Source organism: Pseudopodoces humilis, chromosome 9 (genome assembly GCF_049639895.1).
Source record: "Pseudopodoces humilis isolate 2021_Gansu_Grassland_sample_001 chromosome 9, ASM4963989v1, whole genome shotgun sequence".
In the NCBI taxonomy this organism is placed as follows: domain Eukaryota; kingdom Metazoa; phylum Chordata; class Aves; order Passeriformes; family Paridae; genus Pseudopodoces; species Pseudopodoces humilis.
This window is the reverse complement of record NC_142208.1, coordinates 22,722,014-23,005,499: the sequence shown is the minus strand read 5'-3', so window position 1 is coordinate 23,005,499 and position 283,486 is coordinate 22,722,014. Positions and strand designations below refer to the sequence as shown.

Sequence of the window (283,486 nt, the reverse complement as noted above, 5' to 3'; positions counted from 1 at the left end):
AACGAGGAGCGGGGAGGGGAGACACAACCCACTCACAATTAATTCTTCTCTCTATTCAATTACTAGCAGCAAAACTGAGGCATATTTTGTGGGTGGTGGGAACACCAGGCCAGGAGGCTGCCCCTGTGTTCTGGTCACAGCCCCTGAAGCTGTGCCCACCCCTGTGCAGGAACAAACTGGATGATGTGGCCCTCTCTGTTGACTCCTCAGCAGCATGCTCTCACAGCTTCATTTCAGGGAATCAGGCTGACTCCTCTGCCCTTCACCACCTCCTGTCCAGCAGCTTTGCTTCCATAATTTCAGTCTGTACTCCTGGAATTGCAGTGTCAATATTGGCTTCACCCTCCTCCAGTGGCCATGTACTGGCTCCCAGCAGATCAGAGAAGACAAAGCTGGGCTCTGCTTTCCATCCAGGCTGGGTGATACAGAGGAGAGCTCACCACTCACAGCAGCAGGGCTGCCAGCATAGCAGGGGCAGCCTGGGTGGCTCAGCATGTGGCAGCTTCACTCCTGGCTCCCAGACAGAGCAGGGGATCATCCTGTCATCCAGGACAGTCCATGGATGCACACATCCATGGTGTTATGCATCCCTGCATTTGGCTCCGTTGAGGCCAGCGCTATTTTCACCTCTGGCATCCCCACCCAGCACATGGGGTGAGCTAGGCACATGGGTAATGATCTGGCAGAGCCTTGTGGAGGGCACTGAAGGGGAGACACATGCTCAGGCCCCATCCATCTGCAGGGAGAGAGAACTGGGATGGCTCTGCAGCTACCCAGCTCAGGAAGGGGTCCACACAGAGTCCTTGAGCTAGGCAAGCCAGAAACAAAGACCAAAGGCTCCCAGTGAGGGCAGTTCACATAGGATCAGCTCAGGGAGAACGTGACATCTCTAACCCTGCATGATTCAAACCCGAGGCTGGGTATTTTTGTGAAATTCTGCTCTGCATCAAACAGGGGTCAGCAAACAAGCAGCCTGACCAGGAACGGCCATGACACATGTGCACGAGGAAGGGGTGACACCCACGGACATGTGGATGAGGATGTGTCTGCCCATGGCACTTGGGCAGCTCCACTCCATTCCTGACCCCCTTGTACAGACCAAACAGCACCTCCAGAACCTGGTCCCAAGACATTCCTGGCTGGCACATCTTCCCCAGCATCATAGCCCCAGCTCAAGCTAGGGTCTCCAACCACACATCATCAGGAAGGGCTGGGAAAGGGGGGGGTCAAAGCCAGACTGGGTAGGCAGGGGCTCTACTGGCCACCCAGGAAGGTGGGAGCCATCACTCAATGCCAAGTGTCACTGTCCTATCTGTGGGATAGGTTCTGTGGTTCCTTCAGGATCACGAGTAGCTGAGACAGAGATGCAAAATGTTGTTCCTTTCTTGCCTCAGTTCCCACTCAGCACCATCAGGCAATTTGGCTTGGTTTGGGTCCTCTTAAGAAGAGAACTTCTGCGTCCAGCCTGCGGTGGGGTTAAGCCTAAAACCAACAGCATGGCCCGGGGGGGGGCTGTACATCGGCTGTAACTCTACCTTCGTTTGTTTGCTTACAGCATCCACCCAAAATGCCCGTGTGTGTCTCTGGGCCTCTGTGTCAGTGGCAGCTGAACTGCTGACCCCAGGAGTTTGCAAAACACCAGGGTTATGGCCCCTTTGACATCCCAGCCCAGCAGAGCCACAGCTCATCCTGACCCTGGCCCCTAGAAGCCAGGCCCCAGGGCACCCCACATGGCCCAGCAAGAGCTGGGGCTGTGGGGACAGACAGTGGGGCCAGTGGGAGTGAACCCCAAAGGAGCGCTGAGGTGCACACACATGGTACTTGCTGCTGTCCAGGTTTGGCTGCAGCACCCCACATTTCTGTGGACCACCATGACACGGACCCGCCCCAAACCCCCTGCTACTCCTTATCCAAGCCCAGCCCTTCATCTTCTGTCAACCCTACAGCCCCCACCCCATGCTGGGATGGGGACTGGCACAGGAATTGTGCCCCTTGCCAGCTTCCATGCCCAGGCCACACCTTGTCTCTGTGCTGCCCTGCAGACCTCTGTGTTTTGGGACGGAGGGGAACATATGGTCACAGGCAAATCAACAGCCAGAGTCTGGAGACAGCCTGTAACTGGTTTCTCCCCAGTACCAGCTGTGGTAGGGGACTTCATGCCACCCTGGAGTGTGGCCATGGCATGCACAACCCAAGCTGCCAGACATCATCTCCAGGATGTGCAGGGATGGGTCAGGGCTGCAAGGAGTCAGCCTAGGCATGGTGCAAATGCCCAGGGAGTTCAAATGGAGTCTGAGATCTCTCAAAACATTCTACTTCCATTTTTTTAACCCAGGAGCCCAAATCCTACTTTCCAATAGCCAAGCCCCACTGCTAGACCATGCTGCCTTTCCCTGTGAGCTGAGCATTATGAGGTTTAGCAGGACAGACCTACCAGAGACAAGGTCCCTGTCCCTTCTGCTCTCCTCATCCTCTGCTCTGCCCATCAGCAACAACCCTTCCTATCCAGCCCCAAAAACCTCATGCACTGCATCTCGGGGGTCTTTGCCTGCCTAAGAGCCTGTCAGGGGAGCAGAGACTGGAGGTATGGAGCAGTGTGAGGTGTCCCACAGGCCATTTGCAGAGACATCACCAGCAAGGATACCACAGAAGATAAATCCTGCCCATCCAGCCTAGGGTTCTGCCACTGACATTCCTGAGAGAATAACTCTGAGAGATCCTAAATGCTCTTGGGACACAACCCATATGTTCCATGCAGGCCCTGTTCCCCTGGACGCCACCAGCCCAGCAGGGACATGTGGCCAGTAGTGACAGTTCTGCCAGTGTCAGGGACAGCCCAGACCAGAGTGATTAGATTTGCACCTCGGAGGGGTCGGAGGGCAGGACACCTGTGACCTCTGGGTATCTTGGCTGTGGGTGCTGAGCACAGAGCTGCCAACACTGCCCTGATGTGAGGTGGCTGCGCGGGGGGCTCAGGAGAGGCCAGTGTGGGACAGCTGCACGGAGCCTCAGCCCAGGTTGTCTTGCATGCAGCTCTCTGCCCTGGCCTAAACACATTCACTTTTAGCACCTGCTCTACGTGTCTGTGAGTGTCTGTGAATACAGACCCATACAACCCCTGCTCCAACGTTATCCCACACTTCTCCAGCTGTGCCCTTACTGCTGAACCAAAAGCTGCAGCTGCCACAGCAGCACCTTCATGGAAATATCCCCCTCCTGCATTCTGGGCAGCCCTGTGGGATGGGGGACTCAAGTTCACACCACAAGCAGCCACATTTATCACAGCCTGCCACTGCCCTGGGAGTGAGCAAAATCCTGTGCCAGGATGTGAATCCAGACATCTGCTCTGGAAATGAGAGCTGAAGGAACCTCTTCTCCCACAAAGCACTCAGTGAGTGAACAGCCACACATCCAGGCTCCCAACAAACTTGAGGCAGCCTGGGGAGGACCCAGCATATGTCTGAGCACCAGAAGGAGATGACACCAGACCTGAGCTTCAGCTTTTCCAGCAGAGAAGACCATTCCCACACAGTGCATCAGCACCATTTCCCTTTGCAAGGTATATTGATGGGAAGAGGGTGGGAATTACTGGTAGTCTGGCCCTTCCAGATCCTGCTGCCGCCTCCTTTGGTTGCAATCTGCCCACAGCTCAGCTCTACCAGGGCATGCCCTGCCCTGCTGGCTCCCTGAGGCAATAGCAGAGGTACCCGTGCCAGCTGTCCGGCAGGATGGAGCAGGGATGGCGCAGTCAGCTAGCACTTCAGAGAACAGGACATTCATCACACCCACCATCGGGGTAGTCACAGCTAAAGGTGGCTCTGCTGGTCCTTTTTCTTGCTCCTGCTGCCACCAAGGTGTCACATGGCTCTCTGCCCACCTCACAGAGCTGCTAAACCCCAGGATAACGGGCTACTGCATCTCCTGGGGTGGCCCCCTCCTTTCCTTCGAAGCCCAGGCAGCCAAGACTCAGAGAAAAAGAGCTTTACCCTGGATCAGCGTGGGAACCAGCAACAGGGAGCTCATGGAGCAGGGGACCAGCCCCACCTACAGCACAGTCATAGCTGTGCTTCTCAGCCGCCCTGGGGCCGTGGTCTGAGCCACAAAGAGTTGAAACCCGGCCAGAACTGTGATGGGGCAGGACCCGCTGGGGCATCCCAAGGAAAACCACTTCCTGGCCACGCTCAGCAGAGCAGCTCCCCATCCTGCTCCTCCATCCCTGAAAAAGCAACTCAAACCTGACCTCTGAAATCAGAGCATCCTCTGGGAAATGCTGGCCTGGCCCAGCCACCCAGCAGGAGGAGGCAGCCAAGCCCCAGCCCAGCCAGGCTGCACCTGAGCCAGGCCCTGCAGCGAGCAGCCTGAGCCTCCCACCAGGGGCAGCAGGCTGGTTTGGGAGGGCTCTGGAGTGTGTGGCACCACGGGTGCACAGCCACGGTACTCATGCACGATGAACTCTGCATTAAGCTCCACTACAGCCCCGTTTCTCTGCTGCATGGCTCAGCCAAGGGGCAGGGTTACCCACTGCTACCAGAGCAGGGAGGGATCCATCACCAGCTGTAGCAGCATACAGAACCCTGAAGCAGCAGAGATGGGGGAATGCTCAGAGCAAATCAACTCTCAGAGCAATCCTAGAGCCATCACCTGGACTGGGGCATCCTTTGGCTCCCCAGGCAGTGGCACCTCCAGCCGCTGTTGGGAGAGTGATGAGCTCCACACCCTTACATGTGTCTCCAGCATGAGGATTCATGTATGCACATAGAAACACAACTCGATTACCCCCTCACCCAATGGAAGGCAATGCAACCCTCACACCAGGAGCCCCACGCTTCACTCCCTGTGCACAGAAATCCTCCTGCCCCCCACCACCACTGAGTATCCCCCAGCCCAGCCATGCCCGAGCCCACCTGCTCTTAGACAGCCCTGTTTGTTTGCCCAAGGTATTTGCAGCCGGGGGCACCTGCTCTGATACCATCAGCTCCACGAAGGAAGCTGCTCACCTAGCGTGACCCCTGTAATCCCATCCTTCCCCATTAAGTGCTGTGTGAGCACATCCCCCCTCCCAGCCTCCTGACATTTCAGCATTTATCTCCCTCTCCCCACGCTGAGCACATCAAGGCTGTGACATTGCTGGGGAGCAGGAAGCAAACCTCCCAAAGTCACGTAGAAAGGGGCTTGGCAGTACCAACACCCCCCCAGCCCCTCTATTGCTCCTGCTGTGTTGGGGGCATCCACATCCCCCACCACTGCCCTACAGCAGCACTGGGGACCAGCCAGCACCCGTGACAAGACCTTGAGCTGAGCTGGTCCTACAGTGGGGTGCACAAGCTTTGTCTCCTCAAGCCTCCTGCCACCATCCTCACATCCCCCATGGTGCCACCTTTGCTCCCTGCCAGGACAGTCCTGCCTGCCTCTGTACCAGCTACCTAGACGCCCTGAAGAACAGCAGCAGCCTGAAATAATCTCCTTTTACTGCTGAAGATGACAAATGCTCCTTCTCATCAGCTGGCACAGACGTTTCCACTCTGTGTGAAGCAACAGTATCACCCCACCAGGACTGAGCAGTGCCCATTCCCTCCACTCATCACTCCCCACCAGGCTTGGAACCAGCTGTTTCCCCCAGCCCTCCCTTCCAAGAGAGGCTTGTTAAAAATGGTCTGCTGGCTCTTGTTCCCCTGGAGTCAAGCTACAATTCCACGGAGCACAAGCAGTGTCAAGGTCTGGCAGACAGATTAGCCCTGACCCCTTCCAGGTGCACATAGCCAGGGAAATCTGCAAGGTGATGGGATGCCAGCTCTGGCAGGGGCTGGGCACTGTCCTAGCAGTCCAAAGACCAGGACTTCTTTCCCGTACCCCCAGCACTGGTGCACCGTGCCCGCCGACACCTCTCAAATATCCACTGCCCCACAGGGAGGATGCTACTGCCTCCCTTCATCCAGCTCAGCTGCAGGAATGTCCCACTTCTTACCAGCTTGCCGGGGCAAAACGGGATTTGCCGAGAGGTCTGACCGCGCCTGTGGGCACAGGCACCGAGCGCCAGCCCCGGGCACACGGGAGGGCGAGGGGGCACCGCACCCAGGGGACAGGACCGCTGTCAGCCGCACCCGCCCTCTCTCAGGCGAGGAGGAGCAGCGGGGCGGGATGCCCTTTGCAGCCCGGGCTCTGTCCCGGGGAGCCCCGCGGTGTCCCGGTGCCGGTGTCCCGGTGCCGCAGAGCCCGCCTGCCCCCTGGCGGTGCCGCGCTGGCCCCCGCCGCCTCTCCAGCCCCCCGGCATCCTCCCCCCGCGCTGCTGCGGGGCCACACACCAAACACGGGCTTCAGCCCCCCACGAGCCGGCTTTCTCCGCTGGTGCCTCCCAGGCAGCCGAGGTCGCGCTCCCCGTGGTTGGGATGCCAGCGGTCGTGGGAGTCATGGAATTTTTTTGGTTGGAAGGGAGTTCTAAAGGCCATCTAAGTCTAACCCCTTTGCCATGGACAGGGGCATCTTTAACTAGATCAGGTTGCACAGAGCCCTTTTCAAACTGATCTTGAATGTTTTCAGGGATAGGGAATCTACCACCTCTCTGGGCAACCTCTGCTAGTTTCACCACCCTCATTTCAAGGAGCCCTTCTTCCTTATACTCAATTTAAACCAACCCTTTTAGTTTAAAATTATTACCCCTTGTCCTACCTCAACAGGCCCTGCTAAAACATCTGTCCCCATATTTCTTACAAGCCCCCTTTAAGTACTGAAATGCCACAGAAAGATCTCCCCAGAGCCAACCGTTCTTCAGCCCTTTTCCCTTTTCTGCAAGGGTCTTCAAAGCCTTGTTCTGAGAGCTAAGCAAGGTGTGTTTGGGGCCAGAAGGAAATTAAGTGGGTAGGTGCAAAGGAGCTGCACAGGTTCCAGAGGAGAGAAACAAAATCTAGAAAGGAGTCTGAACTGAGGATCCACCCTGGTTTTCCTACATGAGTCCAGGCTACTGAGAAACTCACTGTTCCAGGACATCAACAGGGCCAGCATGACAGAACATGGTGCTTCTCAGGGACAACATCCAGTGTCTCAGACACAGAAGACTGAGACAGGCATTGACACTTGGGCTATGAATGCAAGACTGATTGCAGAGAAACAGCCAAAGAAACATCCAAGGGCAGAACCAGCCACCATGGGTGAGAAATGCCACCTGGCTGAAGTGCAGAAAGGACCAAACCCTCTCCAGGTACCCAGGCGTGGGGAGACACAACTCCTCAGCAAAGGTCACAGCTCAAATTTGCCCCACTGAAGCATGCATGGGAAGAACCTGCCAGCCAGCAGTGACCTTTCTTCAGACCTGATGCCTCAGAGATCTTTATTGAGTGTAAGAACAGTTCTTTACAATGCAGACTGACCCAGAACCTCCCCCAAATCAGACAGGCTGTGAGCTCCCTCCCCACCATAACTGCACGCAACAACACAGCCTGGGCCCCACTTTCACATTTCCAAGTATATAAAAACCATCAAACTGTGAGTAAGCAAAAGCAAACACATTAGAATCAGTGAAAGTGCCTGTCCCACAGCTGGCTTTACATCCATGTGCTGGAGAAGGGGCCAGGACTGAGTATTTCACAGCCAAGGAAAGGGGGCGCATGGAGCAGAGGTCCAGGACAGCAAAAAGGCACAGGGTAAGGATCATCTCCTCCATCTCCAGCTCCCAGGACAGGGATCAGACAGAGGGGATATACCAGCAGCATCCATCCAGTTTTGGGATCACCCTCCCAGGGCTGTGTGAAAGAAGACACTCCAGTGTTGGGAGCAGCTCCTGCTCCCCAAAAAGTTAAAACAGCATTAAAAAAACCCAAAAAACAAGCAGCAAATGTTGAGGTCCTGGCAATAGGTGTGCAAGGTAAAAACCATCCAGGGAGAGAAGTCCCAGTGAGTACCTAGGGGAAGAACAAGGTTGAGACCAGCAGACTTCAGCAGCACATTCCACTCACACTTGCCACACCAGCATCACAGCCACCCAAATCCTTCCTCCAAGGCAGCCTGGCCCCTCACCTTGCCTGGAGACAAGTTACTGCTTCCTCCTCCTACTTCTTGGCTGGCATAATAGGAGGAAGCTCCTCCTCATCCTCCTCAGACAAGTCATCATCCTCCTCAAAGGAAGCATCTTCCCTGTGCACTGGGACACACAGTAACTGTTACTCACTCATGTATGTCTGTGCAAATACAACCGGCCCACAAGACACCCCAAGAGCAGAGCAGCCCAAAGAGCTCTGAAGCAGCTTTCACAGCAGCTAACAGCAGTGGGAAATAAGCAACATCCCAGCTGGAGGGAGGTCTCAGAGGGGAATGGTGACAGCCAGACAGGAAAAAAGGGGACAGATTGAGACATCCAAACCCCTTTTCCCAGGCAAGGCCTTGCAGTAGGGAAGGAATCCCTGCCCTGAGATGGCCCCTGGGGAATCAGCACAAAGGATGGACAGAGCAAGCATGCCAGGTAGCACCCAGGGCATCTCCCAGCAGCTCCCCGGCCGTTGTTGACTCTGAAGTCCCTTCATAACCCTCACTCCTCCCAAGCTTTTCCCCACCCTTCAGTCCTTACTGATCTTGTGCCAGCCGGTGAGGTGCACTGGGCCAGAACCTGCTGCCAGGCGAAAGGTCACCGGAGGCTGCAGCTTGAAGTTGTCCAGACTCAGCTGCAAAGAGCAGAGATGGAGCTGAGTTAGGGGCAGAGGCAAAAAGCAGAATTCCCTGTAGTTCCCAGTGAAACATGTCTATCTGAGGACACCTGCAGCCAGGCCAAGGGCACCCAGGGCATTTGCCTATGAGCTGCACATCTTAGATCAGGATCCACAAACATCCAGAGCTGTCCTGTTCCCTGCGGCCATCCACCCCCAAGTCTTCAAATAAGCCTCTTACCAGGGGTTGGCATGACAATTTCAAATTTGCCACAGGCACAGCGATCTCTTGGTTCTCATGGTTTCGCCCAACAACCTCCACCACATTGCACTCGTCCTTGGCACCATCAGTGAGGCAGACCTGGGTGGAAGTGGAGACTGTGAGCAAATGCTCTCCTAAGGGACACATCTGGGACAGCTGGAGCTCTCCACAGGACAAGTAACCCACAACAATGCTACCAGCCCAGATGTCATGCAAGGTGTGGGGATGCTGCTCCACAAAACAGGGAGAGCAGTGAACAATCCTGTAGCAACTCTCCCCTGACTGCCTCAGAGAGGGTTCTGTGTCTCTCCCAGCTGTTGCTGCAGTCACCTCAAGGGATGGCACCTGGGCTGTGATTTCTGCTGATCTGATCCATGCTGGCACGTTCTGTGCTTCCAGGATAGAAAACATCCCCAGTGAGAGCCGGGAATGAAGCCCTGCACCTCTCTGGGCTTAGGGAGTAAAAAGCTGGTGTGAAGCTCCAGCAAGGTCAAATACAAGGGAAAAATATTTTTCTTCACCACCTGCCTGAAGCATTCCCCTACTCAGCATGCTCCTGCCACCACAGGCTTTGCACAAGTGCCTACATATGATGGATAAAGATGACCACTCTGTGTCCTGCCCTGAGAGCAGCCAGTCCTGGGACCTCAGCCAAGGGAGTCCCCTGACTCCAGTCCAGCCAAGAAATGAGGATAAGGGTATGGGTGACTACAGGAGAGAACAAGCACAGTTAGTTCACGTTTCTCTTACCACAGACAGTGCTAAAATGTGGTCAGAGTCATCTTCTTTATCCACCTGAAATGTGTAGGATTTGGTACTGGCAGTCAGCTCACAGCCTAGAAGAAGAAAAAAACAGTAGCAAGCTTTACGCAACACCAGTCACTGTAGGCAAAGGGTTCTGAGGGATAGCCCTGGCCAGGCATGCACATGGCACCTCTAAAACTTTTTTCTTGTGTGAGGAGCAGCATCAGATCAGGGCACCCTGGGCTCCAGGGTCCCAAAAAATTACACACCCGCCTCTGCACCACGAGGGGACAAAACCTGGTGTCCCCAAAGCAGGCTGCCATGAAGCAATGCCCACAGGCACCCAATGTTCCCAAGCACTGGTAGGGCGAGGCTCTTCCCCTCCAGGGAAAGAACAGTCAGGGCACACCACTGTGGAAAACAGGAGGGAGCAGACAAAACAGTGACTCTGCTCATGCCATTGCCAGTACAACTTTTTCTTGGATGGGAGTCTGGAAGCAGAGACAGACACAGAGTGCCAGACCTGAATGATGAGGCCCAGCCCAAGGGGAGGATGCCAGACCAAGCTGCAGGGAGCTGGAGTCCCTCAAGAGAAGTTTTGAGAAAAATTTTATTACATACTTCTTCCGGCAGTTACAAAAACACGGGCAATACATAACTACGTCCTTAGCTCTTAGAATCAGGATTCAGCCGATCAAAGGGAGGGACTAAACTGCCCTGGGAGCGTTTACTTATTTCAGGATGATTCACCAGTGTGAGGCTGATCGGAAAAACACAGAGCCGAGCCCTGCATACCACTGCCGGAATTTCCAAGGGAGAGGAATCAACCTTCACGAGCACAGCCCGGGGCAGGACGTCTTTCTTCCCATGCTTATATATTCAACTTACCGAGGGGAGGGCCCAGCCCCAGGTGCACAAGAGGCCCGGGGAGCTGCACGTCCGTTTCCCCCGTGTGCACCGAGGCCCGGCTGGGGCTGCCCTCACACGGGCTCGGGAGCGGCGCAGGCCCACGTGCGGCGGGGCTTCCCCGGCCCGGCCAAACCCCTCCCAGAGAGGAGGGACACGGCTCCACCGCCCTGCGACAGGCGCCCACGAAACGCTGACGTGGGAGCGCGGGGGATTAACCGGAGGAGCAGGAGAGGCCGGCGAGAGCCGGGACTGCCAACCCACCGCCCCATTACCCCCCGTCCTCTAAAGCCGTCAGAACACCAAGAGCCCACGCGGCTCCCCCCAGACCGCCCCGGGATCCCCAGCATGTGCCTGCTGCCTCCCGAGCCCGGTCATACACGCGTCTCTCCACACCGTCCTCCCCACCGGCACGATCATGCTCTCCATGTGTCTCCTCATACCCGCGTGTCTCTCCTGCCTCCTTCCCCTCACGGTGTCTCTGCTACCCCAGGTCTCTCTTTGACCCCACAGCTATTTTCCCCCCACACCCACACGTGTCTTTCCAGCCTCCACGCCGTCCCGATTACTCCCCAAAGTCCCTTTCTGCCCCATCTCTCTCCTGCCCCCTTAATTATTGCCCCAGCGTTCTCTCGCGCCCTCCGGATCTCTCTTATCCTCCTACGTCTCTCGCGTCCCAGACCCCCCGCCCCGTGAGTGACCTCCCTAATTCATCTATGACCTCCCCCCCCCCCCCCCCCGTGTCTCTCCCGCCCCCTTGCCCGTGTCCCGGCTCCCCTGGCCCGGGGCCGCTCACCGAAGAGGACGCTGCCGGGGCAGGCGGGCCCGTGCGGCTCCATGAAGCGGCGGCGCTGGGAGAGGCTGAGGGAGCGGGGCGGGCCGTGCAGTGCCGTACCGAGCAGCCCCGCCCCGCGCCCGCCCCCGGGGACCGAACCGAAGGGTCCTGCGGCAGCGCCCCATAGCCTTGAATTCGGGTATTTCCTGCCCATTCTGGGCCTTCAGCTTTTACGGACCTCAGCGCCAGCTGTAGCAACGCCACAACGGCCGTTACTACCGGCTGCTCACCTACCGCCCGTCTTCCGCCTGGACACCGGCCCGGCCCACGGCAGCAGCACGGCGGAGGAGATACAGGACACCCACAGAGCCAGGAGGCCGAGGGCATAAAGAGGGGTACCGGGGGGACAGGAGGATGACAACGGTCGAGGGAGGGCCACAACGGGAGGGACCTGCTCATCTCTAGCTCTTTAAGCATGGGCAAGAGCAACGTGACCTGACACTGGGGACTGCAGCACAGGAGCGTTTGAGGCAGAAGGCAATATCCTACTTCAAAATCAATGGCAAGGAGAGGGCTGTACCGGCCTTTCAAAGCTGAAAGGGAAGCGGTCTGCTTGGTGCTGCACAGGAGCAGACAGATTAAAACAAATCCCACTAACAACGAGTGCACACTGCATTCTGGGGGACAAATCTGGCTCTGCTCCCACCGCAGAGACTTCTGCTAGACAGCCACTTGCTTTGCTCGAGCTGGAGCAGGTTCAAGGAAAACCTGACTGAAGAGGTTTGAAAAGCTGAACCGGGTCCCAGAAAGAAGCAAGCAGCAATGGTTACACAAGCACATCCACGTGCTTCTCAGCAGCTGCTCCGCACGCAGTCATCTGACCCTACCTGACCTGTCTGCAGCCACCACCCTGGAGCGATGGAGGCAGGAGCATCCACTGCTGCATTATGCTCCCTTAAGGGAAAAGAGTCTGGTGCAACATCAGAGCCCAATCCCTTTTCCCAGGCCAAGATGTGCCTTAGAGAGACAAGTCTGTCGTAGCTTCATGAATAGGCTTTAAGAAAACATAGTCACCTATGTGCAACACATTACTCATTTTAACAGAGAACATTTACTGGGCCAGGAGAGAAGTTTTCACCTGCTGGCTTCCCTGCTTGTTTTGTGTGTTATCCTGTACTCCACACTGCACAGCTTCTGAACCACACTGCCAGTGCACCCGTGTAGCAGATGGACAAACTCTTGTGAAGTGACCTTCACAAGAAAAGCTGCTTTTCATAGCCCTGGTCCATCCCTTTGCTTAGCTGTCACTCTAAGCGGGAAGCTACTTGTTTCAGGTATCTCAGTATTTATCTTCCCAAGTTAAATTTTGTGGATGTAGAATTGCCAACACCAAAACCAGACCCAAGTCTCTGATGGCTGATCCCAAGGGCATCAAACACAGTGTGGTGTAATGTACATTGCTGAGCCTCTTCTGGTTCTGGACCAGCTCATACATAAAATACACGTTTATTTACATTCACTTCTCAACTTTTATTCTATTTCTCGCATGGTCTTCAAATACAGTTTTACAGGTCTTTTTCTGCTACAGATACTGTTGATCTAAAACAGATTAATGAAAGTGGCATTCCAACCTTAATGAAAATTTATAACCATGAAAGATATGTCAACATATCACTTTACAATCCTAGAATGATGGTATTGGCCTGACATTCCATAGGCTTAGACAATTAATTTCTATAATAATAACAAATTCATAGGAAGAGAAAATGTGGCAACTCCTTAAAAGCCAAGAAATAAGGCCACAAGCATCCTATGCTGTAATGTTATGCATCCAGATAAAATAAGTTGAGTCTGGTATCCATGAAGAAACAAAACTCTCCCATCTGGTAAATCAAGGTATCAGCTACTCAACATGCACTCAAAGCTGTATAAAAACTAGTGGCATTCAGCTCGGACTTAATGAAATCCCACAGCACAACCCCATACCTCTCTCTAAAAATGAAATGAACTTGCTTCAACTTAAATACTTCGCTACCGCATTAAAAATCATTCACATTCTGCAAAGAAAAAAAAAACAACAAACCAAAATCGAAACATCTTGCACATGACTGCACCAGAAGGCCAAACACAGCATCTCCTTATAGGTTGCAGAGAGCATTACTGCAGTCTTACTGCCATTCATTATAGGTTGCAAATCAACTTCTATGCAGCTGGAGGCTTGTAAGAGCAACCAAGCTCCCCTTGTGCACCACTGAAAAAATCCCAGGAAAATTTAAACATAAGATATAGACAGCTGATGACAGCAGGTGGAAGAAACAAAGTACTGCAAAGTGCATACCATTGTCCAATCACCTGCCTGGGACACTGGGACTACTGTGAAATACCATTTCCATTAATGATCCAACTGCCTGACTACCAGGTCCCATACAACATCAGTTCCATCCCATCACCAAGCATGTCCATCCTGGGCAAAAACATTAAACTCTTAGAACATTTAAAAGTAGATAACCATTTAAATAATGTGTAAAAATGTGCTTATTGTGGCATTTCTTATAGAAAAGTTATTTGATACAAATGTGCAGGACTTGAAGACCCTGATTTAATCAAACTAGTACGAACAGGCTTTGAAACATGGTGACTCTTCCAAGGACAAATCCCAGCTGTGGGCCAGCTCTCTCTCCCTCTCACCATCTTTCATCCATAATCCCATGCGAACATTACCAAAATTAATGGATTCAGAAAAGCATCCTGTGAATTGCTGTTTCAGTCCCAGGAGAATGATACCCTCAAGCAGCGACAAACTGCTATCTGAAGGAAGGGTCAGTTGGGATCTGCTCCCCTTTCCCAAGATGGTCAGTTCCTAGCCCTGGATATGAGGCACAATAAGAAAGGTCAGTGCTGAGGACAGATTTGTTCTCGATTGTGGTTGCAGGTTTTTCAAAAGTGCCGTCTTGGACCTATACCATTTCACTTTTCAAAAGAAAAAGTTACAAAAACCAGTAAACAAAAAGTTACTCAGCATACAGCTAAGTTTATATACACTGAGATTTACAAGTTTGTCATTGAGTGACTTCTGCCACAGACCACTGCACATTTGTCCCTAACAAAACACAAAGCTTGAACCAATGGTCATTAGAAGTGACAATGGGTCATTGCTTTATCAACAAGCGTAAAGGTAGTAAAAAATAGAACTGTAACTACATATCTTTAAAAATGCTGATTGATACAAGCAATCCCTCCCATTTCTGCAACTTCCAATTGCACGTCCTACTCTATGACAGAGAAAAAAACCTGCATCTTTATAAGCATTCTGCTAGAGACCAATTTTCTGTTGACACTTGAATGCAGAGAACTGTCGTCAACCACAGCACTGACTGAGAAGCTATAGCCCATGCAAGATTCCTTGGCACTTCACACAGGACCAGGAGAGGACAAGGTTTCTCTTCATTATAACAATGTTTCCAGCAGCATTATCCCCCCTTCCAACAAATTACAGTCTGAATGTGTGATGGGTGATTTTCGCATAGCCCCTTTTATCAAGCTGGCTTATTGCTGGCTTTGTGCAGTTAGACCATATGAAGATCCCCACCACTACCTGCCCAGCTGTTAAGGGTCTACAGTACTGGAACAGTTCACTGTCAAGCACTTCAAAGGCTTCTTCCAAGGATAACAACATCCTTTGGAAATCCTTCCATTTTAGCAATTTCAAAACAACCGAGCTTGCTGTAAAATTCCAAGATTCTTTTATCATCTGGTCTCACTTCACAAAAAGCCCCACGGGAGCCTGAAGAAAGAAAAGAAACAAAATACTGTAGGAGAAGAGTTGCTGTAAAAAGCACAGACATAAAATATTACTAGAGTTCTCATCTATTTTAGCAGGTAAATCAGCAATCCAATTCCACATGTAGCATTAGTGCCCATTTATGGCACCACAACTGACTATCCCTTAACAGGACTGCACACTGCAGGCATCCATCAGTCTGAACAAACCCTCTGCACACAAAAATATTTGATGTTGGCTCCAAAAACAGCATTGCAGGAGGGCACCAAGTGGAAACAGAGGAACTGTGAGTGTTGGGTGCACCGTCAGGGCAGGCAGCCAAGCACTTCCCATACTGAAGGTTTGGTAATTACTCAGCAGTGCAGACAGCCAAACTAAAAAAAAAAGCATCATTACCAATGCTAGCAGGGAAAATATAAGCTTTTGTGCAGTATTCAAGATGTAAAGATTTGTGCTCTCAATGCCAAATTGCTCCCTCAGTTCTGCCTATCTTCTAATTTGAAGGATAATGGCTAAAATGAAAAGCTCGCTTTTTCAAGGCAGCAGCAGAAGTTAGCTGTTCAAAAGCTTTTGTAATTATTTAACCAAATCTTCCCAAGTTTGCCTTGCACCCTAGAAATGACATGTAGTTAGGAAACAAGGAATTCTAAGTGCAAGAAACTTACCATTAGCCTTTAGAGAAGAGAGCAGGCAGGCCATCATACTTTTGGCCACACTTGGATCTGTCACTTTTTTGTGGATATCAATCTTTATCAAAGATGGAAAGTTAGCAAGGAACGATTCTGGCAATACCTCTTGTTCTTCATGGAAGCTTAGCATTATTTTCTGAAAAGAATATGGGAAACAGGTATTTAATAATTTTCCAGCTTTTCATTTTCATTCATCTTTATCAGGGGAGACTGCTTTGCTCATGGAGTGTACCTCCAAACCAGGAGGCTTTTTAGCTACATCTCTGATGTTCCTCATCTGATGAATTGCTGTCTGTACTCTAGACTGGCTAGAAAAGCTTCTCAGACCATCAAAGGAGGCATGCAAAGCTCATTCTCAGTGACCCATACTTCCAGTGAAAGAAAACATAAGCGAACACATAACCAACAGTTTGCACAGATATTCTTCTTTGGTTTTTTTGCCTTTTTAATGGGCAGTTTTATTGCTTTGCACCATTTACAGCTCCACAACAGCTCAAATAGCTCCTAGATCTTCACACCAAAACCAAGCACTCCTGAATTTGTTTTCCATACTTAAATTGATGTGACATTCAGTGCTTTACCTGCAGCATGGAGAAACTAATACTGCATTTTGCAGTCGAATGGAGCAGGAGCAATACTTTTTTTCAAAATGTAATTTTCTCTAGATGAAGTTGCTTTACATTTACTGCATTGATTACTACTGAAGTACACCTCATGGGTGTATTATAGCACACAGCTGTATCTGGCAATGAATAATTTTACAGTCTCTTTTTGATACATCAGATGCTTTAATACATGCTCAAAGTCTTCAGAAAGGTGCAAAAACTGAATTTCATGTGAGCTCAAAAAAAAAACAAAGACCCACTTTGAAAGCCTTCAGCATGCAGTTCTGATCTTGCAGGTTATACCAACCTCTGCCTCAGACAGCTCTTTGTCACTATTTGGTTTAGTATATTTTTCTTGCATGAAAGGGATCCAAGACATTTTGCATTTCTTAATGAAGGGAGTTACATCAACTGTTCCCAAAGCATAGCCACATATGCCATCCTCATCTTCTAAGACGAAGCAGTAATCCAGGCTGAGAGTGAGCAGACCTCCAACTAACCTGCAGGAAAAAAAGCACAAATTCAGTCAGATGAAGGTCAGTTTCACCAAGTATGCCCTTCAGGTACCATGGAGGAAACGCCAGGGTCAACCAAAGAAGTGAGTCCTCCAGTCATGGAATTAGTTTCAACAAAGCACTAAATGACTGATCAGCTGTCAAAACTCAAATATAAGCAACATCTGCACCTCAGCATTCCACAGTTTTTCAGCTCTTCAGCTTTTCCTCTTAGTGGCTCTGCTGCCATTATTTCCTTGCTTTTATAATTTCCTTTGGGTATTGTTTGATATTAGTTACACATCCTTTCTTAACTGCCTTCCTGTCACTCAGAGGAGACTATAAAATTCTATCTAAATTAAACACCTGAGACAAAAAAAATAATCCACTCAAAGTAGCTCATTTTACAGCTCAGATTTAATGTCCCATTTTTTTTAAACTTCATCTATCATTGCTTATCCTTTTAAAAAGTTTGTGCATATATTTCAGAAAAAAACTTGAGGCACTTGGCTGGGAGACTGCACCTCAATAACCTGTCAATTCTATTTTAAGAGCTACAGTAAGTAAGAAAAAATACCAGAGGGTAACTACAGACTATGGACACTCTCATGATATACTTTCACAAAATCTGAAATAAGATACTATGATGCACAGGTTTTATAATACAATGGTTTCAGCTAAATTTGTTTTCTAACAGCTCACAACAGGTGACCAGCACATGAACTGAGACATTAACTGTCAATAGTCTCTTTAAGAAACCAAAATCCCAGTTTCCTAAGAGTAAATTGTTTTATCTACTTCAAATATCCTTTGTATTCTTCCCACACACAATTTTAAAAATTCAAATTAAATACATTATCAGGACTTTATCCTTCAGAACCACCTCTGCAGGACATTTGTTCCCAATACATACTTGTCTCCAATTAAATCTGGTAAACTATGGAAGGGTTGATCAGCTCCATCAGCATACATTTCTCTGCAGATTTTATACACGGATGCCTAAGAGGAGAAAAGAGATTATTTCAACTTATCAGTCACATTCAAAAGCGAGGATGTCATTAACATACTAGTACTGACAGGCACTGAGTCACCAGAGATCAAAAGTATCCATCTATGCAAAAGGATAGCATTCTCTCCACCTCTTTCCTGAAAGTAACTCAAAGTTGCCTTCAAAAACATTGCAGTTAAATTGAATGGCTGGAAAGGAAAGGCTGGAGGTCAACCTCCTGCTCTTGTAACAACACAAGATTAGGTCTGGGAGTTTGATACTAAACACTCAGTGAAGACCACCACCATTGCTACAAGTCCCTTAACAAAACTTCTGATGTTCAAGTCCAGCAACTCAGCCTCTGCAAAGGACAGACACACCCAGCCTGTTAAACAGCTTTCACCCGAACCTCTTTAAAAGAGCAAATTTGTATCAGTCACATCTTAAATATGAAACTATTTTTTTTTTTTAACAAAAATGCTTTGGATTTCACACTTTCCTTTCTTCCTCTAATTAAAAGGTAACTCCTCAGAAGAAATACTGTTTATGAGTGCATGCTTAGCTGCACCTCTATTTGCTAAGGTGGTTTAGAAATATCAACTTCATTTCCTACAAAAGAACAAGTCAGCTTAGGTCAAGTCTTGCATGAGGGTTTGGAAAAGGTGAGGACAGCACAGGACAGAGCTGGCCTAGAAGCGGTAGGAAAAGGAGTCTTCATGTGTCAGCCTTGTATGTCTGACTGGCTTTGAAGTTAGGACTCATTTGAAATACTGAAAACTTACTTAGAAACGTCTGTTTCATCTCAGTGTACATACCAACACAAGATTTCAAGATGCATTAATCCCTATATTGTTTAAACTGCATCCATAGAGTTAACTATTAGCTGACACCTCACTTTGAAGTATTCTCCATGCCAAGCTAATAGAAAAGAAACGACACTACAGATCCATTCAGAAAACAGAAAAGTTAAAATGCACTAATCAATAATGACTAATAAAATTTTCCTGATTTTAAAGTATCAAACACTCCAAAGGAGATTTGACAAAATCTTTCAAAATCAGACCAAAAAGCTTCCAACAGTAACTAAAATGGTATGAAATGGCTGAACCATGATCACATTTTTCAACTCCATTTTGAGATGCAGTATCACTGTTCTGCCTACATAGCATCGCAAATACCAGCAGGTAACACAATAACCACTGAGGTGAAACAGGCATACACACCTACCCTCTAAGGCTAATCCACTGCATGTCTCCCTACTGCAAGAATTCTTCTACCAGCTGTGAACAAACTTAATTTGCCTTTCATAAATAAGGAAGGCACTCACAGATTTAAAAGGGTGAGGGGGTGGGAGGCTGGGAATCAAGCTGTGAGCATACACGTACTGGTGCACAGCATGTTGCTGAACCAGAGGTGTATCACTTAACCTCCGTTTTCCTGTGAGCTGGCATTTGTGTCTTGTGCAAGATACCAGGACACCTGCTTCATTAGGGGAAGAGGGGACTCAGCAGTAACCACTGTTGCCACAAAAGGAAGTGCATCACTAACAACAAAAGAGACAAGTGTCAAAAGCAGTTACCTCATCTTTAGGGAAGTAGGGTCTTATGGTGTACACTTTGGAAGTGGGTGTTAATGGAGGTGGTTGAAAAAAGAGGTCATTTGCCCCATCAATAGGCAGCAAACGCTGTGAAAACAAAATACTTAATATAACTGTATGAACAACAAAACCCATCACTCTTGGGTGTGCACTGCAGACTCCCAAATTAACATTTGCTACTTGCTACCCCAGAAGAAGGTGGGGTTGGTATGCTTTACAAATGCAACGACCTTATTTGAATAGAAAATATCCAATTGGTGTTCTAAAATATGCAATTGAAACAGCACATTAAGAGTCTGTTAATCTTAATTGCTTTAAAAAACTTTTTACCAATCATATCTGCACTAAGAACATAGAATATCAGGAGGAAAGGTTTGGTCTGAAGAGGGTTAACTGGCCAGAGGAGACACTTTATCCCAAAAGCAATGCGCTGATTCAATTTGCTGCGCGCAGAGCACCTGTGAGGGGGGAAAAGTATAGCGCCTGAAAAATCCATGAACAAATCTGCACATGGTACAAACAGCGATTTAGGAATATTTGCCAATTGAATTCCTTGCAATAAAGTGCATGACAGCATTATTTCGAGAGGAACCAAAATTTGGATGACCATCCCTTTTGCTCATGGAATTCCCATCGGCAGACAAGCATGCGCGCATTGTGCAATTGCGGGCGCAGGTAAAAATGCTGTGCGACCTGCAAAGAAACAATGTGAAATGTACAACTAAAGCCGCTGCGCTTCGCATGCGCGTGGGACAGGCAGCATCTCCTTGAGAAATTACTGTAGAAAGGGGAGGAAAATTATTTTAAACCAAGCTGTAAGGCTAATGGGCTTTGGACCAGAAAGCCTTCGGCAGACCAATCCTTCCAGACCTCTGATGTGCAACAAAAGGTTTCTCATAAAACAAAGAAAACGTCATTCAGTTGTGAAGTCATATTGATACCTGGAACTCTCCTGCTAGACCACCTCTAAAGGCCCAGGGTTCTTGGTCTCCACTTAAGAACTGTGCTGAAGATTGACTACGACACCCTGTTGAGATCAGATCCAAGCGGAGAATGTTACGAGAAGGGGGATTTCCTGGGTGTCTTACATGTCCAAAAAGCTAACATACACTTGTGGAAAAAGCTCTCTAACTGAGCTAGAATCCAGGGCTTGGGGAGGGGGAGGGGCTGTAATAATGTATCATTCATGAAGTTTTTGTGCTAGCACACTAATTGCAGTATTTCAAATTTTTGATTACCTGTAACAAACAGGTGAGACAATTTAGCTACACATTTCTTTTCTAGATCAGAAGGCACAAGAACGGTGCCATGCAGAACTACATAGACTTCCCAAGCATTTTGTACACTTTTTTTTGGCGTATTTGTGTCAGAAACATTCATTTCATCTGTGAAAATTTGGTATCTTGGAACCTAGATGGCTCAATAACTACTACCATAAATTTCAGATCAAACAAATGCCATTATCACAGCCCCTGAAAAAAAAATGGACCTTTCTGAAGTCACATTTTAGTACTTATTGTTTCTAATCTTGTCAGAAAACTAGGACTAGCAATATATGCAAGCAGTCTGGAACAAATCAGGCAGCCAGGACAGCCGTATGAAACAGCATTCTCGCAAGAGACTACATGGATTTACATAATCCAGGCCACACCTTCACAACACTGTTGACACATTAAAAAGTTAAGTAGCGTTAACTTGAATTAACTCACAATTTAATTAATACACCTTGGTGGCCGCTACTAGCTTTGCTTTTTGTATTTTGGTTTTTATTTCCACAAGCATACTGGACGTACCAGGGACCTTGCTGCTCAATCAGCAGCAGCAGGCCCATTACAGTGCTTAGCTTTAGCTTACACTTGCTTTAGAAAAGAAGCTTCCATTGGTTGTTTGATTTTTTTAACACTGTTCTGCCAGCAAGGGACTGCAGCCTTCATGAAGTAACAAATGACAGCTCTGGAGAGAAAAAAAAAAACAAGTGATCTCTGGAGTGGAGATCTCAATTACCTGCCTAGTTTTCTGACAAGAGGAGCAGCGCAAATACTCTTTTCCTTTTGTGGACAGCAATCTAACTCCTGTTCAAGTAACAGTCTCAGATCAGTACAGACAAATATGTTGTGCTAGTCAGAGAGTCCCAAAGTGTGCCAAGTTTGACATTTATGCAAGTTTATGAATATAGGTTAAATACAAACTACCCTAAGTATGGTAAATTTCAGAAACAATCCAAACACCAGAATTCAAATTTGGTTTACTCCCACATTTTAGAATTCTCATGTAAGAAGATATCCTTTCCAAAGAGATTTAGTCAGTAACTTGGAAGACAGTATCTGTCTGTCCTTTGAGACTACAACTTAACTAGCACTTCCAATTATTACAGTAAAGAGCTGTGTGAATGAAGAGCTGTATAAATGAAAAACATAGTTAATGCCTAAGTCGCTGCGCAAATGTGACTTCAGTTCATGCCTGCTGTACTTCTAATCTATCTGAGCTGCCTCACAGACAAAACCTTTCCATTTTAATTAATTAATGACGACGCGCTGTGAACATCTGGCGCTGTCCATCCAATAGCAGTAGAAACTTGTGCTGAGGATTCTCCCATCTGTACACAATGGGGAAGAAGACAATAGAAGTCATTAGTAATCCATAGTACTGTACAGCCACACTAATTTAAGGGACTGAATGCTAGCTGGACTTGGGAGGAGAGGTGAAGAAAGTGAACATCCAGTGGACCATTGAGCACACCACTGTGAAAACTAACTTGTTTGGATTTGTAATGTACTTGACTTTATATAATGAGGTATTTTATCAAAGACTTTTACTCTGTATTTACACTAGTGATAAAACACAAGCTGAAGACAAAAATGGCCCCTCTCACAGAAGCACTGTTAGCATGAGAGTATTAAACTGAACATGTGAAAAACCCTGAATTTTTCAACTATCAGTTGAAATAGTGTGAGTATTGAAACAGAACAGTGCCAAAGTTAACAGAGTTTGTGTTTACTGAGTTGGCTTCTATTGTGAACTATTCCAAATATTTGATGCTTTTAGAGACTTGAACCCAACTTTACAGGGACACTGAAAACAATTTCAACTGAATTTAGTACGTAGTCTGGTAATTCTGAAATGCAGTCCGCATTGGGGCCTTCATGTTTTACAAGACTACAAGAACCACTGTTCCCTTTATAGAGCTTTGGCCTGGAGTTGAAAGCACATTAAGTTATCAAGAAGAGAGAATTTTCTAGCTGAAGGTCAACATACAGCAAGGGTAGTGAAGTTGGAGGAGTTGGGTTACACTTAAAAATGCACAAACTAAGGCTTTTAAAACAGCATGAGGTTGTTGGAGAAATGTTAACATATTGCAATGCTGCTGAGTTTTCCTCCCCCACTAGTTTTCTTCTCTGTGCTTTGCAGAAGGCAGTCTAAAAAGCTCTCTTCTTTATTAAGTTTAGGGATCAGATATTTAATAAGTACAAACCACAGGAATTTGTTGGGCACAGACCAAGTTGATGATTTAACAGGTCTTCTCTGTCCCTGCTTAAATCTGTCATTATTTAAGAATATAATTTAAAGACAATCCAAACACTAGGATTAGACCGAGGTTGTGTAATGGTTAGCCACTGTGAGGTTTGTGACAGCTACGGAAAGTGTGACTTGAGACCATCAGCTTTGCTGTCTGCTGTGTATGTCAAGCAACTCCACAGTATATTCCTTACAGTTGGATTGAAACCTGAAAGTGAAATGAGGTCACTAGAATTACCCAGGCCATGCTGGTGCTATCTGCCAACTTAGCATCTCCCAAAAATCGTTCAGGAAAAAAAACCAACAAAACAAAACAAAGCAAAAAGTGCCACACATTAAAAAAAAAAAAATCCTAAACCAAAAAACAACTGTTTCAAGATCATTTTAAGTCTCAGACTAAATCTGTCCAGAGAGCGCCACAATTTCCACCCACTACCAAAAACTTAAAATATATTTTAAAAAAATAAATTAAAAAATCAGCAATTTGGAAAGTGTTTAAAGGAAATTATTTTGCACCAGAATAGCCTTATGCTAAAGCTCGCATGCGCACAGGGGCTGGGAGGATCACCTTCCTCATGGCCAGGCCCATTGAAAACAGCAATAATGTTATCAAGACAGAGCAAACAGCAGATGGCTGATGTGATCACATTTCGTAGTGTCATTTCCAATCATACAGCAGGGCATCCAAGGAGTTATGGCATAGTCCAGTGTGCATTCAGTCAAGAGCAAGTTAAAGTCAACACTTACGTGTCAGATGAGATTCAAGTTTCATTAGCCCAAGAAGAAAATCTAGGTCTCCAATCTTAAGCATCCAGCAGACATCACTTTTAATAGCAAAGCAAACTCACTGCAAGCATTGCTTCAAACAGCAAGACAGGAAAACCTTTAAAACAGGGTCAAACGAGACCCCCATCCAAGAAAATACATTTGCCTATACTTCCGTTTTCCCCGTGGGCTAATTAAAAACATACATTAAAAAGATGCTATCTGGGATTATAATGGCTCCCAATGCACCTACCTAACCACTGCACAAAAGATTTCACCATTGACATAATACTCTTGATATCCCAGACGTAGGAGTACATGTCATAAAGGATTGTCCTGTTGGCACAGTTGGAGAGACGAGTGAACATGCCCATCACCAAGCTGCACATCTCTTCAAACTTGGCTGCTCTGTTACGCCATTCTTCGATCTATGAAAAAAATCCACATGATCAAACACAGGCTCCTAGAGAAGAGAGGTTCTCCAAATATCGAGGGAGACTACACAATTCATTACTTCATTCTACCAGGGCAGACTACCACACCACACATGACTCACAGATACTCTCTATTGCTGTAAGAAGTGAGGAAACACTGTTCAAATGCAGGTACCAGACCGTCTTCATAGCTACATGGCACTACAGGGCTTAAAACAGTACATTCCACTGGAGGAATGAAAATTACTGTGACCTGTGGTTCATTATAGACTACCCTTCAGGTCCTACAACGTAGAACACCAGTCTCTATTACACACAACAAATAAAAATGCTTGGGATTTTGACATAAAATGAGTGAAACAAGATTTGCACTCACTTTTTCAGCATCCTTTCCCTTGCAATTAACGCTGACAACACTGCTATTTGCTCTCAGCCACTGGAATTCCCTCAGCATCTGTGCACCTTTGGGTCCATGTTCATAAGGAAGGTAAAACAAGTCAGCAAGAAGCTGCAAGTCCTCTAAGGTCACTGGTTCTACTGTGTAAAGAGGCTTTTCATTCGGCCCAGGCACAAAATGTTCTTTGTTAATTTGTTCATCAGTCTGCATAGGTGCAACGTCACTACCAGAGTCTTCCTGCATGGACATCTCTGGAGACTTTGACTCCACTATACTCTCCTTATCCGTATCCATTGGCTTCAGCTCCTCTGCCATCTTGGCTTCGGCAATATCTGTCAGGATCTGGTTTGCATTCTTGTCTGCATCATCTTGCTTTTCCACCACCATGTCCATTGGTTCCTCATCAGATTGCTTCTTCTCCTCCTCCTTGGCCATGGCCGGTGAGTCACTGCTCAGCGCTGTACCCTGGCTCATGATGGGCTCCTGGTACACCGTGGTAACCACTGTTGCTGCATTTAAAGAGGATGGTGCCACCAGAGGCCCTACATCCCCAACAGAGGTTTTAGCACCACTGTGGGCCACTTGCCTACCTGAGAGTAAGAAGAATCAAGTTTAGTTTTCAATATCTGCCAATTAACATTCAAATCAGCAACTCCTGCAAATGATGGATGACTTTGTTACCACAGTATCCCATCAGCATAGCTTCCTTTCAGTACTTTGTTCACTTCGGTCAATGTAATTCTAATTATTGACTTTGAGTTTTACAAGTTTCCTTTTCACATAACTGCTAACCAAAGATAGGATGAAGAAAAAGTTAGGATAATTATTTCATATTTATGTACTGCCAGCAGCATTTTAAACCATGTCATCAGAATAAAAAGCTCTCAAAGTAACTATTTTTCCAGCTGCATCAACTGACTTGGTGAAATTGTATTTGAATATAAAGGACAGTTCATAATAAGAGCTTAATATAATGAGCTGATGCTTAAATATTTCAAATTCAAAACTATCTGTAACCTGGGAAAAACTGAGACATCCAAAACCTTACCAGGTACAACCTTGGACAACCTGCTCTAACTCACCCTCCCTGACTAAGGTTGTTAAACTCAAGATAGATCTCAAGGAGTCCCTTCCAACTTAAACTATAATGTGAAAATGGAGGAAGACTGACACCTTAATCACTACTCCTCACCCAGTGTTTCTGCTGCAGTTGAGTTTTAGAAAGATACAAAAACTCTACAGCAGTTCAAAAACATAAATGCACCACACAGCAGTTAGGTGAACAGGCTCCTTCATTCCATCACCAGTTAACACAGAAAGATGCTCTGATCACCTGAAACCCACACTAGAGAAAAACAGATTTTCCCTCATAGCCCAAACTCCCATTGGTACAAAAAAGGTGTACAGTGCTGGAAAGAACTCAGCTGGCTTATGAAGATAAACTCAGGAAAGTAAAACCATCTTAAAACAACTGGAAGAACACAGAGTCTTCAGGACCAGAACTAGTTTTTATGACAATCTAATATCAACCCAAAAAAAACCCCAACTCCACTGTACTTCCTATTCTCTCTCAGGTTCCAGTGAAGTCTATTAAGAACTGGGACTAGCAAGATCCAGACTCTTCTTGTCTTCTACCAGAAATGCCAAAGGATAATACATCAAGATTGCTTCTGTTGATCAATCAGAGCATTACAAGCACACTGTAGATTATCAAGCATTCTGACTTAATTAAGGCTCCCTAATTACTAAGGCAGAAAATATTTCCAGCTGAAGTGTATGAATCGCCAGGATCTGTAGAATATCTTTAATCTAAACACAAATACTGAGTATCTAACACCATTTTTCTACCCCAGAATGATACCAAATCATACTCACTGCTGTATTGCTGAGGTACTCCAAATTCTTGTAACCATTCCGTTAGGGCCAATTTCAGGGCCATTTGTGGGCTGTAGAGAACATCTGTTTCAATATCTTCATCACTCCCTTCATTTTCCAATTTAATCTGGATCGAAACCGTGCTGTCTTCAGTATCAGCTACAAAGACAAATTTTAAAAAGTTATCACACTAGTTTAATTTGAAACAGCAAAAATAGATTTTTCAGATGTCAGACAAGGCATTAAGTAACTCAGGGGCTTACATCACAAAAAGGACAAGTTACTAGATTCTAATTAGAAAAAAAAAGTAAAATAAAATTATGGTCCTCACCAATGTCAGCACAGAAACCAGACACCCTGGCATTCAGGGTGTCTTCTGATCTGAACTGCTTCTATTCCAATGAAATCATATCATGGGCACATTTCAAATTTGGCCATTAAACTTGCTTCCCAAGAGTGTTAATTACATAACTACAGAAACATCTCAAGACTAAGAAATTCTTTGATACCATGTGCTACAGATATGCCCCAGGAAGTCAATAAAGCCACAATCATTATCTTTCAGGCAACTGCCATTTACTTACGGAACAGAAAAGGCTAAATCATCATCAGAAGAAAAAGTTGTTGAGGAAGAGATAAAATCATTAAAAACACCAAGAATTGGTATCATTGGTTAAGCACAGATCCAGCAAACAGTTAGGCATACTTACTCATCACCACATCTTTTCTCACTCCATTCATGTTAGACTTGTACCAGGTCGCAAGCGTGTGAATGGCAACATAATTGGCTTCAAATTCACAGTTTGGATTGGTCAGAACACCCTTCAGTCGAGGGATGAGTTCAGTTGACCGACCCTTGTAAGGCCCAAGAAAAAGCCTCTTTTGATCATAATCATTAGCATGAATGTTATCCCAGATAACTGGTGCTCTCCTGATGATCTTAGAAACTTCTTCAATGGATTCTACTGGAATGTCTTTGGATACAACTTTCGGACCTAAGCAGGAAACAGGATAATCAGAAGGTTTTGCATGTACTTGAAGATTCAACCCCCATGTAGTCAGACAGTTTATTTTACTACTTACAAGAAAATACTCAATACCAACAAAATAAAAGAAAGAACCCATCAATCTTTACCTGTCCATAATACTTCAATTCCAGGGAGCAGTTTTTCTCCTACAGTCCGTAAATACGGTGACTGGGCAACATTCGGATAACAGAAAGTTCCACAGTACTCTGCACAGGATAAGAGAATGTCACTGTTACTAGAAGGATGTACATGTGTGACAACACACAACTGTCCCACAAATACATTGAGAGAATACCACCTTTGGAAATGAAAAACATTTATAAAATTAATCAAGTAAGTCCCCAAAGTCTAAAATATAAATAAAAAAGACATTATGAATGACACAGCATAAATATCAGAAACAAATGACAGAGAAATAGTTTAAATTGCTCAAATGTTAAAATTAGGAAAAAATTAATCAAATCCATAAGTACAAGGCCATGTTACAGCAAACAGTATCCAAGAGAATGAGAAAACTTCAAAACTCATTACAACGTGCAAATACCTAAAAATTTTAACACTGGAACATATGTCTCTCAAGTTAAGGTCTGCAACAGAACCACAATACCACAGTACAGGAGGATAAACTAAAAATAATTTTTGATAAAAAAAGCAACTCAGTGACTAGTGAAGAGAGCAATCTTATTAAAAATAGTAACCACTGACAGTTGTAAGCACAGACTACTTCTACTTTTAAAAAAATTCTTAGAAACTAACAACCTGCTAATTCAAGAAGCAAAGATTTCAGTTCAAGTTAGGAAAAAATAGATTTTCCTTTAGCCTAATTCTCAGATCAAACTTCTTGAGCTGTTCTATCAAGCTGCCTTATTTGCTTGGCATTGAGACTTTGGGATTTATAAATCTGGAAAAATCCTTGAATACATCTGAATAATCAAACTTTTCTTTGTAAGTCAATTTCTTCAATCAACCCCAAAATACTCCTTAAGGCAGTTAATAAATGTTAAACCATCTTTTCAAACAGTAAGATATCAGTCCCCATCCTTTAAGGCTGAACAAAACTATTCTGCTCATTTTACCTGTAGGACAGAAAAGGAATGTGTCTGGTTCTCCCAGGTATTGATAAATTTCATTTGTGATTGAGACTTGAGCATGAGCAAAAGAACTGAAAACTTCTTTGTCCGCTGCACACATGTTGTGATCGATATCATCAAAGAGGAGTGCAAAAGATCTACAGCCAAACTGAGAAACCTAAGACAAGAGACAAGAGCAAAATGTTTAATTTGTTAAATCATTATTGCTTCTTTTAATCAAACAGTAGGATTTTGAAATCTAATCTACCTTAGAGACAGCTATAGGAATGGGGATATAGTCGAGGTAAGACAGACTTTGGTTTCTATTCACAATGAATGCCTATGACCCACAGCTCTGCTTCTCTCAAAGATTAGACCTTTAAAGACCTGCAATCTGTTCCAGTTTTAACCATCCAAAGCTGATCTCACAGGATGGACAGCTGGGAAAAAAGCTTATTCTGTAACAGCTCTTGGACAAAGGAGAGGAGTCACTTAGGAGAACAAAGAAAATGTGCATGTCAGGTCTGTGAAGGCATTTATTGTGGGCTAGAGTTCTTGCTTTAGCAGTGCATCTTGGCTTCAAGATTCCAAACTACTCTGAAGACAAAAATAGGTTCAAGAAGCTGGTGAAATGCTGCAAGAGTGAGCAGGGAATTGGAGCTTCCAAATTAAGCAGCACTGGAACTGTGCTAAGTTTGTGCCATCCTTACCTGGTCCAGCTTACGCTTCAATGTGGATACCTCTTTAGGATTAGAGAAAGTGATGTCGAGTCCAGGTGAGATTGCATAGATGAATTCTATTTCATGTTCTCGTGCCGCTGATATTAGAGTCATTAGCTGCTCTGGAAAGGAAATTAAAATATTTCAGAAAGACTGAACTACTAAAAAAAATTCTCAGGCATCATTATATTACAAAGTGTAGATATCTCTTCTATCATAATTAGAAAAAATAATTACTGGAATTTCTTGAAGCTAAGATAGCAAAGAACACCAAATAATTTGGAGGATTTTTCAGCAATTATGCCAAAAGGAATACAACAATTGTCCTTGTATTCTCATTTTCCATGTTAAAATTTTTATACATATTTTAAAAATTTTCTTGATCCCAATGCTGTGAGACAAATATGGATACAGTCTGTTTCCATAGTACGTACATCACCACTTCTAGAATTATTACTCATTTTTTCATCACATACTAACAATTTATTGCAGTAATATCACCCTATGTGACAGTGGTTCATACACTATTCATATGACTGAAGCTTAAGCACATGAAGAAATGGGGTTTAACATCACTGTACAGAGGTAGTTCAAACTTGACACAGAATCTTTTGTAGAATCAATGAAGATAATTACTTTTAGCATATTTAACAATCTTTGCTGTTATTGGATATTACCTTGCAGTATCCTTCAGATTATTTTTCTGCATTGATTCAAAGAGGTCTCAAGAAGGATTATTTAATTTCAAGACAGTATATTTTTTTCCCCTTGCCCAAGGAAAACTGTAATCCCCTCAGCCTAATAAAGCATCATAAATCCCATAAATGCCAGAGGTGGATAAAAAATACGAGTGTGAACAGATCTTTTATGTTCCAACTGGTCGAGAGCTGTTTTTCCAACAGGTACTCTTTTCACTGAGACTTAATGAATCACATAAAAGGACATACTATTTGCTCATCAATCTTTTTTTCCTTTTCTAAAGCAAATAATTTCTACTTCAAAATACAGCCCAAACATTCAAGAGCCAGAGGAGTAAGTCTGAGCAACCTTTCCCATGACAAAAAATAAATCTTCTAAGACAAAGCCTTAAAAGCAGTTTCAGAAATCATCTCCAGTTATAGTTAAAAGAAGTAAATCCATGCTTGTTCCAAAGCTCAAATAAACACACCTGCAGGGTATTAAAAGGAGGTTTTCAGTTACCTTTGGGAATGGCTACTGTGATTAAACACACACAAGTATACATAGCCATAACCAATTCGTTCAAAAATCTACTTATAGAAAACACAGAGGAGAAATAAAGGCAATTACCTGCTTCCTCCACAGAGTACATTTCTCGCCAAAACATCCTGTGCTTGTAGTCATCCTTTGGCGCATACAGGTATGTATTCAGTCCCCACTTCTGAAGCCTAAAAACACAGGAAAAAAGCCTTCAAATAGCCTACAAATTCAGGAATTCTGTGTTTTACTGCAGTTACTCTTTTACTTAATTTAATTTTTTTTCTTCACTGAACGTTGTGTTATACTATTAAGTCACAAAAACTTTAAGCACAAATTATACTGGACCAATTTGGTGTATGCAAGATGAAAAGGTGAATACAAATCCCCAAGAATACAGATATTAGGCAGAAAGTTGCTCTAGGTTAGAACAATAACTCTTTCCAGACTTAAGTGGAAGTTTATGATTACATTCCGATGGAATGTGCTGCAGTAAGAGGAAACATGACTTGCCTTCTAAAAAGTTCTTTTCTCTGCTCCATCACCCAAGGTCTTCCATAAAATCCTATGGGCAACAAGATTAGAAATATCCAGTTAGATTATGCCTGCTTCGTGAAACTTTGTATTACAACCCACCATTTTCTTTTTCTTTTGCTACATTTGTCAAAAAACTCCCCAAAGCAGAAAAAGAAAAAAACAGTTAGCATGAGGAAAGTGTAATAACTTAAACTGATCTAAATTTAAAATGCAATTATAATTAGTTTTATTTCTTATGATCTAAGGTCTTATAATTTTGGCCACTGAAGCAATTAATTTTCAGAATACAAACTGTATTTCTGAGCATATGCCCTTGACAAGTCAAGTCAGTATTATTATAGCAGCAGACTGAACAGTTATAACCTAATTAAATTACCACTCCAGACACCTACAAAATAGATTTGATTTTAAGTTTAAAACTGAAAGACACCTGAAAACATTTATCAACTCAAAAATGCCTGTGGTACAGTCTAGGACTTATGTACATAAAATATATAAATACATACTGGAGAAGATGATGTGTCATTAAAAAGAATGTACAAGTGAGTCAACAAAATGCTTAGGATTTAATTTTTTTAATTGTGTTTAATAGGCTCTTTGTCAAAATTAAGTTGCAAACTGATATCCTGCTTTACCATTTCCACATTTTACAAGCTATGTCTGTGAATAATCATACATAAAAGCATCTACACAAGTGATTTTAGAGTAGAGTGTATTGAAATTCATACAATTCCATGGAAATTGCAACTGCTTCTGGCTTCAAACCTAATCCTTCCATTCTAGAAACATAATACTTTAAAGAAGCACTCTCAATGCCCTCTTAGTCAAGCCAGCTCACTTAGACCTATGTGCAAACAGTTCAACCACAAGTGGGCACTTCAAAACAAAGCTTCAGCTTACCGTCCATGCAAAGACAAGAGACTAAAATAACATGAAATTTAATAAGCTCTTATTTTCAAACAGTACAGCCACTCAGGGATGAATAATACTACTAATACACAAAGCTCATGAGTCCCCATAGAACAGCAGTTCAAAAGGTAAACAGTATCCTCATTTCCAAAGCTATTCACCCTTGTAAATCTGTAAATATTCAGTCTCATTGAGGTCACAACCACCCCTCTACCTTCCAAAACTCCAAACTGATGCAACTGAAGCCATTTTTTATATATTGCATTTCAGTTACGTGTGAAGTGTACAATGCTCTTTTAAGAAGCTTAAAGCAAGAGGCTCAAGTTTTAAGAATTATTCTCTCCAAGAGTGATCTCAAACTGCCTGGCACCACAACACGGCAAAACTGAGCAACTACTTCTCCTCAACTGCCCAGTGCAGGGAACAACAGGGAACAACAAGCGAGAGCGCAGAGGACTGAAAATCTCCCAGTTTACTTCACCCAGAAGGAATTTCTTAGTTTCCTAACTCTGACTGATGCTGTCCTGAGTAAGCTCAGGAACTCACAAAAAAAGTGAAATCCTGTGAAACCTAATGAACATCCCCTGTGTCTCATAACTCATTCACAACACATTTGCTTTACTTATGATACTACTGTTTCAGACCTACAAGCCTAAAGCAGAGCACGACCTAGTATAACAAAAAAAATTTAAAAAATAAAAAAAAAATTAAAAAAGGAAAAGAAACCAGTTACCAAAAACTAATTAAATAAGGCTGAACAGAACTGGCTAATCTGTAGCAATACTTTTCCATCTGTCACCACAATTCCTAGGTTACTACTGTCACCAGCTGATTACAATTCTTGGATCTTTCTGTCCAACTAAAAAAAATCACCCTAGTTTTATATTTCTCCCTCAGGGCTGTGTGTCAGGTTAATACAAAGTCAACAGATCATGCCAAAATACCTCATCCCATTACCATGCTCTCCATCACTAAAAGTCAGGACATCCTAGAGGCAGTGCACCAAAGCTCTGCATTCAGCAATCTCTAAGGCCTTATTACTCTGCAAAACAGTGAATTTGATAAGTGACACACACTCTTCACAGTCTTAGAGTGCATACCCAGTATTTGGCCAACTGCCCTCTGCCTTTTCTACCAAAGATCTAAATTCTCCATCTCAGCACTCTAATTTCACTAGACCTTAGTCTGTGTTAACCACTACTCTATGTTTAAGTATTTATCTACACTTCTGAAGTTAATTCCTGTTTTTCTCTTAACTCTGTAGTTCCCCTTGAGTCACTAATGAGACAGATGTTGTCACTCACTACCATTTACCTTGTTCACCACAAGTTTGTTTTTCTGTTGGTGGTGGTGTTTTGTTTGCCTTTTTTTTTTCTTAAGACTCCCCTATTCTTTTTTTTCCCATATACATATTATTGTTAGACTGCTAACTCCTAACCACTGTTTGACGGCTTCATCAGGCAGAGGCCATTTTCTTGTTTCGTTTTGTGCACAGTACACTCAAGGACACCTGCAACAAAATATATGCTGAGACAATCAACAATGTAACTAACACGACAAGAAAAATTATTATGGTATTCTCAGTGGTTCCGACAGAAACCTGGGTGAACAAGTGATTTACCCAGGTGTATCAGCAGGAACATGAGAAAACATGCTGTTACAATCTGTGTTTTTCTTCACTGTTACATGTCTCCAAAGCCTCCAATTTGGCATCTATCTTCACAGAATTAAGCCTATTAGCAATAAAAGGCATTTTTCTTCACACTGACTGTATTTAAGCCCTACCAATTCACCTCTCACAGTCATATTTACAGAGGCTCAATAATCCTTTTTTTTTTTTAAGATACAAAGAGAAAACAGTCTGCAAAGCAATGCAGATACTGACTTTGATAAACTGCCTGTTCCCCTCTCCATTCCATCTGCTAATAATTTTATTTTCCTACTGGAAAATCATTTTCGGTATAGAAATAATAATAGATCACAGGAAATAAACAATTTAAAACCAACTGTTACGTTGGTAATAAACCATTTTTCCTGCTTTCAACCACCTACCTTAACTGACCTGTCAGAAATGCATTACTGAGAACTGCAAAAAGTCCCTTTATTCTGCAGCTTCAACAACTTAAACCTTTTAATCATGCAACTATGCTAAAAGACAAAAAAAGGACTGCTCTACAATTAAAATGATAAGCTATAACACTTTAGAGAACAAGGTGCATTTAATATTAATTACTGAGCAACTGTGTACGGAATCAACTATTCCCTACTCAAGGCTGTATGTGAGCCTCTGGAGCGCAAGAAAAGCACGTACAGCCGGGATAATCGCGCGGTAGCTCTGCTCTCTCCTACTTCCCCCTTTAGACACGTACGAGCAAGCGAGCCCCAGCACTGCCTCAGCCTCTCTGAGGAATCATCGGCGCGCTGGGTGCCAGGCCTGCGCTCGCCCCGCCGCACAGCAACCATCAAAGGGCGCTCCCCGCTCCAGCACAAGCCCCGGGGCCAGAAGCCCCGCCCGGGAACCGCGGCTCCTCCCCACCCTGGCGGAGTCCGGGCCAAGAACCGCACGCCACCTCCCCACCGAGCGGGCTCCTCCGGGCGGGGGAGGAGACGGCAAAGTAAAGCCAGCTGGAACCAGCCTACCCCCGGTCTCTCGCGGATACCGAACCCCCCGTTCTCCCGCACCCCCTGTCTCCCAGGGGAGACCCCCCCTCCGAAAGCTCTCACCTTCGACGACTCCGCAGAGGAAGCGGCGGGAGCCCAGCGCAGTCTCCGTCTCGGTGTCGGTCTCCTCGCCACCCGGGACCGGCCCTGCCGTGGCGCCCGGCGGCTCTAAAGGGGCCCCGGGCACCCCGGACGGGTTGGGACTGCCCTGGGGCTCCTCCAGCGCCGCCTGCCCCTCCTTCTGCACCATCCTGCCGCCCGCCGCCAGGGCCGCCGCTCGCTGGGCCGGGCCGAGCCGAGCCGGGTCCCTGCCGTTCCCGCTCCGCAGCCTCTTTGTCTCTGCCGCTCCGGGGCCGGCGCCGCCGCCGCCCCCTCCTGTTTACGGGGCGCTGCGCCTGCGCGGGGAACCGGCCCCAACCGGTCCGCGCCGCACCGCCCGCAGCCGCCCCGCTCCGAGGGACCGCCGCGGGGGCGGGGGAAGCGTCTGCCTCGGCGGGAAGAGAGCGAGGGACGCGGACGGCCGGGACCGCGCCGGTGGAGCGGGAACAACGGGCTGGGGCGCGGAAGGCTCCTCAGGGAATGAGGCGGGCGGGCGGCGCGCACGGCCTGCGCAGGCGCGGGGCGGGGGAGGGCGCGCACTGCGCGTGCTCGGCGGGGCCGACAGCGGGAGGGGCGAGGCCGCGGCGGCCTCAGGGCGCTTGCGCGGGGAGGCAGCGCGCGCCCGCGGCGCACGCGCGAGGGGCCGCGGGGACCGAGGGGGAAGCGGCGGCGGAGCAGCACGCATGCGCCTTGGGGTTTGTGTAGGGAAGCGTCGCCGAGGGGGGAAGGAGGGTGGGGAGTGAAGTGTTTACCTCGGGTCTGCGCGTGCGCCTCGCCGCGCGGGGCCCCGGCGGGAGTGCGCCTGCGCGGGAGCGGAGGGCGCGCCGGCTCCCGTGAGACGTGACCTACTTCTCGCGCTGCCCCGCAAGCTCAGCAGGGCCCGGCGGGGCTGAGGCGTGGAGGGGAGACCGACATGCTGCGGGGGGAAAGCTCCGAGCGGCACGGCACGGCACGGCACGTACCCGTAGCACGCCTGGAGGTGTTCCCATGGCCGGAAGAGGCCTCGAAGATGCTGAAGGGTGAGATGCCAAGCTGAGATGGTATCAGTAGATCAGAGGAGGAGTCTAAGGTCACACAGCATCTCTCCTGCCGCAGCCGAATGGGAGCACGAGGGACCCCAGGGCTGAGATAACCTCTTTTGTGACTATGGAGAGAGGCCGGCAAGGTGATCCTTCCAGCCTTCCCATCGCTGGGGAGACTGCAGCAGGTACCAGCCAACAAGAAGCAATTTAATAAAGAGTTGTTGAAAACCCCAGCTCGCGAGGAAGGGCTGGAAAACGCCTGCACGCATCTGGGCAGACACGTCATACGTCAGCCACGTTTCCACTTATTCCCTCTGATAACAATTTGAGCATGACAAGGAACTGAAGACAGCTGAGTTTCCGGCACCATCAATACCAGAGTTCAGGAGGCTACAGCAGAGCCCCTGGCCAAGGGACATCTCTAGTTACCACCATCATCAGGCCAAAGGGTTCAAAGAGCAAAAATAGAAATTGCACAGATACCCTAAATAGGAACCAGCTAAATTGTATTGATACATGAGCAGGCTTTACAGAAGGGTTAGAAGAAATGCACAGAATCTGGGTGGAGAACACACAGGACTTTCACACACCTCCAGAGCTGGGTGGTGACTACAGGGTCACAAAAGACCCTGAAGGGGTGCTTGTATCTCTGATCATGGCAAAGTAATCCTAAGTACTAGTTCTCCCAGTGTTAGAATCTTATCCTTTTACAAAATGCTTGTGTTTCTAGGCAGTATTCAGGATGCTGGAGTGAATCACTGCCCCAGGCTGCATCAGCTGCCTCATCCAGTTGCTCAGCTGTTTAACCAAATAGCTACTATTAATTTTTCCTCTGAAAGATGGGAAGAAGTTGTCTGGAAACAACACAAGGCTGCCCTTTTTCAAGGATCCGTCAGCTCTTATCTCTGTTCTCATCATAGACCGAATGACTTGGCTGTCCACCCTTAAACGCCACCTACTAACGAGGGTCATCCAAGGCCTGGCTCACGAAGCAGCTTCTCTTGGCAAGCTGAAGGCACACCTAAAGGATCCAGACCTCCCTTCCCTCAGGCTCTTCCTGAGGGTCTGTTTGGGGGAGAGCTAAACAGATTAGTTTTGACTCCCAGAGATGCTTCCCCACCCTCTACTCCAAAAGCCCACCCTTTGGAGATGCCCACCCCCTACTCCAAAAGCTGCACTCCCTGCACAAACCTTTTCCCATTTGGTGTGAAAAGGCTACGGCAGCACTCGAAGGCTGATCCCCACGGCGCTGTTTTTCCCATTATCACCTCATCCTCTTTCCTGCCCTTCACCCTAGGGACAAGGACCCAAGGGATCCCATCAGTGGCTCACAACATCCCTGTACCACAAGAGGGCACATCAAGCCCTTTCATGTCATTGCCTGAAATAGCAACCAGCCAAATAGAGCTCAGGGGATAGGATATGCCAGGAAAAGTGGGTTAGAGGGGAAAACGTGCTCAGTCCTATTCATACTGCTATACAGAGCCCTGGGTGATGGCCGGCAGCCCAAAAAGGTCCCTCGAGAGTCAGAGGCTTTGGAAAGATCAGAGTTGCTGCTTACCCAGTCCCACAATGGTAATTCCCCCAACAGCCAGAGCCCATCTTTTTAATATGTTGGTCTCCAGGCAGGTCTTTGCATTGAGCTTTCAGTTCCTGGACCACAGACTGTAGAATGCTGGACAACTTTGCTGTCCCACATCAGGCCCACTGCTCTCTTGTTCCCACTACTTTCTTACTTACATGACTTAATTTACTTAATTTTTCCCACTTCTCAATGCTGAACTTGTCCAACAGTGATTGCCCCTAAGAAAAACCCCTTCCCAGTCCATACCTACCCCCTCAAGGTGGCAGGTGACCATGTTCCTGTTAGCTCAGCCTTAGATGCTACATCCTAACAAGGGCCACCTGGTCCCAGTCCTGGGTTCACCCAGCAGTGTCTGTGACAAGCTGAAAACACACCTGGCAGCCTGACTCCTGAAATGTGACAGGCTTCATGTAAGAGATTTTTAACCTTAACATCTACAGCGTCTTAGCAGGCGAAAGTCTGTATTTACAGGACCACCAAGAGCATGGCTAAGCTCTGTCCTCCATGCAACCTCCCAGAGCAGCCTGCAACCACAGCACCCCAAAAAGGATACCAACCCTCTACAGAGATCCCGTGATTTTCCTGCCCTCCCATCCCAGGCAGCTGACAGATGCAAAGACATAACGGTAGTGTGCATAGCGATTGTGGTTAGAATTTATTGGTTTTTTGTTTTGTTTTTTTTTTGTTTTGTTTTTTAACTCATATAATTGTTATAATACAAAATATACAGACTGGAGATGCCAAGCGGGTTGTGGGTCACCATGCCCCGGGACAGGGGGTCACACCATGCGACCTACAGCGTGAGGGGGGAGGCGGCAGGTGCTCCACATGGCAGCAAACAATGGGTACCCCAGACAGCTGGGAGGAGGGAGAGCAGGGCCAAAGAGATGGAGGGGTAAGGCCCTCCCACCCTTAGGAGAATGCAAGTGGGAGCTCAGCCCCACAGCAAACCTGGGAACAGGTCTGTGAGATGAACAGTGTGTTGAATGAACCTAAAAAACACTTCATGTCTGCAAGGTAAATAATGTGTCAAATGAGCCTAAAAAACATGTGATATCTGGAAGGGCTGGGACAGGGATGGTCCCCCTGGGGAGCAGCTCCATAGCTTTAGCTCAGAGCCCCAGGGGTTAAAGTCTAATGTCTCTAACCCCAGGGGCTCAGCCTGGGTCTGGTCCAGCATGGGTGCTGATCCCAGACATTGCAGCTCAGGCCAGCCCCAACCACCCCGGCCAAGGACACAGAGTGGAGCCTAAGTCAGGGGCTGCCAGGGCTGGGTACATTCCCAGTGCCTGTGAGGAGCTTCTGGAGTTGGCATGGGATCATTAGCCCATGGGCATCACTCTCCCAGCTATGACCTGGAGTGGTATGTGGGCAGAACAGGCCAGCCTACACACACCCATCTCCAAGGAGCTGGTGGTGACAAAAACACCCAGGGTCCCCATCCCCAAGGTTCCCCAGGCAGGCTCTCACATGGCCATGCTGAGAAAAGGAGAAGAGTCCCCTGCCCCAAGGTGACCCTCCAGCCTGCCAGCAGCACAGCAGTGACTCCAATCTAACCCCAGCATCGACTTTCTCCTCCAGGAGCTGCCAGCTCAGCCATGTCACCAGCACAGGGCTATGCCTGTGGGGACACCTCTCTGCCTCATTGTTCATTCCCCAGTCCCTGGAGCAACAGGTGGGCTGGGAAGAGCCAGGGAATAGGAGCCAAGCAAGGTCAGCAGCAAATGATGCCAGGAGCATGGCTGTGAGCCCTATGGGGCCAGAATGGCCACCAGAGACCAGCCCATCTCCCTCTTCCACACATCCCCATGCCTTGGCTGTCATGTCCTCAGGAAGGGTTGGAAAGGGTGTCTCTCCGCTGGAGCCTCAAAGTGGATCCCTGGGGTCACCCTGTGCCAGCACCCCAAACCTGAGGGACTGGGGCTGAGGCTGATGATCTCAGATGATGAGCTGGGGCTGCAGATCTCCCAGCCCTGCATCCTCCATCCTGGAGGACAAGTGCCACAAGTCACCTCGGGGTCCCTTTAGCCTCCCCTCTGCCCCTGTCAGGGTCTCATAGGTCTAACCAGGATCCCTGGGGTCAGGGGATGCCCCCCATAGCTCATGCAGCAGTGAACCCCAAAAGCTCATGTGGCTGCCTTCTGCCCCTCTGCCTGCCCACTGGCCCAGTGTCAGGACAGGGAGCGGGGCCGGTGGCTCACAGTGGACACACCGGACATACTTCCCACAGCAGGGCACAGCCAGGGCAGGGGAGGAAGCCGAGCCTCTGGCTGTGCCCATTGCAAGACTTTATTGGTTTCTAGACAGTGTTGCTGGAAGATTTGGGCTGGAGCCAGGACTGGGGGCTCCTGGGGCTGGGGAGGATCAGGGTAGGTGAGCTGTGGCTGCACAGGGTGGTGTGCATGGGGAAAACCTCTATTGCAGCCCAAGGATATGTCTTTTCCACCAGGACTGGGTGCAGGGAGGTCCATCCAGGTGAAATTCTCATCCTGTGCCAGCCATGCCCATGCTCCAACATCTGGGAGCACCTGCTTGGGATTCCCCAAGGAAAGCAGAGCTGGGCCAGGGGAAAGGGAAGATCTCAGCGCCGACTGCATCTCAGGGAAGGAAGGACCCTTTCCATGGGGGTGTCTGTGCAGCCGGAGGAGGGGAGTCTCAAAGGAAAAGTCAAGAGAGAGAGGAAGGTTCTGGGCCCAGTGTCAGGAGAGCTCATCTGGAGGCAGGTCCGGGAGCTAAATCACGCTGTCGAAGAGCTGCATGGATCGCATGATGTTCTCATCCTGTCAGGAGCAGGTGGGAAGCAGGCAAGTTGGGCACAGAACAGAAATTAGGTAGCTCCCCCAAACCTGGCTTTACCCTCATGGCAGCTCTGACACATGGGACAAGAGCCCCAGGGATTAAAGGCAGTTTACAAGCCCTACTGGAACCCATGGCTCTCCTCATCTGTGTGAGGATGCTGGCATGGGTATAGTTCCCAAAGCAGAGCTCCAGCCTTGCCCCTGGGAACCTTGGCTTCACCCCCTCTCTGCAGGAAGGAAGCAGGAGGGACAAAGGTCCCAAAGGAAGAGGGCAGTGACCTAGCTCAGAGAAGAGCTGCTGTGACATTACCTTCTGGCAGGACTCCAGGAACTCCTCGATTGTTACCACGCCATCCTTATTCCGGTCCATTTTCTGCAGACAAGCACAGCACAGGGGGCATAGCAGGGACAGCCCCAGCCTTAGGGAGAACCTGGTAGCCCCTGCCCAAGTCCCACAGGGGCTGGACACAGTGCACCTCTGGGCCCAGGCATGCCCAAGCACCAACAGGACCATCACAGCCCTGCTTCATCCCCAGAGCAGGGTGTTTTTTAGTGCACCCACTGCAGCTCTGTGCTGGAGCTCTGCTTTCCCAGGATGTACTCAGCTCACCTGGAAGAAGTTCTCCACATGCTCCCGGGGTGCTTCCTCCCGCATGGCCGGGTAGGTGTATTTGCCCATCATGTCATAGATGGACTTCATGATGTCCAGCATTTCCTGATGGGAAGGGGAGCAGGGTTGCAGTGTCAACACAGGGCTCTGCCTCCACCTGGTCCCCAACCCGCACCTTTTCCTTGATGCTCCTGAAGGACCTGTGAGGTGCTCAAATGTGTTTCTGCTGGCTCTGTGCACAGTGTGGTGCTATGTATGCACGTGCAATGGAGCCCCAAAGCTGCACACCACTCATCCACCCTCCATCTCAGAGTCACACCAGCGCCAGGGGGCCAGGAGGGACATTGGTAACGCTGAGCTCCATTAAATATCGATCCCCTGAGCTCTCCTCCAGAGCTCAGCCAATACCCCTGAGTTCTGCCCTTGTCCCTTCCAGGTGCAGACTTGCGCTGGCCCCAGGGACCAGTCTGGACCCCCCATCCCACCTCTTTGGTGATACAGCCATCTTTGTTCAGGTCATAGAGGTTGAAGGCCCAGTTCAGGCGATCATCAATGGTGCCTCGCAGGATGGTGGACAGCCCAGACACAAAGTCCTGCAAGGATGGATAAAGCAGGCAAATAGGAGTTACACCCACAAAAGGCTTCAGAGACACAGAGGGTACAGCCCTGCTTGATTCTCCTGCAGAGAGGAACTCGGCCCCAAAGCTGATGTGCCCGGGGGCTGGGCTGACAAGGTGAAATGTTTGGTATCAAAAAGAGTTGGGGGAGAAAAAATTGCTTAACCCTGTACATTTCCCACACTATTCCCCTGGATCACAGCAACCAAGAGGACGATGTGCATCATGACCTGATGTTCAGCCAAAGCCTGAACAAGACCCAGCCATGGCTGTGTCTACCAATCTGGGTCCCTACACAGCCCTACCCAGAAAATACAGAAAGCCCCTTTTTTTCACTTTTCATTGGTTTTCTGTTGCCTCTGGGAATTTAATAACCTCCACTAGGTCTGCAAAGTTCTTCATCCATCTGCAACGACAACACTGCTGACCCCAGCCCATGGTTCTTGGGGGGAGGTACTCTCCTTGCCCCACTGTACCCCATCACCCCCTCCTTGGCCACAGCTCACCTCAAAGCTGACGGAGCCATCATGGTCGGTGTCGAAGGCGTTGAAGAGGAAGGTGGCATAAGTGCTGGAGTCTGCAGGGAGGCAGACACATGAGGGGGTGCTGTGTGACCCTCTGTCCCACAGAGGCATCCATTTGTGTGGGGACAGGGATGGGGATGGCACTCACCTCCTTGAGGGAAGAACTGTGAATAGATCTGCTTGAAGTTTTCTTCATTGACAATGCCACTTGGGCACTCCTGCCAGGGCAAGGTCACAGCGTCACTTCCACATTGCAAAAAAGGGCTGAGCACCCCCTAAAAACCTGTGGCTCCCCTGCCTTGCCCCCCAGCCCTTTGCACCTGGTGGGGTGGCTAGAAAGGCTGCTTGGAGCATCTTCCTGATTTTTTGGGCTGCACCCCATGCTGGAGGGCCTCTGAATCCCAGGCACCCAGGGAGGGGGCTCTCTGTACCCAAGGAAATGGAGCACGGGATCAGGTCTCCCCACTGAGCTCCCAGGCTGTAGCCTTATATAAACTTCAATCCCAAGGTCCCAAAAACTTTTACAAATAAAGCACCACCCTGAGGTGGACATGGCAGCAGAGGTGAGGGCTATCAAAGCTGGTCAAGGGGTACTCACATTCTTGAAGCCTCGGTACAGGACCTGCAGCTCTTTGCGGGTGAACTTGGTCTGCTCCTGGAGCTGCTCCAGCCCCTCGGGGCGGTGGCAGACGGTGGAGAGCTCAAACTCATCCTCAACACTGTCTGCAAGGAACCCAGGGGAAGAGAGGGTGGCTGAGGCCAGCACTGTCCTGCCCTATCTTGTCATGCCAGGGGGCAGGAGAGGCACCTTGCAGAACACACGCTGTCCTCTCACACCTGCCTAGGTTGATGCATTTTTGGGGTGCTCTACTCAGCCAGAGCTGGGTCTGTGCCAGAAGGGGACAATCATAGACACGCTGGCTACAGACCAGGGACTGACACTGGGCAATGACCCCCGTCCAGTACAGCCCAGGCTGGGCACAAAAGAGGTGTGAAAACCTCCCCAGTGCTGAAACCCTCCCTGCCTGCCCTTCTCCTCCCACCAGCACAGGCATATGCCCTGTGGAGTTCAGTCCCTTGATGTTCTGCAGCACCAGGGCTCACATCCAGCAGGAGAGTTGCCCCTCAGAACCCCCAGCCCCAAATTCCCCACCCCACCCCAGCCCTGTCCAGATTCTTTTCTGCCCACTGTTCTCCCACCTTCATTGATAGCTTCTCTCCACCGTCTGCCAAGCTGCACAGCCCCTGCCTGCAGCATCCAGCACCCCTAGACCCCACTCAGCCAAGAGGGGCACACAGAAGGTACTCCCTCTTCATGGGTAGGTTCAGACCCTGCCCCTCCATACTCACCTTTTCCCAGGGGGGACTGGCTTGCACTGTGGGGCTGGGAGAGATCCTGACCAGGGGCTTGGACTCACCAAGGAACCAAGCACACCCAATACAGGGGGTTAAGGGACTCTGCACTCGCTCCCTGCTCAGCCTCTTTCATCGCCCCATCACACCTCCATCTCCAGACCGACCCTAAGCTTCGAGAAACAATTCCCCACCCGCTAGAGCAGTGCCGGGAGGGCCCCGCTGCCCTGAGCCAGCTCCCAAGCGGTTCTTGCCGCTGTGCATCCCGTGGGAGCTGCTCCAGGGAGATGAAGAGGGAGAAAACCAGCCTGTGAGCAGGTAAAGACAGAGGTGGGTGCAGAGCCCTTGGATCGGACCCCTCCAGGGCAGGGCTGATCCTGAGAGCCAGGGCAGGGGAGAGGTGGAGGCGTCCCCTTCCCGCAGGCAGGGCCGGGGCGGAGAGCAGGCAGCAGCACCGCCGGGGACAAACACACACAAAGGCAAGAAGAAGCACTTGCTTTCACTGAGCGAGGGGATGGATTTGGGCCGGCAGCAGGGCAGCAGTTTGAGGAATCGCTGCTTCAGAGCTTTTTTAGTTTGGACTGGCGGGTTGCCTGGAAGAAAGAAGGAGTCACCAAGCAGAAGAAGAGTTAACAGAGCATCAGCCCCCGGTCCCGACGGGCAGCAGGGTTGGGCACCCGGCGCGGGGTGATCTGAGAGGAGGCGGCACATGCAGCATGAGGCTGGAGGAGCAGGAAGGCAAAAACCAGCCCAGGCTCCGGTCGACCTTCCTGCTCAGTCCCAGGACAAACCCAGCACTGGAGTATCCATCCTTGGGAAGGATGAGGACAACCCTGCTAGGCTAACCACACCCAGAGCCCCAGTACACCCCCATCATACTGGGCTGCAGTGGAGACTCCCAGGACCCCAGAGAGGAAATAGCAGGGCCAGACTCTGTCCTTCAGCCTTGAGGACAAATACCTGCTCCCCTGCTCTCTGAGGGGCTCTGCAGGGGGGCAAGGTAGAATGAAGCCCAAGGAACAGCCTGTGACTGAGCCAGGGCATTGCATCGTCCCTAAGCTCAGGCTGGGTTTGATCCTGCTGGCACCCAAGGGCTGAAGGCAAAGCATGCACCGAACCCCCCATGCAGCCCAGACTGCAGCATGCACCCCCACCCCAATGCAGCACTGGGACCCAAGCCCAGGGACCTGCTTTGAGACAACCAGAAGGGGAACGGGGCTCAGGGCTTTGCCTTGGCCAGGCTACAGGGCTGGGTGAGGGACTCCCCACACCAGCCTGGCCTATGGCCATTGAATCCAAGTCGCCCTGCATTAATAGGTCCCCTCGCTGTACTGACCCCACTGCCACCCCCTGTTCCCCCATTTAGACCCCAATGGTTTCACTCAGCCCCATCTCTCCCAGCTGGTGTTGCCCCATGGCTGCAGACCCCTTCCCTCCCTTCCCACAGTGCCTCAAGCCAGCAAACTCAGCGCAGGACTAACGCTGCAGGTAGGGAAAGGAGGAAGAGGAGGGGATGAAGGCCATGCTGGACTCCAGCCTCTGAAGGGAGGCAGGCACCAGCATGGGGACAAATGGGACAAAAGGTGCAAAGTCCCTTTGGGGCTCCGGTTTGTGTTTGCTCCAAGCATCCTGTACATCTGCAAGCAGCAGGTCACAGTGCCTATGCATCCTGAGCCCTGGTTTTGGGGTTGTTTCTTTAGGGTTCTAGCAAATGCCTGGCAGAGAAGCCCTTTCTCAGCCTCATGGAGCCAAGCTGAGGCCCAGATGCCAGGAAAATGGTGTTACATGGTACCCAACTCCAGGACAGGGACATGGGTCTGCATCCAGCAGCCTCTTCTAGGCAGGTGGGCCCCAAAGTGCCCACAGGCAGAACCTGGGACCCTCTGAGCTCACACCAAGGCAGGTCCATCATTCTGGGGGATGGAGAATAGCTCCAGGAGGTCATGGATCTAGCAGGATATCACACAAAGCCACTCAAAGAGGGAAAATTCTCCTCAGGGATGTGGCATCCTCAGCAGGGTGAAGTGAGGTGCAAATGTATAGGAATGAACAAATATATCCCCTGGCATTTGTCAGGGGGTAACAGGGGCAAGGGTGTGGACCAGGATCTTGGCACTGGCAGAACAGCACAACCTGGCTCCTGTCTGCTCCAGGGCTTGCAGTCAGGTGAGGAAAGAAGATTTTTCTTTCCTAGAAGCAGGCATCAGTGGTACATAAACCATGATTTTGTCCCAGCTACTCTTCCAGGGCCTTAATTTGCAGAGGGAAAGGGAAATTGCACCTTTCAGCCTTCCAAGGATGCTCTGGGCCAGGTCCCTCCAGCAGAGCTGAGCTGTGGGAACAGACCTGACAGGCAGAAGTATCCCCTTTGCTGAGAGGGAAGGGCAGAGCATCACCCAATGCCAGGGTGATGGACCCGGGAGGGAGGAGGGCAGGAGGGAAATCACACAGCGAGAGAGATGCAACAGAGAGTAAACTGGTTGGACTCACAGGGGCAGCAGGTATAGGCACGTGCAGTAGGTCAGGTCAGGTGCAAGTTACACTTTAGTTTGTTATAAAGAAGGAAAAAGAAAAAAAAAAGAACATGGGCGTTTTCTCAAGGAGGAAACCGAAGTGGGGCCCAATTCCAGGGTCCCCAGGGCAAGGGAGGGAGCACATTCAGCACATGCAGCTTAACAACAGGAGAGGGGTCACTAGGACTGGGGTTTTGCTGTCCTGGCTTTAATGAACACAAGGGCTATGCTGAGTAGGACACACCACTCTCTTTCTGTCCCCAGCATCCAAACCACGAACAAGTCTGGGAGCTCCTCCTTGCTGGGAAACAGCTCTGCCCGAAGATGAGGAGCAGAGCCCAACCACGTGCTGCCACTCTGGACACAAGGGACATTGCGGCGTGAAGCCCTGTCCCTGCCAGCAACAGCTCCTTTTCCAGATGCTGCTCAGCTCTCCACCCTTCTGCAAGGGCCGTCCAGCGGCTGGCACACAACAGAAAGGGCTGGCAGTGTTTTATCTGCAGCGGGAGGTCTGCCGGGTTAAGTGGCTTGTCGCTTCCCATGCATCACTCCGTAGCTCGGCAACTTCAAAACACACAAACACACACAAACTGAAACTGCATCCTTGAGCAGCACCAGAAGGGGAAGGAATTTCCCATCCCCACCTCCACACACCGTTGAAATGAATCCCAAAGGCTGGCTCCAAAGGGACCTACAGTGGGTAGATAAATGCCTGCCCCCAGCAATGATTGCCATCAGGATGGCCATCAGCCACCAGCAGCTGATGTGTCCTTGGAGGCTGGATCCAGCCAATGCCACCATGCTGAGGGTTACCCAGTGCTGGGCTGATACCCCCTTCCCACAGAGGACCCAAGCCTGGCCTGCTCCATGGTCTGCCCAGAGGAAAAGCAGGAGACAGAGCCAGTCAGATGCATAACAATGTCCCTGTACTCCCACAGAGCCACAGCCACCAGTGCCCTCCCAGTGACAGCTGGATGGGGAGACCAACCCACCCCTTCCATGGCATCCTCCTGCTAGGATACACCCTCAATAACAACCCCAAAGGCAGTGCTAAAACTCCCTCATCACTCTCAATAAATGCATGATCATGATGGGTGGATAACGTGCATCCCACTACAAGACCCACCCCCACAGTGTCCCCAGCCCCAGGGCACAGAACCATTCCAGGAGCCCCTGCTTGGCCCTGTGGGGCAACACTGGGTCAGTTGGCAGGTCAGGAGGAGCTGGTACCCCAAGGCTGATCTGAACCCAGCTGCCCTTAAAACCTGTGACTGACAATCATCTCTGTGCAGGGCTCAGCCACCCAGCCTCAGGCAGTGCCACCAACCACAGCTCTCTGGGGTCTGCAGTGATGCTCAGCAGGAGGAAGAGTGAGTCTCCCCAGCCACCCTGAGGTCAGGATGTGTCCCACCAACAGCAGCTCTGCAAATGACCCTCATCAATCAGCAATGCAGAGCCAAGTGTAGCAAAGGTGCCAGACAGTCATCCATCAGAGGAATGAAATCACAGCTGGCATCTCCCAGGGCCAGAATCCCTGTCCTGGGGGTGGGACAGAGCTGGGAGCAGCAAAGCTGCCAAGTGAGCTGCAATTCATGGGACAGCAAAGGCTTGGGACAAGGATATTCCTCAGTGCCAGAGGGAGAAACAGCTGCACAATTTTTGTGCTGAGCAGTCCCCGGGGGGGGACTGGCCATGGACCAGAATGGGCCACAGAGCCAAGTGGGGCTCACAGCACTGCTGTCCCCATCCCCAGCCTGTGACAGTGCTCCCAGACAGCCTGCCTCTGTCTGAAGGAGATGTTGAAGAATAATAATTTCTTCAGGCCACGCCATGTACAAAATGTTGTGAGCAGGGAATGGGAACACACATCCCAAGAGACAGTGGAGCTCAGAGGCTCCCCAAATGGAGCAGACAAAGCTGCAGGACTGGGACAGCCACATGCATTGCCCTGCTGCAAAACCCACCCACAGGGACACATCCTGCCCCCATCAGCACCTCCTCTGGCAGCAGGAACCAGCACATCCAAGGTGCCAGAGGAGCTACCCAAAAAAATGCCCCAGCAGAGCAGCAGCTCCTCTTGGCTGCAAGCAGTGTGGTTTCACAAGAAAGCTAGTGCTCTGCACATCCATTACCCAGATGCCATCCATACCCTCCACAGTCAGGCACAAGGACAAAAAGTAGATGTGTTCCAGCCACACCCCAGCCAGATCCCAGACAGCTCAGGGACATCCTCCATCAGAAGGAGGTTTAAAGCACCTGGGCACAGCACCCTCCTCTCCTCCCCTCCCTCTGCTCTACTACTAGTTGCTCCTCTGGTCAATCCCAGCCACACACCTCCCATTCCAAGATCTGGCTACCCAAGGGGATGTGACCTGCAGTCCCTTCATTCCACAGCATCCCCAGTGCCAGCAAGGAGGCACAGGGGATGGAGGCAAACCAACCCCAAAACATATTCATGCAAAGTCTATTGGCAGAGCTGGGACTGTCCATGGCACAGTCGAGGAAGGCAGACAAAGGAAATAAAGCATCAGCACTGTCCAGCTCCCTGCACTCCCACCCTCACCAGGCACAACCAACAGGTCGTGTATGCATTGCTCTGACATATTTTGGGTCCTCTTCTTTGGCCACATCCAGCCCTATCCTCAGTACCCACTTGCCAATCCAGGAAGCTCAACACCCAGAGCATCCTCTGCCTTCCCCAGCCCTGGCACAGCCCCTCAGGGAGGGCAAAGGGGCTCTCGCCTCTTTTCCCATGTTTTCCCCATAGCCACCAATTCCTGCAGCAGTGAGAAAGCTTTGCCCTGCATCGTGCTGCACCCCACATTCATGGCTCTCTTCTCCCAGCTCACACTTATCTCCTCAGCCCCAGTTACCTGCAGTCCTTTTCTCCATCATCAGACAAAGCCCAGCCCTCTGCATCTCATTGCCCTGAGATTCCCATAGCCCAGTCTCCATCCTCCATCCACCCCAGCACCCCACATGTCACTGCATCCCAGTGCCTCAAGACCCAGATATCCCCCACCCTAATGCTCCCAGACACCCTAAATTTCTAGCATCCTGCACCCAACATCACATATTCCAATGTCTGCAAATATTCCCACCCAATATCCTAACACTTTGAAACACCCCCAGACACCCTCACCTCCCCACACCCTAATGCTGTGAGGCATTCCAATGCCTCCCCCACCACCACCCCCTCCCTCTCAAAAAAATAAAAATAAAAGCCCTAAACCATACTAATTCTTCAAAAACTCCCCTAAGCACCCTGCAGCCCTTGGGATAGGAGGAGCACCTCCACCACCACATCCCCATCTCAGTGCAATGCCGTCCACATCCCCATCCCCATCCCTGTCCCCATCCCACCTCCCTTGGTCAGGTCGATGATGCCCAGAGCATGGAGTATCTTGAGGCTGGAGCAGAGCAGCAGGATGATGCCCACCGTTTGCAGCCCCTGCAGGTCCCAGGGTGCCTCAGCAACCGCCATCCCCCAGACACAGCCCCAGCCGGCAGCTGCTCTGGCAGCAACAGACCCAGCAACGCAGGAGAGGGGAGGGCAAGGGAGGAGAGACCTGCCTTGGCCCTCCCTCTTCCTGGCCCGGCACCCTCTGAGGTCCCTCGGAGCACCCAAGCTGCAGAGAAGGAGAGCCCATGAAACTGCCCAAGGGACTTAGAGGTCAGCTCTCCTCCAGGCCACCCCTGCACTACACAGCCTGGCACAGGAACCCGCAAAGGGGTGCAGAATGGGCACCAGCGGGTGCATGGAGGTGGAGGAGGCTCAGCCACACAGGCTTCCACCCCAACAGCAGCTCATGGTGGCATTGGAGCTGAGCAGTCTGCAGGGACCATCGAGTTCATCACACGCTACTGGGATACTGCTGCCACCAGCTCAGGGACCAGCTCCGCCTAGGAAATCCCCTCTGCCCCATCACAAACCACCAAACTTTCTCCCCAACAGTGTCCCCACCTTGCACGGCACGAGTTCCCTGCCTTGGAGCTCAGCCTTGTCCACTGATCACCTCCACAGACATCTGCAACCCTCATCTCTTCCCTCTTCCTCTGCATGTCTGGACCAGCAGTTGGTCACAGCCACAGCTGGGGACTGCCAGCCCGGGGTACATTTATTGCTGCTGGAGAGAAATGTGCTCCACAGGGTGCAAATGTAGCCCACGGGGTGTTGCCTGGGGGGAGGGCAGCATGTCAGGGACAGCCAGGGTGGGTGCTCCCCACCGCCCACCCAAAGTCCTGCTTTGAGGGCAGCAGGACAGAAACCCCAGCCTGGCAACAGTGGTTATTAGAAAGTCACTTTCAGACAGTTGTCTATGCACCTGACACCTAAAAGCTGCTTCTGATGTGGTCACCTCCTGTCCCAGCAGTACAACAAGCCCCAGGGCAGGCACCCATGGGGGAATGAGACATTTTCCTGTATCCCTGGGAGGGGATGCTGTAGCCAAGCACAGATGGCACATCAGACATCCCACTAACTGCCCTCCAGGGACCATGGACTCCATACTCCCTAGAGCCCAGTCCAGGGCACTTCTATTCCCATCTGTGCCCAGTCCTGGGGTCTAATCCTGCCCCTCACAGGGGAGAGGTGAAGGAGATCCCATTGAGCTCCCACAGCACCCTGCAGCCCAACCCTCCTAGAGAGTCACGGCCTCTCCCACCGGACTTGAAGGTTTCACCCTCCACCAACAGAGCAGGACTATAAAGAAGGGCAGTCCTAATAGGCTCCTTTGCTCTCTACATTTCTTGCTTTTTCTTCAGCTTGTGATTTTCTCCCATCCCTGTGGCTGAGTGATCTCCTGTCCCTCCATCTGCTGGCTCAGAGCCTATCCTGGGACAGAGTTGGGGCCCTGCTCCATGTCCAGCTGGGTCTCCTTGCTCCCCTCGCCAGGCACATCAGCAACAGTAAGAGCAAATCAGGCCAGAGGGAATTGGGAAGGAAGCAATGTGAAAAGTGATTAACACAAGGCCGGAGGGAGAAGAGATTCAACAAGCTAATTAGATCTGGCTGGGCTGAGCAGGACGTGTCACCACACAGCAGGAGAGGTACAGGGTGCACTACAGGTACTGTGGACCTCAAGGAGCTCAGGGCTGCTGGGAGAGCTAACCCTGCCCAGCTCTAGAGCCAGGTGACAAACCTGCTAGCCCTTGGAAAGGCAAGGGTTAAACCCACTGCACACAGGGAAATCTCTGGTGCAGCCCAACACACAAAATCTCAAATTTCAGCCTGGAGTGCCTGCAGGTATCCTAGGCTAGATCTTGGTGCTCCAAGATCTACCCCCCTACAGCAAGCTCACCTTGACCTCTGGGCTCTGTCAAACCCACCAGGCTGGATGACACCCTAAGCCCAGGGACCAAAGCATCACACCCCAAAGGCCAGTCCCTCCAGCAGCCAAGATGCATTCCTGCTGCCAAAGAGGTTCCTGGAAAGCAGGAGGAATCAGGGCTTGGCACAGGACTTTGCTCTCACCACCACCTTGGGAATGCTCACTTTCTCCCCTCTCCAGAGGGACCCTCACCCTGAGCCAGCCATGAGGAGATGTCTATACTGCTCACTGCCACCACCCTCCTGCCTGGCACATTTTGGGGTGCCGGTGGCACCCGGACATGATGCTGCTCCCTCCTGTTTCTCCCCAGATTCTGGATGGGTTTGGCACCCTCCCAGCCCTGCTTCTCTCTCCATATCCTGAGCTCTACAGCAGCAGCAGCAGCCCCCAGGGAAGGCAGAGACCAGCACACACCATGCTGGGGGCTCTCCAAGACACCCCCAATCCTGCCTGCCCCCCAGCATGTACCCTGAACAGCCAAGGCAGGAACAGCCCCGGACAAGCACCAATTATCCTGCCGACAGCAATCTGCAACTTCATTTAATATTAATTTGTGGCTGGGCTACGCGGGTGGCTCTCCCGCCTTTTCCCTCCCGCCATCCCTCCTTCCAGCCAGGACCGATTGCTCTGTGCTGAATTATTGATGCTGCACTTCAAGAGGCAAAATTGATAGTGTTTTTCTCCACCTGCCCCATCCTGAGCGCCTGGCTAAAGCAGGGTGTCCAGCAGGGGTCTGAGAGCCTCCTGCGTGGGTCTGCCAGGAGATGTTCAGGGATGGGGACAGCACAGGGCAGAGGTGGGATGACACAGTCCATCATTGATTATCCAGCTGGTAAACAACATCAGTTCCAGCATTGATCACCCTGGAGATTCTGGAGCACAGTGCACTCATGGGGATGTTCCATTGCAGCTGCCAGACAGTGGCTATGCCCACACCACCAAGGCTGTGGCAGGGCTCAATGGGGTACAGTGCCAAGCAGACAGTCGGAACTTCTGTCTTTTTCAGGGAAGTGCCTGTTCTAAATGAAGTATTGAGTCCTTGGGGCCTCATCCAGCTGAGTTTAGGAACCCAGCAAGCCTGGAATTCCCCCAGGATCTTGCTGCAAGATGCTCCCACTGAACCCTTCCCCCAGGCTTAGAGGGGTTGGCTTGGTCCCTTCTGGAGCTGCTCCATTCCCAGCTGATCATTGTGGTGGCATGACACAAGCTGGGCAGAGAAACAGCTGCAGGCAGGGGACCAGCAGGGATGGGGCAGGCAGAGCACGGGCCAGCAGCTGGAGCAGGAGAAGCACCACCAGCAACATCAGCAGCTCCGGAGCAGGTGGCAGAGCCCTCTGTCCATTAGCAGACCCGAGCCATTAGTGTTTGCTTTCAGGCTCTTTGCGGTCTCTGGGCTGTCACTGTTGACTGAGCCATGGCTTGTAAACCCCTGGAGGGGACACAGTATTTTCCAGTCCCAGACACTGCCTGGGACCTTCCCTGGAGAGCAAAATCCTACCTGCTGCCTCTCCAGTCAAGAGGCGAAGTGACCTATGCAGCAGCACCTCATCCCCATCCCAAACCACTGCTGTTCACACACAGGACTCCTTGTACAGCGCCCAGGGCTCAGCTTAACCTCAGTCAATTTTTGCCCCTTAAGCAACATGTCTCCCTCTCCTCTGGGCACCTTTAATGGAGCAATTGCTGGCAATCCAGAGCACCTGGATCCCATTCCCACCCTCACAGCTGAGGCACATCTCCAGAGGGAACTGCAGTTTCTCAGCATGGGTGGAGGGGGACAGGCATGCCCCTGTTCCTTCTGGAGGGGTGACAGATGACCAGGACAAGGTTGGACACAGGACACCCCATCTCCAGCATCCTGCTCTGGCCCATGGTAGGGAAAAGTCTGTTGCAGATGGACAAGAAGTGTGCCCCAGGAACCAGAGGAGCCACACAAGGCAAGGAGTGGCAGGGTTGCTGCAGGGGCTGGGGGCTCTGTCTCCACTCTTTTCACTGCACCTGGGAACTGCAAACAGCTGCAATCAATGCCACCAATTTTGGTCCAAAGCTTCGAGCAGCTACATGGGGAAGCAAAAGCACTGGGAAGGGGGAAACAGGGTCTGGGGGAGGCACCTCAAATAATCAGCAGAACTGGGGGGCAGGAATCCACCCTTGGCACAGTCAGCATGCCTTCCCCTGGCATTCACAAGGCAGGATGTCTGTCAGGTCAGCTCCTGCCTCAGTTTCCCTCCTGGTATGATCCACCTAGAAGTGCTGCTGCTGGAACACAAGGACTTAGCAAGCAGTTAAGCAGTAATGAAAACTTCCACCCACCTTTCCTGTCCTTTGTTCAAGTTCAGAGCATCAGAGGGAGGGATCCCTCCGATCTGCCCCCTCCCTACCACCAGGCACAGCCTCGGGGTGCTGTGTGTTCCACTGCTTGTGGAGGCAAGTATTCACCACTACACCCAGCCAGTGTGGGACCCAGCACTGGAGAAGCTGGGGAAGCACAGCAGGGTATCCCAGGGCACCAGTGGACCAGGGAAACTGTCTGTTTCCTCCTCACCCTGTGCATGTCCCAGTGCCAGGGGCTGAGCAGGCTGCAGCATCCTTCAGAGAGGTGTGTGCAGGCATGGGCAGGGGCTGGGCAGGGCTGGGGGGACCTTTTGCACAACCATCACCCTGGGAGTCCAAGGTGCACCCAAGCCAAGCAGTCCTGACCTCCCTCCCACCTTGCCCAAAGCAGAGTCCCCCAAGCGGATCCAGGCTCTGCCAAGTGTGTCCTGTGCCCACCACTCAGCACCTCCATCCACGGCTGGACAGCTCCCTCTGTGTCCCCACACCCTGCCCGAGGGCCACAGGGGTCCTGGGGGAGAGCCAGGAGCAGGGACCCCAGCACGCACCCATCCTGCCTGAGCCTGGCTGCTCTGCAGACTGGTGCTGAGTCCAACACCTCACGTACGGGGTGAGGCGACTGTGGTTTCTGGTAACACCTTGCTCCTGTGGAGGTGTGGAAAACACCCTGGTGCCCACATATATGGGTCACACGTAGTCCCAGCCCACAGCACCCATCAAACACAGCACACAAAGTCACCACCATACAGCAGACACCTTGCCAGCCCTGTCCCCTCCCTACATCCCCAGCCACTGGGGCAGGCAGGATACTCTGCTCCTTGCATCCTACACCCCTACAAGCAGCCAGCGGGTTCTCTCATGGATGCTGCAGCCTTGGCGCATCCTTGGGGGCAGCTCTGGACACCCTCCACCTGCCCCTCATGTCCCCAGAGGTGACAGCACTACCCACACCCGTTACCTTCCAAGGACACAGGCTCGAAGAGGCCAAATTGCTCCAGCACCTTGACGAAGAGGACCAAGACCACCAGCACCGCAATCATCTCAAGGCCTTCCAGGTTCATGGTGGAGGTGTCTCATGGCCCCTCACACCTCCAGCCCTCCCCACCACAGCCCTTGAGCCCCCTCACCCCAGCACCTCAGCCGCCAGACCACGCATCCCCAGCGACACCGCCTGTGTCCCTGGCAGGGGTTTGGCTGTCACCCCCTACTCAGGGCCAGCTGCCACCAGCCATGGGCGAGCCAGGGTCAGCGCAGGGCTGTGGTGGGAGCTCAGGGAGCCACGGCTGAGAGCCCAGGCAGAGCAGGGCCGTGCCTGTGAATAAGAGTGGAGAGAGGCCAAGAGGAGGGAGGCGTGGGGGGTGGTGGGGATGGGGGGGTCGGAGGGGGAAAGAAGGCATGCCCTCCCATTCCAATGACACCACCTCCATCGATTTGCTTAATGCAGTTGCTAAGGAAACGGGCCACAGATATTAAAAGGCACTCGGTTCCCGGGGGGGACACGGGGAGGGGCAGGACGCTGGGCACTGGCAAAACATCCAGGATGGGGATGACTCAGATTTGTCCTCTGTGCCCCAGACATGTGTCTGCCCCATGGGGACCAGCTTGGCTAAACATATCAACATCTCCCTCCTGGAGAGTGTCTGGGGCAACAACTCCATCTGCCCCATTTCCAACCAGGCAGATGGGTCCACCTGTTTTGCTAGGAACACCAAGGGAAGATGAGGAGCAGGTCTGGGAGCAGAAGCTCTGATGCAGGATGCCCAAGACTCTGCCAGACACCCAAATGGAGCACCAATGAGCAGGACAGGAGGAGATGCAGGGGCTAGGGACCCAGCCAAGGTCACACAGAATCTGGAAACACAGGGTGAACCTGTGCATCTGTGCGCCTCGAGCACACATCCACACACAGACAACGGGGCTAAATTTAGCTCCCCCAATCTTTTTCAACAGCGTTCCAGCCCTTGCCTGGCTGCTTGATCACAAGCCACAGGGATTACTGGGGACCCAGGTACCCATGGTCACTGCCTATCAGCAGGGCTCAGCACCCCTTGGGTGCTCCCCCATCACTCCTCCCAGGGATGCCACTGGCATGCCCATTTCCAGGCAGACAATTCCCATATGGCGCATGACTCAAGACCAGTCCCAACTCCAGCACTAGTGTCACAAGCAGGGAGCAGGGCTGTGCCCATGCCACTGCTGCCCCCCACCCTTCCCAGTTCACCCCAGCAGCAAGACCAGCTGCCACAGATACAGGTGGCCATATCTAGGCTATGGAGCAGACCCCTGGCAACAGCTCCCAGCGGGGCTGCCTCACACCAGTCTCCCAGGAACCCCCATCTCCAGCCCACTTGGCTGCAGGTTTGTCCCCTGGCAGGGGATGGAGAGGGCTGGTGTCTCAGTCCCAGGTTGTGGCATAGCCTGGTTATATAGTGGCTCCATGCCACCGGGCTTGGAAGCTCCTGCCCACCTGGGGCACATGCCCAAGGTTGTTCTAACACCAGCAGAAGATGCCAGAGATGCATCAGAGCCATCTTAGGGAAAGAGCTGAAAGTCTTCCCTAGGGAAACATTCCTCAGGCTGGAAGTTTTCAGACCTGGCATTACCTTTTCTTGGAAAGAGATGAGTCTCCAGGCAGTGAGCCTGGATTTCATGTGCCTGCCTCCCAATTTTTCCCTGGAGTCAATCCCTCTGGGCTGGGGTGGTACAGACCTGTTGCACTCTCGCAGAAAGTTTCCCACTGAGTCAAATGAGTTTTTAAAGCCACTTTTCTTGCTGAGCCCTAGCTACAACCTATCCTCTCCTCAAGCCTCAATCTGCTTCCAGTGCCAGTGCCTATCCTGCAGTCCATGATTATTTTTGCAACCTAGTTTTGGCCACACTTAGATGGAGAGGAGCCCTTTCCAGCCTGATCCAGAGGGTTTAAGGGCAGCTTCTCTGCAAAGGGAACCTACTGAGCCCATGTGAACAGACCGTCATCGGCCCCTCATGTGTCTCTGGCAGCATCGTGGGATGCTGGGGCTGAAGGGCACCGTGGCAGGTCAGTCACCAGGTGGCAGCTTCCCCACCTGCCCTTGTGGCTCTCCTGTGCCAGCCATCCTCCCCAGCGGAGCATCCCTCAGTAGGATAATTCTCTCACTGGCTTCCATGTCAGGATTACATATTTCCATGCCGGAGCCATTAAAAAAACACTCCATTGTTTGCTGCCAGCATGACGCAGAATCTCACCAGGACCAGCACAGGCACCCAGCACTGGTCCCATGTCCCCGTGCCACACACTGTGCCCAGCTCCCAGCACCCCCAGACTCCCCAGGGTTTCTTGCCCAGAGCATATTCCCTCTGACCGAGGGTAGCTCCAGATGGGCTAGGTGTGACAAAGAACCACCCCTTCACCTCACCAAGGTCCCCATGGATGTTACTCCACCTGGAGCTGCCCCCAGGATGGATGAGACAGATGGGACCACATGTGGGATGTCACCAAAGGAGCCACGGCTGCCTGCAAGGGATGCTCAAGAGCATACATACCCCACTGAAAGTGTGGGACAGGGCTTTTCCCCCATCCCACTGAGGGGCACCACTCCCAGGGGTGCTCCTTGCCCCTGCAGCCAGTCAGCATTTGGCCATGCTGTGGGAAGTGCCTCAAGGCTCTGGCTGAGCTGTGCAGAGAGAAGTCTCACAGATGGATGGAGCAATGCACACCCCAGGCAGGAGAGACTCTGCATGTCCCCAGACACGTGATGCCAGTTTCACCCCTCCTGCCCTGCTCCTTGCCCTGGGGTCTCACCCTGCAAACCTCCAGCAATCACATCTCACTGCTGTGGGGCTTGGACACATCCTTCACTGGGGAAACTGGGGCCCCCACCACATCCCAGCGCTCCCCAACACACCAGCTGAGGGACCAAAGATGTGGGTCATGCCCAAAGGGACCCAGAGCCCCAAAATGCAGATTGAGGCCTGAGCATGAGCTCTGGGCACCCTACAAGAGTGGGAGCCTCCAGAAAGTCCATCTGGAACCCCTTCTCACAGCGAGGGGCAGCAGTACCTAGACATGGGCAGCATGGTGGACCCCAGAGTAGCCCTGGGTACAGCCCTGAGCCACAGCCCAGCCCCGGGGCTGCTACCAGCTGCTCTCACACACAGCGAGCAGGACCACGGCCAGGAGGAACTAATGAAGTGACTGAGATGGAGGTCTCCCAAAAAGGCAGAGGGCGAGTCCCTAATCCACCTCTCCCACACCAAACATCCGGCTTGACTCACCACTTGGTTTGTGGAACCGGCCGAGCCACCCTGTCCCCCCATGTCCCCAGCCCCGTACCTTCAATGCCACTGATGATTTTGAAGCAGCGGGTGGTGAACCAATAGGAGATGAGGAGGAGGATGGCAATCAGGGAGGCATAGAGCAGGCTGTCGTTATGCAGGGATGTCCTCTCCATGGCTCCATGCCCTGTGCCCACTCGTGCCCCCAGCCAGCCCCGCTGTGCTATCTGGGGCAGCCCTGTCCCCCTGCCAGAGGAGCTGGGCACCACGGGCAGGGAGGCGGGGGGCCGCACGGGCAGGCAGGCAGGTAATTGGGAGCGTTTTGTGAGAGCCAGGCTCCCAAACCAATTACCTTAATTGTGCTCAGACAGCACATGGCAAACAGTTAAAAATAACCCTCCTGGCCCGGGGGGAGAGTGGCACCATCAGCCAGGAGAAGGAGGCAGGGGGCAGAGAACAGATGGGGCTCATTACACACGTGGCCGTGTCTCAGTGCCATGGGGCCAGCAAGACATCACCACAGCCCAAGGGCTGCTCTGAGTTCCCTCATGATCTTGGGATCCTCAGGGCTCAGCCCCTTGCTGCCACACCGCAGGTGAAGCTGAGAGTTCTGGAAACGGGGCTCCCTAGGGAATAATGCTGCCAGGATCTCTGCTGATGCCTGTGTCCGTCCTTGCTCCAGACAGGAGGCCTTGAAGGAAGGTGTCTCTGCAGTTCTGCCATCCTGGAGAGCTGGGTCAGGCATCTCATTCCCTGTGTCCCACAACAGCTCCTCCCCAGGGATGTCTGTGACCAGCATCTGTCTCTCTCATCTGGGAGTCAGAGCCAACCAGCCTGGTTCCCGCTCTGTGATGCCAGGTGCATCTAGATGGTGCCACTGTGGGTTTGGGCACACTCACTCACAGCTCCCAAACCACGCTGCATTAGCTGCACCCATGCCTGAGACACTTCTGGTCCCTGCATGGTGCTAGGCCCTATCTGCTGCCCCATGGGACATACGGCTGAGGAAGACACCGGACCCAAGTGTTTCATCCCAAACCCTCTTTGCATACAAGATGTCCCATCCCTACCCTGTACCCACAGCCAGGGGTTGTGGCCACCCAGGTGTGGGTGAGGAGTACAGCACTGCCCCAGCTGTGCCCCTTTCAGGGAGCAGATTCCAAGCACCCAGATCTGTCCCTCCCCTCCTCCCTCCCTTCTCTCTCCCCCAGGATCAATGTCTCTGAAGATTCATGTGTGACACAAAGTGGCCCTGGCATATGCCCATGGCTCAGCACTGGGGAGAGCAGCAGGCCCTGTAACACTGCCCCAGGACCAGGCAGCTCAGGCTGGCACTGAGTCCATGCCACCCGTCCCATTTCGGGCTGTGACACTAACAGCCATAAAGCTTCCCCCACCCAGCCACCCCCGCCCTGGCTCTCCACTGTTGCCAGCAGCACAGCCCTGCCACACTGCTAAATTTAAACACCCCGCCAGCCACCTGCTGGGTAGTGTATAAATAACCCCTGGAGTAGGGTTTCTTGCCCAAAAAGCAGCCTCCATGCACACAGCATGCCACAGGCACACCCAGAGCCATCAGGTAGCCAGGTGGCTGGTCCCTGTCTCCATCCTCCCAGCACTACCAGCAGCTGGGGATGGGGAACTGTCCTCCACTGCAGGATGGAGCAGGTGGGGATGGAGCAAGGCAATCATCCACTGTCAAAGGACCCATCTCTTCAGGAGGGACCCTGCACCTTGACTGTGGCCAGGATCTGCCCTCCTTGAGAGTCACCCCTGTGGCTACCCCTAAAGTGCTCTTCACCCAGTGCAGCAGGGTGTTACTATGGCACTACTTCCACAAAATGTGCCATAGGACCTGCTGGGCCACAATGAGGTGATGGTCCCTGGGCACAGCCGGGCAGCTGCTGCCCAGGTCCCTTGGGTGCTCCTGACCTGCCGGGGGGCCAGCCTGATGGATAGGAATTTCTCCTTTTTTTTGGTTCTCGGGGCCATCATCCATTAGGGAGAGTTAAATTTAGGTTAAGGCTGATCCCTTATTACCTTGCTGCTAATCAGAGCACGAGCAGATTATTAATAAGCACATTAAAATATTGGTGAAATGCTATTTTTGGGAGGTGAAGTCACAGTTTTAATCTGGTTAATTGATTGAGTCATTTCTCTTTGCCCTCTCTGGCAACCCGTCCTTGGCCAGCTCCCCAGGGCACCCAGCCAGGGGGCCCCTTGCCCCAGGCCCACCTGGTCTGGCACCCAGTGCCTCCTGCAGTGAGCTCCAGGGGACCTCCTTCTCCTATGCAGGAAGGACAGGGGGTCACTGCCCCCCGAAAGGGAATGATGTGGTAGGGTAACAGCCAGAGAGGGGTCAGCATCTTGGTGACCCTAGCAGCATCTGGGGAGGAGGGCAGCTGCAGAGGGGAGGAGGTTGTGCAAGCCCCACATCCCAACCCCCACTCAGAGCTGCCCAGCTTTGGGTTTCACTCCACTTTGGCTTGTCTCAGAACTTGGGAGGACACCAAGAAGACGATGAGGGTAGTCAGTGCCCCATAGCCAGACATGCCCTCTGTGCCCATCCCAATCCTGTGCACACCCAGCAGGGCTGTAGGGAAAGCCCTTGGTCCTGCTCAGCACAGCACGTGGTGACTCCAGAGACGCAGTCCCAGGGGACACCTGCTACAGTCCCAATTCCATAGAGCCCAGCTGCAAACCCAGGGCACTGGGAGAAAGATCTGCAGGATATCCTTGCAGGTGGTGGGGTTTGGGAGCATCCTGAGGTCCCATTCCCTCTTTGCTCCATTACCTGCAGCTCTGCACCTCGTGCCCTGGGCTGGACTCAGCTGACTCACCCTCTGCCCCCTCCACTCCGGGCAAGTTGGCTGATGCCCAATGGAGCCAACTAGCGGGGATGGACCTGGCACTGCCTGCAGCACACCCAGCCTCCAGAGCCTGGCATGCTGCTGGCCTTGGGGGACTGTCCCCTGCTTTGACTCCATCCCAGGGCTTGGGTCCCTGTGGGCAGGAAGGGAGCATGCCAGTTGGGCATGGCTCACAGGTCAAATATTGCTCCTACATCCCAGCCTCCAGGGCTGTGCCAAGTGCATGTCCATGCTATCCCCGCATTTCTCTGGCCCCAAGGACAGGCACAGGCTGTGAGACCCAGGGGTTTCCCCAGGCAAGGAGGGGACAAAACCTGGGAGGGGTTTTCCAGGCAGGCTGAGTCCTGGCAAAAGCAGTGCAAGTCCCAGCCCTGCTCTGAGGTGTAACGCTGCCACATCGGCCTAACAAGGCTTTTCCTGCACTCATGGTACAGTGCATCCCTTCCTAGCACTGCTGGGGCTCAGAGAGACAGCCCAGCGGTCCTCAGCAGGGCAAGGCCATGGGGATGACACCTTTGTCCCTGCACAGGGACACAGGAGCAGGAGTAGGGGACCCAGAGTCCCAGCACACAGAGGCGCATGATGACCTCCACAAGATGTGCCCACTGGGTTTAGGAGGTGGTTCTGGGTTCACACCCAGAAGAGGGGCTCTGGGCAGCTGTCAGGGCAGTTCAGGGGCTGGCACAGGGGTGAGGGTCCTGCCATGGCAGTGACAGCAAACCAGGAGCACACAGAATGCAGCTCTGTCCCAAGGACCAAGCATCCCAGGACAAAAGTACCGGTAGATGCAGGCACCAGGGCGTGTCCCTGCCCAGGCTCATGGGGCACACCCAGGGCTTCTCTGTCCTAGATGGAGGGCATGGCTCCAGCTCCAGAGGAGTCAGATTCCTTGACATGTCAGGACCCGGCAGACCAGCTGCAATTTATTTGTACAGCAGTTTTTCATGCTCCACTTTGCATCAGGCCCCTCCCCAAACAAAACATTCACCTCACCCCAGGTCCACATGGGCCCTTCAGGGGCTTTTTGTTGCCTCCTGGAACCATCTTCAGCTTTGCTCCACACGGAGCTCAGTGCAACCCCTCCACCAGAGGCTGAAGCACTTAGCACCTAAACAGAATTTCTCCCCTCCCCAAAAACCCCACAGAGCTCACCAGACAGACACCCCTAATCACAGAACAGAGATCCCGTGTCCCCCAGGGCGGCACCTACCTTGGGAGAGAGTGCCGGTGACAAACTGGTAGAAGAAGCGGATCACCCGGCCCAGCTGCCTCTTGCAGCGCTGCTGGCAGTGGCTCATGGCTCCAGCTCCCAGCGCTGGGGAGAGACCCAGCCTCACCCCCTCCCGGCCGCCAAACAGCCCCCCAGCTCCTCCGAGCAGCGGGCGATGCCCGGGGCAGGACTGAACCTCAGTGCCCGGAGCGAGCCTGCGGGCATCGGCGTGGGGCGCGCCCGGCGGAGCGGGCAGCGGCAGCGCCCGGCAGCGCGGCAGCCGCCGGCCCCGCTCCCCTGCGGCGGGCAGCGGCAACTTTTGCGCGGGGATGATCCGGTGCAGATGGGCAGTGGGACAGAGGGTTCGGCGGCGGTGTGCCTCCAGGGGCTCGGGCTCACGAAAGGCGACCCCTGAGAGGGAGCGGGATGTCCGGGCTCGCCCCCCCGGGCCGTGCCCGCCCGCCGGTCCCCTCCGTGCCGCAAAGTTGCGGGGAGCGGCGGGGAGCGGCGTCAGGGTGGTGCGGGGCGCCGGGGAGCCCAGTGGTGCCAGCCAGCCCTCCGGCAGAGGCGGATGGACGCCTCCCAGGCTGGCAGAGCCCCGGGTTGCCCCTGGCTCCTGATCCGCCCCTTGGCACCAGCTCGACCCGGCACTTCACGCCCCGGCTGGCCGGGAACCAGAGGCAGGTTGGTATGGCAACCCGCAGACTCCACAGGTCCCGCTGACCAATGAGGCACCGCTGCATCCCAGGGCCGCCTCTCTCCAAGAGCAGGCAAGGATGCTCCTTCCGGAGGGAAGCCGGCACCGAGAGCATCCTGCATCCTTGGGCGTCAGCCATCCATTCCCACAATCAAGTGGGGATGCATCCCTGGGCATCAGTCCTTCATCACTGCAAGTGTCCTGCATCTCCAGGCATCCACTTCTGCTGGCTCCACACAGGGGAGGAGACAAGGATGGATACAAGGATAGGAGGAAGAGTCAGTCTCCAAGACCACCCAGGCTAAAAGCTGCTCGCTCCAAAGCTCAGCCTGGCAGCGAGTTGCTAACTTGCACAGTATGTCAGAGCCAGAAGGCAGACTGGAGTGTGGTGACAGCGGGATTTCCCTGCTCCCAGAGCCAGCCTGAGACGGTCTGTGCAGACTCAAGACAACATCCCTTCCCCTAGTACCATTTTCCCAGCTGTATTCCATCTCTGCAGAGCACCCTACAGCAGCAGAATTCTATCAGTTCTGATTCCATCCAGGCTCTATAATCTCATAAATTTCATCTCTTATTAATAGGGAAGGAAGCGAACAAAAAGGGACCTGATGGAAATTACAGCTTCTGTTTCCTCAGGGATGGAAAAGAGGGTGGAGCCATGATACAGCCAGGAACAGCCAGACTGTCCAGTCCCTACCAATACCTCAAGAAGGAGTCCAAAGGGAAGGGCACCAACACTTCCCACCAACCCTATACTGGGGTTGGCATAGGGGAACCTCACTTCCTGCTCCCCAAAAGAAGGGCCACCCCCTCCAAACCAAACCCCCCACCCCCGCCTGCCCACCCTGTCTTATACAGGCTATGGCCCTGCCAAAGGGAGCAGCTGCCCAAGGGAGTGTCTCCACACCACAGCATGACAGTGTCCCAGGGTGAGGGGCACCTGCAGCAGTCGGTGCTGCTGTGCTGGCCAGTGCATAGCTGAGCCAGGTTTGGAGAGATCTTAAACAAGGCACAGCACACAGCACAGCAGGGACTTGCAACCCTTTGATAATACATCCACAAAGCCCCAGGCCAGGGAAGGGCTGCAAGGGGCATCAGCCTCACAAGGGGAAGGGGCCAGTCCAGGCCCGCTGAGGCAGATTGGGCAGCTCAGCAGAGTCACAGATGTAGAGACAATCTGTGAATGCAACACCTTCACTGAATCTACCCCTGTGAACCACTTGCCCCCAGCTGAAAGTTCAGAGATTTGGGTAGCCAGCAGTGCCCAGTCCACTCCTGCCATCTTCCAGGTACAGGTCTGGGGTTTAGGACCCTCATCCTTGTCTACAGTATCCAGGAGCTCTGCTCCTGGCTCAACCCTGCAACACAAACACATTGGGACAGTCTCTTGCAATGATCAGGTCCCATGAGCTGTGTCATACAAGGCCAGATCCTGCAAAGGCACAACGTTCCCACTGCTACGGGGAATAGCCAGCACAAATCAGACCAAGGCAGCTGCAGCATCCCAAAGGCCCGAGGGATACAGGACAGGCGACAGAACAGCCACAGGAGGGTGCCAGAGCCCACAGTACGTGACAGCAAACAAAAGTTTGCAGATCCATCCCAAACCCTACCATCCAGTTCCTTGTGGCCAGTTTCCATCTGACAGGGAAAGTTACTCCTTCCCAGCATGTGCCAGGCAGGTGAGACGTGCAAATGCCATCCTGTTCACCTTGGTCGTGATAGTCATGCAGGACAGGGGATCTCCTGTCCCTTCCACATCAGCAGATGTTGGCCACCCTGGATGGACACTGACCCTGCATCTCACTGGAAAGCTGAGCAGAAATTCAGCACTAATCAAAAGCAACAAGACAGGGCTGTTGAGCCCACTCTTACTCAACTTTTCTTGCTAAAGACCCCACATCCACCCATGGGTGCCACTGCAGCGTGCATCCTGCCAGCCTCCTGCCCCACAGCCCAGCCTGTGGTTCTCCCAGACCTGCTCCCTGCTTAAGGAGGCCAGTGGCTCCCCATCTGCAGTCCCAGGTGAGCTCCATTCCCCACAGTGCCTCACTGTGGGGCAAAGGACATCATCTCCCAGACACATATTTAGAGTCCGCCTGTGTCCCCAGAGCATCTGCTGGGCCCGCAAAGGAGACATGCTGCTGCTGGAGCTGCTGCAATGGGAAGGAGGAAGACTATGGCTCCAGCTCCAGCACGTGCTCCCCCCTATGTGCTTCGACCCTGGCAAAGAGAGAATCTGCCCGCACCTCCTAAAGCCGAGCCTGCACCAGGGACCAACCTAGCTTAGGGGATAAAGGGCAAATTCAGGGAGACTGGAGACCATCACTGCCCTGCAGCTCCCTGCCCCAGCCCCATGCCTGCCTGCTGACTGTGCTGGGACGCCTGCAGCTTGGGAGCGCAGGAGCCGGGACAGGCAGTACCTGCCGTGCGATGCACCTGTGATGCCACGGGTGGGGACACGGCTGCCCGTGCCCCGTGCCCCACACCCCGTGCCCCACGCCCCGTGCCCCACGCCCCGTGCCCCACGCCCGGCTCGGCCGCGGTGCCGCTGCCTGACGCTGAGAGGAGCCCCGGCACAGCGCAGCAGAGCGGCGGGAGGTGAGCCGGGGACACGGCTGGTTCAGACGGCTGTGGCAGCTGATGGCACACGGGGGACAGGAGAGGACACGTGTTGTTGTGTCGGAGCGTGGCCCTGCACGCGTGTGAGAGGATGCACGGGAACCGTAAAGGCCATGCGGCCACCACGGTCTGCTGGCGGTCCCTTGGAGGCTGAAGAGACAGTGACAACACCACCGACGAGGGGGACACGACACATTTGCCCACACCAGAGCCATTGCTTCCTTTCCTACCCTCCCGAGATGGCTTCCTGGCAGATACGTCCTTCCTAAGCCACCGACTACTAGGCTGGTACCTGCCGAGGAAGTGCAGGGAGCTGCCGGGGGAATTCACGCTGGTTCCTGGCCATGAAATATTCATTAGCACAGCCGCCAGGAGAAGGCAGGAAATAAAAGATAAACAGAAGGAGATGGGGGGAGAAGACATAATGCTTGCAGGCAGCTCAGCGTGGCACTGACAAGCCCATAGAGTGGCTGAATCAAGGTCTTTATACCATCATCACACCAGTATGTGGGTTCCCTGGTGTCCATGCCAAGCCTGATTCACTGTCATGGATGTCGTGGGCTTATAAACACCCCTAGAAAATATAGCCAGGAAAGAAGTCCTTGCAGGCACATCCAGCGTGGGTAGGGATACCCTGCAACATGCACATCGCCAAAGGGCACCGTGCTGGGATGGTGGTCAGAGACTGTTCCTGCCTGTGCCAGCCCTGGATGGTGCCTGGGCTTCCAAGTATTTCAACCTGGGCTACACCCCTCAGGGCCACCTTGGCCAGGGCATCTGTGGGCTCTCTGGAGTCATCCTGTGGCTGGCAGAAAGCAGATGCCAACATTTCTCTCAGGGAGGAAGGGCTGTCAGGATGGGAGGCACATTTCCAGTAATGAGGAAGGGCAATCAGGGCGGGAAGGAGGAAAATTTCCATTACCAAAGAAGGATAATCAGAGTAGGAAGGATGCAGGACATCCTGCGACCCTGTGCCAAGCCTCAGCCCACCACTCAGGCCCACAGCAGCTGAGCAAATGCTCTGTTCTCTCTCTAAATAATTCAAACTCACCTTTTTTGAGGGGATGGAGGACATACACATCCCAGCAATGCCAGACTCACAGCTGCTTGGCAGGGACAGAGCAGGTCCTGGCTGGAGGCAGAGCTCAGCAAGACTCAGCCTGGAGCCAGGACACGATGAGGGAGAAGAAGGCAGACATCCTAGCAGCAGGGATCACTTCAGGAGCCATGAGCTTCTGGTTCCAGATACACCACATCTGGATGAGTGGCTCTGTGGGATCCCAACACCTCTGCCAGCAGCAGAGAGAGGAAGGCTCAGCCCAGCCAGTCCTGCGTGCTGCTGCTCTGCTCCTGCCTCCTCCCAGCCCGGGAAAACCGCAGCCTCCGGGTCTGGGGGAAGTGCTGAAAACGTGATGCCAGAGAAAATAAATAAGGCAGCTAATGAGGTAATTTGCATAGCTATTAGCAGTCAGGATTTGCAGCGGGTCTGACATGGGATGTGCTGTCACAGCGAACTGCAGCCCGAGGGCTCTGCTGCGCTTGCAGAGGGAAACACACAACACAGCCGTGCTGTGCGGGCACACCGCAGGCACCCACCGCAGGCAGCCACCACCGGGGAGGCGAGGGGGGCAGGAGCAAGTCCAGGAGGAAGGTGGAGGAAGGCTCGGAGCAGGGCACAGGACCTGGGCGGAGCTGTGTGCTCTAACCTTGAGCCCCTCCTGGCTTTGGCCACACACCCCGCGGCTCGGCCCTGGCACGTACAGATCGTGGGCCAGCGCACAGCTCCTACCTTGCCAAGGCTCAGAGAGCATCCATGAAAGGACGAGCTTGCAAAGGCCGAGGAAAAGCTGCCAGCAGCCCAGGCTGCCTCGCAGGGCAGCCCCGCATTGTCACAGCCAGCTGGCTCCATGTGCTTTCCCATCCAGAGCTGGCTACAGCTCCCTGCATCCTTTACATCGGCTTGCTCCCTTGTGAACCTGGCATAAAACACATCCCAGGACAAGCACAAACCCTTTCCTACCCCAATCTTTGTCGCCAGCAAACTCACATCACTCTGACTCCCAGCAGAAGGTGCCATTTTTGGGATGTAGGACTGCACATGAAGCATAACACCATCAACAGTTCTGCATCATAACTGCACCCATCCTTAGCTGTTCGGGTCAGGAATCACGGAACCGCAGCAGGCAGGAGGGCACTGGTCATCCTGGTACACTCAGGAATGCAGGGGAAACACACCTGCAACCTGTGACACTGCTGGAACCCAACCTGCTGTGTCCACTAAATTGTGTTGGAGAGGAATGGCAGGCAGGGCCACTCTCCCCGGGGCTGCCAGGGCATGTCTGGCTTTGATCACAAACGTGCGACGACAGCTCAGCTCCTTCTCAGCTGGTGGATCTTGCTAAAAAATGCATGTGATGCGATCTGTCTGCTCAGGAAGGCGCTGCCAGGGAAAGAACCCAGCCCAACGCTGTGTGCTGGTCCTGCAGCACCCACCTGCTAGCAGCTGGCAGGCAGCAGGTGATGGGGCAGCAGCCTGGCTCTGTGGCACCACGCTAGGGACGAGCACATGCCAGAGCACTCCTGCAAAGCAAGGAAAGGATGGGGCACCCCCATGCTCTGATGGCAGAGACAAGCAGAAAGACCCAACGAATGGGTGGTTGGACAGACAAACAGACACAAACTCCACCACCAACTTGGGTGGTGCGTGTCTGGCCAAAATGAAAGTCAGAGCCCCACAGGGTCTACCCTGGTGTGTCCATCACCCCCGAACCTCCGTGATGCACCCCACACCTCCAGACTACACTGAGACACCGAATGCTCCCAAGCTGATTTTTTTTTTTTTTTTTTTTTGTCAGTTCTGCTAAATATTTTAGGTATTTACACAGAAAAGCTCTCTGTGCTCGGTGGCATGTCGGCCCCCTTGGCATCACACAGGCGGCCACAGACACACCCCCGCCTGCCAGGTCATGAATAATTCATTGACCCCGTGAACAGGATAGAAGCGGTGGGTAGGAGAGGACAAAGCTGGGGACACGGCTTCATCAGCCCCCGTCCCGGTTCCTGGGGTGCACCCCGAGCGTCTCCTTGTCCTGCAGTCGGAGGGCAGAGAACTGCCCCAACAACTGCAGGGAAACTGAAGCGGGGAAAGGAGAAGAGCCAGGAGCTGAACCCAGCTCTGGTTATAGGGCTGACACATCGAGACAGCAGCTGTAAGCAAGTAGAAGCATAACCTGCCTGGACCATCTAGGGGCATTTCAGAGCTTGTTGTGTCTGAAAAGCACAACAATGTTGGGGGCACCCAGGATATATCAGGCAGTGAGGCAGCACAGCCCCTGGGATCTCCAAAGGCAATGGCCCTCACGCGTGTGCACTTTGCTGTGTGGGGGTATACAGCTCACACTGGGGCACAACACAGATACAGCATCTCCTTATCCCAAACCAGCATATTTTTGCCCCTCAGATGCCCTCCCACCTTGCTCCATGCCCATGGCACCCCATGAAAATCAGCAGGGATTTCCATCCCCAGACCTGTTCCAGCACCCACTCCAATCATCACCAGGGTCTCCTGAATTGAGAAGCCGGGAAAAATCTCAGCCTGGTCACAAGCGACAACAGCCCTGCTCCCCAGCCTGCTCCAGGAGAGGACATGGTCCTCAGCATCTCTCCAGCCTTGCCACCCTCACCACCCCACACTAAGCCACAGTGATGGAGACAAATTAATGAGCTCCACGCAATCACCCATAGGTTTGGCTCCAGTAAATGGGAGGTGGCACTAGGCTCATTTCCTTGCAATCAGCGCTGGCTTGGCCACCAACATCTATCTCAGCAGGTGACAGGAGGAAGCACAGTAGGAACAGGCTGGAACACAACCTCGGCTCCCACGTGTTCAGACAGCTCAGGGCTGCCTGTGGGTCAGAGATTGGGACACCCTCTGTCACCCAGGCGGATGCTGCCACGCCGAGTGACACAGGCTATCAGCACCACCGCTCATCCAGGGGCTCCTGCACGCACTGCCTGCACGGCTGCAAGAGGGAGATAAGATGCCTGGAGGGGAAACATGCTTCAAATGGCAGGAATCTCCCCCAAAATGGACTTGGCTTGAGGGCACTGAGAGTGTTTGCTGCTATTAATAACTCCAGACTGTAACGAGGCGCGTGGCCTCAGCTCAGGGAGATGCAGCAACAAGGCAGGGAGGGAGAGCAAAGTGGTGCTGGAGATGGGGCTGTGCTCCTGACACATGGCTCCTCACCAAGCCCATGGAGTCCCCACACCAGCAACTCCCCAGCACTGGCCTGAAGCCCCTGGGTAGGTGTCTGGGTGGACGTGGGGGGCTCAGGGTAGGGCAGACACACAAGTTTAGTGCTTCCTTTCCAAAAGCCCACAGACCACCTGCACCCTTATCCAGCCTCAAGCCAAGGCACTGTGCATCCCCATGGCAGGGCTAACAGCCCCCCATGCCAGTATTGACCCTCTCTCCACTTGTACCCTGAGTACAAGTGGCTCAGCCTTCCACCCTGCTGTGCTCTCTGCCCCATGGGGCAGCAGGGCTGCCCATTCAGCATCTCCAGGGCACCTGCTCAGCCGACTGCCAGCCCAGGGAGGCCCTAGAGACTGCCTTTTAAAACTGACATTTTGGGGACAGGAAAGCTATTTTCAGTTGTTTCAGAGACAGTGTTTCCATTGCAGTTTGTCTGCCTCCACTGGAAGGAGGGATGCTCTCCCTGGAAGTGCCATGGCCGGCAGCTTTGTGTTGGGCTGTGGTGCCCGGCACCAGCTCTGCACCTCTGGGTCATCTTCATCCCTCCTCTGCCTGCCTGGTGCCTGGACCCACTGTGCTTGGGATCACATGGGAAGATACCCCTGGGTTCCCAGTTGGGCAGAAGGGTCAGGAGCATCCCATCTGGGAGAGGGGCTGGTGGGAGGCACGCAGCTCCTGCCTAAGACCTTCTCAGCATCAGCAAGTTTTCTTCTACACACCTTAATGAGACAATCCCAAAAATTAGCACACAGACCTGAGGAGCACCCCCTCCCTGGAGCCCCCAGGCACTCTTGACAGGAATAAATGTGTCTGGCAATTATGGAGGGGGAGTACAGCCTCCCAGTGCAAGACCTGCTGAGAGATTCAGAAATAAATATGTTAATAATCAAATATCCATCCTGTGTCTGAGCTCACGGGAGGACTTTCAAGTCTAATTAGCGGAAGATTTGTACCATTGCTGCCAGGGCTCGAGGGACAATTTGCCGTGGTTCCCACGAAGTGAGAGGTTCTGCTATAATTAGCCAGCAGCATCCTGTCTGCAAGGATTACCTCCAAACCTCCCCTGCATTCCGGGCTGGGGGCAGGCGGGACCCAGGTAAGCCAAGATGAGAGATGGCCCCGGGCTTTGATCTGTGCAAATTGAGTCTGGAGCTGCAAATCCAGGGCAGGCAGGAGGACAGGCTGTGAGGATGGGCAGCACACCAGAGGAGAGCTACCCTGAGTCTGCAGGTCATCCCATGCTTCCACATCTGTACGCAACCCCTATATTGTCACAGAACTCATCTCCCCACAACATCCTGCCACGAAGACCAAGAGTGCCTCTAAAACTGCTCCATCTCCAGACTGATTGTTTCCAAGCTAGGACCCCAAGAGCCAGAGTTGTTCACAGTGGGGGGCATTCACTTCCCCATCCACCCCAGTCAGACATGTACATCTCATCCTGGTCCATCATAGCAGAGTGAGCAGCGCCCAGGGGAGTACTCCTATCACCCCAGCCCAGCGCTTTTAAACAGGGCCATATCCTGCTCCTGAGGATGTCATAACAGACTCCATTTCCACTGCTACTACAGCTTGTGGGGTGGCTGTGATGGGGAGAAAGGAGCACCCAGAGAAGAAAGACAAAGGGGCAGCACCTGGGCGTGCACCGCTGATAGCACCCAAATGTGACCAGCCTCCAGAGGAAGGTGCAAATGCAGAGAGACATGAGGGATGTCAGAGAGCAGGGATGGAGCTTGAGCAGAGGGAGCCACGTCTGCATTGAGGACCAACCTCACAAGTGAGGATGCTCTGCTGAGCAGGGAGTGGTCTGGTCTCATGGGGGGATGGCCTGGCAGATATTCTGCCAGAGATCACTGACCCAGCAGCAGCTGCCAGGGACGCTCATTAGCACCAACTAATTGTGGGCAGAGGTGGCTGGCCTGGCAGCCACACACTCTTCCCAGCCTGGTAGCGGGCAAGGCTCCAAACTGAGGGGAGAGGTACAGACGGGGTGTCAGTGGTCACATCCAGGGCACCTCCTCAGGGTTGACCTGGAAACATCTGTGCAAGAGATCCTGTCCCATGAACAACAAAGTCAGCACCTCATCCCTCCCAAGGGCCGCAGGTACCCCACATTCAGCTGTGTTGTCCAGGCACAGCCATCTCCATCCAGCTCCTCTGCCAGCCCCTGGAGACCTCCTCCTGCCACTGGGTTGTTCATCCTAGCAAACAAAGGTGTACCAGCCCCTCACTTCCCCACAGTTATTTAATTAAGCAGAGATAAAAGAGAAGACGTATTATCCAGAGAGTGACAGCAGGTTGTAATTACAGCAGGGCAGGCTGAGAAAACAAACAGTGCCGGGGGAGGAGGCACAGGATGGTGCAGGGCTGGGGGGACACCACAATCCCTTGGGACCCACATCCTTGTCCCGGCACTGTGGTCCAGGGAAGAGGTGGGACTCTGGAGTCTGTGCGGGATGGAGGAAGAGAAAAGGCTCCTTTTCCTCCATGAGTGTGGTCCCAAAAGAGCCTCTCCATCCAGCTTACACCGAACTGGGGTGGCCCTGACCCCAGCCCCTCCTGGGGGATGCTGGGGAATGACCAATCCTAAGGAAAAACAGGTTTTCAGTGAGTCACTTTGAAATATTAAACACCATCTCCTTCTTCCCCTTTCTGCTTCAGGGCAGACCCCTGCACCCAGGGGCTTGCTGCCCAGCTGAGCCAAGGGCACTAAGTCTCAGCTGGGATATGGCACCCCAAAAGGGCTCTGCCTGCTCCTTCCCCCCTTCTCCCCCTAACCAGGCATGATGCCCATCTGCTGGGTTACCCCAGGCTAGGGTTTGAATTTGTGCCTGGTGTGCAAAGCACAGACAGGTGGGACATGTGGCATGGCCACACTGCAAACTCACAGCCCTGTCCCCACCCAGCCACCAGCAGCTCTGCCTGAGCAGGGGGAAGGCTTCACTCCCACGTTCCCTGTTGGAGGGTACCACGGGTGCCATCACAGTGGCAGCTGGGACACATCAGGGTGGCTCAGTCTTGAGGAGTGCATGGCATTTCCTGCCCATCCTGTACCATCAGACCCTGTGCAGCTCCCAGCCACATCCCTTCCCTTCCTTAAATGCTCCTGCCCTCAGCCCAATCCTCTTACACTCTCCCTCTCCCATTACACCATCTTTAAATTAATGCCTGGCCAAGCGTGGGATAGAAGGAAATTAACCCTGGGGAGGGGGAGCAGTCTCCACAATGCCTCTTATCACCTAGAGCACTGTTCCTTGGCCTCCTCCCACTCCATATGCAGGGGAGGCACCGGATCTATCACAATCACAATGAGCATCACTCAAGCACAGGCCCTCAGCACCCACACCCCTTTGCTGGTAGGGTGGCAGGTGCCACCTCTGGCCAGCCCTCTACTGGGGAGGCTGCAAGGTCCCCATGAGAGACTTCCAGCTCTGCTTGGGTTTGCACCAAAAATGGCCAGCTGGGAACTCACTGGGAGCAGTTCCAGAGCCAACTGCACCCTTGCTGGGACACTTTGGGGTCCCAAGTTCTGGAGCAAGAAGTCAGGAGGGATTTGGCTGCTGGTGGGAAGCCCTTGTGACACCCACAGCTTGGGGAGCTCAGAGGAGCTGGAGTGACTAGGAGGCAGGGATGTGGCCAGAACAAGCAGTGCCACAATACACACCCTGATCAATGCAGGGGACACTTCTTGCCTGTGTCATTGTCGGGGAGCTGCAACGCGTCCTTTCAGAGGATCTGTGTGAGGGTGAGCAGACACCAAGGCCACGACAAACAGGTCCATCCCTCCAGGCTGGGATTCAGGCAAGATTTGATGGCTTTTGGAAAAATGCCTCAGGGATCCAACCCCATTGCTGCCAGCATGGTGCAGCCGTAGGAGCAGCAGGATCCCCTCGAGCTGCCCTCTCCCAGGGCGGTGGTGGCCAGGGCCAGGAATTGCTTGCCAGAGCAGCGCTCCTGCTGATCCTCTCCGTTATGCAACAAATTATTCCACTCGCATTAATGACTTTGCGGCAAAGGGGGAAATGACATGAATGATTCCTGGTGCCTGGGAGTGACTCACTTTGCACGATGGAGGGGAAGCAAGCAGGGAGGGCAGACTCCAGGGGAAATTTGTTTGGGTCAGCATGAGCAGCAGGGGTCTGGGGATGGGCTCAGAAGATCAACTGCTAGAAGCAGAGTGAGGGGGAAAGAAAGAGGAACTTAGGGGAGATCCCACCACTCAGGAGAGGGATGGGATGTCTCCAAGAGATGCTGGGATCAGTCACAACCACAGCATAACATCAGTTACTGTGCTGCCCAAGCCCCACACATCTTTTCCACCTGTGCTGCAACCCCAGAACCTGGCACCAGCAGCTGTCCCTCCCTGCTCCAGGGTCAGACAGGACCTTAAGCAAGTGCAGCCAGGGCTGGGTGTGCTGCACCCCACCACTGAACCACCCAAATCCTGCATCCTAGGAGTCCAGCAGGATAGGCAGCTGCCCACCGTGGCCCTTGAGGCAGTAGTAGGGGGGCAGAAGGGACCTGTCACATGGGCAGCAGTACAGAGCCTGGCATCTGACCCAGTCCCTTCTCCCTCACCTCTGGAGACTTCACTAAATCACACCATTAAAAATTAATACGTATTCCCTCCTGGAATAAATCAGGAGCTGTCAAGGGCCTATGCTGCCAGCCACCTCCTGGGGACACCAGAGACACGTGGAGACACACCAGGGACTTCAACAACCCACTGCCAAGTAGCCCCAGGGGGGCCCTTGCAGTGACAGAGGGCTGGGTGGATTATTGCCTTTAAACCCGTTCAGGGGCTTTCTGTAAGCAATGCAATTTTAAAAAATTCAATCTAGGAAGAAGCGATTAACCAAAGGGGCCAGGAGCAATGGCTCGCCTGTCTAATCTTGTTAGCGAGCAGGCCGGTTCCCATTTCACCCTACCACAGCTGCATGGGCAGCAGTAACCGGTGAAAGGAGATGGATGGCTCTTCCCTGGCTCCTGACCTGGCTCCTGATGGATGTGGGAGTTTTCTGGTGCCTCTCTGTGTCCCACAGAGCTACACCTTCCCCATCTGGGTCAAGGAAACCTCTCTTTCCTGCGACTCTCATCCTGGCTGGACCATCACCAATGATACTCCATCCCTAAAAAGCACTTTTTGGTGTCCAAATGTGTGGTTGGTAATGGAAAGAGGACAGGTTAGGGATTTGGTGCATCCTTACTCTGCTGCTGGAGTCCGTGCCTGAAGCTAGGACCAGGGTCCCACTTTCTGCCCCACAGAGGCTCAGTGACAGGGTCATGCCAGTCTCTCATGGTAGCATCTTGCCAAGAAGCCTGCCTCTGCTTCAGACTGTTGAGCCCCTTCCCAGCAGGAATGTCACTGCCATGGGATGTGTCTCACGGGGACAACAGGACAGATAATCCCATCCAGTTCTCAAGTTTCTGCAGGGCAGAGCTAAGGCAGCAGATTTGTGCCACTACCCCACCTGCTGAGTTAGTCACTCCATCATTGTCCCTGATCTGCTCCCTGGAGAGGGACCGCAGGTGAAGCTGTCCATCTCCACTGCCAGCCCCTTGGGGTTGTGAGTGTTCCCTGCCTACCTACAGGCACTGCTGCTGCTGCAGCATGGTCCCTGACCGACCTCCCTGGGAGCAGTCACACCCCACATCCCCCTGCCATCCAGGACAAAGCCACCTACCCATTCCAGGTACAGCCCAGGGCTAAGTGGAGTGTGGATTAGGTTTGTCTGCACGCAGGGGTGTGCAGTGCCCCCACTTGCACAGGGCACAACCCCCAAAACACTCACTGCGCGTGAAGCTGGCACAGGAATTGGATGATCGTGCATGCTCTGAGTGGGGCTCCTGCTTGTGTGTCCTGCAGACCTCAGGGTCTCAAGACCCCCCACGTCCCCAGGTGGAGTGAGCAGGAGCAGCACAGATGGGACATTGACCTTCTTGCCCAGAGTCATCAGCAGCAATGCCAACACCAGCCTGGGCTTGGGAGAGGTCCCCTCCCTAAACAGAAGGGATCTCCAACTCATCAGGTTCAAAAGTGGAGTGCTTCCTGCCAAAATGGGGCTGGAGTCATCTGGAAGCTGGTGGAGCTGAGCCTTTGGGGCCAGAGAGACACGCAAGGCATGGACACAGAAGTACATGTCAGTGGCAGTGGCAGTGAGTACCTCCCATGCCCAGGAGTGTCCATAGGTGACTTGCTCTGTCTGGACCACAGAGGAAATATTCGAGGAAGCCCAGGTTCAGAGGCAGTGAAGGTGGCAGCCCTCCACATTCCCTATCTCTGTCAGCTCCTGTTGAAAGCAGCAGTTTTCTGCCCCCAGCTCCCCTCCTGCAGGGCTCCGTCTCCAAACAAGCTAATTACTCTCACTGCTCCCCAGAGGCTGCACCACCCGTTTTCATTTGAAGAGGAAGACAAATTTACTTAAAAGCCAGAAGTAGCCGGAGCCACAGCAGCTCGGGGACAGGAGGACTGCAGTAAGAGCCTCCTGCCCAGCACAGCCTGGCACAGCCCGGCTGCCACAGGACATCCACAAAGCCCTCGAGGGGCGTATAGCTGGGAGTGGGGTCATTCATCCCCAGTGTCCTGCCACTCACCCCCATGGAACACACCCAGCACCCAGCCCCAGCTGCCAGCAGAGCACTCTGGCATGGACAGTGCCAGACTGCACCCATCCACAGACCCTGTCCCATGGAAAGGGACTCCTCTGCCCCTTTGCTCCCATGGAAGCCACTTGCAACAGCCCCAGCAGTTCACTTGCTCAGCAATAACCACCCTCAGAGTTCTACAGCATTAGTGAAGGGCTGTGATTCCCCACCTGAAGCCAGAACCCCTCACCATGGCATCAGACCACCCAGCTCAGCCCTGCCTCGAGGGAGATTGGTTTCACTAAAGGCTCATTTATCTGCAGCATGATTAGAGAACAGGGCTGGGATCCATCCCGGCGGCAGGAGAGCGATTTGCCAGCAGATGGATTTATCATCTCCCAAGCACAGCAATTTGGCTTAAACAAAACCAAACCACTTCCCCTAATGAAAACATCACTAATGAGGAGTCAGGCAGAGGCAGCTCTATGAACGGGGTCTCTCCTGTCCTTTAGGGCTGGGGCGACCCGCTGATGTCTGGGCTGTTAATGCATGAGGCTCAGGTCCAGCTGGGACATATAGACCCAATATATCTGGAAGGAACCAGAGTTTGCTCCAGGGATCAAACCTCCTCATGTCCTGGCTCACAAAGCTCTGAGGGCAACTGGTTTCAGCGTAACACACAATATGAGAACAGCACCACTGAGTCGAGACACCTTTTCCAGTTGTAATATGGCCAGCAGTGAGGAAAAACTCTATGCCCAGACACAGAGATGGTGAAAGAGCCTGTGCATGGCCAGCCCTGTGCAGCCAGAGCTGTATCCCTTGACCAAAGTTGTGACAATCCATGGATTATGCATCAGCATCTGTAGAGATCAGCCATTTAACCAGCCCAACCAAATCCACGAACTTCCTGCTAATTAATCCTGTGCCACCAATTCCCCATGGACTCCAACCTGCCTTTGCTTGCAGGGATGCAGCAGCGGCTGCCAAAACCTCAGCTTCAGCCTTTCCAGCTGTGAAATCCTGCCTGCCTGTGCTGAGCAGTGCTACCAGCAGCATCACTCACATGCTCCTTGCCCTGTGTGTGGCTAGGAGCAGCATCCCTTCCATCAGGGACCCTCAGGATCTCAGCAATGCCACAACACCCCATGAGAGGGAAGTCAGCAGCATCAGAGGACTGCAGACAAGCCAGGACAGCAAAGAGGGAAGAGGAAGAGGGTACAGACGCCAGAAGGAGGGAGACAGCAGACAGAGATGAGGCAGTCAGGCAACAGTCCCATCACCCCGGGAAGGTGCAGCAGCCATCGAGGGCAAGGCGCTTTGGCACAGAGATGACCCATGGGAGCCTCTAACCCTGGCACACGATGGGGGAGACCCTTCCCTACAGTGCCCCACCCTGACAGAGAGCCTCCTGGGAGCTCGGGGACCTGTCTCAAGGGGCAGTGTGGCTTCCAGCCCAGCCTCACTGCCAGGCTGCAGGAGCAGAAGTGGCAAGAAGAGGGAGGTTGCGTGGGGCAGCAGCAGAAGGGGAGGCAGGTTAGCAGGGGAGCAGGGGGATGGACAACACACAGTTCCCATGGGTCAGACACCCAGGGGAAGGACACTGGTGGATGTCACCCCTCCTGGGGGCTACTGCTAGGAAGAGGGGGCAACCCATGCCTGACAGTGACCAGAGGGATGCAGGTAGCTGGCCCTGCCAGACCCATGAGGACAGGGCTGTGCACCCAGGGCTGTTCTCGAGGAAGCAGCTGGGGAAGAGAAGGACCTTCAATCTGGACATGGGTGAGCTGGTCTTGGGCATAGTCTCCACTTCTGTTCCCCTCCGTGGGATCTATCCAGCACACAGGCACAACACACAACCTGCCATGCACACTTGCAGCCGGGCTCCTGCCAGCCCCTTCCTGCTCATGTCCTTGCTCCCACCCAATGACCCTGTCACTCCATCCTCCAGCTGCAGATCCCAGTGCTTCCCCCTACACACGCTATTATTTGGGACAGGCTAGCACTGACACCTCCTCCACACTCTGGGAAATAAATTATCCCCCATGCAGATGGAAGTCCTACGCTATAGCAAGCTGGTGGAGATGTTCCCCCCCACCTGACTGATCACGGGCTGTGAGCAGACATGATGAAGCTGCCGGGTTTACCGGGAGCAGAACAAGCCCCTGGCACAGCCCTAGATCTGCCCATCACCTGGGACCCTCCTGTGGCATTGCCAGGACACAGCTCCTCAGCTTTATCCCATGGCAGGGACTGGAACCCTGCTCCTATTGTCCTCCCACTGACCCAACTGGCCTCTTCTCCCTCTGATGTGCCTGTGGGGGACAGCTTGGCCCCACATCTCCTTTCTTACTGCTGTGGGGAGAAATACCCCTGAAACACCGTCCCTCGAGGTAGGGAGAGAGCTCAGCCAGATGCTGCGCTGCTGCTATGCTGGTGCCTAAGGCTTTCATCTCATGGGGTGGGCTGCTAAAAGTGCTAGGAGTTGGGAAGTCCCCCTCCATCAGCTGTGCCTCTGGAGACAGGAGGATCCCAAAGCTCTGCAGATGATCTCTATAGCAATTGCTCAGCCCTGCAAATGCTGCAGCTGCCTTTGGGGTGGAGCAAAGCGGTTGCTCGAGTCCCCAGATCACGACAACTGGAGGGAAAAAAAGCAGGGGTGAAAAAGCAAGGTGAAAAGTGAGCCTCCTGGTCCTTTTTGGGGACCCAACAGCCCTGGAGATGAATCCCTCATTTTTCCTAAAGGCAGCTAGGGGTTTTGCCCCATCCCAGACAGCCTGTATATTGACCCTGTGCAGGCACATGCTGTCCCGCTCACGAGATACAGCATGGCTTGGAGGGGTTTGTCCAATGGGGTAAGACAAGCCCTACCACCCACGCTCCAGAACTGGACCTAGGGCAGCCCTGATGCCCACACATCCCTGTGGAGCATCAGGCAGGAGGGAAACCCTCCTCTAAGCTCACTCACCTCTCACACTGCCAGCATTCAGGGTCAGGGATGCAGTACCTGCACTTCTTGGGACAAAGTGGCTCTGGATTCCCATTTCTTCTGCATGGAGAGCCATGGCCAGAGCAGTCCTGAGACACTGGCTCTGAGCTCTGCTTACATACTAATCGCTCATGCCATTAGAGGCTGGAGGAATAATGTAATTTATGGACGGCTTTTATTTCTCGCTAGCGTCATCCAAATATCCCAGAAATGGACCAGTTTAATTTCCTGGTGTTGTAACCTAAACATTTCTCTCCTTAACACCCAGGTGGGTGCTCAGCCGCAGGCTCAGCAGCCAGGCAGGCACAGCTGCTTCCTGCCCTTGGCCCATGCCGCCGCAGCATGGATCAGCACAGGCAGGATCCATCCCGGCTCACCCCAGCGCAGCCTGCCCGTGTTCCCCCGGAGCAGGGAGCGCTGCTGCTCTGCCCACTGCTCACACACAGGCAGCTCTCATTCACTCGGGCCTCTCACACACACATCCACGTGCCTACAGAGCCAGGGCAGCTGGGCATCGCTGGAGACACCGCAGGGAGTGGCGACTGTCACTGCACCTTCATTTTCAACAGCTTTTTACATTTAAGAATGAGTGGACATTGCGGAGTGTTTCTACTCTGAGCATGGCTAAGGGTCCTGCTTCCTGTTTAGCCCCTCTCCTTCTGGATGTGGGTGTTGCTAACCCTTCTCTAGCCATGCATAGGTGGGAATCACATTGCTCTCACCCCTGATTTCAGGCAGTGATGGATTCCAGGGCTGACTGCTGTCCCTGTACACACCAGCAATCGCTGGAGCTGCTGTGGGGCTGTTGCCTCACCTGACACCAAATCATCTCTCGGTTAACAGCCTTTGCATGGCAGATGCCCTCTAAACTCTGACACATCCTGATGGGGGTCTCCAAAGCTGCAGGAACACCCCAAATTGCTCGTGCTTGACCCCAAGCAGAGCTGAGCTACCAAACAGCAGGTGCCAGCAGCAACCCTCCTGTCTGCAGATAGAGACTAAGCTCACACAGGTACTGCCAGCTTCACCCCAGGCTTTGCTACAGCCCCGTGGAGGTCCCATCTCCTCATCACATCTCCAGGATATCAGGAGAGCCAAGACCAGGTTAGAAGGCATGGGGTCAAGCTAGTTAACCCTCCCTAGAGTTAAGACTGCATCCCCTCTCCTGCCTGCATCACTTCCACACTTTCTGGGAGAAAGACAACTTTCCCTCCACAGGGGGGTCAGCTTCACTGCATTCAGCCAGCACAGGGGAAATCAGCACCACTGGCACCAGCTCCCTCTCCTCCGTGGTGTTACTGCAGGCTCTGCCCTGGCAGGTCACTGACTCGACAGTGATGGGAAATGAGTGACATGCCCTACAGGGCCTGCTTCCCACTCTGGGAAATGAGGCAGATATTTCCACTCCATCCCGGTTCTTGCTGCACAGCTGGCTCAGAGGTAAGCCCAGGCATAAAAGGTCTTAGTCTTGGAGAGACTGGAATTTATTTTTAACTTCGATTTGATTTAAATCCATATGGACATTTTAAAGTTACCGGAGAAACCAAAAGTTCTGTGTGGGTTCCAAGTTCCTACACAGCTCAAAAATATCTTCCCTGCAGCACGTTTGGGCAGACAGTAAGCAGTGTTTCCCGTGTGTGGGGCTGTTCAGGAAAGCAGAGCAGAGGTCCTGCTCTGCTACCACCACCTATTTGAAATTCTAGAGCAAATCCTGAAATCCACCCCAGATTTTGGCAGGAAAAGCGCCACTGGAACTCATGGAAGCCGCCTGTGCACACACAACAGCGCCTGAGGCACAAGGACACCGAACCACACTGGCTAAGGAAAGGTTCAGCTCCATCGTGGGTACCAGGAGGCAGGTGGGAACTGCTGCCCCATTTCACAGTTGCTGCGACAGAGGCTCTGAAAGGGGACAGGGTTTGGCCTGATCTGTGGAGAGCACGTGGGGAAGCAGGGGTGTTGCCAGCTCCAGCCCAGCTGCTTCCCTAGCGGAGAGTGGAAGATGAGGCATGACGGATGGACAGATGTGGGATGCGGGATGCTTGGCAATTCCCTGATGGGGCAGAGGATGAAGGGGGAATACAATAGGGTCATAAACGGGTCATCTTAGTCCTCTCTGTCCCACAGCTATCCCATCCAGGGGCAGGACGTCTCAAGGGATTTCTAGGGGACACCGGGTGATTCGTGAAGACACCAGGTACCGTGGTGCTGCTGGGGTTTTCTGAGCGGAGTGAGTGAGCCTCTCTTCCCTGGGGAACCTGCTGCCGGGATGCTGCTGTGCCACCCCAGGTGCAGCGGGGTCCCAAGGCATGGCAGAGAGAGCCCAGCGCCAGACCCTGGTGTCCCGAGGGTAACAGTGAGGGAGTGTGAACTCGAGGGGCGGCCAAAAGCGATCCAAGCACTCCACCCCCCCCCCGCCCCGACCGGGGCCTTTTCCTTGCCTCGGGACAACCTCTTCACGCTGGGACCAGCCCTATCGCCCCCGGAGCACCCTCCCCACGGGGGTCGGGACTGTCCCCCTGCTCCAGCGCCGGGGTCGCGGCCGTTCCCCCTGTCCCCGAGCAAGGCATGCGGCGAAGCGGAGCGGGCAGGGAGCGGGGCTCAGCGGGGCTGGAAGCGGGTGCCCGGGACCGCCCCGCGCCGTGCTCCGAGTGGCTGCTGCACCTTCCCCGGCGGCGGCACTCACCCGTCAGCTGGTCGTAGGAGCCGTCCAGGTCGCGGGAGTCGGACAGGCTCTCCTTTCTGCCCTTGCTCCTCATCTTCCCGCCCCGCCGAGCGGCGGGGGGAACGGCGACGGGGCGCACGGGCTGCGCCGGCGGGCAGGGGCTGCCCGCGGCCGCCGCCTCCCCCCGCCCCGCCGCCCGCGCCGCTCAGCGCGGCAGAGGCAAGGGGCCGGCGGTGCCGGGAGCTCGGCTCGGCTCGGCTCGGCACGGCAGCAGGAGCGCGCAGCCGCCCCGGTCCCCGCCGCCGCCAGGGCTGGGCACGGCCGCCCCCTCCCTCTCGTCCTTCCCCGCCTCTTCCCGGGAACCGCCAGCCCGGCCCCGCCGCCGCGGGGAAACTGAGGCACGGGCTGGGGGCGGAGGGCGGGAGCGCTCCCGGGAAGAGGCAGGGAGAGAGCTGCTCCGGACTGCACCGAGGTGCTTTGTCCGGCGGTTCGGGAGAGCCCCGGGCACCAGGCAACGCGCAGGGACGGGAGAAGGGGACAGAGATGGAGAAGGAGTGGGGCAGGAGGGGCACAGACCCCCACGGCCCACCGCGGAGGAGCGAGGGTCCCCCGAGTCCTGCGTGTCAGTGGCCGTGCCGGGCTGCCCGTGGGACCCCCGGGAACGGGAACCCCAGCCCTGCCCGGTCCCGCGGGGCTGTTGCAGCTCCGCCTGGGGGGAGAAGCTGGATGAGGAATCGGTCCGAGACGAGGGAATGGACAGGGGTCAAGAGATGCAGGAGAGGTGTGGGGCGGGCGGCCAGGTCCCCCTGCCTGCAGCCAAGCACAGAAGCGTGTCCCACTGCCGTCCCCACCCCGAGCACGGCTTTCCACGCAGGGTTGGAGTCTTTAGCAGGATTTTACCCTGATCTCCTGCAGCCCCGGGGAAAGGGTGAAGCAACAACACGCTTGGGGAGGCATCCAGAGGCACGGTGCTCCCAAAAGAGGAGCTCACAGCCCACCGTACATCTGGCTCTGGGAACTTGACGTCCCGCTGCTGCCCCTGGTTATTTGTCGCCATCTGTGCACGATGCCATCCCCGGGGGATGCAGACTGTGCTGGAGAGTCCCCTCCATGGACAAAGCCAGGGGCTTTTGTCCTGCCACTGCCTGAGTCCTGACTGCACCATGACGAGGGTCCTGGGCACATCTCAGGGGCTGTCCAGCTTCCAGCGCTCCTCCCATCCTTCTCTCACCCATGCAGAGAGACAAAGGAGAGCAGGGGCTGCGGGAGGAGGCAAAGCACCCCTCCTAATCCCTGTGCCAGCCCGGCACACAGGAGCCGCAGGGCAGAAGGGAATCCAGATCAGCGAGGAGGGAGGGCCGTGCTCACGAGGCAGCGTGTTGTCAGCGTGCTTTGGTGTCAAGCCATGAAAGAAGCCGCCTTAGCGAGGCAGTGATGCTTAGCAACTGCCTGGATCTAAAAATAAGAGCCATTTAGCAAGGAAAACGCAGTGGAGAAATGCTCGGAGAACTAAACATTCCCCCAGCCCTCCCCATGGCCCGGCCAATGCACGGAGCCTGCATGCACTGACTGGCTGGGGGGAAAACTCCCGGGACAGCTCTGGCAGTGCCCCCTCTGCTTAGCCTGACAAGAAAAGCTGGAGCCTGGCCATCCCATAGATCCCCTGCACTTCTGGGCTTGTCCATCCTGCTGCTCCCTGGCCTCCTCAACCTCCCTCCTCCAACCTCTTCACCACGTGCTTGGCCACATTATCTTGGCTGCCCTTGGGGACCAGCAGTGTCCCAGGGAAGTAGGTTGGGAGCACTGTGTGATCCATGCCCAAGCTCACCCACCAACTTCACCTTCCTCGGGGTCCATCCTGCTATGGATGTGGCAAGCCTAGCAGAGCTGCACAGGGAAGTTTTCACCTTCTGCCATCCCTGGTCCATTGGGAGGCAAACATGGCTATTTTTATCCTAGCTAAGTGCTCCTGTTCCAGCAGGAAAGCAAGAGATGCTTTACCAGGCTGGGGAGAGGGAGGAAGCTGGGCGGTTTTATGGGTACCACAGGGTAGGATGGGGCAGGCCCAGGCTGACATATCCCACCCTCCCCACAGTGTAGAAAAAGGGGGACATAACTCACTTGATCACTGGTTACAGCTCCTTTCCTTAGCAGACATGAGGGCTGGGCATTCTGCCAGGATTCACAGCCTCTGAGCCTTTCTGTGCTTGGGAAAAATACATCCTCCTCCCCTAAATGTTCCTCTGGGCACTGGGAGCTGGGGGTCTGCAGGTTGCCAGGGTAGGAGAAGCAGAAATGGGTCTGGTCTCTGGCCTCTTGTCCAGACCTAGACAGGTGCCCTGCTGTGGATGCGCCGTGTGCAGAGATGCCTCGGTGAACATGTCTGGACAGGGACAGGCACAGCAGCAAAGTCACCCCAGAAGGCTGAGCATCCCTTGCAACACGTCTCAATCCCACTGGGACGTGAAGCAGATGCAAAAAGACCATGCCAGGCTGAGGAAAATCACCTAAGCAGTGTCTGAGGCTTTAATCAAAGTGTGCCTTGTGCAGCCTGGCTGCTGCTGGCCACATCCACCACAAAAACAATCAGCAGGATCAGGACAGGCAGGAGCTAGCCACAGGCAGGGCTGGTGGCCTGCACTGTGGAAGATGTCACAGGAGTAACTACTCCCAGAGGATAGAAAGAGCTCTGTCAGCTCCTGAGAATCCAGATCCCAGTTACAAGGGGTAACTGGGAGGAAGGGCCATGCTCTAGGTGGCCAACACAAGGCACAGGCTCCACAAGCACAGCTAACCATGAAGTCTGTACTCCAAAGCCCAGGGCCAGAGAAGTGTGGAGGGCAGGCAGGTGGATGGATCGAGCCTGCTAGGGCAGGCAGAGGTCTTGTGGATGCACCCAGGTCCCCAAATTCATTTGTGTGACAGCAGCAGAGAGCCATGAGAGAAACAGGGACATGTAAACCAGCCCCAGGGCTTGGCACAGCCAGCAGAGGGGTGGGATGAGTAGGAAACACACAGAGGGAGACAGGCTGTGGGTCCAAATGGCACTACCCCATGAGGTGCACCCCAGGCCGTGTGCCTCTCAGAGGACCTGGGACCACCCAGACCATGACAGAAATCACCCATCTCTATTGGCCCAGGCCCAAGGCTTGTTCCCTGAGTGACCTATCTGTCACCCTGTCAGAAACAGCAAAGCTTTGACAGGGGACATCTGCACGGGATTACTGCTGCTCCCCAGGCAGTGAAGATACAGCCAGAAATGGTGAGAAGGGTGAGAAGGGCTGGCAAGTATGAACAGGGTCATACTGTCCAGGAGCCTTGTTTGTCCCCAGCTCATGGTGTGGCAAGTGCAGCCTTGTCATAACCCGGGAAGAGAGCAAGTCTGGAAATTCACCAGATGAAGAGCTTGGCTGGAGACAGAGCTGTGCTAGGCTGCCACCAGCCTCATCCACACCATCCCTGCTCCTCCTCCAGGACCCTCACCCTGCAATACCGGACTGATCCCTTCAGCTCATCCATGTCTCCTGCTCCCTGCTGGGACACCCCAGCTCTGGGGCCACAAGTCCCTACACTTCCCTGCTGGAAACTCTAGGCTCAATACAAAACCCAAGACAGTCCCAAACCACGGAAGACCACCCTGGAGAGGAGTCAGGAGTGCTTGGGTCTGCACCTCAGGGGCAGAGGAAGGCAGGGAGCTCTCCCCCAGGCCCTCTGCTCTTTGCAAGCAGCCTGGGGTAGGTGTGACTGGGGGACAGGGAGAGGGAAAGACATCATTTAACACTTCATTAGGTAACTACAAGGCATTGATCTGCCCTAGCAGCCTGCATGCTCTCTAATTGCGTATCTCCATTCTTATTAGTTCTATTGAAAAAGCAGAGAGCAGGACTCAGGAGTCTGATCCTATCTTTAGGAAATTTCAAACAGAGATGTAATTGTCGAGTGCTCGAAATCACGGTGCTTTATCCACTGTTAACAGTATTTTAAAGCCGTGGTCATCAATAGCAGTCCTCGGGATGAGCTCCCAGCAGATGCCATTAATCCTATTTTGGCTGTGGTCACCTGGTGTCTCTGGGCTCAGATTTACACTTGGTGACAAGGGACAGCTCCGCTTCCACAGCAGAGAGTGCTCCCAGGCAGCTCCTGGGCTGGGACAAGGGGTGCAGCACCAGGGGACTGGCTCCAGAGGCAGAGGGCAAACAGAGGAGCTCCTTAAACCAGCTTCAGCCCTTGCAAACATGCCAGCAGGTGCAGATGAGCAGCTCTGCACCAGGGGTTATTTCCTTCCCAGGACACAGACAGGCCCCAGTCCAGAGCAGGGATGTTCATGGCCATGCAAGTGTCTGAGGAGGGCAAATGGCCTCAGTCAGGAATAAACCACAGTATTTACCACATCTGTAGAGGAAATGGATCTGAGTGACACAAGATGAAGACAAGCCCCTTGGTCTCTGCAGAGAGATGGGTCTCTGGGATCTTGGGACAGCTACAGCAGAGCAGCAGGTCCTTGGGAGGTGATGCCCCAGGGGGATATCAGCCAGGACACACACAGGGGACGGCTGCTCCCATCTCCACTAACCCACCCTGCAGAGATACACGGGCAGGTGGGAGCCACTGTGGGATTCAGACCTGGGGGGGAATTTTCAGTGGCTGAAGTCTTGCAAAGCTGGAGGAGGAACAGATGATGCTGCAAGCTGCTGGGAGAGCCTTGCAAGCAGGAGTGCTGCAGGAGGAAAGGAAACTCCTCTGTCAAATGCAAACCAGCAGGTGTGAGAAATCTGGGTGTGCAGGAGGGAAAAAGGACTTTGCATCACACTCTGTATCCTCGAAAGCCAGTCACCTGCCTCTGCTCATGCCTCCAGCAAAGGAGGGATTCCCCAGCATGGCCTTACTGCTGGGTGGGTTGAAAAGGGGTTCTGTGTCCACCCAGAATGTTTCTTTGCCACTTCTGTGTAACAGATAAAAAATCTGTGTGAAGGAAAGACTTGGTCTGGGGAGTGGAGACTGGAGCATTCCTGAGCTCAGGACATACCCAGAGTCTCACAAGCCCTCTCAGTATTACAAAGCATCTCATGTTTGTGTGCTCAGTGCCTGTGGGCTCAGGTTTTAATTAAAGAGGAACCAGATACTATTTTCAACCTTCATTTATGCCATGCTGGATGCCACACCAGGGACCCTTTCAGCAGCTCAGGTCTGCTATGAGAACAGATGTGCATCTCTGTCACGAGCGAGTCCACACTGTGGGCACGTGTCCTCTTGCTTTGCCAGGGCAGGGCCCTGTACTCGAGCTGACCTCCATGGGAGGGGATGTCTCCACAGTGACTGTGGCCTCAGCACTCTGCTCTCAGCTGCCCATCCCATTCCATCCTATCCCATGGCCTGGCAATGGTTGCAGCAGAGGGGCCGAAAGCAGGGCATGGGGCTGGGGTGCTGTAGGTGGGTGCTGCTGCAGCACCACTTGCTCCACTTGTAGGCTGGGGAACAACAGGATCGGAACTCCTGAGTAGCCACAGGTCATTAACGCATCCTGGCCCCTGTGCACTGCTGGGTGGGCCCTGGCTGAACCCTGGAGCAGGGGAGCTCCAGCTAATTAGTCATTAATTGCTTCAGAAGGGAAACGAGCCAACCCAACCTCTGTATGCCTGTAGCAGAGTGACCTGTGGGCCCTGGGACACAGCCAGGCTGCACATCACTGAGAAATGGCTGAGGGTCCATCTGTCACAGCAGAGCTGGAGAAGCAGCCCAGTGCAGTGGATGTCCATCTCCTGCAGGCTCCCCAGCCCCTTCCTGCCCCCACGGGACTCCTGGGGGCTCCCAGCCTCTGGCAGATGCTTGGCAAAGCTCTGAGCTGTGCTGCAGTGAGCGGGCGAGCCCGGCTCATTTAATCTATTCAATTGGATTCAATTTCCAGCCACATGATTCAATTAGCCCTGGAGGGACAGCACAGAGAGCAGAGGCTGCAGAGCATGGGCCAGCCTCTGCTCCTGCAGCTGCTAAACTGGGTGAGGGCAGCACAGGACCCTGTGCTTGTTCTGGTCCTCCAGGATGTGCTGAGACGTTGGGGGCTCCAGGGGAGCCGTGTTCTGTCCCGGTGAGCAGGGGATCCTCTGGGCACAAGCTGCTGGTCCTGAGTGATGTGTGGGCAGCTGTAGGGCAGAGGCTGGGGAAGCCCCATCCTGAGCATCTCTCTTTGCAGTCAGTCATGACCTTGAGGGGTGACAGTCACGCTGGGTCAGATCGGAGGTCTGCATCCCTTAGCACCTGTCAGGGTGGCCCAAAGAAGCTTTAGAAAGACAACAGCATTCAACAATGCTCCCACAAGGGTGCTGCCTACCATATGTATTTGGGATCAACCCTCTGCTTGATCAGTGTCCCCCAGGGCACAACCACACTGTGCTGTAGCTGGGGAGAATCAGCACAAAGGACTCTCAGCAGCCCAAGGGGCCCTCAGGTCCCACCAGCCTTGCAACAGCCCTTCTCTAGACTCCTGGTCCAGACTTCCATTCATCACTTATTTTTCTGTCTGCCCTACCCCTGAAAGCATCAGCAAAGGCATTAGTAAGTTGCCAACAGGGGAAAAGCACATCTTATCCTGGCTCCTTTGGACTTCTACATTTTCCAAAGCTGGGCTTTACCTCTTTCCTTTCAGGTTACTGCAATGGCTTATCTCCCAAAAAAACTCATCATACTTCTGTCCAGCACGACTCTCCTCATACCAACAAGTACCAAATGGCAAAACAGAGCCCCCGAAGAAGATGAGAATAAATACCCAAAAGGCCTCAGTGCTGACACCAAGAGCTACTTTTGAGTGCCAAGAGCGAGATGTAAAATTTACCACTGTCTGCTGGCCACACATCGTCCCAATACACACAGCACCAGTTGTGACTTGGCAGGGGGAGCAGCCACTCCCTCTGCCTGCCCTGTACTGGAATGGGAGCTAGGAAAGAGAGCAGCTCCACCCTGAGAAGGAAGTGTGGGGAAGCAGATGGAGTACACTGGAGCTGATCCCCTGTGCAAGTGCTGTCTAGGAGACATCTCTTTCTGGGACTTCTCCTGATATCCATCATGCAACAGTGTGCAGGACCCCAGAGCAGGGAGTGTCCAATTCAATCAGGAAGAGAAAAGCACCCCACAACAGACATCAGGACATGCTCACAGGGCAGGCAGCTCCATCATGCAGAGGAATGGCTCCTGTGCCATGGATACGGGACCAGAGCAGGCAATAGCCATGACAAATAAGAGGACAAAAACGTTTACAAACCAAACACAGCAAGTGGGCAAAGGTGCACCCTACCCTCCAGCTGCTGTACATGATATGGGGTTTGCTACTACCTGCTCCTGGCAGCTCCTAAGAACAGACAAAACACCATTTGGAGCTGCCAGCCCATGCAGGGAAGACTCAGCTCCTGAGAAGCTGCCTCCCTCTCTAAAGTCTGCATGAAAAGTGGGACCTGTAAGAGCTAAGGAATAAAGAGATCAAAAATCACAGTAGCACTTACAAAACAACTCTTAGTAACTCTCTCCAAAGTTTAGCTCAAATTCAATTATCTTCCAGAACATTATTTTGTAAAATATTTGTCTCCCTGCAGCTGCTGCATAATTTAAAGGTAGCAATCTGATTTCTCCCCACACACCCCAAGCCTCAGAAACAGCTCTTCCAATAACAGATAGAGTTATGAATTAGATATAACAAAATACACTCACCTGCTCAGATCAGATACAGGAAAGTTTGAGGCTGTCACACACATCCTGAAGCTGAACATTAAGATTTAAATTATTTTCTGCTCAGTTCAAGCTGGCCTCAAACCACAAACAGTAGTAGGGTGTTCAACAAAGCAGGCAAATGTGCAGCAGAATCTATGAGCAGGAGTTTGCTGACACCAGCAACAGAGAGCATCACACCACACACATGCAGGTCCCCGCATCCCTCCTCACTCACGGGCTGCCAACCTTGCTCAGTTTCCTTAAAGCCAGCCACAGGGACACGTAAGAGGAAGAGGGATGATGACTACTGGATGGTACCTGCAGAGGACCAAGGATAAAGCATCACCTCTCTCTGCACAGGCAGGAAGAGCCCAAGGGCAGGTGATAGCCCTGCTGCAGCCAGTGTGCCACCAAATGGTGACAGGGGCACTCCCACAACCACCCCACTCTCCCTCCTGTGAAGGACAAACACTGCACACTCCAGACAGGTGGGGCTCTGCTATTTATTGAGCTCTAGGTTTGTATGTACATCCACTTACAGTGCTTGGTTCAGTGACAGTGTGATGAGAGGACAAGAATCACAGTCTTCCCCAGCTCAGACTTAGATGAGGGCTGGGCTCAGGAATGGATCTCACACACACCTGGGCTTCTATGATCATCCCAGCAAGGGAGCATCCTCAGGGAGACAGGATAGCTGAGCCCAGAGTGAGAAGCTGAAAATTCCAGAGGTTGCCGAGTCAGAAGCAGACTCATCCCAAACTCCCTCACATATGTGTCTAGGCTCAGCCTAAATGGGCTCAGAGAACAGCTGAGGAACAGGCATGAGGACAGCTGGACGACTCAAAATGCTCCAACAGTCACAGTGCTGGGGTTGCACCTCAAGTCCCCTTGAGAAGGAACTCCCCTCCCAGAGTGAGATCCCTTTCTATCCCCTCCAGACAAGCACCATGTACTGCAAGCAACTGTTCCTCATTTTCCATTGGAGAAGCTGCCTGTTCTACGTGCCCTAGCCTGTTCTCAAGCAGTGATTTTATCTGCTTGCTCTCCTAAGCACTGACCCTCTGACACATACACATTCCCATACACTTGCATCGCAGAAAGCAAATAAATGTCTGGCTTAGCTGTTAAAAGCCAGACAATTCCCAGCTGAGGAATAGTATCAACTGCTGAGAGAAGCCAGTGCTCCCAAGGAAAACATAGGGACTTCATCGGGTGTTGTGCCCAGTGGGTGGCCAAGGACACAGCTTTCAGTTTCCCATGCTCATAGCAGGTAAGATGAAACATTAACACAATTAACGCACATTAGCATGAAAGAAGCCTTGCCTAAAAATGGTAGTAAATGAGCATGACACCCACATTACTCACACTAACCTACAAGGCTAAGAGCAGGACTAGGCATTTTTTTTAAAAAACACCTGTTTTCTAGGGGGGAGGAAAAAAATCTGTGTGTGGATCTAGGATGTAAATAACTTCTCTACTTCAGTCTAGCAAGTCAGGCCAGATCCTAATATCACAACATCACTGCTGGGCGCTGAAAATGCATGAGCAGGGAACAGGGGTGGAACGGGTGTTTATGCTGTGTACTCCTGAGCTGGGAGCCTGACACAGCACTCTGAACAGGCTCTGCCAGATCTGGGCACCTCTGAAGTACCAGCTCTGGGAGCAGAAAGGTCTGGCTGTGCCCCACAGCATCATCCCAGAGCTCTTCCTTAGGAAGCCCTCAGCAGACAGTGGCTGTAAGTTGCTTGGTGAAGACAGGAGGGCAAGAAAGTGAAGTCACTACTTCTCCAGATGCATTTTAATTGTGTGCTACACACAAGGGAAAAACTGGAGACTTCTTCATTTATGAAGGTCACCAGGCACTTGCAAACATGTGCAAGGCAGATGTTCCTGTGAGGAAGAGGAGGATTGTCGCAAAGCGATGGGTAAAATTGCTCTGATGGGCAATAAGGTGAGTGGGGAGAAGGAGTCAGCCTGTCCTCTGCCCCAGTGAAAACCAAGTATCTAAAAATGTCCATCTACCTTAGAAACGGTGGATGAGCTGAGGCTACTGGAAGCAACAGTGACCCTAAGCAGAGCTGGTCTCCAATAACAAAGTGCTTTGTTTGATGACCCAAATTCTTGTATACCACACTGGACCCTGTAAGCCAACAGTCTTGGAGGCAAAGTTCCCCCTTCTCCAGTAATCCAATGGCTTGAAGTGACACCTTCTGATATAAGGAGACAGCAGTGAGCAAGGCCTGCTCCTTGGGGAAACTCTTATAATCCAAAGTCATTCCCAACGGGATGGCAGTGGATTTGACATACATTACAGGTGGAGAGGTTGACCCAGGCTGACAGAAAAGAACAGCCCTCACCTGGGATCACACAGCTTTCCCCATAGAGCAGGTGAGCAATCTCTACCCAGAACAGTTTCACACAGCTGGGCTGGCTTTATTACTTCAGTTGTGAGCTCACCCCAGCTCTGCTACAAAGGTTTCCAGTGCATTTTCCCTGAGGCTGTGGAGGGAATCTCCCATTGCTATGTCACAGGAATGGCTGCCCACTCCCATGGCACCATAAAAAATCGCTTCCTCCTCAACACGCCAATCACCTCTCCTCAGCCCAAGTTGAAACACATTCCTTTGGGATCAAACACACAGCAGCAAGGCGTTCCCCTAAAAGAAACACAGTCCCTTCCGAAGGCAGGAGGCAAGGGGCGACCGGCCGCAGAGCTGGAGTGTCCCTGCCCACACGGGCCCGTCTCTGCCCAGCCGGCGCAGCGGCAGCGATCCCCCTTCAAGAGATGGTAGAGAATTCCTTCAGCAGCAGCTCCTGGCTCAGCGTGTTGAAAGCAAGGTTCTTCCTCACATTGATGCTGATGGAGCGAACCTGACAGAAACAAAACGACATGTTTTAGCCATGGGACTCTTCCTGGCTCTTCATGAGCCTGGTACTTTTGACACTGCTGACTCCATGCTCAGCATGAAGCTATTCTGCATTTACAGCTCCCCAGCAATTGCTGCAGCAAGCTCTCACTGGAACTCCAGTCTAGCAAGGAAATGCTGAGGTTCAGCAGTTTCTTGGAAAAACAGGAATGTCTACAGTGACATCCCAGCAAGGAGAGTAAATTCCCAGTGAGACAGGGATGGGAGAAGATGCTTTGTGTGGATGCATGAGCTATGATGTGTTTCTTGTTCAGGGGCAAAGAGATGGGGGAAGTGAGCACTCCCAGGCTGCAGCTTAAAGATTGTATTTTATCAATGCCCACTGGAGAGCCAGCAAGCTTTTCCTGGATTAATACAGTGTCATGGCTTCTGTCCTGCTCCAGAACCCACAGAGCCAAAGATACAGACTGAAGGAAAGGACAGAGGCCATGCCACTATGCTGTAAACACAAATTATCACCCAGGCTGGCAAAACCTCCTGGGTTCAGAGCTGTGTGTACTCTGAGTGCTGTACACGTGCAGCTGGCTCACTGACTGTCTCTGAAGAAGAGACACCTTTATCCCTCAATGACACCCAGACTTCTGGTCACCCACAGAGCACAAAGAAGAGCTGGGCAGCCCTATTGACAGCAGCTTCCCTTCCCCCCTCCTGCCTGCAGACTTGTTGGCCAAATACACAGGCCCCAGACTGGGCTCAGTCTCAGCTGCACTTGGCAACGAGAAAACAAAGTCAAACATCATCTGTGTCAGCGACTATGCAGCAGTGACAGAAAGCAAAACTGACACAAGCTCATCCAAACAACAGGATTACAGTTCCCAGAGACTCGGAGCCTGTGATAATAAGGTTGTTGCTGACCTGGTTCATGTTTTGTGCTTTATAAAAGTACTGGGGGGAAGAATTATATAGATACATAATGAGGAATCCAACACTGGGGGTTGGAAGAGCACATATATATATATACACACACACACATATATATATATACTGCCGAGGGTCCTACTTGCTACCCTGGTGAGAAACACATGGAAAGGGCAGAAAGCTACCCAAAAGTCAGAGGGAAAAGTAAGAGAGGGAAGGAAATCAAAACTTGGAAGGTTAACTGGGAAAGATGTGAAATGAACCCCAGTGAGCCCCATTGCAACCTGAGCACACCAGCAAAGATGTCTACCCTAAAAGACAAAGTACTTAAGTTTTATGTCATCTGCAGAAACCACAAACTCTCCTTCATCAGGATGCCTAGCAGAGAACCCAAGCATCTCTGTTCCCTTGAAGCACCCCTTCAACTCTCTTCTTTAGTTATTTTACTTACTGCATCCTCAAATAGTTTGGGACCACGTCTTGCAAGATAACCACAGCTGTACCCTGTGTTAAACACCACTGCAAGTGGTCTCCAGAACATTGGTTGGCACAGGGCTGTCCTGCTGCCAGGAGACAGGAGTCCCACTGACAGGATTTGGTCCCAGCCCTACCAAGTGCTCCTATGCCAGTGATCCAGTCAGTTCTTACAAGAAGGAAAGAACATGAATAGCAAGCTGTGGGGAGCTCTCTGCCCTGGGGAATATGACTGCCTAAAGAAAAGGGGCAGACACTACAAGCAGTGTAAGCCAGTACACTTATTCTGACTAAAAGCATTTCTGTGGGTCCCAGCAACAGAAAGTACAAGCAGTAATGAGCTCCCGGCCTCAGGAACTGCTGCCCGGAGTCAGGCACCAGCAGCAGAGGATTCCCAGCTTGTACACACATCAAGGTCTCCAAGAAGGAGTCTCTGGAAGCCCAGAAAGTGAGGCTGGAGTGGCACAATGAGAACACAGGGCTTAGCAGAAATTGTAGCTATGGGGTAGAGCACAAGAAATTAATTAGCCTGATTAGTTTGCAAAGAGAAGGAGGAATAGAGCAAACACACTCCATTATGTAAAATGAGGTCAGAAAGAGAACAGTGAGTAATATTTATCTGGCTCCCCAGGGATGGGGCAAGAAATACTCAGCCTAATTTAGACAAAGAAGATTTACACAGGAAAAGAGGAAATACTTTTAAAACTTATGGACTGTGAAGTGGTGGAGGAGCTCACCTGAAGCTCCTACAGTGGAGCTAGTTTCATTTAAAGACAGTTTCAGGTTTCAAGAGAAGCTTTAGACACAAACTCTGGTCAAGAGCACTCTAGATGAACGTAGATCTGCCTTAACACAAACTGGGGAGAAGAGTGGGCATGATAACACATGAGTGACGTTTACACAAATCTCTGCCCAGCATTTCTTCTGCTGTGAGAAATCAGGCAGCTTGAGCCAACCCACTTAAAAGGTAAGAATCGCTCAAATTAAAGTTAAATCAAGTTATCTCCAGCACCAGGGCTCAGCATAGTGAGCCAGAGCTCATCTCCCCTTTGGAGCTGGAAGACCAGACAGTTAGACAGGGAGGTGTCAGTCTGTAACAAGGATGAATTTCAGAAGCTTCCTGTAGTCTACCTAAGCTGCTCCATAAGGATACACCCCCAGGACCCCTCCTGGCTCTTGGTGCAGTGGGCAGCCCCCAGGCCTGGCTGCCAGCCTGGAATTTACCAGGTCCCTCCAGAATGGCTTACACAAAGGCCCCAGAGCTGCAGAAATTAAGGTCAGAGCTTTAACATTCATTCTGCTGGAAGTACAAGCACAGCACATGTCCTCTCTTGCTTCTGTATGGAGTATCCTGGAGAATTAGGGCCAGAAGAACTTTAAAATTGTTTTCTTAGTATTAGTCTACAAATGTTGAAGAAATGGGAAATGCATGAAATGCTGACATCACCTGTGGAAGGATGAGTAAATGAAAGAATGGATGAAGCAAGGGCATTAACCATGGAGGGGAAAACATGATTAAGTTCTAGTTTTGTGTCATTAGAGCTGGAAGCGTGCAAGGTTGTACCAAGACTCCTATTTCACAGCAAGTCTCATCAATTAAACCTACTCCTAATCAACAAGCAGTCCTTAAATTATTTGTACAATGGGAAGAAGGTTTACGTTGACTACTGCACTTAATTAAAAGTCAAATTAATATAATTTCCCCTGTAGAAATCAATCCCTAATCAGACTATGTTGAGGCTGATGAAACCTAACTGCAAAGACAGTGAATGTTTTAGAAAGATGCTGAAATCTCTTTCCACACATTCCTTCAGCTGCAATGTGAGGGTCCAAAAGCTCACATCCAAACCATTCATTCTATCAAAGCAGCACAGACCTCAAATGACATCCCTGAGGCTTCAAAGGAAAATAAATAAGAAGTGTTAGAAAACTTCCTAACTTCTTTCCTTTAGCCCCTCAAAGGCAGCACAACATGCCAAAAAACCCAGCTGATAAAACAATCTGCACATCACCTTCCACCACAATGTGGCCGCAGTATCGCAGCCTTTGAAAACCTTTTTGTAAAGGGAATGGGAGAAGAAAGCAGATTTTTCTTTGGGATTAGCAAGAAGGAGCAGCACTGAGGCAAAGCAAGAGAAGTGAAGCAGTGTATTAGCAAAGCAGGTCAAAGGAGTGAGAACAAGATTTCTAAGCATAAAGGAGCCCCCAGAATGGCTTGGGGAAGCTTCTGCTCACCTACTTAATGGGAGCAAAGAGAGATAAAAAGGCAGCTGAAAAAGGAAAATGGCTCCTCTGTGTCATACCCCACCCAAGAAGGGTTTGCTTTGATGCAAACATTTACAGATAGTGATGAGAAAATCTGGAAGAAAGAATTATTTGCAAACAGATCCTGTCCAGGAAGACCTGGATGGAATCAGTGTGAACTCAGAAACCTGTAGTACACCACCAGCCCTGCTCCTTTGGCACAGCCCACAAAGAGAATTGCACCAACTTTCCTCTGCCCCCTCCACAAAATCCTGCATACCTCAGAGGTTAAACACAAAGTACTGGGTAGGGGGATATTATCCAACATCAGACCAGCAACAGAAGCTGAAGACTCAAAAGCTTCACAAAAAGAAAGCAAGTACCTGGTTTGAAGGGGCTATGGGAAGGACAGGGCAGATTAGTTTTTGATGAGTTGTTTGAACAATTAATAAAGCCATCAGTTACTGTGCACCAAGAGAAAAAACAGAGCAAGGAGGCCGGGAGGCCAAGTGGATTTGCTGAAGACAAATCATAACGTATCAGGTTCATTTCCCGCTGTGTTGAGGGAATGGCTTAATGGAATGCAGGGGATTTTCTGTAGCTGTGAGTAAAGAACATTTAATAGGGTCCCAATTCTCAGGGCATCTAGAGATGTGGATTAAACAGATTCACAACTGGGTCAAATCAGCACATTTATATAGTAATTATTCAGGCTTTTATATGCTCTTGAGGAGAGGGTCCCAGGGGTACCTGGATGGGCAATTTTCAGAAGGGAGTTGACGGGCTGGTTACGATAAACAGATTCTTAAAATATACAAAATTGGAATTTTGAAAAAAATAGGAAATTGGTCTAGGAAGAAAATAATTTTAGCTGAAGTGTTTTGTGGCTGTGATCATCATAGGACTGAGAATGTCATTTTAATCAATTGGCATGACTGGCCTGAGCTTCTGCCAGGCCAAGTGGAAAGTGGGACATGCAGGAAGCAAAGCAGAAATGTGGCCAAGGGGAAGGAGATGTTGGCTGAGGGTGAGAGCCCTTGGGATAGAAAAGATCACAACAGAAACAGGAATATGTCTTATTTCCAGGGTACAGTAATAGAAGAAGCCTGTGTCACAGGAAGGTTATGGCCAAATTTCTTTGCATGTATTCCAGGAAAGCTGTGTCAAACAGCAGGCCAGACAGACAAAAACAGGCACAAAAGAACACAGAAAAATAGCATAGAAGCAATTGCAAGTGGTTTTGCCTATATACTGCCCAATGTCAGGGCTGGAATGACCCCAAGAGTTAAAAGTATTCTGTAACAGGAAACAAAACCAATTCAGGTGCCTGTTCTGGAGCAGAGCTGACAGAGGGATGCACAACAACATGCCCAAACTCATGGAGACTCGTGACAGAGTAGGCAGGCATCAATTACTCATCAATCAGCAGGGACAGTGCTGGGAGAAAGAATCAGTTCTCAGACTGGTGAAGGTTGTCAAAGTTAGAGATCCCTCCCTTTGGTGAAGCTGTAATGATTCAAGAGTGAGGCTTCCCTCACACACCAGCCACTACAAAAACACTTCCTCCACGTTCATGTGGCTGTTGGACAAGAAAAGTTCCATTAGGGCTCTCTGGAGCAGAGTAAGCAAGCTGGCTTGCTGAAGAATTGTAACTACCAACCTGAATTATTTAGACTAATTTTTGTCTTTGCTCTATAATTTTTGTGGGTCTTCCTACCATGCATCTTCTCCTCTTGCATACGGAGACATTTCTAGGGAATGCCTTCACTTTCTTTGCTTGGAAACCCTTTTTTGTGAGTGATGGAGGAAAGCAATGAGAAGGAAGGTGTTTCACCAGTCCCAAACTTCACAGTCCCCTTAAGAGCAACAAAAAAGCAAAGTTGCTCTGTGTGATTAATCCCAGGTGGGAGCAGTCAGTTCAGTCAGCTTCTCCCCATACAAATTTACCACTGCAAAACACAGCAAATACTCATGGCAAAAGAGACAAGAGACCATCTGAGCAGTGCTGGCCTAAGCAGCCTGGAGGTTCCTCTTCAGCCACACAGGAAGCTCCAGGAAGCTCTCAGATCTGTTAAGACATGCAGTATCTGTCCAGATCCTGCTCCGGCCCTGTCTTTGGAGGCAGTCCAATGCAGTAACAGCACTGCTCAGCTACACCCCAAATACAACTGCCCAGGCCACAAGCAAAGGCTCTGGAAGAGGGCTGTTGACTGTTCAGAGCCAAGGCAGCTTACCAGCTCTTTGAAGAAGGCAGCCTCCTTATGCTGCTCTGAGTAGCGCTCGTACTGGTCCAGTCCGTCCTGCAGCTTCAGGGTCAGCGTGTCATAGTTGGACCGCACCACCTCCAAAACCTGCCGGAAACAGCCAAACACAGCATAGGAATCAGCATCCACAGACTCCTCAGCACAGAAGGAGCAAGGCTGAGATAGATTACAGCTCTGGCACCTGTTTTCACAACAGAGATGGCTTTAACAGCCAATATCTGGCTCATGATTAACAACATGGAGATGGGCACTGAAGTCCTCCTAATGCCAAGGAACAGACCCAAAATTTACACAATTTCTCCATTCATGAGAATGGTAGATGGAACCTCTATCCATGACAGCAGCAGCTTTCTGTCATCAGAATTAGACATATTAATAAATCAAGCAGCTAATTTCCACACGTACACCCAGACGCAACACAGAAGCACAATACAAACACAGATTTGCCCAGCCCCAGGGTCCTTCCAAGGTTAGTTTTGCCAGCACACTTCCCTCCTGGTTTGTTAATCACCATTCACAGCCCGCTACATCACCGGCTTCTAGAACTGCTCAGGTCAGCTTCCATGCAGAGCACTGCATATCTCTCCTGAAGGCAACAAGCTTCTGACACATGCTAAGAGAAGACCAGCCTTGGTATGGACTCTGCTTTTAGAAAGACATGAAGACATGAATCCAGGTCTTTCTGCTCAGGAGATGCTTTACTATTGGCCTTCATTGCAACCAAAGCCGTTCCAGCCTTTACTACTGCCCTACTCTGCTCCCAGTGTTGGGCTATACTTGCAAATTCATAGTTACAAATCTCTGTCCTACTGAACGACTCATTTTCCTAACTAGGGAACAGCAAGAGGGACTCCCACTATGATTTTTAGCTTTAAAGCATTGTGTGGACTGACATATTCCTCAAAGCATTTGTGAGATGGTTACTGACAATAATCTTCCTACAAGGAACCATAGAGGTCAACACTCCTGGGCAAACTTATGCCTGAAATGATTCTCCTAAACACAAGAACTTCATTCTTAGGCTGTTGCCATTTGATCTGAGAGCTAAACAGAGTATCAACATATGAGGTTTGCACTACAGTAACCCCTGCTTATCACAAGCTTCAGTCAGGAAGACACATAATAAAAGATGCAAAAGAGGAGGACCCTGCTCCAAGTCATCACAATTCAGAAAAGATCCTAAGAGGAGCATTGCAGAGGATTGAAGACAACAGTGACCAGAAAAACAAGGAGCTCTTGTACTTCTCCTCTTGTACTCCCAACAATGTAAGCAGTACTCTCAACTGCCCCTTTAGGCAGCTGGCAGCTCCTGCCCTTTACAGGACTGAATCTTGTTCTTACATCCTTTATCCTAAGAAATCTAAAGTTGCTTAGGGTTACTCCAAAAACTTGTTCCCCCAAATTCTGCATGTGGCAGCAGTGACACTCATGCTAGGGCCTGAGGTGGCAGAAGCTACAAAGAATCATCCAAATGAGGACTGGGGGTAAAAAAGGGTTTCCAAAGTAGTTCCCATGTGAGATGGTCTCTGCAGCTCAGCTGTCCTCCAGCACTGCAGATGCAAGCTAGGGATGGGAATAAGCACTTGGACTTGAAGGTCTCAGAGGCCTTTTCCAACTGCATTGATTCTGATTCTGCAATGTTATTTAAGAAAAGCTTGCCAGTGTTGCAAAGGCTCACAGCCTCCTCTCCAGTACTCATTTCCTAATGCTGTTTTGTTTGTCAGCTCCACTGGCAGAAAGAATCCCCTGCAATGACATCCATCTCCAAATTCAGCCTGCCCTTCTTGCTCTTATGTGCAGAAGCTACAAGAAGTATTGCAGAGCCAAGAGCAATGATGAAAGAAAGCCACCTGGGCACAGGAATAACTATCCACTAGGGACGGAGTGTAATAGCATAATGCACCTTCTTCTGAGCAATAAAAGATCTGGCAGCTTGCTCCTGTCAATCAGAGGAAGCCAAATTGACCAAGATTAATAAGCTGCAGAGGAAGAACCTCGTTTGAAAGGTGAGGAGTTGAACAGGCTTCTCCAGCAGTAATTCGAGAGCAAAGGCATTTTATTCAGGGCTACCTGACTCCCCAGGAACCTTCCCTTCAGTCTCCTTGTATTCCCACACACAAAGGCATGCACAGTGCCACACAGTTGAGATCAATCAATGGATGCACATGTGTCTTTAGGAACAATCAGAATCCCTCCTTGCTCTCTCTGAGTAGAGATCTTTTCAGATACTCAAGAGAGGCATCCTCAAACCATGGTGAAGAGAAGTAAACTCTGAGGCCAGCAGCGAGCTCTGTAACCAGAATCCTTTAAATCTGCCCTCTTGCATCACCTTTGAAAGGCAGCCAAAAACTCAGTTTGATACTTTAGGATGAAGACAGGGAAGGAAAAAAGAGGCCCCAAAGTCTCTACTCTGTTACTTACTGTAATCTCTGCAGTGAGCTTGAGATCAGCTTATCCCTTCAACTATGTATTTCATTGGCTTCCACTCCTTATCTCCTTTAATTATGAAATAGAACTTAAAAAGAAAGGGTAAGTTAAAAATAAACAGCTTCTCCCCACTGCCTGATAATTTCCCTTTCTTGCTGCTGCTGAGAAAAAAATACTACGTGGGATCTGAGATAAACCCACTCACAGATCATTTCAACTTCATACCTTGTAATGGATAGAAACTATTACTGAGATTAGGACCTGCCATCCTTGAGATGATTTCATCTGCTCTTTAAGATGCAGCTGCTAGACAGAGGACAGGTCAAAGAGCAGCAGAAGGTATTAACAGTAACTAACAGGAAGGTTTAAAAAGCATCAACTCCCTACACAGATGACAAAAAAAATTCACATCCTCTGTGTAATAGAAGATGGTGTGTTAGCATCGTTTGCCCTTCTTACACATTGCTTTGACTTTTGCTCAGGAAAACTACTGCAGGAAGAACAGCCTTTTTCCTTAAACACACAGGATCTTTATCTGTACTTTCTGTCAGATACAAAGGAACTAGAGCAATTTACTTTTGAGATTAAAGCATTTCTCCTTCAAAGTCTTGTTCAACCCATTCTTCTTGGAAATCTCTTGTCTAGAAAACATGAATTCCAAGATGGTCAAGTATGAGAAGGGACTTTAAGGAAAGGACTTTTAGCTTCTCTTCCAAACGGATTTTAAATAGTCATCCAGATTTTTACAGTCTCATGAGAGGCTGGAAAAACACCAGCTTTAGTGTCAGGAAAGGACAGACAAAATCGGACTGTAGATGATCTTCAAGGAGCTGGATGTGACACCCCTCAGACTGCAAGGATAAACATGCAGGGGAAACTTTTTTTTTTTTTTAAATTATTTACTGAATCTTCACAGTGAAAAAAACCCCAAACCCTAATGGAGTCACAATCTCAAAGTCTTTTTGTAGGTTGCCTTAGGGGAGATCAGAGTCTGAAAAAAGCAGTATGCCGGAAGCAAGCAACTCGGACACGGTCAATACAAGAAGAGGGAAGGCTGTTGAATTCCTGCAGTTACCTGTATCAGCCCCACAGGCTACATTTGCTCATTTTTTTCACTGCAACAAACCAGAACTCAGTGGAGCTGCACCGCTGTAATTTCAAGATAATTTGCCATCAAATTAACCCCCTGCCCCACCACTCACTCACTGACTGCTTTCCAGAAGTTCCAGAGAAATGCTGGAGATTCAGGTCCCTGAATGCGTGTCCCCAAACCAACTTTTCAGGAGCTGCTCTGAACAGCAAGTGCTTTCTCTGACATTCAGGCTTCAGCTTCCTTCTGCAGCTGTAACTGCCCATACTCCATAAAACTCTCCTTCCTCAGTAACACCAACTACTTCTGAGTAGAGGCATCCCTTAAGAACATGGCTGGAGGGTTGGCTCCCAAAGGAGGAACTGATGTGGGGCTCACCTCTCTGCAACATCCCACCCATGCCATGCCAGGTCACTGCACCCAGAGGAACAAGATTGTTTCACTGTCTGTGGCTCCTTACTTTGCTCCATCCACCAGCTCACCATTACCTTGCAAACTGGATGGACAATATTGGTTGGGTCAGTGAGCTCTTGTGAACACAAGCTCTGAAACCATTTCCCCCAGAAGCAATTGCCCCTGCCCTGAAATTTTCAGCATCCAAAACACCGTAATTTTGCTGTACTAGTCACTATGCACCGACTTCTTCCTTACTGCACTAGAGCTGTTCCCTCTGACTGATCCTCAACAAGAGCCAACACACTGCATTCCACCAGGAGAGAGTGATCCTGTCCTGGGAAAACACAGGGATTACATGCAGCATTCTCCCATCCCCACTGTGCCCAGGCAAACACTGCTGCTGTTAGCAGCAGAGCCACAGTGGGAGCTGCACCAGCAGTAAAACCTAATGGGCAACATGCAGCTCTAGGGCCCATCTATCTGGCAGACATAATTTGCTTCATTGCTTAGTAACTTTTAACCTGCAGAATCTTTCATCATCTGCATCTGCAGTCTCTGTCTTAATGGAACATAAAATTAGATAGCACCGGCAATTCACAGCACCCAACAAAGGACCCGGTGGTGGGTAGGTTCCAGGAAGCATGCACAGGTAATGACAGAAAAATAAAAGGAAAAACAGAAGCAAGAACAAATCAAGGTCCCTACACCGTCTTTTTAATCAGCACAGGAAAGCACAAGAACGCAATCAGTCAGCGTCACCAGTACCTCACTAAAGCCTCTCAGTGCCCATAAGACAGTCATTAACTACCATGACACAGGAGAAGTTGGAACAGCACTGATTGAATGATCTCACATCAAGCAGAAGGCAAAACACCACCCCAACAACGCCCAGGTTAAAATGCACTTGCCCCCTCACCAACTCCCTGCTGCTCACACTGCTGGGGTGGGGAAGGGTCTCCAGGACAGGACTAGCAAACCCCTACAGGACAGAAAAGCCAGAGCCTCTGTCCTGTCTGTTCCATGCCAGAGGATGGAGCAGCCCATCTATAGGGCATGAAATGCCACTCCTGCACAACAGGGTAGAAGGGCCAAGGGCAGCCAAACATGCCTTCTGTCCACCCTGCGGAGGTGGTGGAGTGCTTGTCACTGCCTGTGTGCCACACACAGGGAATTCTGGCAGTCCTGCCTCCCAAACCTAGTCAAAGCACAAAACACCACAAGCAAACTCAGCAGTCCATCCCCTCAGCTGAGAGGTTGGAGGCTGTAGGAAGAGACACTAGGGTTTTCCTATTCCAGTAGAAATGTGTATTTTACTTGGCAGTCCCCAAACTGGCTTGTTTATTCCAGGTTTAGTACAAATCCTCCCCTCTTTCTCCTCCTTAATCTGCACAACACCTCATAGTCCCTGAGTGTTTCTCCTCATGAATTCAACTGAATAGCAACATTTCTCATTGTAATGAAAAGGCTGCTGACACCTGGACTACAAAGAGGCTATTGCCTCTCCATAATAAAGTGCTGGATAATTGACATCAATTTTACAGTAGTAACTTCTAATTAATATGGAAAACGATTTTTTTTTTTCCAAGAGCCATCACACTTCTCACAGAGCAACTTTAAAGTTGCTGATGCAGGCTGGAGTCCTTGTTGAAATTAATCCCCAGAAGCACCACAGACAAAGAACATAACTAAATAATTAGAAGTTAAATAAAAACACACACACAGCTGCCACATTTCCCAACAGACTCTGCCCAAACCCCAGATGCACTCATCTCCTTCTCCCTTTCCTCTTTCTCTGTCTGCAGGAGCCAAGTTGAGAGAGAGGCTCCACTAAGGCTGCCAATGCTACACACACATGCTGGAAGCAGCTGCCGCTTACGCTGGCTTCCAGGACGGCACCCATCCAGGACTAGCAGCAGCACAGAGCTTTTGTCTGACCCAACACTACCTTGCCTTTGCAGCTATCCTGGAGCTAAATGCAGCGCTGATGCTTTAGCACCATTCCTCACCCCCACGCTGATCAAGCCATGACTATTAATTCCATGTTCATGAATGCTAAGACAAAGAGGAGGAGGATGTTGCTATGATAGTTTCACAACTCAGATACCCAAGACATGCTGCGTGTACAGCACATATCTACGGATCCAGAGGATGTGGAGTGGGTCTGATGGCAAAGACAAAGATGTGGGCTGCAGATTCAAGTGTAACCACGCCACATACGTGTAAGACTCACAGCACATTGCCAATCCTACTCTGGTGCCCCAGATCTCCTGCATCCAGCAGCTGCAGCTTGTCCTACGTGCAGTGAAGGACTCATGGTTCTCTCGTGCTGTGGGCTGAGAACATGAGCCTGTAAGACAGCCCCCACCAGCTCACATATCTGTCACTCCCAGAGTAGAAGGCATCATCTTTTCTGCCCTGAGTACAGAAAAAAATGTTGGAAGAAGGATATTTTTCCAATAGTAAAAAAGTTCAGCCAGACCAAAAGATTAAGTGAAAGCAAACAAGGGCAAATTTCTCCTCTGAGTTATGGAACAGAATGGCACTGACATGAGATGCACCAACACTGCTGGGCAGTGAGACTATAAGAGGTCACTGGGGAGAAGAACAGCCTGCAGAGGTGGGTGCAGCTGCCCACGAGCTCCAGGGTAACAACGAGACATGAGTACATGCTCCAGTTCTGCTGTGGAGAATCCAAAGCTGATGGAACTCATGGGAGTCTTGTTCAGTATCTGGAGCTGGACACCTGGACAAAGTTGAGCAGCACATAGCAGAGATGAGTGAGCCAGGAAATAGGGAGAGGAGGTGCCTCACCCTGCTCAGGTTGGTGCAGGGATCCCTGCATACAGCTCCTACCAGGTTTACTCTGACAATTTTTAGTCTGTGATTGCCAGTCTCCCTCTGCTCAGCTCACTGAGCATTAGCCAGGACACTGCTTCCTGGAGTTTGGAAATTAACTGTCTCTGTGCACTAGTTTGTCCTTTGTCTCTGCCAGTCACTTCTTGCAGTCCTGCTGTTTTCAGTGAACAGCTCCATGCCCAGCCAAACATAAATCTAACTTTCCACGTCCCAAATCCTTCCTAAGGACTGCTTTCATACATCTGCACTTGATGTACGATGGTACTAAAATCCAGGCCTCATCACTTCTCTGTGCAAGGCAAAAGGTTTTGATCGTACATAAAAGATTATAATTATTATTATTTTACTTAGCAACATCAAGGAGGGACATTTCACACCCCCTCTTCTCACCTCAGCACAGAGCCAGTCTGTCAGGCTCAGATGATATATAGTAGCTCAGATGTTTGTTCAATGATCTCACAGGGATCTGTGATCTTTAAAGGAACAACCTACAAAGGCAACACTTTCTATCCATGGAGTGTGAGGGTTTGGTTACAGATTTTCTCCTCTGCCCACAGGTGCCTCTTCTAAAGATAAATAATTTATAAGCTCACTCAGAAAATTACTGTTGTTCTCTGAACTCTGCTAGCAGAAATGGCATCCTATTTTAGGACAAGAGTTACTGGCTTCAGAAATGTTTTAAACCCACAATCCATTAGAAGCCTTAGGTGTTCAACTTTATTTAATGGTGGTAAAAAACACACTGATCCAACCACTCCAGAAATCACTCAGTTTTCAGAAACGTCTCAAAGCTGTTACCCGGCTCCACCAAGACACAACTGTAAATGTACAAAACAGTGTCCATTCCAGGCTCCCATGGGACAGGCATTCCCAACAATCAGCAGCCACTTTAAGAAGCAGTAAGGCTGCAAACAAGGACATAGGCAAGTAACAAGGGAGACATATGGTCTCTATGTGCACAGCTTGCAGGGTACTTCGTTTGTAAGAGGTATAGACAAGCAGAACAGATTAATGTGCTGATAACCCTGGACATTCCTGCAGCCATCACTAGGACTAGGCAGTGCTATGCTACAATACCTTCCGAGCTCCAGCTGTTAGGCAGCTGAAAGCCTGCCCACCTTACCAGAAAGCCCATGGCAGGAATGCTTTTGCTGCAGAGTAATTTCAACAAGTCATGTCTCTACATGCACATGACAACTCCCACACGTGTTAAATTCACTTTGCCAACCCATTCAGGTTCGGAGCACATGGAGCAAAAATGCATGTTGCCTCACACTGCTTCTTCTCAAGACCAATCCACCATTCCCAGTTTCAAAGATGGTCAGTGGGTTTATGCTAATCTGCAGATCCCACTTGGCACAAATAACCTGGTATTATTAGTGGAATTCTGTGTGCTCTTTCCCAGACTGCAGGGACAGGCCTTCCAGGGAAAATAAAGGAGGCAACTCTGTGCATTCAAAGAAGGAAAACACGTTCAGTGGGCTTCTGCCAAGGGAACAAACATCCATATACTGTGTAATGCTGCCACATTCAAAACCCAGGCAGAGAAAAAGAAGTCAAAGATCCTGAAACACATTATCGTAAAAATTATCAGTTAATAAAATAAGCAGTCTCCAGGGCAGACATTTCGATCTGGAAGGGGAGATACGCCAGAAACCGAATGAGGCCCACTAAGCTTGCCTGTTTTTAGAAATTTTGTTGAGAAAGGCAGGCAGAGTTAAGAAAGGCCAGGATGATGGCAGAAGCATAAAACCCTGAGATAGATAGATTTGCTATTTTGGAGTTACAGCCCATTTTGGAGTTGTGAACCCTTATCTCCAGCTGGTGGCATTTATGAAAACATTTCTCACTGCTAGGTACGTAAGAGCACTTGCAATTCTGCCAAGGCTCGAAAGGCACTGCAGATAGCTATGGACTGGACCGTTAATTTTTTTATTTCCCCTTTGTGCTTACAATTAACTTAAGTGCTGAAATGTGATGGGCTATTCCAGGAGAAGCTTTTTATCTACCAGCTGCATTCTCACAGAGCAGTAAATCAACTGTTGTCACCAAAACATCACACAAGAGGACAAGAGCATCCTTATGCTCACTGTTATCATTCATGTTACCCGTTCAGCCTAAGTGGCTAACCAGCATTCAGCAAATGAATGCCATGATTTGTGTGCAACCTTTGGTGCAATTCTCTATTTACAGAAGACCTTGTCCTCCTGAACACTGAAGGAAAAAATAGTCAGCAGCAGCTCTTCAGCACCATTTAACTGACCAAAGCAAGATCAATAACCTTGGTCCCCAAAACAAGATAAAAGAGTTTTAAGTTGTGAACTGCTGCTCCAGCTGAACTGAGAAGCCAAGACATACAAAATTATTACAGGAATCAAAGACAGACATAAGAACCCTAAAAATGGTAGCTGAAGATTTTAAGAAAAGGTTTGAAATTAAATCTTTCTAGGACCAGTAGCCAGAAAGCATTCTGGTACTCAAATACACAGCTTTCAGCTGAGATTGCCTTGATGAAATGACAACAGGATACCTGATGTACACCAGAGGAGACTCATTCCCAGTAAAGAAATTAAAATTTGCCCAGAAGACAGTTAGCTCAGGAATAAGGCTGTCTCGAGAATAGATTAAGGCAGTATATATAACAAAGCTCATTCTGTTCAATCAAATCCAGACAGAAGCACACTGCTCCAGTTAGAAGAAACCAAAACCTAATTGTGCCCAAGGAAAAAACAATGGGGAGGCTTATTCTGGTTATGGTCTAATCAAACACCTGCAGTCACATGAGGCTTCTGGAACTATGTCACCTGGTCAGGTTCACAGAAATCAGTAGCAGATCCAAGAGAGCTTGTGCCCCTCACACAGCCACCACGGACTTCTTTGCGATATGATTGCAGACTAACACAGAAATAAAACCAAATCAAAACTCACCAGGACTCTGACTTGAAGATCAAGACAAGTGAAAGAAGAACACAGACACTCCAAAAAGCTAAGGAGCTTGGCATGCATTTTGATTTTCTTTTTTGATCTTTTACAGCAACTAGCAAGCCAATGGCCTTTATGAATGTACAGCCCTGGGTCTGATGCTTGCTGAGAAAAAGTGGATGTTAATCTAGCTCATTACTTTTTTCTCTTTTTTTTTTTTTTTTAATGATCAGAAATCTTTTTAAACTTGGTTTGCACAGCATGAATAAATTTAATTAAAGGAAGCAGCAAAACTAAATACCAATATGCTAAAAAACTGGCCATAAACCAAGTAGATGCTTGTATTTAAAGTGAGTCAAATCAATATAGGACATGCTAGAGAAAACCAGTTAGGACTGGAGAAGGAAGGTATACATTTGGAGGGGCAGACATTAAAAAGATCAGTTCCCTACCTCCTACTTACATTTCAGCAATTAGTGGAAGTGATAAAAGGCAGTCATTCAGTGGCCTGAGGAGATGCAATGAAGCCAAAAAAGAGGAAACACTAAGCTCACCTGTCTAACTGACTACATGTGGAAAATGAACTGTCTGTTCTCAGGGAAAATAAAAACTTTTGAATACAATCAAGAAGTCTGGATAGCCAAGAAACCCATTGAGCAAACAGCTGTTCGATTATTTGCACTATTTTGCAGTTCTTCAGAATGTTTTATGAACTAAGGGCACTGGAATCAATACAGAAGATTTAAAACATGGGTTATCAAAGACTTACACAGTGGAACACAGTTCTTCTCCTTTGTGTTCTCTCTAATAATTTCTAATTCTCTATTTGTCTTTATGACTACTGTTGAGTCTTGAGCCAACATTTCCAGGCTCATCATACCAACTCCAGAAGTCCTTTTCTTCATGACAATATCTAGCAGACTTAAAACTACAGTTTAATGATTCTGAGAGACTTACAAATTCAGTCTGCAAAAATGTCTTCTAAATATAGAGCCCAAAAGAAATAGAAGATCTATAGTCAATTGGTTAGCTACAAATAGCTAGAAAGACTGTAGTAGCAGTATGCTAAGGTAGCAAACTAATAAGGAAAGGTGGGCAGTGCTTGGAAATTTGTGTGACTCAACCCACATAAAAGTTCTAGCTCTTAAGGCTTTTGCAAATCTGGAGTTGGAACAGACAGCTATAAGCTGCTGGATGATCCTTATAGACAGAAAATCCTGTAGTGAGAAGAAAACTTAGCTGCAAAATGTCTGCTCTAAGGCTGCAGTCCCAAAAGTGGATAAGTCAATCTAAGTACAGGTCACCTAGCCTGCAATCTAGAATCTCGACTTCTTCCTTCAAAAGCATTCACTGCAGAAATAAGACATTCCACTATGCAAGTCAGTAGTCTCTTTGTTCTGAATACAAGTACTAAGGGTGCTGGGGACCAGGCAGTACTGACATCAGGAGGGACTGAGAAGGTTAAGGAGGAGTAGAGTTGACTAAAATACTGAGAATGCAGCTGTGCAAATCAGATTTATAAGAATTACAGTAGTTATGAAATTTCTACCAAGACAAGAGGATCCAATCAAATCTGTCCCAACTAAGTGACTCCTCACAAACCCCAGGCTCACTGTGGGATCTTAGACTAATCTGCATTGCACAGTGGAGGAAAACGAATGGACAAAGCCAGTGATGAGGGCAGAAATAAGTAAACCAAATAATTTCTGATATGCTGAAGGAGTGAAGCTTGTTAACATTTTAATTTGTTGAATTATTCCCTTTTGTGCTGTTGGAATGTGAATTCTTTTTAAACTCCATCTGGGCAATGACCACAACCGAAACAGAATGAGACCATTAATGCTTGGAAGGATCCATGGCCAACACAGAAAAGGTTTCTGCCTGGAAAACCAGAACTGCTTAAACTTGACTGCTAAATTAATTTTAAAGGAACGTGTAAACGGTTATTGGGACAGACAGAAATGCAGAGGCTACTATCCAAGATAATCACTAGCAAGGACAGGCCTGATGAGATGCTAAATGCTGTAGGCTGAGACACTTTTTGACTGAAATGAAGATGTACTGGAAAGCTGGCCAGCAGACAGTCAGCAAGGTGAAGCTGAGTGGGAGCAGAGACTTGGGCATGGACCACACACAGAAAACAGCTCAGATGTTTCTGAGAAATCAAACTGCTGCTTATTACTGTCCTCCTCAGAGAAAGATATCCATGTGCAATCTCTGGAATAAACACAGAGGCACCAAAGGTTGCTGACACTCATTTGTTTCTAGTCCTTTAGTCCTTTCTCCTTATACATGACAGAAACTATTAGAGCCCAAGATAATAGCTATGCCTCTGAAGAATTCCTGGCATGGTTAAATGGCATCTTGCAATCAAAACATATTTGGAGAACAAAAAGGCCTTGTATGCCTTGGAACACAGTGTTTATCCTGTAAACATTTCTTCCACTTATGTCCTTAAAATATCAGACCTGCCACCCCTTCAGCACCAGCGCTCTCACAATTTATATGCTCCCAGCAACAACCCCGAACACTGTAGGAGACAAATCTCTTCAGAATGAGTAGCTGAGATAGACTGAAAAGAGGCATCTTACCTCTATGACAGTGAGCTTTTATCTCCATAGATATTCAGATGCTGGATGAGCAGGAAGGATGTGACACAAAGGTGAGCTTTATTGCTGACAGGCCAGATAAGATTACAGTGTTGGCTGTATACCCACCACTGACAATCAAGAGAAGGTGACTTGTGCTGGCACCTGTTCTCTCCAAAGGATGAGGAGAACAAAGGAACACAACCTATTCTTCCTTTCTAAAGCACCTTTAGCTATTGACTCCTCAAGCTGAGCTGATCAGCAAGTAGAGCAGCAAGGTGGAGAACTACTTGTCCACAATGCCTGCCCTCTGAATCAAAAACATGCACTCTTTGCTGCCACAGCTCAAAACAGAACCTGCTGGCTATAGAGATGGGATATACTGAAATCTTAAGTAAAGACAATGCCAGTGGCATTGTCCTGGGGATATAGAGCTGATCACCAATGCTTCTGCTATCTCTAGATATTTCTCTTTTGCCACATTCCATGGATCAGTACCTGCAGGATCTGTGATGGAAATATCATCTCCACTGTAATTTCTGCAGTGCTTGGAGAACACCATTGTTCTACAGCCTAAAAATCTTTGTTTGAGGATTTAATGTTCCCAAGTGCCTCTTGGACATCAAACATTTTGAAAACTATTAGCTCTGATGGGTTTTTGAGTAAGGCTCAGGGAAGCCACTCGTGCAGTTTTTCTTATGAGAAAAAGGTAGCTCAGATCTGGTAGAATGAAAATTACTGAGAAGGAGGAAGAAGAGGAGGAGGGGAAAGTTCACACAGCCCACATTGCCTGCAAGCAAGGAAATGAGATTTGATTTACTCTGTGATCCTGAGGTGTACTCAATTTCAGCTTGAATTTCCACTGCATAAATTCAGCTTGGCTGAGCGGTGTCCCCATTAGAGACTGTCCAAAGCAACGTAAGATGATCCACAAATGATCTTTGAAGCTGAAGGTTCAAAGCCTTGGTGAGGTGGGGTTTTTTAGCATATTTTTGCATGAGCAACCCAAAAACCCATGTCTTTCCAGAATTTTGAAGAAGACAATATAAAGAAAGCAATTAGATACAGTGCATACACAACTCCTTATTGTTGCCAATTAATCAATTTATTTAGTTAGTTCACTGGTTCAATTTCCTCTTCCTACACCACAGAGAACAACTCTGGGTCTGTTTTCCATGAGTCAAAGGGATTAGAGGACAAGCTGAAGTCACTCACTAAAAGGACTTGAGGGCTTCAGTTCAGGGATTAATAACTCAGCAGCTTTTTCTTCAGATTTTAAAACCTTTCATTTGTACTGCATCAGCTGGTAGTTTTATTTGCACAATTGTTTTTGCTTAAATGGGAATCAAACCCTGCTCTTCCCAAAATGCTGCTGCATTGCACGCTTGGTATTATTCTCACATCCAAATTTTGACTATACGTAAAAAAGATTTCATGCTTGCTTAGCGAATTTCATAAGAAACTGCACCTTATACTAATATACAAGTTCAAGTTTTACTCGGCTTTTCCTGACTAACCAGGCATATCAGCTGAGCAGTCCCCTCAGGAATTAAACAATATTAGAAGGCTTGGGTGGAAGCTTTGGACCGGGTCTCTCTGCGTCTTCAACTCGGTCTCACATTTCAGAGAAGCTCTACTAAATGTTTGCCTGCATTTGACCACATAGTAACACACCTTTAAGGATTAAGTAGAGGGATCCAGTCTCACCTTCAGCTGACACTGCATAAATTGGTACCACACTTACCCTGCTAAGAAAGCCAGCAGCAGAAGCTAAAGGGGGTCACATTTTTAATTACCCTGTAGAGACTCTGATCTTACAGTTCTAAGTATCATTTGCTAAAGGGAGTTTCAGTGAAATAGTGCTATAATTTAACCCCAACACTTCTATCACCTTAGACTGTATGAATGAAACACAGAAGCAAGTGTGCAGGTTGAAAAATTCAGGTCCTTTAAAGGTCTGGGGTTTCTTGTAGCCTGAACTGGCCTGACTCACAAAAGACTAAATTTCTTCCATATGCCTTTTTAAGGCCCGACTTGTGACTGTGCCTAGAGCTTTTATTTGGTGTATTTTCACAAACTGCAATAAGTAGAGCTGTTCACTTTGTTTACTGCTTCTAGACAACAACTGCCATCTACAATCAACTCAGAGAGGACAGCAGGGCAGGGCTGGCAGCAGCCACAGGATGCAGCATAGCAGCAAGTGATAGTTGTGCATTAGGAAAGGTGCCATCATTTTTCCTTCTCAACTCTCTAAAACACGTGAAAGGTACTAATTAACAGGCTACCCAAGACACACTATGGCTGAAAAAAAAAAGATGTCCCTAGTGTCCTGTTAAGGCCCAATCCTAAGATGACTACCAAGGCTTAAGGAACCTACTGAACTCTCCCAGTCCTGAGTCTCCAAAACTGATACCAAAAAGTATTCAAACATCACAAGAACTGCAGAACTGAGAAAAGAAAAAAAGAAATAAAGTGACCTACTTTATATTCTGTTATCACATGTTGAAAGAGACTGAATCATAAAATGCCAGAAAGGCACATGTAAAGGAATCCTCTCAAATGCGTGCACTGTCAGCAGTGTGACGGCACTCAGCCACCCAAAGAAAAAACAAGGGCAGGGAAAAAACTCCAGTCAAATACTGCCAGAACAACAGCTCAGTACCCAGAGAGAAGGGAACATACAGTAGGAGCTATAGAGAACAAAAGAAGCCTGAGATCTGAAATGTCACCCACCCTTATCCCAGCAGGCTTTATTAGAGTCCCTGCCAGGAAGGGACACTGAGATCAGAATGATTTCCAAGAGAAAGTGACAGAGGACAGCTGTCTTAAACATTTTGTGGCTATTTCTCCAGCATCTGTTCTTGACTCAGTTACAAGTGGCAGGGCAGAAGAATGTGCAGCAGACTGTAAACACCCAGGTACAACTGTGTAAAGTGACTGCAGACAGTTAACAGCCCAAAGTCTGGATTAACCTTTTCAATAACAACGGCGTTAAGCAATGGAAAGTAAAGGGCTCAGGGAGAGTGTAGGCAGGTGATTTCCACCCTCCATCCCCAGGTTTCCACAGATGAACACCATAAAAATAAAAACCACTTATTCCCCAGATTTAACCTCACAGATTTTTGCATTATTCTTTCATAAAACAAAGATCAGGATCAAACCAACTGGCTGTTTTCCTTCAAGCATCTTAACCTGACCTTTTCCAAACTCATCACAGAAAAAGGTCTCGCTGACATACCTAAGCTGAAGTCATGCTGAGTTATGATCTCATGTACAAAAAACATGGCAATTTCAATCCTCATCTCACAACAAAACTGTTACCTGCATCTTCAAATCATGCCTCACTCAACAGAAGGGTTTCTGGGTGATGATGAGGGACCAGGCTATGCCTTAAGCTAACAAGACCATACCTTAACAATTACCTTCCTGAGCAATTAGGACAAGAGTGGTCAGTGACCAATTTCTTCATGCTAAAACATTTGGTATGACATTAACTGCCCAGCCCCAGCAGCATTTAGCCCTAGTTCTGATGCATCAACACACTAAATAGCAACAGAAGCGCTTTAGGACTCAAGCAGTCCAGGAATATTATCCCTCTGGGCACCACTGAAGGTAGACAGCTCAGTGAAATCTGCATGATGGCGGAAAACTGTCATCAACAAGAGAAATTAAGGTTCAGATCATGTTAATATTCTCCCCTGCAAAAAGTGTGTCACGCTCAGGTATCTGCGAAGAAGATGATATTACAGCATTACATTATTACAGCAGCTTTTTTTTTTTTTTTAATTTTTCTGAGAAGGGGAGTTCAGCCCAGCAACAGACCTAAGTTTCCTTTCTATGCCTATAAAGTGACTTGTAGGTGGTACTGTAATTAAATAGGTCCATCCCTTAAAATAGAAAAGCACGTCTTTACAGCTGAGGTGAGAACTAAGAATGTAGTGAGATGCTTCCATCAAGTCACTAGTTTTCAGGAGCATTAATGACAGGGTAAAAAATTCCAAGCAAAGTAGCCTGGATGCAAAAAATGAAAGTAGACAATCAAAGTCCAAGTTCCAGCATGCCTACCTCAGCTCCCACAAAAATCCACATTTCTGTTTTCATCAGCAGAAAGATTGTTCTTTTTCTAATGTTTCAAGATGTTCAACAAAAAGAGCACTTACTGCAAACAAAACACAGCCTTAAGAACTCTACACTGCAGTTCATGGCTACCTTATTAAGAAATGCAAGGGACAAAAATACCTGCATACGCAGCCACATAAAACTCCATCTAGATCCATGTTGTGTATTGTTAGCTGTTTATAAAATGACAGATAAACTTCACAGTGACAGAGCTAATGTTTCCTGTAAGCTGGACAGATGCCTGACCTCAGCAAACCACCACCATAACACAGCTGAGCAGAGGCTGCTATCTAGGTTTGGGGAGAGGTATATGTATTTCTAGTGCAGAAGAGAACTGGAAAGGGAGACTCAGTCATGAATTAGCCAGCTAAGCACACTTTTCCTTTAAACACTTGGAAAGGGAACTGCTGGCAGAATGAGAGACATCTCAGGGCTCTATGTGACTTTCAGATTCATATATGGATTGATTTGTCCTGGATTTGGAACATTATTTGTCAATGAACTAGGAGAAGGCTGCAAAGTACAATGCATTACCTAAGTGAAAAGACTGGTGCCTTACTTGCAGGAGGAGCAATAATTTGGTTTACAATGTGCTGAAGAAATAACACCAGAGGGGAGTTGGTAGCAGCGCCCAGATTCTCACAGTATTCCCACAATACCGTTACTTCCAACTTTCCAAATATGCTCATGGGGCTCCAGGGCAGCTCAGTTTGCTCTGAAAAAGATATTGCAGACCTTCCTAAAGCCAAAGCACCCCAAGAAGAGTTAGCTAGCCACCTCATGTCAGCTCCCTGACACTAAATCTCATTGCTAAAATGATGCCTTGTCTGTCCCTGCAAGCAGCTGTCACAGTCTCAGAAACAGAAGCTCATTCATGCCATCACAAGTGGGAGAAGCACTCATAAGAACTTCTACAGCTTTCACACAGGACCCAAACCCAGTATTTTCTGAGTAGTCAGGAAGCCACAGTGTATGAATTCAACAGCATTCTCTGTCTGTTTTTACACCCAGCTCAAAACCCAATGCAGTCTGCTGAATTACAGCTGCTGCGGAAAATACACTTGGGAAACCACAACAGGGTCTGTGCACAAATAAGCCTTCAGCAGGACATTTCATTAGCAGGGTTCTGTACACAGTGACAGTGGCAAAGTTTACAACTATGAGGCTGAGGCATATGGCAGGAATCACTGGAAGCATTATTAAGTGACAAGTCTGCACATTACTGCCTTCTCCAATTAGATTGTAACAGCAGATTTTCCATACTTATCCATCTTACTGCCAGAGGTCATCCTAACCAAGACCTGCTTTCTTGGAAGAGAAAAACTTGCTAGTTTAAACTACCATTGATACAACTGTGACATACAAATGATGCTTGCTGGGTTGCATCAGCTTACTCTAAAATCGTATGTACGGTCAGGCAATGCTCCACAACAACTTACCGGTTTCTTGTCTGGGAGACCAGAATCCATTTTCCCTCTTAGCAATTTTTTCTGCGAAATAGTTATTGGTGGAGAATGGAAATCCACAGATCAGAAAATGTGAAAGAGGAACTCCTCCAAACAGGTGCTCAGGTGAAAGCAAACACAGGGCTATGAATTAATCCTTCTGCAGGCCTACACCCCTGCCAGCTATGAGGCAGATGCTGCTGCTCAAACAGCATGTGCTGCCAGCAATACTTAGCTCCCCAGGAGCTTATTTGTGCCTTAACTGAGCCATAGGGGAATCCAAGGGCCCTCTGACTAAAGCAGTGGAATTGATTTATAGCCTTTGGCACTTGGCTGATGAACCACCTTCCCCAGCTTCCATCTCTCCAGACATCCATTCCCTCAGCTTGCTGTCTTTTGAGTGGCACATCTTGGTTCTGTGAGCAATCCCCCTGCCTGCCTCAGATCTCCCATGAAGAGTAACACACATCAGGGATGCCATCCTCTCCACGATCAAAAGGTTTGCCTTTGAGGTCCCTACTGTGGACAGTAAGTTTCTACATACTGTCTTAACATCCAAATGACAAGTGTCACAGAGACAAAAAAACTAATCTTCCAGCTGAGTGAAGCTCTCTTCAGATGTGGCACCTTTTGGCTCAGCAGCGTTTACTCTCTTGCTCTGGGAGGGGTGGAGACCACAAAGCTCCATTTGTTTCCCAATTTGAAACCAGAGCAATGACCCAATTTGTCACTTTTGGGAAGCAGCTGCAGCTCCAGCTAGAGAATCCGGAAAAGGAAGGCAAAAAACATCATCTGTATCAGCAGGATAGTACCAGAGAGAAGGAAGAGTACCAGTCTCTAAAGGCAGGAGTTTTACCCTAAAGAAGCCCCAGAATGAGCAGGGCTGGCAGTCACTGCAGTCGATCCCCTTTAGTGAGTGGAAAATGTGACTCCAGGAGTGGTTGCTCACAGCCACACTGCTGTCTGCAGCTGGCACAGCAGGCTGTAGCTGTCTGCTCTTAGGACTCCCAAGCAAAGAGACGACTGAGTGTAAGGAAGCTTAAGGTGGAGCTCGGGACTAGAGCAACAAATCACAGTGCTATAAATCCAGCTTTACAGAGGATGACCAAAGAAGTTTGCATGGTATCTGTAGGCATTATGGCAAAAGCCAACACCTTTTGTTCCTGCTTCACACAAGGGATTAAATAAAGAACCTTCTCAATCTGAAGTTTTACAAAATGCAAATTGAATTGTGCGTTCACACAAGCCAGACGTTGACAGCTTCTGCTTTAATCACAGATGTGCAGAGTTGTAATTTAATCTTTATAAATGCAGACTGTTTTGATCATTCTGTTGCAATCCTCTGTGGAGCTTTCCCTGCCCTATACAGGCACTTAACAGTGATGGGAATCCGTAACACTGCTCTTTATTTCCTCAGCAGCCTTCCCTGGCAGATCACACGGCACTTCAGATGCTGCCTGGCTCCCAAGGGCTCCCCACTGGCTTCCCTCCCTCGGAAGGACACAGGGCTCAAGGTTTGCTCAAAGCAGCACAGTGACAGCAGGAAGGAGTTCAGACTCCACCCTGCAGCCCCTTCCTCTAGCTACCTACAGCCCCTTTTCTAGGTTTAGAAGCAGTAAAGAGCAAGTATGTGCAAAAGAAGCACCTGTAAATCAAATCTGCCAGGCATCTGAGAAATGTTTTGTGAAACTCACTCGCTGGTAAAGAGGACAAGCACTGGAACTAGAGCAACATCAACCTGTCTCCAGAATGTGGACTGGGAGCTTATTACAAAGTCAAACCTATGGTACATGCTCAGCACACTCCCAGCTGTGAATCAGGTTGGGCTCGTAACTCACATCACTGAGTGTAGCTTCTGTACCCCAGCACAGAAACGTACCTAACTCCAGGAGACTGCACTCAGTGGCAGCCAGCAGAGAGTAGCAGCTCTTCCAAGCTAAGTCCCCAGCACTGCTGCAGTCCTCAGGCTCCTATCAGTCCCTGTTATAGTGCCAAAGCCAGGCAAGGATGTGAAAACAGCCATAAGAACTGAAGGCAAGCCTTGCTTTGAAGTTTAATGGACTTGCTTTGTTACTAGCTTGTACTTCAAGGCAGTCTCTTATCTGCCCAAGAGGGCAGGTGACAACAGTGGTGGAAGCAAGACATGCCTCAGCATCTGCAGTGCAGAAAGGGTCGGAAGACTCCTCCAGGAGCAGCCAAGGCTTTTCAGGGTCATGATGCCTCTGAGGCCCAGAGCAGCTAAAAGTGCCACCAACAGTAAGAGGCAGGATGCTGGGGCACCTTTGTGTTAGGTCTGAAGGAAGAGAATGGAACCCTATTCTTACTGGAATAGGGTTGCATCTCTCGAGTAGCAGCTGTTTTTAAAAATCAAAGGCCTTTTTTTTGTCTCTCTAATGGCCTAGCACAGTTGTCCCCCCTTCTCCACTGACGCACAGTTTACTGCATTCTGCATGTTAATAAAAGGCACTACACAGCACAAAGTCACTGCTCCAAAGCTCACCTCCAGTTTCAAATCTCCTTGCTGCAAAGCTGATCAGACCTTGGAGCCTGTTCAGACCCATTCAGTCTGGAACACTGCATAAAGCAGTTTGAGATCTTAGTAAATAGCAGGGACATTTCTCTGATAAAACAAAAGACAACAAAAACAACAACAACAACAAAAATAGAGGACAATAGCTAAACCAGAGAAAACTCCCATCAGGTAAACAAATCAGCAATTTGCCAATTCCAGAAGACTTTTTATATAGATCCTTTCCAATTTCACCTGGTGCAGCCCTGCTCTATTTAAATGATAAAATCTGTTTCAAGCCATTAGTCATGAGTAGGTGTCTATAATAAGACCATGAAAGCCAACATCCCTGCCTCATTTGCAAAGACACGATGACTTTAATTTAAGGCCTTGCCTTGGTAATCCCTCCTTAGCTGGAGTTTCACGTTCCCACTACTGTGTGCAACACAACACTAGCAGGCTTGAGACTTTCTACCCCAAAGCTCACTGCATTTCAGAAGTGAAGCACCATTATGCCAAGACCATTATAAAGTATTTCTCAGTGCTCATGACACGTTATATTAATGTAAGGGATTAGGGGGATTTACTGTGGTAGTACCTAGCACTGACAGTACTCGGCATTTAAAAAATATCAAACGCAGGCATTGCCAAGAGGCTTTTAACACCACTGCCAGCAGTGCTAAAAAAAGACAAAGCATTTGGTATCTGACAGTGGTTTTGCTACTAGTTATGGAAACCAGAACAAACTGAATAAACCCTGACATCAATGGCTCGGAATGAAAACATTTTAGGGCACCTAAAACCAACTACACCCTTTTGTGTCTTTCTATGCAAGTCATTTGTGGAACCTCCTTGAGCAGCACTGCAGGTCAGTCCCTCAGAGCCTCACCAGGCAACAGAAGGCCATGTGGATTGTGGAGGAGCATTCAGCAACTGAGGTATGACCTCAGTGAAAGGGAAATGGCTTTGTGAGATGGCTGACCAAACTAAGTTGCAGCTACTGGTAGTGCTGGGTTAGTGGTTGGACTAGATCATCTTAAAGGTCTTTTCCAACCTGAAATAATTCTATGATTCTACCTGAGTTACAAAGGTACTACAGTATGAAACAGCCCAAGTATTACACTGATTTGTCACAATTTCAGAAGTGATAGAGTTGTCCTGTTTTTCCATCACAACCTGTTCTGGCTCCCAGCACTTTCCATCTGCAATTACCAGACATAAAACAGGTGTTCACAGCAGTCTCCCACACTGAACTTTACCTCCATTTCGGAGATGGCATAATGGCTACACTGTGTCTGGGAAGAAAGAGGGGCTTTTACTAAAAAAAGAGATGTTCCTAACTAACAAGCATTATCAGTCCTTTCTGTCTGACATCTCAATTTTAAGAACCTTAGAGAGAAAATGGTGGAAAGAAAAAATGCCAAAGAGAAAATGAGATTTTAGTGAGCAACTTTCTAACTGGCACAAGACTTCATTGGCATGCAAGGTGCCACAACACATTCCTACTCAGAGAAAATTCAACCAAAACTACTGGGTTCCTCTCACTTCAGCCTTTCTTGAAAGCTGTGCTACATTGCTATCAGGTGGACAGCTGCTTTCTTATAAATAGCTGCTCTTTCACACACAGAAAATGGCAGATATGAGACCCCACCTAAACCATTCATGCTGTGTTTTCATCCTTTCTGTTTGTCTGCATTTGCTTTTCCATTGCAATTCTTGTGTTGCTGTTTCCTCACTGCCTTGACCCTGTTCTCTACAACTGCTTATGCTAGAAAATATTTTGTGAGCTCAGATCAGATATGGCACTGAGAAAGTCTACTGCCTCCAACATATTAAGCACAAGGCAGCCCAACCATCTGGAAAATACAGATAAGCCTATGAACTCATTTCATAGAAGGCTATATTTTGCCCTTTGACTCAAAAATGTACCAAAACCTCTTTGAAGACAATGGGAAAAATCACTGGCATGGAAGAGCTAAAATTACACTGGCAGTTAATGGCCAACCTAATCTTTTTGATTGTGCAGCATCTTTCAGTCCTTTAAAGGATGTGCAGGGAGGAACCAAATGTGTTGAGAGAGAGAATATCACAAAACAACAAATTAACACTGAAGTCAGGTTTAACAAATTAGCAAGTGAGGAAAGATGCCAACAACTGGCTAAGACATTCCCTGCTTCATGGTGAGGAACTACAGCAAGGTCAAAACAACTAATGACTAGGAAGGATTTCGAGTTTGCCTTGGCAAGGAAATACTTCGTAGAAGGCACTGAGGATCCCATGGTTTCTACAGACTGAAGTGATTCTTTGTTGGCCTGTCCCTGGGAATCTCCCAGTCTTTGCTGGAGAGAATATGGGGTGGAAAAGGTCTTTTCTCAGTGTTTCTGATCAGAACATTGGATAAACCTCTTAACACTGGATAAACCCCACAACAGTCAGCAAAGCAGTTCCATGAAGTCTTACAAATATACTTGCCTAGACCAGAAACCTGTATATTCAGACTACAGCTCCTGGAAATCTCTAGAACTGTATGAGAACATACAGTGGCATTAACAGTGTGTGCTTAAAACAATCCCATGCCCATCATTTTTAAGGGCCTACAAATCCTCCCAGCATGTAGTATTGTTAAAATTAATGCTTGTAAATAAAAAAGGAGAAAGCACTGAAATGACAGACGTAGAATAGTAATAAATGGACATTAGTAATTAACAAGGTAATAAAGGCTTCAATGGGATTAGGAAAAGAAGAAGATAGAGCAAAATCTCTTTCAGCTGATTACTTAGCTACATTTAAGGATATTAAAATATAAAAATAAATAAATAAATAATCTAACACATTAACAGGGTGTCAGAACTTAGCTTCAGGTGAATTTGAAACAAAGCAGAGCAGCTGGAAATTCCCCTTCAGACAAAGATATGTCAAAGACATATCTGCCTGATTAGCAGGAGATTTTCAGATACCACAGAGGAGTGTAAGCAGCCATATGAGAATCTGGTGAAAGACTAGTGTCTGAGAAGAAAATCTTCATTAAACGGAAAGTTTGACCATTAAAATTCTAAAAACAAATGTTTTCAGTAAAGAAATACCAGTCTCCTGAAACTACTGGAATAACTCAAAGGAGAAAATGACCAGCCCCAAATGTAGTACCTGTGTGTGGACACACAAACTAAATGTCAGGATTAAATATTTCAATGTGGTACACTTCAAAAGACAGAGCTATAAAGGATGGTGGATTCTGTATAGAAAATATTTAAGGAGAGTAGAGAAATGGGTAATTAAATGAACACACAAGTTAAAACAAAGGTACAGCTGGAAGGAAAAAAAAAAAAAAAAAGAAAGAGACTGCAGCAGCCAAAAGGCAAGCTTGATTCCTCCCCTTCCCACACACATGCTGAACAGCTCACACAATAAAAAACAGCAAATTCTGTTAGCCCACAAAAGCCAGACCCTGGGCTTGATCTGGGCCAACTACCAGAATGTCTCATGTACTTACAGCTACTGACAGAGGGAAAACCACAGTCCAAACACACAGACCTGAGCTCACTAGCCTAACTGAAAGTGGAGGCAAGAAGTCTCCATCCCTCTCCTCCTTGTGTAGTAAATTGCACTGCTGAATAAACACCCTGGGACCACACACTCCCTCAGCACAGTGACATCTCCCTTATTTCTCTGCAGTTCATCTGGGGCTATTATTGCTTTATTTTGTTTGATGTTCTCCCTCTGTTGAGAGAAAGCATGAAGAGAGAAAAGAAAAAAAGAGAAATCTGTCTGTCTTTCAACTTCCTAATCATCTTCCTCAAAATGCTTCATGCATCAGCACTGATTTCATTATCTGCCTGCTGCTAGGGATTTTATTTAAAGAATAACACACAAGGAAGAAAGGATTTAACCTGACCTCCCTGAACTGCTGGGGGATGAATACTACACAGAGCTGACAGTGAAAAGCTCATTTCCTTTCTCAGACTAACTCAAAGACTATGCAAAATTCCCCTCTATCCAAGCCTCCAGTTTTAAATTGGGCTATCAAAGGCTTTTCTTTTTTTGAGGCCTGGGTTGATGTAATCAGTGTATCATCAATGAATAAGGATTGATAACATGAACCACCACAAAGCATAGCTGTGGATACAGTGACTCTCAGAGGCAGAACAATAAGGAAAATTGAGTAAATTAAAACCAATGTTCTTCTATCCAACTATACCAAGAATATAATAAAAACCAGTAGGGGGCCACCTTTTTTCCCCCCACTGCATCAGCACAGCATTCATCCCAAGTCTTTGGGGTGTTACGTAGTACAGATCAAGTAGGGCTAATAAATGAAAAGGTTAGTGGGAAAAATGCAAGGGTATAATCAAGAAATAGTAAAAATATCATGGACAGAAAGAGAAATGAATCGCAGAGCAGGATACAGTCAGGACCTTTTAGCAAGCACAAGTATGGGATCCCATCCAATGGAAGGGGCAACCCAAGGTGACTTAAATTAAATCTGTCCTGGACTGCATAAACAATTTCTTCTCCAGAAGGTCCAGAGTTGTTGATGCAGCTGTGTCTGGGATGATTCCCCAAGCTCTCATGGCAGCTCTGCATTTTGTCCACCACATGCTCCTGCAGAGTCATTTATCTCTCTAAGAGTGATTAATGTATAATTCTGATATTTTATTTTGGGAAATAGGCCATCTCTTCCATTCCTGAGACCACTCACAGTAGCCTATTTTCAAAAAGCCACGTTTACAAATTTATGCAATATAAGCAGAACACGAAGATAGCAAACCAGGCCAAATTAAGGAAGGGAAATATAACACAATCACCCTCTTTATTAAAAAACTCTGCTTTTTAAAATCTAACCCAACTGAATTCAATTACTCTAGAAAATTTCTACCAGCTGTTGACAGAGTTCTAGGTCCCCAATATCACCAAAAGGAAAAAAAATCAAATTATGCTCAACAGTTCTCTGATAACTAAGTTTGCTGCCAAAAACTTCCTGTCCTATTCTAAATGCCAGCATCCTCACAGTCTCCAAACACACTTGCTGACAATGCTGAATATTTTTCTTGTTTGTACCCATCCTTCTACATTTGCAGGACCAAAATCTCTGTATGTGGTGGTAAAATTGGCTAAAGCAACTCATTTTTCTTTCTCTCACCCACATCTGAACAAGGAACATGAGATTCCCGCGTGCATTTCTTACTGCTGCCACATCATCAGTCCCAGTGAGCACAAGGTCCTCCTGGACTCCCATATTCCAGAGGTCAACATGAAAAAAGGCCATGGCATGCCTGGCTTACCTGATCCTCAGAGAGCTGTGATATGTGATTCACTGCAGCATAAGACTCTATCTTCGGGTTGAAGTGATTGATGATGGCTCTGAAACAAAGGAGGGAAATTTTCAGAGGTTTCAGGAACATCTCAGAGATGCAGCAGAAATTCCATGCCAGTCAGAGCAAGTGAACATGGAGCCAGTTCTGCAAGAAATTCCTCCTTCACCACAAGTATTGTTCGCTTTGCCAAAGGCACGCTCCCTGCTGAGGCCAATGTGGGTCCCAACACAAGCTCACTGGCACAGGCACTGTCCTACACATGAGTGCATTTGTCCCACCACACACTGGACTGTGCTTGCTGCTCTGGCACGGGAAGTTGCTGGACAGGCTGCAAATTGCTCTGTGTTCCAGCAGAACAACAGCAAACCTGGCCATCACTGCCCCATCCTGCTCAGCGAACTTCAGCTCCTCAGTATTGCCTGACATTTTGTGGAACTTTGTTACCTGATATGATGAAACTGATGGTTTATTGTTTTGGACTTTCACTCAGTTTAAAATGCTGTAGCTGGCTCTTACCTGTAGTCATCTATCACTACAACCACTACATTTTGAATTCTTACCATAATGACTTCAGTCCTCATCTCCAGTTTAGATCATTAGAGATAACTCATGTCAGTGTCCCAAACACAGCTGCAAATACTGGTCACTCCTGTTCTGCCTCATTTCTCTCACAAGCTGAACCAATCTGCACCACTCCCTTTCCCTTCTAGGTGGATCTAGAAGCAGATGTGAGAAATCTAAAATTGAAAGTAAAATAACAACTGGGGAAAAACACCCCACCAAACTGCAGCTGGAGCATTTCCTCAGCCTTCCTTCTACATGTCAGGTGCTGCTGCGAAGACAAATAGCAGACAGTAAAGATTCCCTGGGACAGAGTCTGCAACTGCTCTAGCTGGGATATTACTCATCAGACCCACTGCTGAGGTCAGTATTCATCATGGGAGCAGGTCATGCCAGCGCTCGGCACAGATGAGTCCTGGCTGTGCCTGGAGAACACTTGCTCAGCCAGATTACACTGCAGCAGCAGTCAGGGCTTCCACTCTCATATTCATCAGCATGGGAATTTACTCCAGTTCTCTCTGTTGTGCTCTAATGGGCTCTCTCCTCCCCACTCCTCCCCCTGCAGAAGGACTTTCAGCTGCTTTTTCCAGACCTCATCACAGCTAAGAGCTTGTGCCCCAGTCTAGGAATACGTGATATTCAGTGGTGCCAATCAGAGTGAGTGGATAAAAACCTACCTAGAAGCATCCTTACCTCTTTAAATACACAGATAAAGAGTGTGGAAGGTGTGAAGAGTGGGAGCGGGGGGAAAAATAAAAACCAACCCAAAAAAACTTCAACCCAAATAGAATCTGCAATTCATAGACTCCAATAATTGTTTCAGTTGTAGGGGGACCTTTAAAGCTCACCTAGCACAGCTCCCCTGCAATGAGCAGACATATCTTCAACAAGATCAGGTTGCTGAGAGCTCCATCAAACCGGACCTTGAACATCCCCAGTGAAGGGTCATCCACCCTGTTCCAATGCCTCACCACCCTCACTGTTTAAAACTTCTCATATATAATCTATATCAACCCTCCTACTTAAAACCATTATCCCTTGTCCTGTTGCAACAAGCTCTGATGAAAAGTTTTTCCTCAGCTTTCTTCTAAGTCCCCTTTAAGTACTGAAAGGCCACAATAAGGTCTACCCACAGCCTTCTCTTCTCCAGCTCTCTCAGCATGTCTTCATGGAAGGTTTCATCCCTCTGAACACTTTCATGGCCTCCCCTGCACTGGCTCCAACATGTCCATGTCTTTCCTGTGCTGAGGACGCTAGAGCTGGACACTGCAGCCCAGGTGAGGTCTCAGAGAGCAGAGCAGTAGGACAGAATCATCTCGCTCACCCTCCTGCCTGGGTTATCTTCACTGCAACATTCCCAGCCACACTTCATCACACACCATCTGCCAGTCAGCACACAGGGCCAGTTACTCCTGCAGCTGCTCCTACAGCATCCATACACACTTGGCACAGGAGGACTTCTGCCTTCTCACCAACCCTGACAGTTACTTCTAGAGAACAAATACAGCAGTGCCTCTACCAGGCTTCCCATGACCCTCTTCCCTCTGGAGAAGTACAAACACACAGGTCGAGACGTGCCCAGACTCTTCCCATTTCAGTGTGACCAGAGTCACAATCACACCATCCATTACCCAGCCTCTCCAACATTCTGGTTTTCAAGCTGTGTGTTTCATGCCTGGCTGGAGTCATACTTATACTCCTACAGGACACACTGCAAGTTATTGAAAGAAAATGGAACACAGACTTACAACAACTTAACTTCTGGCTTGACAGAAAGTTTGGCAGCTCAGATAGGTTCAGTGCACTCACATGGTTCCAACATTTACCAGGGAACAGATTTAGCATTCATTTGTACCCACTGAAGTGCTGTGAAGCACTTCAACATGGGCTGCCTGCTCACAAGTCCCTGCTTGGATCTGAGCTAGTGGAGCGGCACCTGCAATCACAGCTGGGATTCACCCAGTGAAAGCAAAACCAGCAACCAGCTGCCACTGCAGTAAGAATCAATAGATACTAAGGAAGGAAAAGAATTCAAGTCTCCTTCCTCTTTTCCCAAAAGGTGAATGGACAACTCCTCAGTGATTAGATGAAGTTCAGCTGTTTAATTTGTTTTAACTATGAAGAATTCCTCCCCAATCTGACCATCTGCAAAGCTGTTTTCCTGAACCCACAGGGATCCTGGGGCAGAGAAGCACAAAGAGCTTGGATTCAATCCTGGCTCTGTGTAGCCAGCTTCTTACTGCCCAATAAATCCACCAGGGCCAGGCTTTGCACATGGTGCAGCTCCTTCTCACTCATCTGCTATGAGAAATTCCATTGCTATCCAGGCCAAAAAGCACCTTTCTGCATCAGCTGCTCTCATACACCTCTGCTATTCTTCCAGCTCTCAAAATTTATCTTGTCCCTGGGGCATGTTTTTAGCAACTGGTCTCCTGGGATATTCACTGATTAACAGCTGGAATTCACTTTGCAGAGAGATGCTTCACTGGCATTTGATCCTGGAGACAATGGGAGACCAGAACTTTGAAACACAGTCTCCCTATAGTAAAGACCCAGTGGTTCTGCCACCATTAGTTCCCACTACAGCACGTAACAGCTGATCCTTGGCAATAATTTATTTTTACACTGTGACTGCCTCAATTACTGCCACACCGGCCAGTAGCCTTGGGAAGGGGGAAGGGAGCAGTTAAAGCACTTAGAAAAGATTTGTGATGATGCGTTCTACTGAGATCTTCATATTGATCATGGGGAAAAAAAGAAAACCCTTGTGTTTGGTATTCATGAAGCATGAACATCTTCAACACATTTGTAAAGCAAGGAAATGGTGAAGTGTCAACTGAAAGACAAAATGCTGCAGTTCCCACATAGCCTTCCATAGTACGTGCACTTAGGTGTTCCACACTGCCAAGTCCCTCGGTGGGGCTGGCTGCCATTTGTCACACAAATTTCACAGCACTTGTGGGACACAATTCTGCAGGGACTGAGAGATGTCACTTCAGCAACACTGCCTCCTCTGACAGATCCACAGTTCATCAGTGAACTGACAAGAGGAGACTGTCACTGGAGAAAGGAAGGATGCTGAATAAGCAGAAGGCTCAAGAACTAAAAAACTGGCTCCCAGCATTTTTTCTTGAGGTTAATGCTTGGAGCTCTAAGACAGATCACAAGCCATCTCCACATTCTTTATTCCTCAGTCTCCTGGGGAGAGATGTTGATCTCCCAGTAAATACATGAGGCATACCAGTGGTCTACAAAAAACACACATCTCACATCACTTCTTCATGCAGCTGTTCAAGATACCTGCACACCATCATGCCAGAAACATGCAGAGACACATATGAATGAACCTGCACATTTCTCAGGAAGAACAATCTGGGATACTTGCATTTAAGGATGTCGCATTTATTGCATATTTATTGCATTCATTTAATTCTTCATGAAGAAGAGAATAATGGCAGGAAAAATCACCCTGATTTAGAAACCTCAAAGTGCAGATGAATCATTTATTGGTACTAGCTGTATCAATCATGTTATTAGACAGTAAAAGCAGGTTCCACTGTAACAGGTATTGTACCAATGCAGAGTGGTGGAAAGCCTCTGTCCCAGGGGCTAGGGATCTCAAATGCATAAGAACAGGGAAAGCACAGAGAAGTGCACTGGCAACAGAATATGTAACAGTGCTGCTACTTAATGAGCATCACAAAACACTTCAGTTTGAAATGAAGTATGGATAGGAAAAACACAGAAAGAATACTGAAGGAAGAAGTAGAGAGATAGGGAAAAGGAGATAGAAGGACAGATAGGATCAAGATAACCAGAGGTGAAAAACTGCAGAATAGGGAGGATCAGAGAAACAGCAACTGATCCCAGGGCAGTCTGTCCTCTGCAAACTGGAAAGCTCCAACTGGTAGAAAGTTCTGCTTTGGCTATTCTTGAGGCTGCAAAATTTGGCCAGTCCTGAAATGACTGTTAGTTGCTCCTTCTCCCTCAAAAACACATTTGCTGGAAGGTGAGAAGCAGAGGAATCTCCATGGGGGCCCTACTGGCTTTTTTGTTCCCCAAATAGGGACATCACACTGTGGCTCTCACCTAGAGCTATGGTGAGAGAAGGAATCCCCCCAGGTAAGCTGCATTCCTCTCCACTCACTGTGTTCACTGCAACAGGACTCGCTTCTGTGGTGGCTGCAGTAGATCTCCAAACAACAACATTTATTTACAGTCCTTAAAAATTGCCTCAAGTTACTCCTTGATAAACAGAAACAACCAGTGCTGGCCTGCAGAGAAGCCCAGAGTAAAAGAACTTCTGAAGAAGCGAAGTCTGCTGACTGGAAAGGGCTCCTATGAAAACTAATATGGCATGTATGGAAAGAAAAGGTTTAATAAATTCCTCAATTTAATTTGCCACTAGTTGTAACATCAGATGTGAGAAATGAAACACATCAGCAACAGGAAGGTACTGGTCCCACAATTAACAGGATCTTCCAGCCCAGGTGACCCACCATGGTAAGGAAGATACCTTGTCCTCCTTAACCTCACAATGAGCTGGTCTGGGTCCAATGTGCAGGGAAAGCAAAATCACTATGCTCAGGCAGGCAGCATTTCTTCAGCACGTTTTCTCTGACCTCCAGACTCTCCCCATCAAGTTATTGCAGATGAGCTGTCTAATACCCAGTCTTGCCTGACAGCAAGAGTCCCGTAAGACAACACTGTCCTCTTATCCTGAGCAGCAAAGTAAAGCACTGTGGAGGTGATGAAAGTAGGCTAAGCGAAGAACAGAAAGGCTACAAAGCTTATTATAGAGATGGGAATGCTGAGCCATCATTCCCTGCATGAACCTGGCCTTTGCACCTACTTCACAGGTCCAGCATGCAGTGCCTGACAAAGTATTCTTGTGGATTCCCAAACATTTCTTGTACAATAAAAGCCAGACCACAAGTTCACTTCTTCCTACATTCTGCTAGAGTGGAGCAGAAAAGCAGCAGCTCTTGGCTAGTATTTACCCCTTTATAGAAAATCAAGGGTGACTTTATACTCACTGCAGACATTGATCTTGTCATCTGCTCGAGCCAGCACAGTGCACTGGGCAGCAGGGAATGCACCTTAGTCTTCACTGAGTAAAACTGAATGTATGGCAAAGGCAGCCAGTTCACTCACCCTCTGCAATGAAAACTAGCACAATCTGAGATGGACAAATACTCCAGCACACACTAAGTTTCATCCATTATGAAGGCTAGAAATAGGCAAGCAGGAAAGGGCATAATTGTCTTTCATCACACTCCACAAAGCTGCTTTACTGCAAAAAGGAGACCTGAGAAAAAGTAGGTGTTGTTCAGGAACAGGAATCAGTAAGTAACCAGCTTCTCTGTGATTTGTCACAGCAGTTCCCTCTCCCTCTCATACACCTTAGTTCCTCCTTTATGAAATGGAACTAAAAGCAATCACTTCCACAAAGTGTTTTAAACCAACGAAGTTTAAAACACTTTCATAAGAGCTCAGTGTTCTACTACATGGTATGCTGGAAAGAGCTCAAGCACAAGGCAGCAAGTAAATTACACACACCAAAATGAACACAAACCCTCTCTCCTTTTCTCCCATACATGCCATCACAACCATGATTGCTGGAGACTTATGTAAAACTTCCAAGCCAATCTTCCTGCAGTGAGCTATGTCTCAGCAAGTGCTGTTTGGGGCAAGGATCTTGCTGACATTGCTCTCATAGGCATTCCCAACACTCCAGACAATAAAACTCCATCTGTTCCATGCCTGCAACAATTAGATTGAGTTGCTCCATACGTACAACCCCACCTGGTAGGAGGTGAGAGGGTTTAGATTATTTTAACACACATCCATGAAGCATTGCTATAAAATACACATACCTACCATATCTAAGCTGTCTACAGTAATTAAAAGCAAGCAAACTCCCTGGAACTGTGCACCAAATTCTTCCTTCTACTGTGGTTTGATTCCAGTCTGTTAAATTTCTTTTGCTCCTACAATTTAATGAGTACTGACATTAAGCTGAAAGTCCACAACTCACAGTGGGAGGCATCTTCCAGACACAATAATAAACTGCAGGGAAGAATCCAAGACAAAAGGATATTTTAGTCAAAAGCACTTGCTTTACAGCACACTGAAAATACCTGAGTCAGCACTGCAGCAATTTCACAGAAGTAACTGCTACACCTGTTCAATTCTGCCATCTTGAAACCTATTGATCGTGATGACAGGTTCCATGGCAGAGGGAGATACACGGTCTATTTATTTAATAAGGAGGGGACAAAGAGTGCACACACAGCAACTGAGCTGCTCACATTTCTCAGCATGGCTTTACCAAGCTCCATTCTGCAAGGGCAGAAGCAGATGTGCTTTCTGAACCACCAGGCAGCTACACAGCGCATCTCGACACTTTGCTGTTTGCTGGATACTAACCCAGGATCACCACAGCTACAGGATATGCTGATTTTCTCTTTTTGCAGTCCATGTCAATAAATTTAAGTCAAGCAAATCAAATACCTCACTTAACTTCTATTTGTCTTCTTAACTAAGGAAATCCTCATGGGTGAGCAGTTAACTCATATTTTGGAACAGCTGCACAACCTCACTTGAGACTACAACTTAGGGAATTTATCCACTCACCTATTTTCATGCACCCACTGGAAACAAATCTAAGAAGCATTTCTGTTCCTTTTTCTCAATAAGTAAACATCAGAATTCTTAGCTATACATAACCAATGGCACTGATAGTTTAAGTTTTACCTAGGCACAGAGAGTAAAAATACCCTCTAAAGCACAGGGCAGCAGCCTGATCTGTGCTCCTGCTCATCTCTCAATCTGTAATTGACTGCTCTATAACAAAGCTATCACTTGATAACAAATACATTTCTCATCTCAAACATGTAATTTATAAGAGATCAAATGACATATTTTATGGCACATTTCACTGCTTTAAAACAGCTGGCTAGTAGTAAGAAGCAAAGTGTGTCAAGTGAGAGTGTGGCAAGAGTTTACTTTTACCAAAGTAAAAGCATTAAAAAGCCAACCCTAAGCTACACCTCAATTCCAGAGAGCAGCAGTTAACTATTCCTGCTCACCTCTAACTACGAACAGAGGTGCAGCTGTGTGATGGAATAGAAAAACACCACAGATAGGGAAGCCTGTCTTCTAGGCTCAGGCTGTCAGCACTAAAACCTGCAGCTCAGTCTAGCATGTCCCAGGTGGGAGAGCCAACCATGATATATGTCAGTATATTGGATTTTAGGCACGATGCCTGTGTTCTTCCACATCTGTGCTACAATTTTGAAGATTCAGCCAACTTGTAAAATGAGAAATCCTTCTTTGAAACTTCCTTAATATCTGCTTTCAAAAAGTACATACTGCCCTAGGGCTGTGGTTCTGGCTTAACATCTGCACAGAGCCATAAAAAGCAATATTAATATGGAAGTAAGCTTTTCAGAACCTTAACAACATTTTCTGCAGCACCTATTTCCCAGTTCTTTTACCTCATATACATTCCTTTGTCCAAAATTCTTCAGCTGTACTAAACAAGTACAGTCCGCAGGCCAAACAGGCTGTGGTTCTTTCAGCATCCAAGCACTCTGTGATGCAAACAGCACAACAGTCTCATACAGGTGTACAGCAGAGAAATGGGTTACAGAACACTGTCTTAACATCCAATACAGCCCTTCAGCTACACCAGCTTCCCATGTACAAACTCTCTAAAACAAACAGTAAGGTATGTAGAAACAATTCATCCAGAAGTTGAGGGGGAAAAAAAAAAATAAACAAGGGGAAAAAAGCACATTTGACAGTAGTTTACCATACATGTTTGCATAGCCATCTTCTCTGGTTAGGACCTGAAGTAAAGCATTATGGCAAATATTTATTCTCTGCAAGTGCTATAAGTGGGTCAGCATCTACCCATTGCTTCATAATTCAGGTTACAGGATGCCATCTAAGCCTCCTGAGACACAAGACACATTGCAAAACCTCCAAGAGAATCTAAACCTGAAGTTTTTAAAATTAATTTTAGTATCTTCATTAGTATTTAATCACAGGCTGTTTAACTTTGAGGAAAGCCTGGATTACTGGCTGCCACATCTCGCACAGAATACCGTATGGATGCACACACCAGCTTCCAAACACATCAAGCTAAGAATGAGACTTAGAAAGTTTATAAGCCATCCCACTGGGACCTTTTAAAGCTCCCTGAGAAAGGATCTGAGTAGGCTGCTAGTTAATTAACTTAGTGAAAACTTGCCATCAACCCTGTCTTATCTGGAGCACACTGGAAACGACTCTTATTACCTCATTTTGTCAGGCGTGAGCCAGCAGGTATTGCATGAGGCCCTGAACACCTGTTTGCTGCTGTGGCAGCAAGACAAACCTCTCTCCTTAGGTCATGGAGCACAACCTTATTTTATTGACACAGAGTAAAACCTGTGCCTGCAACAGAAGTCCCACAGAGAAAAGAAGGCCCTGAAGCATCTGCATTTGTCTGTATTGAGTGAGTAAAAGGTTAGAACAATACAATCGAGTAGTGAAGTAGCTGGATATTAAATTACAGAGAGAGGAGGGGAAGGAACATTGTCTAAGCAAGAATCTGCTACAGTCGAACCTACTTTGCAAAGGATATTAAGATGAGTCCCACAACGATATTTAATTAACTTAATTACACAAAGTGTACCTGCACAGCCACGTAAATCAGGGTTCACAATAGCACTAGTTGAGACACTACCAACTACCATGACAACTAAAACCCATTATTTACACACCAATCCTCTGAAAACACAACATGCTGCAAACCTCACTGTTTTTCTTGGCAGACAGGTGCAAATGAGAATCATATTTGTTGAAAAATGCCTTCCAAAATCCAGGACCAAGACTGAAGCATGAATTCTGTTGACACCCCCAGACACACCCCAAGTGAATTCCACATCCTCAATAAAGATGTCACCACACATCACTGGGACAAGGTGAAGTTGGTTTTCAATGTCAAGGAAAACTAGAGTTCAACAACATTACAGCTGAATGAATGGTACTCTTTTTAGGATATTTATTTCATGTCTGAAAGACTGGAGGACCTGTAGTTGATTAAGATTCTGTTTTCCTGAGACAGAGCACCTGATTTATGGACCAGTAGAGAGCTTCATCTTATCTCCTTTGCTGTATTTCATGTACACCCATCTTTTTCCCCATTTAATTGCCTTAACCTCACTCATCTCCCTGAAAGCCAAGCCCTCTCCATCCCAATATCCACACATCTCACAAATATCTACACTACTGAAATCTCTACTATCACTAAGAGGTGATGATCAGAAGCAAGTGATTTATTGACGTTGATCAAGTCAGCAACTGAGTTACTGGCAACAAGCATGCTGTAAATCCATTGTACCTGCAGAGTAAAATGCCACAGATAAACCCACCTGTGCCCACACACTCCCAGTTCTGGACAAAAGGAGGATTGGGGGTCAGCTCATCACAGCCCAGAGGACAAGGGGCAACTGTTTTTCAATCACCTGCCTCACCAAGGGTTTCCAGAATCACTTCAATAGTGTTGGGGTTTTCTGTGTTTTGCTTTTACTTTATCCATCCTCATCCCGAATGTCAGGCAAACGTTGACAAAACCCACTTAGCTGAATCAGCCATTGAAGTGCAAATCTTTGGGAAGAGACCTTCCCATATCACAGAAATAGAGAAACTGGTTTCTTTTCAAATCACCCACTATCATCCTTGACATATCTAAAAATGGTCACCTCTCCCTCAAAGCTTTGGGTTTGTAATTTAGACATACGCTGCTTTTCTGCTCTGTTCTTTGTATGGGTGCTAGCAAAGCAAGGCCACTGAAGTACATTTTCTATTTCAAAAGTAAAGTATGGTTCTCCAGTCTTAGAAACAGCAGCACACCAAACATTTCAAAGTTAACTGCTGATGTTTTCTCATCCATCAAGTCAAACAAAAAGCCCAACTCCTACAGTGTTCTGCTACTGATATGTCTTTCGTGCTTTAGAATTTAAGTGTTTTTCAAGGCTCTTACAAAAACAATGTAAAAAAAGGCCACATGGTTTTTAATCAGTTACATGTGACATAATACAGGTGGCAGAGGATCTGAAAGACCTAAGGAAGGAGCCCTGGACTTTTCTCTATGGAAGGAGAGCTAAAGGTTTGCCTCTCCTTTTCCTTATAATTGCTAATACACAAGTACACACCAGCGAGGTACATTAGTTCTAACCAGGGCAGTAGCTTTGGATAGCTCAACTCAGTTTCTTTGTGAAGCTTAAAAGCTGCACAATTCTTACACCAACAGTTCTAATTCAACATGCCAGACCTTGAGCCAGCCTCTGACTTGCGCAACACAGTCTGTGTTCTATCCCCTCCTTTCTTTTTCTTTTTGAAACACAAAGTATCCATCTATTCAGTTGGTGCTGAAAAGGTTTGTAGACACCCAACAGTTGGGGAAGACCACACAACTTCTCAATTCAGCAACCACAACTGGGGCCACACAAATAAATGCTATCCATAATCAAGTGAAAATGCAAGAAAAAAAAAAAAAAAAAAGAAGAGAAAAAGAAAGCTTAATGAAAAAAGCCACATGTGTTGCAGTTTTTTGAGAAATAATTAATACCAAAAATGAAGTCACCACACTTGGTTGCATTCATTTCTCTGAGCTTTATTTGATTCAGAATTACTCTAGTGAACAACAAAATCTAAGCATTAGAAGACTGTTGAAATCCTGACTTGTCGTTTTGCATTGTCAAGAATGCAGTGTTGACTTCTTGTCAGCTATTTGACTTTTCCTTCAGTTCCTTTCAGCTCTTCCATTCAAAGACTGAAGGCAGCACTTCTCTGGTGGTCCAACCACTGCAGCAAGATGATTCCTACTCTTGCCCCACCTAACCACTCTTCTGCCTGCAAGCAAGGGACCAGAATCTTTTTCCTGGTGTTGCTTGTGAACCAGCATTAGCAAAATCAGCCCAGCACTAGAAATGTTTGAGATAGGAGTGCGGTAATACACCACGAAGGGAAAGCTGCCCAATTCAAACGTTTTAGAAAACATGGAGGAACAGGCATCTCTTTTTAAAAATGCATTCAGCACATAAACAGGTCACTATTACAAAGTTTTAAACTGTCAGTGACTACTGCATGCTCCTGTGATACTGTAGATTCCACCACATTTACAGAGGAAAAAAATTTGCATACCTTCTTTCCCTCAGCTAGCATTCCTTCTGAGCATATGCATAATTACTTACTATTGATAGGCACACACTTACAAATTTCTGACAACTTAACCCAGATCCAACACTGCTCTAGCCTGACTGATACAGCATTCACTGCCAGGTAAAATCCTGTAAAAATCTTGCTCCAAAAACTCTAGCCCAACTTGCAGCAAAGAATGTGTTAGAGCAACAGAAAGCAATCAGGCTTACTCACTGTCCACCTACCAAACCCTGTTTTCCCTTCACCCACACTACTCTTGCTTAAGACATCTTTTTCCTGACTGTATTTAAAAAGCATTCCTTGCCAGCACCTCTCCAGCTAATGTAAGTTAGTATGGCAAAATTTTCTTGTCTGTTACAAGATTCCTAAAGGAATTAAATCATTCAAGTCATTAGAGAACTTTGATTACTATTTTAAATAACAGGTCAGATGATTACAGAACCCATTCAGTATCAAAGTGATTAACTGCTGCTTTAACAGACAGGGTGGGTTAGCCCTGGCTGGATGTCAGATGCCCACCAAAGCCACTCTGTCTTTTCCCTTCTCAGCTGAACAGGTGAGAGAATATATAATGAAAAGGTTATGGTTTGATATAAGGACAGGGAGAGATTACTTACCAGTTACCAACACTGGCTAAACAGACTCAGCTGGGGGAAGTTAGTTTAATTCACTGCCAACCAAATCGGGGATGGGTAATGAGACTCCTCACACTCTTCCCCTGCTCCAGTGAGGGTCTATCCAATGGGAGACAGTTCTCCAGGAATTTCTTTAACGTGAATCCTTCCCATAGGGTTCACTGAACAATTCTTCACTGAACTGAACCAATGTGGGTCCCTTCAGAGAGTGCAGTCTTTCAAGAACAGGCAGCTCCAGCATGGGTCCCTCCTCCAGGACCACAGTTCCTGCCAACAAGCCTGCTCCAGTGTGGGCTCTTCTCTCCATGGCACCACAGGTCATTCCAGGACTCTGCTCCAGAGAGGGCCTCCCATGGGGTCACCTTTTGCCTTCTTAATTAACTTATCTCAGACACACAGCCACTGTCACTGATGGGCTCAGCCCTGGCCAGGAGAGGATCCACCTTGGAGCTGGCTGGCACTGGCTCCATGGGACATAGGGGAAGCTTCTGGCAGCTTCTCACAGAAGCCAACCCTGTAGCCACCCCCACCAAACCCTTGCCACACAAACCCAATACAACAGCCAGCATGTACTTGCTGAGCAACGGAGCAAAGTGAGATGGGCTGTGGCATTTGATGCTAATGAGCAACAGCACTCAGCAGTTTGCAAGAGCCAAGGCTTGGCAGCATGCTCATTATTCAAGAAACTTAAAACTGTATAAACCTCTTCCTGGAAAAAAAAATTAGATGTGGAAAGTGAAAAAGGATATAAACCCAAACAAACAAAACAAAAACATGAATGCTATCTAAAGGGCAGAACTGTATTTGGATTCATAGAAAAGCTGCATAATAATTCAACAGGAAAGATGAACAAAATTTGGAAGGGTTTAGTTTTTTTTCCTTCCATATTTGTCTGTAAACTGAGCTTCAAAACTCTGGACAAAATTCAAGATTTCAGTTCAATTCTGAAATACAAGGTTTAGGATAAAAGTGACAAACCTGCATGTTGAAAGCATCCAGCAATTTAAAGAAGTGAGGTGACATTTCAAAATAAGAATTGGCAAATATTGCAAAGTGTTTTGATTTCAACTGTACACCAGAAAATGGTTATATCCAAGTTCTTTCCAAGCAATCTCTAAAATAAACCCACTGGCTCCAGCACAGAGTATTTCCTTGCACACCACACATATACACAAAACAGACCTACCAAGAACTAATGGTTTGCCTCCCTTTCTTAGCAGGACTCCTCTTGCCACAGAGCAGGACTCTCATCTCAAGATCTATGGATCTCTAAGCCTTCACACACAACATCTCTGCATTCAGAGGAGATCTGCAACTGCTCTGTACCAGTCACTGCCAGGATCTTGGCAGGAGGCCAGAGGTGCATGTAGCAGGCCCAAGTTTGGGGTTCTTAAAGGCTGGGATGCCTGTTCATTGCTCAGCATGTTCATCATTCTGCCTTAATAGAAGCCAATATATTTTCCCCGACCTTTACTTTCCACAGTTCTCAGAAAACCTGAAAAATTAATATTCAGGCAACTTCTAAGTTTCACTCTGCAAAGTGATGAACAGTTTCATTCTGCACAGTGATGAACAGAGAGTGCCAGCAGAGAAACAAAGAACCTCTTGCCTGAATGCAAGTGGCACAGGAGAGCAGGAGTAAACAGAGTGCTTAACCTCCTGAATAGCAATAGCAGACCTGAGAGTTTGATTTGGTGCCCCAAAACAGCTCTGCCATTATACAGCAGAGAGAATTTGGGGGTGGCATGGAAAGAGCAAAGACAGACTTGCAGCCCTTGCAGATCCTCTGTAGTTACATGCTGGGATAGCTCCAAAAGAGGTTGTCCTGGGCTTTTTTACACCCTCCCCCAGAGCAGCTCTTCATGACCCAGTAATAGATCTGCATCAAGTATTGACTGCTTTTCTGCTCCCTTTAATGGTTTTTAACATATCGTCAATCACACCATCACTTTTAAGTATTTTTAACCATTCCAGGAAAGCTGCAGTCAGACAGCTGCTGAAGGTCGAGTTCTTTTCCAGCCCTGGCAGGAGCTGGGATTCACCACAATTCACCACAGCACAGTACAGCACAGTTTCCCTTCTCCTTGTGGTGGGCATCACCAATTCAGCTCCCCCCCTACTTTTACACACAAAGAATTGCTACAGGACTGCCAGTTATGTTCCAATCGCAGATTATCAGCATACACGGATACAGGGGGACTCTCCCAGGTGCCAGGCTCCAGACCCTGCAGCTGATAAACAGGTCCTCTTGTGGCAAAGGGTGTCTTGGCATGCTCAAGATCACAGTGCTCAAGAATACCAACACTTAACACTTAAGCTTACTCTGTATGTATGCACTTTAAAAAAAAGAGAGACTCTGCTGAAATGATCAGCATACTTAACCCTTTTCTGGGTTTGAGGACCATACCTAGCATCATTTACTGTCCATTAATTCCAAGACTAAACGGGGAAAATTGAGCAAAATTCACTCAATAAAACCTTATTTTTAAGGCCTCTCTGAAGCACTGTAGCTTTCTTTTGCTATTACAACTGAGTACAAAACTCTCTCCTTTCTGAAACACAATGGAAAAAATCCCTTGTCCCCTAAAAAAACTGAAACATGTACTACTGAAAATTTAAATTACAGATACAATAATTTCACTTGGAGGTTAAACTAGTGAACAATTTCTCCACACTTCATTCCTGGGCCTTACTCTTCCAGCACAGCCATCATGGTGACTGCAAACTGCAGAAAAATGAAATGCTTGTGGCCTACTGACATCTCCTTGAATCTTACCTCTGTTTAGTGGTCGTAAGAGCAAAAATGTCTCAAAATAATTCTCAGGGCTGCCCTTCTGTTTAATTGCTCCATGGATAAATTTCAGTATGCCTATGACTGATGTACTGGAGGAGAAATCTCTCATTACAAAGATAAAAGCGGAAAACACAAGAATCCAGATTGAATTTATCAAATTTTGAATGCAAAATGATACCTTTGATTCCATGTAGCTGATTCATGACACTACAAGTTAGTAAATCAGCTTATCTGAATTTCTGTATACCACATTTTTCAACATTACCCTTACACCGTTACTTTCATGTCAGTAGCTAGGTAGAGCACCTTTCACCAAGGTATTCTATTCAGATAGGAACAGGAGAAAATCTATTCCTTCAGTCATTTATTACAGTGATTAATTACCTATTAAGAAAAGGGTACGTAATTTGCAGCTGCAATTTGGCTTCAGTGTCTAGCCTTACATTTCTTTTCTGTTTTGGTATTTTATCCCATCAAAGATGCTTGAACACTGAAGAGCACACCACTTTTGTTTTAAAGAGACTATGATACTTAAATCTTGAAAGCATTCTCACTAGTTTCTCATAACTTTGGCTTCTCTGTCCTTTCTCCAGTTATTCAACATCCTTTTTTGAAACAGACACCAGAAAAAAATGCAAAATATATACCATCATAAAATCACTTTCTGTCTCTTGTTAATATTTCTGGGGTTAAATAAACCTCTTTAGCCCAATGTTTCACAAAAGACCTAGAGTAAAACTGTCAGTCAATGCTTCTTGAAACACTGCTTTTCAAGACACAGCCCCTTTTTGCAAACTGGCACTTGTTTTTTCAAGAACTACCTGACAGGTTAAAAAGCAATTCAGATCACATGCCTCATCTACTCCATGATTTAACCTTCTGCCAGTCTTCCAGTAACTTGCAATATTCATAAGGAAGTCTTATGTGCCTTGTGATCACTGGAAAACTTACATAGCACTGTTTTCATGCTTATCACCTAAGAAAGGTACCCTCCTTGTCCTCTAGGGATGCTCCACAAGTGCTTTGTCACATCATACACTCTTCAAATCTCCAGCATTGTCACTACTACCTCCAAAGGAAACACTACGAGTTTTGCATGTCCACAAACCTCAGCAATCTCTGCTAAAAAACTGACACAGAAAGGCTCTGAAATACTACTTCCCTCTACTATCATGAACTTTCCAGGTGAGCAGATGAGTTATAATTGGCAGCAAATAATACTTGGGGGAACCAACATCAAGCCAAGTCACACCAGCAGCAATCTCAACGAGTTCTGAAGTCTTGCCCTGCGCTGATATTCAAGAGCTCTCCAAATTCACCTAGGCTCCTAGAAGTCCTTCAGCAATCAATGCTGACATATGACCACAAATTTCTAAAAAGTCTTTGCCAATGGACAACTGTATGGTCTGTCTGCTTTAGCCAAGACCAAATGCTTGCTGATAAACAATTTGAGGCAGAATTCGTGAGTCCTGGACATGTCGTATCGCTGTCTGCAGTGTTCTATTTGATCACATCAGCAGTTTTGGGGCCATCAATTGCAGAAAATTGAGAGGAAGGCAAGTCTCAGCTCTGACAATGGGCTGCATCCATGTTTCTTCTCAATTAACAATGCTAATAGCACACAGACACATTCTTCATTTTGCAATTGTGGTAACTGCCAGGGAAACATTGATTAGAATCAATTTATGAGCATACAAATACATTCTCTTTCCTCTACAGGAACCATTGCACATCAGCTGATCTCTCCAATGCACAGAACTCAAGATGTCATGCCCACAGACCACTTGGAAGAAAAATCAGCCTTGATATGATGGATATTCCTAACTGAACAATCTAAGAAATACCACATCCCTTTACCTTTTTGCTTTCTTTACACGTAATTGAATAGAACAAAAATCCAATTAAATTTATAAAAAGAGGTCACCTTTAAAACTCCCATATGCTTTCTACAAGACTGCCAAGGAGCTCTCATACACATCTGGACCTAGTCCAACCTGAAATATATTTTGGTACCCTAAAGCCCACAGAATTTCAAAAGGACAAATTATTCATCAATGTCCCCTATGTTCTAAAATGCATTCTGCAATGTTGCTGGCACAAAGTGGCTGTTTGCTATGAGTGGGCAAAATTATTTATCTAGTATATATACATATAGCCTCTGAAGCACTGCAATCCTGGTGACAAAGAGGCATACAAATGTTAGGATTATGCAGATAAATCACAGGCGCAGGACTGGACTTGACTATACTTCCGCTGCGTGTGTACATATATAAACTACAAATACTTTCACCTGAAGTATTGTAATATTTTAACATTAAAAATTCTTGTTTTCATTTAAGTTGATTACCATTTCCAAATACCTATCTTCCTGCCCCTGTGTATTGACTAATACATTAAGCTCGAATAAGACAATACAGTTTTTGCTTCACAGCTATTGAGAAACTCCTAACTATGATTAGATTAGCTCTGCTCAGCCCAGACCAAAATAATTTCTGGGATGTTCCTACAGCACATTTCATCTAGTACATCTGCATTATTTATGGCATTTACACAAGGTGAATTGAAGGCTTTTATAAACTAAGACACAAATCAATACAAGCTCTTAGCAGATGGGGCCTTAGTAGGGTTCCACAGCAGCATCATTCCACATCAAGCAAACCCTTTCAACTGAGTAACTGTTAACACAAAAGGGAAGGTTTGTTTAGAAAGCCAGGAATTAGAGATGCCCCTCAGCACCCAGCCTTTCCAGGAGAACTGTACCTGCATCATTTAGAGCCTAAACAGTCAGGACTAGGTTTGTATGCAATAAGCAGCTTGAACTGCTTCACAACATCAGTCCATAAGCATCACGATAGCTCTGTTTCATTTGCCTCTCCAAGGTAAGATAAAAATGCTGTTCACAGATGGCTTTCCCTGTAAGAGGTAGCATGGACTGGGAAGAAATGGATGGGAAGCAAATTCAGCCTGGCGCTCAGTCAGGTCAGCACTGTGCTCCGACAGAGACCCTTCTCAGCCTCCACTGTGTTGGTGCTGGTTGTAGGGAGCACAGGTTGGGATATAGAACTGGCCTGCGGGACCAGCCCTGGGCAGGAGAACCAGCTGGAGCCACGAGGTCTTAGCTCCTCAGCAAGAGAAAAACCCTCCCCACTTCCATACACAAGTAGTCTGGGGACAACATTAGGATATGTGGCTTCACCTGTTTTCAGATAATGCATCTTTAATTCACCTTGGCTGGTTTTCATAGATAAACACTCATCACAAAGAACAGATCATTATTTGAGGCACTTAGAGCAGAGAACAGATTACCCTGATCCCTTTCTTTTCCTAACTCATCTAACTTGTGCACTGAGAATTCATGATAGGTTTTTTTTCCTTTGGATTAAGCAAAATCGAAAGTTGTCTTCAGAGATGTCAGCAAAAGAACCTTTTATACATCTATTTATAGAGCAGTGCTTTGGCATCTACAGTAGCCAGAAGGAAAAAGGAATGAATGCTAAATTATCCAACATGAACTTCCTTCAGAACAGTAACCTGCAACAGAAAAAAACCTGATTATATTCCTGTTCAATTCCTTGCTCTACAGATGCAGTAAAAGGATTTGTCCTCTTCACCAAATTAACAAAACACACAGGGCCTTTAACTTTTAATTTTTTTAATCAAAGAAGTCTCAAAAAGCTCCATCAACTCAGCCTTTCTTAGTTGACAAACAAGAGGCTACTGAAATTAGAAGACTGATATATTTGGGTTTGGGCTAGCCAGGAAGAAAAAAAGACCAAAAACATCCCGTTAGTCTTAATTAAAATCATGTCTTGCTGGCACGGGTTTTACTTTCATGAGATTTTTAAGTACGTGATCCTGACAGCTCTCTGTGATCTCTTTCTGGAGAAAAAGAACAGTGACGATGACCGAAATCCTGAAGTTAAATCATGAGGGAAGACAAATCTTCCATGGTTATTCATTATTTTACTCTTGTCTTCACCAGTACTCCAGAAAATCGTGCACTTCTCTGCCACTCCCAGAAGACCAAAGGCTGCCAAACAGGGGACCAGCTCATATTCTTCCCTAGACATCCCTCTTCTCAATTACCACACACAGTATTTCCTGTGCACACACAAGTAACAGCAGAAAGCCACAGAAAGGAGGCTTTCCTCTTCTGCACACAATGAGAATGTGGATCACAGTGTAGGTAAGAGACTCCTTCACCTAACAATGAACCCTTACAGACCCCTAACATGGGATAACAACTTGAATGCAGTAACAGATGGAACAAACCATGTCTATAACCAGATGTGTGACTGTAAGTAAACCGCAATGTCTCCATCCTGAAAGCAGTGGGAAGGAGATGCTGACATGCTGATTGACCCTAGGCCAAAGACTTTGAAGCAGGTAACTTATTCCTGAAAAAATGCTGACAGATGAAATTTATGTAAACATTTAAAACTGCCACACTGAGGTAGCAAAGGCCTCTGTGTCCCAAATTCAAAACTGTCTAGAATTTGGAGCTCAGGTAATAGTATAAGAGCAGACAAAAACAAAATTATACTGCCCCCAAAACAACCCTTACTTCCAGCCACATACTCTTCAAGATAATATGTGAAGCAGAGGTGACATCTGTATGATCCAGCAACCCATGATTAAATTCTGTTCCATTAATTTGTATAATCATTGCTTTGAATTCACATTCACATTAGACACTCCACAGCTTAACTAAGCATAGTGTGAAGCAGTATCTCTTTGGTTCAAGCTTATTTGATCTGATGCACCCTCTTCTTACAGCTTCCCTTCACCTCCTCTCTGACATTTGGTTATTTTTACTAACTCTTATATATATTCTCAGCCATCTCTTCCAGCTTGAAGACTTGTCAGGTATATAAATGTTCTTCATAACACATCCGGTTCCATGACTTCAATCATTCTTGATGCCTCTTTCTGAAACTTTCCCACTCCTCCTATACCCTTTTGAATTTTCTAAGCTCTGGATAGATGGGAAATGAAAGACTAGGTTAATAAATGCAAAAATTTGTCTTGCCGTTGGGAATGAATTCTAACAGAAGATAACACTATTTTCTGAGGGAGAGGGGTTAAACTGAGAAGCAAATTTTTAAGAAAAGTTATTACAGCTGGGTAAGAGAGCAGCTCCTTTTTAGACCAAGAGATGTGAATGATTTTAAACACCACAACAGTTTAATTGATATTACACATTTTATCTAGAGTGGTATAGCAGAATAAACATTTTAAAAGATTTTAAAATAAAGAAAACCAGCAATTTTTCAACAGAGCCTCTGTAATTCTACTGTGGGAACATTCAGTTATGTACAAATCTCAGTCTTGGCACTGCAAAAGAATAGGAGGTTATTTTGTGTGTGCATGTAGGGGGTAGTTGTTCATGTAGTCAGGTCCCTGACTGAGGAAAGAAGTATGAACTAATATCCTAAAGGCTGGGACAAGTCTGGTAACGAAAACTTAAATTCATTTTTTTCTTAAATTTTCCTTAAACTTTTTACTGTTGGCCTCCTTCAGTAATTGTAGTCTGTCACCACAATTCTAGTACTGTTCAAATTCTCGTATTGCTGTTTTCCAGGTTTTCATGAAAAAATGTGTCTTGGGTATGGTCACTGAGTATAGAGAAGTCCTCCAAGAACAAGAAAAGCATACATGGTGCTTCCCTCCAAATTTGCTCTGAAACATCAACAGCACAGAATACTGAACTACTATAGTATTGATTTTCCAGCTGAGACAAAAAGCAAACATCCTGGCCACTCAGTGAGCTTTGCACTTCTCAACTAAAGCAGAAAGCTTAGTTTATCTGGATAAATTCCTGTTTGTGTAGCAACCCTGAAAATTTGCCTCCACAGCTTCGATTCAGACTTTCCTCATTCCTCATCCTAGACTGTCACATAATGAACCTGTGCAAGATGACAACCATTTCTGTATTTCAGCAGCACACCAAAGAAAACAAAGAAAAAAATCTCAGGATGTATCCTCTACAGTGTGTGATACTTCTACCAAGGAACCCAGAATATTTCTGGGAAAAGGGCAGTGTGATTACTATAGAATGGTGGTCAAAAGAAAAATAGGGATAACTTTCCTGAAGCTAGGAAAAAGCATGCTTTGCTAAACAATTTAATAATTAAATTGAAGAAGAAAATACCACTGTAATTAACATACAAAGAACCAGCACAGCCTAGCTAATCTCATCATGAAGAGATCAAATAAAGTAGCATGCATTTTATGGAGCAATTTAATCTGGCAAGCAATTAATCGTAAGAGCACTAAGTCAAACGAACAGATTTCCCTTTAAGGAGATCACATTCATCATCTGTAATGTATTCTAAACTGCAATTTGTTAGCCAGCCCCTGAATTTTACTGAAGACATTTACTGTCTTCCTTCAGTGGAAACGTGGTCCCTGACTGACAGGAGGGAGTGGCATCAGTCTTTTTGAAGTGGCTACCCTGTTAACACTAACAGGTTCTCAATCACTGATGCAGAAACAAACGCCTTACACACAATGTAACAGCAGGCATGAGTTTTTACAGGCCTTGTACTGTAGAAAACCCTACAATTGTACCTCTCACACTGTATGAATCACATCTTAAGCCATGGACCAACATGATCTGATCCATCTCTAATGCTCTGGAGCTGATAACATTACTGATGGGGAGAAGGGGAATTAAAAAAAAAAGTCAAACCCACAAAAAATTCCCACCCTCCTTGCTCACTGAGAATGTCGGCCGACATCTTTCACCTGGGCTCCTTCAGATGCAAATACAGGGTTCTGGCTCTCCCCATTCTCTCATATTCTCAGCTTCAAAATAATCCTTCCTGTTAAAATTGCATCATTCTAACTGATTACAGGAGTGCCCCAGACTCTCAGTGCTTTTAATTTTACAAAACCTTTCACTTCCAACTTTTATTTATTCATGATACTCCTTCCCTATCCATTTGTTCCCATTACAAACTACCCTTCAGCTTCAGAAGCTGTTCTACATCACTTTTGTTTTCCACTACATTAGCAGTATCCACTAGTTTTCTCTTTGCTGGATTGGGCAAAGCATGAGCCTTGGGAAGGAAATCATGATTCCTGACACTTGTCTGCACCTGTCCCCATACAAGTTTATCTTTCTGTAAGATGAATTTGAAGGCCTCCTCTCTTCCTAGGAAAGGAAAATACTTAACAGAAAGTCTATCTTCCTGTGTAGACAGCATTATTTTTCTTCTGCCTGCCTGAGTACACAGTTCGGATCACGAAGATTAGCAGGCTGAAAGCAAGCAAAGCTCACAACCTCTAAGTGCCCTTGGCCCAAACTGATTCCCCTCCAAACACAGCAAACACTTTGAAAATAAAAAATTGTGAGCAGAGAAAAGGGCCTGAAGAACCCCTCAGGACAGTTAAGTCTTAACAGAGACCACTAAACTTTACTGAAATATATGTGATAACATTTCATCTAGAAAGCATGAAAAATTCACTCAAATGAGCCTATTGACCATGCATGAACAAAAGCTTGCAAGAGACATACAACTTCTGCCAATGCCCTCCTGCCCCACTGTCACTCCAAATCAATTCAAAGGACAGATTTCTTCACAGTAATGACAGGATGAGACCTACGCCTCGCTGCTTTCAGTCCTCTTCCCGCTTAATTTCCCTTATGCTCCACTCAGACTGAAGGCATGAATATAAAGCAGCCCCATGACAAATCAAAGTTAAATACATAGTCCTGTAGATAGAGTACAATTTCAAAAAGAAATAATCCCTGAGTTATACTCTAGACCAAGTTCAGTTATTATCATCTCATTCCAGAAAGAGTTAATGCAAAATTTATATTAAACTGATTATGAGAAAATACTGCTTTACTCCACTGTCAAAAAAAAGCATGGGGGGAAAAAAGCTTATTAGACCAAAATTAATCAAAACAAAGATTTTTGTACTCCCAGAGGGGAAGAAGAAAACCCCACACTGCAAAAAGATATCTAGAGGAAAAACTTCTGATAGCTAAGTCTTTAAAGTCCTCTGACCTGAACCCAAGTGCATGTTATTGTTCCCCGATGCCTTCTTGCTATATAACACCATACTTAGACCAATACCACATTAAAACAACAGCAAGGGCAGGCACAATTCATTTAACAATTAATCTACCCTAGCCATCGTTTTCACTTGTCATGAGCTGCCTCTTAAATGCCCTCAATCTCATATAACCATAGCCTCTTCCTTTAAATGCACACACACAGGGGAATATGCCATTATGGGCATTATTCAAAGCAGTGCTTTCCATGCCCATCATCCACCACAGCATTAATCACACTGAGAATAGTTTCTCCTCATAAATGACTGAGTTGCATAGCTGGATCTCTTCAGCAGGATCCAATTCAGTAGTAAGATCACAGACAGCAGACAATACTGAGCATCTGCAACAATACATACAGTAAGTTTGCTAGTTTTTACCCTTTAAAGATCTTGCAGGGAAAGAAAATAGATGCCAAGCACCTACTGATTTAACTACGTGCCCTACTCTGCATGTCTAGCAGACAGGTCCAGAGTTAACACACAGCACAAACACACTCCCTGAAAACAAGCTTTCTTACTTCTTTTACCATTTGACCATGCAGTGAAGAGACTGCTCTCTAAAATCAAATGGGTTAGGTTAAGAAGGACCTTGGCAGGTTCCAGGGTTCAGCTTTGTACCAGCACTTGGCCAGTTAACTCACAGCTGTGCTCAGGCAAGATATGAATAAGTCCCAAGGACAGAGATTGCACTGAGCTATCTGATCCAATATGGGATCACTTATTCTGAGAAGAGCTTCCCTTATTGCAATCTGAGTAACTTTATTTCCCAGTCAAGCTTCAGGTCCTGGACATTCTTGTCTTGTGACTCCTCATTTCTGACATTAGCTCACGCTAAGAGTAAAAGTCACCAAACAAGGAAGAAAAACAGGTGCTACCCAGTGAGAATTGCCTTGCTCCTTCAGCAAGGCTCAACATATCACACATGGGCTTAACTTCAAAGCAACCACCGATTTCAAACTAAGGAATCGAGAACAACGTATTGCTTTCTATGTTTACAAGGGAACGTCTGCCCCAGACAAGCTCATCTCAAGTATCATGAAAAATTAATGTAAAGCTCAGATTTCAAAGCAAACAGTGTTGCAAAATTATAAGGAGGGCATTAAACAATTAGAAAAATTTTTAAGTAAAAGTAATTGACCTTTGTTCATGTGCACTGTTTTGCTTAATGACCTCTCTGTAAAGTCTTTTTGGACACACCATGAAGGACATTATATGAAGTATATCATATCCACACCACTCTGTTAGCAGCAAGAGCTTTGCATTAATTAACATAATACACAACTACACAATCTTCCAGAAGAATCATCCAGTTTAAAATTCCTCATCCAAAGTGTGTGCAACATCACGTTTGTTTAGAATAAAAGGCATTAATCCTGCCCTCAAACTACTTATCAGCCACATTTTGTATAGTGGATTGCAACTTTATTTTTTTACAGTACCCAAAGCCAACATTGAAATTCAATGTTCTAAAGTTTGAAATCATCCTTCCCTTGGCCACAAAGGTTGCATTACTTCCCATCCCACACAGACTCAAAAACTTTCCATAATCCAACTAATGAGAAGAAAAATGTCACTGTAATTAACACACAAAGTGATGACCTAATTAATCGCTAAAGCAGCAACATGAAAAAGCTTTTGGTTTTCAAAGTTTTCTAGCAAAGTCATGCAAAAGGATTGCTGGGGAGCTTTTCATTCACTTTCATTCCACTTCTGGTCACCCTGAAATTAAGACATATTTGAGACCATGGTTTTATATCCTATCAAACAGGACTCCACTGCAGAGAGATCCCTTCAATGCACCAGTGATCTCCTGCTTCACACTCCTGACCAAATAACACCCAAGTTCCCACTTCTTGGGCTTGCAGTACTACTGTTTCAAGTCCAGTACTTAAGGCAAAGCTTCAGGCAATGATTATGTTGATATTAACAGCAAGAACAGTTTGCAAAAACCACCTTGCACTATACCAGCACAAGCAAGCGAATGTGTGTTTAAACCCTGCAGAACACAACATCAGTGACCACTGATGACTCTGGGCATAACTATAAAAAACACTCAGTAGCATTTCAGTTTAAAACTAGTTTAACAGGTCAATGCTGCTAAGAGAGACCGCCCTTTTGTCCCTAACACTGAGCTGTTTGTGCCTCCACCCTCTACAGGCTGACACAACCAGTCAGTCACATGTGTATCCAATGAAGGCTTAAAAACAGACCCACATTAAAACACATTGTTTCATCCTTTTTTGTCCAGCTTATAGAGTTTTATCCTGGGTCAGGTCCCCAGTCTCCTCCTTTACATGCAGTGGCACGATGCAAGCTGCTCCCACAGAAGAGAAGGCAGGAACCCTGTCAGTTTATTCCTCCTTCAAGTGAGCAGAGCACAGGCTGAGGAAGCACACTTGGGGCAGTTTTGCCAGAGGAATAGCCTTTAACTAAGCCCTTACCAGTATGAGATATCAGAATCTGGTACTCAACACAGATAAATTCTTCATGAGATTGCTGTTACCTTAACCTGGTTGGCTTTGATTGCTGAGAAGAAGCCAAGCACATGGGCATTTCTAACTGCTGAACCTTCATTCAGCATCCCTTGAAACAGGCACCAGAAATCTGACCTCACAGCTAAGAGAGAAATTGATACAGTTTAAGCATTATGCCATCATTTTCTGAATTTTATTCTAGCTGCGAGGGTTATAAAAAAAATAAAGACTATATAGAGTAGTAATAAAAGGTTGCATTCTGGGATTCCCAAGCAGCCAATTTAATTCAGGACATCAGAAACTCTGATGTATCTTAGTGCTTCTATCTGGACTCAGAGATATTAGAGCACATAGATTTCACACTTTGGAAGGTGAGGGGGCAGGTGTGGTGTGTGGAAATCACATTCACTCAAGTTCTGTTTTTCCCCTCCCCTCCAAGCACCATTTTAGTTTCACCTTAGCCAACTGGTATTTACTGGGAGTTGCAAAGTTAGCCCCTTTCCAACCTTGATTTACATGACTGTGCACTGCCTCATCTGAAGAAGTGTGGCACCAGGAAAGAAACTGTTTGTTGTTTTGCTCGCCAAATAGGGTAAGACAACCAATTGGTAGGGCAAGACAACCTTCTCTACCTTCATGGCTAGAGCTCCTAAAAAAACCCAACACCTTAACTTTAAAAGCTGGATTGAGTATTTATTTTAATGAACAAAGTCTTAGAAACAAGATGTCTTCCTCTCACAGTTCTTGGGAACCGAGCTCCAGATTCTGGTGCAACCTGAAGTGCACCGGAAAAAAAAACAACAGACTGCAGTTCTGCAGTCATGCTAATGTATTATCCTCGCTTTCAGTTCAAGATAAGGTAGGTACTTCATTACCTTAATGAGCAGATGTACTTAATGAGTGGGTACTTTGTCAGTTTAGTCCTAAAGGAAGATTAAGAGAACAGGGTATTTACATTCCTAGAGCAAACCCAAATTTTAGGCCCCCCACTAGTATAAGATAATAAGAAATACATGTTACTGGCTTTTGAAAAGCTTTTCTTTAAGTACACATCCCACAGCCCAGACTTTCAGAAGGAATAATAATTTTGGCTGCTGCTGTGAGCAACAGATTTCTTTTAAACAGAAAGAGCAAAACAGCATTATACTACATCACTTTTCAAGGGAAAAAGGTGTTATTTAAGCTCGCAATGATTTTTACATTGTTTGGGTTATGAAGAAAGTTGCTTAATGTTCTTTCTCCACTGAAGCGAATCTTGAAAGCCAGATTTGAGACCAGCAGAGATCAGAGTCCCTTATATTTACCCAAAGAATAAAACCAGCATGGACAAAGTGTCGACAAGCTATAAACAGCTGTTTCAAACTGTGCTTCAATCATGTTCCAGTAGAGCCAGTTCTTGGGGCCAAAAGAATCTGGTTGCTTCCTGGCTGCAATAGAGGTACCAACAAAGACATTGACTGTAAGGTTGAAATCTATCAATTAGGAACTGAACTCATGCCAACCACAGTACCAGAGAAATAATGAAGATTGTTCTCATAAACAGGAGGGAACAATACAATTCAGAGAGAGAAACAGCAGAGCCCTCTGGATTTTGAGCTTCAACAAAAAACCCAAGATGTTTACAAGTCTGCATAGGTTTGCAGCACCTGCTTTAATGCATTACTGAGACATAACTTGCCTGTGTCCAGCACTGGGATTCAAGACCAAAATATCTGCAAATGAGACAGAAAAATAACTTCTGACCAATAAATATTATGTCCACCCCTGAAATAAACCAAAAGCACTCCCCATCCTGACATATATTCTCCACTACTTTTATGTTTCTACAGAGAAAGGTATTTGGCAAGCAAAACAAAAAACAATTTCTTGCCTGGTGCCACTTCTTCAGATACAGTCACTCACATAAATCAAACAGGAGACCATAACTGCACTGAGAAGTCTCTGACTTCTCTCCTCTACTGTTTTCCCAAAGCTTCACATCCCAAATTCATTGGCACAAAAGCTGAAATTATATGCCAACATCACACCTCCAAGGCTGCATACACAGCTTTAAAAAAAAATAAAAATTGCTAGCAGCTTAGCTTTCACCTTGTAAGCCTACAATCTGCACCCATCAGTGCAGCAGAGATCTGCAGACAGGAATTCCCTATTCACAGAGCAGTTGCATTTGACAAAGAGCAAATGAAATCTGGGTTCCTAATACATCAGCAATGGAGGCAACATTTCTCACCAAACTGATAAGAAGCCTACAGATCCTGCCCAACTTTGCAAATCTTTCACATTTCGAGGCAGAAATGTTTCCAATAAAATGTCCAGGATGAAAAAAGCTCACAAGTGGGCAAACTGCATTGAGATGTTCACTTTATTAGAATCTCTTCAACTCAATCACTCAACTTTGGAAGAGGCCACCAAGCTGTGGCTGTTCTGCAGTAGAATTTCCTTTCTGCCCAGCAAACAATCCTCCCTTGTACAGAGGGCTCACCTCCACAGCAAACTCTATAGAGCAGCTGAAGTATAGAAGTGGGTCCTGCTCCCAAGGTCCCTCTTGAAGGCCAGCCTGTTGCCTTTGAGACATGAGGAGAAGAGATGAAAGCTGCTGATACAATTGCAGACCTTGGAAGAAAAACTAAGAAAGCCAATTAAGCGAGGCTACCAACCTAGGAATAAATCACTTCAAGACCCTCCCCACCCCAATCCAAAAAGCCATGTTTACTTTGAGGATGAAATTATAGAGCAAAAGTGATCTCTGCAGAATGGCATCCAAATGCACTGAAGAAAGCAAGCTATGGCTATGGTATCTCACACAGAGACCTTCTTTGCCATAAAAACATCTTTGCTTAAAATCAGCATCAGCTCCCAAAACTGTAAGTCATCACAAAAAGAACTAAACAACAAAGAAATCAATCCTTCCAAAAACCTACTGAAAACAGAAGTTTATTAAAGAGAAAACAGGCTTGACTTTGTTAGAATCCCTTCATGACTGAAAGGGAAGTAACTGGCAGAAAGAAGGAAGGTGACCTGGGAGGTACTTGACTTGCCAAACTGTGCTGCTGCGTTTGTGGAACTGGTCCATACAATGCCACTCAACCAACAGATCTGCTCTCTGGATTTGGGCCAGTGGCAGAGACATTTAATTAAGCCACTGCACGAATGAGAAAGAACTAAAGAATATTATAGCAAAATGAAATTGGCTATGGCTCTGTAAAAGAAACACACCAAGATGAATCAGCTAGTAAATAAAGAGCAATAACTGAAAACCAACACTCCTGCCTTGAGAAGAAATCAGATAATGTATAAGAAACGAAGCGCTGAAGTTACATGACTAGATGAAAGCCTTAAACACTAATAAAAAATAACTGAAACATGGGTTAGACTGCTGTGCAAAGATGAAATATTGCAACCCAAGATAGAAATGCTTCTTTCCTTCTTTTTTGAAGGAAAATTCTCCTGGAATTCTCCTGTTAATATGGTGCTGGTCATAAGGTCTTTCCATTTCAATCCACCCACTTCCTCTGTTCAGGTGCCAGCTAATGCCAGAACCTTTCCACATCAAGATCTGTTGCTCCTAGCAAAGGAACTCTCCCTACCACAATACTGCAAGGTCGAGTGAAAAACAAGCAGTGGTAGCAGGTGGACTCTGAGTATCCACTCTAACTCTGTTACAACCACTGTGGCATTTCAGGAACTGTTCTGCTGTGCCAAAGTCCCTATGCAGTCAGAAAAGCATGCAACAAGAAACACATGAAATGACAAGAAGCGTCTGCTAGTTTTGCTACTTCTGTGAGGAGTGACAACAGATCACTAAAAAAGAACCAGAACAAACTCAGAATCCTCATCTAAAATCTGATTTCAGATTTTCAGCATCAGAATTTTTTTAGGCTACCATGCTACCATCTGAAAAGTGCCATGAACTAATTCTTCCAATTAGCTTGGATGCATACACTTCAGAAGTTTTCTTACATCATTTTAGTTAGAATTTGATCCACAATCTTGTCAAGCCTGTGTTACTATTTTAAAGTACTGATAAAATACATTTCCGAGTTTCTCTTTGAGCTTTGTTGCTTTTCTCTTATTAAAAAAGTAATTGTTGACTGTCTTATACTATCCTGTGATCTGAGCTCAGTCAGGCTGATGAGCAGTGACAGCATGTCAGAGGTCATTACCATTAAACACACCTCAGTGAACAACTCAATGGAGTTGTTATTCCAACAATGTAGTCCTCACAGGTGGTTTTAAGAATTAAAAAGGGAATGAACTCCAGACCACTGTGGGCTGTAACCTGCATGCCTGAGCAAATTCTGCTGCTCTGCACTGGCTGGCCATGAGCAGCTCCACATGGTCCCACAGTCCCAGGGGACTCATCCAACACAACAGTACTGCTGGAAGAAGCAACATCTGAACATTTATAGCCAACCCTTGTGGTTCATCTAGGAGAAGCTGGAAACAAGAAGGTGCTCGGTATTTCCAGCTCGAAGATTATCGCTTTAATAAGCCCATGGTCAAAGGAAACATGTCTGTGTTCTAAATGTAAATAAATATTTATCGTTTACATGCATATATGTGTGTATGTCTGTGTATTTATACATACACAGTCATCCACATAGGGATGGTCACATTCATATATAAGTGCATATACCTATAACGTTCATACAGATATCTGGATTTTAATACATATGCACATAGATTTTCTTGACCATTTCTTTTCATAAACAGCTTTTAAGCTTGCTCTTCCATTTTCACTCTGATTCATATTGGCAAGAAATGTATTCATATGTCTATTATGTCTGTACAGAGAGAGAAGGAAGAAAGTGTGTGTACAGATATAAATACATATTTTGCACACAGTCTCAGCTGACTGTAATCCGTAGATCACCACCTACACCACAAATACAGATTCATTTCTCTATCAGCACGTCCATTTTCACATATCCTGCATAAACAACATTGCAACATGACTAGGTCAGCAGCGTTTTGTCTTCTCTCCCCTTAAACAAACTGTTCACTGCTAAATTCCTTGCAGTCTGGTGGAACAATCCTGAAGGACTAGGTGGACTGCTTACAGCCACCCATTTTCTAACAAATATCTGAAAGGAGTCTTCTCCTCTGCCAAGGTTTTCAGTAAGTACAATTCTGTGAGTGCTGGTAATTTATGAGGAGCTATAGCTTCAGGGCCAGGATAAAAAGTATCCTACAACAAACAAGCACAGTCCAACTTGGCCTAAGTAAAATTACAAATGTTCCTTCAGAGTGCCCATGCACAGACTGGCACCAAGCATAACCATTTTATACACATCCACACATACTCTAAGTGCTCCTCCCAAATCCCCAGTCTCTCCTTTACAATCCCAAAAGCAGCCCTGGGAGAAGCAGCACCTTCCATTCTAGGAAAATGCATCACACAGGTGGCTCAAGTGGAACAAAAGTAGCTGCAAGATGGAAGGGTGAATGAAAGCACCAAGCAAGCAGTGTATGCTACAACAGCACAGAAAATACCTTAAAAAAAATCCTATTGCCTAGATCCATGCTACAAACTTACTCTCTGCTTATTAAAAGTGTTTCAGTGAAAAAAATAAAATTACTTTCAAAATTATGATGGGGCTGAATTTCAAACAAGGGAGAAATTCAGCCTATTAATCATTGAGTTAATCTATTTATTCACCTTGGAAAAATCCTGATCAGGAGAAAGTCCATTGAAAGAAAGCAGGGATTTAGCTGCCACCTTTCTCACTGAATAGGCAATCAGAAAATGCCCTTTGAACTCCGTGTTAATAAAATTCTCATTAAATGCAAGCCTGCACAATGTTATCTTGAAGAGGCTCATTAGTTTTAAAAAAAAAAAATTGTCTCAAAATGTGTTTATTTCCTTATAGGTGAGAAGGTGAGTTTTCAAACCACCAACTGCTGCACCTTCCTATTTCAACCCCACCAGTGCTGCAGCTATATCTTGCAGTCTATCACATCTCAATTATTTATGAAAGCCACAGAGACAAATCCACAGACAGAAATTATAATAACTATTATGAGATAGGACAGCAATCAGAATCATTCATTCCAGTTTGGTATGTAAGATTTTCAGACAGATAAGGATATTATTATTCTTTCTTCTTCAATTTTTCATTTTCCTTGAGTTGGACAGAAATTATAAATTATCTGTAAAAAGGAGAAAAGGCAGGAATAGCCTCCCTGTCTCTTAATATTCAAAAAGAATATTCATGACTGCTTTTTTGACTGGAGTAAGAACAACAAAACTCAGACTGTGCACTGGAGAATTTTTAGTCCAACTAAAAGGTACTGTTCATACCATAACAGGATACACAAAGCGGGAATCTCTCTGCAGCTGAGTTTAAAGGAGAACATGTCTAAGATCCTCTACATATTACTCATTCTGACTGTCTTTTTAAGCAATTAATCAGCAGAGCTCATCGGTCCAGCACTGTGGGGTACAAGCAGGACTGTTTTGGTGTCTCCTCAACGCTTACTCCTGTTACACAAACACACTGCAGCCTTGAAACTTCATAAACAACTCACCACTCCTCTCCTGGCAGAAATGCACATAAAAATGTACACTAGGATTTAGGACACTTGTTAAAGCCCACTGTGTGCATGCACAGGCAGATGCTTTTCCATTTCTAAAACCCACTAAAAGCCCTAGGATAAGGAAATTGCAATGTTTATTTATTTTAAATAGCTTGTGTAATGAGACCAAGATATAAAACCAAAGCATGACTTTGCACTGCACAGTTACAGCAAAAAGCACATAATCACTGCTCATAAAAACTTTACAGAATGATGAAGCAAGGTGAGGAAAAAATCCAGTGTGGATTTCTCTAAATTCATTTCTTTCATGGCAAAAGCATCCAAATAAGACACAGTATGCTAAGACCACTCTAAGGGAAAACCAAAGGGGCACAAACAAACAGGAAACCCAGATAATGGGGAACTAAGCTAGGTTCTAGTCCCAGTCACCACTTTGAATCATCACACTGCCAAATACCTTCACAAAAGCACACTACCTTTGGACTTACCTGCCTGCTATGAAATCTACTCAGCTAAAGAACCCTTCAAACATATTATTTTTACCACCAGAAGAAAAACAAACCAGAAGACAAAACCCTCCCTTCTTCGCTTTTTTTTTTCTTTTGAGTGCGAGGAAATGGGATAAATCATACAGACTAACTTCTCAGAATTCTAATCCCTCTCAAGGCCTTAAATCATCTGTAATTTAGACCTTTACTAATTTCACTGAATGAAGAGCAATCATTCATGAAATTTCAATATAGATGAGCAGTTGGGTGCAGCAGAGGAAAGCTCCCAGAAGTCCAGAAGAGAAAGAGACTAGAGGCTTCACTGATTCCAGACACCACCACATTCTGAACACGTCTGAAGGTATGTCATGGTGCAGGTTTTTTGGTTGCATCTTGTCTCAGCTGCATGATGATCTTCACAAAAGCAGTGGCAAAGCCAAGAGGAAATAAGCCCATGCAAAGACTTGGTTCCACAAAGCAGAGAGGTTTGTGCACAAACTCTGTGTGATCACTTGGTTAGAGCATTCCCAGAGCAGACACTTTGTGTCACGTTAAGTGACAGCAGTCAACAGCCACCTGTTCTGCTGCTTCCCTCCAAGAGCTCTACCAACCCACACATGTTCACTTACAGCTGTTTAAAAAAACCCAAAAATAAGCATAACAGCAAAATAAGTCTAGAATAATATATGAGGTTATCAAGCTTACAGACTTATTAAGGGAACCTTTAAGGTGGTTTACAGACACGTAAGATGTATATTGACTTGAAAAGTGCCCTCAGTAAGTTTGTCCTACACAATTTCTTTTGTAGTGAGAAAAATGATGAGTACTAGCAAGGAAACATTACTGAGTTACTTGGTGTTGCACAGACACAAAATGTCTGGGGTGACTAGGGAAGTGATAGACAGATTTTTTTTTCAGTGTAAGTACTTTTATGGTTTGTTTACAAGCCAGAGCTAAGAAGTCAATTTTCCCTCTCAGCATTCCTCCATTTTCCAATCAATCATATCCATAATCCTCTTGCCCAGTACCCAGCCTGATCAGTAGTAGCTACTTCAGGTGCCAGAAAAATAAATTATTGCCACTATGAAAGAATACATACCTAGATTTACACTCCTTAGACTTACAAGTAAAGCATAACTTCTCCCTTTCTGCCCTTGAACAGGAAGAGGAGGCTGAAGAGAACATTGAAATGTCCTTAAATAATCAGTTTTAAACACACACAAAAATCTTGCAATATTAAGAGGCCTCGAATCTACTCATTACAGCAGGCTTACAGACCCCTTCATAGCTTTGTGGAATTGCAATAGAATCACGCAACAGAAATCCATTAGGTTCACAACTGCTCTGCCAGCACAGCATTATTCTCTACTGTATAACTTCTCCGAAGAATGATGTGAGGATTAATTCATTACAGTTTGTGCTATGCTTTGAAAGCACTCGGTCTACAGAAGAGCTGAGAAAATTATTAGAGGACAATCAAATCCTGGTAACCATTCCTTTATGCTTATGAGCCCTGTTTAGAGCAACAATTTAGCCCAACAAATAGAACAAACTCAAAACAAAATTCATTAAAACAAATGTGAAACTGTCATTATAGAGATGTAGTCACACAGGAAATAAGAAACTTGAAAAGAGTATTTAATTTCCACTCCTTACCTAATATTGACTAATGCATGGGTCACCTTGCTTGCAGGCTCCTTCCATTGACCAGCATTGGTAGACAGCCTTAGAACTAAAAGAAGAAGACAGTTAGCAGTGCTGGCACAGAACTGGCAATTTCATAATTCAAAACATGGGAAAAAAAAAAAAATCTGCTTTGGCAAGATGGCAGTCCAGGAACCACATCAAAACAAAGGTCATCTCTGAGATTATGATCCAGGGTAGAAGTTCTTTTCAAAGCCCATCTAAGAAACATAAGGAACATGGAAGGGGTGAGTGGAACAGAATAATGACTCGGAAGCAGAGGGAATGGAAGAACCTGAGTCCTCCGAACTGCTTTCATTATCACAGACACAGTTAATTTTCCCAGAAACAGAGCAGCGTCCCAAGCCTAGAATAGCTTTTATTCCACACAGCTGTTCTCCTCCTGCTCCTGCTTACACAAGGTTCCATTTGAGCTGGACTGCATACTGCAGTTTAAACCCTCTCCAGCAATGAAGAATTCTTTACATGCCCATTTATCGAGAGTTGCAGAGGGGAATTACACACCAGCGTAAAGAAAAAACACTGCCTGCAGGAAGAAAGGTGGTGTTCTCTGGCACAGATGGTCTCTGACAGACTTAAGAGCAGATCTGAAAACATTCTGCAATAGGAAGAACTTCTAGGGAATCCAATTATTTTTTGCCAGTGTACCAAAAATATTTATTTAGGTCAAAATATGTACTGTTTTTATGATGGCACTTACTTGCACAGCTCTTGGTAAGCATCAAAACAATAACAGATCCTGTAGCAGATGTTTTGATTAATTTCCATATTGCCTGAACAAAGGGAATTTTCTATGAATTTATACATACAGGGTTTTCTGGAGGTTAGACTCCACAAGAAAGGTTCACCCTCAATTTAGAAGTGAAGGAACAGCTCACCAATCAAATTTAGGATCATCCAGAAATACAGATGCAACAAGTGAATACTTAAGCACGGTGGCTGCATACTTATGCCTGTAATTGAAGGACAGAAGCTTTCAGCCCTGCAGATCTGCAAAGTTCAGTTTCACAACAAGAGAAAAAAAACTAAGTCAATTACATTCCACCTCCACTACCAACACTTAAAGTTTTAAGCACATTAACAGAAAAACTGAAGGACCAAGTAGCTTTCTCATCTGCGCTAACAAATACCCCAAGGCTAGGGGACAGAAGGGTCACTATAGTCTCAGAGACAGCCCGACAGGGAAGCTATCAGGACACTTGGTAGCTTTCATCAGCTTGAGACGGTGCTACCTTCTCACTTTCTATTCTACCATTACATGTTACCTGCAGAAAAAAGTTGTCAGCTCTGAGTAACATTGTTTTATCAAACAATAGGTACTGTACTTGAGTATCTGAGGTAATATATTCAATTCAGGCATCTGCAAGAGAAATTCAATGGGGTTTACTCTACCTAGGAGGATGGCATTCATGTGATAAATTGTTTCAATAGCTAAGGTGTGCCTTTTGCAACCCAACTAAGGAAGTACTGGAGTACATTATTACTCTATTCCTCTTATCTTCAGCTTCCACAGGGGATGGATTTGAAAAAAACATTACCTAGTAAAAGCACCTCATCTTACTAGTTGCAACTCTTGGGAGTAGAAAATGGGTTAGCAAAAAATCACAGGCACTCAGAGGGCAGAAAAATGGCCAAGTGATCCCTTATGTAATGGCTGAAAACTGGGAAATTTATACAAAAGGGCAGTTTGTTTCTGCTTGCAGTTACAGAGGGCAGTCAGCTACTTTCATTTAGGTGAGAATGTCTCTCTCCCATGTCAGAAGAGGGCTGTGGAGAACTGTCTGCCCTTTAACTCTCCTTATACACTTATATTAACTCCTGTTGTTCTTAGGGTGATCCCACTGAGAAAGGAGCAGAGGGTGATGGAATGAAAGGTCCTTTTGGAATAAAGCAAACAAAGAACACAGCTTTTTTTCACAGCTTCAAGTATGCAGCACACCAGTGCTGCTGCAGCTACCCTGGGCTGCAGGTTCCTGTGTATAACACTGCCTGATTACGCCTCCATGCATTCCTTGCTCTTCTTTGTTCTTCTTCCCTGCTGGGTGTCACTTGGCTCCCTTCCCTCTCTCTTGAAGGATGGCAGCTTCTCCCTGTTTTGCCAGGGGGCACATTCTTCAGTCCAGCGACTCACTTGTCACTGCAAGCAGGTTTGTGAGGGCTGTTTTCTTGGTTGCTTTGGCAATGAGTGAAGTAGATGTGATTTGTCTAGCACAGCAAGCTTCTTGCTTTAAGTTTCTCAAATTCTTTTCCAAATTCTTATTTGCATTCAGTGCTTCTCTATGCTGGGTGGTTCTGCAGCATGCACCTGCTTTTTGACTTGAAATTGTCAAATGTAATAGAGGAAAACTACACAAAATGCAAGAAATACCACACTGTCACTCTATTGTGACAATAAATATGTATTTCCAATGTTAAGTGACAGAGGGAGGGGCAAGGAGCCTGTTCTTATTTTTTACTGACATTAAAAAAACCCATCATTTTAGTAAGTTTATCCCTCTCCCAATTCTTTACCAACATGCTCTAGTACACAAAACATGTTCACCCAGCATGGCACACATAAGTAGCAGGTAGACAGGAAACACCTGACACAAACATCCCTCTTCCACCACCCTCACTTCCAGGCAGCAGCAGTCCTGACAAGTCAGGAGGTACTCACCCATAGAATAAAGGTTGTCAAAATTCTGGTGCATCCGAATGATTTCATAATACAGTTCATCATAGCTGCTGGGAGTGGGCAGAAATGTGTCTCCGTAAGTGATGAACATGTTGAACAGGTTCACAACCTATACAAGTGAAAAGAAGTTGCAACAGGAACATTTATCCCAAATCTATTCTGCAACAGAAACAGTACAAATTATGTCCCAAACCTTCAAAGGAATAGCTTGCCATTACAACAGATAGTATTGCATTACTTCATTGCTTTATTTCTTATTTTTGTTATAGTACCAGGGAGACAGACTAGAAGCTTAAATACGGTTTTATCTAGGGCCAGAAAAATATATTTCTATTTTGCATACAAAGGACCACAGAACAAAAAAAGAACATTAACAAATCTGGAAAATTAAACTAGGCCTTTCCTCACACAGATTTCTTTATTTCAATGAGCCAACCCTATAGTGATTCCAAGCACAGTCCTTTCCGAACACCTAGTGAAACGAACCTGTGCTTCATGGCCTTGTTCTCATATCTCCCTAACAGGCCAGAAATCCTTTCTGGAACCCTTTCAGCATTACAATTCCTTCCTAATATTAATTCACAATTAAGTTGTTAACATAAGAGGATTTGTGCAAGGGTAAAGATGCTCACCATAAGAGCAAGGGTGAAGATGTTGTGCTTGGCCAGCAACACAGTCTCATTAGACATGAGGAACTTCAACAAGTTGATCAAAGCTAGGAGAAAATAATAAATATTTTTTAAATACTATAAAAAGCAAAATAATTCTCAACAAGTCACTTATATACAGATGCATTTACATTATCTAGTGTAAATTAAACCAAATGCCAGCTATTCACCTCAGAAATATATCAATTTACATGTAGGGTTTGGAGGTGCTTTTTGTTGCTAAAATACCCCGCTGAACAGGTAAGTGACAGCTATTTTACCTTCCCACATTTATTCTCCTTCACTGACTTCCCAATCAAATCTACTCAGGCTCAAGGTACATCTCTTGTTAACTCAGTCAGTTCATGGAGATTTCTCTGTTTGCTAGATCCTGGAGCGAACTTTGGGGCTGGAAAATCCAACTGTCTCGTTTCTGCTTCATATATCACCAACATGATGTATGCACAGTCAGCCCCAAACTGTCACTCTTGTTGATACACGCAGTTATAAAAAATAAAAAAGGTAAGAAAACCCCCACAGCACAGCTTTTCTGTAGCTCTGTGTCAATGCTGCTGCACTGGTAAAAAGAAGGATGTAGTACTTTATTGTGTCAGTTATCCAGGGCTGTGCTGTAAAGATTACAGATCTGGTTCACACTTGTCTTAAATAATGAAACAACAAAAGCTCCTGCTGTAACCACCCAGTATCAGTTAGTAACAGTGGTAATTAACAAAAAGGTTGGCTAAAAATGCTTTAATCAGACTCTACAATAAACAACTGCATTCCATGCACTTGAATAAAATCTAAAGTTTCTTATCTTTTTTTTTCCTAGCTGTTGAAATTTTCAGAAAACTAGTTTCTTCTGCATTATAGCTGCTCAGGAATGAAAGCTGATGCCTGACTAGAAGAGGTTCTTAATGTACTCTAAGTCAACACATTTCAAGACTTAAAACAACTGAATTAAGATGTCCTGAAAAGTCAATGCTGGAACACTGTACACACCTTTTTAAAAGGTTCTTAATTATCTACTAATTAGTATCTTCATCCAGCAGAACAATACCAGGCATTACTCCAATTTCTTGCAGGCACAAGTAGAACTTGTTAATCCTTTTTCCCCCCCCATCATTATACAAGTGTCACACACTATCCAGTAACAGGTGAGAAAATAAACTGTGATTTGGGAGAACTCCACAGTGAATGCAGAAAAGATCATTCAGCCCAAGGTACAGGCTATGAAAGAGGAAGAGATAAAGCATACGGAACAGGAATGAGGTATGGGCAGAATTTAGATATTCATCCCCTTCAAGATTACAAAGTATTCACAAAAGGTAAAATAAAAAAACCTACAGCAAAAATATGTAAATACACTGGTCAGATCTTGAATTAAACAAAACCACTCAGATCCTGAATGCAGTCCTGCAACTTCTACTTTACAATACCAGAAGTTCACCGTGAGTATCACAAGTTTATATATGCACACCAAAAGGGAAGCCTACAGCCCCAAGGTGGGTATTTTCTCATCTCAGGCAGAAGCTACTTCTGTTTAATCTTCCAGCCAGTGGCTAATGCTGAACTGCAAACCAGGAACGAACAAAATCCTCTGCAAACTCCAGACATGTATCTTTCAGAGCTATTCCAGGATTAACCATCAGCAATAGCATTTCTTCCTTCCATGTCAGCAGCTCACCTCATGAAGCAGATACATTAACACCTTTTCAATCCAGCCACATAACTTTCCATGCCATCATCAACCCATCATCAAACTCCTGGGACCAAAAGCAGAGTCTGGATTCCACAGTAACACAGCTCTGAAAATACCCCTCAGTTATTTTTCTGCAAAACAAACATTTCAAAACAAAGTAGCAGGTACAGATGGGCTCTCCACCAGAGCAAAGATCCACCTAAAAACAGGTTGCCAAGGTAACCAAACCTCCACAGCAAAAAAGTCTCCTGCAGTCAGTGCCTTGGACTGCAGACAGCTGCCCTGCATCTCTGTCATAGCAGCTCGTTAGCCATTTCTCCATCTCATAGTTACAAGCATGGTTTTACCTCCTTTCCAGCCACAAAAGTCCACAGGGCCACAGCTCATGACCAGGTGCTGCTGTTCAACTACCAGCAGCTTGGGTTTGGAAGTGGAAGAAAAGCAGCAGAGTTCTGGATTTCCTATGACAAGTTGTGAGAAGCCTCATGCTCTTTTTCTCTCACTCTCCCACAAGAGCCCTGCTGAACGGCCTTTGTCAGCCAGTCATGGCATAGCGTGACAAGAAGCCACCACCAAACAGCCAAAAACAAAATATGAACATGAAAGCTGTCTGTGATGAGGAGAAACTATTTTTAAAAGGATTGAGTGTATTTGTCCAGAGCACAAGCACTCACCAAATGACAAGAACAAGCATTCTACAATGGCCTGCTGCAATACTTCTCATAGACCACCCTGAAGCACTTATACTGCTCTATATTGGTGACAACACATTAAGGAGAACTTTCTCTGTTCTATCCCTACATTTGTTTCAGCCATTGTGATGAATCGGTTTAATTTTCCTGTTTCAGTTAGAAATAAGATTTTCTTCTTCTGCTCAAAATTTCAGTACTTATACCTGAACTGCACTGCATCATAGCCCACTCAAAACTACCTGTGCTGTCCATTCCCCAAGAAGTAGGAAAGAGAGGGATTTGCTTCACATGAAGAAGAAACTGAATGCTGGGCTCAGAGGCTGGTCAGAAGAACTGACCCATCAGAGGTTTATAGTCACTGTGTGCCCTGCACTGACTAATTTATCAACTGTTAGGAAACGGCACATTCCTAAAAAAAGTTTGCAGTGTTTCTAATTGGGATATACACTACATCAATGCTAAAAGAGCAACCAATCTTTTTCTGTAACAGCACATTCTGCAGCAGCCTCTACTCAAGTGTCTCTAAGGACCATGAACACTGTGGAACCTTTAAATCCCCCTGCTATGTCTCTGTAGTTTGTAAGGCAGACCCTGTACTGAAAATGAGGACAGCTATGCCCTGAAGTTTTCAGAACTAGCAACTTTTAGATCTGGCTTCATATGCCTAGTGCCCTTCAGCAACAATTATACACATAAAATAAACCTTTAAAGGAAAGTCCAACTGACTGCACACCCTTCTGCCCTTGAGCTCCAACAAAGCATTGATGCTACTATTCCTAAGCAATCTGAAGCCAAACCAGATGTCTCATATTTTTCCTGCTGCAATCAACTGTTCGCCTCTCATACCCCACCTGCAGGCTGCCCTCTCACACTAGCTAGGAAATTATCCCTTTTTTTCTTCTTCAACAGAGAAGCAGCTCAGTCTCCCAGCTGCACAGGCAGACAGCAATGTGATCCTTGCTTGGCTCAGCCACCTTATCCCAAATTATGCTCCAGGATTTAACAGCAATGGATGGTTTGGGTATGGTATCGGTTTCGACATTAACTGGAAAACAGCACCATTTTTGCAATACCCTCTAGAGAGCCTTTTTTTCCTCCCTAAAGATATTTGTTCTTGGCATTCATTAAGAGGACCTGAAACACCCACTGTGGTGAGTCTTGAAACATCCATAATTTCACAATACAACAGCGTCACCAGGACTTCTTTAGTAATAAAGGGAGAAGGCTGTAACTAAACAAGCAGCCACCAGTATGTTCACGCAAGTGACTGAGCTGAGTACACTGGCTGTGCTCCTTAAATCAACAAGAACACAGCTTTGGACACCTACGTTTACAGCCTCAAACCCAAGTAGACAATCATGCTGAATGAACAGAGAGCCATATGACAGGCTGTATGTGAAAACTGGTATACAGCAGGCTGGCTCCTGGGCAATTTTCTCTCCAAAGGATTATTATAGTGAAAGGATGAAAAGTGACATCACAGATATCCTCCCTACTTTTTAAACTGAAATGACTGCAGTGAAAGAACCTCTTGGCTCTTTTGCTGCACAGCTGCTTTTGAACACACTTTCCCTTATCAGCTTCTGTCTACCAAGGAGCAGCAGTACATGCCTGCTCAGTTATTTGCTGCCCTCCCTCAAGCCAGTCCTCTGTGAGAAGACTGTGGGCAGCCACCATCTCTCCTTTTTGTCTACCAGGAAGGAGGCAATTCCCGATACAGATGCCCTTCATTCCCCTACTTCCCCTATTCCTATTCACATAGCACTTACATTCTCTCCCTGTAAGCCTTGTTTCAAACAGAAATATATTCAGCCCCAGCTAAATTTGGATTCACACGAAGTTTTTTTGGTTTTTTTTAATGTCTCAGTGTTCCCTATTTGGATCATGTGTAATGCAACAGGACCACAGAGGTAAACCAAGAGAAAAGAGGGAAAAAAAAGTAGTAGTACCATCCCTTGGGCAAGTCAGAATGTAGCAAAGACTCTGCCAGGAGCATCAGTAGGCTCTGATGTGTTATTGCACAACAGAGCAGAAGAGAATAGCCCTGAGACGCTCATCAATGAGAGTCTGGATGGGTTGAGCACAGTACAGAGGCCTCTGTCACTGCATCTGCTGCACTTACAGGCCGAGAACCTTCTAATGGTGCATATAATGGCCCTCAAGAAAGGAGCAAGGGAGAGAGAGAGATGTGAGGGCTCCTCAGCTGCACCACAGTATCTGTTAACAGGATCTAATGCTCTACTTAATTCTCCAATTTTCTATCCAACTTTCAGGGCACACAGGGAAGAGCAGTGACTTTCCCATTCTCTGTAGAAGTTACCATTGAACCAACATTGAATTCAGTGTCCTCCTTCCAGCATCTCAAATCACAACCCCCTTAGAAGGATCCCCACCCACATATCACTAGAAGGCAGCTGATCATGACATCTGGGCAACACTTCCATGCTGCAGAGAAGTCATCTGCCTACAAGTGCTTCAGCAGCACAGTAACCACCCTGGACCTCCTCTAGCCACCCTCTCCACATGTACACACTCCCAAGGCAAGGTCCACACTACTCACTGTAGCACAGGGCAAGTCAGATCTGGTTAAGGCTTACTGCAGCTAAGGCTGCAACTAAGAATAGTGGATTAGATTCTTCAGGAAGCAGCACTGCTCTTTCTGTGCTTCAGTTCTCCCAAGAGACAAGAGAAAACAGTACCATTCTATCTGCAACAGCACTGGAAGTAAATAGAACAACACAAAGAGCCCTGGCTGTACCTGGCCAGATCAAAGGTCCACCTATGCTTAGTGTTCTATCTCTAAATGGTCAACATCAAATGCTTGCTGAAAAACAACAGGCCAAACAATGCTTTCTTAGATGTCCTTCCAGATTCCAAAATTCAGCATGATTCCCTTACATGAGGGAAATTACAGCACAGAATGTGAAAAAACCAGATTCTCACAATATGACAACACCACAACCACAGACCAGTCCATTCTCCTCCAGTTCCAGACTGGAAGTCACAAGGGCTAAGCTACCATACAGCCCACTGTACAGCTATGAGGAGAAGAGACCCGAGAAGAGAGTAATAACCTCTAGAAAATGCTGTACCTGAAAGGCAGTTCAGATTTAGGGAAGCAAAACGCTCAAATATGACATTCTGAGATGACCTAAGTGTTAAGAGGGTGCAGATCTGGCCACATTAAGCTTTGGCAGGCACTCAGAAGAACAGTGATCAAAACAAACTCAGCAGGAGATGAGTATCTACAGATTGGGTTTGACAGGAGAGAACCAACAGAGGTATTTTCCAGACAGAGTTGTAGGAACAGGAAGTCTGTCTGGGAAATAGTTACCTTGCTATTACAAACTAACACACCAGAACTCCCTGAGGCACAAACTATCCCAGCACCCTTGGACAAGTGAGCCAATTACTCGGGGACAGCACTTGCAGCTTTCTGTCAATCACCCACAGCACTAGAAAACAAGACTCTTGCACCAATGCTGCAGTCCCCTCTCAGGGGAGATGGGGAAGCAATAAAAGCTCTGTCAACATCACTAGTCAACATGCTCCAGCTCCTTTGCTCTGCTGTGATCAGGAGGGAACACCCTGCTCACTGCTGTAGCAATCGCCTGCCAGGACGCTCCTCCACTCTCACTCCTGCTGCCAGGGGCACTGCCGAGTTCCTCCTCCCAGCCACCACAGCTCTGTGGCAAAAAGCAGCTGGCAACTGGCAGGTTCCCCATCACCAGCACTCTACAGCTGTTCTCTCTTTTCCCCATGACTCGCTCTCAAGGGTGCATCCATGAAAGCAAGCTGTTTTCTTAATGAGAATCAACAGCTTGCCAGAGGGCTGGAGCACATGCTGGCACAACCCATCGCTCCCAGGATCAGTCAAGCAGGCTACTTCACTTCCAACCCTTTACTTTCTTTATATAGACCCCATCCCTGGTACTCACTGTTCCCACCTAAATGGAGCCAACAGTGTGAAATTGCAAGCTTAATGGAAATGCTGATTGCTGATGCCAGAGCAATGCTGTTAGATGGCAATCCAGCAAGCAATAAGAAATAACACAAATTTTCCAAATCCAGCTAAAGCTCAGATGAACAATATGCTTTTTTCTTTTAAATAAATAAATTTTAAAAATTTAAAAAAGCACACACCCACAAGCTTCATCCCTCTTTAGAGGAAAGGGTAGTATTGAGCTCCATTATGTTTTGTCTGATCGTGTAAGTTCACACTGTTAAACAGTGGTCTAGGGAGTTAGTGTTGCACATTTTTGCCTTGGGTTTTAAAACAGGAAAGGTGGAGAATATGGAGAAAATGAAGAAATATTGTGTGATAACATGGAAAGACTGCAAGGTAAAGAACCCAGGAGTGGTGCTGCTTGAACACAAAAAGGGGCCCGGGATAAATTACTGCATTCTGAGTGCTGCAACCCCTGATAAAGAAACAGCTTTGAACAGCCGACTATAACACTTCTATCATCAATGGGACCATTTCCTAGGAGAACTTACCACACTATCACCACTAGGTCATCATGATCTCCAAACTATTAGTGATTCACAATCAAATTCTCTGGTATTTGCTAGCTTTATTTAAAACAGGACAGAGTTACGTATCTGAATGAAACCTGCCAGGCTGAGGCAGGATGACCAAAAGGTTGCCAGACTTTTATCCATGCAAATTAGTAAATTCCCTTTGTGCTTATCTGAGCAAGGCGATGTTAGTAAATTCCCATTTTTATCTCACCACGTGATCAGTAACAGCCACAAATCTTATATTACGCTTTCTCTGTTCACTGGCTATGGGGGTCAAACTCTTTATGATCAGTATTAAAATATATTAACATAAAGTAAAGGTAAACTAGAATTAAGTAAAAGAAGATGCTTCCTAAAAATGACCCATGCAGGGAAATGAGGACATGCTCATTTACAAGAAAGCAACTGAGTTTCTGCATTTCTTACAATATTGTCTTTAAGAGTTTAATACCAGGGCATTTCACTAAATGGCTGGAATGTTCTCATGAAAACATTCTAGCTTTGGTTGAAGAAGGTAATGTGAAGGAAAGGTGACCATGCCATTGTCACACCAGCCGAGAATGACAGCAGAATACTACAAGCAGACATTTGCAGTCTTCCTTCTGACATTTCCATCTTGCTGCTTCTAAGTGAGCTTTGTATCATGGGACTGGAGTTTTCTTTGGGGTAACACAGAGTGCTGCCAGGAGTACAAATTAAATAAATCGAAGAATAACAACACACAATACACACCACAACTATAAACAAAAATTATTTTATAAAACTATCTTTTGATTTCAATCCTTTCCTGAATTCTGCAAAATAGATAACAGGGTTAACAGTTGCATTCCTGAACCCAGCTTGGGCCAACTCAGTAACCACATATCACAAGTACCAACGCTCCTGTAAGTAAAGGAAACAGGACGCCCTAAGGGCTGCAAATTCCTAGTACATATTCCATGGCACACAACAGTTACAGTCTTTAGTTTGTGTGAGAAATTAAGCCATTTGCTAACTGGCAGCTCTACAGTCTTCCAAACTCACATGGCATCTAGTGACCAGGAACTTTGCCAGTGAACTAGACTGTCTGGTACACCAGTGTGTGAATCCTGCCTCCACAAGAGCTGCAAGATGAAAAGCTTCCCTTGCAAGGTAGCTGCTGCAGAATGACAGTGACAGCCAGATTAGAGATGAAGGAAAGACACAACATCACCTGACTTCCAGTCTGTTCAGCAACATAAATCAGAGGGCTGATGCAGACTTGATCAACAGTTGTAGAACCAGAAATGACACAGATAACATACTCTCAGTAATCAATGTTTCAGTCACAAAAATAATAAAGCAAAGTGATTAAACAATATAATTTTAAATATGCACTGCATAAGGGCAGTATTATATATACTGAAAGTCGTGGGGGGAGATTCTCCCCCACAAAAAATTGCTTCTTTATTTTAAAATCTTCCACAGAGGAACCTTTCACATTTTTAGTATTCACCCAAAAAGATTTTGAATGCAGTACTATCCTTGCTATAAATACACAACCTGCCAAAAAGATCTCAAGAGTGTACAAAAAGGGAAAAAAAAACAACTGTATTTTGTCCAGTAGCATTGTAAAAGTCTGCTTTGATAACCCTAAAATGAAAAAGGAGAAAAATTAACTTCTTGATAGTGCTACATATTTGAAGCACCCTTCTTTTAACAGTGCATTCTGCATCTACCAAATTAACTAACCTACAAGATAAGGAACTATAGCCTTATTTTTGTTAAAACAATTTGGAAACTTATCTTCAATACTTACTAATGGCAATACCCACTTTTAATCCTACTTTGCATTCAGCTGCCCAATAAATAGCTATTTCACCATTATTATTATAGTTCAGATTTTTTAGGCTCTGCTCTTGCTATTAGAACTCTTTATTAGTGTTGCTTTTCTGTTACTCTAAACACAGCTTTTGCTTAAAGCAAACCATAGCAACTGCAAAGAAGTTACCTGCACCCCCTAAGCTCAGAGTGAATTGCTGAAGCATTGCTAATTTTGAAGTGGGAGGAGTTGAAGAAATGAGGTCTTTTTATATATAAAGCTTAAATGACTCATGAAAACTCTTCTGGCATAGCTCATTCATGCTTGAGAGCAACAACACATTTAGCACTGTCCATCACTCAAGTGCTGTACAAACTAACCCAAGAACATTTGGCCTAACAGGCTGTTTCTGAGAACGGGGAACTGGCTTTTTCCAAATTTTCTAATCAGCTCTATGAAGTACCTTACACTTGACATTCAGTTAATCAGTGTTTAGAAAGTATAAGGTAGCTGGCATAACAGTCCAGAAGATTTCCAGTTTGCCAAAATGTCTGCAAGCAAACAGGTCAACTAAGTCAAATTTCCAGGCTAGTCACCAGGAATAGTACACTGTCAGTGGTGAAAAACTTGAAGATTTTCTATAGCACTCAAAGGGAAAAGCTGTACACTAATCACTGGTAGAACAGAAGTGAACAGACTGCTGAAAAAGGCTATTAAAATGGAATCAAGATCAAATCAGATCTCTGGATCTGAATGTCTACCTATCAGTAACTGCAACTACCAATCAATTTCATAGGTTAGATTACAACTGCTTTTCACTCTCCAGCCCATTTTTTAAGATGTTTCAGAATTTAGCTCCACTAGTGATTTGATATTTATTTTCACATTGCTTTTAGCTAGAAGCAGCTTCTACGCACTACTTTTGCCACCCACAGATTTTCCTTTCTGTCAATCCTGTTTTCAGCTCTCAAATACCTGCATCTTTCTCTGTCACCTAAACGTTCTTGGTCATCTGGTCAGCACAGCTAGAGATTTATATTGCTTTGAGTGCCATGGCACTGGTCCCTTGACTTAATGTGAAAATATTATTCTAATAGAGAAGCTTAGGCTGGATCACATCCAAAGACTGTAACAATATTGTTCTTTAAGCTCAGATGTTGCAGAAGAAAGTTCAACAGAAATAACATCATATGGAAACAATGTGCCAAACAGTGGCATATCCAAAAAAGTATAAAGCATTACAGACTGCATAAACAGCCTGATACGTGTCCTGAGAGACGCCAAAGCACCTGGCCCCACTGCCTTTCTCTGCCATCATTGCAAATGAAAATCTAACAAAGTAAATGCAAAAACTCTTAGAGTGCTGCTGGCCTTCCATACTGAAGACAAAGCATCCACAAAGGAAGAGCATCAATCCATCAGATGGCACACAAGTGGCTTTCCTTAATTAGAGATCAGCTAACATTAGAACTGGCAAGTGAACAGAAGGCTCCACATACTGCTACTGCTTCCACCTACAACCTTTATCTCAGTTCCTCCGCACCCTATACCGACTACCTACCCCACAGTATTCTTTTTGTCTTCTTCTCCCACTCAATTTTCTGCCTGAAAAAACTCTCCTCCTTTTATGTGCCAGGTAGAACTCTCTCCCTTTCTTTCAATACTTCCTTACACAAATTCCCTCCAGCTTCTTTGTTCCACTCAGCTCTGTTGGGGGGCCTTCATTGCTATTATCCACACTGCACCACAGGGACATTGCTTAAGTCATCACACACTTTGTCATTCCAGAAGACAAGTGTGGGCTTGAAGACCTTCTGTAAAGCACACCTGATGGGGCAACCCAATATCTCAGACCTTACAGCAAATAGCTGCTCCCTTTTAGTTGTTCATCCAGCAGTGATAACTAATTCTTCGATCTAAAATAAAAGCCTGATGGTCATATGAAGGACAGAAATTAATTCAGGAGCCTTGTGCTCCAGCTTGGAATTGTCTGTCACATACACCAAGACCACAGAAAGAGACACTCTCTTACATCAAAGGCAGCAGCATTCTGGTAATCAAAGAGCAACCTTGACAGGGTAAGAGTTAACTATGAAACAAATCTCAGGACAGGGCTGGCAATTAGCATTTATTCTAAAACTTATATAGCATTCTAGAAGCACACCTGGAGCAGCCAGGACCTGCCCTTTGACAGGTGTATGTACCAATTCACCATTTCAGGGCCTTCCAGCCTGTATAAAACACTTGACAGCTACAGAAGAATCTCTCTGTTCACCTCAACATCCTATTAAAAAAAATAATTTTGAAACATTCTATGGTAGTTTACTCCCAGGAGAGAATTACCTAAAATGCACAAAAATCCATCACAAGCATGGAGCCCTTCAGCTACATCAGGTGTGCCAATGTTCCAGTTCCTTCACAGAAACCTGACCAACCCGAGTGTTTTTATATTACTGCTTTGCTTTCGAAGCATGTACAGTACTTAATACTTCTGAGGCACTTTATGTTTCCAAAGATCTATATAAACAGCAGCTAATTAGAGACAGCTAACAAGAATATCCCAAGATGCTGAATCTCAGTGTGTAGTGAGTATTTTAATTTTTTCTCCTCCCATAAGATAGGGAAAGTTAAGGATTGAAAGATGCCTAAGAGGGTGCTCCCTGAACTGTGGAACAATACTTTCAAGCAAAAGGTGCTATATTTCAAACTTCCATTCTGCCAGTGTGTAGAAAAGACCCAGGCCAGCCTAGCCAAATAGAAATGGCTCTGGTTCACTGTAACTACTGAGAAGACACCACACACATTGTCAGATGCAATTTCCATTCACAACAGACATCCACACCGTACACACTCATCTCCTGAACTGGCACTACACTACAGCCATGCCCCTAGGGGCTCTGTTCTGAGGAAAACAACTGAAAAGGAACTGCTAATCCCTTAATTAGTGGCATCCACTTCACCTTCTGCAGGAATAATTTAGAAAGTCTGAATAGGCCACATGTCACACAAGGTGAAAATTTAATAACTGGAAATGAGTCGGGTTTTCAGTTCATTTCTCTGTACCTACATCTCAGTTGGGCAAAGCTACTGAAGGGAACTACTCAGTGCCAATTGAGAACAGCTTCACAAACCACTGATCACTCACTGCCTCTTTCAAAAGCCATCCTCTCAAATTTCTGATGGGAGCTGCATTACACCAGGCAAGATCCTAGGTCTCAAGCACAGCTCCAGGAATACACAATTAGGGCCATGTTCCCTTGGATTTTCATAAAGCTCTTGTTTAAGCCACAACAGCAAGGGGATTAACTGTACTTTCCTGGCTGAGCTATTTGACTGCTTGCTAGAAAAGAACTGAAGCACAGACCGTATCCACCAAAGATGCCTCTTAGGTCTCATCATCCATTCTGCTCCCTTCACCAGACCTCCCACGCAATGATTGCATCATGTAAGAGTCCTAAAAAGCTGTACACTGGATTATGTCAGACTCCACAATACTTATCTCTCTATCTCGGGATGCAAGTGGCATGAACCAGACTATCTACCATCAAACTCAAAGGTCAGAGTTAAAAGCCTCTCTTCTCTCACACTGACATTTCAAGGCTGCTCTCTTCAGGAGCTGCACACTATTCTATCTATGAGCATCTCTTAAAGGAAAGGAAAAGGAAAAGCAAGGTCCATCTCCCTTTACCCAAAAGCCTACCTCCTTTCTACTCACAAATATCTGAGAGAGAAACACTACTCCATAAAACAACTCTTCATTTTCTCCAATCAGGCAAAGAGGGACTCAGGTAATGGAACAGAAAAACAAAGACATTTGGGTACCATAGTGAGAATGGACAGACAAGAAAGTAAATTAGCTACCATTATGATAATGGACTGGCTTTCTAAAGGAGGCAATTTGCATGTAGCAACTAAGCAACATAAAGATGCTTTAACAGAACTGCTGCTTGCTTTTGAAACCTGTAGCAATGGAATAAGCAGTCACAGCCACAAAACAACCACCACTGTGGGTTTTTCCTATTTGACTGTCTCTGCAGAGGCCAAGTACCTGACCAGAGCTCCCTCCAAGTGTAATGAAGCCTCACTCTGCATTTCTTCTGGTAGCACAGCAGCTTGTGCACAATCTGAATGCACCGTCTGGAAAAGAGAGGCAAAGGATTAATGACATTGCATCTTCCCACAACTCTACATCAAGCCTGGAAATATCCCTGAAATCAGCAGCAAGGAAATGGACAAATTCTAAGACTATCAGAGGAGGATGGGAGTTGTGGCTTGGGCCTCCTAAGAGGAATAAACACTCACAAATAAAGAATCTGACAAAATGAAAGAAAGTCATGCCAGTTAAACTCAACAGGATTGGACTGACCACAAATGCATGTCTGCTGTTCAATAAATACTTTTCACTCTTTGCTACCCTGACCTAAGGGCCTCAAATTCTACAAAATTAGTTACTTAATTTGCAAGATCCATATATGTGAAATGCTGCAAGTTATTAAAACAATGAAGCTTCTCTGTTTCTCTGGCTCCAGTGATAAGGAAAAAGGAAATGAGGGTGTGAAAACTACAGGATTTTTAGTTTGACTAAGGTGTGTGATTTAATTACATTAAAAAAAAAAATCTATCAAATTTTCCAGTCTCCTTAAAAAAAATAATTTAAGTATGAGCTTTGAAATATTCATGTAATACACATGCAAGCTCTGGAATGCCCCAATATACAGGTAAGTGCACTTGTCAGGTCTCCAAATCCTCTAAGTCTCAATAGCATCTAGTAGTGCTCATACAAACTCTTAGGTGCACAAACATTCTTCACAAATAACATCCAAACTAAAACTACACTACAATGAGTAAATTCTCTAACACTATCATTAAGGACAAGCCAAAAATATGTACAAATTTGAATTTGTTAGGCCAAGCTATTTTTAGCTATTAACATGAAGAAAAAATAGAAGGAAGACTACAAAAAATAAAAATCCGTTTTTCCCCAAATCCCTATTTCTCATTATTAAGACCCATATCTTTCTGGAAAGACACTGATGAAAGACACTGCATATCAGATAAACAAAGAGAAATCAAATTCTAAAAATTTGCATGGAATTTATTCAAAATGAAGTGAAAAGTTCAAGACAAGGCCTTAAAAACAAAGCTACAGCAAACAATGAGCAGAAGGTATACATTATTCTTTTCAGACCCGTAGATAATCCCAAAAATACCACAACGAGGTAGGAACTGAAACTAACTTTGAATAAAGGTAAAACTATTTATAATCACTGAGCATGACATTAAGTGCTGCATTTCAAATTTGATTCTCATAAATTCAACCAAGAAAAGGAAGCAAACCAGCTACGATAGACAGCTGTCTTCAGATCAGGAACAGCAATCCCAATGGGGAGAAATGCCCTGCTTCTGATGTTAGTGGTACAGGACAATGCCCAGCACCTTTTCACCTCTATCTGCTTGGCTGTAAGTCACATTATGAAGTTATCCAACCTGGTGGGGCGTCTCTGTTTTTTAAGTTTTGTGCTGAAGATTCATAATACACATAATGGACAAAAAGTATCCTTAGTCTAAGCAACCTGGATTTCTCTTTTAAGTATTAATAAGGCCAGCTTTGAGCAGCTTCATATTGTCACCTCTTAAATGTACTGCAGAGAAATATGACACTACTTGTGCATTCCGAACACCCACTTTGTCTGCAATAACTGTGTCTGCTATGGGATGGTTTCAGACAGGAGTACAGTGAAAAGACTGCACAAACATGCCAAAAGGAATGGAAACAAATGTCCACTGATGGTTGGTACCACTCATTATTTCTGGTGTTATGGGGTTTCCAGATGTGATGTTGCTTTTGAGTCCAAGCATTTCCCACCTTTCTTGTGAAACTCCAGAGCATTACACCCATTTACACATAGTTCTGCAACTGTCATAACAAAAAATTCTCACAAACTCAATTGAACTGTGCAACCCTTGAAAAGGCACTGTAATTACAAGGTTATTTGGGCAAAATCAAAATATGCTGAAAAGTTACCTTAAGGGAAAGCATCCTATGTGTCTTTATCTTCACTACAGAATATAGTGCTGTTCACGCCTTGGGGAAATTCAGCACTGTACAAACAGTCAGAGCAAAGCCAACAAACTGTCTAAATTCTACTTCTGCCCTCCAGGCTAAAGCAGTACAAAGCATTGAAGAGGCCCCTGTGGGACACATGGAGTGCTCATGAGTAGCTCTGTCCTCTTGTCTCCTTTTGCCCATTGCTAAAGTTTTACCCCTTGCCGCCTAGCAGGCTATTTCAGGCTTAAACCTCCCTCCCTCTCCACACTGCCTTCCAGGCCTCATGTCAGTCATCCTCGCTTTTTTAAAACTGTCTTTTCTGTTTCTAGACTAAGATTCATCTTCTGGGAAGTGGGGATTGTTGCAATGACTCTGTTATGAAACTCCTTTTAGACTGAAAAGCTCTTTGTGTTAGATCAAGTAGATTAGGAAAACAGTCTGAAATTGAATTGCTTTCAATTTTCTGGCAGAGGATTTTTGAAGTAGAAAAAGTTACTGGAAGAGTTCATGAAAAGCCATCCTGCTCCCCACTATCCACAAAGTGTTATTTCAGTCAGAAGATTGCTCTATGAGTAGGATTGTACCTAAATTCAAACTTCAAATGAAATCACAGTGAGTTACCCCACAGACACTTACACATAGAGATCCATAGGAAATTCTTTCATCATGTGTGTTACAATGAATTCCACCATCAAATCTGACAGAAAAGAAAATTATAAAGTAAGTATTGAGCTGGCTACTGTTAACTTTTAGTAGACTACAAGGAAGTCAAACTGCCCCTCCTTCCTATCTCTACCAGAAAATAGTCCTGCTTAGATGAAAGGGATTTCACTTTTTTGTTTGTTTGTTCTAAAGAACATTAGACATTTGCTAGAACTAGAAAAGAAACTACTGGAAACTGAGGGTACATACTGTAATTTGCTCTGAGGCACTGCTTTCCCCACACGGTTTCCCCCACTATTAGTCAAATAAAGACTATACCATGAATTCGGATGTCTAGAATTGCTCTCATATTTCAAGCCCTGTCACTAATGGAAAATTCCATTAAGAAGCACATTTTAGAAAATTATTCTTGCCAGAAACAATGCACAACATAGATGTTACTTAAAGAAACATTGTAAATAACACCTATTTTTCCTAAAACAAATTCTGAAGCAAGTAAAACTAGCTTGATCTCAATACAGGCTAAGTTTCTGCTTAAGACTAATTCAGGGGAAAAAAGAAAAAAGGAGAATGTGTCTAACACTTAAGGGCTTCCAGTGTGAAGATAAGAGGCAAAGAGCACAGAAATACAACTGAGAGAAAGTAATCAATGGTAACTGAATGTGTGTGGGGGTATGTTCAACCCAACTTCAGCATGAAATGCTTATACCAAACCACTGGTAACAATTGTGAGCTGTAACCTCCTAGGGCAGTAGCAGTGTGCAGTGTGACTCAATAGTGACTAAAATCAGTGTAGGTGAAGAGTGTATGAGATGTGAAAGCTCTAGAAAGGTTCTTCATGCAGCTGTTGTGTCTTGGCTTCAACAATCACATTTGAAAATGCTGAAGTCTAAGACTGCTTCTGTACCATCAGGCTGAACACCGATTCAGGGATCCAGGCTCCATCCATTTCTGAACCCATGTGTGCTTCTGGCCTCCACAGAAACCAGAGTCACAACTTAATCATGTGCTGCATGAAAAGCTTTCAACTACGCCTCCATATCCAGAGGCAAAACCAATCCTAGTTACTAACATTCCTGTCGTTTTTTGGCTCAGAAAAGGCTCAATGCCCAGCAAACATGTTCACAAATGTTTTTGTGAACCATAGGTTTGCCATCATCGTATCATCTACAAAGTACTTGTCACTGCTACCACACTCACCTAAACACTGAATCCACTGCCTTCCCTCTTGTTAAAAACTCAGTCAAATAGGCCAAGCGGTGTCTGCAAAACTTTCTGTAAATGTTAACAGGATTTATTGCTGGAGAGCTGCAATCTTGGATTTGTCTGCAAGGTAGCCAAGTACAAAGATGGACATGGATCGCTGGAAACATCTTTAGTATGTAATTGTCCTTCTTTCAAAGGCAATCCACTGCTCCATTTAATCCTCCAATCTCATATTTCTATTGCTCCACAAGAGATGCTTCAGGAGCCACAAGCACACACATGCTCTGACAACACTCACCGAGCACCGCACACACCAGCGGGCGACAGGGCAGGTTCTTGTCTGCTGCTTTCTTCCGATGTCTCATTGGCTTCAAACACACAAAGATGAAAAGTCAGCAGAAGCCTGAAGTAACAGTCTGTGTATTACTGCATTTCTCAAGAAAAAAGTACCATCACACTTTTGTCTTTATCTCCAACTGCCATTTTACACATACTAACCCTAAAGGCCATGGCTGGAGCAAAATTGTGCCTGCTTTCCAGCATGCCAATACTGGGGGTTTGTTTCTCTAGCTGTGTAGCTGGAGGGCACTCTTCTACTGAGGGGAGGGACCTCAAGACAAAAACAAATCACACAGCAATTCCTCCCCCTTGGTTAACATACTTATTTGTTTCTGACCCAGAAGTCTGATTGGCTGATTCTTAACAGCGTGCAATCAATGGCTTTGGTGCTCATGGTAACAGACCAGAAAGGCTAACTGGATAGCAACTCTGTTGTTATGGGGTAATGCCTAGCACTCTTACAGTATGGTCTCCATAAAGTAACATGTTTGTTTCTTTCTTGAACAGTGAGTGACTTTCAAGTGCTGCTTCACTGTCAGATGAAGTAGAACTTGCCAGTACCACAGAGACAGAATGCATCAAGCTAGGGTAACCATTCAAGTTGTAACTACAGAGCTTCCTGAGTCAGGTAAGGACACTTCCACCACAGGAAGAAGCTCTGGAAAAAATACTTTACTCCGTGAAGGTGAATTACTTCTCCCAGAATGAAGTGTAAGCCAAGTAAAAGCACTCAGTGTAACTCCAGCTGGCTATTATGTATCACATGAGGGCTAATGCTTGCAGAAGATTAAGGCAGAATGTTCTCTCTACCACCGATTTCCTCAGAGACCCCATAACACAGCTTCTCACCAGCTACACAGGCCTCTGAATTCACTGACAGGGCAAGGAGCTCTTTGTTCTTTGAAGAATGGAGACATTCTGAGAGCAATTTCAAAATCATTCTGCAACTATTGCATTTCTGACAGTATTTCCACATGCCTTAACAATGTAGGTTAGATGTCTGTGACACAATTTTCAATATATACTTTTCATACATAGTCAAATCCTCTGTGTTTGCATCCTAAGGAGAAAACAATCTGGAGGAAAAGACTCACCATTCTGTGTAGGTTTACACGAAAATTCATGTTGTCATCATGAAGAAAAGCATTAGCATATTGATCCTATTGAAAAGGACAAGAAAAGGGAGGAGGTAAGAAAAGCCCAACACCCTACAGCTGCCTTTCAAATCACGTGTGTTTCAGTGTAAAACTCCCAAGATACAACCATGAAGTTAAAAAGCCATCTGTCCTACTGTTAAAAAGTCATCTGTTCCTCTTGTTCCACCCATGCTTCCAGTCACACAAAAGTAAACCCCTCCTGATCCCAATTCCACTTCAGAAAAATAAATTTCTAACAAAACAAGAAGTAGCTCAGTATAACTTTCTCCCCCTTTGCTCATTTAAAATCTGGACTGTACACACCACAGTGTCACAAGTTTAACAAGTGCTCCAGGTGCATAATATAAGAGGTGGTTCTCCAGCACACCAGTTCTGTGACTCTGTGGATAAAGGTTTAAATTGGCATTTTGATGTCAGAAGCCACTGCAGTACTAGCAGATAGGTTATGAGCTGTTCCACCCCTCAAGCAAATCTTATTCCAAGACCATCTCTAATTTAAAGAGGCTTCTCCAGATAATGCACAGCCAGAATAGGTAATAAATATATCCTCTCTTTAATGTCAGAACCAAAGAATGCCCTTGTTATGTAGGAACAGAATTTCTTATCTTATGCATCCACCTGAAGAACAAGTTCCAAAACCATTTAATTAGAAAAATTTTAAACGTAGATGATTAGTTTTCAGGCCGCACCCTGAAGAAACATTATTACAGAATCCTTACACCAGCTTACAACCTCACTGCTTTTTATTTTTTAAGAATGAAAGATCGTTACTTGCAAGAAAGCAAAATGTAAATGCCGCACAAACACAACCACCATTCAGGACATCAGTCAGCCATTAGAACACACTCCCCATGTGACAGGGCCACATTCAGCCAGGACTGCTGACATAGCTCTGTGATGCTGCTTTCTCACCCTACTACCACATTTGTGATTTGTCTTGCTTGTAGGGACCTACAAACACATGACTTAATTTCAGGTTTGTATCCTTCTTTGGCAAAAGGGATATGGACAGCCTGTGTTTACCATGAACAGCACAGAGCTGAAAGCCATTAGCACATTAGTCATCTAAAAGCCACAACACAGGGTCACTCAAAAGCTAAGAGAGAAAAGGCTTAGGGGTTCACTCTTTTTTCTCCTCATCCCCAGGAGTTGGTTAAGTCAAATAAAATGATCCAATTTTCAAGTTTTCAGTCAACTTTAACAGTACTGCATCAAGTATATTAGCAAACAGTAAGCGTCTGAGGACCTCAGCACTCAGCAGCACCGTGGATATTCAGCTCCTGCTCCACAGGAGGCAGGGGGATAGAGCCCTGTACCCATCTGCTGAGCAGCTTCACGCAAGAAACCTACCTCTGCTATGCATGTCAGGATAATGAGGCACAGCTTGCCACTGTGCAGCCGGTGCTCATCTGCAAAGGAGAAAAAACAAGTCCTCCGTGAGCCACAAGCCTAGCAAAGCTGAAGAGCAAGACAGCTGTTGAAGCAAAAGAAAAGCCCAGCTTGGAGATTCCTCATAGTTCTACTTCCTCCATGATAGCTAATAGTCTACTCTCAGCAAGCACTCACCCTCCAGCCTGGCCACTAAATCCCACCCACTTGTCACCAGTCTGCACCAACAGCAAAGGCTCAGATTTGAACTTCCAAAGCACTGTAACTATCCGCTGGCCTTGTCTCATTCACTTTTACTTCCACAGATAGTCTAAATGCTGTCTTTCTGTCACAGCAAAGACACACTGTTCCCTCTCTTAGACAAGGTGGAAAGCAAAACATCACCTCTGCTATAGGTTATGAAACAGGCAGCAAAGCTTTCACAGAGGCACAGCACTGCGTAGCAGAACAACTGCTGACATTATGATCCAAGTTCCAAGTTTTAACCCCAATACTGAGAGACACAACCTACTTTGCTCTTTGCAAAACCACGAAAGAAGGGAGTCTGCAAAGACTTCGGATTTTAAGCCAAGAGTTTCACCCTGATCAAGTTCCATAACTTCTTATTCATCTCAACTTCAAACAGCTTTTGCCTTGAATGACAGCTAGAGCAAAACAGAGGGACTAAGGCAGAAGAATGCATTTTTTATTTGGATTATTTAAAACTCCTCTCAAGTTTTACCTTGAATACAAAAAAATCCTCAGGATACAAATAGTCATGGAGTAATGTAGGATAGAACAAACCTCTGGATCAATCCTTGCTCAAAGCAGGGCCAGGAAAGATCAGATTGTAGAAGGCACTGTCCAGTCAAGCACATTTAAAATTCTTAATTTTAAAAACAATATGCTTGGATTACACATCCCCAAAACCGACAAAAATAAACCAACAAAAAAAACACACTGACAACTAAATTCTGAGGAGGTTTAACATTGCACATTCCAAAGATTTCCAACACCTCCTCTAAAGCACAGGACTACTAAACACACCATCCCAGACATCTCAGCCTTAGAGTCAAACTCCAAGAAGAGGGATATCTGAAACAGCCAGATACACTTTCATATAAAGCAGAAGACAGCATCAGCCAAATTCCTTCTTTGCAGGTGATTTTTACAAACACTTTGTGAGCTGGTGTGTATATGGTAACTATAAAAACAGATAGAATGGGCTTAGCTAGCTGTTCTGTCTAGTTTGATGCCTCTTTTGTTTTCTTTTCTATGCTGCTCAGGGACAGATATTTACTAAGAAGATGTGCCCTGAAGTGTGCCAATTTCATCTTGCAGCACTAAGTAAAATGAAGAGGAATTTTGGAATGGAAGAGTTGAAAGTCTCTTCTATCTCCTTACCTCAGCTAAAATGTTGAAGTGTGAAGTTTTGTACTCCAGCAAGAAGGAGAAATGACCCAGAATAAAACTGATACACAAGAGTCTTGTTATTTTTATATTGTAAGGCCTCCCTGGATATTTCTGTAGATGCTGCTACCACTTCTCTCTCTGGAGATTATGCTGTAAAGGCTCCTGTTTCACACCATGAACTCTGCCCTCTCCCTGTGTATTGTGAACATCAGACCATTTTCAGGAGCTATGGGGCAGCTATGCAGTTACTTGCACACACCCTTCATACTTTCACAGCAACCTTCATTAAAGCAAACAAAGCAGACCACTTTCTACAGGGAGGTGTATCAGTAGGAAACCTGTTTTGAAGATGGGAGAAAATGACACAGGTTTTGTTTCTCCCAAGGCAGCTGCCTCTGACTAACACAAGAGAGGATAACAAGAGAAGGATCTAGCAAACATAATCTATTAAATTATGCTCTCTGGGACAGGACCAAAACAACTGTCTAGTGCTGGATATGGAACAAACTAGTTTCCCCTCTAATTGTTCCCACCTGTCTCAAGACACATGGAGTAAATTAGAATTATTCATTCTTCTTGCTATAGTGGTGTCACATAGAAGCATAGAATCATTTAGGTTAGAACAGTCCTTTAAGATCATGGAGTCCAGTCATTAATCCAGCACTACCAATCTCTGAGTAAACCATGTCCATAACTGCCACATCTACATGTCTTTTAAATACCTTCAGGGATTGTGACTCAAGTACTTCCCTGGGGAGTCTGTTCCATGCTTGGTCTTATAAAAGAAAAAGAAATTAGGCAGTGCTCCATCTATAAGCAAAATATAAGGTCAGGAATATACCCACTAGAATTAATAAGTATTGGTTTGGAAGACACACTTTTTACATGATTGATCAGTGGAGCTCACTGCCACAAACTACAATGGTGGGAAGGAGGTCTATCAGCTGCACCAATTTCAGACCTTATGCAAGCTAGAACCAAAGGAAAAAAAGAAAGAAAGAATCATCAACTCCTGTCTCAGAACACAATAGACTCATCTCTCACTGGCTTGTTTAGTAAGGAACCCCCTCTATGAGATTTCACTCTATCTGAAACTAATCCAGTGTGGCAGTTTCCAAGACCCTGTGTAGACTTTCCACATTACAGTGACTAGTAAGTGCGGAAGTTAAATTGAAAAACATAAAATTGTTCCATCAGACTCTTGGATCAGCAAGACTGAGAAAAGCAAATGCAAATGAGAAAGATGGTAAGTCCTCCTCACGTGTGCAATCTATTAAAATGACTGAGCCAAGGTTGATGTGGTTTAGTTCAAAAGACAAAAGCAAGAGGAAACGTGAAAGCAGACTTAAAATATGTAAAGGCTGACACATATATGAAAAACAACTAATCCATTCTCAATATCTATCTTGGAGAAGGTAACTAGTAATTAATTTATATCACAGAAAAGAATTTAGGAAGCAAACAAAGCTTTCTCACAATAAAGACAGTTAAACTCTGGAATGGATAGTCTGAAAATGGTGCTCCACTACCACAGGATCTTCATCCAACCTGACAGCAATACCTCTGAGAAAAGATAAAGGTAAACCTGAACCTGAGCTGTGGTTTAACCCCGGACATGCAGCTGCTCAACCACTCACAATGCTTCTCCTCTCCCCACAGAGGGGACAAGAATTGGAAATAAAAGGTAAATCATGTGGGTTGAGATAAGAACAACTTAATAACTGAAACCTCATCATTATAATCATGATTATCATAATAATCATCAGCAGAGTGAGAGAGGGTAACAGAACCAAAGAGAAGCAAGTGATGCACAGTACAGTTCATGATACAATTGCTCACTGCCTGATACCTATCCCCACACAACAATTGTCCCCTTCTGGGTAACTCCCCCAGTTTGTACACTTGGCATGACATTCTGTGGTGTGGAATACCCCTTTGGCCAGTTCAGGTCACGTATCCCAGCCATGCTTCCTCCCTGCTTTTTGTGCACCTCCTTACTGGCAGAGCACGAGACACTGAAAAGTCCTTGACACAGGGATAGCACTACTTAGCCAGAGCCAAAATATCAGTGTGTTACCAATATCATTCTCATACTGAATCCAAAATCAAATCACTGTACCAGATACTAAGAAGAAAATTAACTCTGTCCCAGCCAAAACCAGATATGGGGTACATGAAGTTCCTTTTGGTCCTAATTTCAATTATTACTTTTTCTTCAACTAGCTTGCTTACTGAACAAGAGCAAGGCAGCCACACAATTTCACAGCAAGCTAGTAGATAAAAGGAAACTGCCTGCTCTTATTAAATGCTAAGCATTCATGAAATTCAGTAATTGATATAACATAGCTCTGCAGATATATTCGTATTTCTGTTGTTATATCTAACTTAACAGCTAAAGTTGGTAATAGGCTGAAATAGGGTGGAAAGATCACTTGTTATGTTCACACTGTGGTCCTGCCTGTATAACCACTGGGCAAAACAGCACCCTTGGGTACCCTGAGCAGGAGATTAAGAAATACTTCAACTCCAGCAAGCTGAAATTAACCCCCACAGAACCACAGGAGAAACAAAAAGCACAACACAGAAAGATAATTTCTCAAGCAAATTACTGCCAGTGCAGTCTAAGTTGCAGCTGTCCTATTTATAATTACAGAGCTACCTGTTTAACCAAAGGACAAAGGAAGTATTTCCCTCTAATGCTGAGTTTTGCCCCCTCTGTCAGTTTCTAAGTGTTCTTAAAAATACAGCTCTCTGGTCCCAGATTTCCCCTCTCTGACAGACAGTTGTGAATCAGATTTACTCACACCTTCAGCATATAGACAGGCTTGGTTATTACGTTTTATCATTTATTATTACATTCTTTCCATACCTCACTTCTCTCCTGACAGCATTAGGTCTCTCCTACTTTCAAAAGTCTTACCTCACAATAAGAAATCACCTAATTTTTGAAAAAGTGAAACTTTCAATCTTTTTATAAAGAGATTCCAATCCTATTTCTGGAGTCACCAGGCACACTCTTGTGCCCTCCTGACTTCAGAAGCACTGTTTGCTGCACCCACAGAATTCACTTACCTTTTGTGTCCTGCATCACAATTGAGCTGTACTTCAAGAAGGTTATCAACAGGTTGCTAGTTTGCACATCAGCATCCAAAGGCAGCTCTGCAGAGCTTATAACTGGAACAAAGCAGATAAGACACATTTAACCTATCCAAATACTAGAAATAACTATACAGAGAACTAAGACACAGACTCCAGGTCTGGAGTAGGATCAGCCTACTTGCAGGGCCACCTGACCTCCTCCTCCATGACCACCCAGGAAAGATTTTGTTATGGAGATTGGTACCACTCCCTCAGAGACCATTTCTCCTGTTCTAAGCACAGGCTGTGGTACCCTGCAAAGTTATATCCTTCTTTGTCCTGCCCCTGCTCCTCCTCCCAGGAAGATGAGCCCACTGTTTTAGCACACATCAACATCCCCAGCCTACGGAAATCTGGATTATTTGCACTGATATCCAATTAATTCTTACAAGTAACACAGATAACAGTCACACAATTCTCATTTTGTAAAGAGACGCGCCCAGGAAAGGCCCTTCTCTGTTTCAGCAATTTTGAAATGTTAGTTCCAAAAGGTCTGTGTCAATTCCATTCTTCCCTCTCAACAAGTTCCTACTGCAGAAGCAACACAGAAGGCAAAATGTAACAATTACTGCACAACCAAAGAGATAGAAAAGGAAGGCAGAAACATAAGCTTTATAAAAACAGCAGCTTTATAAAAGCCAAGAAGCAAAAGCAGTCACAGCTTGTGCTAGATACATCTCAACCCAACAGGGACCAGAAATGTTCCTTCCATACCCACAGCAGTTCACTGGCATTTCTCTAGGACACCAGCTGTACTTTTGACACCTCAACAGTGGACATCATCTCCCTTAGACTTTACAAGAAGCTACTTCATTTCCTCAGCTAATTGCATAATGTACCTCCTCGCTCATTCCCCCATTGCCCATCTGAAGCACTGAGTTTATGAGCTGTCAAACCTCTATCATGTGACTGAGCCACATTTTTACTGATGACTGAGCCTGAGCTGTCCTAAAGGGCCATTCTCTGCCTTTCCATTTGGAAAGCTTTACAAGAAATATTGAAAGGGAGGACAAAGATCAGTGGGAAACATGCATCATGCATTTACCTGCAGATCCTACCAGTAAGTCTGACACCATTTAAGACAGAGTAGCTCAGACAAAAAAAAAAACCCCAAACGGATGGAGCTAGCTTAGGAACACGTCAGTAAAGCACTTCCCTCTCTTATACAGTTATGTATAAAAAATTAAAAGTGAAGGAAATAGGAGGGAATCCATAAAGAAATTTTATGTACATTAAAGATCTGGCAAACAAGATACAATTGGAGAAATTACTGCTCTGAGAAAAAATTACAGATTGAATTCTGTAGACATCAGTTTAGAGAATAGTTCTTTCTTTTTCTGTGTGACCTGGACATAAGAAACAGATGCTTGCTAATGAACCTGCTAATGGCAGAAAGTTGGGATATGTAAACACAGAGGAGTATCAGACTGCACACAAAGAATGGGATAAAAACAACAACAGATAACAGAAGATGAAATTAAACAATGCAAGCCATAGGGTCAGGAATTCAGGGATTTATTTCCATGGCAAACTGAGAGCTCATCAGCTGCAAACAAAATACCACAATCAGATCACAAGATGACAAGCTACCAACATGAAGGGCTCAAGAGTGTAGTCCTACAACATATATCCAGAAATACACTTGCAGCAGAGACACAAACACTGTAATGCCCTGCACAAGGTGCTGGCGAGGCCTTGTCTCAAATACTGTGAATAAATATGCAGAAGTCACATTCAAAGAGGATACACTTGAACAAGTTTAAAGACAGGCTAGTGTGTTGATCAGAAGAACAGAGTACCTCTCTTGTGAGACAGAAAAACACACAGGTGAGTAGACCAATATGTGAAGAAGAGTGATCTTTGCTTCAAGGGAGGCTTAGCACCATGATAAATGGGTATGAAGACAAGAAACCCAGGTTGTGAAGTTGAATATTTCTAACCAAGGAAACAAGATGCTGAAATTGCCTACCAACAGAAATTACTGGGAAACAAATTTAACAGATTTAGTCAGAGCTTGATAAACTCAAGGGATTGCATGATGATATGCCTGCAAGCACAGAGCACTAGGCTCAAGAGTTAAGGAGACCTTTTCCAGCTCTATGCAACTGTCCTGACATGACAATAATATGACTGCCTAGGGGGTCAAACCCACAGGTTCTCACATTCAAGAGGTCATAAATGGCTTTAATTACAATTGACTAAAGTCTCTCTCTTCTGATGCTATAAAGACAGCCTAAAACAGGGCTCCCTTTGCACTGGAAACAGATCTGCAGACCATTAGTACACACACCTTAGGTATCATATCATCTCTTTTCTGCCTATCCTCAGGAATGCTCAAGGCTTTTCTCACTTTTGAGGAAAGAAAAACGTATTCATCATGAGATTGGACCTTGTAAGAAGTGAGGAATTACACCTGATCTTTGGATGACTAGGCTGGGGACTCTGAGGGGAAGTAATTTGATCCTGTACACAACTGTATTTTTGTTCAGAGAAAAGTCTGCTTTAATATAAAACACCTTTCAAAATTCAAGGCTTGTATCTCATAACCCTGTAATGAAGCAAGTTATATGAATGAAGGCTTCAACTGGGCAAGGGCAGGCACAGAAGGATGAAGGAGACGAGCCAACAGTAAAATGCAAAATCCTTTAAACCACGTGCTGAGAGGCCCAGAGTACAGCAAAGGTTCTCAGGGAACTCAGGATTACACAATCACCTTCAATACAAAACTGTAGCCTTGGAAACAACAGGTCAAATAGATCAATGTAACTTCACTGTTGGAATCACATAAAAAAATCATAACAGGAGTTTTAGGTTATAAAGGTTGCACATTGCCAAGCGTGAGCTGGTTTAGTCCATTCAGTCTTGAAGATCTGGGGCTCCTGACACATTACTAATGTGCCATGTCTGTTGGCAAAGTCTGTGCTATGAGACTGGAAGCTTTCTCACTCCCAATATTATGAATAGCTCAAAGATTTAGCTAGAAGTCTGAAAAATATATTTATATCCCCAGTGGATCCTTCTTGAGCTGTTACAATGAACGTAGTGAATGAATATTTAACAACAGTAAGCAAACTGACATTTAGATAACTATGGTGACAGGCACACTTGATTTACATATTATGGATAAACAGTTTCTAGCAAAAGCCTCATTTCTGGAAAAAAAAAAAAGAAAAAAGAAAAGGAAGAAATCACTCTGAAGTACACATGGCTGCTTATCCTGGTTCATGATACAGACTTTTTTAACATACATTTTGAAACTTTACAAGGTCTTAATTTATACTATAACACTATAGGTTAACAGCCAGAGAAATTTCAAACCAGAGTATGAACCCATTTTTTATCCCAGACAGCATAAAAGCACCTGAAATTCACAGATGGATTTCTACACGTTAATGTAACCTGAAAACAGTTCAACTACACATTGCTTTCTTTTTACTGCACTAAAACAATCTTCTCATTCCAGAGCTAAAAAGCCTCTTGCTAACTGGCAGCCATAGGCAAGTTTTACAGCTGACATGCAAGACCTTAAAAAACAAGGAAAATTCTGACATTTTTTAAACAGCAGTAATCAAGCACCACCAAACTAAACCAAGCCAAGGGCCACAAAAAAAAAAATCACATTTCAGGGATCAACAAGGTGACAGCAGATAAAAATAAAGCAAGCTTCCCAATGCAAATGCTGCACATTAAGATCAGATCCTTTTCTTAAATTTAGTAACCTTACAAGCCACAAGAAGCCTTAAACTTCACAAGATCACTGCCTCTGCTGAAAGCAGGATGGAGGTTTTGATTTTGTTTTGCCTCGTGGTAAATGAAAAAATAAAAAATAAAAAATAAAGAGTGCAAGCAAGCTGTAGATGTAGGTAAGCACACATTCTGACAGTTGTGTAATAAGTGTGGGGGTGGATACATTTGCAATGAACAGAAGCCCACAAAATGCCCATCCCTCCACATTTTATGTTATATTCACACAGAGACTTGAGACGTAGGGGACTCTTTATCTGAAGCTTTTGTTATCCATGGCAACCAGACAGAATTCATCCATGAGGAGGATCATCCTTAACTAGGGTATCAAATGACATGAATAGCTGATATAACTGAGTTACCCAGGCTGCTTTTCCACAGAAATATTTCCAAACTGTGCTCTATTCAAATTGACTCTGTTCCCTCATTAAACACTCTTCAGCTCAGATGCCATTAAAGTGCATTAAAACAGCCATTTCATTTCTTCTCTTAAACTAGGCTATATCTATCCATACCTTAAAATGAAAGGGTTTTATTTTAGATGATTTCAAAGCATATTTATGTGGATACATAACATCTCATTTAGAAGAAAGATCTCAGGGTAAGCAGCCCTTTACAAAGCCTATCAAAGAAAAGGCAATAATAAGAGGGAAGAATACTTCCACACCCAGACTGAATTCAAATCCCAATTAATTCAAAGCTGAGGACAAGTGCATTAATGACAAGCAGGAATCCACAGCGATTCTCTGTAAATCTGTTCCAATGACAAATAATCCCAGGCAAAGGACCTGACACTAGAAATATTCATAAGTAAAAGCCTACACAGAATAACTAACGGGCTAGTTGTACCTTCATGTAGATATTGGGGCAGTACTGTTTTCAGAAGAAATATCAGCATAATTTCATTGAACAATACACAGGCAAAATAAAAATAAATTTGAGTCAAAGAATCTTGCTCATGTTTAGTAAGACAAGTCACTCCAGGAAGAGATCATCAAGTTACATCTGCTCCAGACAGATCTCATTAGCTGCAATCTTCAGAAAATAGTTTGCTTGTTATTTTACAGTTTTAAATTATTTTTCCTCAGGAGATCATTACATCTCTTACCATCTGAAGAAGGAGGGGTGGTTCCAAGTGGAGTGACAGGTGTCATTGGAACTGGGCTCGTTGGTGCTGTCATCAGGCCCATTTCAGGATGGCTCTAAGAGAAAACACAAATGCAGAGGTCAACTGTTTCCCCAGGCACTGGAAACACAGACCACTACTTGTACTGTCCCATGCTCCTGCACAATAGACATGATTAAAAAAGCTTCAAGAAACCTCAACTTCTCCAAAGAGCCAGACCATGGTTCCTGACCTTGGATGTCTAACAATTAAACTGTACATCATTTTCTCTACTCCACAAAACACAAAAATACATCAGAAAGTGGTGGCTCTCCCCAGCAGACCGAAAAAATGCCCTTCACTAATGTAGAATTGGAGATCTGCAAAAGCCTATAATGTTAATAGCTTCTAATTACCCCTACAACAACCCAAGGATGTGCATTTGAAGTCTTCCTCCAAGAGCCTTTCACTTCTTTTTCTAAGAGCAAATTCTCCTTGCTCCTGCCCCCCATCTGTTCATATTCAAAGAGGATGACAATTTATTACTTTCCTATCTCACTGTAAAGCCCTGCAGGAAAACAGTGCATAACATAAATAATACTATCATTATTGATCCTCTCAGCTTCCATCAGCCAGTCAGTCTCCCCATTTCATCTTTGCTAATAGTTGCCTGCCTAATTACTGCTTTGACTTCACTCTTTGCAAGCTTCTGGACCTATCCACACTGGTGACAGCGTAGGCAATCTGCCATGCTATTTTTGAGTCTGGCTGCCAAGAAAAGTGTCCATTTTATAGGGCAAGTTTTACATAAATGTATCATCTGCCTTAATATATCACCACAATTTCAAAATAAAAGGAAGATACAGAACTGCTGATTTGATGTTAGTGCCATAGGATTTTTCACAAGTGGATATCCTCCACACTGCCTTTGAATATCTCATTTTATGAGCAACTATAAATGCATGTATTTCATGGGAAGCACAGACACACATACTACAACTCAAAGACAATTTACATCCCTACAGCTACCAACTTACACTTTAAAATACAATTTTTCACTGAAAGTCTTACATAAGCCAGATTTCCTTAGACAGGTTTTGGGGGCTCACCTTCCTTCTCCAGAACAGTAACTGGAAGTTGAAAGACAAGAGTGCCACCCAGCAGCAAACCTGAGCACCCACAGCTGGTGAGCACACACATAATGCTCCAAATATCCACACAGCTGAGTCTCTGCTCTTCCCATTTGCCACACAGCAGCAGGAAGCCATTCATGCAGCACCAAGCAATGGACACCAGCTTAGGCAAGAGCATTCATCAGCTTTTATGAGGTTTTTTTCAACATTACATGACCTACCTCACCCTCTCTTAAATGAAGGATTACAGACAAGCCATCCAAGAATATCAGTTCTCCAATTCAACCCACCGATCAGTGGCTGCTTCAACTATCACTTTCACAAGTAACTAGTCTATCCTTTTATTTTTAAGAGCTTTTACACTAGCTGAGCTTTTTCTGCTCTGCTCTTTTCCCTGCCAAATGCCTCTCTTCCTCAGGAATATCTTGACCACAGAAAATCCTCAGTTGGTATTACACAGAACTGCAAGAGCAGAAATCTTTGAGAAGTGGTAGGAATGAATAAACTGGGAAAAGACAAGCAAGGAACCTCAGCAAATTAACCATCCAGCTTTCTTCAGAGGCTGTAAATCTGCTTATCAGACCTCTTCTATCACCACTACTGTCAGGAGTCCCCAAAGATCTCCTCTGTCATGCCAAGTGTCTAGCCTGCGATGTATGGCTGCACTCTGAGGCCCTGAATAAATTGGGAAAAGGTGTTATTTGCTGATGTTGTTTTTCTCACAGATTACAAACCAAAATTAAAAGCCTGAGTCTAAAGGTCTCCCTAAGCACACCAGGTTGCCCTTTCAGCACAATCACTGGATCAGACAGGCTCATTATCTGCCTCCCAGCAGCAGCCACCTCTCCAAACTCACATAGCATTTAGAAAAGGATCCAGAGATTCGTGATCAGAGCAGATCACTGCCTCTCAGAAAGCTGTTTCTCCACCATAAAAAGCCCAAGGACAAGTACAATGCTCCAACAACTGGTTCTCATGCCAAAGGGGCTGGGCTCTTTAAGGAAGTCTGAACAAAAAATAGTAAACTGTCATATGTCAATCAGTCCCTAAGTGAAGAACACACAAACAGACAACACACAGTCCATGCACACCCACAGAGGACAATCCATCCAATTTGGGAGCTGAATCAGCCTCTTTCTCTCAACCCTAACTTAAGAAAACTGTGATTTGCTCTGAGAGCTCCAGCAACCGCTTTTCTCACTCCATCCTCCCACTAAGTGGACTATCAATAGGGCACAGAAGGCACTCCATGCAACCTTTCCCATTCAGTGGCAAAAATGAATCATTCCAACATGAACTGTGACCTCAAAACTCTACTCATTTACTGTCAAGGCAGGAAGTATATCATAAAATTCTTCCCCAGCCCTGGCCTGCTTCTGCTCTTTCATGCTGATCCTATGACAAGTACACATAAGGGGGGGAAAAAAAAAGAATATATCTTTTCACCAATTCCATTACTGGTTCTCTGATTTCCAAGACATCTACTTACAAAGAAATGGGGAAACATTCCACTGAAACTCACTTGTGCCAGAACTGTGATGAAATTCCTGTTTAAGTGAACAGCTTCATAGAGGGCAAGAAGGATTGCTTCATTTGTTCTGTGGGAAGGATACAGAAAAAGGCACAGTTAGTGATCAGAGTACCAGGAGCCAAGTTTTACAGAAGCATGGCCTATCTGAAAAACCAATTTTTTTTTTCAACTATGGAAAACTGCCTCTGCAATCCAGTTGATCTTCCAATTATTAGTAGTACTAATAACAGTCCTAGTAGTAGCAATCCATAAAAATAGCTATTTTTAAAGCACAACCACAATCTTTGTTGCCTTCCTGCTGAAGGTGTCCCTAGTTGCTCAGGGTTTTCCATTTAAAGACCTCTCTTTTAAGAGTAGAGGGTCCTAAAGACACTAAAATCCCTCACATTTATCACTTCCCCCCTTGACTTAAAAAATGCTTTGGTGAGGGGCAGAGTGCACAAACCTTTGCTTCTCATGTGCCACCTCTGACACACCTATTATATGTTATAAATGCCTCAAAAAACATTGGAGTTTTTTTTAAAGACTTCATTACAAGCAGTTTAGCTGTGTCTCCTCCTGCTGTACCCTTCTCATGGAAGGGCAAATCCACAGCTTGAAGGGTGTGGTACCATTTTAGTGACAGGAGAACCTGCTCTTCTGGTTTGCTTTGTGATATTTGATAGCTCCATGACGGAACAGATCGCACCGACCAGTTCAGGGTGTAAATAACATCTGTTCACTTACTGGACAGAGATCTTCTCATCAGCATCTGCTATGAACATGCTGCCCACCTATGGAAAGAGAGAGCATTGCACAGCAGGAATTTGGGAAAGCTATTAGACAGGAAGAGACAACCCATGGATACAAACACATTTTATTTTGCTGTACTGTCACTGACCAATGCTTCACCGGACAAACCACAACAGAAGACTGGATCTTGAATCCCAGCCTGAATTAGTTTGCCATTCTGTAAGAGGACAACAGAGATCATTTCCTATCTGCTTGCCCCAAGGTAGCCACAGTTTTACTCCTGACAGACAGCTGCCAACACTGAACTACCCTTACTTACAGGAAATTTTTCTGTCGGTTAGATCCCAGAACACAATGAAATCTCATACTGAAGCAAAGCCAAACTCAACAAGGGGAACAGTGGATACTCTTTACAAGGAAGAAATTCACAACTGTTTTTGAAGGGTACCCCTTCAAAAATGCAGACAGTGCCTACTGCAAAATCCAAGCTTTACTCCATAGCTAAAGTGCACCCATGCTTGAGAAAAAAAACAGTAAAAAAACAGAACCTCACAGACCAGACTATGTGCCACTATGTTTTAGGCAACATCACCAGAGTAGCAGCTGGTTTTTAAAAATACATAGCTGTTTAGAAGGATTAAGAAGTTAAATATTAAAAGTTTCAAATAAGGTGATTTTTAAAACAAAGCCAACTAGAGTGAAGAAGATGAAGGAAAATAATTTCAGCTATCAACACAAGAGTAGAGATCTCATCCTTTTAAAGAGCTTTCCCAGACAGACAACATACTCCTCAGAATACAACCATTTTAGTTGTATTTAGTTTTGATTCGTTCAATCCATCTCTAACTTCAGAACTCACATTCCAAACTCACACATTTTAGAAACACTCTCCTGCTGAACTTGCATGAACGCACCTTTTTAAGAATAGGAAAGTGCTGATTCCATGCTTACCATGTTAGTCAGGGCTGAGAAGAAACCAGTCTGATGTTCCTCTTCCTTATCTTTGTATTGCCTGAATAAAAAGGGAATACGGATGAAGCTCCAGGGTTACTTCACCTAAATCCCTACGTGTTAGTCTTATTTGACAAGAATATAGGATGGAGGAAACTTCAACATTCAACAGCCTTTTTCAAGAACTCACAGAAGAAGAGACAAAGGGTATTAAAATATTTGTAAATTGTGTACAGTTGAAGTGGGGCTGCTGAAAGATGTGAAATTCGAACAACGCTTGTGCTGTTACAGAGGACACAAGCAGTTGAGGCTAACTCTGAAGAAAAGGGAACAAGTGACTTAGGAAATTTTGTCCTGCATTGGACAAACAGTAATAAGCCACATGAGCACACAGAGTCAGTAACCACAAACAGTGTTATTTCATCATCCACCACAGAAAAAATGAGAATTGGTCACCCTGTGGCCAGCAGAAACCACATGGACCTCTATGGTTCATGGCCTGATCCCACTTTTCTGGTGCAAGTGAAGTCAACAAACAGATTGGGTACCGCAGATTCAAGCCACACTGCTTCATCTGGCACTCAAAGGGACTAGCAAAGCTCACATGGCCATTTATTTTGTCTGTCACACAGGAATCTGATCACACACAACGTAGCATGGAAAGAAACCAACTGTAAATTCTTGGGAAAGAGGGAAGGAATGAACTAAGCAAAACAGGCCATCATCTGAAACAGCTTTTGTCAGAATGAAGTTGGGTGGGTGAAGTCTTTTTCTGCTTTACTCTAACCCTTTGCCCTGTTAAATACATCTACATGATTTGCTGATCTTGTAAGTCACCTGCATAACTAACACAGCAGACTTTCAAAGGAATTACAACATTTTTCTGGATACTTGGAGAATACTACTGCACAAAAAAGTTTCTTGAGTTTCTCAGGTGAAATTGCAGTAAGTTTCCAGATTTTTCTAAAGCATTTTTCTCTTAGGAAAGCTTACATGTTTTATGCTGCTACTTATGAAGCAGAGGCTAAGAGTATGCTACCCTTTCTGTTAGCTTTCTGGTGCATTCTTCAGCAGCAGTTATTGCTTTCCACCATGTGGACAGTCCTGGATACATTTGTTTACTTGTTTTAGATAGTGTTTCAGCTAAATTAATTTTTCAGCAGAGTAGCTGTCAGCAAATTATTATCTTTTCACTTGTGACTAAGATTTTCAACATTCATACAGAGGTAGAGGTAAAATCCATGACAGTAAAAACATACGATGGATATCTTTCCCTACAGCAAAATCTCTCCCAAAGCACATCAGTCCAGCTGGTACAGATGCACTGAGACTTGCAATGACTGCATCAACTGAACCAAAGTACCTCAAATCATAAGACTATTCCCTGCCTCTCCAGGTGCATCAAGGCTGCACTGATAAACAAGTCCTTTAACACAAAAAAAAAGTTTCTGAAAATGTACATGTATCATGTATTGAAAAATAAGACACAATTTGGTTTTACCTGTTATATTCCGATAAAGCCTGGGCAATTACAAGTCCCATTCCCTGAAAAAAAAAAAAAAGCATTTAAAGAACTTCACATTAAAATCTCAAGGGAGAAAATCACACACTGAACAAACATAGCAATGCTGCCCCCCCTCAAGATAACCTAGCATGCTATGCAGAATTTCCCTTGAAGCTGTTTGAACTATTAAGATGTGCTGTGATACAAAAACATAATACAAAAACCCAGACAACAAAATTTAAAGTTATTTATCTAATTAATAAATTCAACGGAGAACATTGACTCTCCTTGGACCTCCATATAGAGCTCTCACTCAAGAAGCCTCAGTAAAGCATCAAGAAATTTAGAAAGAAGCTGATGTTAGAGGAAGGACATCCAAAAATTCAAAACAAAGAGTCACAGACACTAATAACCTTTGACTTCTTGCAAACGGCCTACACTGTTAAAGAACTACTAACAGCTCTCACCCTTTATTTAGCATGGAGCATGCTTTTTACTTCATGCCTAAAGAGCAGCTTCCAAGTCCAGAACTCACGTAACTCAGTCCTGCTGTCAATTTTTAACCAGGCCTGGATAAAGAACTGAGACTGTGGCTACAACCCCAAATACAGTGCAGGACTCTTGACTCAGATACGAACTTCCACTGAGTTACAAAAATTGACTTGTGGACTGCTAAAATCAAGTGACAGCACTGGAAATGAGATTCCTTTTGGCATAAATCATCCTGTGTCTCTTTGACACATGACAGCAAATAGCATACAGATAGTCCATGAATGAATAATAGATCAACTTTAGCATGTTCCCTGCTACCTAGCTTTTCAAGCACCCCCACCATTTATCTGGTGATCAAACTGTCCAAATCATGAGCTGTCTAACCTATTGCAGGAGCAAGTTAGGGCTGAACAACACTGTACTGCTGGTCCTTAGAGCAGCACTGTTCCAAGACCTGATTTCTACCATACACCATGCTTGCATTCATCACCCTACACTCCACGTGAAAGAGTATCTCCAGCAGCACAGAGGAATCAAGGCAAGTACTCACATTGAGCGTGGCCTCATCATCCACAATGGAGAGCTTCACAATGTAGGGATTCACTGACTGCTCAGGGTGGGGGGGGAAAAAGAAGAAAGAAAAATGGTTTTAAGTTCAGCCTTCAAGGGAAAAAAAAACACTATTATGTTTCCAAGTTTACCCAGCCACCTGGGAAGAATCTCTGTCCTGTCCCATAAAACAGAACATGCACAAATAAGCAGGAGTTACAGCACATGCTAAGACCACTAGGCCAGGGACATGTTCCCCTTATTAGCTCATCCAGGCAGTCTCCTCATTTTACTGGGAAGAGAGGGAGTCTCTATCCCTCCACCAGCTCATCTATCAGTCTGGAAAGTGGAGCAGCCATCCTGCAAGCCTGTTATCTGTGACACACACACAGTTTTGCAGCAGGAACAGGCAGTGAAGCTGGATGGAGCATTACTGCTCTGCTATCTCTCTTCCACAACACCTTGCAAAGATGGCTTAAAGCAGCACCCAGGAAGGCAGGACAACATTCTAGACTCATCTGCTGCTGGGTTAGACAGCAACACTCTGTTTACACCACTAAGAGCTGGAAGTCTCTGGAGAATATAAATGCCTTGAACTTAACTGAAGAAAGCACACAGGCTCCACCTAAAAAAGACAAATGCTAATAATTTAGGAAGCATTTCAGATTAGCAATGCACATTTTTCCTGGTTTATATGTGTCAGTGCAAAACTAAAAAAGTTGATTTTGAATCAAGACACAGAAGAAGCCTCATTTGCAGGCAGGTCATTTTGCAGGGAATTGGAGCTTGAATAATTACTTTTTTTGTTAAAGAGATTAAAAAAAAAATGAGTTATGCAAGATCTTTGTAAAAGAAAAAGGAAAAACACATGAATCTTCTGATTCTCCAAAGCTGTGTCTCTTCAGCACCTGTAGCTGCCTATACCAGGGAGAGGGAATCACACAAAACTGGACACAAAGGGTTGTTGGATACACTATATGCTGCCAGACAAGCACACAAAGGAAAACCTCCACCATTTAACTAATTTATTTCAGCTCTGTCTAACAAGACATAATGCAATTCTAGCAGGTTGAACATGAGGCAAATAAACTTCTGCCTAGATGTTATCAAGTACATATTCAAAAGTCACTACCTGATTTTATGGTTCAACTTGCTATCCTATCAGCCATCCCTTAAAACACTGCAAAAAATTACCAAATAAATACTTTTTCTCACAGCATTTTCTTTCTCACAGTAACAATGCAAAAGTATTTTCTCTGAAATCAGGACTAGTATTAAAAAAATAATAAAATACAGCTGAAGGCTTGAATAAGTATATAGTTGGAGCAACTTCTAAAAATTATTAGGACTTCAATCAGGGGCATCCCTTTAAAGGTTCCAAGACATGTAAATCCCTAGAACAGAAGTTAATCAACTAGCCAAGATCTCATCAACACAGGTAACAACAACATGGAGAGACAGTCTCCAAGCAATTTGAGAGAAGATTAAAAAATTCACATCCCAAAAATACAGAAGAACATCCTGACATAAAACACACTGGTATTCACACAAAAAACAGACACAAAATCATAGTCAGGTAATGAATTTTGAGCCTTACTAGATTTTCTTAAACAGCTGGAAATACAACTTAACCAATGGAGTTCAGACCAAAAGAGAACCTTTCAGCTGCACCAGTTAAATAAAAAGAAAAATCCAGAGCACCTGAGGCATGAAAGTGTGCTACAGTTCACTGACAACCAGACAAGCACCATATTGACCCTAAGGGCCAAAGAACAGCAAATAAAAGCAGCTACTCAAGGACAAAGATTATGGCTGCATTACTCCAGGCTTGGCTTGTAGCACTGCTACAAAGGGCAGTGTTGGGCAGCTGTCACATAAAACCCTTCTGGGAGTAGCTTTCAGCCTTGCCAGAGGAGCTGCTTGAGCTGAAGTTCCCCTTGCTACACGTCTGCTTCAGTTGGACCGTATGGATTGTGCTTTTCAAACATCAGCACACTTCCTTAACAGTGCCCGGTTTCAAGACATCTCAGCCAGTGTTCTCCAAAGCACTCAACCCCAACTCGGTACTCCCCAGAAAGCCACTGCAAAGAGCCAAGGACAAGTCTTGTGCACTCACAGCATTCTGCCTTACTAAGGACATAAACTACAGTCCACAGGGATCCAAGCCTCAGGGATGGGATTACACAGCTCTCCACCATTTGTCTGAATGTTGCAGTGAGACCTCTGGTCTTCCCAGTCTGCCCTCGTAAGTAACTCTACTTATAGATAATTCCAAACAGTTTTCCCTCATAGCCATTTACTGAAATCAAACTCCATGTTCCTGTTCCATGCTACCACAGCACAGAATGCTGAACAGAATCTGCAATTCATGATTCTGACACCATTGACAGGAATGAAAAACTGACAGGCATTCCTTTGACACCAAGTGTAGTTCCTGTGCTTGCATATTCTCTAGGTCTATTCATAATTCAGAAGAAGACCTATTATAAAACCAGGTAAGTTTTGAAACCTGCTTCCTCTTAGTAATTCTGTTTAAGGCTGGGTTATTCCAGAACTTTCCTATTTGTTGCCTAATGAAGTATATTAAGATATTCCTATTTATGAAGAAAAAAGCCCATCATCAGTAAAGCATCATGCCTCACACAAAGAAAAGCCAACCTTAGGTGCTGTTCTGACATTCAAAATGCTTTTTTTTTTTTTTTCCAAGCTGATGAATAACAGAAAAAAAGTGGGAATATACCATAAACATAAAAAGGATGATGAATAAAGTTTCTCAAAGAGGAATCCATCAAAGAGACAGAGACAGACTTCTCTTGGAACTACTAGCTGTGATGTTTCAGTTCATTCTTTGGTCACAGTTTCACCATCTCTTCTGGGGATCTGTGCTCTTTCAGTCAGCTAGTCATGTTCTGAATCCCAAATTCAGTGTGAAGCCCAGGATGACTGGCAGTTCATTTTACCTTGGAGATTATGTATAATCACACACTCACACACAGAGGCAGACATGCGCTTTGGCACAACAGCAACTCTTCCAAAAGGACCTTCCTCAGACTACTTCCACAAAGGAAATGCAAATTCCCTAGGCAGTTTCTTTCATACTGGCACAGAACAAGCTGTAGGAATATCATACACATTTATTACACACATACATCAGAGACAGACACAGGGAGCGTAACAGGGCTGCCTTGCAAAGTTTCTCCTGCTTGCTGCTGACACCCTGATGCTACAGTGTGCACTGCTAAAAACTGTAGTGTGTGCTGCCTTCATAATCCAGAGGCCACTCTAAATTAATCAAGTAGAGAGAAGTGATGTTTTTGTTACCCAGAACACCTACCTCATACTTTCTGTAATTGACCAGCAAGGCCAGAAGGACCACAGCATCATATCCATGTTCCCTGCGACTAAGAGGGCTGGACAGGATCTGAAATAAACAATCACACTGTTCTGTTCAGACCTGCTTCAGGAAGCTTGCAGTGATTCACACAGAGCATAGCCACAAAATGTATGTGTAAGAACAAATTATGCTCTATCTGAAAGAGGATATTTAGGGTAAAGGGAATTAGTTAGTACCTCAAGGAAATTCTGCACACAGAGAAGCTTATTTGTCACAGAAAGTATGCACATAGGCTTTCAGGACACAAAGGGCAAATATATTTCACAACAGTATTGTACAGTATCTCAATGAATCACCAGCATTAGCTGTGCAAGTGTTCTGGGTTTCTCCAAGGCTCAGTTCCACTGAAAAAAGTATAATTTATCCAAGAAAAATACTTTATATATCCACATTACCTTTTGAAAAACAGTTTCTCCAATACAGGAGTTCTGTGTGAAATTAGCCCAGAAATCTGTTCAGACTCTAACTGTGCAGAAATGTTTCAAGTGAAAATACCTTAAATAGGCAGTAGTGACTAAAAACAGCAGACTAGAGTAAAGGGGAGAGAACATTACAAAATATATGTATGACTGAGCTATGAATGGAAGCAACAACAGTGCCAGTGAACTACACCACACTGAAAAAGCTGAAAAGCAAACACATTACTGAAAGTTCTCACTATGGAAGAGCCAACACAGTAGAAGGAAGAACCCTTACCTGCAAAATAGCTTCAAATATGCTGTTAATCATCACATACTCCAGGATAGTGTTCTGGCTAATGTTATCTGTCACCTGAGTACAAACACAGGTTTTAAAATCTGATCCAGAACTTCCACCAATGCTGTAGCTGCTTCTGGCACACAATGGGAACAGGAAAGTTCTGCTTCCAGATGGACACGTTTATTCAGAATCTCACACTTAGCAAGTCAAGGTGTGACTAGCAATAGAGCTAGACATGGAGTAAAAGAAATCTGTCCTGCCTCCCAGCCCTCTCTCTGCCAAGAAGCACCACCCACGGTCTAAGAGCTCCCCTGTTCCTCCACACATTGGTATTTTACACAGCTGCATGAATGACAACAGCCATCAGCTGTTGCAGGCTCTACACAGGAGGCAGAGAATGAAAAACAAGGCACATATGCTCCACTGAGAACCTTCCCACCATTAAGAGGGCAATTATCTCTTATCACAGTCAAAATAGTTCACAGCTGACCATCTCCAAAAGCTGATGATTGGCCATTTATTACAACTTCCTCATTCTTCCCATCCTCACCACTCTACTCCACACTTTCTGTCTTTCCTCAACCCTTCTCCCTTTCTTTCCATTTATCTGAGACTTCTTAAATATATTTTTCCTTTAAAAAAACCCACACTGTGAATCCAATTGATACTGCCTCTTGCCTTCGGCCCCAGCTGGCACACATCTTACAGGATAAAAAGCCTCTGTTAGTCTGCATTGGCATCTTGGTTAGAGCCACCATGTATATTCTTCACTGACCCTTGTTCTCATTCATGATTTCTTTCCCCTTCTCAAGCTTCACACCACAGAATTCTGCTCAAGTTCAAAACAGTTCCATCCCTCAGATGTGGCTCATAGAAGCCCCTAATTTATTATACAGCCATTAATTACTTACTGTCACCAAGCAGAGAAGTAGCTTCAGACACAAGCTCTTGAGACTTTCAGAACCTTCCGCACAGAGAAGGGAGTCCAAGCTCTCCATCAGATTCTAAAGGATAACAGTCACATTATTTAAAAGTAGTATTTTAAATTACTTGAAATGTTTTTTATAGAAAGCTTTCTGGAAGATTCAAGTAGCAGAGCACCAATATAAAGCCATGTTATTCCAGAATCAATAATTGAGCCACTACTTCTTCTACACAGGCCATATTCACACTATTGCTTCTCAACACTGCTTTGTTAACTACAGTTTAATGACTACTGGTAACATCATGATCATTTTCCATGAGCTTTCTCTAGATGCAGCAGCACACATCCAATTAACAATACATATATAAGTTATGATTAAAATTTTGATAGGCAAATTACTACTTAATGTTTTCCCAAAATGTACTACAGTTTGTATAGAGAAGAAAAATTGCTACTCTTGTAGAGAGATGAATGATACAGCAAGAATTCAGCTTTATCACTGGTTACTTTGTCATTTCCCAAACTCAACATCTTTACAATGAAGAGCATCAAGTAGGTTTAAAACAACCCATGTGCTGATGGAGTGTGAGAACACAGGATATGACCCTCAGACAAAGAGATGTGAGGTTCAATACTAGGTGGTAATCACCTGTGACAGCCTTTTCTGACTATAAGATTTCAACAACAGTGACTACACAGTTTGGAACTAAAGGAAAAGAATGTGCTCTGTTATATTACTAACCAACCCAGGGACCCCAAATGTCTGTGCTACTGGCAGGTACAGAACTTCAGGACAGCTATTTTTATTAAGTGGCTCCAATATTTCCCCCAAAAGCTGCTGCCTGGTAGACACACCCATCTACAACTCACTGCCCTTGCAACACAGCTGCTGTGCAAACTGCTCCTCTACATTGCCAGGGCCTCACCTTCATACATAGCTCTGCTTTGTCAAAACCCACAAGCATGTTGATGATGTCAAACCCAGAAGTGGATTTGTTCTTCTGATGGACACCCCGAATTAATGCACACAAAGTCTGCAAGGGGAAAAAACAGAAGGTGAGATGCAAGGCAACACCTCCAATTCAATAGCAAAACCCACTGCATGATCCTCTCCTAGCACTGGCAGATGCTGAAATTAATACTGCCAGCCTGGAAACCATACATTTTGTCTGACCTCTCCTCCAGCTCTGTCATTTCTAAATGGGATTTTGGTGCTGAAAATTCATAAAAATTGGAGAATACATTTGTCCACATTCTTCTTGTTTGAGCACAAACTTCTGTTTGGTTACCACATTGCTTTACCAACTTGAACCAATAAACTGTGTCTCTGTCAACAAGAAGAACTAACTTTCCCACCAAAAAAAAAAAGTCTCCAAGTCTATTAGGCAGCTTAATTACTGTCTCATTCCAAGGTCTTGAAAATACACAGGTATCAGCACACTACGCTTCCAGCAGACTCTCTGGAAAATTTATGGGCAGCAAATTACTCATTTGTTCTAAGAGAGGGAAATGTCTGGGGTGACTTTTGTCCTCAGGCACCTCTCAGGCCTGTGAAGAGGGGAATGAGCAGGAATACAACAACTGAAGTTGTAGATTCTAGCTTAAATTCACCAGTGAGAGGTAATTAGTTTCAAATGTAAAGCTGGAGACAAAACAGACCTGATGGAGTTAGCAGACCTCTAGAACCATACAAAAGCAAAAAGGTAACCTTTTTTTGGTTACTGTCAGAAACAGATACTGGGCTAAACAAACCCTTGGTCACCATGCTAATTCTCAAAAAAAGGATTAAGTAAATTTTGGCTCCAGGATCACTTTCCACATTAACATAGTCTGATTAAGGGAACACTCTCCCAATTCCAGCTCAGGATGTGTTACCTGGTTCCTATTTATATGCACACAGCAGGATTCTTGTGACCTGCCCCAAGTTCTTCCAACAGTCTGGATACAAGTTTAGAAATTCAGGGCTGGTCTAAGCTGTCTGTGTAGCTATAACTATAACTTTAGTAGCAGCCTTTCAAACTAATTCTACAAATAACAATAAATTCAAGATTGTACATCAGAGATGTAAATATTCTGTTTTAAATCAACTTTTCCCAGCTCACCGCTGGTCCAATGTCTCCTACACATGATCTCTTCAAACCTGAATTTCATATCCTGTAGTCCTAAAGCTAAGATGCATTCTGCATACTCCTAAATCAAATGTATTCACCAAACTGTGAGAATCAGCTTGTGAATTAGTAACATCAAATATCAAGACTAAGGAGGGGATACACAAAAGATATCGAACAGCAGAGCTTTGTTAAGGAACAACCAGCACAAAAATGGCTATGAATTCTGAGTGATAATTCTTCCCAGCTTCCAATTAGGAAGTGTCCAGCTGAGGCAATTTCCTGCGTAGATTTCACACTAACTTCTCCAGAGCTTTATTTCTTTTTTGGCCCATATCGAAATCAAAAAAGGCAGCTGAAATGAGGGAGAAGAGGTGAAAGTAAAACACAAAGTTACACAGCCTAAGTACTTTTGACACCCCAAACCAACAGCCTGCAATGTGAACAAGCCCCTTTGTCTCCTTATTGCCATCCACTTCATCCTCCATCATCAGATCCTCTTGAATTCTGAAACCATCTATTGCTCTGCCAAGAGTAAAGAGACTCTGAATGTTTGGAGCCTCCACAGACAACAAGTAGCAGCTGCTCTGTAGACATCACTTCCCAGCAGCAAAGAAACGAGCACAAGGTGTTTGATACCAGCAAACAAATATATGGCCTCATCAGAAGCAGAAAGATAGCATTCCCTGTCTCCCAGCGTGGTACCTGTAATGCATTCACCACTCTGATTGGGTGCTCCTCACCCAGGGCCTGGATGCAGTGCTGAAACAAGCAGTTGATGTTATCTTTTATCTTCATTAATTCTTCCCCATCCAGAGCCTCCAGCTTGCCTTCTAGATACTCCAGGTTGACCTGTCAGGTTAAGAAGCAGTTCATGCACATTATACCATCACCAACACCTTAGAAACATAAGTCCTTGCACAGACAGTCTGCCACTTTGTAGGCAAAACAGCAAAAGGATGTTCACATTCTGTTACCTTCATGAGAAATAGCTCCTCCCAAAACCTAGGGTTGCATTTACTGGGGTCCTCTGTCTGAAAAGAAAAGGAACAAGCATGAGGGCAAAGAAATCATTCAGGCAGAATTTAAAGAAAGCCTTTTATCATGCGTAGCTCAGAGTCTGCATCACCTGCTGGATGACCAAGAGGTCTCAAAGTGCAGAATTCTGACTACAGAGATTCCCAAAGAAAAGGAGACCAACAGAAGCAGCTCTCAAGTGGGATGCCTCTGTCTATTTTCTGAATTGTTATTTGAAAAATACTGGGAAAGCCATGACTTCCCATAGATGGTACAGTTCTGGTAAGCAACAGGACAAGGAAACATTTTGGAAGAGAACAGAATACAGAGTTCTGCACAACAGTAGGGGAACCTGGAGCATGTGCCTACACTGTGCAGGCCTTACCCTGAGGGAAGAAATCCACTAAAAAAACCCTCAGCGTAAACTAAATCAAGAGAATTTAACACAACACTTTAGAAAAAGGAGATGCTCAACTCCTTACCGTGAAAATTTCATCATACATCAACACCACTTTCTCTTTCAGTGGCTTCTTGGAGGCTGAAGATTTCCGGAGCAGCCCACCTTTCTTCTCGGTTTGGGCCATTCTGTATACCCTGAAGGTAAGAACAGACAAAAAAAGCTCAGAAAACTTTTCTTCAAGGGATATCTGACCTGGCTCAACCATGAAAGACTTTTTCACTGCACTGAAATACTAAGTCTCTCACAAGCTGTAAGTAGGGGCATTTATGACTATACCAGATAAGAAATCAGATCAAAGGACCCATCTAGTTCTATATCCCATTTCAAAGACATGCAAAAGTACACACACAGGCAGAAACAGAATAAGCTCCTTATGGATAAATTTCTTAATTCTTCTCTATTAAAAACTGTCTCATTATCCAGACCAATGCAGTTTACATCTAAAAAAAGTATATATTTTTTAATCTCACTGGAGGAACTGTGATACTTGATATCAAATAGGTGCTCAGTCTTTTTTTTATGCTGGTCAAGCCTCAAAGGCATCTGGTGACAAGAAGCTCCTGAAACTATTTGAAAGTCTTCTCGTATCTCGTATCTGCCTAACAAAGAACTTCAAATTCTGCTTTTGGACTCTGAGGTGGCATCCAACACTAGAAAAGCCTCCATAAAGCACTCCTGCCACCCTTGTTCACATCTACCTCTGCACCTTAGTATCCTTATCTGGGCCAACTACTCTGCAAATCAAGCCAGAGAGGAACCCAAGCCTCAAAAGCATCCCATGTGGTTCAGTCTTGGGAGGAGGATGGAAGAGAGAGGACACGCTTTACAGTTTGTTTTTTTTAAACAGATGTATTTCATTATCCATTTGACAGCAACGGGATTTCTAAAAATGCAAATAAGTTTTGCTATCATTAATTGGTGTATTACAGATTATACTATTTTAAAAAAAGTTATATCCTTATTACAAAATAAGCCATAACACAAAGTAATGTGGTCCTGAGCCTTCTCTGAGAGACAACCCACTCTAGGGGCTGAGTCAGAACATGCAGCTTGCCACATAGTCTCAACCTCATACGTGATGCTACCAAGTGCAGCACTACTCTGACCTTGCAAATACACATTTATCTGCAATCACAGATTTTCCTGGCAAGCATCACAGCTTTAGTACTGTTCTAACCCCCTCCATCATTGCAGTATGTCAGAACTACTTAGCAGGAAGGGAATACCATCCCTTCTCATACTCCTGAGCTCCTAGCCTTTCTGCCATACCTCCAAAGGTAATTACACATATGGCAACAGCATATCACACACAGAGGCTTGACTTAAGTCATGCTCCAGAAAAACATGGGCAGGCTGTTGTGGTAGTTGCACTCAACCATGGTAACTTATGCATAGAGAGGTGAGTTCTAAGTGGCAGAAAAACATTTTTAGGCCTGGAAAAACAATGCTGCTGCAAAAGACCCTACCTCAGGTGCAAAGGGAAGGAGTTTTGCCAGGATGGAAAAGGGTAGGACAGAGAGCAGCAGATCTCACACCTGAAAAGCTAATATTTACATAGGCAGAGAGATGTCTTCCCACTAGAAAGGGAACCTGCTGGCTGGTTATGGGCTGGGGTGAGAAAGGAAAGAGCCCTGAGACACAGTGACAGAAGAAAGCTTAGCAACTACTGCACCATCTGTAAAGACCAAAATTACTCCCACAGCATAGTAGGTCTATGTACCCAACTAAGATGGAAGAAGGTTTCCAACTAATAAACAAAAAAGAAAACATTATTCAATCATCTTGATAGCTTCTCTTTGACAGACTTTGCATTATTTTTAAATTGTCGAGGGAAATAAGACATTATTCTAATTAGAAACATAACTGGAAACACTGAGAAAGCTATTAAAAACCAACTCAAGAGTGATGTCACTTTGAGTCCAAGAATACAAATCTTGAGTAAGATTGCACAAAACAATTTTCCTACTAGAACTGTAAGTTTCTGAACCTTAAACAGCTGCCAGCCCCAGCATACACGTACATCCATCAGTGTGCTTCTAATTGAATTACAGCTAACGAATCCCAATGTCAAAACTAATAAACTAACTCTCAGTGCTTCTAGGTCAGCGTTCTCACATCAAATGTGTACGTGAATGGGAGGGGATCAATAAGCTCTGCTTAGTCCCTGGATTTTCAGAGCTGCATTTTAACCCTTTTTCTACATTTCCAGAAAGACAGAAAAATCGAAATACCTCAAGATGCAAAGGGTGAGCACTAGAAGGATCGCATGATCGTGTGAAAATTCTAGTCTCTGTTAAAATCAGTCTTAGGATTCACATTCTCTCCAAACCAAAGCTGCACAGAGCACATACAAAGACAACTGCTAGAGGCAAGGATTAAATAATGTTCTTGTTTATAATTTGCTATTCTACAAATGAGCATATGGAGGAGCAAGGAGAGAAACGTTAATTTTGTCTTTCATTCCAATGCTTTATTAGGCTGTGTTTGTTTCATGACCTATGATGATCAGGTCATACAAATGTTTTTTTGTTTTCACTTTATGTAATTACATTTTCTAGATGTCATAAAGACATAACTGCATTTTGCTAATTGAGACCTTCCAGGCAGCTGCAGAAAACAACAGTTAAATGCACAAAACATTTATAAATAAGTTGTAGAGATGTCAAATTATCATGATGCCATGACAGCTTATAAAAACAACAACACTGACAATAATTAACAATTTTCCTTTAAACATCACATTTAAAAAGCATCAGTGCATTTTCCACATTTTAGGTTCAAATGGATAATTTATTCTGTCAATAGGTCATTCCCATTAACACATGCTGCTAAGTGAATCCTGCTGTATTCACTGGCTGCATGGGAAACTGCCCCTCAGGGCCAAGAGAAGCACACACATGGGGATTTTTAGAACAACAAATGCTTTGCTGTGCAGCAGAAGATCCAAGATGCTTCATCTGGAACTAAAAGAAAACTTGACAGAGCACGAGTCTTGGCAGCTCAAAGGCAGGAAGATAAAAGCCATGGCAGACACAAGTTCAGGCAGACTTTTGCTTTATCTGTCATCAACCCCAGGATCAGCTGACCCAGTGAGGAAGAGATGAGCACATCCAACCATCCACCTCCTTTCTTTTTCATTCCAGAACCCCTAACAGAGATTCCAACCAAACATATGACATTCCGATGAACGGAATGAAGCCAGCTCTGTTGGCTTTTGGTTAGAGTAGCCACAGGGAAAATGAATCTGGTCTCTTGTGTCTGAGATTTACTCAGGCTTGTGCACACTGAAAACTGCTACACAATGCTCCACATTGTCACTCAGCTCCTGTACAGACTTATTAGTATTCTATAGACCATCTTTTAATAGCAAAAATATTGTCAAGAGGATAACACTAATGCACATCTACTTCATAATGACATCAGGATCCAAAACTTGTAACTTGTGTAATTTTGTATGCAGCCCATCAAGCACAGCACTTTGCATTCAACTGCCTTGGCTAACAAACCCAAAAGTTTTCAAGATTATAAATGAACATACACAACCCCCGCACACAAACAAACAGGAATAAGTGTATTTTTTTCAGTGTGGACCCCTCACAAAATGTACTGTAACATTTCTTGGCTAGACAAAAAGAATACAGATGACACAAAATTGTATTTTCACATACAACTTCACTGGCAAACCATTTATTCACTACCTGGAAAAGACTGTGCAAATTATGTAATCTGTATTAGTTTGTTAATGTCAAAGCCCTGAACCTCAATCAATTTAATAAAGACTCTGAATAAGAGCTGAGATACTTCTGCTTTTAGAATCCAGTGTCCCTTGACTTGTCAGAGCTACTAAGATTGGAGTCACCTACTTAAACATTTCAAAGCCAGCAATTGCCTCCTCCCTTCCTGCGTGTATGCACCTGGGACGCAGTGTGATCATGCTTTTCCTTACAAGGTTCTGCAAGTACATCACTCAAGATTAAAGGACAGTTGTTCAAAAACTGCCTCCACCGTGCAAGAGGTAGGGATAAACTCCTGTCTGAAAGTTAACACACAGCTTCTAAAGCGATGTGTTATAAGCTAAGTACTCATTAAATTCTTCAGTGAAGTACCAGGAAAAACTTGCACTTAATCCATGTGATGAATATGCAGAGTAAATACAGGACCTGAACAACAGGCAGTTGCAACACAGGTCCCAGTTGTCCATCACTAGAAGTAACACACAACCTGCACCCAGCACAAGAATTTATGAATACCTGTGCACAGGGAGTGCCTGGACCCAGTTCTCCGTTAAAACCCCCAGGACCACCCATCAGCAGCCAGCAGACCACTACTGAAAACAAAGAGAGCAAGAAAACACAGGGCTAGATTTTGTGAAGGCTTTAGCAACAATCATGGCCAAATTACTGCCATAAGCCCTTTTGCAGCTTAGTCTTTACAAACTCTTGCATTGGCAGTTACAGCTTGTGCAAGTATATCCACACTGCTTTTATATTCCATCCATTGTTTACAACTTCATTTGTATATCGTCCATTGGAATAAAAGCTGCTCAAATTGTGCCTTCCTCTACAACTGTTAGGTGCTCAACCCATCAACAAGGGAAACAGTAACACAGCACACAAGCTTTGGATCCCCGCTGCAGAATTTCCAGGTGCCTTCAGGCAGTATGTAATGACAAACATATTCTGAGGGTGTGCTGATGACAAAAAACCTATAGAGGTCCTACTTCTTTTTCTGCAACAGCACCCAACAGAATCACAGTATACGTATTTTTACTAGAAATTCCTTCCATCCCACTCAGAGTATGTGCTTCTATATAGTACAACCTAAAGTTACACCACTTCTGACCTATTTTTTACCCCTTGAAAATCGTGAAAAGCAACTTCCTAAAGCAAATACAGCCATATGCTACCTCCCATTGCACCTGTTTTAGCAATGATATAAAAGAGTAACATTTGAGCTATGATTTTAACGCTTCATCCACAATTACATTTAATTTCTATCTGTCCAGTTAAGATAACACCCAACCCATCAAATCCACACCACCAACTCGCTATGCTTCTTCCTGTCAATTCCATCCAGACAAGCATTGCATGTTTCCACCAGTACCTGTTCACACGATTTTTATATAAGGCAATCTTTCCATTTCACCACAGTTTCTCTCTGCATTCCTGGCTACCATGACCAGATCTCTAATGTCAGAAAATTACTTTGGGTTTTCACTTTTCAAGCCCTTTAGAACCCATCCCACATAGTTTATAATGAAATATTCTACAGTGCCTTTAGACTCCCACCTAAAAGCTCATGTCACTTGCAGACCTTTTCAAATGCCTTCCTTCTGAAGAAAAACACTCTCCCTGTAACCTTCCCCTGCCCTTTCCCCATGGCTTCAGCTGGTGGTGTGGATCCAAGGCCAATGTTGAACACAGAGCAGCTGCATGACCTCGGTTCTGACTTCTGAGGTAGCTGCTATGTTCTGAGAAGCTGCACAGTAAAGTCATGCCAAGATAAGAAAGGTGGAGCTGCAGAGCAGATGACATTTTTGAAATACAGACCATCGCAGCACAAGTACTCAGGAGTTAAAATGCAATCATAAAAAGGTGCAAGTTCAAAAAAAAACAAAAAAAAAAGCAAACAAACAAAAAAACCACCAAAAAAACAAAAACCAAACCTCTAAAACAGGGAGCCAGAATACAGCAACTCTGCAACTCTGAGCAGCAGAGGCTGACCCTTCCCCTCCTAAGGGATGTCCCGTATGGCTGCCTGATGTGTTAGCAGGGGAGAGAACAGATGAATGCTTAGCCCAGCAGCTCATTAAAGCCTCACTGTTCCTTTTGTGCCTGCTACCCAATTACTATTTAACATTTTTACAACGTATATACCTTGCCCACAGTATCTCTCTGCACACAGCAAAACTGCCATAAATGACACAGTGGATCAACCTGTTATTACTGGAAAGCCAAACTGCTGTCCTTTCTTCTCCTCCAAATTCTTCTTCTGCATTTTTGTCACACTTCCTACTAAAGCTCAAACAGCTGGTGAACTGCAATCACCACGTATCGCAATGATTCAAATTATCCCATTGCTTTGCATACTCCACCCACCTGCTCACCCTAACTGGCTCTCATCATACATTCAGATTAGATTCTCTGCTGGAGAAGCAAACTTCGTTACAGCGACATACGCAACAGGGTTTGACCGAGGCCGCAGCTTGCTCATGCAGCAAGTGCCTCTGCCTTCAGCACAGCAAACACTGCGAGCTCCCGCTGCTTTACCACTGCTTGCTGTTCCCCTTTTGCCCATATGAGTGTTCGGAGACGGGTGAGGTAAACCAGATAATTGGAATGATCAGCGAAGGCTCGATCTTTTCCTAGGAGTTCTCTCGTGCCCCGACCAGCCGGCAGCCGGGGGACGGTGCGGCCCACGAGCAGCCGAAGGGCTGGGCTGCGGCGGGCCCCGCGGCCTCCTCGGGGCCGGCGCCGGGGGCACGCACCGGGGCACCGCGGCGTCACCGGCGGGAGATGAGCGGCACCGCCCGCTGCACGGTCTGCGTGCGGCCGCTCCCGCAGCTAACCGGGGTGGGCAGCGAGCGGCCCTGATACGGGGTGTCGGTGCCCGGCGAGGCCCCTCGCGGCGAGGAGCGCGCCCGCCCCGCGGAGCCCCCGGTGCGGCGGAGGCCCCGGTGCCGGAGGGGCAGAGGGGCGCGCCCGGCCCCGCGGGCGGGGTCCCGTGTCCCCCCGCCGCTCCCGCACTCACCTGCGGGCAGCCCGTCCCCGCACACCGCGCAGGCGCCGCGCGTGCGCCCGCCGGTTCCCCGCGCCGCCGCGGCCCCGGCGGGGGGGGCGGGCGGGGGAGGCTCCTCCCCGGGCCGGCTGGAGCTCGGCTCGCCCCGCGGGGACTGACGCACACGCAGCCCGGTAACAGATGGCCCCGCCGCCTGCGGGGACCCGCGGGTCGCCCTCGGGACGCGGCCCCACGGCCCACCCCGCACCGGCGGCGGAAGTAGGAGCGGGACGGCCCGCGGCGGCGCGGGGCGGCTTCGCCCGGAAACCCGCGGCCCCGTGGCTGCGCAGCGCTGCGCGGGGCCGCCACCGGCCCGGGGCCGGGCCCGGACCCGGTCGGCAATCGCCGCCGCGGCGACAGGTGGGTCCCGGCGGGAGGAGGGACCCGGCGTGTGCCCGGGGCAGCGCGGAGCCCTCTCGGGCGGCGCTGGGTGTGCGTGGAGCTCCGGGTGCGGCCGGTCCCTGGGAGTTACTGCCGCGGAGCCGGCTCGCGGCGGGGGGAAGGTGCCCGAGGGGTCCGTGGGGGTCTCCTAGAGAGCCGAGGGAGCAGGGTGCGGCGGGGCTCCGGGAGGGGACTGAGTGGCGGCCGTGGCTCCGTGCCCCGGCTCGCCCTGGTGCACGCTGTCGCTGACAGGATGAAGCTGCGGCAGGTCTCCGACTTGAGTGACTTCAGCCGAGGCCAGAGGCTGCGGGAGTTGCTGTGCCGCGGAGAAGGGCCCAGCCACATCCAGTCCAGCCCCGACGGGCAGCACCTCCTGCTCCTGCAGAAGAGCCGGCCGCCCACCCTGCCGCGGGTGGTGGCCTTCCAGCGCCACAGCATCGCTGGAGCCGACCTGGAGAGGAGCTGGCAGCCGCCCCAGTCAGCCCTTGTGGGACTGCTCTTCCTGCAGAGCCCTGTGGTCCTGGGCTCCTGGGTACTGGCCGTGGTGTGGGAACATGGCCGGACCGAGGTTTGGCACTTTGTGGTGGCCGTGGGCTGGCAGCTGCTGCAGACACTGGAGCTCTGCCAGGGTGCCCGGGCACGAGTCGTGTCCGTGTGCAGCCAGGGAGCCAGCCTGGTGTGGTGTGAGGAGAGGCCGCCGCTGGGTGCTCACTCGGACATGAGCAAGTGTGCTTTCAGGTTCTGTGTCTGTGCCCGCGCTCTGGAGGTGGGGGAGCAAGGCGTGCGGCTGGGCACTGTGAGGATAGTCCTGCACAACAGCCCCGAGTACCAGGTCCTGGCCTCTCCCCAACACGTCTTCCTAGTGCCTGCTGCTGCCGGCTTCGCCACCACTTCCAAATTCCTCCTAATCTGGCAGCCAGAGAAGGCAGAGTTCACCATCACAGCCCCCTCTGCAGGCTTCATCCACAGCAAGGTGCTGCACTCCAGCAGCGAGTCAGACTTCAGAAAGCTCCTGCTGGGTTCTGTGGGCCTTCTCTCAGGTTTTGCGCCTCTGGACATTCACACCTCCACTGTGTCCAACGGTGGGGGTCTGCTGCTGGTGAGCACAAAGGGTTCTGTGAGTATCGTGGAGCCAGATGGGACACAGAGGCATATCTTTGACCTGGATGGCAGTCCCCTTGCCCAAGGGAGTCCTGTCCAGCTGAAGACCTTTGGCAGCATCCTGGCCTGTGTGCTGGCTGGAGTACTGTATCTTGTTGACCAGAACAGTGGAAGGCTTGTAGAAAAGGAAGTCCTGAGCATGAAAGAGGTGCATTTCCTGGAGTCCCAGGGAGAGGAGGACAATATCCAGCTCCTCAGTCAGACTGGCATCTACAGCTTTAGCTTTTCCAAACCTGAGGACAGTAGCAGGCCTGAGCCATGCCTAGTGGAGATGGTGTTTGAGGAGGCCTGCAGATATTATCAGAGGAGGAGCCTCAGCAGCTCCAAGCTGACAGTGGAGAAGTTGAAGAAAGGTGGTACGTTCCAGGCTCCTGTGGTCCTCGCTGCCATCCTGCAGCACAACCTCCACCAGAAGCAGAAGCCAGCCCAAGGCCTACAAGACACTTATGCCAAGCTGTTGAGCACAATGAGCCTGGAGCTGCAGAGCTACATGAGCCTGGAGCTCCTCAAGACTTGCGTGGTGTGTGCCCCAGAGAGTGAGGTGGAAAGCTACTGCAAGGAGCTGGTGGAGCAGGAGGTCAGCCGCATTCTGCAGTCTGACATGGACAAGGACAACTTGGCCTATCTGAACTCTGTCTTTGCCTCCTTCCCCAAGGCTGCCTGGAAAGCCATAAGGAGCTGCCTCCAGCTGCAGCAGAATGGGGATGGCCTCTTGGTAGCCAGGGCCACCCCAGAGGTATGGAAGAAGGTCCTGTGTCAGCCGCAGCTGGAGGAGGTGGGTCAGAATGGGATGGTCCCACTCTTTGAGCTCATTTGCGCCTCCTTCCTGAGGTTCAAACCCAAGTGGTTGCCCAGCTTTGTAGAGCTGACCCAGCAGTATGTTAGCAGCTCTTGGTCATACAGCAGCAAGGAGGGCCCAGAGGGCCGGGTGCCTCTGTACAAGAGAGCACTGGGAGTGCTGGCCCGAAAGAGCAAACACAGCGAGGCAGATGATGAGATGGAGCTGGAACTGCTGCTCTGCAGCAAGAGGCCTAAGGCCGTGCTGCAAGCTCTGCACCTTCTCATCCATCTGAAGCAGTGGCAGAGGGTGGTGGAGGTGGCAGAGAAGTTCTCCAAACTCAGCCCCTTGCTTAACAAGGAGATATTCATCACACTGCTGGCTGAGTTTGCCCAGCACCGGGAGCTGGACCCTTACCTGGACAGGCTCTGGCCATTGTGCCCTGCTGAGCTCACTGCCTCAGACATCCTCACCATGGTCCTGGAGCACCTCCCCCATTCCCAGGAGGACCCAGTGCCTTTCTCCAGTGAGGGGAACCAGCTGACTGTGGGCTTGCTTAAGCCACTGCTGCAAAGGGTTTTGCAGCGTCCCAGTGTCCAGGATGAGATGTACTCAGATGCCCTGCAGAGCACCACCTTCCCCCCTCCCACCCCACCCCGAGAGCACAAAATCCCCTCAAAAGCTGTGGCTGATGATGTTCCTCAGCCATCCATGGCAAGGACTTTGTCGCCCTCGGCACTGGTACAGGATGACAGTGTATGAAGCAGGGAAGGACAATGTCATCCCAAGCCCTGGGTGCACAAGGAGGGGAAATCCTGTGTTGGCAGTACAGAAGCCTGCTCCCTTCTGAAGCATCCCTGCAGCAGCATCTCGAAGAGCCTGTTGGGTGGCTGGGATTGGGGGATCTCCTCTTAGCCAGGGTAGGCTTTCTGGTTATTCCTAGCAAGTGCAATTGTGTGTGTGCCAGTGGAGGAGCAAATGCCAGGTGCATTTGCAGATGAAAACACTGGCTATACTACAGGACTACAGAACTGCTCCCTGCCCAAAGCACTTTGTTTTTGGTTTGTTTGGCTCCCTTTTAACTCCACTTCTTCCCTGATCCTCCAGTACTGGTGGTGCAGTGGTAGGCCGGGATACGCAGTCTTTCCGCCCCATTCTCTCCTCAGTGAGTTGGGTGGTACCTCTAAGCTCAGCCTGTGAGAAACAGGGCATGTTTCTTGCAGCTGGGTCACTGAGTCCTGCTGCTTTGGGCTCAGTCAGATGCTAAATGCCAGAGTGGCACAGCTCCATGGCACGGGGGGTCCCAGCACACATGCTGGCAGTTGCAGCACTCCACACTTTGTCTCGCCACAATTCCTCTGGGATCAGTCCTGTAGCTGTGACTGATTGCAGCTACTTAGCTGAAAAGAGCAGCCTAATTCCCTTATCTCTCTGTCCCAGACAGTACCCAAACTCTCTTCTGAGCTGAGAAGCTTGCAGCAGCCTGTGTGAGCTTGGCGCTGGCCCTGCCTTTCCCTTTCCTTTGTGGAAGCTTAGATTATGCTGCAGGACACCCGAGCCCTCTGTTCCCATCTCCTCTACCTTTGCCCTTTGCATACAAAGGGGCTTTGTCAGGGTTGTCTGGCTCATATTGTGCCTCTGTTTGCAAAATCAATGTAATTTGAGAGCAGTCTGTGCAGGAAGATCCAGCCTCTCTCAGGTGCCCACTGCCTGGCCCCCTCCACCAGGAGAGAGACCCTGGCTGTGGCTTTGCCTCTGCATTCTGGGCTGTGGTGTAAAGGAGGTGTCTGTTGCCTTGTTGGGCTGTGGGAAGTTCACCTACATTAATCCTCTTGAGAGTGGTCTTAAGTGTGGAAGACAGACTCCTTTTAAAAATAAAAGTTCCTAAAGCACTGCTGAGGTCGTGGTGGTGAATGTTCTGAGGGTACACACCCTCAGGAGGAGGGCAGTCTTGTTTTGCCTCTAGTGAAAAATGGCCAGGCTCATTTCTCTGGTGCTGCCCAGCATGGCTCACAACTGGTACAGCTGGGCTCAGAGAGCATGCCCAGGTAGCCCATTCCCTCTGTGGTACTCGGCTGCTTAGCACTGTGAAGCCATGGAGGCAGGAGTCTGCACGGGCAGCCTGGAGCGTGTGTGCCGCAGGGAAGAGCCATCCAGGCTGTGCATGGCTGTGGCTGGGCCCAGCAGAGAGTTGTGGAAGGGAGGATTTTTTTTTCAAGAGCTGCAAATTGTTTATTTTTTAGGAAAACTAGCAACAGAGAACACCTGGCTGGCCCAGCAAAATCCTGCTGCCAGGCAAAGTGTCAGAGCTGTCGTTGGAGAGATTATTATTTGGGAATCTACTGTAAAGATGTGGCAGAGTCTCCCCCAGAGAAGGGCTTGGCTGTGGAAAGTCCCTGTGGTGGAAAAAGGCCGGGCAAAGAGGAAGAGGAACTGCTGCAATGGTTCCCTAGAAACTGGCTGGTTACTGATGAGACCTTCCTTGGAGGGGGATGAAGCCAGACAGCCTTGTGCTGTGGCCATGGGACACTGTGAGTTTCCCTCTCACTCTGGCAGCTGCCACAACCATGAGCGGAAGGAGCGTGGCCTGAAAGGAGAGGTGGTGGCATCCACTGTGAGCATTTTGTATTGAGCTGTCCTTGCCTCCTCTCCAGGCAGCTGCTGGCCTTGCCTGACACTGGTCTCACCCACCTCCCAGGGCTGCTCAGGAGGAGGATGATGGATGGACCTCAGCACCACTTAGAGCCATGGCTCCAAGGATTGGAACACTGCCCTGGAGCTGCACTGAATGGGGAGCTGCTGAGAGCAGGCCCCACACCTTGGCAAAGGCTGTGCAGTCATTTGGGGACGACATCTTCATTTCCAGGGCTGTGTTTGGGTGCTGGTAGCCACAGTGAATAAGGGTCAAGCTCCCTGCCTTCCAGCACTGGCTCTGCAGAGAAGCAGAGCAGGGAAGAAGCAATTCCCACAAAGCCAGAAAGCAGAAACTGAAGCCAGCAGCAGTCCTGTGTGAGCTGGCATCCCCGAGGCACAGCAAGGGAAGAGGAAGCGGGGAAAATGATGCAGTAGGGACAGCCTGAGACTTGGGAGCAGAAGCCTCCATGTATGGGCTCTAGACAAACAGGTAGTAGTCAGAATTCTGGAGGCTGAGGGTCCAGTGGAGAGGAAAACAAGGCAAAACAGAGCTGAATGCTTTCCAGGGGGTTGCTGGATATCTCACTCCAAGAACCAGGAAGGGTGGGAAAGCCTGGGGGAAGCAGGGGCCAAACCATTGTGAAGGACAGATTCAGCTGACTGACAGGCAAGCACAGGGCTCTCTCTGCAGTCAGACTGCTGCGGGAGACAGCAGGAGGTAAGACCCGTGCAGTTTCAGATAAAGCTTGAAGGAGAAACTAGCAATTAGATCTGAAGGCAAGTGGAAAAAGCAATAAGAAGAGATGCACATAGGGGAGGGGGAGCGGCCTGGCCCTCTCATTCTGCTCCAAAGAAACTTGGACTTTGCAACAAAGGAAATGAGTCAAGCTGCTCATGTATATCCCTTGTGCCTGACACGGCTTTTGGGATGGTCCTTGCACTTGCACCAGGGAGCAGCACAAAGCAATGCCTGGACTCACCCCAAGGCTCTACTAGACCAAGTTGCCCTTGGTTTATCTCTGCATGCAGCTCTTTCTGTGCAGAGCATGGCGTGTGCAGGGATGGCCACAGAAAATATCCATGCCACCATATCTTGCTGAGGGAAGGGGGTGTGGGCTGCAGGCACCACATAAACTCACTGGAAATCCACAGATGATACATACTAGGGTATCTATGCCAGAGGGAAGAGCTCATGTGCTGGGGACAGCTTGGGGTAACACTTCATGGACAGGAGACTTTGTGTAGCTTGTCCCAGGGAGGGACTTGGCACTCACCCAGTCAGAGGTGCAAAGGGCTGCCCAGTGAGGGGAACATCACTCAGTCTTAGTGACACTGAGCAGTGATCTTGTATCAACCCATAGGCTGGCTGTGGGCAAAGCACACTTGGGAACACCACAAAGAGCCCTCTGGTCCCAGGCACAGCCTCAGCTTGTGCAAGCAGTGGGGAGTCCTTCAGCCCCTAGCTCTGTGTACTTCCATCACTGCTAGACCTGAGGAGCACAGTCACATTCCAACACTGCACACAAACACACCATTTATTGTTTGACACCAAAAATTACAGCCTTGGAAAGAGGTAGGCTCCCTGCAAAAATAAATAATCACATTTTTCAAGTGAGGGGGTCTGTCCATTTCCTCCTCCATCTGTGGGTGATGGGAGTTAATGCCTTGTAGAAGGCCTGGGGATTTTGTAGGAGTAGAATGTTGGTGGCCTGCAAAACCAAGGTCACATATGTCACCCCCAGCCAGAGAGGGGATCAAGGGACAGCTCCAGATGCACTGGGATGGTCAAATATCATCCCACCCAGCCCCACAGGAAATAGGGTATGGAGACAGCTTTCCCCAGACCCAGCAGCTTGGGAGACTGAGACCAGCAGCACCTCCAGACTTAGGAGTGTGGGAAGATGATAGGGGACACCACAACTGCATGCACACTCCTTGGTCTGCACTCGCCCTGGTCCCCACCCCCCTCCCTCTTGTCCCCTGATGCCCCTGTGTTACATGGGGGCTGCCCCCCACCCCACACAGGGACCTGGCAGTGTAAGTAGCTTACATCTCAAAGTCTTCATTCCTAGAGGAGAGAAAAATGAGGGGACAGTGTTAGTGGGGCAAGAAGATGCCTTGTGGGAGAGCACATAGGCTTCAGGGTGCTGTGGTCCCCTCCACCCTATCTGCCTGATCTGAAGAGAGCATGGGCTCTTACAGGCCCCAGAGCATCAGTGCTCCTTCCCCAGGCAGGCAGGGCCCCACACTCAGTGGCTCAGCAGCACCCAGATCCCTATACCTCAACTTCAGCTCCCTGAGGTTCCTGGGCAGCTGAGCCCATGGCTCCAGCCAGCTCAGAGGAGCTGGGGAACCCCCAGCACAACAGCTGCACCACAGGGCCACGATGGAAATGGAAATCCAGCTAGAAACTGCTCACTACCCTCAGGGGTCAGTGCCTGTCCTGGTGATGGAGGTGCCAGGCAGCCCCAGGACACCAGTGGCCACAGGCACGTGAACAAGCACTGCACCCTCATGGCATGACACCAACCATGCAGCACACTGCATTCTGCCCAGCATCCAGCTGTGCTCCCATGCCAGTGCTCCAGCAAAAAAATGGTGCAAAACAGAGCAAGTCACGGGGTGGACTTGAGCCAGGCTGGGGCTGCAGCCCTGCCTTGCTCCTTCCTCCAAAGGGGATGCACCTTTGTCCACCCAAATGGGAGGTTCAGAGCAGGCAGAGAAAAACTCCAGAACATGCCCATCTTCAGATGCTGAGGGCCCCAAGCCACCTCTCAGGTTCTCCCCAACCCACATTACTTTGGCCTGAGCCCCACAGGCTGCCACAGGACATGAAGGGACATGTGGCAGGGGGACCCCAGACCCAGCGTAGTCACAGGGGGTGGGGCTGCTCCTCACCTATACACATCAGCAATATCCATGCGGCGGTAAAACTTGGCAAGCCTGACAGCCAGGATGATGCTGGGCAGCAGGAACAAGGTGCACCAGCCCAGGCTGAACCAGAAGGCATTCTGCATGGGGTGGAGGAAGAGCCATTAGGTCCAGAGAACAACTGGGAGCATCTCTTCTGCTCCCAGCACTCCCCAATAACCACTCACTGCTTCTCAGAGCCCAGCCTTTCCTCTTAGCCACAGCAGTTTGCTGAGCAGAAGCTGAGCGCTGTTCCCTGTGCATCCCTGATCCTTCCCTGCATCCCTCATCCTGTGCATGAGGACGACAAGAGGACTTCACTGCCACCCCACACACGTGTGTCACTCTACACACCACTGCTCCACTCACCACAGAGTCCATGATATAGTCACAGCCAATGGCTTCCACATTATCCAAGGACTGAGCTATGGGCTTGCAACGTGCCACATCTTCTGTCACCTGGGGACATGGTGGGCACAGCATATGTCAGCATCCACCAAGCCTCGGAGCTCATTCTTTCCTTCTCTCCACCTCACTACGGAAGGCTCAGCTTACCCTGCTCTTGGCCCATGAAATGTAGGTTTCAAAGAAATCCAACAGCTGCTCCAGGAAGGCCCATGTCTCCTGAAGGGGCAAGCATAGAGTGATGTTGCCCCACCATCCCCCTCCATGCCCCATATCCCCTCCATGTCAGGGTCAGGGCTCTCAGACCACCTCAGCCCAGCAGCAATAGGGCTGAATGCTTCACCCCGCCCACATCCCTTGCCGGGGATGCCATAAGCGAAAGGGGACCCAGGGGTGCAGGACAAACAGCCAGACAAGGTTTGGCTTCCCTATATAGAGGGAGGTCTTGGTGAGGGGGTCTGCTCCGTGTGACCTGGCAGCAGGGCAAGGAAAGCTCACATTCTTGATGATGTTTGGTGTCTCCCTCTCCAGGAACTCCTGGGTTTTGCTGGCTTTGTCCAGCGCAGCTGTTGTCTGTCCCTGAGGTGAAAGGTGCTGTCAGCAGTGTGATCTAAGTGGGGTTTCTGCACTTCACCAACCCTGCACAGCAGCTATCCCTGGGGCACAGCCTCTCAGAGCTGTGGTGTTCCCAGCAGTCACACACTGGTAGCGCCAAGTACCCCAGGCAGAGGGAGCCTGCACCTGGCAGGGTCCATGGCCTCTCTCCCTCTACCCTATGAACAGCCCCTGCAGCACACGAAGAGTCCCATAGCAGCCCCTCAGACTGCAAGTTAGTCCCACCACCTCCACTGCAGGACTTCGAGGGTGCTTTGAAGGGTGCCTGGGACTGGTATGCACTACCCTGATGCAGCTTACCTCTAGCTGGGCAGCCCCACGCTGCACTGAGTGGATGTTCTCCTTCAGACTTTGCTGGGGACAGAGGGAAGGGGGGTCAGAGGTGCAGACCCCACAGCTCACATAAGACCCTGCCAGCAGGCTCTGAGCTCTAGGGAAGTCCAACCCAGCATCCCCAGGACATCCCCCAGCACTGCTCACCAGTGGCCCAGAGAAGCTCGCCTGCATCTCCTTTTCCAGCTCCCTCAGTTCGCGAGCGTTATCTTCCAGGGCCACCTTCTCATCCGCGCCCTGGAAGAGCCGCAGTCAGCAGTGCCCAACTCTGTGCCTCACCACAGCCAGCTGATGGGCCAGGCTGGGGAAAAGAGCTGGGTGAGAGTAAAGGGCCTCCCTCCAACACTCAGGCAGGCATAGAAGAGCCCTGCAACCAGTGTCTTTGGGACAGGGTGGCTATGGCCCTGGAATGTCATAGTCTCTCACCACTTTTTCTGCCAGCTGCTCCAACTCTGCAGCCAGATCCAGGAGGCTTCCCTGGGTCATATTCTGATCCAGCTGGAAAAGGCAGAGACAGCTATGAGAATGAAAAAAGGGGTTCATAAGGGGAGCTATACCCCTTCTTTGTGGGGCAGAGTGGAGCCAGGGCCTTCTGGGCAGAGGATGTGCCTAGTTACCCTAATGAGTTACACAGATGGCAGAGGACTCCCACAGCAGCAAAGGAGACAGCAGTAGACGTCCCCAATCCACATGCAAGCCCCCCAATCCCAAGACCAGGCTATACCCAGCACACCTGCTCCAGGGTGAGGGTGAAGTTGGGGGGCTGTCCGGCCCGACTGGCATTCAGCAGCAGGTCTTTCTGGCTCTGGCTGAGCAGGAAGACGGGGCTTAGGGTGATGTTCATCTTCTCAAAAACTGTGGAGATGTTTCCTGTGTACTGCCAGAGCAAAGGGGACCACGATGAGACATGTGCCGGCACCTCACTGTCCCCTCAGCTTTTGGTCTGGATCCCTGTCCTCAAGATGCTGGCACCCCTATGCTCACCTGGCTGATATTCAAGAGCTCATCCAGGGACATGCTCTGGTCCAAGTGCAGAGTTTGCCACAGGGAAGCATCTTGCTGGCACTGCCTGCAGGATGGGGGCATAGGGTTGAAAACAGGGCAGGCGAGGACCACCCCGTCCCAGGAACATGTCCTCACCTGTGCAGGTAGGTTGCACCTTGCTCCTTCCCTGCAATCAGTGCCTACCCACAGCCTGGGAAGGTAGGGAAAGCTGTCCTGCTCCTGGAGAGCATCTGAGGGCATTGAGCAGCTCTACCCCCACCAAAGGCACAGTGTCAAGGCTGGGACCCACCTGTATATCTCTGAGAAGTTTGCCGTGTCACCCTTCAGGCCCAGCAGCTCTGAGAGATTGAAGTTTGGGATCACACCAGGGGTGTCCAGGAGCTAAGAGCAAGGAAAGAGATGGAGAAACTAGACACAGTACAGAGCAGGACACCTTGGTAGAAAATCCTAAATGGCCAGTGCTGCCTCTGCTCCACCAGCAGCCCTCATTTAGGAAGCAGTATCTCCAGGCAGGGCTGTGTCCCCACAGCGAGCTTACCTGGAAGAGCTGCTGGTTGCGCCAGGACTCACAGAAGAGCATGTAAATGTTCCCCCCCAGCACGAAGATGATCATCACCAGCAGCATGAGCAGCCAGAAGAAGATGAAACTGAAGCCAACCCCTCTGCCAGGACAGAAATGCCATCAGTACCAGCAGTCCTGTGGCCCAGCACTGATGCTGGCATTGCCTCCGGCTCACAGAGCCCAGGGGTTACACACCCCTCATCCCCACAGTTGTGGGAACACCACCCTTCCCACAAACTTGTCTCTGCTCTGCCTTCAGACCCCAGAGCATGACTGGGCTCTACCCTGGAGCTTGGATTCCAGAATAGCTTCCCACAGCTTTGCAAGCCAGCACTCCCCCGCAGAGCTGCAGGACCCACGCACACACTGCCAGCCCTCGCCATCGCGGGGCAAATGGGCTCCCCTTGAATGCCTCTCACCAGCACCACGTTTGGCCTTCAGTTTACCACCTGCACAGGGAGTTGCCATGGGGCAGGCCATTCAGCTGCAGTAACATGATGATTTAGGAGCTCGAGCATTCCCAGGCCAGCCCTGCCCACCCATCCCACTGCTCCCACACATGTCCTTGGCAGCCAGTTGAGCCTCACGCCATGAAGAAGTTCCCGCCAGCATCGGAGAGGCTGCTGCGCTGTGTGGGCAGCACACCTTCCTTCAGCCCCAGGGGCCCCAGCAGCAGCCCTAAAACATTGCAGAGGACCACCAGCAGCACTGTGCAGCACAGAAGGGTACACACAATCAACCTAGGGAAGACAAAGGGCAGGAGTCAGGTAGCAGAGCCTGGGACCCTGAGCAGCACCCTACAGCCCACAGCTGCCTTCATGGGGAGGAAAAAAGGTCCCAGACACCACAGCAGGGAAGGGGCACGTGTGTCTGGTGGGCACAGCTCTGACCACCCTGTACCCACAACTCCACCACCCAGCAAGCCCCCACCTCCAGCAACTGGAGGAGCAGGAGCCTTAAAACTCTCCAGACAATGGAGCCAGGACCAGCAGTCTCTCACTTACCTGAGCCCATCCCAGGCAATGACTGGCTCCCTGTACTCCTCCAACACTGATGTGGCATCATTCACGAAGGCCTCAACTTTCTCCTCCACATCCAGGAGTGGCAACTCTTCCTGCAAGCTTCTGATCTCCTGCCTGATGAGGCCCAGCTGGTCCTGGCTCTCTGCAAGGAGACGGGGACACGCTGACATTGTGAGCTGCCACCTAGGCAGCAAGGACTCAGAAAGGATAGGAAAGGGGTAGTCCTGGCCAAGGATGACATTGGCATGATGGCACCTGGGGACAGCCAGGGCTGCAGGGAAGGTCTCCAGGAAAGATTGGCTTGAGAAGGGAGGAGGGAACCCTAGAAGAGGGAGAAGTCAGCACACAAAGCCCTACTTACTTGCCACCACTTCCTGGGACTGCTCTCGTACCTTGTCAGGGATCATCTCCAGTGTTCTGTTAACCTGCATCCAGGGGAGCACAGCATGAAACTCACATCCCTGCCTACAACCCCAGGGCTGAGCAGAACATCCCCTTGTCCCCAGATTCTAGTAGCACAGGACAGCCAGGCTCCCCACAGCACCCAGGCCACCCTACCAGTGTGCAGGGATGGTTGGGACAGCAAGCAGACCTCTGGCCAGCCCCTCCCTCCATGTCACACACTGAACTCCTGACAGAGCTCTTCCCACACCATTCCCCATCAGCACAGCCCCAGCAGTTGCAGGAGCACCCAGCTTTGTGACTGGGTGAAGGGAACACCCCTTACCTCCTCTAAATCAGTCTCTATGTTTGAGTCAGAGACCTCACGCAGGGCCTCCAGCTGCTGCTCCACACCTGGGATCTGCAGGGAAGAGCCTGGGGTGAGGGAGCGGTAGGGGTTGGGCCAGGGGCTGCTGGGGCCCCCCACCTGCACCTTGTCCCTCCTCACCATGCTGAAGTTGGCAGTGAAGGTGAGCCCATCCAGGGACACATGGCTGCAGGGGAGGCCACAGTTCCGCAGGGTGTGGTTGAGCTTGTCCTGCAGGCTGATCAACCGCTGGCTGTAGTTGCCCTGCAGCTCCTCGAGGTCTGAGCGACTGATGGCAATGTTGCCAAAGGTGTCCTTCAGTGTCTCCATCCCTGGGGAGATAGTGGGGACCTCAGGGCCTCATCCTGCCAGTGGGGCAGGGACTCATTCTCACCCAACTGAACCTCAGGAACCCACGAAAAAATGCAACATAGGGGTGCCCTCAAAGTCATGGCACTTGCCCCAGCATGTGGTTGGGAGGCCAAAGGGATCCACCTCCAAGGGAGCCTTACCCAAACATGCACCTACTCCCCATCTCTTGGTTCCAACATCCCCCTGAGTCCCTTGCCAGAGTCCCAGGGATGGGGCCAGTACCTTGCAAAAGGTTCTGGAGAGATCCCAGAGCCCCGTCCATGCTGCTCCTGATGCGCAAGGTGATCATAGCGCCCAGGTTGGGCCCAATGTCTGCAGAGATGGGAGAGGTGATGTCAATGACAGGATCCCTGCAAGGTCCTGGGGCTTGCAGGAAAGCTGGTGAAAACACTGACACCACCAGCACCCCTCCCTCACCCACCCTCCAGGTGGGGGGCAATGGGAACCTCCCCACCCTCGCACCACCTGCATCACCCTTCCCAGAGAGGAGCCTGAATGAAGAAAAGAAGCAACTGGGGCAGAGCTGGAGCTTGGAAGAGCCTCCAGACCCAGTCCCTTTAGACATCCCCATAACAACCAGCCCAGTGGCCCACAGGGTCAGCAACCATCCACAGGGCAGAAAGGTAAACCCATACCACACCCCACTGCCCAAGAACCCCCAGCCCTGGAGCAGCTCGCCACAGAACCATGGGGATGCTCCAGCCCCTCCCATCGCACACCCTCACCCTGGAGGCTGTGGTTGGCGTAGTCCAGCGGGACATCGCTCCTGCTGATGATAAAATCGACTTGCTGTAGGGACAGACATGTGGTGTCAGTGAGGGTGGGGACCTTTCTCTGCTGCCAGCCCCTCTGTTGCCCTTCCCCAGGGGGCTATTTGGGCTGCTCCTCCTGCCTGGCCCCTTGCCCCCAAGACGTGGCAGGGGGACCATGCGTGCCTGGGGGATGGAGGCCGCGTAGGTGTGGACGTCATGCAGAGTGTTGTTCACATTGGGGAAGGTACTCTTCACAGCCTGGGAGAAGCGGGCATTGCTGATGAGGGCACAGACACCACCAGCCCTGCGAGGGAAGGGTGGCAGGGTCAGCATATGGGGAGTTCAGTCCCAATACTCTCCAAATCCACCCACACATACCCCAGCCTGCAGGGTCTGGAGCACACCAGTGAGTGTGCACACTTGCTGGAGCATCCCAGCAAGTGCCCTGCACTGAGGGACCAGAGAGGAGGGACACAGGAAACTGAGGCACGGGGGAGCCCGGTACACCTTGGGGAAGCTTTCGGGAAAGGTCTGCGCGGTGCCAATGCGCAGCCCCCCGGGGCCAGCTTCCCACCGCCGGCCTTCCTCTCCTTTGTCCCGCCGTGCCGGGATCTGCTCGTGAACAATGGCAGTTTCCTGGCACGGCCGCAGAGCGCCGGCATTTCCAGCCACCCCCGGGTTCCATCCGGAGCCTCCCGGCCACGCACTCACAGGAGGAAAGCGGAGAGCAGCAGGACAGAGGTCCAGAACGCCCGGCGCCGGCAGCCCATCCGCCGGCCCTGCTTCTGGTACATGCGGCCCCCGCAGTGCCCGCAGCAGCGGCAGCAGCAGAAGCAGCATCCCACCAGCGGCACGAGGATGACGAGCAGGATTCCAATGGCCGCACAGACGAGGAAACCCAGTTCATAGAGCAGCAGCTGGGATAGGTAGAATGAGAGGCAGCATAACGCTGAGCCCTGAAGGCTCCTCAGCTCTGCACACCCTGTCCAGACCCAAACAGACAAAATGGGTCCCCCCAGGGAGCAGAACGCCTCCCCTCGCTGCTGCCCAGCATCCAGGGCTCAGCCTCAGAGCAGCACCACCAGCATCCCCCAGTACACGGTGGTCTGGGGCTGTCAGCTCCCCACCTCAGCTGCCTGCTCACCTCGTGGATGTCCTCCCAGCTGGACTCACTCTGGGATTGCCCAAAATTAATCATATCTGGGAGACAAGAAGCACAGAGGGCTGTGAGCAGGTGCTGGGCCCTATGGGGCTCTCCAAGAGGGCCCCAGACCCTGCTCACCCCACAGAGGCACTTTCAGCCTGAGGCATCACCTGCATCTCAGACCAGCTCAGAGTATGGCATTTTTCTCCCTTGCAGCTGCCCTCCCCAGCCATCACATCATGCAGCATTTTTGCACACAGGAAAAGTGCTGCCAGCCCCAAGGCTCCCAGGGGTCCACAGAACAAGGGGGTTCCTCGCCACAGTGGGCATAAAGGACACCACCCATGGGGCTGCCCTGCTGCAGCCCAGCCTCACACAGATAGCCAAGGGCACTGCCAGTGAGGAATGAGTACTGGGGCAAAGGCCCACTGCCATGCTGCCTCTTTCATTCCCAGGGTTCTCCTTGCCTGTGCCCCATGCCCTCAATACAAGCCTTAATAGCACTTGGGGCACATATACCCTGGTGTCTATGTGACACAAGTCCATAAAGCCATGTGTGCCAGCCACACCTCTGCTAGCACATTGATGGTGAGCAAGGGTTGAAGCCAGTGAAGGAGGAAATACAAGTGGCAGCATCCGGAGTGGCATTTCCCTCCAGGTGGGAAGTACTTGCCCCATGAATATCGAGAAGCTGCAGGGCCCTGGTATCACCTGTGCAAACCTGCAGCTGCTTCAGGACAGAGCTGTGACAGCAACAGGAGCAAGGACAAGTGCTGGCAAGCAGGGCAGTGCACAGGGAGAGCCCACAGTGTTGCCACTGGCACTGGGACACACTGCTCTTGGCGGCCAGCAAACACAGGGGGCTGCAAGGCAGGCAAAGACCCTGCAGGCAGAGTGGGTTTGCTCTGCACACTTTGGGGGCCTAGGATTAAGGTACCTGGAGGGAGAATGGGAAAGGAGTCTGCAAGGCAGCACTACCACTAACACCTGTCCTGGGGCCCAGCTAAGATAGCCCCACAGTTGTTATGGGACATGAGCAGGACACAGGAGGCAATCCTTGGGATCCCATTCCTGATTACCCCAGCCATATCCCTCCTCAGCCAGTAACCCAGTGTTTAAATGCTGGACGGACAGTCAGCACTGCAGGAGGGCTCATGTTTAACGGGGACCCAAGCATCCCCCCAGCCCTGCCAGCCCCCCGCCGCCATGCACCCACCTATGGGCAGGGGGTTGGGCTGCACCAGCCGCAGGAAGCCGTGTGCCATTGTCACCAGCCCTGGCGTGCTGCTCCCCGGCGCCTCCGGGCCAGGGCCGTACGTGGGCTTCGAGATGTTCCCCAGCTCCATCGCAGCAGCTCCTGTGGACACCTGGGCACCGGGAGGAGCTGTTGGTGTCGTCGGGGCACGGGACCACCCAGCCTGCCCTGCCTCCGACCAGGAAATGCAGAGAGAAAAAAATCAAGCACCTGCCCGGTCCTGCCCGGAAGAAAAGAGCTGCGGGAGAGCACCGAGGAAGGATGGGGAGTCCTGTGAGCAGTGGGGTGGGTGGGAAGCCAGGCAGGAGGGACCGGGGGCTGTGAGGGATAAAACGGATTCAGAGCACTCACCCTGTCCTCTGACACCTCTCTGCGCCCACGGCTGCGGCAGGGTCCGGCCGCACCGTGCCAGTGCCCAGGTCTGTGGTTTGTTTAAGTTTCAGCGACGACTGCTGACAAGCTGTTTGCCGGGGCAGGAGGCGATGCCGGGATCGCCCCACCCTGCCCCTTACGGCTCTTGGCACCCGGCCACCTCGGGCCGCCTCCGGGGCAGAGTCACCAGCGACCTGTCCCGACTCAGGCATCGGGAAGAGTCCCTCTCCTCGCCCTCCGCTAAGCTTCCCTGCCCATGCTGGTTTCCTCCTGCCCCAGCCCAGGAGCTGGGTGGCCCGGGGTGATCCCGAGGGCAGCCGTCCCGCCCGCTCCGCCCCACACCATCTGCATCCCTTCGGGATGGGGCGCGTTGAGCCGTTCACAATTTCAACACAAACCAGCTGTAGCCACAGAAGCAGGTTTTGCATCTAAAAACCTTCCCAAATGGGGCACTGCGGCAAACCCAGCATTTTTCACACGCGTCCCGGTCCCCCCAAGCGATGAACAGCCTCCCGGCCCCCACAGACAGCATTTTTTCTCCAAGGCTGGGCGCCCTCTCGGCTTCATCCCCGCTCCCCGCAGAGCTTTCCCACGCCGCGTGGCTCCATCCCCCGCCCCGCCGCCGGAGCTCCGGGAGCCGCAGCCGGGGGCAGGAGCGGGGAGGGGCCGGGGGTCGCTCCCGGTTGTGCCGCGGACGCACCCGGTGGACGCGGGGCAGCTGCCCGGGGGGCCACGCCGCGGCGGGCGGAGCTCCCCAGCTCGGCACGGCTCCGCACCGAGCCCGCGGCGCGGGCGGCCCCGGGAGGTGCGGGCAGGGCCGGACAGAGCCGCCCCTTCCGCCCCGGCCCGCCGGGATCTGTCCCGGCCGTGCGGCCGCGCCGGCCCCCTCCTCTGCCGAGGGGAGCCCTCTGCCCCACCCCTCCCCGCTGCACCCTTCCACCCGGGGATCACGCCTGCTCCTTGCCCCGGCCCACCCTGGCATCCTGCATCTCCCCCAGAGACCCCGGCCCCTGCCCTGTCCCGCATAGGAGAGCCTGCCGCTCACAGGCCCTCTGCCTGCGGATGCTCCCTCCTTGTCTAACAGAACCAGCACTCACCCCTCACTGCCAGAGCCACCGCTGGCCCCTCCAGAAGCCCACCCTGCCACAGCACCCTTGCCAGCAGCCCGCCCACGCTGCCCACCTTGCCCCTGTGCCAGCCCTCAACTGTGCCCTCCTGCGCTGGAGTAGCTGGAACCCCCAGCATGGTCCTCTACCCTTGGCCTGTGTCCCTGCATGGGACACCACAGGCTTTTGGAGAGGGACCAGCAGGGACTCTGGGTGAGCGGTACCTGAATGCCCTTTGCATGGTGATCTCCCTGGCCCCTCCATCACCCACGGCTTGCTCATTGCCACCTGCAGTTACTGCTTAACTTTCCTTGGCACAAGCAGGCACCACCGCCCTCCGTGACCTTAGGTGAAAGTAGCACAGGGAAGAGGACAGCCCTGCTTTGGGTTTTCTTCCTGGTCTGGCCCATGCTGGGTGCCAGAGTGTCATGTGGGACCCTGTGGCACAGCACTGGCATTGGGACAGGGCAACAGAGGACACAGATTCATCCCAACAAAAAAGGAGGGAAAAAAAAAAGCAAGTAGTGATTTTCTCACAGCACTGGAACTGATGTGGGGAAGGAGGTTTGGGGGCTTCAAGGTATCCTTGGGCTTTCCAGGTCAGACCTCAACCCCCTAAGTGTGGGGGCCTTGGGGCCCTCCAGCAGCTCCCAGGTGCATGTGCAGGATCCAACCAGGCATATACAGGATCCGTCACAGATGGCAGGACCTGCTCCTGCAGGCCATTGATCCCTTCCCGCCCAGGGCATCCCACTAAGCCTGCCAGAGCTCAGGGCATGCCAGAAACAAGGGTATTGATGCCTCAGCTCTGGGTGCCACACTGGGCTCACCTGGGCCAACCTGCCCTCCCCAGCCATCACATCATGCAGCATTTTTGCATACAGGAAAAGTGCTGCCAGCCCCAAGGTTCTCAGGGGTCCACAGAACAAGGGGGTGAGCACCTGCACCCTGTAGCACCCCCAACCTCAGCCCTGTCAGGGGAAAGGATAGCCTGGTGACACCCCTCACTGCAGATGTCAACCCAACCCCTGCTTCTACTCTGAAGATACAGGCTCATCCTGCTCTCACCCTCTGCTGCATCAGCCCTGTTTTACAAACATGGTTTTCCCCAATATCCCAAATAATGCTGGCACAGGGCACCTCAGGTTCTGGAAGGAGATTGGCATAGTCCCCAAGGAGGCTGGCCCTCTATTCTGGTCTGGACTGGTCCCGTCCTTCCTTTGCTCCCCCTCAGGACATCTCCATGCTGCTCAGCTGCTCCTGCCCTGTTCCCAGGCAGGATTACACTGCCCCCACTGCTCCCCAGGGAATGTGCCCATCACCTTGGTGTCCAGGCAGGCCTCGAGCTGCTGGTTCACTCTGGCTTGGGGACTGGGCCATTTCTCAGTAACCCTGTACTTTACCCTTGCTGGGATTTCGGCTTTCCACAGCATGGCACGGAGCCAGCAGGTAGAGGCAGGCCAGCATCATCCAGGGAGCACAGTGAGCCCTGTGCCCACACCCCTACCAGGACATCAGGGACATGAGGGGACCCCTGTCTGCCTTGCCTGCATCAGCCTGGCTCCGTGCTCAGATATAAGTGATCAGGACAGCTTCAAACCGAAAAGTCTTTTTATTGGTACCATACATGACTCATAAATGGCACGAACTATGGAGGGAAGGAAGAAAAAAAAAAAAAAAAGGAAAAAAAATTAAAAAAAAAAAGAAGAAACAAAAAGGCATTACAGTGTGCCCATGGCAGTGAGGGCTCTGCACCCTCCACAGCAGCCGTGCGGCATGGCGTGGAAAATCGTACCTTAATTGTGACACAGAGCCCCCCCCTCCCTGCCCTGCCACACCAGGCTCCCACCCTGGGATCCCACCCCCACCTGCAGAGGGGCTGTGGGGACCCCCATGCCTGGGGGTCTGAGGGGCCGAGCCCTCCACCTGCAGCCTGCCCATGGAGGGGCCCAGGAGCCAACACAGGCATCTCTCCAGGGATCTTCAGCTTGAGATCACACCAGGGCTGACTCAAGGCTGTCTCCCTGCCCAACCACAGGGACAGCAGAAGGAGAGGACACACGGGGTGCACCTCCTGCAGTCTCACCCATGAGTGGGCAAGGCACGGGGTGCTAGTAGCACCCCTGCAGCAGCCAGAGCCCCTGGGCACAGGCAGGCCCTCAGTGACACCTGCCAGCCGCATGGGGCAGCAGGACTGTGGGACCCCCAGCAGGGAACTGGGGGGGTGTCTGATGGAGAGAATGGAGTACACCCCTCACTCCCCCAAACTTCAGGGCTGCTCCGCCTGCCCCAGGCTCCCTTACACACACAGACAGACACACAAACCTCTCGCACACACACTCTTACACACACTGATACCCCACTAGGGCAGTCCCCCCCACAGCAGCACTTGCTGCAGCCCCACCACGGGGCATGCCAGGGGGTTCCCACGGGCAGCCTGGACTCCCATCTTCCCCCAAAACCCCACTCCAAGGCTGCTGGGGTGAACTGGTTAGTTAGCACAAACACCCTCCCGCAGCACCTCCCATATTCTCCTTGGAAAAAGCCTTGGAAGGGATTATTTTTTTTCTCTTTTTCTTTTTTTTAAACCAAAAAAAAACCCCAAAAATTATTATTTTTCTCATCGTTTCCCCTAACATCAATGGAGGCACCTGCTCTAGTGATAACACATTGAAAGAACAGTATCGTACACACTGTCTACAGCGCGGAAATGTACAAGCACGAGGTACACGAACCCGAGGGGGGGAGCGGGGACAACAGCACACAAGATTTACATTGAGAAGGGAGGCAGGGGGCTGGCCCCCCCCGGCCTCTGGAGGGATTAGAAAGGAAGTCTGCAAAGTCTCTCCTTGGTTTGAAGCTCTCTGAACTGGATATAAAACGAGACTTCCAAGAGAAGAAGCCTGTACAAAAGTCAGGACAGGGTGAAAGGGCTCAGGACAGGAGGGGGGGAATGGGCAAGGGGGCTGAGGGGGTATTTTCCCATTTTTTTTTTTCTTTCTTTTTTTTAAACTTACAATTTAATAATATTATTTTTTTTTCTTAAAAAAAGACAAAAGTAGGAGGTACCAGGAGCCAGGGGTTGCAAAGGGGCCCCAGGCAGATTCACACAGGGTGGAGGGAAACAGAGGGGCTGCAGGCAGGGAACAAGGGCACCGGCTGCTCCGGCAGAGCCGCAGGTCCTCTGTGCCCCCCCAGCCCCCCACCATACACTTCCTATATACAAGAGTCCCCCCATGGCTGTGCTGCGCTCTCGCTCTGGGGAGCGAGGGGAAGGGAAAGGTGCAGGAGAGTGGGAAAATGCAATGGGGCCCTACCCTCAACACCATCCCAGCACTGAAGGATCTGACCCTGGCTGGAAGAAGCTCTGTGGCAGAGCCTGAGGCACAGGGAAGGCTATCCATCACTGCCCCTCCCAACCAGCCCCATGTTGGACTAGGGATGTGCAACCCCACTGCAAGTGGCTGCTCAGCAAACACCAGCCACAAGGCCCAGGGAGGAGGAGGGTCTCTGCGCTGTTCCAGACCCAACACATGGCATGTGGTAATGCCAGCCGCTGCCAACACCTCCCCACTAATTCCCCCTCACTCAGCTAGGAGGGGTTGGGCATGTTGGGACAGGGATGAGAAGATCTCTGGGCAAGAAGCAGAAAAGAAGAGCGAAGGGGGAATAATGAAACTACGGCCCCGGAAACCCACCCCTGCCCTGGGGTCCGTCAGGGAGGCAGGCGTGGGGGTGCGGGGAGGCGGCGGGGGTGACGTCTGGGGGCTGCCTGCCTGGCGTGCACCCCGGGCCGTGCACCCCATCATCCATGTGGCGCTGATCCGCCCCCGGTACCTCACCGCTTCCCAGTCACTCTCCGTTGAAAATGTACAGGTAGATTGGTTGGGACTGAGTCCACGGGGCGGCAGGGGGGCCGTTACTGCGACGCCTGTGACGTGGGGTTCTCTGACTTGCTCTCCTGGCTGGAGGGCGGTTTGCTGTTCCAGGGGCTGTTGGCCCCCAGCGCCGGCGAGTTGTTGAAGCTGTCCTCGTCATCGATGCCGTTGGCGGCGTCAAACTGCGTGTTCTCCAGCCGGGTGATGAGCCGCTCGTCCTCGTCCCCAAACTCCCCCCCCATCAGCGTGGGCTCGCCTACCACCATCACATCCTGAAAGGGGAGACGGTCCCGAAACATAATCGAGGTGGGGGGAGCCTGGGCTGCTAGACCCCCCCCTCTCATCAGCACAGCCCCTTTCCCCAGGTGTAGGGCGACTTCCTCATCTCCACTGCAGAACCCAAGCTTGGGCACTGAGTGAGGCAAACACATCCTCACTCCTTTGCAGGAAAGCAAAGGGACTCAGGGAAAGTAGCTGGGACACCCCCTCCTTCTTTTCCCCATCACATGGGAAGAACTGTGGTGGCTCAGATAGGCAGTCCCTGGGGGTCTCCCCCTAGCAGCTCCCAGGGGCAGGGGCAGAGAACCCTACCCTCCAGCCCTGAGGAGGAAGAGAGAATGGAAACGGGATGCTTACAGGTACCTGACTGGACAGGGCAAAGGTGCTGGCTGGGCTCTTCTTCTTGCTGTTGCTGTTGTTGGTGTTTCCCCCACCGGAGCTCATGGTGCTGCCCCCCGACATCTTCCTTTTCCGACGCTTGCTGGGCTGCTGCCGTGCTGGCTCGGCTGGTGGAGGATGGAGACACATGGACGGTGGATGGAGACATGGTCAGTCCCAACAAGAGGAAGCTGGTGCCCCCAGGCCCTTTTATGCAAACCCTACTTCTTCAAGGACCACGCTCCCCCTCCAGGCTGTATCACCACCCTCCTGACCTCCACAGCTCTGCTGTCCTCCCAGACCACAGGACAAGCGAGGGGGCAGGAACATTTCCATCTCTGCTTTGCTTTCCACAAGCAGCCGGCAGCTCCCAGGCAGGGAGCACTGGCTGCCTGCAGCCCTCCTCTGCCCCACTGGGAAGGCAGACCATCATAGAAAGAAGCCAAATGCCTGGTTCACCACCCCCAGCCTCATGAAACAAGGCCAAGAACAGCTCTGGGGCTGAGAGAAGCCTGCACCAAGGGCAGGGCCTGAGCAGGCAGTCCCAGAGACCCCCAGGCAGCACAGCAGGCAGTGTGAGACTCACCAGGCGGAGCAACCATCCGCTGCCACTTCTGGAAGAGGCAAGTCTTGAGGCAGTCCCGGGGACTGAGGCTGTAGGTCTTGTGCCGCGACATGAGCTCCTGCATTGGTTCTAAGATTACACAGAGCTGCAGAGAGCAGACAGATGCTGGGTTAGACTGCAGTGCTCTGAGCCCAGCAAAAAGGAGACCCCATAACCCTAACCCTAACACCTCTACAGGCAGGTGTCTGTGCTGCAATGACCCAAGCCATGCTGTGAGCTTGTGGGATCCACTGCCCCACAGCTCTCTACAGACCCTCTGCATGATCCCTTTTGCAAAGCTGGCCTTGCAGCCTACCCACACGCCAGGACAGCCAGACATCAGGCAGCTGACAGCACAAGACATGGCAGAGCTGCAACCCACCTCTTCTTGCACACTTACTCGGAGGTAGTTGAGTGTGGAGTTTGAGAGCCCACAGCGTGTGATGTTCTTGGATAACTGGTCCAGCATTTGGGGATCCTGTGCCTACGAGTGAGAGGGACAGAAGGCTCAGCTGCATCCCATCCAGGCTGGGAACAGCCCTCCCGTGCCCCAGCCTGCAATACGGGACTGGGTTGAGGTATCCCAACCTGCAGAGCAGCCTGAGGAGCTCAGCAGCCCAGTGTCATTCATTCCCAGGGGAGCTCCTGGAGCTGTACTCACATGCATGGCAAGGATGCTGCGGGGAATAAGTTCTCGATGCTGGCGGATGCTGAAATGCCACGTCTTTATCCTCATCATGTCATCAAACATGAACTCCAGGTAGAGCCGCCCCTCCACACATACCTGGGCAGGCAGGGCACAGGGTCAGGCACAGGCTGCCCCAGCTTCCCGCAGCCAAGATCCCCTAGGAACCCACTGCTGCACACTGGAACACTCTCATAGTGGCTTGCCTCTGCCTCTCGGGAGTCTCAGCAGAAGCCATATGAGCCCAAAATGCACAGCTTTGTGGGACTGTAGCCACCAAGGGAGCACAAAAAACCAAAGCAGGAGGGGCAGCAGAAGCTGCAGGTGCAGGCAGTACCTGGGTGAACATGGGCTTGCCGTGCTGGGTGACCATGGTGCACTGGTCACAGTCCAGTGAGACGAAGTTGTTGTGGAAGGACTCCTTGGGGTGCTTGAGCACGTAGTAGAGCTCTGTGGCTCCCCCTTCAAAGATGCTGCGGAAGTAACGGGGAATCAAAGTCCGGCCAATCGCTGCAGCAGGAGGAGGAGGAAAGTAAGGTCAGTAAACCCAGCTCATCCAGATGTTCCTTGGAATGTACATGAAGAGGGTTCCCCCATACTTTCTGGCTGGAAACAGCTGAGCTCTGACACCCTACCCACATGCCCCTGAGCACACAACTGTCTCCTGCTGGGGGGCAATGCCCATAGGAAGGAGGACTCAAGCTGGTACTCACTGTATCTCTTTGGTCCATCCTCCAAGCAGAAAGTGATTGTTAACATGGCGTCATCCTCAAAGAACTCAGTGGTGAAGGCATCCCACCACAGATTATCACATTCCTGGGGATGACAGAAAGATGCTAAGTTATGGGGAGGAGAGACAGACAGACACAGGGTGCCAGGCACAGTGCTCAACCCATGGAGGACTGCGCTCCGAGCCGAGTGCTGAGAGATGAGGGTGATAAGCCCTGTCCCACAGCCACGTGTGGGAGAAGGCAGTGGGGGCCCCCACTGCCAAAATAGTGCCCCAGCCAACCCTCACCCTCCCAGCTGCCTACCTCTGTCCAGTTCTGCAGCCGCTTGTTGAGCTCAAATATCCTGTAGTCGGTCTGGTTCCCGTACGGCGTGTGCCTCCTGCCCAGAGAGCACAGCAAACCATCAGAGGAGAAGGCAGCTACTGGGTGTGGAGGGGTCCTGAGCCCACAGGGGGAACACATACACACCCTCCAGGGCTGGAAGGGTCTGAGCAATCCTCCCACAAGCCCCAGCCAGCCAGCATGCTGGCCCTGCTGAGGCACCCCCACCACAGTCATGAGCTCCCCACAAGCAGGGACCACATCAGCCCCCTATGCTTACCCGATTCCAGGCTCCAGGTACGTCGGTGGGTACATAGGAGTAGGTCTAGCAGTGGAAAGAGATGCAGGCACGTCAGTGCTAGCAGGGATGTCCCTGCTCACCACAGCTCCTTGTTCCCTGGCTACAGCAGGCAGTCAGGCTCACTGGAGGTGAGACCCTTCCCACAGTGCAGACTGTACTCTGGCTGCCAATATCTGACAGCCCCATGGGGCAACCTGTAGCCCAAAACTGGGCTCTGATCCCACATCATTGGCTACTCCACCCCTAGGACCTAGCCAACTGCTCCTTGGGGACATACTAGCTCCTCTGCAGCAGTGACTGGCAAGTTGCCAGGCGAGACACATGTTGAAAAAGGGGCTGCTTTGGCAGGAGCTGGGAGGACTCCCTGTCATTCCAGGGGCTTGGCCAGGGAAAGGGCTTGGCCTGACAGAGCTCAGGTCCTGGAGGCTTCCTTCATTCCAAATATCACTCATTCTTAACCCACTATCAACTGTGCCTGCTCCAATTCCCTCCTTGCTCTTGTGCTAACTGAAACAATCTCTGTTTGCTGCTGGGAAGCATAACACAGAGACCCTGGGGTGCAAACTGCAGAGTGTCCTCGACACTGCAGATCCCTCCCTGGGCCCCAGCTCACCCCACATCTCGATCCAGCATGGTGCCTGGGTGGAAGGGGGGGAAGGCGTTGCCGTTCGGGGGCTCCTTTGGCGAGTACAGCTTGAATGACTTAGAGGAACAGCCTGGGGAGAGAGAGAGAGAGAGAGAGAGGGGGCACATGGGTCAGTCGGGGGCACTCTGCAAGGAGAGACACCCTGCTGCTGCTGCTGCTGCTACTGCTGGGAGGAGGGGGAGGAAGGAGGAGGAAGGAGGAGGAAGGAGGAGGAAGGAGGAGGAAGGAGGAGGAAGGAGGAGGAAGGAGGAGGAAGGAGGAGGAAGGAGGAGGAAGGAGGAGGAAGGAGGAGGAAGGAGGAGGAAGGACCAGTCAAGCCTCCAACAGCACAGCCCCATCCCTCCTCCCTCCTCTGCTTCCCCCCTGTCAGCCTACTCCCTTCATCCCACACACAGCTCCACATCTCCCCCGTGCAGGATGGAACTCACAGGGTCAAGGCTGAGCTCTCAGGATCAGCAGCCAGAGGGGCCCAACCCTATCCCAAGGGTTTTTCACTGGTATCCAAAGTTTGTCAGTTCTCAGCTGGCTGGGCTCTGGGGATGTGCCCGAGTGGTACAGTCCAGCTGGTGAGCCTGAAGAGGGGCTGGCTGGGCCCTAACCCTCCCTCCTGCACTGCTCGTAATCCCACTGACCGACCTGGGAATCACACAGGATCTTTTCGCTGACCTTTCTATCGTCATGGTGACGGGTGAATAATCACCCGGAGGGATGGATGGCAGGTCCCCAGGCAGCCACCATCTGCCGCTCGGGCAGGCCAGCGGCCACCCGGACCCAGACGGACAGAGATCCCACACAGCAGCCCCCAGCGGTGATCAAACCACCCCGAAACCTCACCACCCATCACAGCACCAGGGCAAAGGACAAGGAACATATAGAGGGGCATGGGGTGAGGTGGGGTCTGCAACAGAGCACATCACGTGTGAAACCAGCACACATCCTGGAAGCAACCTGGGGGTCCCCAGACCTGCCGAAAGGAGACATTAGGTATGCAGGGCAGAGCCAGCCCTATCCAGGCTCCTTAGGGGCAGCCAGGCTCCCACACTCACCGGCCCGCTCCCACCACGAGGGCAGGTTCCCGGGAGCAGTGTCTGCCAGCACCGCTCCCGAGCCCCGCGGGAGCCCCGGCACGCCCCGCGGCTGGCAGGACCCGGCACGCTGCGCCAGGATGCTGCTGAGGCACGCGGCTCCCTCCCGGCGGGCAGGCGGGCAGACGGGCTGACCTGGATGGGGCGCAGCAGCGGGCGAGCTGCCAGGCAGCTCCGGCTCCACCGGCTCGGCCGGCCCTGCCGCGCACAGACACGTCTCTCCCCGTCCCGCCGCAGGCAGGGGCCCCGCAGCCGGCCGTGCAGGGCTATGGCTGCAGCCGGGGCCGAGGCGGCATCCCCATCGGCCCCCGCCCGCACACAGCCCTGGGACGGGCGCTTCCCGACGCCCACGAGCTGCTGGGATTGCCACCCGGTACTGCAGAAAGCAAACCCAGCAGCGGAGGGAAGCGACCCAGAGGCGCCAGACGCACCACTGCCCCTCTGGGCTTCACTCCACAGCCAGGCTGGGCAGAAGGGCGCAGCGACAGGACTGGAGTAGCAGCTCGACCGGAATGGGTACAGAAGAGGAGCAAAAACCACCGGAGTCAAGGAAAGTAGTGCCTCCAGACAGGGGCCCCAAGATGTCCAGCTTGCTGCAACAAAGAGCTCATTAGCCAACAGAGGTGAATAACCAAGGCGTCACCTTCACCCCTGCCGAGCCATCTGGGACCCCAAGTCAGCAGTCACAGAGACTGCACACACTGCTGAGCAAGGGCTGGTCAAAAATAGAGGGGGTCACTTTCCAAGCATTAAATCCAACTAGGAACAGGGAAATACGTGTTTTACCTCTTGATTTTCTTAGGGCCTTTTTACCATATTTCCCCACAGCAGCTGAGCCCAGCGCCTCTCTCCAGCACCCACCAGGATCTACCATTCCTGTGCAGCTGGAGCCAGCCCAGCCACTCAGCCGTGGCTCACTGTTCCCACTCCTGCCCGCCTGCAGTGAGGATAAGTGGGACATGGCACAATTTCTCACATGGCTGCTAACAATGTCAGCCCCTTGCTCTTACTGGATGATTTCATAGATAAAGAAATTTCTTAGTACAGAGATCAGTGCTGGTCAGTTTCTGCTGGAGAGGAGTTTTTGCTTTCTGCTTCACCCACATCAACTTGTGCCTAACAGACATAATAATTCAGCCCAAACTGTACTAAAACACAGCATTTCTATTTCCTCCATTCTGTCGTTATACAGCATGACACTGAAGCATGTTCAATGCATAGCAAACTTCCCAAAACTCCCAAACTTCTGTTGAAAACAAATTGATTAATTAGGCAGCACTGGCATTCATTGGCTGGAGCACTGCTTGTTTCTGGTCATCATGTCCTGAGGGGCAAAAAAAAATCAGACCCAGCAGGTCTCACCCTTCAATTCTTTGTTTTTATTCATGGATGAGACATGGGCGGACTAAATTCCCAAAGCTTCTTGCTTTCCTCAGTCCCCATCTTGTTTCTCAGGGTGCAGGAAGGTCTCCTGCGGTGGTGAGACCAGGGAGACACATAACTCTCCATCCATTGTGCTTCTCATGCTCTTCCATAGCTCCCTGCTGCTGGAGGTGGGACAACAGATGAGCCGGGCCATCACTTCTCCTCAAGCCTCCATTTCCATCCTGGGCCTTTCCCAGCACCCTGCTTTTGGAGCTCCACTGAGTGACCTATGTCAGGATCAAGAGTCTGTTATGAGACCTCAGCAAGACTGGCATCCTGACCAAGTATTATTTTTAACGAAGCCTAAAACATGTCATTGGATTCAGTGGTTTGAAGTAACACTAACAACACCTTATGATTTGATACAAGCTGTCCAAATTCTACATTCACCATAGACACACTACACACATTACACGAAATGACACAATTACTTTACAGCAGCAGGAACACCAGCTTTTACTTGCACACAGGTCATGCTGCCTGGTCTGGGACATCCCTCCATCACTACCTCTTTCCTTCACACTGCCCCAGCTGCCTGCAAGCCCTGTCCAGCCAGGTGCAGTGACACAGACATGCAGGATGTGGCCCTTCCCAAGCCAAGCCCAGAGCCCGGCCCTCTTTGGTGTTTCTGCATGCCACTGCCCTGCCTCCTGCCTTGAGCACAAGATCTGGGCAGGCTTGGTGATCCAGGCAGGTTTGGAGCAAACAGGTATGCTGCTTGGTGGCTGAGCATGCAATGCCCCTGTGGAACATGAGGCAACACAGATGCTTCCTGTGGCTGCTTACGGTGCTGGGCCAGCGACACAAAAACATCCAGCAAGGGAAAAAATCAGGCTGACTCTGCAGCTGGTGAGCTACCAGCCCAAGCAGGTCTGGGCAAACAGCGCAGTGCTCGTGGCCAGGTGGGCGGCTCCATGACTCCTCCTCAGTATGGAGGGTGTGGAAGAAGGGGACCCCGTGAAGGCATCCCACAGCTCAGCATCCTCGGCTCAGGCCAGGTCCACAGACCTGCCGAAAAATCGTGGGCAAGTGAACAGCTCCAGGTGGGCGGCCATCCAGGTGCACCAGAAGGCAGGTGCTCTGCCCATGGTTCGTGTACAGCCCAGCACTGCCCAACCCTCCACATGCCTTCTCCTCTGCTGTCCCTGCTTGCCAACTATCAGCCCTAAGGGGGAAGCTCTTCCTCTGTGGGGAAAGCACCATCCAGTGGGTTTGCTGGAGCAGGAATCATTCACATCCTAGCCAAGCTCACAGAGCTGAGGGACATCAGATTTCCCAAGGCACCAAAAGGATGGTGGATGCCACACAGCCAGGAGACAGCAGGGTACTGTGAACTGAGGCACCATGGAGCTGCCTGCCTGGGCAGGGAACATGGAAAGCAGAGAGAAAAGCCCCTGTCTAAACTCCCAGAACTTCAGCTCACCATCAAAGAGCAAAGAACTGCTGAGGACAAAGGCAAAGCAGCATCAACATCTTGTTCCTCCTATACCTGTGGCCGCTGGCAGGTATTGGTGCCCCCCCTACCAGACAGGAGCCACCCCTGTCTGGGCAGCCAGTGCACTCTCTGTGCAAGGCAGCAAAGCTCACCAACAAGGCTAAAAACATAAATGATAAAAAAAAAATGAAGAAGTGGGGCTTGAAAGGGGCCGCAGGGTTACAGCTCAGCCGGGGAGCGTGCTGCTCCTCCCAGGAGCCCGGGAAGAAGAGAGGCCAGCCTTCGCTACAGGCAGCCGGTGCTTCCCGGCATGCCCCGTGCCTGCTTCCTGGCTGCCTAACGAGGCTTTAAAGTGTAAATAGCGGCATTGTTTTGCAGGGCTGCCTCGATGGGGTGTGGGAGTCCTGATAGCAGGAAGAAATACATCTTCCCAGGCCAGTCCCGCTGGCATGAGGTTGCTATCTGGGACTGGGTGCAGGGCAGCGTCTCAAATAATTCACGTGGTTTTGCCCAGTGATAGTGCCGAGTGTCCGGGAAGTTGTCAGGGCTGGGAGGCAAACAGAGCATTCAGAGCGACTGGGACAGGCAGAGGCACATGCAGCAGTCCATGGTCTGCCTCCACAACCATGCCTTCCTTCACCTTCTCCTCTTCTTTGGAATAGAGGGGATTGAGAAAGGCCAGTTGCAAACTCTGACGCTGTTGTTAAGCCCACAGGAACTCAGGGGGAACCCACCAAGACATGACCTGAGACATTATCAGCGACAATATCAACTTGCAGAAATCCCATTTGCTTTAGAAACACAGAACTGAGGAAGTTGAAGCTTCCACGAGGGTGGGCTCTCCAGGGAAGAGGAGATACTACTTTTGGAGGAGACCACGTGCCATGGATTCAGTGGCATCCAGAGGCTGACCCCAGCCAGGACACTGCCTGGCCCTGACCCGTCGGAAGGCAAAACCCACACTGCCGCCTGCCCGGCTGCATGCAGATATTACTCTCACTTTTCTCAAGCTGAACATCCAAGCCATCCACAGACCTTATCGGGACCACAAGCTGCCTCTTTGCCCACACCACACCACATGCCTGTGCATGGTGTCCCAGTCCCAGGTCACATCCTGCAATATTAGTGCAAAAGTTCCCCACAGCAGCACACAAAGCATCTGAACTCAAGGGTGCTCTTCTCTGCAGATCGGGTCACAAATTTAGGGGGACAGCCAGAGAAGGGATAATTACCTACAGCTAATTATTACAAAGTGGAAATCTTGATGTAGGCTGCAAAGCAGTGCTATCTCAAAGCACCAGGTGAGGAGAACTTGGGTGGGATGTGGATTTGCAGGTCAGGGCTCAGTGTAGCCCCACAGCCACACCTCTGCCAGGGTCCAGGGTCTCCCAGGAAGGCATCCTCTGGAGCTGGACATTTGGCTGGAGCCCCAGGGAAATGCACTGCCCTGCAGTACCTAGGGAAGCAGGAGTCTCCCCTTTCTCATTTTGTTCCTCAGATGATTCAGACATGTAGATGGGGAATTCTCCAGAAGGGAAAAAGGGAGAAAAGCACACCCTGCCAATTGCAAAACAGCCAGAAAATTGCATCACGTCCAAGGCTGCAAGCCCCAGATGCAATCCCACAGATAACCCAGTTTCAGCTCCACTACTATCAACTTACCATGAGGCAGTCATTTCCTGCAACTCTCAGGGAAATATCCCACTGTCCCTAATTACTCCTTTCAGTTCACTGTCTCAAAGATGATCCATAATCAAACACTGTCGGTTTCAGCCTCAGGAACGCACCTTTCACATTTTCAGACACTTTCCCTCTCTCCCAGACCCATTCACCCCGGGGCCCTGCCACCCTGCAGCGACCAGGCTCACATCCCTCCTGCAGCCCGCATCCGTGCAGCACTGGCAAACAAACGAACAATGTCTAGGAACCATGGGGCTGGATAAAAAAACCCTGTCAGCATACCTAGAATAAAAGCCTCCTGACAAACTAGGATTTTCATCATCAAAGGTTTTCTAGGCTCTGCGGCAACACAAAAAAATCAGTTATAGCTAACCATGCCGATGGCCCTGCAGAACGTGATGACAACATCCCTGCTCACGGCTGCTTGCCTGCCATGCACATGGTGGAGCAAAACTACACAGCTCTGCACGATATTGTGGGGTCGTTGCTCAGGGACAAGATCTGCCCGGTAGAGCTGGAGCAGAGAGCCACAAGTGCAGGGAAGTGGCAGCAAGAGGCTGAGGTCTGTCCTTACACTTCGAGAGGGGGATCCACAGCGATCCCCCAGGCCGGCAGGACCCCCAGCGCTGCTGCCTCGGAGCGCAGGAGGCTGTCAGCCCCCACGTGGCGCATGGAGATTTGCGATCCCGGGATGCAATGCTCCCCTCCCTCCCTGCCGCTGCCAGCGGCGCCGAGAGCTGCACGCTGGGACGCGTAGTCTCCGGAGACAGCGGCCCCGCCGCCGGCCGCCTTGCTCCATGTTGCCTCCTAGGTGGAGCCCCGCAGCTCTGGCAGCCGGCCAGACGCCCGCTCCGGAGGGGGGAAAAAAGCTGGATAACTCCCGCCGCGGGCATCCAGCTGACCTGGCTGGGGCAGCATGCACCCGGGGGCAAACCATGGCTGGCGTGCAGCACCTGCCACAAGGTATGGACCGCTCGCAGATGCCCACAGACAGGAGGGACAGTGCGAGCGTGGCGGGGACCTACTCGGCGCAGCTTTACAAAGCACCTCCATTGCTTCTTCGAGCTGTCAGGACAAGCCTCTGCCCTCCTGCTCAGGCAGAACTTCTCTCTTCTCAGTTCTTGGTTAAGAGACAACGTGGGAGCGGCTGAACGAGGGACCCTGCCGGCAGCACTGGGGACAGGGCAAATGCAGTGGTTGCTAGAATCGCACCGCTGCACTGACAGCACGTGCTGCTGCAGCTGTCAGGCCTTTGGACAACCAGTGCAGGATGGGCCAAAACCCCAGGAAGCAAAAGGAAAGGGTATGGTCAAGCACACCTGCCTGGTGCTCCTGAAGGCATGAGGAACCCAGCCCCAGGGAAACCCTCTTGCCCCAGCATCCCTGATTGCAGTTCCACACGAAACAACAGCAACCCACGGGGCAGCAAACCTCACTGTGGCAAGCATCACAACCCACAAACACACACGCGGAGCAAACAACAGCAGGAGCACTCTGTCCCCAGATCACTCAGAGGACGGGCGGTTTCTAAGGGAGAAGGCCAGAAGAAGTGCTATCCTGCTCTGCCACCACACAGGACTTTAGGTTCATATTGTTAATGCAAATGTCAAGATCACACCAGTGCAGAGCTGCAAGCAAATGACAGAAGGCATGCTGAGAGAGACCACTCTGGGCCAAGCACTGCTGCCACCCTTCCAGCCATGGAATAGAGAAGGAGTCTTGGAGCTGGACTGATCCATACCCTCTCCTCCTACATCCTGAGGGGCTGGGCAAGCTCAGGGCTGCCAGCTATCACTGCTCTCTGAGAAGCTGAAAGAGGCTCCACGTCCCCAGCCTGAGACACCTTTGCTTCAACTGAACTTCTGTGGCTTTTTACTACCCTTTCCCTATTTTACATGGATTGTAACCTGCTCCTGGTGAGGGGGAAAGTCATCAAATGACAGCAAAACCTTTGTGTCACCAAACCTTCCAGCACCAGCCTGTCCCCCTTGGATCACAAGTTTTCCTCTCTGAAGCAACACAACTTATGTGTCGTTCTGATCAGCACTACTCAGTCTTTAAGGGATGCTCACATCACAAACCTGGGCTTTCTACAGCACCAGGAGTGGAAAGACCACATTCAGTACTACTTCAGTGAAAACCATAATTCCCCCACAATGAGAACACTCCAAAACTTAAGGCTTTAAATGTTTAAAGGAACAAGGACACTGATATTTACCTAGAAACAGAAGCAGTAAGAGCTGGTACCTGACCAGCACTAGAATCACTACTCAGACACGGTGCTATCGAAAGCATGTGGAGAGCAACTGGGAAGACCCTGGGACAAGGTGTTTGCTCTCACACCTGCCTGGCCCAGCCTCCAGCAGGCTCAGACCCTCCTGGTGAGAAGAAAGCAGGTGATGGTTTGCAGTGTGAGGTAAGAGCACACTGTGAGTCCCCAGAAGGTGACTCCCTGATAGACCCCACAGACTTGGAACCCTTTGCTCACACCTCACCCTGGGAGTGGTTGACACCTCCAGTTTTGGCTCCTGCTTCGGCAATGGCTTTGGCTAGGGATGGCAGTTGCTCAGCAGGTTCCTGCCATGGTGCCTGGCTTCTGCCAGCTAAGGCTGCAGTAATGGGACTGGGGGCTGCCCGAGCCAAGGGAGCCCCCATAGTGCTGATCACCCATCCCAAGCAGCAGGCTGGCAGGGACTACTAGGCTAGCCACCCGAGATCAGGGCAGCCTACTACAGCAGGCTCTGCCGAAGGGACTCCAGGAAAACACCCGCCTAGCTAAGACACCCCTCCACAGCTCTGGCATGCATGCTGACTCCTAAACTGGACCTGCTGAGTCTTTCCCACTCCTGAGGATGCTGTGCTCACCCTCAGCTTGGTCCCCACTTCTGGCTGGCTCAGGTCGAGCCACTGCTTTGTCTGCCAAGGAGGATGAGCCCCCTGTGCCCATGGCCCCCCAAGCCTGGACACCCGGCAAGGCAGCTTCTGAAAGATCTGTAGGTCTCATGTGTTTGCACCCCTTGGACCTTTTATTCCCTTTGAGGCACCCGTGGGAGACTGGCTGGACCCTTTGAGCTGCGAGCAAGGATGAAGTTGCAACAATCAGTGAGGAACGGAGGTAGAGTAGCCTCCAGAGCTGTGCACTGGCCCCATAAACCCCATGACAGCGCACACAGGGGGACCAGGAGGGCGTGGGGCAGCTGTCAAGGGGCTTTGGCAGGGGAAGGAACCCGGAGAAGAACAAAGGGAGCTGTGGGCTGGGATGGAGCAGGGCACAGCAGGGCATGGGGTCTGCTGGCAGCACCCCACCAGGCTGGGGGTGCCGCTCCAAAAGCCAATACGTGGTGGAAAGAAAGGGGAACCAGGGGAGGGGAGAAACATCACAGGCAGGGAGGGGGAGGACAGACATGGGAGCTGAAGGGGAGGGAGCGAGATGAGGGGCAAAGGATGCACTGAGCAGCTGGGGAGGGATGAGGAACAGGAGAACTGGGTAAGGATGGAGAGGGGAGACGAGGAGGGAAAGGGGAGCTGGGGACAGGGAGAGCCGGGCCGGGGGAGCAGAGGGCGGGCAGGGGGCTGCCGCGGGGACCCCGGGCCGTACGGGGGCCCGGTGGGGAGCGGCGGCGCGGTGCGGTCGCGCACAACTTCGCAGACGCGGGGGCGGCGCAGGCGGGACCCCGGCCCTCACCTCCGCCGCCCGAGCGGGGCCGCCACCGAGGTGGGGGGGACCGGGAAACTTCCGCGGGGGGAAGGGGGGCGCGGGGGGGCGGGGTGACTCACGGCGCGGCGGCGGGCGGGGGTCCGGCGGCGGCGCGGCGGCGGCGGGCGGGCGGCGCGGGGCCGCCGCGGGGCGGGGCGGGCGGGGCGCGGGGCGGGGCGGGGGCGCATCCTTTGTCTGCGCCGCCGCCGGGACCACAACGGCTGCGGCGGCGGCGGGGGCCCCTCCCCCCGCACCGGCTCCCCCGCCCCGCGCCGCCCGGGGGCCCAAGGGCCAGGGGTGACGCCCGAAAAGGGGTCCCCGGAGAGCTGCCCCCCCACACCCGCCCAGCGCCGGTACAGGCACTCCCCGGGATGGGGATGCGGGAGCCGCGCGTCCCGCTGAGGAGCTCGGCACCAGCTGGGGCGAGGATTCTTTCCCTACTGCGAAAGTTTGAATAAAAATAGACCTTTTCCCTAGCTTGGTTTCGGGGTGTCTGAAGTTTTTTCAGTTTTGTGTTTTTTTTTTTTTTCTTTTTTTTTTTTCTTTTTCAAACTTGTTTCCCTTTCGCCCGGTTTCAGAGAAAAGAAAAATACAACTGGTTGGTTTGGGAGGGGGAAGAAAAATAAAATGTTCCAGTTTGCAATTGCCATCATACCCCCAGTGTATCCTTTCCTTGATAAAGCTGCAACCTCTTCCAGTTCGGAGATTTTACAAAAATTTCCATTATGAAAATTTCCCTTACAAAAAAAAAAAAAAAAATCCAATTTTTCCCATTCCCCTTCTGCCCCTTGCAGCTTCTGCTCCTGCCCTGGAAAGTGAGACTGGCATAGACCTCTGCTGCCAGCCCAGTCGGCAAGCGCATGGGCTCAGTGCATATGCACGCACACACGCGCACACACACACACACACACACACACGTGCTGGTACAGCTCACCCTACACACATGGGCTGGTGTTCACGCCGATGGGCTGGCATGCACTTGCACGCCTTCCCCAAACGCCTCCCGGCACAGCTCCGGCTGGGTGTGCACCCATGCCTGGGGCACGCACACCCTCCCACATCCCCCTGCTTGCAGGGCCAGGCCCGCACCTCATCCCCTCACCAAGCCTTGCGGTAATGCAGGAACAACCAGTTGGGTCCTGCAAGCACACTTGCTTCCCCCCAGCCAGCAGAGCAGATATGGCGGGTGCAAAACCTCATCAATGAGGTCCTCCCCTCTGTGCTTCTGCATCCCCAAAAACCCTGCTCCCTGAAGACTGGCAGTAGCTCCCTGCTCCCCAACCATGTTACTGTCTGGGACCATCACTGAAGAGGGACAGGCAGCATCCTCTCACTCCTGTCCTCCAGACTGAGTGAGGTTCCAACCCTATCCTGCTCCACATCACACCGTCATGATTTCCCCTTCCTCTTGCAGGCTATCCTGCAGTATCATTTTCCACAGGCACATGGCTACATAGACCAAAACTCCCAGGTTTACAGAGAGGAGAAACTCACTGTAAAGCTAAAAACCTCTGTGACACCCTGCTCTGTCAAAGGCAGATGCAGCTGGAGCTACCCATGCTGTCAGTGCCTTGATAACTGGACACAGGGATGCTGGGAGTGCCCCAGCATGCTGTCCCTTCACCTGTCCTCCTGCCAGCCCAAATCTTGTGGCACTGGGTGAAATGGGGCTGCAGCTGACACCCACCATCATTAGGCTAAAAAGTGCTGGCTGCAACGCTGGTTACAGCTGGTTACAGCTATGGGATGGCACAGCCCTCCTGGCCAAGACAGGCCATTAAACACAGTCCACCTGCACCCATTCCCACTCCAAGGCACAAAGGTGCACGAGGCAGCCACCAGCACTCAACACACTACAGTTTTACTGAAAAATAGTGAAAAAAGGTTAATTTTGTCCCTGTATTAGAGACTCCTGGCACCAGTGGCATGGCCAGGGGATCAGAGAGCAGTCCCCATTCATCCTCAGGCCCCATGGCCCAGCCCAGTACATCCACAGCAAACATGCCTGGAGCAATTTATCCCGGGGCTCAGCAGCCCTCCGGGACTGTTCACGTGTCCCTGCTCAGCTCTGACGACAGCGCTGGACTGGTCCACGTGGCTGCAGCAGCCCCAGCTGTTTATGGTTATAGCCGAGTTAATAATTAAATAGATGCTGGATGGAGAGCAGAAGGGCTGGGATGCAGCTGGGAAGCGTGTGTGGCAGCAAGGGTGTGGGGGAGCCCCTTCCTCATGATCTGCTCATACCCACACTCTGAGGGGAGCCAAGGACTACCCAGTTTTTGTGGTAGGGCACTCCATCCCCCATATCGCAGCCTCCACTCTCCCCCTAGCAAGGGCCCCATGCCTGCCTTGCCTCCCCAAAGTCTAGCCCTGATCCAACAGTCGGTACAGGTCTCAGCCCAGGGAACTGGCAGGAGCTCGGGCGCAGGAGCGAGCATAGGGATACATCCCAGACAAATGGATGGGAAGAGCCCGGTGAGGATACCGGGATCCCCACGGTAGCCAGGGGATGCCCAGGTCTCTCTGATCCCTGTGGTCACGGCTTGCTGTGCCCACAGAGTGTGCGTGAGGGAACCCAGGCAAGCAGGGCAGGAGGCAGGGCATGCTCACACTGACACCCGGCCGGGGCCCTGGCAAGCGCAGGCATAGAGCAGGGACGCGGACACACGCTTACATAAAAAATAATAAAAATCTGCTAGCTCTGCAAACAGCACAGCCTGCACCAGGAGACGGACTGGCCTGGCGCTTCCAAACCTCATGGACTTGTCCAAGTAGCAGCCTGGGCACCGTCGCACACACGCAGTTGCAGCCTGAAGCAGCGCAGCACAGCATGCATCCTGGAGCCCCCCCTTTCCAGAACACAACAGCCAGCTCCTCAAATCCTACCATCCTCCAAACAGAAATATGCTTTGTTTCCCTGTTTCTCAAGGAGAGGCTTCTCTCCCCACTAGAGCTATGCATGACCAGATAAAAAGGGAGTTCTGGGGCAGGAGGGGCCCCCATTTTTGGCTGGAGAAGCCAGAGCTCCATCTCTCCAGAGAAGGTTTGGGGGAGGCTGGAAACTACATGGTGAGTCATGCCAGGCAGGCAGCAGATCCTGGGGGCTCCTGGGATTAACCCTTCAAAACCAGAACCACTTCCAGACACCTAGAGGCAGAAAGAAAGCCTAGGGGCTGGGGAAAGGCTTCCAGAGCAGGATGGGAAGTTACAGGGTCACATCTTGAGCATCCTGCATGGGACAGAGAAATCAATCTGAGTATGTGAGCAGCAGACAAACAGCAACCAAATGCATGCATTGGTGCCCATCTCCTCCAAAATAAGAGGACGTGGAGAAAGGCTACAGTGGGATGCAGGACCCCAGAGTGCCTGAGGTTCATATGAGGTGTCCACCCTCACACCCTTGTTCTGGTGTGGTGGGTCAGCCTCATAAATACTGAATGGGCTGCCCACAGGCTCCAAGGGTAAGGTGCAGTCCACAAGCAAGCTTTGGCAGGTCCTGCTGGAAGGGGGTTTCCCCATGGCACCAGTACCAGAGAAATGCCCCCCAGCATTCCTGTGCTGTCCCTGAGACATCGCAGTGCACGTCCTGCAAGAGCTCAGCCCCAGCATGGCCACCCACAGCAGTGATCCCCAGTTCCTCTGCAGAAACCCAGAGCCAGGCTGCTAGAGCTGCAGGGTTTTAAGGCTCCTCCAGAGCCTCCAGGTGGTTTCTCTCATGTTACAAGAATGGTTCGTTTTACAGCCCCTTTCCTGGCCTGGGAACCCACAGCAGGGAGGGGGTGACATGCAGCATTGCTGCACAGCCGCAGCATCCCATGCCTACCCTCTATCCCCCAAGAAGACCATCTACCCTCCAAGGAACAGGCACTGCTGCTTCAAAGAGAAGCCAAAGCAAAATCCTCAACACCCAGCCCTACAGCTCCAGGAACTCAGCCCTGGTGGGAGAGCACCCTGGTCCCTGGCTCACTGTTCCCCCTCCATTCCCTCCACCCTTGTCTCCCAAGCCACAGAAGACCCTTGGAATCCTTAAGAGATTTACATAGCCAGGAACTGCCACCCACCAAACCCCCACCCACTAAGGTGGCCATCTCTCCTCCACGTGTCACTGTGCCCTCCCACACTGGAAGCTCCCCTGGGAGAAGGGACAGGACAGTTTACAGGGCCGTGGCTGTACACGGTTGACTGGAAGCAGGTAACTCTCCTCCAGCTGAGCCCACCCCCTGGCACCCCCACACACAGTGCTGCCGAACACTCCGGAGCAGCTCTCCGAATATAGCAGCATCAAATAGCTCCATCAATAATGCATTGCTTCTGCTTCCTCTCACTGTCGTGTTTTCGTTGCTAACATGCGTGTCCTTCCTGTTAGCGACTGCCTCTTCCCCACCAGCTAGGCCAAGCAGGGACACAGCCACGGTGGGATGGTGACGGCAGCTCCCACAGCTCCAGGTCCGATTCCTGTAGGGATTGACATAGAGCCCCATCTACTCCACTCGGGGGCAGTCTGGGGCTCTGGGGGGGAACCCTGCCACCGTCCAAGCCTCCTGCTGCGCACGCGCTGGCAGCAGGCAGGGCGACTCGGCATGCCGTGGCTGCCCAAAGGATTTGGCAGGGGCACCAAGCTGGGAGGAGCATAACGACATCTTCCCAGCCTTAGCAGGGAAAAGCCCCTCCGCAAGTACTTTTGGCAGCCTGGCACTCCCCATACTCCAACTCCACTCCCCATTCCCAGCTCCATGCAACGCTGCACATCAGGCTCCTCCAGCAACTCTCTGTTGCCATCCCTGGCAGGGAGAGAGCTCCCGCTGCCGTGCTCCTGCCTGCCCCTACCCGCAGCTGCCCCAGGCTCACCCCAGGCCGGTTGGAGCAGGCAGGTCGGGGTGCCTGGACCTGCCCCATGCCCGGCAGAGTTGCGTGCCTGCAATGCCACAAACTGCCACGGGTTCCCAGTGGGGAGACAGGAGCTGGTGTGGGCAAAAGCTGACACCCATCACCCCACAGCTACTCACAATAGGCAACCCCTGCCCTGGAAGGGAGACCCCCAGGCTGCACAAGACCCTGGTTGGAGGAGAATGCAAGTAACAGAGCAGATATTGTAGCAGCTGGCTGCTGCAGAATGGTCCAGTATCCCAACACCACCAACGTCCCAGCCTGGCTTGGGCTGCAAGCACTGTGTCCAGCCACCTGGGCTGTACTGCAGAAACCTGGCTGCATGCACAACACCTCTCCCTTGGTGTGTAATAGAGGGCCTGAGGCTCCTGCGGTAAGCAGGGACCCTCCCACCCCCTGCCTGCCCCACCGTGAGAGGGTGTCTCACCATGGGGCCATCCGGGGGCACAGGCACTGTCACCTTGGTGCAGGGTAACCTCTGCTACCTGACCGTGGGTTCTACAAAGCAGGGGCAGAGAGTGATCCTGCAAAAGCGGGGCAGGAGCTACATCCCACGGGGCCCCCCAAAGGAAGCAGCAGCAGAGGGGTGCGGGCACGGTGTTATCGGTCGCCCTGCGGGCAGGGCGGGTCAGGGCTGGACAGGGGCCAGCGCCTGCCACAGCAGAGATTACGCCTCGGGTTTAACGTTCATCCCAATCCATGACCTGCCCAGGAGAGAAGGGGGTGAGCTGTGCTGGAAGGCTCTGGGGACTCTTGAGCCTCACCAGCACCCCTGCTCAGAAAGGACATTCAACACTGGTGCACAGCCCACTCTCCTGCACCCCCGTGAGCACACAGCAGTGAACCTCCCACAAACCTGCCAGCATCACCCCTGCTGCAGCCACCCCAACCCTGCCCAGCAGAGACCCTGGCAGAGGGGCAGACTGCTGCCACTATCCCTGCTCAGGTGGGGCCCAGAAGCCCCCTGGCAGCCCTGCCTGCTCCCCAGCACCCTTCCCCCGGCACCGGCAGGAAACCACAGCTGCAGCCTGCGGGCAGCTGATAACGGTCACCCAGCCCCATCCTGCCCTGCTGTCCCCACACCCACTGCTCCGCAGGCCCAGGGGTGCACCTCCGCCGTGCACAACGGCAGCCCCAGGGCCCAGTGTCACCCTGCACAGGGCTGGGGGCTCTTGCCGACAGGGCAGCTGGTGCACCAGGACACGCCGAGAGTTGCTGTGCACGGGCACCACGCTCCCAAAGTGTCCCAGCACACTCCTGGCACACGACGCAGACCCATGCCTCACGTGTTCTACCAACATGGATATAGCAGGAGAATGCCACAGCAGAGTGGGGGAGGAGAGGGTGGCATGAAATCGAGTGATCTGACATGAAAGGGATGGGCAGGGGACACTCGAGCTGCTTCTGTTCCTGCCCTGCCTGGGGGCACACAGCCACCTGGCCAGTGCATTCCTAGCAACAAGCCCTCCTGGGTCACAGGGGTACCTCCCTGCCCCGGGGGTCCCATCCCCCAGGGGCACCCCTTCACTCCCCAGGGAGCAGCTTTCACAGCAGTTTGTGTTTGAGTAGGTAACAACATTCCTGAAATAAACTTGGGGCCCAGGGAAAATACAGTGCTGAACTGACTGGCACTGGTGTGGCACTAACCCAGCCAGGATTCTCCAGGCAAATCCTGGGTGAGCTCACACTGGCCCCAAGGAGCGCTGTGATGGTGCCTCACACCAACAACAGGACCCCTGAGGAATCCTCTCACTGAGCACCAGACAGCCACAAACCCATCCTGACTTTGCCACAGCGTGCCAGAAGTGGGCAGGCAACACAGCACACATAGTGCCCAGCATCAGGTACCTCACAGTTGAGGGGGACAGGGCAAGAAACGTTTTATCCAAACATGAAGAACATGAAGGAAGCCTGGACTAGAGCACTCCGATACCCACGATGAGGCCTCAGGACCCCTACTGCTCCCCTCCTCTCCAACAGGCCCAGGGGTACCCCAAGGTGCCAGGCACCCCTGGGGGTGGTTTGGGAGCCAGAGCTTGCACGGGTCAGGGCTGCCTGGCCCCCCCCGCCGCGGCACTCAGCCCGCTCGCCGCCATCCCTTTCCCAGCGCATCTGTCGCAGAAGGCATGTGGCACAGCTCGGCCTCGTGACGGTGGGGGATGCACGGCGCCAGCTCGGCAGAACGGAGGGATACAGCAATGGGCCGTGCCCTGGCTGGACACAGCCATCCCAGGACCCCAAGCATGTGTCTTGGGAAGCTGTCCCTCCTGCCAGAGGGGTGCATAGGCTGGTTCTCTGCAAGGTGTCCCAGAGAAGGTGCTGACCTTGGAAAAGTTGTTTTCCTGCCATGAAGCTGGAGCCAGCCCTGCAGGGAGGGAGAACAGCTCCATTCCTCTTTGCTCCCCTCCTCCCCCTCTGCATTGACACCATCACTACAGGGGGAAAAATAATGATAATAACAAAAACAATTAAGAAAGAAAGTGCAGAGCATGCTGGGAGAGTGAGAGGTGCCCCCAGGGGTCAGGGCCCCACTGGGGTCTGGATGCCAAGGCCTGTCTGCCGGCCCTGCTCCAAACTGCCCTGGGCACAGCAGCCCCGGCATCAGCACCAGACAGCTGCTGCCCCACCTTGTACCACCTCCACTCTTGAGCCCATTACGCTCTTGATGCTCACCTCTCCACATCTGATGTGGGGAGCTAAGCCCCCCTACAGCCCTCCACTGGCCCCCGCCATCCTCGGGCACAAGAGTGCATCAGGTTCTCAGCAGAGCGGCCTCCTTTCTTCAAAGCTCTTGCAGAGGGGAAGAAAGGAGAAGGGAAATATCTCTGGAGAGGTGTGAGACGAGTTGCAGTGGGGCAGTATGCACCCCCAGGGATGGCAAGAAGTACATCATCCCTCTGGGAGGCCACAACTTGGAAGGGGGGTAGCTAAACCACCGCCCCCCGGCAGCAGCTCCCAAGCAGGAAACTCCTCCAAGTTAATGCAGCCCTGAAGAGCAGCCTGGGCAGAGCGGCTCATTAAATGTTTCTGGCTGGCGGGAGGCCAGCGGCAGAGCTTGTTTTTTCTATATTCCGATAAACAGTCCGGGGAGGGGAAGGGGGAGGGGGGGCGCAGGCTCTGGATGTGCCACCCAGCCCCGGCGGGGGAGCGGGGGAAGAGGGGGGGGGCACACGAACATTGCACTGCAGCCTCGTGTCCTCCCTGCCCTGGGGCAGGGGCGGCGCGAAGGGGACGTAACATAATCAAGCCATCCACAGGGATACTGCCAGGTGAGGAGTGACCCCGCGGCTCCCCATTACCGCACCGAGGGAGGACCCCCCTCTTTGCACCCACCAACACGCCGATGACATTCCCAGTGGCGTGGGGCCAGCTCCTGGGGAATACAACGGGGCCCCACCGTCGGCCGTGACACGGCCTTCGCCCGGCCGAGGCGGGACCCCCGCCAAGGCTGGGGTGTCGGGAGGGGTGTCGTGCCCCCGGTGCGGGGTGCCTGCGGGGCGGGTGCTGTGGTTGCTCGGCCTGGCTCGCAGGGAGGTTCACGTGACTTTCTGCTTGAGGAAGCAGCGCTCTGGCAGCTTCCAGTGGGAGATGGAGGAGGAGGAGGATGGGGGAAGGGGCCTCCTGCCTTCATAGAAACACGGCGGCGAGGCGCAGGCAGCGGAGGGGCGGGGGGCGCCTCGCAGGGGCACCCCTTCCCCACCCCGCTTATCCACCTGAAAACCCCTCGGCAGAGACGGCTCTGGGGGAGGCACGGGGACCGTGCCTCCAGCAGCCCCCCAGCATGGGATTCTGGCTTGGCAGGAGGCTCTCTCGGGACCATAGGGATGCTGCTACGGGAGCTGGGTTGAGGAACATCCCTGCTCCTCAGGGAAATGGCAGAACCCCCTCCCCAGGGCCCCCCAAACTGGTCTGCTGGCCAGCGCCAAAGGGACCTAGTGCTAGACAAGGTTCCAGCAGCCCTCCGAGACCCCTGCCCTGCCTTGTTCCTGGCACAGCAACGTTCTGCACCCAGCAGCAGGCGATGCAGCTAGGCCAGCTGCCCAAAACCTGCCCCCAAGCCCAGGCGTGCAGATGAGTATCCCTGCGGCAGCACCCTCCCAGGTGCTGAGACCTCACCAACTCATCACACCTCCTATGTAGTCCTGCAGCCTTGCTAGCTCGCAGGCTCCAGCATTAGGAAGATGCTCTCCAGCTGACAGCCCACAATGGCCATGGTGGGGGGCCGTACAGCATCCATGTCCACCAGCAGCATTGCCAAGCCTCTGCAGGGACACTGCCTCACACTCACACGGGGAGCTGTGGCACTCCACAAATCTATTACCCTGGCCACAGGGGCACGTCGGGGTGAGGGAATGCACCTGCATGCCTGCCCAATGCCCCTTCAGCACTCTGCCTGTGGGGTCTCAGTTCCGGACTGGTACCAGCACCCATGTGCTATTGGGTCCCAGACTTCTTAGTCCAACAGATTTCAGTATCCATGCCACAGGAACCCCAACACCCATGCCATGGAGTCCTAGCCTCACAACCATGTCCCAGCACCCATGCCACAGGGTCCCAGCTTCACAGCTAGACTCCAGGACCCATGCCATGGGCTTCCAATCCCACAATCAGACCCAAGCATCCATGCTCTAAGGACTCCAGCCCTTCAGCTGGATTCCAACAGTCCATACCATGGGGATCCCATCCCCACGGCTGGACCATAGTGCTAGCCATACCATAGTGACTAGGACTCAGGTCCCCACACCTTGCTTATCACCAGCACCATGGCCAAACCTCAGCACCTACACTGAAAAGTCCACTGTGTTGTAGCCAGCTCCCAGCAGTCATGTCCCAGGAACCCAGCCCCATAACCAAACCCCAGCACCAATGCCACGGAGACCCCAGCACCAACGACATGAAGACCTCAGCCCCACAGCCAGATCCCAGCACCAATGCCATGCAGTCCCAGAGATCAATACCATGGAGAACCATCCCCATGGCTGGACTCCAGCACCAATGCCATTGAGACCCCAGTATTAATGCCACAGAGACACCAAGCACCAATGCCATGGAGACCCCAATACCAATGCCACAGAGACACCAAAAACCAATGCCACGGAGACCCCAACACCAATGCTCTGGAGACACCAAGCAACAATGCCACAGAGACCCCCAGTCCTGTGGCTGGAGATCCCAGCCCCGAAGCAGGACGGTAACATCAATGCAGTGGCGACCCCAGCGCCCATTCTTGGGGGACACAGCCTCACAGCCGGACCCGAACACCAATACCATGGGACCCCAGCCCCACAGCCAGACCCTGACACCACTGGGAACCCCCACCCCTTAAGTGGCCTCCAGCTCCCCACCCAGCCCCGATGTCGCGGGGACCCCAGCTCCAGGGGCAGCCCCCGCGCCGCGCCCCGCGCCCGCGCCACTCACCAGGGCATGCACAGCCCACTGACATCTTCACATGCCTGGCCCGGCCGGGGGTCGCTGCGCGCTGCCCGGGCCGCGGGGGTCTCGCATGGGCGGCGCGCCGCGGGCTCCGGCGCGGCGAGCGGCGGGTAGCGCCGCGGCCAGAGGCGGGCGGGCGGGCGCGCCGCGAACCGGCGGAGCAGCGGCGGCAGCGGCAGCAGGAGCAGGGGCGGCGGGGGCGATCGGGGCGGGGGCCGGGGGGGTGGAGGGGGGGCGGGGGCGGCTGCGCCGGCGGCGGGCGGGTGGGGGCGCCTCTGCGCGTGCGCGGGGCGTCCCGTTTCCCCCCTCCCGCCGCGAGCGCGTGCGTGTTGCGTGCGTGCGTGCGCGCCCCCCCCCCCGGCTCGTCGCTGCCGCCACTGCCGCGCGCGCACGCACGCGCCCCCCCCCCGCCCCCCCTCCAGTCACCGTGAGGGGCGGGGGGATTCCGATGTGTGAGGGGGGGTCGGCGAGGGAGGACGTGAAGCGAAGGACGAGGGGTCCCCCCTCCGCACCCAGGAGGCTCTAGGCGCTGCCCCCTGGGGTTTGCGGCCGTCGGAGCACGGGTAGCGCTCTCCCCAGACCGTGTGGGGGGGGTGAGGGTTCTCAGGGCTGCGGGGGCTCCCGGGGGCGGTGCAGGGCTGAGGCTTCCATCCCACCTCCCCGGCCGGGGATGCTCCTCTCAGAGCCCGGCAGAGACCCGACTGGAGGGAAGAGTGCCCAGGGACCCACGTCCGGGGCGCCGATGAACGCCACGGGTGTCTCAGGGCGGCTTGTTTGGGTTTTCACCTGGGAGGACGTGGGGACGAGCAGAGGACGCCACGGCTATTCCGCATGGAGCAGCCTGCTTAAGGCTTGTGCATTTTGGGAACTTGCCAGTCTCCCAGCCCTAGGGCACGAGGAGGACACGGCACTGTAATGGTTGTAGGTGGGAGGGAAGGGGCCAGAGAGGGCCGGGGGGCAGGAAGGAAGGAGGTTCGCAGCAGCGCTTTGCACAATCAGGGACATCGTGATCGGCGTTTGCTGTGCCTTGTGCGGGGATGGCAGAGGTTGCTAGACAGGAGGCTAGGAGCTGCTCTGGTCTGTGCTGCACCCTGTGAGGGAAGGGTATGACAGCATCCCGGTTGAGGCTGGGGGCCAGAGAGATGCCAGGGCAGAAGGAGCAGGGTGCCGTACGGACAGAGTCTCCCTGGGGGGACACCCGCCCAAGAGGATCTCACCAGGGATCCTGCCCCAGCCCCACGCAGTGTGCTCCTGCACACTGGCTGTGGGGCCAGAGCCCAGTCTGCAAAGGCAAGCGCTGTCCCTCTACTGTCCTGCCAAGATGCAGCCCCAGCCCCAGGATGGGAACAGCGTCCTGGGCTGAGCAAAGTGCCCCGGGGAGCCAAAGCCCTCTCTTCTCTCTGAAGGGCCAATTCCAGTCCATCTGCTCCTGTCTGGGTGGGACTCACATTCCTTTTTACTGAGTGGAGTGTCCTTTAAGCATCACGCGGGTTTTTGAGCTCTCCTTTGCAGACTGTGCCTATTAGCCCTGAGCAAGCTGCCCACCCTGTGTGCTGCACAGGCTGAAACCGGACGGCCCTGAGCAGCATCTGGCTGTGCTTGGCCAGGGAGTGGTCACAATACAGAGGGAAGGGAGGGGAACCAGGGATGTAGAATGCGCATTTTCCTTTCTGGCTGTTGTTTGTTTTTCTTGTAAACCAGCAGGAATGCCTGGTGTTGCCCCGTGCCAGGAGTGCATCCCTGCTGGGGATTGTACTGGGGGAGGGAGGTACCTGCAGGTGGGATTCCCTATGGTCACACTCCAGTGACCCTATGTGCAAGGAATATGGTCCCACTTTACAGTATGCATACCAGAGGAGTGCTCTGTGAGAAATCAGTCTTGTTGTGCTGCAGGGTCCTGCCACACACAGGGACAGGGGGATTAGGCAGGTCACTGCATGCCCTGGATGTGCCCCAGGGAGAGAACATGACAGGAAAGGAGGGCACGGAGCAGGAGAAGGAAAGCTCCAAGGGGAACATTGCTCCACATCCCTGTCAGCAGGTCTCTGGGTGCCAGGTTATGGACACTTCTCCTCAGGCCAGTGGAGAGATACATGGACGTTTCAAAAGTGACTTGTTCCTTGCTTTATATGTATTGAGCTCAGGGAAAGCAAAGTGCCCTTTGGAGGGGCAACCACACCTGAGCTGCAGAGATCCTGGAGCACTTGCACAGCCTCCCCACCTCCCTCTGCAGTGCCAGAGGCAGGTGCTGGTCTGAGGAGCCTGCTATATCCAGCAAAATCCCCCACACCCCAGCAGTGTGCTCACATTCGCCCATTGCAACACGTGTGCTCTGCAGCATTCAGACATGGATCCATGGCCCACGAGAAGGACACAGCTGCCTGACAGCATTTTGGCCACATGCAAGTGTTGGTGAGATGTGCTGTGGGTTCCTTGGATGAGGAGGTGGAAGGGTGCAGCTCCCTTGCAGAGAGCTAGGGAGGAGCAGCCCCTGTGAGGCAGGAGGTGACATGGGAGAAGTGATCACATTTGAAAGTCCCTTGTGGCAGGGGTGGAAGGAAGGAGAGCAGGATGCGGCTCCATGTGTCAGACATAGCTCAGCCCAATGACCAGGCACACAAGGTCGAGAAAAGCAGCTCTATCCTGTGGATTCCCAAGGGAATCTGGCCTGGGCAGGTCTGTGCTCCAGGGACTGATGCAGAGGCTGGGACAATTAGTCCCTGCCAGGCAAATCGTGTAGTGCAGAGCTCCAGTGACATGTCTACACTGCACCTGTGCTACTGTAAGCACATCCCTGAACTCCATGAGATGATCCTACTGTCTGGAAGCCAGAAAAGTCACAGGAAGTGACAGCACCCGAAGGGACTCTGGGCTTCCTGAACAGAGGGTACCTAACAGGCCAGGCCACGTGCCTGTGCACACTGGCATCCCTTGCCTTCCTGGGGAGCCAGGCTTGGACAGCAACTGTGTCCAGTGAGTCAAGTTTGGCTCCCTCACATTTTCCAGGTGATTTTCTGTGTGCCAGCTTTGGAGAGCAACACAAGCTTGGGCACAAGCAGTGACTTGGGTACCCTGCCCCGATGCCGTGACAGAAGGCTTAACGGCAGCTCACAGTGCCCATCCCTCCTTTCACACCCAATAGCTTTTTTCATCCTCCCTGTGCCCATCACATGTGCGTGTGTGCCCAACACCTCCACACAAGGTTGGGCTCAACGGAGCACCATGGCAGCGCTGCACAGGCACCTCAGGCACAAGGAACGCTCCCAGCCAGGGGACGCCGAGCCACCTCCTCCACAGCAGTTCTGCCCCTGCTTTCCGGGAAGCGCGGGTACACGCGGCCCGGCTCCGCTCACGTGTACGCCAGAGTCCGCGGGGCGGGCCCGTGGCGCCGCGGGAAAATGCGCGCCTGCCCCGCCCCCAGGGGGCGCTTCCCGCCAGTCCCGCCGCACCGCGGGGCTGGGCCGACCCTCCTCGTCCCCGCCCGCCGCAAGGATGGCGGCGAAGCCCGAGGGCCTGCCCGCCCTCAAGATGGCCGCCCGCGCTCCCGTGGTCGGGCGCCCCCTCAGGCCGGTGCCCGCCTCTCGGCGCGGGGCCGGCGGCGAAAGGGTGCGCTCCCGGCGTGCCGCGCGCGGGTGGTGCGGCGCGGGGGCCGCCGGGAGCTGTAGTGCTGGGCGGGCGGCGGTCCCGTGGCGCTCTCGGCAGTGGCCGCGCTGGGAGCAGAGGCGCCAAGATGGCGGCGCGGCGGGGCGGAGCGGTGTCCGCCGCCAACGGGGCCGGGGCTGGTGGTGCTGCTGCCGCTGCCGCTCCGCGGAGCCTGGCGAACGGCGGAGCCTTGCGCGAGCCGCCTTTCCGGGCCGGCAGCCCCCTGCAGGTAAGGGGCGGCGGGGCTTGGCGGGCCGCGCCGTGACACGTGGAGGCCGGGGCGGCTCCCGTGGCGGCAGCACCACGTGTAGCTGGGAGCGGGCCCGCCGCACCGGCGGCGGGCGCGGGGCGCAGCTCGGGCCGGCGGCGCCCTTGCTGGTCCTGGAGTGGGACGCCCTTTCTATGGGTCGGGGAATGGGGTACCCAGAGCTCTCTCGCCGGGGTGGGGTATCAGCGCGGGGAGGTTATCAGGCTGGGGTGGCTGCACCACGGCCATGGGACCCGGCGGGACGGGCGGCTTGGTGTCTCCCGCGGGAGGTGACATCCCAGCCTCGTGTAGTGGGGGACAGGGGGATGTCGTTCGCGTCATTCCCCCTCGGTCCCTCCATCCTGGCGCCGCACTCTGCCACCTGCGGCCGCGGGGAGCTGGGGCTGGCGCGGTATGGGACACCGACACTGGCCGGTTTTAGTGGCAGGAGCTGTGAGTGCAGAACGTGGCTCGGGCCGGGGGAGGTTCCCTGAGCGGTACGGAGAGCTTATCCACGGGAAGCGGGGTTTTGTCCTGTAGCAAGAGGCTCCCGCGCTGGGGCAGGTGTGGGGCGCGGCGCTGCCGCTGTCACCGGCCCCGGTGGGCCCCTGCCGGGTCTGGGCTGGGTGCGAGTGCGCTGCTGTCTGGATGGGCAGCACCCAAGGAAGGGACGTGGGGGCACCTGCGTTGTGCATTTGTCGGGAGTTTTCGGGGGAAGCCTTAGGGTTCTGCCTCTACCAGGGTCTTCCTGCGTGGCCGAGGGGCTGCGTGGGAGACCTCCCCCCCATCCCGACCCCGGGCTGGAGGACGCCAGCCCCATCTCGCCCGTCCCCGACGCGAGCAGAGTATGCTGCGTATGGGGGAAGAGAGGTGTGTTCCCGCCTGATGTTTTCCGAAAGCAGCAGAGGAATCCACGGAGCATCCTCTGGCTGTGCCGCGCTGTCCGGGCGGAGCCCCCCGGCTTCCCAGGCTCACCCCGCGCCCTTGCCTGTAGCTCCGGCGCTGTAAGAGCAGCCTTGGCAGCCAACCGGGCACCATGGCCGCCCTGTGCTCGGGGCGTAGCCGCAGCACGCCGGGCACACGTGTCACCCGCGGCCTGCGGGGGCCTCCGTTGTCCCTTCCTACGCTTCGGAGCAGCGAGCGCAGTGTACCCTGCGCCGGGTGGGAGCCGGAAGGGCTGGTGGTCCTGTGTCCATTGCAAGCAGCTAGCTCCAGTCCCAGTACCCCATGTGCCCACAGCCCACTCTCGTAGGCATCGTTCCTTCTCCCCGGCAGTGCTGGTTGCTTGGGGACAGCGTGGCCAGAGCCGAAGCCTGTCCTTGGATATTCCCGTGACCCTCCTCTCCGCAGCGCTGCTGTAAAGCAAACACAGGGAGCTGTGAAGGAAGGCCCCCTCCTCTCCGGGCTAGGAGTGTCAGGGGTCTCTAGCAGGGAGGAGAGCGGGCAGGGACGCTGGAGCAGGCTGGGCTGGTTCGTACCCCCGCCCCGACGCACAAGTGATGCTCAAGCGATTAGGGCTGCAGGAGGTGCCCGTCCCCAGGTGGATCAAAGGGAGTCCTGGGGGAACACAGCCCAGGCCGGTGACTCACGGCTGTGGGACTCCTTGTTGCAAGGCGCTGAGTCAAGGGAGTCGAGGAAGGCATGGGAGATTGCCCGGCTTCCCTCCCTCCCTCCCTCCCTCCCTCCCTCCCTCCCTCCCTCCCTCCCTCCCGGGCTGCGGGCAGCAGCCACAGGAAGAGGCTATTTGAGTGTGAGGGTTTTATTTCCCTCCCTAATGTCCAGCTCTGATCATAGCTGGAAACCTCTTATTACAAGCTTTCTTTGGGGAGAGCCAGCCCTGTGGCCAGATGGGCAGGGCTCTGCAGCCCCGCGGTGTCCTCTGGATCCCTTTACCATCTACAGGCAGGGGTCAGATGGTTCCCGTGTCCCTGGGCTGCTGATGCTCCATCCTGCTGGCTCCTTCGGTGGCCAGGGTGCCTCTGCCTGCTGGTCACCACTGCCTCAGGGTTGCACGCCGGGGCTGGCCGTGTGAGCCTGGATGTCCTCCCAGTATCTTTGTGAGGATTGGCCGGGAATCACAGCCAGGCTGCGCCTAGAGGGCTGCCAGCAGGCTCTGCGCGGCGCTCTGACCAGCTCCAGTGAGGGAGGGGACTGGGGATGCTGAGGAGGAAAGCTGCTCTAAAACTGCTCCATAGTCTGATCTGCATGGTGGGGTGGAGTGGTGTCCTGTCACTTGTGGGCTCCACTTCCAGACAGAAGGCCCTGAGAGAGGCTGGCCTTGCTGCTGAGCCCCAAACCACTGCAGACTCCTGGTCTTTAAGACTGTCATGTCACAGACGGGGAATTTGGGATGAGTAGCTTCAGGGCATTTCTGGGGATGTCCTGGCTTTGATTCCCAGCCTGATCTTGGGGTGCCTGTGTTCTGGGGTTGCACAGGGCTCCTGGCTGTGCTGTGGCCAGCGGTGCCTGCTTTATATTATTGGAGCAAGTCTGGGAAGAGCCCCAGGGACCAGGGGTTTGGGCATGTGGCTTTGGTGCAGTTGTATTTTAGAAATACCTACTTTGTGAAATGCCTGCTGTCTCTCTGCTGCAGTTTACTGCTTGATAGAAGGTGATTTCAAAGTATTAGCAGGTTCTCTCTAGGGACGAGGTACATTTTGTTCTGCATGGGCACAGGCTCACACAAACTGTGGTACCTATGTGAGACACAGGTGAACTGCATCACATGTGCATCCCCCAAGGTCCAGCTGTTTTCTTACGGTGCTGGTTCTGCTCCAAGGACAGGAAGATGGATCACAGTGTGCTGCCGGATATCTTTGGGAGGGAGGCTTACTCTCCCAGGGCTCTGTCCTTGGTGACCTTATCTTCCCAGCCTCCATTATCTGTCTACCTAAGCCCATCTGCAAACAGGAATTCACATCCTGTCTTGTGCCGGTGACACACCTGCACTGCTGCTTTGCTCTGTATGTCCTGTGGCTCTTCTCAACTGGGAGTTGCAGCCCCTGCCCTTGCCCAGCATCTGGCTTTTCCTGGCCATCCTGCAGCATGGCTGTGTGGCATGGCACCCTGGAATGCAATGCAAGTACTTTTTTGAAGTTAGTCAGAATTACCCAAGCATCCCTGGAGGTGGCTAGGGGACTGGAAAGGATGTGGGGTGGGAATTTGAAGAAAGAAGAGTAACAAAGCTGTTTTAGTCCTGGATTGCAAGCACAGACCATGTCCTCTTGTAGCCTGTAGCAGAGTTATTTGGGGTAGGGCTCCAGCAGTAGCAGCTGGCTGCACCCCTCTTGCTGACTCCTGCACTTTTGTTATGAATTTCATAATGGTTTTGGGCTTATCTGAAGCACCAACAGCCAGAATTGGAGGAGCGCGTGACAGTCCATGAGGTGGTGGGAACTAGCCTGTCCCCTCCCTGTTCTGCATGTGTGGTGTTGGGTAGATCCTGGTTTTTTATCCATTCATCTTTCTCAGTCATGCAGCTGCAGAGTGAATCGGGCAGAAATTTTCAGTGTGGAGGCATCCTGGGTAATTGGAAGGGTCTCAGGCTGAAACCAGCACAGGGGTTTGTGCAGTGGACTCTCCTGAAAGCAAGGGGGAAGGTCCCCTGTGCCACCTTCTGACCTGCAGCTGCGTCCCCTGCATGTTCAGGGTGCTGGGGGTGCCCAGACACTGTTTGCAGCACAGGCTGTTGGTAGCCCATGTCTGCTGCAAGGAAATCAGTGCTGGTACTGGGGCTGGGCAAAGTGTTTACCTGGCTCCCCATGCTCCTCGGCAGTGCTTTTCCCTCGAGGAGGATGACCTGAACTTAACATCGTTGGATGCAGAAACCATCTTAGAAGCTGAAGAGATCCTGGGGACAATGCAGAACTATCTCGACTCCTCTGTGATCTCCATCATTGAGGATTTTTCTCTGAGCGAGGTGGGAGCTCACACATAGATGTGGGATGTGGCAGCTGGGCTGGCCTTGGCTGTGGTATGGGGGGGTGGGGTGGTGGCAGTGTCCTCCATGTCCAGGTCTTGTGACTGTCCCATCACCCTCTGAGACCATCCCTACCTTTGCAGCAGAGCAAGGCCTGCCTGGATGCACAGAACGAGCTGTCCCTGCTGACTGCCATCACAGAGATCCTGGACAGCACAGATGATGAGACCCTGTCCCCCTTTGACACCATCATGGATGCAGAGCTGCTAACCTCACCTCGTGAGCGGGAGAATCCCTCGGTAAGTTGGAGGGTAGATGCAGCCTGACCCCAGAGCCCCTGGGAAGATGCTCAGCCAGGGCTCTGCTAGGTCCTAGCATGAGGGTGCTCTGAAGTAGTAGGACCCTGGTCCCCAGTACTCTGAGATGTACTCTCATGACGGTTCCAACATGAGAGAAGTGCTCTGGAGGGCCATGCCTTCACCTTGGGTCTTTATATAGAGCCAGAGATGTGTCAGAGGCTTTGGGGAGCAGCATGTCCCCAGTGGGAGCTGTGTGCAGTGTGGGTGAAACAGGGCTGTTTGCTCTTGGGCTTTGTGGGGTGAAGTTCATGGGCACTGTGGGGCTGGGGGAGGCCTGTCCCCTCCAGCAGCATAGATATGCCACTGTCTCATCTTCTGTCCATCTTTCCAGTTTCAGAAGTTTCTCACCTTATCTCGCCCATTGCTGGAGTGCGAGAGCCCTACCCTGGAACAGCCTAAGGCTCTCAGGCCTCTCAGCAGCAGCAGCAGCAGCGTCTCTGTGGTTGGGAAGGTGAGCAGCTGAGTAGGGGAAGCTGAAGCAGCAGTGTTGGGGTGGTGCTGGGATAACTGTCCCTGCTGCAGCCCCCAGCCCCAGGCTTCCCTCCTGGCACAAGCATCCTTTCCCAGAAGCGATGCTTTTGCAATGCACCAGTGGTAGTGGGAGAAGGGTCTGCCTCAGGGGGTGGGTGCCACAGACTGGGGATCTCTCATAGGAGCATTGGATTCCCAGCTCTGCTGTGTTTTACTGGGCAGGTCAAATATGTGCCAACCTTTTTTGTCTGCTGTGGGGCTTTGCTGTAGAGTGGCAGCAGACCCAGTTCGCTGTCCTGGGGGAGTGCTGCTAAAAGCCCAGGAACTGATGTTTGCTGTGGTCCCCCTTCCCAGATTGACACAGATGTGGCCTGGGACCGTGCTGCTCATGGCCTCGAGGACCCAATGCTGCCAAAGAAGCAAGTCTGCAGCACCCCGAGGGTGGAGCGGAAGGCGGGCTGGCACCGAGTCCGAGAGCAGCCCCTGCCACAGCGCAGTGATGGGGAGGAAGAAGAGGAGGAGGCTGCCTTGGGCCTGGAGCTAGACAGCAGCATGGGGGCTGTGGATTTCTGTGTGAGTGAGGCTGGAGCAGTGCTGGAGGAGCATGAAGACCCCTGCATCATCAATACAGGTGATGTATCCCTGAGTGAGCTGGTGAAGTCCATGCACCCCTACTGCCTGCCCACCTTTACTGTGTGCCTGGACCCTGGCACTGAGCCTGTGGCCAAAGAACTTCTGAGCAGTCCTGTCTTGCTGGAAATTGTGCCTCGAGAGGGAGAGAGTGTGGAGATCCCTGTGGTCCTGCAGCCCTTGACTCCCAGCTCCTCTGACCTGGAGCCCCAGCTCCTGGGAGTAGAGGAGAGTACCAGGGAGTCAATCCCAGAAGATCGAGGGGAGCTGCCAGGAGCTCCAAACCAGAAAAATGGGGTGGAAGAGGAGGAGAAAAAACTGCCTGGGAAGGAGCCTTCATGCACTGTCCCAGAGGCCACCTCCCCACTGGAGACAGTGGCACCTGGAGCCTCAGGTCCCAATGGCAGCGCCTGGCACAGTACAGAGGCCCCTGCAGATGGAAAACGTCAAGGCTCTGAGAAGGGACGGGGCCGTGAGAGAGCAAGGAAGAGTCGGAAAAAGAAAACAGAGGAGGGCCAAAGCAAGCAGACCAGGCCTGGCAGGGACTGCGTAGCCCACCGGCTCCGTTCCACTGGCTCTGGACAGCCCCATGTCCAGCCAGCCATCAGCCGGCAGCGGGCAGAGTGTCCCTCTGTTCAGGTCTCAGACTTCTTGGCTCAACAGCTGGAACGAGCCCGGAAGGAGGGGCAGATGGAGCTGCATGCTGAGCGGGCACCATGCCCCCGGGGCAGGCCTCGGAGCACAGCAGGGGCCTTCCTGCCCAAGAAAGTGAAGCAGGAGCTGCAGAAGGAGCCAGCACCAGAAACAGTCAGTGTGGCCCTGGAGAAGATCAAGACTCTGGCACCCCTGGAGAAGATTGCACCAAGCGTGGAGGGGCAGCCAGCAGCTGCATGTCCCAGCCTGACAGACCAGGCTGGGGACCAGGGAGATGTGCAGCCATCTGCCAAACAGAGCAGTGGGGTCTCGGAGGCTGCCTCTCAGCTCCCAGAGCAAGGTGTTGGGCTGGAGCCTACCCAGAGCCTGCCAGCAGCAGAGCCGAGTGAGGGCCCGCCTAAGGAAGCCAAGCCCAAGGCCCTGAGCCTGCGTGAGTACCGCATCCGCATGCTGCACCGTCAGCTCAGCACGGGTGGCAGCCAGGAAGGCAAGAAGCAAGTGGCCAGCAAGTGGCCCAGTGTCCCTGAGCCTCCGACAGAGCTGGCAGAGATCCCCTGCCTGGTGTCACCCATGCGCTCTGCCACCGAGGCAGACGGTGCTCAGAAGGGACTAGACAGACCCACCAGCCCTGCTGCTGTCCCTTCTCCTGCCAGCAAAGCTCCCACTGCTCTGACTTCAGCCCCAGCACCTGCCACAGCTCCGCCACCCCCATCAACACCAATGCCTTTTGTTGCACCAAACGTGCCCCCAGCTGCTGGGGTGGCCCCCACTGGGATGCCGCCAGCCTCTGCCGGTGCTTATGCCCTTTACCCACCAGTGCCTTCCTGGCCCTGCTTCAGCCCGCAGCCCATGGGTTGCCATGGTTTGCCCCCACCACCCAGTGCCAGCTCCTCCAGTACTTTTCACATGGTGCCTGGCCTCCCGCCTCCAGCCATGGCCTGGCCCCCTCCACCTGTGCCACCCCCGCCTCCATTTGGCCCAGGTGGTCCCTATGCCCCAGTTGGGTGGGCACCACCATCCTACTGGCCAGGAATCCCCATGCCACCTCCGGTGCCTTCCCTTGCGTACAGGGACCCCGGAGCAGCAGTGCAGGCCGTCCCCACCTTCCCAGCGGGCAGCCACCCTGGCACAACCCTTCTGCATGGGCAGCCTCCTGCCACCCCTATGCTCAGCTGCCCAGAGCCACCAGCCTTCCCTGCCCAGTTGCCTGCTGCCCCGACCAGCGAGATGGGGGCTGCAGGTGGCCCAGCCAGGCCAGTGACTGGCAGGGTGTCAGGCCCCAGGAGGCAGGCACGGCTGGCAGGAGAGAGCTCTCTACCCAAGGCCCCTCTGGCTCCAGCCCCAGCCCAGCCCCTGCCAGCCCCCTCAGCTGCCGCTGCCCAGCCCACCAGGATCCCTCCTGCAGTTCCAGTCCCCCAGGCTGTCCCCACACAGTCTCTGGAGGAGCCTCAAACTGCAGTGCCCAACCAGCTCCTAAAGGCCCCCCCAGCTGCCACCTGCTGCCCAGAAGATGTGTCTCCCATCCCTGTGGGGGAGTCCCCTGGCACCCATGCCATGGAGAAGGCTGTAGGGCCAGGCAAGGAGGCAGTGGAGAAAGCCCCGTTGGAGCCCAAGGCAGCTGCTGGGCAGGAGTTGCCTGGCCAAAAATCCACCTCCCAGGCTGTGGCACTACCACGGAAAGCAGGTCGAGAGAGCAGCCTTCCCACCAAGGCACCCACTGTGCAGCCATGGAGGCACCAGCCACTCCTCAGCCCAGCCCAGCCCAGCGACGGCAGCAAGGACATTGTGCAAGCCTTCATCAGCGAGATCGGTGAGTGGGAGAGCTGCAGGATGCTGGGTTGAGTGTCAGAGGCTGCAGTGCTGCTGGCAACCTAGGTAGCAGGACTGGTTCCTGGCACTTCTGGGGATGAGGGTGGCAAAGCTATGCCCACAGGCTTGCAGTCTCTTCCCAGTGCTCTGCTAGGATGTCATCTACAATGGATGGTCTGGGCTGGCTGTCCTGAAACTACTCCCTTCTGGAACTGGAGCTGGGTGCTCCTGTCCTTGCTGTGGGAGACACAGAGCTGCTGCAGGCTCTGTTATTGCTTTTCCTCCCCAGTGCTTGCCCTACCATCCAAGGGAGGCTGATGCAGGGGGAGAACAGGGTTGGGGTGCATCACTGCAGTGCTGGGAGAATTGTAGCTGATCTGACTTGCTGCGCTTTCTCCCTGGCCCAGGGATTGAAGCCACCGACCTGTCCAGCCTGCTGGAGCAGTTTGAGAAGTCTGAAGGTGCGGATCTGGCATTCCATCACCTGCAGGACTCCCTCCATGCCATCCCGGCCTCCCTGGGCTGTCTGTGCTCCCTGTGTCAGGGTGGTAGTGGGAGGGCTGCGATGCTGCTGCGGGTGGGCTCCTGTTACCTTGCCCAGGTGTTTTGTTCTGGGGCTGTCTTTGCCTCTATTTCCTTGGCCTGTGGAAACACACCTGGGGGTCCCCATGGCAACCAAAGTGGTGGGGAGGAGTCTGTGAAGGAAAAGAGGATGTTCAGCTCCTATCTCCAGGGGGCTGGGTTTCAGGTGCTGTGAACCCTCTTCCAAGCTGTTCCTGGGGTGCTTTGTGGACCCTATTCTTCAACCCCACTTGCTGCCACTCTCACCTAGCTGTTCTCTTTTCAGCCAAGAAGGAGGAAATTGCACAGCCCCCTGAGGAAGGACTGCTGATAGAGAGTTCTGGGTGAGTATCAAGAACTTGGCAGCTGATGCTCAGCGTGGAGCCCAGCAGAGCAAGGGCACAGGGCAGCTTTCAGTCCTGGCAGGGTTTGAAGTGTGCTGGGGCTGTGTCCATTGGCCCAGGAGGGGCTGAGCTTGTTGCTGGACTGGGACAGAGCTGGAACTGAGGGAGAAAAATAGGGAGAAGCAGTGATGGGCTTGACCAGGCTTTGCAAGTTTTATCCTTGCAGCTTTCTTGGATCCTATGTCCTCATGAACTGGCCAGTGGGGCAGATTGACTGGGTACCCCAGGTGTGGGGAGTGAGGCTGGACTTTGTCTGCTGTGTTTGACAAAGCTCCTTTCCCATTCTCAGGCCTGAGATCCAGCAGGATGCACCAACCCAGCAGGACAGGAAGCCCCCAGATGGCCTGCAGGCCTCTGAGCTGGCCAATGTGGCAGGTAATATATACTTGGGGTGAGGGAAGGTAGTCTGCCATGTTGTGGCAGGGCTGTTGTGTGTTTGGGGGGACACCTTGAGGAGGGAGGGGGGTCGGGACATGAGGGAGCCACAGCTGGGTGGATTGTAGCAAAGGGCTGCTCATGTAAGTGTTCTGGTGCTCTCCCAGGCCTCACGCCCCCAGCGACACCTCCTCACCAGCTCTGGAAGCCTTTGCCTGCTGTCTCACTTCTGGCCAAGACCAAGTCACCTGGGTCCATACCCCAGGAAGGCCTCCAAAAGACGACCAAGCTGATGACAGCCAAGCCACTGCTCCCAAATAAGATCCAAGTGAAGACCATGGTGCCAGCCCCTGCCGGCACAGCCCCCAGCCACGTTTGCTCAGGAGACCATGACTACTGCATCCTGGGTACGCCACGGCCCGAGAGCAGCAATATCCCTGGCACGCAGCCCCCTGCCAAAAGTGGCTCCCGCTGGAATGTCAAACACCACCGGGACATCACTATCAAACCCATCTCCTCCTTAACTAAACGGACGCTGGACCAACCTGAGCCTACCCCACCAGCCCCTAATACCACCATGGGGCACAGCCAGGAGCCCCTGGGGATGGCCTGCCTAGCTCCCCTGGATTATCGGACTACCATCCCCAACAAGGCCACCACTGGGTGCAGCAGTCCCCCCACCTCAGTGCTCCTGTCTCCAGCTGCATCCCCCTGCCGGGACCAGGAGGTGCAGATTCCCAGTGCCCAGCCCAGCCATGCTGCTGCCAAGAGGTCCCTGCGCTGCTACCGGAGACCCCAGGACTCACCCTCTACTGACAGCTGGAGGGCTGGCCGGAGCCGTGCCAGCCGTTCTTTCAGCTCCAGTTCGGATGGAGCTAGTGAGTCCTCGTCTTCATCTTCATCCTCGTCCTCCCGATCCCGGTCACGGTCGCTCTCCCCACCCCCCAAGCGGTGGCGAAGGTAAGCAGTGCACTGTTGCTTGCTCTTGGGGCACTTGTCCAGTGGCTGGTCTTTTGCAAGTGCCCAGACAAATCTTTGTGGTCCTACTAGATGTTTGGATTTGATTTTTTTGTCCTTGTGGCCCTTCTGAAGAGATGTTTGGCTCGTAGAGGGTGGGGGACCTGCAGCAACACTCTGCCCATCCATTTCTGGCTGCAGCCCACATCTGGGCCCATGTGCCTGCAAAACCACCACTGAGCCAGACTTCCTTACTCCTTTTGGAACACCCAATCCATGTTACAAGTCCTTGCCTGCATCTTTGGTTCTGGGTGCTTTTTCTGGAGTATTATGGCAGGTGTTCATATTTGTGCTGCTGTGGGGTTGCTACAGCCCTTGGTGTTGAAACGAGAGGAGCCACAGTGGAGCACTCCAGGGAGCTGCTGGAGGCAAGCAGGGGAAAACCTGTCTGGCTTGGCTGCCTTGGGTGCTCCCTGTTCTCTGTATGCAGGTGGCTGTGTAGGAAAGTGGGGCACCTTGGTCTCTGTGGGATGCATTTCTTTCAGAGTCCTTGTGCATTTGAGTGATGTGCAGCCTGTCTCAGCTGGGCTGGGAGGCACTGGAGCTGTTGAAGGGGTTCTCTTTCTGTCCTTCTCTTGGTGTTCAGCCAGTTCTGGAGATGTCCCTGGGCATGAGGGGCTTGTCCAACCAAGACCCCTTCATTGATGGCCAGTAAATGCAGAAGCTGGAGCTGGAAAGGGCAGGTATAAAAGTGCCATGTTCCATGGATGTGCAGCTTGGGGATTGTCAAGCAGTATGTCTGGCTTGGCTTTCCAGCAAGTCAGTTGGCCTTGTGCTGGAAGATGCCCCCATGTACTGTCCCACCCTGACTTGCTGTCCTCCAGGAGAATATGTAGCAGAGGCAGGCAGCATATGCCCTGCCAGGCCTGCTTTTGCCTATGGCAGGAAACACCTCTGGCCAGCATGTCTGGAGGGGGACTGTGCTTCTGGCTGGAGGCAGCACAACTTAATCCCTGAGGTGTTTTGGTCCTACCGTCCTTAAGCTTTCCCTGGCCCTGCTGGAGAAGCTCTTGCAGTCTCTGTTCGCAAGGCTATTGAGCACAACATGGATATAGTGTTGTCCTGTGCATCGTGTGGGGCTCAGCACAGAAATCCAGCCCTTTCTGGGCTCTCCCAGGCACAGCCCTGTGCTTCACAGTTCCCCCATGATTATTTCTTGCTCTTCAGAAACTATACCTCCTGTGAACCTGCTTCCTTTTCTCTGTGGCATTGGTAGCCAAATGGGGGCAACATTTCTAGAGTGTTTTTATTGCCCTGGCAATCTTGGGCAGAGGCTTCCCCACACTGGGGTCCCATCCGAGTGGGATGCTAGATACCATGGGGACAGTGGAGATATTTTTCTACTTTGGAGCCTCATGATGCTGGACAATGGGAGGGCTCAGCTGTATTTCTCCTTCTCCCAGGTACCGCTCAAGATGTTCCCACAGCTCTTCCTCTCACTCCAGCTGTGGGTCATGTGGCAGGTCCCGGGACAGGTCCTCATCCTCATCATCAACATCCTCCTACTCATCCAGGTCCACATCCCGCAGCCAGTCCCGCTCCCCCTCACCCCGCAGGAGGAGTAACAGGTGGAGAAGGTGAGCTTGGCCACGCTGCAGGGGTGTGAGCATTCCCCAGCCCATCTCCCAGCCTCCTGTGGAGGAGGGATGGACCCACTCCTTCAAGATCTCCCTTGTGTTTGGAATCACTCTTCTGACACCCCCATGATTCCATGGCTTACGTGTCTGGTTTCTGCCCTGACAGATACAGTTACGATGCACAGGACCACTACCAAAGGCAGAGGATCCTCCAGAAGGAACGTGCAATAGTGAGTGATGGAGGGCTGGGAATCTTGGGCTGGAAATTTGGTGGTCCACAGCCCCTCTGTCACTTCGGAAAGCCACAGGGGGGTGTAGCCTTGCCAACAGCATTGCTGGGAGGCCCTGACCAGGGCACAGTGTGGTGGGAGGCCATGAAGGGAGGGTGCTTTGTGTGAGAGGTCCTGCTGATGGATGGGGCATCCCTGCCTGCAGGAGGAGAGGCGAGTTGTGTTTATCGGCAAGATCCCCAGCAGGATGACACGGTCGGAGCTGCGGCACCGCTTCTCTGTATTTGGGGACATTGAGGAGTGTACCTTGCATTTCCGCTCCGAGGGGTAAGAGCTGTGGGAAGATGGGTCAGTCCCTTCCCAGGAATGACTTCTCTTGGCCCTTTTCCCATTACTCAAGGGGACAAGCATAACTGTTGCTGCTGATCTCCTCCAATATCAGGGATAACTATGGCTTTGTCACCTACCGCTATGCTGAGGAAGCCTTTGCCGCCATTGAGAGTGGACACAAGCTGCGGCGCCCAGACGAGCAGCCCTTCGACTTGTGCTTTGGTGGCCGCAGGCAGTTCTGCAGGAGGAATTATGCTGACTTGGGTGAGTTATGCAACCTCCAAGTTGGAGGTTGGCCTCCCTGGGTCCTTCTCTTCTTTCCAGAGGCATAGGAGTCCCTGTCCTTGGGGTCAGTCAGGGTTGGCAGCAGAGTCACATCCAGGAACACTCCTGCCCTGAAGGGAGGTTGAACGTGGGCTCCCTGTCTCTCCAGCACTGTGTTGGAGGCCTGTCCTACTCTGGGTCTAGAGGCTGGCAGGTGAAACAAGAAGTTTGCTGTGGGAATGACTAGAACTGTGCCAGTGTTTCTGTGGGCTCAAGACAGCCTCTCCCCATCTCTCCTAGATTCAAACCGGGAGGATTTTGACCCAGCTCCAGTCAAGAGCAAGTTTGACTCCCTGGACTTCGACACTCTGCTGCAGCAGGCACAGCGCAGCCTGCGGAGGTAGCGGCAGGCAAGGCGGAGCACCCGCCCCCACTTTTATACTCAAATACAAAAGGCAAAAAAAGTATGGAGAGAGAGGTGAGGTTTTTAATAAAATGAAAAAGGAAAAAAATTTGTTTTATAACCAATATTTAAGGAGGATGGGTCATTGGCCTTCAACTGGAGCAGTTCAGGCAAGTGGCAGCCCTGGGCTTGCCCCAGACGTATAATAAATGCGGATGCCCAAACAGCAGCACTGCCTTGTTTCCTCCTTTGCGTGGGCTATTCCTAGGTGTGGGCTCAGGCTGTGCCCTCCTCTAGGCCCCCGGGACTCTGCCTGTGGTGCAGCCCCATGAAATATTGCACAGGTCGTGGACTGGGCACCGGAGTGGGATGTCTGGGGAGAGTGGGACAGGACTGAGGTCACCAAACCATGTGACTGTCACTGTGGCGGCCTGCAGTGGCTTGGCACAGGGTGAATGCCTCTTTGAGGACCCCTGTGACCGTCTCTTGGGCTCTGCTGGTTGCAGGACTTGGTGCTCCGAGGCTCCCAGCCGTTTTGGGGCCACCTGCACCTCTCGCAGTGGCCACGGCGGGGCAGTGCAAGATCCTCCACCGCCGCTCCCGGCAGTGGGCTGGGAACGGGCTAGAGCTCCTGGCCAGAGCTCGGGAAGGGCTCTGCTCGCTCCGAGCCCACTGCCCTGTGTGCCTGTCCCTTTCGAGCCTGCTCCTTGGTATTGCTCCGCCTTGCAGGAAGGAGAGGAGTGACATCTTATCTCTGGGTTTCCCCCGAGGGAGAAGTGTTTGTGTGACTGTAGAGAAGTTACAGCTGTCTGCAGTGGGATGGTGCTTGGCAGGAAAGGATAGCCAGTGGCAGGGAGGGATAGATGACGCCTGTCTAGGCCCTCTCAGGGCATTGCAGCTCATGGAGGAGAGGAGTGATTGCAGGCGGCCCCCAAGGGAGCGTGCTTGGGCCTGCTGCCAAGCATCTTTCCTGCTCTTGTGCTGGCAGTCAGAGCAAAGCCCTGCCTTGGACTGCTCCTGGGCTGCGACAAGCTTGGGGGTCCCTTGCAGGTGGCAGTGCTGACTGGGAACCCCAAGATGGCATTGAGCACCCTGGCTTCAGGACTGGGACAGGCTTGGAGCGGGATGCAGTGGAGCCTGTTTGAGCCTTCTCTTGGCACATCCTGGGTTAGGGAAGCCTGCAGCTGCCCAACTGGGCAGTGCAGAGCTGGGAGGGTGTGGAGGGTAGCTATGGGCAGGGGATGGACTCCATTTCACTCCCAGGGTTTTTCATGGTGTTTGGGGTGGGAGGGGGCTGGTCAAAGTCCCTTCAGATCGCTTCCTTGGTGGAGGCAGCACCCACTCCAATAGTGTGAGAGCAGAGAGGGGAATAGGGGCAATAAACCCAGCATGGGGGGTTCAGGCAAGTTGATGCCGATGTTGCTACTTGGAGCGTGTCCAAGGCTTTGAGGCAGATGTGGCTGTGCCTGGGTGTATTGCAGCACTCTTATGGTCTGGCACTGTGGCTGGAGCCCACCTCTTCCCTCGCTGCTCCCCTAGATGGAGTGAGGTACTCCTGCCAGCGCAGCACTGGGTTGACTTGTGCTGCCCCACTGCTCAGCCCAGGGAGGCCTCTGCAGTACCCAGGGATGTGGGGTACAGTAAGGCTGCCTGCAGGTGGATCCTGAGTGAACACCCAGCCTGTCCTCTCCTGCCTGGCCCTGGACTTTACACAAGGGAGGATCTAAGGAGGCAGCTGCAGGCAAAAGGGTGTGAGCTGGATAGGTGGAGGGAGGCAGGGGGCTGTTAATCAGTAATGCAGTAATTCCAGGGACACTGAAGAAGAAGGTGACAGACGGAGCCCAGTGGAGTCTTGTGGGGAGGATGTGTGTCCCTTTCTGTGAGTTCATACAAAGCACTGTGGCTGCAGCACACCTGCAGGCCCTCTCCTGCCCAGAGCTGCTGGGCCAATGGTGGTGCTGGCCAGCATCTCCTTGGTGTCAGAGCTGCCAAAGCAGTACTGAGGGAATGTGGATCCGAGCAAGTTTTACAGGGAGAGCATCTGTTCAACCAGCTGTGAAAATGCTCTCCAGCTGTTGGGTAATTCAGGCCTGAGGAAAGACCTGTATCCCTTAGAGTTTGGCTTGTTTCTACAAATGCTTTAGGTGATCTGAAAGTTTCTTTACAGCCTTTCCTCAAAACTGTGGTGGAGCTGAAGAGGCAGGCAGGATTGGACAGTGTTATAGGCAAGGTGAAGTTTGGCACAGGGGATGTCTGCTGTCAGCAACTCCGGGAACCCCTGAGCACCTTAGGTGCGTGGATTTGGGCAGCCCTGTGAGCATGGCATCACCCCAAATATGTGTGCTGCTGACTGTTGTGTGAACAAGGCTGTGTCCTTGTGTTCCTACGGCTGGGCTGCACATGGTCCTCTTTCCTCCCACTGCTCCTGCGGGTGAGGAAAGGCAGGGGCTGTGAAATCATTTGTGTTGCCGAAAGAATTAACACCCTGCTGTTGTGCCCTATAAATCTTCTGAGTGTTAAAGGTTGGCTTTATCCCCCTGTGTTACAGTTTAATGGTTTCCGTTAGCAATAACCTGTCCCTGTGTTCTTGGTTATTGATTTCAGGTTTGTTGTGGAGGGTGTGAGAGAGTTGCAGAAAGGTGTTTTCCTGCTGTCCAGCCAGTGGCAAAGGCACTGTTGCAAAGAGGAGGCAGGAGTGTGGAAAGCAGTGCACAGCCAGCTCTTTGGAAGCATGGGTACTGGCGGGAGCCCTCTGAAGAGAACTGGGGACAGGGGCAAAGAGCAGCACTTGGAGCACATTCCTTGCTCTGGCAGGCAAGCCAGAGGCGAGGAGCAAAGCTGAGACTTTGTAGGAACCCCAGTTCTCCTGAAATAAATCCGCTTCACCATAGGACAGCTAACCTTCCTCCCACAAGCAGTAGTATCCTGTGCTGTCTATGTGAGTGGCTCTGCCCTGAGGTGTAGCAGCCCATGGCTGGGAACCACACAGAGGGTGTTTTTTGAGAGGTCACTAAGCAGAGCTGGGATTTTCACTGTTTCTCTTCAAAGCACTCTCAGCCTTTCCCCTTCTGTTCCTGCTACAGACTCCAACCTCCAGCAGTTGTCCCTTCTTGTACCAGGGCCTGTTATCTACACTCTTCTTCTGGAACAAATCTTTAAGGGATTGATGCTGATTTCATGTCTTCTTCTCCCTTTCCCTTTTCATTCTTTCTTGCATTAGTATGTTCTGAACATGATCTCCAAGCTAGAAACCAGCTAGAAGGGCATCCAAATTGTCTTTCATAGTAGGTAAAACTTGCAAGATGAGGGGCTTGTGCACTATGCATAAGCTAGTTTGGAGCCCATATGCAGAAGGCAGTGGGGCAGCAGGAGAGTCTGACAGCATCACTCCTTGCACATCTCTGCCCAGGGCTGAATGCTGCACAGCCCTTGTTCTCATTGCTTTGCAGAGCTCAAAACATTTCCTCAGCAACAGCAGAATCCCTTATCCTCAGGAACCATTATTCTGGGACCATGGAGCTGGGTGCTGCCAGGTGTGGAGTACCCACATTTCTGTGAGGTGGGTGTGCTTTCCCACACTTAGGATATTCCCACTTAAGATGTTCAGCATATTCCTCCTGAAAGCTGACACGGACCCCTGTGGGCAGAGGTGCCAGGCAGGAGCCTGGCTATGGTCCTTGCTGTTTACACCCATTCCTGTCCCTGAGACCACCAGTTCTTGAGATTCAGATTTACTCAACACACTCAAGGGCTCGGAGCTCCTGACCTGAAGCAGAGGTTGCTGTTGTGGCATATCTGTGCCTCCCCAGCCTCCCTCCACTGGAAGCATCACAGGGGTACCCAGCTCCAAGGTGACTGCTGTGTGGCCATGGTAGTCTGATGCTGGAAGTGATGCAGGTGGACTCAGAGGATCCCCAGAGAGCTGTGAGAGGTGCTCATCCTGCTTTGGCTGCAGCACCTGCAGGTTTGGGGCTCTCTCACTCTCACCACACTTTCTCTGCTTTGTTACACACTCCTCATTCCAAATCCCTGCCTGTCTGCCTGTAAATAAGCCCCGGAGACCCTCCAATGGTTGTGTGTCCTTTAAATCTGTGCTTGTACAGCTGAGAGCCTGGGTTAATGCCCCTGTTCCCTCTTAGAGCTGCTGCTGCAGTTACTGTGTGTGCTTGTGTTTCCATTGGGCAGCCCTCCAGGTTCACCCTGTAGTCCAGTGTCTAAATCTGGGAGTAAACATGCAGTGAACATCCTCTTGGTGCCTCTAGTCTGGACATCTGCTCCACTTACCTCACAAACCAGGTGCTGCAAGTGCTTTCTGACTCCTCTCAGGAAAAAAACCTGCAGCTCTAACATGCTACAGGAGGCAGGCAGGGAGATTAAGGGACCAGTGGTCTGCAGTTTGGCAATGGCAGAATTAATGAAAAAAAATTACATAGGATCCAGAAAATAGATGTGAGATTGGGGAGGTAAAAACCTGAAGCAAAACAAAACAAAAAGGCCCCAACCAAAACCACACAAAAAATGCAACCACAATTTTTCTGTCAATCTAGGAAAATTCCCTCCTGACCCTAATCTGGCAGTAGCGTTAAGCCTAATGTGCGAGCAGACCTCTGGGACTGTAATGCTAGGAGCACCAATGCATGAGACCTAGAGCTTGCCTTTAGTTTCACGAAGGAAGGAAAATCTCAGTACCTTTAGGAGCAAATTAAGAGGGAAATTACATTCTTCATCACAATGACCAGCAGAAACCCAGAAGCCTGGGGTAAAGCAGCACCTCCTTCAAACACCCTTAGCACTGCTGACTCCTTGGCCAGCCCAGATCTGTACCTCAGGCTGAGCCACCCGTTTCCAGGGCTCCTTCACTTACAAATTAATGGAGGGAATTCTATCAAACTGTATGTTAAATTAATGCAGATTTTTCTGCCTCATTACCCTTCTTGGAAGGCTGGTCCAGGAAATCAATCGTGGCAGGGATATAAGCTCTCTAATTCACCATTTAAACTTACTAAATACTTTTTGCCATTATTGTACCTCTTATATATTTTCATAACAATTTTATTTATAATTTTATTTTAGTGGTTCTTCAGAAATACATCTGTCCTTTCTCAGTCCCTGTCTGGCCAGAACAAACCAAACTCTTCTAGCAGATTCTTAATCAGCTTGTATTTGTCTTAGGATCCAAATAGTTTTTCTCTGTGCAGTGGAAATTTATCCTTCCTGGATGTAGAGCTGCAAGGATATTCTGGAGGAAGTCTCACAATGCCTTGCGCAATGGCAATAATGTTTCTGTCTCTGCTAAAAATAACTTGTCTGATGCATCCTAGCATAGTGCCATTCCTTTTTCACAGAAGCATCACGCTGCTGCTTCATATTCATCTTTCAGTGCAGTAAGGTCTTTTTATTCCTTCGGAGCCTTCATTTCATCAGTGTGTAGCAAATGTCCTTGCTGCTGGTCCCCAAGTGTTTAAATCTGCCCTTTCTGCCATTAAGTTTCATCCTACTTCCCTCATCCATTGACAAGGTCAAGGTCCCCTTCTTCCCCTATGAGGAACTATTACTCTCAGCACTTGCAATACCTCCCAACCGTCTGTTCCCTCTGCATTTTGGGAGCTTGCACTTGGCTCTTCTGAAATTACCAATGGATTTACTAGCCTGAATTTATTCTCAGAATCTGTGGTTAATATCTGTCTGTAGCCTGGTCATGCTTGTGTCTGATGCAGCCTGGCCAGTTTCTCCTGTATCTCCTCTCCAGCCTTGGGACTCATCTTCACCTTTAGCAGCAGTTTCTCCTGGTTTGTAGTGCATCATCCTTTACTCTGAACTGAGTGCCTCAGTCTAAAAAACTGGCAGCCTTATCTAAGGGATTATTTCTATTGTGCTGTTCTTATTTCATTGGGTATCTCCTCACTCCCCATGTTCCCTTCATCACCTTTACTGAAACAGAGTTAAATCCACTTTTGGGGTTTGATTGCAGCTGATTCATGTCTCCTCTCCCTCACCTCTCTCCCTGCAGCGCTACATTTGGTGTCTGCTCCTCCCTGCAGGTCTGTTCCCTGACTGATGGAGCAGGCTTACCATTCACTGAAGCTGTGTCTGAAATGATGTGTTTTACGTTACACTGAATCAATATGGAAATTTTCTTTCTGTCTTGTCAGAAGATATCTGAGCACTGCTATTCTGGCACTGTTTACTGCCTGGCATTCACTGTGAAATTAAAGACCCCTCTAATTGCACAGTTCCTTCTCTTTATTCATCTTGTAGCTTTGTTGAAGACAGCAGTTTATTCTCAAGGCTACATCTGGTGTATATGTAGCCAGCCCCTGAGAATAACTGTGCAGGGTCCTTTCTACCACCCTTTCAGACACCTCCTCAGGACATATCTTATCCATGTCGTTCCCTTTTATGTCCTTACAATGACCTGGTTTAATAGCAGTGCTTCATGACTTCCTGCTCTCCTCCTACCAACCAGGTGCTGCCAGCCAGCCTCCACTCTTGCTTATCTCTGTGGCTTTGTTCCAGGTGGCACACTCCGCCTGCACCAAGTGTTCCAACGCATGCTGGGATACACTATGCTCTGGCTCATCACCTTTCCAGTATGCCAACAGTCTGGCTTGCCTGATGTGGCCACAGCAAATGGCAAAACTTGGGAAGAAGCTTACAAAATCAGTAGCACAGGCTGTCACAAAATCTGAGAAGGAGAAAAAACTTGTACAAGGAATGGATGATGGAGATAAAGAACATGATGTTTCCAGTTTAACCTCAAAAGACTCTGGTTAGGTGATGACAGAACATTAGGAGACAACAGTGGTAGGACAAATGGATTTAACACCTCTCAGCTTAATCCAAGGGAGACCCACAAGTCTGTGAAAATGCTAAACAAGGTAAATTGAGTGTGACTGGAAGGCTTAGTCAATGGATGAGTTACAAGGTTGTGAAATTGTGTATGATGTCAATATAGCATACAAGCTCTGTTCCCAGGTGAACTGGTGAGTATTAGAAACTGCATCTTCAAATAGCATATTTTTAGAGTCAGGAAGTATATAGAGAAGGAACAGAAAATACACTTTTTCAGTTACCAAGAGACAGTTGGAGCTTGTTCCTAAGTAAAGCAGCTCTCCTTCAAGTACCTGGGGGTAGAGTGATTCCTGAATCCCACTCATTCACTACAGCAATGCTGCATAAGCTCAGGAAACAGGACTTTACCAGCTCTAGCCATGCAACCCAGAGCAGACATGCTTGATAGCATCATTCAGATGGTCTGGAGCACAACGTCTATCGCCCATCAAAGGACTTGTGAAGTGCACAAAGAACATTGACAGTATGGTGCAATGAAGATATGGAGACCAGGAAATGTCTGTGTATTGGAACTTGTAACCTGGGATTGCACTTAGCCTGTAGGCAAAGCACTTAATTTTTTATAAAAGTGCACATTAAGTGAATAAGAGATGATCATAATGTTTGGGGAAACACCTGGTGCAATGAATGAGGAACTCCTTCAGGCTAAATTTGGGTTTTTATAGGCTTTGAAGCCTGGCTAAGGGACACTTGACTTCACTGTGGTACATTTTCACCAGTGGACAAGAATGAGTTCTACTTAGAATCTCATGTGAGTGAAGAGACCTGCAGGATATATCTGTTCATGAACTATAGCTGTCACCGGAGGAAAATTAATAAATCAGATTCCTCTGGATGTTGGTGGAGGCAGACTTCAGAGAAAGCAATGCTATTAATGGCCCAGATAAAAGGAGTAGGTCAGAGCAGGACAGTGCCAATAGCAACCAGGGAAAGAGGGGACAGCAGCCAACACCACTTACTGCTGTGGACAGCTGTTCTCTTAATCCCTATCTCTATCAACATCTCTAAACATCTCTATGTGATAGCAAGGTTGGTGAATCAGTAACCCCTCCCAGATCCACAAGCTGGGCTCAGTTTTGTCTTTGTATTCTCTCTCTCCTGGTGCTTTGACTAGTGGCTAATTCCTCAGACCTCCGTGCTTCCCATTTGACTATTCACTTCAGAGCTATCTATTAATGAATTGTAAGTTAACAGGGACTGAAATCTAGTCTGAGACCCTCAGCCACCACATTATTATTTAAGCAATATTTCCTTCAGTGTGCTGGAAGCCACATGTTGGAGTGAGGCAATTACAAGGCTGGACCCAAACTTCAGTCTAAATTTTACATATATCCACACATATTCCAAACAGCTAAAAAACGTTTGGAAGTCCACAACTGTGCTTGGTGATAGTAGCCTCTAGTCAGGGTAATTTTTCTGCACTGTTCTTCCCTTAAAGCTCTCTGTTGGGCCCCTGAGTCCCTGTAGGCTTCCCCCTACTGTGTAAAACAGGTCTTTATTAGTAATCTTCATGTTTTCAGAAAGCTGCTCTTTGAAAATTAATTTGGCTGGCTTAAATGTGTTGGGTCATGGGATTTCATTCTTTATTTATTTATTTTACTTGGCAGAATTTGGGATTTTCTGTATTTCTTCTTTGGCCATACTTATTATTTTGGAAGGATTTTTTTTTCCTTCTAAATGTCATCTTTGTTCTACTGATTAACTGTACCAGACTTGGGGTTATTTATTATTTTAGCTTGTTTTTAGGATACTTCAAGTGATGCTGTATTTAAAGCTTTAAGTGAAGGGTCTCAATGTCATTGCAAGCATTTGTCCTTTGATCAGCTACCTAAAAATTCTTCTTAATTACTCTGCTGACTTTTACACTTATTCCATTTGGAAAGAGAATATGCTCATCTCCTTTTTAAATTACATTGCACTGCAGTGTACTTTTCTGTTGCTTTTTCCTCTCCTGACATAATACTGTATTTGAGCACATTGTGTTCATAAAGACAAGGTGACTCTTCATTATTACATTTCAAACTCCCTCCTATGTACTACTCATGACTAAATCAAGAATTCATCCTCTACTTGGTTCCTCTGAGTGGTCATTCTAAGAAATATTCCATTTATGAGGG

At 49.2% G+C, this 283,486-nt stretch overlaps 8 protein-coding genes and 1 pseudogene across 26 annotated transcripts; 3 read left to right on the top strand and 6 right to left on the bottom strand.

Annotated features, from left to right (window-relative positions):
• Positions 1 to 7,295: 7,295 nt before the first annotated feature.
• On the bottom strand, positions 7,296 to 11,445 carry NPM3 (nucleophosmin/nucleoplasmin 3). Of its 2 annotated transcripts, XM_005520684.3 has the most exons (6): positions 11,342 to 11,445; positions 9,646 to 9,731; positions 8,875 to 8,994; positions 8,558 to 8,651; positions 8,011 to 8,134; positions 7,296 to 7,895 (listed from the first exon to the last, which is right to left on the bottom strand). In XM_005520684.3, exons 1-5 carry the CDS (start codon positions 11,382 to 11,384, stop codon positions 8,043 to 8,045), a joined length of 435 nt encoding a protein of 144 aa, XP_005520741.1. In that variant the 5' UTR covers positions 11,385 to 11,445; the 3' UTR covers positions 7,296 to 7,895; positions 8,011 to 8,042. The 2 variants fall into 2 exon arrangements, with proteins under 2 accessions (XP_005520741.1, XP_087915890.1); XM_088059764.1 differs by lacking the exon at positions 7,296 to 7,895 and having other exon boundaries at positions 8,071 to 8,150.
• A 1,380-nt stretch (positions 11,446 to 12,825) lies between these two features.
• OGA (O-GlcNAcase) lies at positions 12,826 to 35,190 on the bottom strand. Its single transcript, XM_005520683.3, has 16 exons — positions 34,664 to 35,190; positions 31,007 to 31,058; positions 30,587 to 30,684; positions 29,270 to 29,400; positions 28,566 to 28,737; positions 27,597 to 27,695; positions 27,172 to 27,456; positions 26,462 to 26,620; positions 24,566 to 25,176; positions 24,009 to 24,183; positions 20,416 to 20,501; positions 19,457 to 19,561; positions 17,803 to 17,888; positions 16,703 to 16,895; positions 15,767 to 15,926; positions 12,826 to 15,104 (listed from the first exon to the last, which is right to left on the bottom strand). The coding sequence occupies exons 1-16, from the start codon at positions 34,848 to 34,850 to the stop codon at positions 14,968 to 14,970; spliced, it is 2,736 nt and encodes a 911-aa protein (XP_005520740.1). The 5' UTR covers positions 34,851 to 35,190; the 3' UTR covers positions 12,826 to 14,967.
• A 2,754-nt stretch (positions 35,191 to 37,944) lies between these two features.
• Positions 37,945 to 81,688, bottom strand: KCNIP2 (potassium voltage-gated channel interacting protein 2). Of its 9 annotated transcripts, XM_088059454.1 has the most exons (9): positions 81,557 to 81,688; positions 43,702 to 43,801; positions 42,454 to 42,625; positions 42,004 to 42,073; positions 41,838 to 41,908; positions 41,200 to 41,307; positions 40,715 to 40,819; positions 40,415 to 40,477; positions 37,945 to 40,086 (listed from the first exon to the last, which is right to left on the bottom strand). In XM_088059454.1, the coding sequence occupies exons 1-9, from the start codon at positions 81,627 to 81,629 to the stop codon at positions 40,039 to 40,041; spliced, it is 810 nt and encodes a 269-aa protein (XP_087915580.1). In that variant the 5' UTR covers positions 81,630 to 81,688; the 3' UTR covers positions 37,945 to 40,038. The 9 variants fall into 9 exon arrangements, with proteins under 9 accessions (XP_087915580.1, XP_005520738.1, XP_087915577.1 ...); XM_005520681.3 differs by lacking the exon at positions 43,702 to 43,801 and having other exon boundaries at positions 42,454 to 42,578; positions 81,557 to 81,659; XM_088059451.1 differs by lacking the exons at positions 43,702 to 43,801; positions 81,557 to 81,688 and adding an exon at positions 78,850 to 78,950 and having other exon boundaries at positions 42,454 to 42,578.
• Positions 81,689 to 89,717: 8,029 nt separating this feature from the next.
• ARMH3 (armadillo like helical domain containing 3) lies at positions 89,718 to 212,271 on the bottom strand. 4 transcript variants are annotated; one of them, XM_014250483.2, is made up of 26 exons: positions 211,927 to 212,270; positions 205,851 to 205,962; positions 205,329 to 205,385; positions 205,057 to 205,203; positions 203,170 to 203,277; positions 202,230 to 202,322; positions 201,316 to 201,390; positions 200,560 to 200,646; positions 197,227 to 197,283; positions 196,182 to 196,225; positions 194,681 to 194,741; positions 193,724 to 193,770; positions 192,989 to 193,064; positions 190,337 to 190,430; positions 185,419 to 185,520; positions 180,916 to 180,974; positions 179,503 to 179,568; positions 178,368 to 178,437; positions 176,837 to 176,897; positions 174,200 to 174,288; positions 161,442 to 161,524; positions 160,792 to 160,918; positions 158,088 to 158,163; positions 123,632 to 123,710; positions 97,971 to 98,087; positions 89,718 to 92,104 (listed from the first exon to the last, which is right to left on the bottom strand). In XM_014250483.2, exons 2-26 carry the CDS (start codon positions 205,950 to 205,952, stop codon positions 92,012 to 92,014), a joined length of 2,070 nt encoding a protein of 689 aa, XP_014105958.2. In that variant the 5' UTR covers positions 205,953 to 205,962; positions 211,927 to 212,270; the 3' UTR covers positions 89,718 to 92,011. The 4 variants fall into 4 exon arrangements, with proteins under 4 accessions (XP_014105958.2, XP_014105959.2, XP_087916026.1 ...); XM_014250484.2 differs by lacking the exon at positions 211,927 to 212,270 and adding an exon at positions 210,079 to 210,092; XM_088059899.1 differs by lacking the exons at positions 89,718 to 92,104; positions 97,971 to 98,087; positions 123,632 to 123,710 and adding an exon at positions 143,612 to 143,843 and having other exon boundaries at positions 211,927 to 212,271.
• Positions 212,272 to 212,886: 615 nt separating this feature from the next.
• On the top strand, positions 212,887 to 216,817 carry HPS6 (HPS6 biogenesis of lysosomal organelles complex 2 subunit 3). The gene is made up of 2 exons (XM_005520865.3): positions 212,887 to 212,965; positions 213,239 to 216,817. Exon 2 carries the CDS (start codon positions 213,240 to 213,242, stop codon positions 215,685 to 215,687), a length of 2,448 nt encoding a protein of 815 aa, XP_005520922.1. The 5' UTR covers positions 212,887 to 212,965; position 213,239; the 3' UTR covers positions 215,688 to 216,817.
• A 2,259-nt stretch (positions 216,818 to 219,076) lies between these two features.
• Positions 219,077 to 229,661, bottom strand: LOC102101023 (prominin-1-A-like). Of its 3 annotated transcripts, none has more exons than XM_088059624.1 (25): positions 229,034 to 229,166; positions 228,644 to 228,854; positions 227,428 to 227,483; positions 226,995 to 227,200; positions 226,467 to 226,587; positions 226,257 to 226,320; positions 225,754 to 225,843; positions 225,301 to 225,491; positions 225,139 to 225,213; positions 224,773 to 224,836; positions 224,394 to 224,553; positions 223,977 to 224,129; positions 223,366 to 223,489; positions 223,117 to 223,208; positions 222,807 to 222,891; positions 222,556 to 222,699; positions 222,249 to 222,320; positions 221,970 to 222,059; positions 221,790 to 221,843; positions 221,373 to 221,453; positions 221,025 to 221,093; positions 220,839 to 220,928; positions 220,458 to 220,570; positions 219,610 to 219,627; positions 219,077 to 219,268 (listed from the first exon to the last, which is right to left on the bottom strand). In XM_088059624.1, exons 2-25 carry the CDS (start codon positions 228,771 to 228,773, stop codon positions 219,217 to 219,219), a joined length of 2,394 nt encoding a protein of 797 aa, XP_087915750.1. In that variant the 5' UTR covers positions 228,774 to 228,854; positions 229,034 to 229,166; the 3' UTR covers positions 219,077 to 219,216. The 3 variants fall into 3 exon arrangements, with proteins under 3 accessions (XP_087915750.1, XP_087915751.1, XP_014105635.2); XM_088059625.1 differs by having other exon boundaries at positions 228,644 to 228,850; positions 229,034 to 229,153; XM_014250160.2 differs by lacking the exons at positions 226,995 to 227,200; positions 227,428 to 227,483 and having other exon boundaries at positions 228,644 to 228,850; positions 229,034 to 229,661.
• A 2,092-nt stretch (positions 229,662 to 231,753) lies between these two features.
• On the bottom strand, positions 231,754 to 257,738 carry LDB1 (LIM domain binding 1). 3 transcript variants are annotated; one of them, XM_005520675.3, is made up of 11 exons: positions 257,611 to 257,738; positions 237,951 to 238,053; positions 237,317 to 237,361; positions 237,019 to 237,094; positions 236,698 to 236,800; positions 236,322 to 236,494; positions 235,961 to 236,083; positions 235,700 to 235,783; positions 235,282 to 235,405; positions 234,675 to 234,823; positions 231,754 to 234,310 (listed from the first exon to the last, which is right to left on the bottom strand). In XM_005520675.3, the coding sequence occupies exons 1-11, from the start codon at positions 257,633 to 257,635 to the stop codon at positions 234,080 to 234,082; spliced, it is 1,236 nt and encodes a 411-aa protein (XP_005520732.1). In that variant the 5' UTR covers positions 257,636 to 257,738; the 3' UTR covers positions 231,754 to 234,079. The 3 variants fall into 3 exon arrangements, with proteins under 3 accessions (XP_005520732.1, XP_005520733.2, XP_014105982.1); XM_005520676.3 differs by having other exon boundaries at positions 234,681 to 234,823; XM_014250507.2 differs by lacking the exon at positions 257,611 to 257,738 and adding an exon at positions 254,866 to 255,161.
• LOC148183791 (uncharacterized) lies at positions 252,621 to 254,616 on the top strand (annotated as a pseudogene).
• On the top strand, positions 255,412 to 274,746 carry PPRC1 (PPARG related coactivator 1). Of its 3 annotated transcripts, none has more exons than XM_088059344.1 (14): positions 255,412 to 255,461; positions 265,290 to 265,433; positions 265,577 to 265,732; positions 266,124 to 266,243; positions 266,618 to 269,357; positions 269,764 to 269,817; positions 270,204 to 270,261; positions 270,611 to 270,696; positions 270,864 to 271,656; positions 273,117 to 273,290; positions 273,457 to 273,520; positions 273,726 to 273,847; positions 273,963 to 274,114; positions 274,415 to 274,746. In XM_088059344.1, exons 2-14 carry the CDS (start codon positions 265,374 to 265,376, stop codon positions 274,516 to 274,518), a joined length of 4,683 nt encoding a protein of 1,560 aa, XP_087915470.1. In that variant the 5' UTR covers positions 255,412 to 255,461; positions 265,290 to 265,373; the 3' UTR covers positions 274,519 to 274,746. The 3 variants fall into 3 exon arrangements, with proteins under 3 accessions (XP_087915470.1, XP_014105992.2, XP_014105991.2); XM_014250517.2 differs by lacking the exon at positions 255,412 to 255,461 and adding an exon at positions 261,303 to 261,496 and having other exon boundaries at positions 265,580 to 265,732; XM_014250516.2 differs by lacking the exon at positions 255,412 to 255,461 and adding an exon at positions 261,304 to 261,496.
• The last annotated feature ends 8,740 nt before the right edge of the window (positions 274,747 to 283,486 follow it).

Excerpts from the sequence above, each read along its gene's own strand:
- NPM3 (XM_005520684.3), bottom strand. The coding sequence starts at position 11,384 with ATGGAGCCGCACGGGCCCGCCTGCCCCGGCAGCGTCCTCTTCG. Across the intron at positions 9,732-11,341 it reads CCCCGGCAGCGTCCTCTTCG|GCTGTGAGCTGACTGCCAGT; the intron begins GTGAGCGGCCCC and ends TTCTTCTTCTAG. Across the intron at positions 8,995-9,645 it reads ACATTTTAGCACTGTCTGTG|GTCTGCCTCACTGATGGTGC; the intron begins GTAAGAGAAACG and ends ACTTCCACCCAG.
- OGA (XM_005520683.3), bottom strand. The coding sequence starts at position 34,850 with ATGGTGCAGAAGGAGGGGCAGGCGGCGCTGGAGGAGCCCCAGGGCAGT. Across the intron at positions 28,738-29,269 it reads TGAAGCGTAAGCTGGACCAG|GTTTCTCAGTTTGGCTGTAG; the intron begins GTAAGGATGGCA and ends CTCTTGTCTTAG. Across the intron at positions 17,889-19,456 it reads CCTACTTCCCTAAAGATGAG|GCATCCGTGTATAAAATCTG; the intron begins GTAACTGCTTTT and ends TTCTCCTCTTAG.
- KCNIP2 (XM_088059454.1), bottom strand. The coding sequence starts at position 81,629 with ATGAGGAGCAAGGGCAGAAAGGAGAGCCTGTCCGACTCCCGCGACCTG. Across the intron at positions 42,626-43,701 it reads CCCTCGCTCAGTGAAAGCAA|GACAGTGCTGGCCTCAGCCA; the intron begins GTGCTTCTTCTT and ends AAGATAGGGCAG. Across the intron at positions 41,909-42,003 it reads ACAGTTCTTCCCTCAAGGAG|ACTCCAGCACTTATGCCACC; the intron begins GTGAGTGCCATC and ends GCCTCCCTGCAG.
- ARMH3 (XM_014250483.2), bottom strand. The coding sequence starts at position 205,952 with ATGGCCCAAACCGAGAAGAAAGGTGGGCTGCTCCGGAAATCTTCAGCC. Across the intron at positions 205,204-205,328 it reads AGGAGCTATTTCTCATGAAG|GTCAACCTGGAGTATCTAGA; the intron begins GTAACAGAATGT and ends TTAACCTGACAG. Across the intron at positions 179,569-180,915 it reads TCCTGACATGCATAGCAGAG|GATCAATATGCTAATGCTTT; the intron begins GTAGGTTTCTTG and ends CCTTTTCAATAG.
- HPS6 (XM_005520865.3), top strand. The coding sequence starts at position 213,240 with ATGAAGCTGCGGCAGGTCTCCGACTTGAGTGACTTCAGCCGAGGCCAG.
- LOC102101023 (XM_014250160.2), bottom strand. The coding sequence starts at position 229,482 with ATGCAAAACCTGCTTCTGTGGCTACAGCTGGTTTGTGTTGAAATTGTG. Across the intron at positions 226,321-226,466 it reads ACGCGGCCTCCATCCCCCAG|CAAGTCGATTTTATCATCAG; the intron begins GCACGCATGGTC and ends CTGTCCCTACAG. Across the intron at positions 220,929-221,024 it reads TTTCATGGGCCAAGAGCAGG|GTGACAGAAGATGTGGCACG; the intron begins GTAAGCTGAGCC and ends CCATGTCCCCAG.
- LDB1 (XM_005520675.3), bottom strand. The coding sequence starts at position 257,635 with ATGTCAGTGGGCTGTGCATGCCCTG. Across the intron at positions 237,095-237,316 it reads TACCTGGAGCCTGGAATCGG|GAGGCACACGCCGTACGGGA; the intron begins GTAAGCATAGGG and ends CTCTCTGGGCAG. Across the intron at positions 236,495-236,697 it reads GGATGGACCAAAGAGATACA|CGATTGGCCGGACTTTGATT; the intron begins GTGAGTACCAGC and ends CTCCTGCTGCAG.
- PPRC1 (XM_014250516.2), top strand. The coding sequence starts at position 261,356 with ATGGCGGCGCGGCGGGGCGGAGCGGTGTCCGCCGCCAACGGGGCCGGG. Across the intron at positions 261,497-265,289 it reads GGGCCGGCAGCCCCCTGCAG|TGCTTTTCCCTCGAGGAGGA; the intron begins GTAAGGGGCGGC and ends GCTCCTCGGCAG. Across the intron at positions 273,291-273,456 it reads AGGAGTAACAGGTGGAGAAG|ATACAGTTACGATGCACAGG; the intron begins GTGAGCTTGGCC and ends CTGCCCTGACAG.